Genomic DNA, 277709 nt, shown 5'->3' on the forward strand with positions numbered 1-277709 from the left:
GAAATGTCACTTACTCAGCTTTAAACCTAAGAACAGCATCCTCATTATCCTATTGACTCAGGAAGAGGGAAGAGCTGCATGGGGGAAGGAAATGGAAAGCTAAAGACAATCAAAGCATTTCAGAAGCATCCTAAACTCCCCAGTCATACCAATTTAGGGATGGAGAGCCCAGGAGGGGATTAGTGGTGGGTAAGAGGTTATTTAGCAGTGTTAGCACAGCACTCACATTGATCTGGTTAAAGAATAGAAAGTATTGTTTCTCACACGCCAAACTTGCCCTCCTGGCCCAAAGCTGCCTTGTGCTGCCTCTGTCAGTGGTACCCAGGCTCCTGGGGAGGTGCCCCATCACTGCATCCCCTGGGATTGCATCCCCTGGGATATCCCATCACTGCATCCCCATGGATATCCCATCACTGCATCCCCTGGGATTGCATCCCCTGGGATATCCCATCCCTGCATCCCCTGGGATTCCATCCCCATGGATATCCCATCACTGCATCCCCATGGATATCCCATCACTGCATCCCCTGGGATTGCATCCCCTGGGATATCCCATCCCTGCCACCCTGGGCTTGCTCCTCTGATGGCCAGGGTTGAGGTGCTGCATAAAACCAAGCAGACACTTCCTGACCATCAGTGTTGCTGGTTCTTGGAGAGGGGTTCTTGTTTTGTGTAGCAAACAGGTGAGCTCAGGGTTGTTTTCTGTGGCTGTGCCCAGGCCCTGGGTGCAGTGTGACACTGAGAGCAGCACTGCCTCAGCCAGGCATGTCTGGGGGCCACCAGTGGGCTCTGGCAGCTCCATGGTTTGTCACAGCATCCTTTTCAGTGTCAGAGTCTGGCCTTGACCTGCTTCCCTCCCTGCTGTGCCTGGTTTGGAAGTTCCATTACTCAAACATTGATAAAAATGCTGAGCTCTGTAGCTATCTGCTGTCAGGTAATAGTTTTTCCCTATCTCCCTTTCCTTCCACTGCTGATTTGTGACTCGTTTCTCCAGCTATTTATTTTCTGAGCCCAAGCATCAGTGGGAGAACCTCTAGGAGAAAATGAGGACAGGAATTGTGCAGTTGCCATTATTTGTCTAAAAATCCATTTTAATACTTAAGAAAAAAAAAAGTGGCACTAGATATTTTCCTTTGAAGTCTGTTTGTCCTTGGGAAACCCCCCCACCATTTCCAAAATCAGGTTCTCCCTCTGACAGAGTGTGTTGAGTTAAAGTGAGGACAGGAACATCTGAGCATCTCTATTTGTGTTGTTTATGCTCAGTTACTTCCACTGGGCTGGAGGTAAAAGGCTCTGCCTGATGCTTTAAATCCCACTGAGGTCTTGCTGCAGCTGCATGGAGTCATTTGGGGTCAAACAAAATTAATCATTTTCTCCTATTCTTTCATGTAAAATGACTTGTCCTTATTAAGAAACAAATATCTCCTTTTCAATAAAACCAAACCTGTCCTTTGTTTCTTGTGGTCAGTGGCTTTTCTCTTGCAGCCAGTGCTGAGATGTGTCACTGCTGTCACAGCCTGGCTGAGCTTTGATGCTGGAGTTCAGTTGCTGCCTTGTGTTACTTTCTGAAACAGAGAGAAACAGCCCCTGACCCTGTGGCTTACAGCAAGTCACAGAAAAACTGGGAATTCAAGGGATGGAAGTGGCTTTTCTGTCTTTCATAACAAATTAAATATAATAGCACCGTCATTTCAGTGCAGCCGCATTGTCAGAAAGTTGCTGGACTTGTGAATAAAGGGTGAATTAAAGTTTTTGTCATACTGGAAAAGTAACATTCAAAAAGTGCCATTCCATGAGCGTGTCCCTGGTGTCTGTAGAGCAGATCCAGTGTGGTCCTTGCAGGTGAAATCTCTGTGAGGGGAGGGATGGATGTTTGTGCACAGAGTCAATCTTCTCCTGGTAAAATTCCAGAGTGAACCAATTCTGTCTAGTTAATATTCCTCTGTGTTCTCCTGCAGGAAAAGGATGTGGTGTCCCAGCATTTAGCCTTTAATGGTGATGCTATTTTAGCACCTGGGAATGGAGCAGTGGGACTTTAAATACCCCTGAGAATGGGATCAGTCCTGGCTGTGGCCTCTGGAACCTCCCAGATGCTGCAGAGCAGCACCAGCCCTGTCCCTGCACCTGGCAGATGTGAGGGGTGCTGGGGACCACAGCTGCCACTGCTGAGCTCTGGGGTGACATCTGACACCTGAACCCCACAGTGGAGGGGACCTGGGGGTCAGGGACAAACTGCAGCCCACAGCAGCATTTCCAGGTGTCCCCCTCCTGCAGCTCTTGCTGTGGGGAGCAGCAGCACAGGACTCAGCAGCACAGGGACCCTGGCTGGCTGATGCTGAGTCCCAGCTCAGACATCGGAGCCTGAAGGGTTTTTCCCCAGCGCTGTTGAGTTTGCAGAGCTGGAGTTACCAGGAGGCACAGGAGCAGAAGAAACCTGGCCTCACAAACTCCTACTGCAGCTGAAACCTCTCAAGCTTCACCCCTTTCCTAGGTAGGAATTGTCTCAGTTTGGCCTTTCCTGCTTGCCTGGGTAGGACATTAAGGGAAATGTCACTGCACAGCCAGGACTGCTCGGTGCTGTGTGTGCTCCCCTCTGCAAGGGCTCAGCTTTCAACTCAGCTGTCACTCCCAAACTGTGCCACAGAGATGATTTCCCTACAGTCAGACAGATACAAACAGGAAATATTTATTTTCCTCTCTGTTTTTGGGCCCAGGGGACACTGGGCACAGCCATCCTTTTTCTCCCCACAACAACAACAGTTGTTCTGACAATCGAGAATTTTCTCCCTCTCTCATCCTATTAAACAGCACAGATTTAGTTGTTGTTTTGGTTTGGTTCATTTCATGGTGTTTTTTTTTTTCCTCTGTCTTGAAAATTCCATTTATAGAGTGGCTGGCACAATTCTGCTGCCACTTATCACGATCTAGCTGAGCTGATGGCAAATTCACAGATCTCAAATGCACGCTGAGAGGATGGAGAAAAAAATGCTTGTAATGGGTTCTTGGTATCTCTTAACCCAAAAGAGCCTTTGTTGATAAATTGTGATTTTGTGAGAGTTAGGGGAAGCACCTTGCTGGTCAGGAAAAGTGGCAGAAAATCAAAGCTGCAGTTCAGAGCCAACATCCCAATGTGGGATCTCAGATTGCAATTTCTACTCACACACGTGGTCATTTTATCCCCATGGAGCATCTGATGGAAGCAAGAGTTGCTGTAATTGGATTCTCTTACCCTTCCTGTTACTGGTCATGACTTTAATTGAAATTCTGGTCTTTTTAATAATTATTGAGAAATCATCTTTTTTTTTTTTTTTTCTTTTTTTCTTTCCCTGTTATTGATGCTTCTAATGTGAACACGATGTTCATGGAAAAATTGAATTAAAAAACCCTCTTTCTGGAGCATGTCTGAGCTAATCAGTTAAAACTATCCTTTCAAGCTGAGCAGAAGAAAATATCTGCTGTTTATGGGTAAAGCTCTGTCCAGCACTGAAGAATTAAACAACTTAGAGGCTCAGTCAAGTGGAAGATTGAAGGGAAAGAAGGTATTTAAGGGCTGGATCCAGATGATCCTTAGGGTCCCTTTGAATCCAAAGCGTTCTGTGATTCTCTGACCTCGAAAATAGTGTCAAGGACCTTTAGGAAACATTAAAATGAATTCCTGTTTTATTGTGCTTCTGATTTTGAGCTGGAGAGGCAGAGTGTCTGTCCTGCTGGGATGGCAGAGTGATTTCTGTGGGGAGGGATGCAGGAGGTGCTGGGGCAGCTCTTGATCCCATCCAGGTGAGGATCCCATCCCTGGTCCCTCCAGGTGAGGATCCCATCCCTGATCCCTCCAGGTGAGGATCCCATCCAGGTGAGGATCCCATCCCTGATCCCTCCAGGTGAGGATCCCATCCCTGATCCCTCCAGGTGAGGATCCCATCCCTGATCCCTTCAGGTGAGGATCCCATCCAGGTCAGGATCCCATCCCTGATCCCTCCAGGTGAGGATCCCATCCCTGGTCCCTCCAGGTGAGGATCCCATCCCTGGTGCCTCCAGGTGAGGATCCCATCCCTGGTCCCTGGGCATGGCCTGGCCCCGTGGCAGTGAGCCTTGCAGCAGCAGTGGGAAGGCAGAGGTGTTTCTGAGGTGGGTGTGCAATGTTTCCAAGGCTTTTCCCGTTGTCTGCAGCTGTGTAATTGCCAGCTTGCACGTGGGATGAGAGGGCTGTACTTCTGCAAGGGATTATTTAGAATTCTTACTCAACAGAAGCTTCAGAAGATGCAGGAACACAACAGGGAGCACAAGTCCTCACCAAAAGCCAGCACAAATCACCCCTCCAAGTGGTTAGTTTCTTGTAATCAGTAGAACCATCCCCAGAGCTTTGTTTTAGAAGGCATTTTGGAGTGTCCTGAATGGGAAGAACACTGCTGCAGGGTCAGCTCTGGGCCTCTGGAGCACTGGGAATGGCTGGAGCCCAGCTGTGGCTGTGGATGGATGCTCTGGGCTGTCTGTGCTGAGGGAGGGGAGGATGAGGAGGCACTGCTGGGATTCCCTCACAGACTGGTGATGCTGTCTGTACCAGAGCACACACAAACCAGCTGCTTTGCTGCTTTCTGAGCTGACAAAGCCACAAGCAAGGTCTGAGTGTTTGGGGTTTATTTTATATGTCTTTGTTCTTCCTCAGCCTCTTGTTTTTTTGTTGTTCTTCTGCTTCCCCTAACTTGGTTAAATGACTGGACTAAAGAGGCCATGGTTTCTGAGCCTTTATTTTATTGTGAGGATGGAGTGACAAGGCACTGAGTCAGACCATTCCTTTTTTAACCAAAGTTGGATACAAATCAAGCATGGAGTCTATGCCACGTATAATTTTAATTACTGAAACATGAGGAATAAAGGCTCTGGAAGTCTGAAGAGGTCAGAGGGGTGGAAGGTCTCGTGCTGCCATCACAGGGGTGTTTGCTGAGGTTTAAAACCAGTGACACCAGTGTCACATACTTAAAGGATCGTCACAAGCTCCAGCAGGAGTATAAAAGGTGCTGTAAGTGGGGATTTGGGCTTTGTTTTCCTGTTTTCTGAGCCCAGGCTGCACTGCATTTAAAAGCAATCCTTTGAAGGAGCATGTGAAAGGAAAAGAGGTGAGGCTTGCAGGAGAAGGAGCAGAGCCCATCCCTGTTCCCAGCACTGGGAATGTCTCTGCTGCAGCTGCTGGGGCTCAGCCAGGGGAAGGACCAAGGTCCCTGAGCAGAACCTTTAGACACAGCCAAGCCCCTGCTCCTTCACAAGTGCTGCTGTCAGAAACCCGGGGATTTTAGGAAAGGTCACTCTCTGAACTCAGAAGCTGTGGTTAATCTGGTACAAGCACCACCCAGCAGGTTTCTCCTTCCTGCTGCCCTTCCTTTGCCCATCAGGTGTTGCTGGCAGTGCTTCCTCCAGGTTGTGCCAATAACCCCAAAGGCTGGGCTGTGTGAGCAGCCCTGCGTGTCCCAGGAAGAGCTGGGAGCCTCTGGAGCCCGTCCTTGGGCAGGGTGTGACGAGTGTGCCACAACCTCTGCTCGGGGCTGCTGCATTTGGGGCTAAATCTCAAAGAAAAGGATGAGGAAAATGGCAGCCAGCATCCCAGAGTGGTTCCTGGCAGAGCACAGGCTGGAGCTCCGTGTAATCCAACGCTCTCCAGGGGCTGGGTCTGAGTAAAATAAGAACTGGTGACTCATCCCTTCATCTTAAACTCTGAATGAACCTAAGCATGAAATTAAAACATGAGTAGCTTTTCCCCCTACTTTAATTATTTCCACATTTCTCTGTAAATTTTGATTCCTACCCAGGCTGGAAGTAGAGATCCTCTTACCAAAGAGAAACCTGTGCTCCCAACACATCTGGAAGCAGAAAATTCAAAAAACTCTGTAAGAAAGTTTGTCCTCAGGAGAGTTCTGCTCCATGTAGGGCCAGTGTCCATTTTCTTCTTCCATGGGATGAAATATTTAATCCTACAAGTGCTGAAAAGTTGTTTTTTTAAGGACTAAAACCACATGGGTTATTATACCTGATATTATTAGTAGCAGATCATGCCCATCATTTTTAATAACACTGTAAAAATCTCTGAGCCCTTCTCAAGAGTTATTCAGGCAATATTTCCTTTGATTTCATCAACTCTTCTTGATGAGTTTTGCTGAAGGGGCTCAGGGATAACTGCAGTGATTGCAGGAGTGCTGCAGAAGTGCCATCATTTCCCTGGGCTCCCCCCTGCCTGTGTTGATGCTGCAGCTGGGGTTTATCTTCTGGAATTATTTGGAATGAAATGAGCTTTGGAATTATTTGGAATGCAATGAGCTTTGCTGTGCCCTGCAATTGCTTCCCAGGCTGGTTAGACCACGAGCACAGTTTTATGCCTGCCCATTTCTTGCTGCCATCCTTGACTTTCCTTCCCTTGGGCAGCAGTGCTCAGGGTCTGAGCATCCCCCATCCCAAATTTCCATCCCCATAATGTCCTGGATGGAGATTTAGTTCTATCCAAGGTCACTGCCCATGAGTTTTGGTGCCTGAGAGCTCCAGCCTTCCTCCACATGCCACTCATTCCCCTTCCATTATGGACATTCCACAGGGATGCAGCCACAGCCTTCTCTGGGCACTTCTTCCATCCCCAAACTGCTCTGGCCCTGCTGCTTTTCCCTACAGCCTGTGAATATTTGCCTGCACACCTCAGCTCTGCTGTGAGATTTCTACCAGAGCCTTCTCCTCTGCAGAGCCAAATGCATGGGTTAGTTCCCTTCCACTGAAATGCCTTCCTGGCACTGCTTTGGACTCCAAATCTCACCTGAAAATCTCTTTTATTACCTGTTTAATTTCCTTTTCCTCCTTCCCCCCTCTCACCCTCTTTTGCTACCATTCTGCTGACTTTGTAACTCTGTTGTTTAAGTATGAAGAACATTTTAGGCAGAATTTTATGAAAGCCATGCCTGGACATGCCCATTAAAGAAAAAATAGCATCTCCCAAACAAGATTTGTATGTGATAGGGTATAACAAAGATTACACTGCATCTAGATTTAAATTAAGACTAAGAAGATCAAAATGAACAGGAGCCAGAAAGTGCCAGAGGGGCAGAATGAAAACCCAGCATTGAGAGGAGAGTGTGAAGTTTATAATGAGAGCACAAATTTATCCTTGTGAACATTATTTGTTATTTCTCCTCTGGCGTTGCCCAATTTAATAAAATCTTGGAGAACTTGCAACCCTGCACAACCACTGATTTTTAATGAAAAAAGATGAAAGAGATCAGAGATCTCTGTACTCGCAAGCTCCTAAAGTGAACCTCACTACATCAGAAACTCTGCCTGTGAAAGGCATAAAAATGCCTGTGAAAGGTGATTTTTAAAGAAATCCCTATAAAATTTATTCTTGTTTTATTGGATACTAAACCCAATACTCCCTGTATGCTCTTGGCCTCCCGTTTACACTGGAAAACAGAGTTTTTCGAGGCATCTGTCTTCATTTCTGAGTGTCAGTGCCTGCTGTGGGCAGGTCAGGGTCCTGTTCCCCGTGCCCTGCTGGAGCTGGGGTTTGTGTCTGAGCTCTGCTGCTGCTCAGGGCTCCCAGGGAGCTGGAGCTGCCCAGCTCCCTGCTGGGCCCAAAGCTGCTGGTGCTCCTTGAAGCCCCTCGTGGTCTGGAGGAGCAGAGGAGCCAGACTGGGGCAGAGAAATGCCTGCAGATGTCCTTTCCTCCCTTGGAGACCAGGAAAAGCTGTGTTTGTTTGGTGCTCTCTGCCCCATCACTGGTGATGCCCCTGGGAAGAGCCCTGGCCCTGCCTGTTCCTCATGGAGCTTCCCTGGGCTCCAGGGTGGTGCCAACACCTCCCTCCCTGCCAGCTCTCCAGGTGGGAAGCTCCAGGCTCCTGCCCTTTTCCTGCTGTCCCTGGGCACCAAATCCGGGCTCCTGTGCTGGGCACCCCGGAGCCCAGGCCTGGGAATGGTGGGAATGTTCAGGAATGGTTTTGGAATGGTCAGGAATGGTGGGAATGGTCAGGAATGTTTGGGAATGGTCAGGAATGGTCAGGAATGATCAGGAATGTTTGGGAATGGTCAGGAATGGTTGGGAATGGTCAGGAATGGTTGGGAATGGTTGGAGATGGTCAGGAATGGTTGGGAATGGTTGGAGATGGTCAGGAATGGTTGGAAATGGTCAGGAATGGTTGGGAATGTTCAGGAATGTTCAGGAATGGTTGGGAATGGTCAGGAATGTTTGGGAATGGTCAGGAATGGTTGGGAATGGTCAGGAATGATCAGAAATGGTTGGAGATGGTCAGGAATGATCAGGAATGGTTGGAGATGGTCAGGAATGGTTGGAAATGGTCAGGAATGGTTGGGAATGTTCAGGAATGGTCAGGAATGGTTGGGAATGTTCAGGAATGGTTGGGAATGGTCAGGAATGGTTGGGAATGGTCAGGAATGTTTGGGAATGGTCAGGAATGGTTGGGAATGGTTGGAGATGGTCAGGAATGTTCAGGAATGGTTGGGAATGGTCAGGAATGGTTGGGAATGTTCAGGAATGGTCAGGAATGGTGGGAATGGTGGGAATGGTCAGGAATGGTGGGAATGGTCAGGAATGGTCATGGCATTTCCATGCTCCCTGCTCCCAGCTCTGTCACTTCTGCAGCCCCAGCATCCCAAAGGACAGCTGCCGTGTGAAGGTGGCTGTTCCTTGACAGCTTCCTAATATGTACAGCAAATTCCTGTCTTGCGAAATCCTCCCTGGTTGTAGACTTAAAAATACACAGTGAGTCAAGAGAGCTGAGCGTGGGCTGAGCTGCTGCTGCTCTCCAGGAGGAGCTGCTCTGCTGGACACTGCTCTGTGCCTCTGGGGTTTGCTCAGCCCTGCAGGATCCTCCTGCCCGGAGGGAAGGGTTCCCTGGGACCCAAACCTCCAGCTCAGCCATCTCTGCTCTTGGCTCAAATCCTCACAGAGCTGGGGGTGAGTCCCAGCTCTGCTGGAGGCTTTGACTTCGTTATCTTTAGAGATGAGCATGTTTTGCACTAAAGCTTGGATGTTTTAGTGACCACAGCACTGGTGTCAGAGCCCCTGGGACCTCCCCTGCACGATGGCTCCTGTGTCCAGGGGGAGCCTGAAGCCCCCCAGCAGTTCCCACTCTGCTCTCCTGCCTGCCCATCCCCACTGAAGCCCTTGGCACACTCCTAAATACAATCCCAACCCTGAAGGCTGAGGGGCAGAAGCGTGGAAGTGATGTTTGGAAATGCAGATTGCCAATTTCCCTGTTCCAGGTGTGATTCATGGGGATGCTGCCTGGCAAACATTTACATCCAACTGTAACAAACCTAAACAGAATGGCACAGTTTATTAAGCCAGAGGCAAATGTAAATGATGAAAGGCTGCTGTGTAAAACTGCATTAAACACATCCCATTACATGATGCCAACCACATTATGTGGCTGCTTAAACATAATGCTCCTTTCATTCCTCTAATTCCTTGGTGATTTAAATTTCTATATTTATGAGATAGGAAAATAATAAAATATTAATTGCACTTGTGCATGCTAATGTTCTGTTATCAATATAAAAATCAGAGATAAAATAATGTCTCCAGGAGGGATGTGGATCTGTAAATATCTGTTGTCAGGAAGGGAGCATCTCCTTGCACCCTGGGCTGGCTGAGGGGGTGATCCCACCTTCGTGTTTGCAGGTTTTGCAGAATGTGCTGCACAGCTCTGGGTGCAGAGATCAGCCCTGAGGGGCTCAGGGGGCACTGCCAGGCCCCCATGGAGTGTCCCTGGGTTTGGGTTTGGGTTTAGGGGGGTTAATGCTGCTGGGGGCTCTCTGTGAGGGGCTGGGGTGGTTTTGCTCTCCCCGTGCAGGCACAGCTGAGAGAGCAGAGCAGTGCTGTGCCACCCCTTGGTGCATCTCACTTCTTGCTCAGCTCTGAACTGCAGCCTTTACACGATGCAGGGGAAGAGAAGTCTCTAAGAGCATGGAGGAAACAGTAGGTGGGTTTGTTCTGACTTGCTGTTTAAAAATGGAGTTGGGAAGGAAATTGATTTCCCATCCCAAAAAAATATTTTTGCTGCGGCATAGGAAGTGTTTGAGCTGTGCTGGAGGTGAGGCTGGAGCCTTGCAAAGCCTTGAGGGAGACCCAGCTGCCCTGCAAAAGGCTTTTCCCAGGGTGTGAGCACCCTCCAGGCTGCTCCAGAGGGAAAAGGGGTCTGGATGTGTGTCCACACACCCCTGGGCAGCAGAGCAGACATGGCACAAGCCCTTAATTCTCTGAAAGTCCTCCCAGGGTCTAAAATGTTTCCAGATGATCCCTTTTCAAAAATTGATCTGTTACTCAGGTTTTGAGGAATTGGCATTTTCTGAGAGTTGGGTTTTTTTTCCCAAATAGACCAAAGGCAATCCAATTCTGTTGTCATGCCAGAGCAGAGAGACTCATTTTTAAGGAAGATATATTATTTGTGGAGAGAAAAGTATTCCCATTTATTCTCCACTATTTATGGTGCTCTCATATCCTGGTCCTTGTTAGTGTGAGTTCAGTGGGAAGCAGCAGCCAGCCCCAGTGATAAACTACTGATCACCAGCCGTGGCAGGGCACAGCCAAAGCAGCATAAAGCATAACTCACAGCACCAATTAAAAATATTTACTGCACTGTACTTCCTATATGAAGTTTAAACACAGCTTTTTCATCTTCTCAGGGTTCTGTTTTGCATAAATCTGATTACAATTTGCAAAGGCAGGGAGCAGCAGTGATGGCTGGAATGTGCTGGGGGGGATTTAGAGGCATCACAGGTCTGTCCATTTGTGTGCTCTCACCCCACACTCTCATTTTCCAGGCATGGAGGGCCCTGGTAAATACCCAGATTCCCAGAATCCGCTGGCTGGAAGGGACCCAGGGGTTCACTGATCCCAGCCTGGCCCTGCACAGACCCCAGCAATCCCTCCCTGAGGGTGTTGGAGTTCTGAGCCCAGGAATGGCAGAGGGGAGCACAGAGCATCCACCTCCCCCTCCTGCATCTCCTGAGGAACTGGCTTTTCAGGAGAGCTCAGAAATGAAGAACTAATTCTGTCCCACCACAGCCTGAGTGACCATTGGAAGGAGCCCATTTCCTCCAGGCTGGAGAGAAGGGCTCTTCTCTTTCCTCTGGAATGTTCCTCTCTGCTGAGGAGCTGCTGGGATCCCTGGACAGCCCTGACCTGAGCAGCAAGGTTTAGCACCAGGCCTGTCAAAGACATTCTGGATTCACGCCCCCCTGCATTTGGAGAGCTCTTTAAGATTCTGTCCAAAATGTCAGAAACATTTCCAAGAACTGTTAACCTGAAGGCGTTTTTTAACCTTGGATGGCACAAATCACAGCAGAAACTTCCTAGAAGTTTTTTAGGCAGCAGCTGAAGGAGGCTGAGGGCAGTGCTGCTTACAGCCTTTGGCTGCATCTAGATTAGACTTGGAAAACAAATTTCCCTTTGTTCAATCCCTTTATGTTTTATGGATGCAAATCCCTTTTAGGTCCTTGTTCTCAGGCACTTTAACCTGGTTCAGACCCTTGGCTTGTCCTTTTCTCAGCTGGTCCCTGTCAGCCCGAGGGTCACCCAGGGATCCTGGCTCCTCTCCTGCTCTGTGGCACTGGGAACATCCAGCAGAGAGACAGGGACACCGTGGGCACAGGGGGAATTTGGCTGCCCCTGGGACATCTCTGCTCTCTTTGCCCATGAGATGCCCAGAGGGGTCCAGGAGGAAATTTTCAGAGGGTGATTTTGCTCAGCTCCTGCCTCAGTATTTTTGTGCACCTCCCATTATAGTCATTAGGTTTGTGTGGCTGTTCAACCCCTACATGCTCCACATTTGTGTTCTCCTCCTACCTTTTCAAAAATAGACATTTCAGCGATCTGCAGCATCACATTTGTTGCTGTGGAGACGATTGTGATGTTGCCAATGGAGATGTGACTTCACTGCCAAGCTCTGAAGGACAGGAACGTGGAGTGGGGCTCTGTTTCTCTCCTGGCCCATCCCTGCCCTCCCCTCTTCCCCCTGCAGCACCTTGAAGTGATGCTCACATCTGTCTTCTCTCAGCCTGAGCTGTGTTCTGGCACCACTGTGCACATGTAGCAGATGCAAATTGCCTCTAATTAGAGGTGGAACACTGGAGTGGTGTAATGATTTGTGGATTCTTGCCACACTCTTTTTACAACTTTACCAACAGCCTTTGGGCTGTAATTGTGTAGGAAGGATCCATCAGAGGTACAAGCACGGATGAATCGGCTAATATTCGGGGGAATGGCAGTAATTTCCTGGCTCTCTGCGTGGGCAATCCCGAAGCAAAGTGACAGGTTGGAGGGAGGGAAGGAAGGGGAGAGGGATGGGCAGAGTGACGAGCCATTATTGCTCCTGCTGCTGCTGCTGAGCGTCTGGCAAAAACACAGACCTTGCTCCCACCCTGCTGATACCCCTCGGTGTTTTAATGAAATTGGTGAGCTCCTGAGAGCAGGTTTGGCTTGAGAGAGGAGGGGAAAGCAGGAGAGGGCAGGATTTGGTCCGGGGGGAGCGGGCAGGGCCGTGGGAGGCTCTGCAGGAGCCCAGCAAAGGCCGCTCCGGCCAGGGAAGGACCAGTCTCTGGTGATGCTGGGATGCTCAGGGGCCAGCTCCTCTGGGAAGGAAAAATCCAGCTCTGGGAAGGAAAAATCCAGCTCTGGGAAGGAAAAACCCAGCTCCTTGGAGCAGCCCGGGCAATGCAGATTTTCCCCTGTAGAAAATTCCCAACCAAATGAGCTCTTTGCCCCTGGGGAGAGGGAGTGCTCTGGGAATTCGGTGGTGCCTCTCTCTCCCTGGCAGCCTCTCAGGCTGCCTCAGAAGTGGTTTGTGCTGTGATGGTAATTGGGTTTCAGCTGATTGCAGCAAAACTATGAATCAACTGCAGCCCATTTTTAATAATGAAAAACTGAAACATAACCAGAAATATATTCACAGTGCTACAGCTTTCAGTGATTATATGCAGCAACTGGTGCCTGCAGCCTCTTTTTGGACGCATATTCTCTATCTTGCCTTTCTTTTTTTTTTTTTTTTTTTTTAAGTTTATGCATCAGAAAAGAACCCAATATCCAGAGCAGCTGATTTGGCATGAGATGGAACTGAATGCAAGGATTAATAATGCTCTTTCTGTGCTCCAGTGCAGCCTCATTTCTGATGCTGTGCTGGGGGAGAGCTGCCTCTCGCTGCCCCAGGCCATCAGCAGGCAGCACAGAGCCTGGCAAGCCCAGGATGCTCCCAAAATCCCTGGTGAAAACGGGGCACTAACCTTAGTGCTGATAAGGGAAAGTGGATTTTAGCTCTCCTGAGGAAGATACCGTGCAGCACTGACGGGAGGAGAAGTTACTATGGTGATGAAGGCTATAAAACAGATGGAAATAAATATATGTATAATGCCTTTTAGGTATGATCTGACAAGAAGTGGTGACCTGTTTCCGTGGGACTCTGTGGAGACTGGAGTGTGCTCGCTGACACTTTGTGGGAGTGGGAAGGAGGGATGAGGGACGGTGTTTGTGTCACACAGCACTGCCAGGGGTCTGTGCTGCCCCAGCAGCCCCTCAACCCCACATTTCTCCCCTCCCCACTGCAGGCCTTGCACCCCCTCAGCTCCAGCTCTGGGGCTGTGCTGCCAGCTTAACTCCCCATCCTTTCCTCGCCTCCTGCCTGCACAGCCTGGCTTTGCTTGGTCAGACAAAGGACAGGAAAATGTCAGGGGCAGAGCTCTGGGTTCCTCCAGCCTCACCTCCTGCAGACCTGGCTCTGGGTGCTTCAGCTTCACACATTTCCTGGAGGGAAAAAGGGGATTCCATTTCCCCTGGCTTCTCCACCTCTCCCTGCCCTGCTGGACCCTTTCCAGCTGACCCTCAGTAATGGTTTGTTTTTCTCCTTCCATCATCTCCCCACAGCCCGAGGCAGCTTGGCCACTTGCACTCTTTCTGTCCCTTATCTTCATCAGTAAAATGCCAAAGTGAGTTACAGGAAGGATTTAGACAGCACTGAGGGTAATGTGATGATTACGTAGATTAATTTTGAATCCTTTTTTGTTTTCAGAATTTTCTTCATGACTCATGTTTGTTCACAAGATGCGATTATGGAAGATTTTAGAGCAATGGCATGCGTGCATTTGGGAAGGGCTGGTGTTGATTTAGAGGGGACCTGTCCAGTGAGAAGGTACAGGTGGAGCCTCAGGTGGGGAATGAGGAGTTTGTTTTCCTCCCAGCTGGTTCCCAGCTGCACCTGCAGCTCCCCAGAGTCAGCAAATACAGAGAGATGGCTCAAGGTGCCAAGCAGGGGCTGGGCAAGGCTGCTCTGCTCTACCTGCCAGGGCTCCAGGTGGGCTGGGAGGGAGCAGTGCCTGCTGTGCCTCCACAGCAGCCTCACACTGGGGCCCTGCCACTCGATCCCCACAGCCTTCCCACGCTCTTCCACGTGAGAAAACAACCAGGGGTCACTTCTTGGAAAAGGGGATGGCTCAAGGGGACACTCAGCTCCAGCCCTGCTGCTCTGAGCACAACACACAAAAATATGCATCTATCCATGCATATAAACTTTTTTGGGGGGGTTTATTTCCTCAGTCGGGATTTTGTTCTCCCAGAAGAGCTCCTGGTGAGCTGTGAAACCAACATTTTATGGGGGTGCTTCAGCCTCCCTGCAGGTGCCCTCTGCCTTACCTGGGCAGCTGCTGGCACCATCCTGCTGCCCCCAGGCCCCCTGTGCCCCTCTGGCTCCTGACACACAGAGCTCCCAGCCCTGGGGAGCCTTCAGAGGGTGCCAGAGCCCAGGGAAGAGCCTGGCAGAGCACAGAACACAGCAGGAATTGAGCTTTGCCCCGAGAGAGCAGAGCCTGGCTGGATCAGGGATTCATTCAGCTGCTGGGCTGGGCACGGGCGGTGTTTGGGCTAACCCAGAGCTGCTGTGGCCTGAGCCAATTCTCTGATTTATCCCTGCACTGGCACTCCTCGGGCAGATGAATCAGAGGAGTATTTGCATTCCCTAAATTTAGCCTGCATCTCTGTATCCAGCCTGTGTGCATGCTTGCATTTGCATTCTGTCACATTGAGCTGAGGGAGGTGCAGAACATTTTGGGTTGAGCAGGACCCCTCGTGGCCACTCCATCAGAATCTGGCATTCCCCAACCCCACTCAGCCTCCCTTGGGGTTTGATTGCAAGGGAAGGCTTCTCCAGTTATGCCAACAAAGTTTAAGAAGTGCATGAAAATATCCCAATTACACCGGGTTTATACCTCAGTTACCCCCATGAAAAGCTGCTCTGGTGTAATTGCATCAGCTTGAATCCACAAACCAACTCAACCAGTGGAATTTCCTCTGTGAGCAGCCTTTAAATCTCCCTAATGCTTTGTGTCCAAACTGTCCATTAGTGTTTGCTCCCATATCTTCCATTAAATGTAATTTACCATCACAATATTAAACAGTGCACAGCCAGCAGGGTCCTGCCCTGGGCTCACCTGTGTGCTCTGAGGGGGCTGGGGCTGTGAGCCTGCCATGGCACAGCTTATTCCTGCCATAAAATTGGGTGTTGCACCCTCCCCGTTCACTGCTGCTCTCCCACGGGATGGGGCAGGATCTGGGGTCTGCTGGAAGCACCAGGAGGAACCAGAAGAGCCAAATCCTGGGGCTCTTATCTCACATCTCCATTTGTAGGAAGGTTTTATCTCACAATCTGATTTCATTTTCGGTCCTGAGAATAAAAAGAAGCTCACAGGGGTCTGGGTTGTTTTTGAGGAAATTAATTCCCATTTTCATCCCTGCTGTGATCTGAAGTTATTTAAAGCCAAGGCAGAAGAAATGACAATGTTTGGGTACACCAGGAATTTACTCCACTAAAATGAAAGTTAACCCCCCAAACTGGAGCAGAGCAAGTTCTGTTCCTGCTGTGGCTTTTGTTGCTTGTTGTGTTGCTGTTTCCTTCCCCAGCAGAAGGAGCTGAGGGGTGGCAGGGTGCTTGGCACATGTCTGGGAGCTGGGGAAGCATCACTGTCCTGCTACTCAGGCACCAGGCCCTAAAGAAGATGTTAATGAAGCTTGAAATCACATTTGCATTGCAAATGATACAATTTGTTCTGGCTTTATACGGAATTACTTCGAACTGTTGGCTGCTTTGTTCCAATTGTGCATGTGAATAATGCTGCAGTTAGGTGGCTCAGCATGGTAAAGATCTTAGTCACAAACAAGGCAGGGGAAATTAAAAATATGCTGTGTTGAACAGATCAGCTATTCAACTTCCTGACTTCTTTTTTATCAGCCACCTTCAGATTATTAGGAGTCAGAAAAATTAGGAGTCCTGTTCTCCCTCAGAGTCTGGAGGATTGATGCTGATTTGCTCAGTTCTGGGCAGGTTTTTAATTCCAGCTAGGTTAGAGATTAGCTGGGGGTCAATCCAAGCTCCTGCAGGGGTCCCTGAGCTCTCTTGAGCAGACTGGGCAGAGGAACAGGGGAGTTTTTGCCAGGCTGGGGCTGTCAGCAGGTTCTCCCTCGTGCAGTGCATGGACAAAGCTCCTGTCTGCTCCTTCTCAAGAGTTGTAATCTCATGCCAGATTTCTTTCTGGGCACGTGAAGAGCTAAGGGTGATTGCTGGGTGGTTTCACTGGCTGGGTTTTGCTCTGTGTGCTCAGCCTGGGATGTGGGGCAGGCAGGCTCCCTCAGCTCTGGGGTCCTGTGCAGAGAGCTCCAGCAGAGCTGGGACAGCTCCAGCAGCCCAAAGTGAGTCCAGAACAAATCCTGATTAGCAGAAGGGCTGCACAACACTAAGGAGGAGTTCTCCTCAGCTCCACGAGTTCAGTGTGCATCAGAGAGCTCTGAAAGGAGGCTGGTGCTTTATTGCACTGGTGTGCCTCGCCTGGCTAAAGGCAGAATTATTGTCATGTCTGATCTAAACCACACTTCTCACCATCTAAATCTTTCTTTATTCCCGCTGCATAGTTTTAGCAGGAAAAATGAAAGAAAAATTGCTGTCATAAAAGACTCATCTGCTTCCCATTACACTGACATTTAAGGATTGCACACATTAAAACGCTCCTGTGCACAACAGAGAGGCACAGGGAAACCAGGAGGCAGAAATTCATCACAAATGGGACATTTTGTAACTCAGCCACCCTGGGGTGGGAGTGAGGCAGGCCTGGGAAGGAGAATGATCTCCCTGCATCCCTCCCTGCATCCCTCCCTGCCAGGGAAGTGAACTGCCAGTGCAGAGGAGGTGTTTTCTCAGAGCACCTTTTACCCTCTGTCTCCTGCAGATGACAAGGAGAGGTGTTTGTGTTTCCAGCCCTGGCTGGGCTGTGCTCCCTGCAGGGATAGCTGCATGGGCAGCCAGCTCACATGGGCCAGGTGAGCAGGGCCTTCTGCTCTGCCCTGGAGTGCAATTGTTGAGAAGATTTTTCTTTGAATCAGGAAATCAAATTCCTCCCATCCTCCTGGGCACCTTCCAGCCTCTGGAATCTTTGAGGAGCAGCATTTTTTGGGAGTGAGGTTTCCCCGGGTGTTTGGGTAAGCAGGCACCAGCTGCAGAGCTCCGTGTCCTGTCCTGGGGATGCTGAGGGATTCCCGTGGCTGCAGGAGCATTGGCACAGGGCAGAACCTGTTCCTCAGCTCTGACACACCTGCCTTGCCTGCCCAGGTACCTCCAGGCCGGAGCAGAGCTCCTGCAGTGCCAGCCTGCTGTGGGATGGGAGGCTGCAATCTCAATTCTTCTGTGCTGTACTGAAGGAAGTGCTCCTGCAGCTGTTTGACAGAGGCTGTACTGGCAGGCTTTTTGCAGCTTTAATGACTTTGGCCAACAAGAATGTTCTCAAAACCAATTTTTCTGCACCCTGACTTGGCCTGTTTAGAAGCCTTTCCTCTGAGGAGTGTCAGGGCAGGACGAGGAGCTGTCCTGGCATTCAGTACAGGAACACTGCAGCACTCTGAGTCTGCAGTGCCCCTGTTTTACAGGTGCCATTTGCTGCCTAGAACATCATTTTCTGTGCTCTCAATGGGTTTGCTTGTTTTGGAAATTGTTTATCTCCCTGGCACTGTGCCCCTTTCCCTGCCAGCAGTGTTTGCTGTGTGCCTGCAGTGGGTGTTGGCTGGCTGGAGGCAGGACAGGCTCTCTCCTGGTCTTTTCTCCATATCAGAATCATCTTGGATCCCTGTCACCCCAGCAATCTCCTGTAGCCTGTATATCAATTTGAAATATAGATTGAAAATGTCTGGCTCTGAAGCACATGGGCATCGTGTGGTTTGGACACAGGATGGATAAATAACATTTATGTTCTCTACAGGAAGATATTTTTAGTATTTTATTAACGTCTTTGTCCATCAAAGTTTAAAAGTTATTTTTATCGTAAAACTATCCTATGCTAAATGTCTGAAGCTTTCACAGTAAGTAATAGTGTGCATATTGCTACTGCTATTTAAAAACTAATGGCTAAGGTTTATTGGAGAACTGTAAATATTAAAGGCCAGATTTGTCCTGTCTCATCCCATGCAATTCTCATTAAATCTGTGATCAGAATCTGATCCAATAAAGAAACTTTTCTCCACTGATCCTAAGCACACCTTTTAAGACAATTAACTTGGCTGAGTGTTCTGATTTGATCTTAAACAGGAACATGTTCTTTGAAAACGATTTATTGCATCCATTTGAATCAATAGTGCTGTTAAAAGAAAACTGGGGAAGAAAAGCACAGATGTCATATGAGGTAAAGCAGTGAAACAAGGCAGTAAATTGAATAGAAAAATGCAGGAATGAGAATTGTCAGGCCTGGTCTCAGCCAAGGCCTGTGTTGTGGTGCAGACACGGAGAGTTTGAGTGTTTGATCAGCTGAAAACCTGCAGGACACAGATCCCAGCGGGCTCTGAGAGGAGGCAGCGAGGGGAAGGGAACCTGGCAGCTCCTTGGAGAGCTCTGTGTCCTGCTCTCTGCTCAAAACATTGCCCAGGTGCGGTGCTCAGGTGTGAGCACAGAGCTCACATGGCAGCTGGGCACGTCTGCCCTGGGATCCCTGGGACCACTGCAAGAGGTGCCAGCCCTGTCCCTGTCCCTGTCCCCTCCCTGTCCCTGTTCCATCCCTGTCCCTGTCCCATCCCTGTCCCTGTCCCTGTCCCATCCCTGTCCCCTCCCTGTCCCATCCCTGTCCCTGTCCCTGTTCCATCCCTGTCCCTGTCCCTGTCCCATCCCTGTCCCTGTCCCTGTTCCATCCCTGTCCCTGTCCCTGTCCCATCCCTGTCCCTGTCCCTGTCCCTGTCCCATCCCTGTCCCTGTCCCATCCCTGTCCCCTCCCTGTCCCTGTCCCATCCCTGTCCCTGTCCCATCCCTGTCCCTGTCCCTGTCCCTGTCCCATCCCTGTCACATCCCTGTCCCCTCCCTGTCCCATCCCTGTCCCTGTCCCATCCCTGTCCCCTCCCTGTCCCATCCCTGTCCCTGTCCCTGTCCCATCCCTGTCCCTGTCCCTGTCCCATCCCTGTCCCTGTCCCATCCCTGTCCCCTCCCTGTCCCCTCCCTGTCCCTGTCCCATCCCTGTCCCTGTCCCCTGGGCAGCTCCTGCCTCCCCTGGGCAGGTGTGGGCTCACCTGGCTGCCCCACCCCAAACCCGCTGATGCCTTCACACCATGGAGTGCAGAAGACCTCGGAGATCATTGAGTCCAACCTATAGCAGCGAGAGAGGGAGGTAAAAAGGGAGGGAGAGGAGGGAAATCCCATGCCACACCAGGAGAAACTGAGCCATCCCCAGTGCCACACTGAGGGAAACTGAGGCATCTCACCATCCCCAGTGCCACAGTGAGGGAAACTGAGGCATCTCACCATCCCCAGTGCCACAGTGAGGGAAACTGAGGCATCTCACCATCCCCAGTGCCACAGTGAGGGAAACTGAGTTATCTCAGCCATCCCCAGTGCCACACTGGAAGGAAAGCCCAGACAGTCTCTGGATTCCAAACAGAGACAGCTGGCAGTCTTTGACTTCCAGACATCAAACAGCCTTGTGTTTGCTCGGCTTTTACCTCCAGCTAATCAGTTAATTGGAGTTAAGTACTCTGAGACGTTTCACATCCCTCTTCTCCTAATGAAGAGGCCTCCCTGCCAGCCGGGCTCCAGAGTCACCCGCAGCTCCCGGCCCTCCAACACGCTGGGAATTACTGAGGAGAGCCAGGACAAGGGGAATGGCTTCAGTCTGACAGACAGGAGGTTTAGTTCAGGGATTAGGGAGGAATTGTTCCCTGGCAGGGTGGGCAGGGGCTGGGATGGGATTCCCAGAGCAGCTGGGGCTGTCCCTGGATCCCTGGCAGTGCCCAAGGCCAGGCTGGATGGGTTTGGAGCTCCTGGGACAGTGGGAGCTGTCCCTGCCAGGCTGGGGTGGCACTGGGTGATGTTTAATGTTCCCTCCAGCCCAAACCATTGTGTGATTCTACTCTGTGCCATGGCCTGAAATGCTCTGCATTCAGAGCATTTCTCCCTCTGAGGCTGCCATTATTTTTTTTTATGAAGACCAGAATAATTCAGAAATATGAAAAGAATGGAAATAGGCACAAATATGCCAATTTATGCATTTAGTTCTCCCCCCAGCATTTTTGATTTTCCTCTTTTTCTTCTTTCTCCCCATCCCCTTGAGCAGCTCAGGATTGTTGCATTTCAGTAACAGCTCAAACGCCTGGTGAGTTCTTCCAGAGCAGCCTCATAAATTCTCATCCAGCTCTTCCCAGAGGTACAACCGGTTTTTAAGTGCAGTATAGAGGTTTATCCTCATTTAACCACTCATCTCACCATTTGAGATCTCTGAAGGCCGAGATTTCAATATTAAATAAGTTTAGAAACCTTCATTTTTATGAGCTTTCACATTTGCTGCCTTATGGTGTGAAGGCAAGGAGATGTCCAAGGAGATGTTTGATTTCAAGGAGATGTCCAAGATGTCCAAGGAGATGTTTGGACATTGCAATAGGAGGCAGAGCTGGGTTTCCTAGCTAGTTTTCTAGGAGATCCTAGACCTTGCTGAAGGTCAGTTCCTAAAAGCCAAGAAAATTGCTCAACCAGTTCTTTCAGAGCTGGTCCTTTCATAAAACTTTATTTCTAGAATTCTGGGGATGTTTTTTCTGCCTGAATCCTGGTAGGATGTTTTAGGCAGCTGCATTTTAATTTTTAGCATTAATTAACTTGGTAAAGTATAAAGTAGCAGAAGCATGGATGACAATACTAATGAAAGTAATAAAAACAGATTAATGATTAAATCCAAAGAAACAGAACCCTCTGCCTCCCTCCAGACATGGATATTAATGAGATTTCCTTTGTTTCTCTCCGAGGGTGGGCAGTTTCTCCCACCCCACAAATCTCTGCAAGTGCCAAAGTGTTTTGATATTTTGTGCCTGGTTCCAGTTAGAGCTGTAGGCAGAAACTGGTAAATACAGTGAAATCCTGTTAGAAACAGGCATTTCTGAGCTGATAGTAACAGTGACAAACCAATAGCATTAATGGGGTTTTCCTTTCTTGAGGTGACCAAAGAAGAAGAGATGCTTTGCTGGTTGGTATTTATTATTACAAAGTAATATTACATTAGTTATTACATAACTGATATACATTAATTATTACATAGTATTATTACAAAGTGAAGTGCTGAGATTAAGTGCTTAGGTAGGAGAGACAAAGTTTTCAGTATCTACCCAGCTTATTCTGGAAATTTAAATACAGAGAAATGGACCAAAAGAGGTGAATTAGGGAGATTCTGCCACAGCTGCTGGCCAGGTGATCTGCTCAGATAAATACCGAGTGTCTTGAGGGAAAATGGAATAGCCTTGGGATAGCTCAGTGCATGTGGAGCTGCTGGGCATTCCCCTCTGTGGTTTTCCCTGAAATCTCTCGGGTTCTGCTCAGTTGTGCTCCCCTCCCTGCATTTCCCAAGGGAAAACAGGGATAAATCACTAATAAGAAATAATAAATAAATAGTGCCTCTGACAGTGTGGGGCAGAACAACACCTCAGCCTGCCTGGAACTTTGGCTGGGGAAAAAGGGTGAAGGGCTGAGAAAAGGAGAGGTTCTGTCATTCCCACCAAGGACATTTCTCTTGATGAGAGGAACCCCACAAGGTGTGAAAAGTGTGTGACATCTTTTATGTCATTAGTACTTCATGATGCTTGTTTAAAGAAGCCTCAAACATTCTAACTTACTGAATTATTTCATTTTCTCTTTTATATCAAGTCCTTTCTGCCAAGAGGACTGGGGAACCTGTGGGTAATGAGGCAAGAAATGCTGTGAAAATAAGGGCTGATCAATGGTGAGGGTGAGAACTTTTCCCAAACATTTGAAGCTCTCTGGGTTTTCTTAGTGCTGCTTTAACTGGGACTTCTGAGAATCACTGAGGCATAAGAAGTCTTTGTTAAAATTCATTACTTCCTTCCCTTTATTTAAAGAAGGAGAAATAAGAGACTGCTGATGAGTTACATGGAAAGGTCAGAACTGACAGCAACTGTAAAGAAGAACAAAACAGCTTTAAAACCTCATCCCTTTCTGGTGATAAATAAAGAGCACAATCTCAATTATTTTGCTCTTCCAAGGACCTGTTTCAAGGGAAGGTTTTTCATTAGGTGCAGTTTCTTCTCTGAAAACAAATTATGTTGACGGTAAGAAGTGCTCCTTCCCTGGGGAGAGCTTTAACCTGTGAATTCTGAGAAGCCAGGACATGGTGAGGGTCGGGATGTGCCTGTTTGTGTCCCCTGGTGCTGAGGGGACAGCGGCAGCCCCAGCAACAGGAATGATGGATTTGTCTTTACAAACCAGCTGGGGCTCTGCTGGGAGGTAGAACCAGCACTGGGAGATAAAAGAAACAGTGGGAAGGATTCTGCTGATTGATGAATGGAAAAAAAAAAAAAAGATATTTGCCTTTAGAAACAAACTGTGGGTTTGCTGGTAAATGAAACTGGGAGTTGAAAGATGAAAAAAACTATGGGGAAACACCATAAATTGCATAAGAATTAGAAATTAAGAGGGAGGGTTATACATTAGAGGGGAATCTTAGGTGTCAGGCACTCAGGGGAGTCTGTGCCTCTCAAGTACCTCAGGCAGTGGGGAAAGAGAGAGGGACACGGCTGGGAAATTGGGATAAAAAGGAGGCTGAGTCCTCCAAAAATTGGAGAGACCCCAGGGGAATGCCCCATGGCCTCTCCCTTTATTCACATAAAGTAAAAGGGCTCCACTGTCTCCTTTTTGGACATAAACCTCTGGTGTTTGAGGATTAATTTTCCTGACACCAGCAGGGGCTGGAAAGGTGATGGAGCAGCTGAGTCATTCCAGGATTTGTGCTCCCGAACTTCCAGTGAGAGCTGGAGGTGGCAGCGGTTCCAGCAGCAGTGCCAGGGCTCCCAGCAAGGCTGAGAGCAGGGAATGGGCTCTGGATCAGCTCTGGATCAGCTCTGGATCATTCCTGGGAGCTGCCTCTGGGTCTGCTGGAGACCCTGCTGTGGGGCTGTGCTGGGGGACAGCGGAGCAGAGCCAGACACCGAGATGCTGCTCTGTCCCTGCAGGGCTTTGCTGCTGAGCTGATCAAATGTTCTGGTGAGATCTGCTGGACCCACAGCCCCAGGAGGGAGGGACTGGAGAGGAGGGAGCCGTGTGTTTGGGACATCAGCCAGCCTTGGCTGCCCATCTCAGCACCTTCCCGGGCCCAGCACAGGCCTTTGCTGGTCACTGCCTGCACAAACAGCCACAGGACCACCTCCTGGGGCTGGTGGCCAGCCCAGGTGTGCTCCGGGCTCCCTGGGCCAGCCCAGGTGTGCTCCGGGCTCCCTGGGCCAGCCCAGGTGTTGCTGTCACCTGCTGGGAGCAGATCTGACTCTTTAACCCCCGGCAGCTGCTGGTCCTGCAGGTGCAGATCCCATCCCTGGGTAACAAACCACCGAAACGAGAACAGGCACAAACTGATGAGCTCTAATTGTAGATGTGACATTTGAGGCCACAATTAACGAGCTCCCAGCCTGCAGCAAGCCTGTCCTTTGTCACTGCAGCTTTCACCTGGGACTCGGTGGCCTTTCAGCAGAATCCCTGGGACTCCCCAGGGAATCCATCCCATGGGAGGGAGGAGAAGCACCGAGGCCTCCTACAGAAATTCAACTTTCATGTCAAGGAGTCTCCAGCACACAAATAATGAGTGTGGCTGTAAGCTGGCAGGATTGTTTTTAACTGAGTGGATGTCAGCATTTGCTGACTTTGAGAAGGATGCCAGGCTTCCCTGCTGAGGATCTTGGTTTTCCTCCCTCTCCCCATGTGCTGGGCAGCTCCAGAGGCTCTCCCTGGGCTCCAGAAGGAGAAGGCTCCCCTCTCGTGGCTGCCAGGGAAAATGGCATTTTCTGCACTGCCTTCCCCTCTTCCCGAGCTGTGCAGAAACACAAGTGAGTTATAGAATTATAATTTATCCCACAGTCACCCTGCAGCCCAGCACAGAGCCCTGCAGCAGGGCTTCAGCAGCCTCTGCCCTTGTTTGCTTCGGGGAAAGGGAAATATTTGAAGGGAATTGACTGAAGTTATTTAAATGACAACTAAAAGTCATGATCTGTATCAACAGCCAGAAACATTAGATGTGAAGAACAGATTTAAAGCTGCTTTGCATTTGCTCTTTTAAAATGCTTTCTTAGCAAATGTTGACTTTGATGTGTTGGATTTATTTTGCTCTATAAAGTCTGCTCTCGGAGAGGAGACCTGATAGATAAATGTTCAATCCATCCTGTAAGTCAGGAGGCATCCATTCAGAGCAGCAGGTTCTCTGTTTTTATTAGGTTAGGAGTGCTGGAAAGCATCTGTTGTTTACAGGACACCTGGTTTCACTTCCAGTCGGTGTGAAACTGCTTTTGAATAAAACCTGAAATTCAATTTAAAAGCTTTAAAAACCAGCAGCTTAAAATTATTAGTTAAAAGCTGTCTTGAAATACTTTGGATGCATCAGGAAGAGAAGCCATAAGCTCACACAGACACGAGTTACAATTAAAATTAGGATTTTATGGGCCAGGGGAAGTTTTCCCCAGAGTCAATAAACCCAAGGGCTTGTTTCTCATCTCTGTGACTGTCAGAGGTTTGGGACTCAGCCTCTCACACCTCTTTTGTGTGGATAAATGGCAAGAAGAAAAGAAGTTTTCTTGCTTTTTCAGTTTCTTTTTGGTTTCTCAGTGTTGAAGGACCTCTCATTGAGCACAGATGTACTGAAACTCAAATACACTGAATTTCCTTCTCTCCCTGCTCCCACCCCAGGTAAAGCTCATTTACTCATTTAACTGCCCAGCTTCTTGGAGAATTGCTCCCTCGACCTCCTTTACAGTATCAGCAGCAGGGATGCACTATTTGAGAATATAGAAATAGTTTATATAAAATTAAAAATTGCTGCTGTTTAATTTATTCCTCACCCTAAGATGTTATTCTTCCATATTTCCTCTTTAAATTTGCATATTCTTAAAACACACACACACATATTAAATAATCTGAAGGATTTTTTCTTAAATATGTTTTTGATCTATTGCAGAGACACCTAAATTCCAGGAAATCATTTGATCCTTGGGATTTGAAGCTGGACCTACAAGGAAAAGGTAAAACTTTTGTTTTGGATTCAAGGCTACGATCTTGGACAGCTCTCAAAAGGAAATATAGAAAAAGGTAGTGCAGGAAAGAGGCAGCCTGAAATTAGAGCTGTTGTTAAGACAAATAGAACAGATTTAGATTTCAGTTCTTACCCTGGTGCTATTTTTATATTAAAAACAGTCTAAAAAGGGGAGTTATTTTATCTAACGAAAATCCAAATATAAATAATGTCTTTTTGATTTCTAGATTTTTCTGTTGAGGAAAACATTTGATTTTCAAATTACAAAAGTAATAATAACAATAATTATTATTATTATTATTACTACTACTACCATTATTACTGTTGTTTAAAATGGGATGTAATAGGCCCAATGCTTTGACACACACAGAGTAGAACTGTTCCTTTTTAATTATTACTCTGTGGAACTAAACCCTGTCATTTTTCCTTATGTTGGAAAGACCTGCAAATGGGATGGAAGTGGGATGGAGAGGCAGAGCAGGAGCAGGGCAGCTCCCAGCACTCGTGTATCATTTCCCAGAGCTGGTGGGAATCTGGCTTTTCTCTGCTTTTGTGTCCTGTCTTTGGCTGTGCTCTGCCCATCAATTTCAGATTTTCACTGGGGCCGAGGGACCTTCCCAGGGCAGCCCCAGCAGGGAAATGAGCGCTCCTCTTTATTTTATTTTAAATAAATAATTTATTTATTATATCTTTGTTATTTATTAACGGGAAAATCCGCGTCTTTTGGAGCTGGCAACGTCTCCAGATGTGTTTGGGGTGCCCAGGCCTCGTGCACTGGGCACATCCTCAGCTCAGGGAGGCACAGAGCAGCCGGGGCTCGTCCTCCCTGTGAGAACAAACCCTTCCAGAGAGGCACCTGCAGCACCTCTGCAAACCTCCCACCCCAGGGAAGGGCACCACGGAGAGCTGAGGAGCTCTGTGCTCATCCCTGCCAGCCTGAATAGGATTTCAGTGGGAATTTCCCCATGGAAAGGGAGCTCAGGCACTGGAACTGCCCAGGGAGGGTTGGATCCCATCCCTGGAGTGTCCCAGCAATTCCTGGAGGTGGCACTGAGTGCTCTGGGACAAGGTGGGCACAGCTGGGGCTCCATGGGCTGGGAGGGATTTTCCAACCCAAGTGATTCTGTGATTCTGAGAGCTTTATTTATTTCAGAAACAACTTGCAGAGGTCTCAGATCCTCACTGAAAGGGAAACCAGCAGCCTTTGGGCATGTGAGAGGTTACAGAGGGCTGGCTTCTTCCCTTCTGCCACAAACACCCTCCCCACCCACTCCTGCTGCCCAGCATCCTCCTCAAAAGCCTTTTGGGGAGTAAAAGATGTGTTTAAGCCATCCAGCTTGGAAATTTGGGGCTGTCCCTTAATTATTTGTACAAGGTAAAGCCTGTGTTGTGCTTGGTGCCTCGTTGCTGTGCACGGAGACACTCGAGGTGTAACTGGGGCTCCTCGGGGTGAAATGAGCTACAGAACACAAACTGCTGCTCTGCTCTACACTGAAGCAATAATTTATGATTCTAATTAGGCTCTGGTTTGCAAGAATGATGAATATTCACATTTTAAATAGCCGAGAAATATTAAAAATATCTGACGGCTTTATTTGTGCCAGCTCTGGGGGTTATGGGGGAACGTTTTCCTCAGGGTGCTGAGCTTTTGTGTCTGCCCCATCCCTGCAAGTGTCCAAGGCCAGGCTGGACAGGGCTTGCAGCAACCTGATCTAGTGCATCTGTCCATGGCAGGGGGCTGGAATGTTCCTTCCACAGTCTGAGCTCCTTCAAAAGGGTTGAACCATCTCTGGAAAACATTTTCTGTTGGCCAAATCCTGCTGACTCCGAGGCCCAAGCTGGCTGTCCAGCGGCTGTGGAGGGACAGGCTCTGAGCTGATTAATTCTTCACCTAAGTGGATGGGACAGACCAAAGGGGAGCGTGAGGAAGTGTCATTATCCCTGCTCCAGGGGCTGGGAATGGCAGGCAGTTGCTCATTCAAAGTCACACAATAGATGTGTGGGTGCCAGATGCTGGGGATGCCAGAGATGGGATTTAAACCCAGATGTCCTGAGTGCCAGCTCAGCACTAAATTCGTGGTTATCCATCCTGTCAAAAATCCAAGAACCTTTGTGATTCATTCAGTGTTTAGAACTCTTTGCCTGCCGTAGAGGTACCTCAGAGAACTCTATGAGTTACTAATGTAAAAGATGCCTTTTGCTGTCCTGTTTATCTCCTTTAGGAATGGAGGGGTTCATCCATCTATGAGGTAGGAGAACAGCAAAATAACTACAGAGATTTTCAGAAGTTGCTGCTCCATTGTGTCTGAAATCACTTGCTAGTAACAGCTGAGAGCTCTTTGTTAGGAGAAATAAATCTGGTCCCACTCGATCCTGTAGCTATTTCAGGTACTCCTCTGTAATATTCTGTTCCCTGTTTGTCCCCTTCATTCTCTGATGCATTTTTAAATGTTGCAGATCATGAGAACTGTATTGTTTTCAGATTGATAAAACCCTTGCTTACATCAGAATAAATGGAGCCTCTCTGGTGGATACAATTGATCTGATGTGCAGCAAAGGAACACAACTTAGAAAGGAAGCCACTACCTCCAAAAAAACACAGAAAGAAAGGAAAGGAAGGGGAATCTGAGTTCTGAAAACTGTAAGCTTGGAGCATAAATTACAATGGAAGTTTATGGAGTCTTTTGGATTACACCAAAAGCCAGCCCCATTAAACCCAATGGAGCATTCCTAATCTGACATGTTGACAAGGACAACCCTGCCTCTTCCAAAAGGGAGTTTCAAACGAATCCAGATTTATCTGATGCTCCCAACAGGGGCTGGGCTGGCTCCAAAGGAAGTGATCCAGGCCAAAAGTAAACAAGATGCACATGAAGCAGTTTGTGCCACAAGGAAAACTTCCAGGGAATATGCAGAGAGGAGCAGGGGAGCCAGCAGAATCACAGCCCAAGATGTCTTTCCTGTCTCCTCCTTAAGTCCTGTTCCTTTGGACAATGTAAATCAGAGCTTCTCCCCCGAGATCCTGGTCCTTCTGTTCATCTCCTCATCTTTGCTTCCCCCAGGGAGGCTCCATGTGCTGCCTCTCCCAGCTCTCAGCTCCCCTGTGTCCAACCAGAGGTGCTCAGTGCTGCTCCTGCATCTGCCGAGACCCAGCCCCGGCTCCGAGCTCCGAGCTCCCGGGGTCTCAACAGTGGGAATTAGGTCATGCTAAAAGCAAATTCAGCCTTTTCCAGCTGCTCTTTCTGTGGCAGACACGTGTCACAGTCACTGCAAAGAGCAGGACAAGCACCTTCTGCATTTGCATTTTGTCAAACTGGGACCAAGGTTTTAATTTCCAGCGAGACCCTGGGAGAGCTGTCCTGGAGAATTGGGATTGTTCAGCCTGGAGAGGAGAAGCTCTGGGGTGACCCAGTTGTGACCCTCCAGTACCCACAAAAAAGATGGACAGAGATTATTTACAAGGGCCCAGAGTGACAGGAGAGTATTTGGAGCTCAGAAATCTGTTCCAGAGATGTGTGTTGCCTTCCATCCCTTTGACATTTAAATTTTGTGTGCGAGTGTCTCACATCGAATGACAGCAGTGCTGTTTGTCCCCAAACTGTGTCATTTCCTGTTCCCAGTGATGACTGGATGATAATGGCCATATTCTGGTGGGGTGTGACACTTGAAATAAATAAACTTGCAGAATTAAATGTGAGAAATAGATTATTGGTGCCCCTTGCAGCAGGGAGAACGCTTGCAAAGAGAGAGCACAGGATGTGGATACAGAACGGAAAATAGGGAGACACTGCTCATAAACCAGCAAAGTGACAATCAGTGGTTTTATGTGTGTATTCCCCACAGTCACGTTGACTTTAATGGCAGTTTTAGGTACTGCAAAGGAGGATTTTATATCATATATACACAAATAGCTGTATTTGTAGATCTCCACGTACAGGAGGAGATAAATGTGTGTGCATTTGTGTATCAAACCCCACAAAACCACAGCTGCTCGCTCTGCCTGGTGGAGATTTACTCTGATAACATTACAGTGTATTTGCTACATGTTCCAAGGGATTTTTGTTTGTTTGTGCTTTTTGTAGGTACTACAAAAGTAGCTGGGCTCGGGGATTCGAGCAGATGCAAAAACCCGAGGTTGGCCAGATCAAGACTTTGGCTTGAGAGGTGTGAAATCCAGAGCTGGACCCCTGCAGCAGCTCTGGGCCAGTGGCTCTGCTCTGGGAGATGCCTTTTGACTCAGCCTTGGCAAGAAACTCCCCTTTGAGGCTTTGGCTCTCCCTCCGAGGGGGAATGCTGAGGCCAGTACAGACACTGGAATCTCCCGGTCCTTGAGGAACCGCTGGAGCCACGGGCGAGTTCCACCGAGTGTTGCTGGAGAGGCTGCTCTGGGCTGGTTTGTGCAGGGGGGATTGGGGTGGGATTGGGGTGGGATTGGGGTGGGATTGGGGTGGGATTTGGAGTGGGATTTGGGGTGGGTGTCCCAGGGACAGCAGGATCCTGTGTGCCAGGCTGGGGACCCTGCACAGCCCAAACGGTGCTGGCCTTGGTCTGCAGCTCATCAGCCTCTCCCCGGGGACATGGAGGGATGGAGGGAAGAAGGATGAAGGGATGGAAGGACAGAGGGATGGAGGGATGGAGGGTGACTCACAGGGGTGTCTGAATCATGGGGGTTTCCCCGGGCAGGACGGGGCTGGGCTCAGGCCAGGCAGGGATGGATGGGATCAGCTCCAGCTCCCCAGAGCTCAGGAGCAGGGTCCCTGGCATGGGCCTGGAGCACCCCAGGGGAGGGATGCCACGACCTGTGTGACACCTGGGCCAGTGGCTCCTGTGAGCTGTGTTTGCTCCCCGGTTCCAGTTCAGGGGCAGGATCCCTGCAGGGTCTGGGAGCGGCTCTGCTCTCCTGGCATCACACCCTGCTTCCACCCACCCCTGAAAATCATCTCTGGCCCAAATTGGAGCTGTGAGCTGTACCACATGCTCTAAATGAAGTGCTAATTAAATACTTGTACTTAATGTAGACAACATTTCTTTGAGCAGGCTGTAATGCGCTGCAGATGTCCCGAATCCCTCGGAGAGCAGCACGGGGAACAACGTGCGCGTTGTGTCCCTCTCCGAGGCAGGGCTGGAAGCCAGGTGGTTGTGGCTGATAAGGTCTGATGCTGAAACAGCCCCTGCCTGACCCAAATTCCCACCCACGTCCTCCCACAGTGACCCTGGCATGGGGAGTGCTGCAGGTGCTTCCCCCTGGGTGCACACTGCGACACGTGGGAGAGAAATGCTGAGCGAGGTGGGATCTCAGGGCCCTAAAGAAAACAGGTGAGAGCTGCTGGATGCTGCAGGAAGGGACCCCGGTGTCCCCTGGGGACCCAGCCTTGCTGGCTGGGACAGCCCCAGTGCAGACAGAACTGCACAACAAAGGGACTGGGAGGCTTTGGATGAGCACTAAAACCCTTGCTGGCACCGGGAGAAAGGCTGAAAACCCAGCTCTGGGGTAGCTGGATGGCTGTGCTGAAGTTCTTGAAATCACGGTTGTTCCTTGGGTTTCAGGGTCAGTGGCCACCAGGCTCGGGAGGACCACGTTCCCCAGGTCTGGGGATGTGCTGAGCCATTCATGAATGTGTGTCCAGGTCCTTTTCCAGCCCAGACTGCCCGTGAGCAGCCGGGTCCCTGAGGGCTCTGCTGGGCTGGAGCCCAGCTCTGTCCTCGGAGCAGAATGGGAGTGTTTGTGCACAGCCAGGCTCAGTCAGACAAACACAGGGCTGTGCGTGCAGGGCTTCCACTCCAGCATGGATTATTGTGCAATGTTAGAGCAGTTTCTGTTGTTATTAATTTATTTATTATTATTTATTGTTCTGCTGAGTGAAGCCAGCGTGTTTTCTTGCTGGAAGAAGGACCAACATGGGCTGTAGCCCACTGAGATCCTGCCTCCAGTGCCCAAAGTCTGCAGGTGAAAGGGTGTAAAGAGTATGAAAGCTGTTCCTGTAAAGATTTGTGGACTATTTCCTCATTTCTTTCAAGATGGTTGTTGGGAGTGCTTTTCAGGGTTCTGTGCTCTCTTGGGAGAAAAAGGAGGTAGAAATCCAAGATGCTGCAGGAATAAGAGAAGGGGGGAAGAGAGAGCAGATGGTGGAGAGCATCCCTTAACCAAGTATTGCACACTGAGGATGTGAATTCAATTGCCTGTTGCTATTTATTGTGGCCACATAAAATTCAAAGTACTTGAGTATTTAAATCACTATAGATTCAGAGATGAGTCATGAAGCAGAACTGATCTTTTATCTGTGGCCATGCTGGTGAATGGTTTCTTAGCAAGGATCTTTTTTCCACCTTCTCTATTTTAATGGCATTTAATTCTAATTAATTTAATTATAATTAATTTTAATTAAAATTCTATTTTAATTGCCATTCTCAGATTATTTTGTTATAGAGAAAAGGACCAAATGAGTAAAATGAATGCTCCTGAGGCTCTCTGTTAATGCAGGCTCACACACTGCTGCCCAATATTGCAGAGATATTCCAGGATTTCACTGTCCAGAGAGAAACAACTGAGCAGAGGGTTACCTCCTCTCTCTGCTTTTGTGGGACACTTCAAGGGGAATTTTTACTGCTGCTGCTGAGCAGCTCTCTGAGTCATCTTGCACATCTTTTGCCAAGAGCCCAAGTGTCACTGGTGTGCTGGCACTGCAGGCCTGCAGCAGGGAGTGCTGGGGAGTGCAGGGGAGCGTTCCCCGTGGGAGAACTTCCAAAAAACAAAAGGATCCTGCAAAGTTCAGTTCTGCATGTGGAAGTGGATCTGATTTCCAGGTTCAGTTCTCCCAGTGTTCCTGGGTAGGGCAGGCTGGAAGGGGCTGGAATTAGGGCTGTGAATAGGATCATTCAGATGGGATGTGTTGTGACCCAGAATGTTCTCCCTGCCCAGAGGCAGCTCTGGGCCCTGGAACCTTTTGTCGTGGTGCTCTGGTGGTTTGCTCTTCCCCCAGAAGAAGAGTTGAGTTTGAGAGAAGACAGATCCCTGTCCCAAGGATGATGTTGGAGCTGGGGACCTCGAACAGAGGCTGCTTTTGGAAGAGAGGGATGTTGAGGGTTGTTAATGCTGGAGAGGGAACTGACTCATCCCATCATCAATTCTGCTCCTCTGCCAGCACAGCACAAAACCTCTTTTATCATCACACTGTCTCTTTCCTCTTCAGCTCTCTTTTGGAGGAGTTCAGAGCTGCCCAGTGCTCCTCTTGCCCAGCCTGCTGCAGTTCCTGCTCGCTCTGCCCATCCTCGAGGAGGGGATGAACCCCAGCTCCTCTCGCTGAGCTGCACACAGATGTGAGGAGTCTCAGCTTCCCCTCGTCAGTCCTTTGCCTCAGTCCTGCTCTGGCTGTGTGGGCAGGGACAGCAGGAAGGCTCTGGCCATGGAATGGCCACGCTGGCCACGGGGCCCAGCCCGTACCAGTTTGCTGGGAGATTTTGGGGAGCGTGCCAGCGACAGGCGCTGCTGGGAGAGCTGGAACTGCTGCTCTTCCCCTCACATCTGCCTTTGATTTTCAATCAGAGCTGCTTGGTGAAAAGCCAACTAATCTACAGTGCTCAGGGAGGGTTTTTTGTTTGTTTTAAGGGGGCTGGTTTGAGCCAACTTCAGTACCACAGAATTAGTTTTTAATACATTTTTTTTTTTTCCCCCTGAATTATAAGTACTTTTGGATATAGAGTATTTCACATGGATCTTATGGGGAAATTGTTATTCACCATGGTTTGTTTTTAGCAGTATCTGTTTGTTAAGAAGGCCCAAGGCCTTTCTGGACCAGGGGCACAGCAAAATGGGAAATGCAGTGGTCCTTAAGGTACCAGGGATGCTCCAGGGGAGGTGCTGCCTCTGCTCCATCCTCTGGAGCCAGGGAACCTGAAAAGTTTGACTTCTGTCAGAACCAGAGGAGGAATTGTCCCAGGTTTTATATGAAACTTCTGGCACTATGTTTGGGCTGGTGTCACATCCTCTTCCATTTGTGCTGTTGTGGCAGATGAGGAATTGGCTTTGTACTGAAGATCCATGAAAAGTCACTGTTTAATCAGGAACTTCAAAGGAGCTGGAAAAGGATCCATCTGTGATTTAGCCATCTTAAGCTTTAGGGGACAAATCTGGTACCAAAAAGAAAAACAACAGAAGGTCTTGGATCACAGAGTTTTCAGTCTTTTATGGCAATTTCTCTGTGAATTGCAGTAACAGAAACACTGGCCTGGAACTAACACCGGCTGCAGAAGGGTTTCTGGTGCTGCTTGCTGGCCTTGGTTTATCCAGGGCTTCATTTGATACTTAACACAACTTGAAAATAATTCTTTAAGTGGAGCATACAGTTCCTGTTGGAAAACCCCCTGGAAGGAGAGTTTTCCCCAGGTGGGGAGCACATCAATCACACTGACAAAGAAATTCCAGAACAGGTAAATCCCCTCCGTGGAGCACAGCAGAGGTTCTGTGAGCCATTCACACTCACACCTCCCTGCTTTGTACCTGTGTTTTCATGGGAGCTGCTGCAAAATCAGTGGGAAAATCCCCCTTGGTCACCTGGCCTGTGTATTACACACCCTGACCCACACAGCCCAGGGCAATTCCTGGCATCCCACACACCATTTTACCCTGCATAAATGTGACCTTTCAGTCTGCTGAAGTTACACTCCTTTTTTATTATTATTGTCCTTATTCTGTAGCTGGTGATTTATATTTTCTATAGCTGGTGATTTTTTGGCTAAAGGTACATTTTTAGTGATGAAAATCCACAAGTCCCAGCCTTGCTCTGCCAGCAGGTGTGACAGGCAATAGTTTGGCCTGTCAGAACTGGTTTAAATATCTGAAAATAATGACTGTGTGCTTGTAGAGCAAAGCCCAGGGGCCCACACTTCTTTCTGCTGCATGGCAAAAGCTTAGAAGGGCCCTTGGTATTGGACAAGCTAAAATCCATCATTCCTTTCTGGTTCATTGTCTTTTTGCCATCAAAGATTGTAACTCCAGGGACAGGCTCCTCTTTTCCTTACGTGGAAACTGGAATTCTACACAGAATTTTACACCTCTACTTGTTTCAGTCTCTGTGGGACATTTTTAGGGAGCTGGGATAGCTTGGCCTGTGTCCTCTGCTGTATGTGGTGGCATTACCAATATAAGATGAGCAATTGTAGCTATTTAAGGTTCTTAATTGAAATTTAAGGTTTTTAATTGAAATTTCTTTCCTTCCTCCATTCTTGGCCTTCCAAAAAACGGGCTCCTTTTTAAAAATTCTTTTTTAAGGAAGGAAGGAAAAGCATTGAGCTGGTGTCTGGCTGGTGTTCTGTTTGAACAGAGCCCTGTGTGTTACCCCCTGCACACAAAGGGGCTCTGTCCCCATCTCTGGCTGGGATCCTTGCTCAGAATCCTTCACCCCTCGTGCTGCCGGGGCAGATTTGATCAGGGCAGCTGGGGAAGGGAGCAGCAGGCCCACAGTGAGGGCTGGGGATGTTTTTGGAGCAGAGGAAGGGGCCAGGCTGGTGGCAGTGGCAATGCCACAGACACAGCTCTGGCTCCTCAGGGGCTCTGGACACCCGAGGCCCCTTTGGGAGATGGGATTTGGGAAGTGAATCCAGTGGGGAGACATTTGTTAGACAGCAAAACCAGCTCAAGGAAATGATGCTCCTGCTGCCTCAGGCCCTCAGCAGGCCGGGAAGCCGTGGGAACAGCTTCAGATCCCACTCAGCTCATTCTGCCCGTGCAGAAGGAATGCCAAACACAGGGAGGGGTGAATGGGGAACGTCCAATGGAGCCAGCAATTCCTCCTCCAGGGTCTCTGCTCTCCCCCTTCCCTCGTGGCTCTGCTGGTTTCAGTGAGGGGCCAGTGCTGTGACCAGAGCCCAAAGCCAGCCCAGCTGAGCTGAGCAGGAGCGTCCTGGGGCTGCGCTGAGCTGGGCTCAGGGCCTGCAGCGTCCCCTGCTCCTCCAGGGACCTGCACTTTTCATGGCAGGATTTGCTCAGCAGCCAACTGCCAGGTCAGGAGGAATCCTTCTCCCACTCCCTGTGTCCTGGTGGTTTGTGTTAGAGCAGAAATTGCATCTCTTGGCAGCGTGGAGAGGAGAGCTGCTCTGCTTTCCGAGGCGTTGCTCCTCAGTGAGTGTCTCCAGCTGCTGCTCTCCCCTCACCCAGGGCACTGACTCATGCTTTCTGCCATCACAAGAAGTCTGTTTTCATAAACAAAATTAAGTGTGCTGTGTTTATTCATTAGGGAGATTTGAAGTCTCTCAGCAACCAAGAAATACACTTTGTGTGATGAACTCCTCTCCCTATCGCCCCTTTCGTCTTTTAACAGCTCAGTGAGAAGAAAAAGGTTTGGGCAAACACTGGCCTGACCCTCTCAGCAGGTCAGTCTGTGTCTGCTGATGTGCAGAGTGAGGACCATTCGCTTAGTACAGCTCAGGGACCCGAGAGGGAGAGCTGGGATTGCACAGGGATGAGGAAGTGGGACACTGAAGGGAGCAGGCTCTGAGCAGGGCACAGCGAGGGTCCCTGCCAGTGCCAGCCCCTGTCCCCAGGCTCTGCCATGGCCAGGCCACCCCTGCTGTCCCCTGGGCTCTCTCAGGTGGGCTCCAGGCCGGGGACCAGCAGAGCTCAACTCCCTGCAGATGGCACTGCCACCCTGTGCTGCAGCAACCCAGGGAAATCCATCCTTGTGAGTGTGTGAGCAGCAGGTAATGGCTTTATTTTGGTGGCTGCACTTTGGTCTGTGGAACAGAGAGGTGCCTTTGTGCTGCAGTCACCTCTGGTGCCTGCCTGTGCCCTGCTCCTGTGCAGCTCCTGCCAGCCTCTCCCACCTCCCTCTCCCAGGATTTTAGGGTAAGTGATCCCTCACAACCTCAGCAATTTTCTGTGCAGTTTCATCCTTTGGGTCTGTAGGAGCTCAAATCCTCTGCTATGGCTTTACCTTCCCTGAATAAACTTAATTCAGGCCTCTCCACACCAGGAGATGCTGAGCTCAGAGGAGCAGCCAGTCCAAATAACGCACAGGGAAGGTGAGGATGGTGATGGGTGGGAGCTCCTCTTCCCTAGGAAGCTCCCTTGGAGCAGCCCAGTTGAGCCTGGCCACCTGAGCAAGCCAGTGATGATGTATTGAGAAAAGAATCTGCCCTGAAGCTGAAAGGCAGCTCCTTAAATTGGCTAAATTACATTTGTATTTCAGAAAAGAAAAAGAAGCTGTAAATCGCGTATTTACACGGCGGAGCACGCGAGTGCTCATACGAGACCCAGATGTTCATTAGAAACATGGATTTTTCTTCCTTGCTGCTACCCTGAAAACTGGGAGAGAAGTCAGCTATGTTGAAGGGTTACAAAAGAGCGAGTTAAGTCTACAAAATCCAGGAAATTTCCCGTTAAGATGAAAAATCTGGGGTACTGTTGTAGTCCTTTAATTCGGCCCCAAGACGTAAATTAAATCCAGAGGATCGGGTCAGGTGCTCAAGTTCTCAGACCATAGCTGTGGAATTTCCAGGTTAAGTTACTTAAATTTTCCTGTTGCTGAATAAAGCTAAAATCCTGTGTGCCATATATTTGCTCATCATAAAATGTTCTCTCCTAGCCAGTAACAGCTTCTTTGTTGGCGAAGCCTGTCTGGTTCAGGAGGCTCCCAGCCTTTGTGCAGGGTTTGGGAGTTAAGAACTTCCACATGGCCCCTGCTCTGAGGCTTTTGTGAATAAGCAAGAAAAAACACTTGCTCCTTGGCCAACAAATGCATGGGATATGGTTTGAATTCTCTGGGTTTAAGTGCAAAGGATAATATTGATTTTGTTAAGGTAAATGTCTTTAATTGAACTGTATAAACTCGGCTCTCACTGGGCCATAATGGGCTCTGGGCATCCCTCCAGCACAGCAGTATGAAAATGTCTCTTTTAGTGTCTCCAGCAGAGAAATGCAGAATATGAAGATTTAGATGAAAAAAAGTGAAATGGAGTCCATCCCCAGTCCCTAAAACAGCATCTACTGATGCAGAAGGACATTTACATAGCTGGAAATGACTGCTTTGTTAAGGTCAAGGCTCTGCAGTACCTGCTGGTGTGGGCTGTCCAGGGCTCTTTACTGGGGAGCTGGGAATAGAAAATGAAAAGAGGGAAAACAGCAAGAGGAAATGGAGAAGTCTCAGTGTGACTCAGTCTCATCCACAGGGCCTGGGTGGGATCCTGACCCAAAGGGGAGCTGGGCAGCTCTTTAATGATGAACATTTAATGATGAACACGCTCTGCAGTCCTTTCACACAACCCATTCCTGAGCATCTGACTGTCATCCTGAGGGTGACAAGGACAACAAGGGTGACTCAGCCCCCTGATATTCATTTATCAAAGGCACTAAAGGTATTTAAAGGCACTAAAGTATTCAGTAATTATTTATATATTTATATATATATATATTTATATATTTAGTATTTATTTTAAAAGTATTTACCTAAAGGTATTTAAGAACAGACCAAACACTCTTGCAGCAGATGATGCCCTTTCATTTATTGCTAATCTACCATAGTACAGGCAATATATAAAAATACTTTACAGATAGCAAAAAATCATTACATTGGAGGTTAACAACATTGTTGTAGGAATGTGAATGATATAAAAACCCCTTTTCAATGATGAGAAGTTTGGTTTTTGAACAAACAATTTGATTCAAAAGACATCTGTTAGGATGATGTGAGTGACAAGGGCTCACTCGTGTGTCTGTTAAAATATGGCTTGACTGGAACATCCAGGGCAGGGAGGGCTGGACTTTGGGGGGAATCATTTCACAATTACACACTCAGACAAAAATGTGAGTGCCAGGCAGGCCAGCACTGGTGAGATTCTCTGTGCCCAGGTGGCACCAGCACGCCAGGACAGTCCCTGCTCAGAGCAGGGGCCATCCTGCAGTAACTGCTGGATCCAACAGCACATCTGCGAGTCCTGGCTTTTACAGACTTCATTCATTTCTGAGACTCAGTCCTTCTGGAGCTTTCTACCCAATGTTGCTATTTTAGGAGTTACAGAAGGAAACTCAACCCCCCCCAGGTAACTCTGCATTCGAGATCATCTTTTACAGCATCAGCACCTTTAGGCAAAGTTTACTACTGCAATGTGCAGGTTCTAATTTATATTTTTGTACCCCTGAAAGAATGAGAATGGCTAAACAAACCTGAAACAGAGCAGAGTGGGTTGGACACTGGCTGGAAGTTGGGTTGGTATCAGCTGTGAGCCCTGCATTGCAACACAGCAGGTATTAAAGATACAGGTGCCAACCTGGTGCCAAACGTTGTAAAAGGTGGATTATTTATATGAATAAAGAATCACAACCTTCCAAGTGTGATGGCAGAGTTAGGAAACCACTGCAATGTAAATGATGAGGAAAAGAGTTGATTTCTGGAGAATTTTACAATTCACCCCACTGAGACCCAGCAGTGGCATCTCTTCCTATTTCACAGGAATATGGAACATAAATAACAAACACTCAGAATTGCAGCTAAACTGGAATGTCAGATGATTTTAAGTGGTGCAAAAATTATGAGGATCTGAATCAGTTTAAGATTTGAAATGAAGACAGTCGTTTTCTCGAGTCCCATCTGGCAGATCATTGTTCCCTATTAAGTAGCAATTTGGAAAGAAATGCAGGGGGAAAAGTCAGATTGAAATATTTAGAAACATATTCCTTAAGCGTTTAAAGCTGTCTTTGAAGTCTTTGGGAAATTTATCAAATACATCTTTTTTTAGGACAACAACAATTCAACAACAATTGCATAGAAAAGTAAGGCATTCAGAAAATGAAAACTGACCCTTTATAAATACAAACCTTAATCCAAAAGTTGTTGCATATTTGGTCAGACCAAAAGCACAGTCACTTTTGGTATAAGGATATGGACTAGGAAATACACTTTAAAAACATGCTAGCTACTTTGAGAACTGGTTTAGATATGTTATGAAGCAGCAGCTTTTTATACAATAGAGAATAACATAGTGCTGGTTTTGGGACTCCTCTACATTCAGGAAACGCTGTATTCCTACAGGGGAATGGGAATACATATTTACATGGATACAAATAAAGCAAGTGCAAAACCCATGACTCTTCTACATTCTTTCTCCCAATAAAAACAACATACACGAGACACTTTCACTCCACTGCTGTTGCTCAGATCTTACATTTTGCTCATTCTCATGGAGAAAAACCAAACCAGGACTTTGTATTTCATTGTATCTTCACAAGCAACTCCTCTCCTGGCAAACTCGCCTTCCAACACTCGTAACTGACAAAAAAAAAATATCTTCCTGATATCTGCCCACTCCCATTCCACTCTCAGACTGTTTACATATCATGAATGATGATTTTTATTCTACGTATATTTGATGCAGAAGTTTATAGAAGCTCATCCTGTATTCGCAGCCAAAGCTCGGATGGAAAAATGGAAGTTGAAAAAAAATTCTCACACACACACACACACACACACAAGACAAATAAAAAGAGATGAACTTTTGAGTTCCAAGGTGCCCCATGAACTTCACATGGTGCAGCTTTGATGGAAAATGCATTGGAGTCGTTCACCCTGCAGACAAGATATTTGTAGGCCTTTGGTACAATGGCAGGAAGGCACTGTGGTGAAACATTCAGATAACTGAGGAAAGACAGAATTTCCTCATGTGCAAATATGGCTATCTTCCAGATAAAGTGAGAACAAATTGCTCACAAAATGCTATTAACTCTTCCAAGGTTAAGCTCGTGCTTCTACGGAGAGAAAGTTGTATTAAGTAACAGAAATACTAATACTGGAAAAACACTGCTCAGCAAGAACAGGAAATAATTTAGTACTGTATATATTGAAATCCTTCAGCCTAGCTATATAATTTTAACATACCAGTTTCCTTTTTAGAGACAACAATGCACAGCGCTATGTCTGAGGATGCTCCTTTTCTCCGGAAATAAATACAAAGTTGGCTGAAGCTGAATTATTTAATTGCTGTTGCATGGAAAAGCAGATGAGGCAGCACAGCTTGAGCTCGGGCAGCTGTGGCTGAGCCCCTAAAATACAGAATACACGGGGTGAAGCCTCCACACGGAGCTGCTCAAGCGCTGGGAGCCGGCACAGGAGGGACCCAGCTCTGTAATTGTTCATTTCATTTTTATGCAGATAAAATCACACACCCACAGAGAGCAGGGCATGGCTGGGCTGGCAGGGACCTCACCCAGTGCCACCCCAGCCCTGGCAGGGACAGCTCCCACTGCCCCAGGGGCTCCCAGCCCTGGCCAGCCTGGCCTTGGGCACTGCCAGGGGTCTGGGAATTCCAGCCCAGCGCCTCCCCACCCTCCCAGGGAGGATCTTTATCCTAATTTCTGATTGAAAACTACTCTCTGTCAGTTTGAAGCCATTCCCAACTTGTCCTGTCACTACCAGCCCTTGGAAACAGTCGCTTTCTGTGGGGGTGTATTTATAAATTACGTTGTACACTGTATTTGTACACAGATTAATACCTATGCATGAGAGGTGAGGGAGGAATACAGTCAATGCAAGCATGGCTGGAGCACCTGTAGCACATAAAAAACCTCTTCCTCCCAAAAAGAACCCCCAAAAAAAAAAATCAGCCCCCCAAAAATAAAAAAACTCTTAAAAAAAAACCCCAACCAAACAACAACAACAAAAAAACAACAACAAAAAAAAAAAAAACCAAACCAAAAAAAAACAACTCCTCAAAATAAATCCAACCTCTTCTATAGCAAAGTGCCTGAAGAACACATAAGCACAGTGGAAATCTCGTGTATTTTGGTTGCAGAGCTCTCCTGGGTGCAGCACTGCAGGGCTTTGCCTGCCTGGCTCCCTCCTGTGCAGCCTTTGCTCCAAAGCCAAGGTTTTATTTTTCCTTCCTTCTGGGGGTTAATTTATTAAAAGGACATTTCAGAATCTAGAAGGCAGAACTTAAACATTGACCTTTTTCTTAGCTCAGATCCAGCACTAGATTTTACTTCCCCCCTCTTTTCTAAACTGATAATATCTATAAATAAACATTCAGACAATAATTCTCCTAAATGGATGAGCAGTTGCTGCAGTCACCAGAGCAGCAGCAGCAGCACATCACAGATCTGAAAAGCCCTTCCTGGGGCTTCTCTGAGCTTCTATTTAAAATCCAGCAAGAGAGAAGGTTCTGCCAGTAATCTGAGGAATTTTTTTTTTTCTCTGTGGATGGGGTTTTGGGTTGTTTTTTAAATTTCTCCTATACTTTACAGGTTGGATCATGGAAAACATTGGAAACATCCAAGTGTGAAACTCGGAGATGCATTTGGTCTGTTCTTTTACTCAGCTATAGCAGAGAACTTCTGACAGGCAACTTTTGGCCTTTAGAATATGTCAGAATTGTCCAATTCATCAGACTGCACTAAAAAAACCCTTAATATGTGTCAGATTCTGGCTCCCTGACAGCTTCTAACAATCCCAAATAGCTTTCTGAGGCGTGTGAGCCAGTCTGAGCCCTACTGAGTGCTGCCTCACAGCAATTCCCCTCTTCTGCAAGGCTGGGCCTCCGTTTGGTTTCTGTGAAAGTCAGCAATTAAAAAAAGCCATTTTCACCTCTGCAGGTCGGGGCTGAGGCTTGGACTCTGCAGGGCACTGGGGAGGGCACCGGGGCACCCCGGGAGTTCTGGGGGTTGGGGTACAGGGAACTGGTTTTGGGGTGGAAGATTGGAAGCTCACAAAGCAGAAGTAGAAGCCAGGGTGTGCCATTAATGCCAGGCTGGGACCTGCAGGGCTCTGCTCTGCTTCTGGATCTGAGCTGGGCTGAATCTGGAGTTTCAGAGCTGCTCTTGTGGAATTCAGATTTCTGTTCAAGAGCCAGATTTGAGTTGAGCCCCAGGTCAGGCGTTCTGAAGAACCTAATGCTTCTGTCTCCCACTCTAAAACCCCAAGACCTTGCAGAGTTTAAGCACCAGTTTTTAGTGGCAGAAAAGACATTCTTCCTGATAGTCCTGAAGAGATTTTTGTTGGACCAAGCACGTGCTCTGCAGGGACTGTGCAAAATCTTGAGACATCGGGGAACCAATTTTGCTCTGCTGTGTTCCCATCCTCTAATTCCTGCTGTGAGCACTGGACATGCTGGTATTCTACAAAATTTACTGTGACACAACTGAAAACTGGATTAGTTTCACTGTGCTTTCTACAGCAGAGCTCAGGCTCTGCATTCCTGAAAATATCAGCATTCCTTATTTATAGAACCAGGAAAGACTACTATGTAATTCCTAAAACATTATGGTTATCTTGTTCTGTACACTGATTACCCACTCAGGAAGCCTTTTTATCCCACTGAGGAGGCCCTGACTCCCCTAAATATTCTAACTTGTAGCTGCAGGTGGCAGTGGTTACCTGGAATGTGCTAAGCAGGAGTCAGGACAGGATATTCGAACACACGAAGCAAAACCTAACAAAATAAAACCTCCCATGGAAATTTAACCTTTCCAGGAATTGCTGGTAGCTTTGCAAAGCTAAAGAGGCCAGGTGAATATGAATAAGTGTATATTTTCTCTGGAATGTATGGCTTCTGTAAGATGCACTTATTTTCCCCTGCAGCTTGGGTGAGTAAATGTTCCAGCTGCTAAATGAGACAAGTTATGAGCCAAGAGCAGGTTCTACATGAAAAGAAACAGCAACAATTTGTTAGAAAATATCGAAGATGTGTTCATACACTGCCTAAATACTAAAAAGGATCAATCATAAAATCTTTGGATTTACTGTGACTCCTATATATTAATCTCTGTTTTACCTGGGTTTATTTTACTTTGGGACAGGCATTGCAACTGCTGATTTGCTCTTTTCACTGGTTGGATATGAGAATCCCTCTCCTTCAAATTCCCATCCAGTCTGATGGGAAAAGCGAAGAAAACTCTTGGATTCAGCTGACATCTCCTGTTTGAAATACCAATCACAGTGCTCAGAGCAAACTGGCTTTTGATCCCAGACTGGATGCAGGCTGAGCTTGGGCTGCCTCAGCTCCCTACAACAATGACATTTCTCAGGAGGGTTTGGATACCTGGAGGGCCAGTCACTGCTGGTGACCTGCAGGGTGCTGGCACTCCTCCATGGAATATATCACTCTGTGTTCCCCTTTTCCCACCCCCGTGTCCACCCCGGGCTCTGAGCCCTGCGCGGGGCACGGGTGATGGTCCCGATGGATGGACGCACAGACAGAGGGTTTGCAGCAGGCTGGAGTGTTTCCTCAGACAGATGCTCTGTTCCAGGAGAACAATGTGATCTCTGGATGAAAGGAAGGGTGTCCTTCGTGGTGTTTACAGACAGAGGTGGCGAGTTGCTCAGCCAAGGCTGTCACTTGGTGCCAATTCATTGTTCCTTGCGCTGAGTCTCTGCCTGGAGATGAACTGCAAAGGAAGCCAGAGGTTGCAGGGGCACTGGAAGGATCTAAGAGGTCACTTATGGAAGGATTCGGTAAAAGTTGTCTCACAAATCTCTTCTTCTATGTCTGACTTCTGGCAGGGAGTCCAGAAAATTCCTTCCTGATAATTTCGTTAACTGGGAAATAAAAGAAAGAGGAGGAAACATTAAAGCACTTCCAACATCACGACAAGTAAAAAGTAAAAGCAATTCTTGGGCAGTCGAGCTGAAAACATCCCCTCTGCATTCATAGTTTAATTTTATTAAAATCTAAATGGTCCTGTCTGCCCAGGTCCCACATTTTTGGAAGGCCAGGGGGAAGGAGAGGGTGTGTTTCATTGTATTTTTGTTTCACTGCATTCAGTGTGCTTCAGGTGCCATAAAACAGAGAGGCTGCAGCACGTGCCCAGGACCTGCCACATCCCTCACACACACTCCCTCTGCCACAGACACTGCCCTTTCCCCAGGCAGAAACAGAAAGAAACATCTCTAGCTATCTAAGCATCTGAACATTGCACTAGGCTGAAAGAAAAACATTTGAAAAAGGCCAGGTTTGGAGGAAATAATAGTGATGAAAACACAGAGACTGCAATTCAGGTGAAAAAGCTTGCATTTGGGTGGTTTATGTTTGGTATTTTTTAATCCCACTCTAGATTCTACCTGCTTTACATCTTTATTATCATTTATTTGCAGACTGTAGCACAAACAAGTTGCATGCAGCACCAGGGTACCGGGAGAGGCTGGGACAGGCTTGTTAATAAAGCTCAAGAGAAGACACTGAAAAACTTTGCTGTCTGTTTAAAAATCAGAACAATATCACTTCACTTACAACAGCCAATCTCTCCTGGCAACTTTTCACACTCACCTGCCTAAAGCACCCTTTGGCATCTCCTGGAACAGCAACTCTCTCTCTAGAATTTAGGTGCTCCCTAGAATTTAATGCAGAAATCTCTGCACTTTCATTAGAGGAGACCTAAACCATGAACATTTTGATGCAGAACTCCAGAACTGCCTTTTCTGGGGCTCCATGTCACCTGCAGCTCCTTGATGCTGTATTCATCATTGTCAGTTACTCTGACAAATTTACCTTAAAACCAGAAAACTAAATTTTCCAGGTTTCAGACCCAGATCTAAATGACTTCTCCCTGTTGACATTTAAGGGCTGAAATAGGGACTAACTCAAAGCAAAGCTAGACCTCACCCAAGACTGATTAATCCTCAGGTTTGCAGCTCTCAGACTCTTCTATATTCTATCCCATTTCTAATAAATGCTTATTACAAACATTAATTAACATAGTATTAATTAACACAGTATTTCACTACTTCCCCCTATCTAGAAAACCTGGCAAGTCTCTGGGAAGGGGAACACATGAATTAGTTTTTAATAGTTACAATAGTTACAATTCATGGTTTGAAACCTCCTTCCTCTCAGCACGCATATTTATTTACAAATAAAATCTGTATTTTTTCAGAGCTCCATGTTGCTCCTGGATGTGGGGGTACTCCAGGAACTCCATCAAAAATCCCACCAGTAACAGCTCTCTCTAATTCCAGCTGGGAAATGCCTGGTTTGAAGCAGAACTGGTGTTTTCTGGGGATGATTTGGGCAAGACAAGCAGAACTTCTGCCCTCTCCTGCTGCCCAGCATCCTACCTGGCACGGCTTTGGGGTGAGCTGTGGCAAAGGAAGAACATCTGGGTGTTGGGTGAGGGCTGCTCTGCAGTGAGAGGCAGCAGCCAGAGGGAGGGGAGGTTGGTCCACTCTAAGCAGAACCTCCTGTGCTCACTCACAGCTTCCTGCCTGCTCTGCCCAGGAAATGACAGGAGCAGGTCTCAATGGAAAGTTTTCACAGCCCCGGCTAAAAATAGCAGTGAGGTAAAAGAAGTGGGCACCCACTCTCAGAGAGGGTCATTTCCTCTCCAGAAACAAGTGGGCTGAGGCTGCAGGACATTTATTTATCAACAGGTTTGTTTGGGCTACCAAAAGTACCACGAGTTTTATCTATTCCTTTTATCTAATACACCCATGGACATCTCAGAGCCAACAGTCATCTGCATCTGGGAAGGGTTAACTATTAATGTGAGCAGATAATTAAATGGAGCTCAGTGCAGAGGCTCTGAGGGGTCTGGGTTTGGTTGTTGGGGCAGGTTGGATGCTGTGGTGAAGAGCTGACTCAGCCTGCACACTTCACTTTCCCTCCCCTGAGGTCAGCACTGGCTCCTGTGGGCTGAGGTTACGGGGGCTGCAGCCTGAACAGGGCTCAAAAGCTGCAGGGGAACAGTCTGAAGCATGAACCCCCCGGACAGGCACAGCCAGCACTGCTCCCTGCCAGCTCTGCCACCTGCAAAATCGGGTGTTTTCTAAGAACCTGAATGACAACAGCTCCCTGCCATCAGCTGGCCTGAATGTCCCACAGCCACCCTGAATTTCACCCAAATCCAGGTGGTGGGGGGAGTGTGAGGTGTGGGTTAAGCTGGGCATCACTGATGTGTGTCAATGCCTGTCCCAGCACGGGAACCTGCAGCCTAAATCCAGTCAGAATGTGCATTCCAGGAATGGGACCCGAGGCACGGCTCGCTCTCCAGGCCTGGAATCACCCCCAGCCCAAGCCTCACACATCTCTGGGGATCTGCTCCAGACCTGGCAGCCCAGCCCAGGTGGAATCCAAGAGACCTGGCTTTCAACAGAAGCTGAACTAAATCAGCAACCTGAGCTGTGTCTAAACCTCAGAGGAAGCCCAGAGCTGTGCCGAGCCTGCTGCTCTGAACTCCAGCTATCTCTTTTTGGCAGTGTGGTTAAAACGTATCTCAAGTATCAGCTCTCATTTGCTCACTTCTAGCTGGGAGGAAATGGAGATTATGTGACATTTAAGGTGTCTGGCACTGGTTGCTCTGGAGCACACCACTATTGATCCCTTTAATGAGAGAGAACTGAGGCCACAAGCACACACGCAAAGATAATGAAAGATTAAATCATAAAGAAGATATTGAAATTACAGCTGCCATCAGCCATCCAGGCTGGGAAAATGCCTGGCTGAGCACCCTTCAGCGTGTCCTCTGTCACAGCCTGCAGTGGGGCTGCTGGAATTGTGGGGGTCCCTGTGGTGGGCACCAGCCAGGGCTCACCCCCTCAGCTGGAGCGTGGGGTGTGCTCCCGGAGCCTCCCGTGTGTCCCAGCACTCCAGGGACCAAGGAGCCCCTCAGAGGGGCAGTGCCACCCTGGAGCTGCCACACTCACACCCCTCTGCCACCCCACATCCCCTGGATAACAGGGATGCTGTGACAGTGACCCTGGGACAATCCCACAGATCCCCTGGATAACAGGGATGCTGTGACAGTGACCCTGGGACAGTCCCACGGATCCCCTGGATAACAGGGATGCTGTGACAGTGACCCTGGGACAATCCCATGGATCCCAAGGATAACAGGGATGCTGTGACAGTGACCCTGGGACAATCCCACAGATCCCAAGGATAACAGGGATGCTGTGACAGTGACCCTGGGACAATCCCACAGATCCCAAGGATAACAGGGATGCTGTGGCAGTGACCCTGGGACAGTCCCACAGATCCCCTGGATAACAGGGATGCTGTGACAGTGACCCTGGGACAGTCCCACAGATCCCAAGGATAACAGGGATGCTGTGACAGTGACCCTGGGACAGTCCCACAGATCCCAAGGATAACAGGGATGCTGTGGCAGTGACCCTGGGACAGTCCCACAGATCCCCTGGATAACAGGGATGCTGTGGCAGTGCCCCTCAGGACAGTCACACAGATCCCCTGGATAACAGGGGTGCCAGGGATGTTCCCACCTCTGGCAGTGCCCTCTGGGGATCCTCCAGCAGTGAGGGGCTCCTCAGAGCAGGCAAAGCTCAGCCCCAGCAGCTCCTCCCTGCAATATTCCACGTCCTGCCCTGCCCAGGAGGAATTCTGACATGCAAAGCAAACCCCTGGGCAGGAGCTGGTGGGGAAAAGCTCAGGCTGGGTTTGCAGAGTGCCCTCAGAGCCAGCCAGGTCCTGCCCTGCTGGGATAAATGGGATCCTTGGGATGCTTCAGCCCAGCATGCACAGCCCCACCTCTCCTTCCCTGCCCTCAGGACAGCTCTGTGCTACACAGGTGGGGAAGAAAAAGAATGGAAAATAAATAAATAAATTAAATAAAATTAAATGTTTTAAACCCTCTACGCCAAATAAAAAGGGGCATAGCTTTTTAATTGAAAAAATAAATAAATAAAGGTTAAGAGAAACACACAGCTGGAGAAAAGGCAGAAAAATACCAATTACCTTTCTTTTTGATTGCTTGGATCAAAGATCACAGTCATTCTTTTTCATATAATGTTTTGTATCCAGCTAAGGTGTGTATCTATCAGCTCTGAAAAAGATTTGCAAAACCATTTTTGAGAAAAAAAGGTAACCTTTGACCTATGTTGCATGGCCAAATGTTACAGCTTTCAGCTACTCTTTCATTTTGTGGGATCATTTAATAAAAGGACATTTCAGCATATACAACCCATAAGGCAGATCTTAACCACTGACCTTTCTGTTTGCTCAGATCCAGCATTAGATTTTACTTTTTTCCCCCTCTTTTCACAACTGATATTACCTAAAAATGAATATTCAAAGATGTCCACTCCTAAACTGGTGACAAAAGAGTAAAAGCTGATAATTTGCTGTGAGACTCCAGAGGCACAGGGGGTCCCTGTGACTTGTGAGTCAGCTCAGACTCCTCACTGCCTTTTACAAAATTCACTTTTTCACTGTCATCAGCCCCGTGCCCAAGTAAGATCCAACACATTTATGGCAGATCCAAAGTCAGTCCCTTTGAACTGAGAGATCCAACCACAGTGGCTGTGAAAATCAGACTTTGCCTTAATTGTACAGAACAGGAAAGATCTGGGCAAAGAAATTATTAAAGTTACAGTCTTTGCTTCAAATGCAAATAAGGTGAATTATTTTCCTCAGGAAAAGGCAATATTTAAAATTTTCTGCCTTTTTTTTTTCCCTTTAATTTCCTAATCTTTTTTAGATTTCTTTGGAATTCACAGTGAAAGCATTTGACACTCCTGCAAAACCATGTGGAAATAATAAGAAAAAAAATAATTTCAATATTAAGGAGCAAAAATTGCTTCTTAAAAACTAAGTTTTAAGTGCAAGCTTCAGAAGTGTCTTTGCTGCTGGGTTTCAGGTGACTATATATAGAAAAGAAGTATTTTACTTGGCTCCCAAGGATTGTGCAGCCACGTATCATAGCCTGGAACCTCCCACTCAGTACACAGCCCAGTTTATATTCTGCATCCTGGAAAAGCAGCTTTTGCACACCAGAGCACAGCAACTCCTGGACTGGGAAACACCAGTTTGGGTGTGGGAAACACCAGTTTGGGAACACCAGTTTGGGTGTGGGAAACACCAGTTTGGGTGTGGGAAACACCAGTTTGGGTGCATCAGGCACAAGGAGCCCAAGCCCAACAAACTGCTGGGGAAAATACTGCAAGAGTGTGGGGTTGGTTTAGAAATCAACAGCAATTAAAGGGTTTTTTTTCTCCTGGAAAACGGGGCCATATAATCACTGAGACATTCTCAGATATAAAGGTTTATTTACACATCAAAACCAGGGTTTCCTCCTCACTGAAATAATGCCAGGAGATGCACCCTGCAACTTTCCTGCCTTGTCCTGCTTGTAACCCACAGAGGCTGTGTGAGCTGTGTGTGAGCTGTGAACCTCCTCAGTGCCCTCCTGCCCAGCAGCAATCAGGCCATCTCCATTAATTAAGCAAACTCTTGGAAGAGGCTGCTGACCTCAAACTAAGTGGCAGCTCAAGTCCCAGGATGCATTTTTGCTGTAAGAGTATCAAGAGACTCCAAACCCATTGGCACCTTTCCATGGATTTAGCAACATGATACAGATATCTGATGGAAAACAGAATCTAAATAAAATGCATATTTTTGGCTAAAGCCCGTCCCAACTGAAATCAATATCTGAACTGCTGTGGATTTACAGGATCTGGATTGCACTCATGACATTTAAATGTCCTTCCCTTATATTGCAGTGCAGTGCCAGGGTGAGGTGCAAAAATCAAACAATTGGTATCTTTGGTACTGTCCTACCCAAAAGGTTTAACAGGAAGCTGGGTGTGCCTGAAAGAAAAGAGCAAAACATAAAGATAGCATTTCTGCTATAAAAAAATTCAATGCCCTAAACGCACTGTAGATCAAAACCAGCAGGAAGGAAGTACTCAAAAGACAAATCTGTCTGTGCCACCACCTCAGAAACGCTAAGGATTCTATAAGCACTTTCATTATTGCCACTGTACTTCTAGAAAAGATCAACAGCCACTACAGACCAACAGCCTCAGAGCTGGCAGGAAAAAGCCTGACCTAGAGGGGAATGGGGGGACTCACTCTGTCCTCATCCTGCCACGTGGCCCTGGCCAAAGCATCCCTGAAGGACCAGACCTGTGTCAGATCTGCTTTGGGCTGAAAAACGCACAAAGTCTGTGAGATCACACTCATGGAACTCAAATAATCCCTGCTTAGCTAAGAGAGAGCAGCCTGAGAGGATGATGACCTCCAGAGGATGAGCTACACCCTCCAGCAGATCCCCTCTGCTCCGTGTGTGGATGCAGGAGAGCAAACATTCCCCACAGGGGTGTTCTAGAGTCCTCAGGCAGGACTTGAGATCCTTCAGAGCTCAGAGCACCACGAGGTGCTGAGCTCACCTGGGCAGCAGGAGAATTCCAGCCACGTTCTCCTGCACAAACAGCTGCCAAAGGCTGCCCTAAAGGCAGCAGAAGGGAAGAGTCCTCAGGCTGATGGGAGCCATCTGGGTGCCCTCAGTTATTTAATCCATCTGATCTCTGTTGGGATTTGCTGGCAGTCGGTGAGTTCAGGTTTTCCATGACCCAGGAAACAGGCTCTGTGTGATGTTTGCAGGACACACACACATGCACACACACCTGAGCTGGGCTCCTATCCCGGGCTGCTGCCTGCAACAGCAAGACAAAGAGCAACTTTTGCTCCAGAGTGTGATTTCCTGTTTGCTCGATGGATTTCAGTACTTATCCATCCCTTTTTTCATCACTCCATTCTAAGACAGGTGCAAACCTTGCCTACACAGGGACTGGAGGAAGAAAGGGCACCTTCAGGAACAATTTCATGCCCTTTTCCTCCTGCCCCAGGCTTCAGCAAACGCCTGTGGGCAGCCCCTGGAGCTCCTCAGGCTCCCTGAGCTGAGTTTAGAGGGGCTGTGTCAGACACTTGGAGCAGAGCTGGGAGAGGCACCCCAGCAAACTGGGCTGTTTCTCTTTATGTCGATCTCACTGGAACTCAACCTCTGCACACTCTTCCTGCCCAGTGCAGAGCACTGCAGACTCTGAAAGCAGAGCCAAGGACGGTGCTCAGGGTGGCACCTGGGGCCAGGCACTGCCCACGTCCTTCCCAGCTGACCTGAGCAAGGACTGGCTCTGGGTATCAGTGCTGCCACTGCTACAGGAGCGTGAAACAACAGCTCCTGTACTATTGTTTGCTAGGATGGTGATAAATCCCCTGTGCTTTATCAGACAAACCCCTCAGGTGTGTTTAGACACCAGTGAGGAGGCAGAAAGGGGCTGCAGGGAGCTGAGCTGGCTGTGTGCAGCTCCTCCACGAGTGTCAGCAGCTGCTCTGGGAAGAGTACCTTGAAAGTGGAAAACTAGATCAGCCTGGGTGTGATGAGGAACTCCAGGCCACCGTGGATTTGGTTTGTAGTAGCTTTCCATAACAAAGTCTTTTTTTAACTGACTTTCTTTCTGCTCACATATATTTAGATATGACTTTCATTCTGCAGCACTCTGATGCCAGAGAGTTTTGGCTGCAATTGCAAGGGAAGGGACACGTGTTTGAGTCATGGAGTTGGCTCTGTCTGGTTGATAGTTAGTGAGTTACTGAGAAAAGATGAAGTTTGTATTTAGCTTTAGTTTACATGCAACGAGACCAAGTAAAATATTCCAAGTAGAATGAGCACATAATAAATAAATACACAAAAACTTATACCAGAAGGTGATGGAGTTCATTGTATAAACCACATTACTTGGCTAAACCTATACAGAAATATTGGGCTGATGGACTGAAGCTTAAGGAACACAAGGCAGGAGTCCTCATTTTGTCACTGCTAACTCTTGATTTGACTCTTGCTGCTGCTGCAAAGCACAAGGGTGAAGTGTGCTCGTGTCAGGTTTATTGTACATGGTTTGGACACTATGGATTTGATCCAGAACTGCATTAAGACATATTTCTTTTAGATCAAAACCAGCACAACCAAAGGAGGCTGGTGATGACTTTTCCCTCCAGCAGCACCTCATGGTTTAAGAACTGATGAAATTGGTATTGGATACCACAACACCTCTAGAACAGCAACTGCAGGGAAAGCACACGAGCAACAGCTCTCTTTATCCACATGTCACCGTGCAGTTTCATCATTCTCCTAGGGTTAACCTATTTACTGGGGCAGGATGAGTCATTCAGCAATGTGATTCAAAAACAGAGAGAGAAAAGAGAATGGATGCAAGGAAGTTATTTTTTACAGGAAATAATTGGGGGGAGGACAGAAGAACAGTTACAGCACGTTCAGGATTAGCTGAAAGTACAAGATAGGCAATGCTGCTGCTTTTTTATTTCTGTCACAAAGGAAAAACCAGAACAAATATTTAATTGAGGGGAAACAAACCATTTAACAAATATTTAATTAAGGGAAAACAAACCATATTCACCTTCCCTTTAGGCAGTTTTGCAGGGGATGAACAGTCAATAATGGAATCTGTTTCCCTCCCTTGAGCTCTAGTGCTTGTCTATTAATCTATAAAACTATTCACTGGCTCTAATTCTCTGGCATCTCATCTTGTGCTGTGTCTTCACTCTGCAGCATCCCCTCTGAAGGGCCTGTGCACTCCTGCAGAGCCCCAGCCCCTCCACAAACCACCTTTCCCTCCTGACGTGTCTGAACTGAATTCTGAGCTGGCTTCTCAGGGGAAAACAGCAGAAAATCCCTGTCCTAAGGTGATGGGGAAGATGCACAAGCGGCCTGTGAACAATTCTGCCAAGAAAACCCAGCTCCTCTCTGGCCCAAAGGTGCAAATCTCTGCCTGCAACTCCTCTGCCCCACAAAGAGCCCCAGCCCAGCCAGCCTGCACAAGGCATTTGTTCCCATCTGCTCGATTTTCAGGAGGACTGTGGGCAACAGGCACCACACTGATCAGGCAACACACAAAATCACTATAACACACAGATTATTTTTCTATTATGCCTCCACATCCTTTCACAAATGAGTACTTGGGGGAAGACTCTTTCCCCCCAGGGGAAGTGCCTCCAAGGGCAGAGGTGGGCAGCAGCTCTGCAGCTCCTGGCAGCAGCAGCCCAGAGCTTGGGGGCTGCACTTACTGCTCCAGCCTGCTGGAAAGCATCCAGACCATTCAATATTTAACTGCTTACTGACAGAGTGCTACAGTTCACATCTAATAATGTCAAGGAGGTGCCACATACAAGATACTGTGTGTCTGCCCACACCCAGCTGTTTGCTCTTATGCTGCGCTTTGACTGGAACTCCTTTGAGGGAGGAACTGCTTTTTTTAACTTTGGACTCAAAGCAGCATCTGCCACAACAGAGTGCTGGGGTTTCTACCATAAAATAATGTACTAATAAAAATACTATTTAATACTATGGGGTATATGTATAAATCAGAGACCACGAGACAGAAATAATTATAAAAGACACGGATAACTGGAAAAAGGAGTGCAAAAGACCACGGGGGGCAGATACTGTAGCTCCTCAAGAAGGCCAGGAACATCTGACAGCAAACAGCTTGAGGGAACAAGAAAAATGTTATCTGCATCATCCAAAAACTGCAAACTTCCAATCTGAATCAATGGCATGAACGAGAAAACTTTTGCTCTCAATAGGAAGAGAAGATGAAAGAAAAAAAGACAAAAGAAAAGAGAAAAGAGAAAATAATTCAATCAGTTACCAGAAACAGAAAGAGCTCCTCCATGTCCAGTGGAGGTTCACCTTTAGCTGAAGTGCAGCCCATACTATCGAGGCTGGGCAATTCCCAACCTCACCACAACAGCAATAACCTACATTTGCTCAGAAATTAGCCCTCAATTATTTCCAGATCTCCCTCAATTATTTCAGATATCCCAATTCCAGATCAAGATGTAGGAACCACCACCCAAAGAGACCGCCCCAGGGGATCCTTGCTGGGATTTAAGGATGAGCCATCCCCAGATTTCCAGCTGTGAGGTCTGGGAGCTGTGTGCATCCCCACGCAGCCCGGGCAGGAGGTAATCCTGTGCTCAGGGCACTGCTCCAGGGGCACACTGTGAGAGCTGGGATACCTGGCAGCCCCTCCTGATCTCTCCCAAGTTCTCACCAGCTGTGTAACCACGCTCTCCTTTAAACACAAGTCTGCACAGCCAGCTCAGAGCCCTGTGTCTGCGGCTCATATTGAAGCTATTACTTTGCATTTAACCAGGCACTGCTACACTTCCTGGGAGAATTCCAACCTAACAACGGCGGCTTTGGAACCACAGCACGATAAAACACCCTCTTGCCTAAAATAAAGATAAAACTTGCTTACGTTTGACATGATCTCATCGGAGCACAGCGCACATTTTCAGCAGCAGTTGGCAGGCCGTGCCTGCGGCCGGGAAGGCGGATTCAATGGGAACACTGTTTGTGCTGCAGCCACCACAGCTGGAGCACACAGCAGCAGCAAGGGTGAAGGGCAGTGCCCAGGAGCCCCTGTGAGCAGTGCTGGAAGGAGCTCCTGAGTGCCAACAGGAGCGAAAAGCCCGGCTCACACGCGCGGAGCCACCGCGAGCCCGTGATCCTAAAGGAACCTTGGGCTCGCTCAGCACTGGGGTCAGCCAGCCGGGCACAGCAAATACACCCAGGGACAAACTGGTGTCACCCCTCGGGAGCACCACAGGGGTGTCCTGCAGCAGGACTGGGGAGTGGCCTTGGGGTGCCCTGAGGGAACAGTTACTGGGATGCCCTAAGGGAATGGTTATTGGGATGCCCTAAGGGAATGCTCTTTGGGATGCCCTAAGGGAAGGGTTATTGGGGTGCCCTAAAGGAACAGTTATTGGGGTGCCCAAAGGGAACAGTTACTGGGATGCCCTAAGGGAATGCTCTTTGGGATGCCCTATGGGAATGCTCTTTGGGATGCCCTATGGGAATGCTCTTTGGGATGCCCTAAGGGAACAGTCTTTGGGCTGCCCAGCAGAGAGGGGAAGGTTCTGTCCTGCTGAGGGCTGCCTTGGCTGACCCCACACACGCTCTCGCAGCAGCACCTGAGGAAGGCTCCTGTTGGCTGTGCAGTGCTGTGATGGGACCTCAGCACCATCACCCCACGGAGTGACAGCACTGCCACAGCCGCTGGGACAGCTCTGAGGGCTCACTGCCACCATGCTGCACCCTGCCACAGGCTCTGTGAGAGCAGAAACCAAACACTGCAGTGGGATGTGTCCTTCCTGTCCCGGGCTCCCCAACACCTCGAGAGCTCAGACACTTGGCCAGGGCTGCAGCCACGTGCAGAGCCTGTCCCAGCTCTGGGTGTCCCCTGGCACTGCAGGACTGCCTGGCACTGGGGCTCCCTGCTGGCCATGGTATCGCTGAGCCCAGGGGCACCACATCAGCCCTGAAGGGGAGGGAATATCCCAGGTACTACAGAAATGACACATCAAGAGACTTAAACATGGAAGTGATGGGAAAAAACAGACTATCCCAGAGGTTACATGTTTCTGCTCTTTGGACAAGAAGCTAAAACTTGCTCAAGTTGAAGTGGGTGGTTCAGCCTTGGTAACTTCAGAACAAGTTCATGCTACAGTGGGTGCTGGGAGAGGGCAGAAGGAGCACCACAGAGCTGAAAACTTCCCCTGTTTTGAACTGACAGCACCCAGAGGCCTTGGGAGAGCCCCCTCAAGCAGAGCTGGGTTATGTCTCATGGCCGAGTCAGCAGCAAACATCCTGCGGGTGGGCTGGGAGCGTGGGGTCACACATGGGTCACACCACGGGCTTTCCTTGGGGTCCCCTCAGCGTGACTAATCGACACTGAAAATAATCACACAGTTTATCTTTGGGCTGGAAAATCACCAGGTGAGTGGAGACAGCCAGCAGAGTCTCCAGAGGGTTTGGTCACTGCTGACCCTGTCTGAGGGCGGGATGACCCTCAGGAGAGACAGGGCTGAGCCTTCTGGCCACAAGGAGAGGCAATTCCCGTGGCTGGGTGACTGTCCCCAGTGGGCACTCCCCCCTTCTCGTCTCTAGGTGCCCAGAAACACCCTCAGCTGTTTTCTTTTTCCCCCAGTGGTGCCCAGCCTGGCCCTGCCACTGCCCAGCATGGCAAGGGGCCAGAGAGAACTGCTCTGGGCTTTTCTTAATTCAAGAATGTCATCTGCATCCAGCTGTTAGCCTTCTGGAAATCTGCAGGGTTTTGTTTGCCTCGTGTGGCTGATGCTCCAGCTGCAAACCCCTGGCAGCCAGCAGGTTTGCTTGGAGGACCCAGACATGAAAGCCTGTCCTGAGAGCACCCTGGGGCTCCCCATGGCAGCCCCCTCCTCACTCTGATGGGAATGGGGCTGAACTCCCCTGCAATCACACCAGGGGAGTCTGGAGACTGCACAAATCTGTGTACTCATCAATAAAATTGCAAACCATTACGGCATTGCTACCTACTTTCTGGTTTTCTGCTTTTGTGCAGTTGGTTTTTTAAAATCCCATCTTGTGATGGGAAAAATCAATGCTATCTGTGATTTAGAAAGAGAACAGGCTGGATCAGAGTGAAAGGGCAGGGAGGACTGCAGCGTTATGAGGAGGTGGGGGCTTGCTGAGACTTATTTCCAAAGAACAAATCTTTAATGGAGTGTGGGTTACAGATGTGAAAACATCTGTAGGGTGATTAGGGAAGGTTAAGGGACAGAGCTTTACTACCTGAACAGATCTGCCATTTGACAGCTGAACACCAAATCCCCCACTCTTACCCACAACAACTCCAATTCCATGCTCAGTTACTCAGGGACATGGATAAAATCACTGAACAGTCAGGTAAACACCAACCACCACTAAATGCAGCCTGATCACAAAATCGGCTTTCACATCCTTCCCCTCCTGAGCAAGCACAGGAACAATGTGGGGTGATTAATAACCCCATATCATTATATGCACTAAGTAAGCTGTAAGAGCAAGTCTGACAGGAAAGTGTGTTTGGAGCAGGGCTGTGCTGGGGGTGCTTCCCTGGCAGGGGTGGGATGGCTCTGGGGGGAGAACAGGAGACAAAATCCTCTCTAGAGAATCCCCAACTCCTGCAGATGCTAAGCACATTGTACCTAAAATTAAACAAAGTAGAAAAGAAAATACATAGTGTGGACTGCTTGCAAGGTCACTAAGCCAGGAGAAGGGACTACTTTAATTTCCCTTTTACCTGGAAAGAAAAATAAACTGGAGGGAAAAAAAAACCCCAAAAAAACAACAAAATAACCCCACCAATTCTTCTGAAGGTTGGAAAAAGCCTGTCTGAGAGGGGAGATAGCTGCAAACACCTCGTTGAACACGTGCTGTTTTCCATCCCCCACAAGAAGCCTTGCTGTGCTCTCAGCAGGGCTGGACACAGGCAGAGGGCCGGGTGAGGAGCAGGAGGACGTGAAGCTGGCTGTGCTGTCCAGAAGATGAAAACACTACTGCTGTTTATAGAGGGAAACCCAATTCGTCAGCCCAAATGAATTCCTGTGCTAATCCATGCAGGCTTCATGTTTTCCACCAGCCCCAGCCACTGTAAAGACTATCTTTAGGAGGCACAGTGTGTTTGGAAAGGAGCAGCTGGAAAGAGAGGACACTTATGCCAGCTTGGAAGGCTTTCTGGTATGGAAAAAGAGGAATGCTCTCTTGGGTCTCCCCACAAAATTAAAGCATCTTCATCCAGAGCAGAGCGATGCCAAGCACAACAAACAAAAGCGGCTTTCCCCAACTCTCCTGGGCAGCCTCGCTCAGGGCTCACAATGGTTTCCATAGAACTTGTTTTGCTATCATAACAAATTCGATCCGTCCAGGCACGATGGCCGCTCCTTTCCAAAGACAAGAAATGCATTTCCTCACTCGCTGCTCCCTGCCACGGGCAGGGACTCCCTGGACAAGCGAGCAGCTGGGTGCCCTGGTGTGGTGAGCAGAGGGGTCCCTGAGGAGCTCTGCCATGAGATCTGCCATGAGATCTGCCCTGAGGAGCTCTGCCCTGAGGAGATCTGCCATGAGGAGATCTGCCATGAGGAGATCTGCCATGAGGAGATCTGCCCTGAGGAACTCTGCCCTGAGAAGCTCTGTCCTGAGGAGCTCTGCCCCAGGAGCTCTGCCCCAGGAGCTCTGCCCCAGGAGCTCCTCGTCCCCCGGGCTCAGGTCTGTCACACGATGTACAAGTGTGGGTTCACAGCACACACCAGAACGAGCTGCTAGGAAAAGGGGCCTTTATTCTCTGAACTTTTCAGCTTTTATAGGTCCTACACTACAGGGTTAACAGGGTTGGGTAAGGGAACATCACCTCTTGTCCCATTGGTGGCACAGGAGAAAACCAAGCTATCTACAGTTATACTGAATTGTTTTGAGAAAGCAAGATAATTTACAAATATTGTCCTTGAGTGCAAGATTTCCCAAGAACCTTTCCCTTGAGAACAGCCACTGACAGCCTGCATTTCCCTCAGGCTCAGAAAGCATCAGGTCCCCACGGGTCCTGGGGCACTGCATGCAGGCAGCCCCAGCCAGCAGCGCTGTGCTCAGGAGCAAGTGAACAGTTCACTCTGCTCACAGCCTGCTGAAATGAAGGAATTACTGCAGCCTCATGGCATCAGGGCTGGGTTATCTGCCAGGGAACGTCCCCCGTGGGAGAGGCTCCTTCCAGCACAGACACTGGTGGCTCAGCAGCAGGTCCTGAAAGCAGAGATGTGATTCTGCATGACAGACTGCAGGAGCATTCAGTGCTGCATCTAAACCAAGACTGTTATCTGAACAGCCTGAAATTCTCTGAAGTCATAATCTTGATCTAAAATTTGCACTAGTTTTGAAGAGCTATGAAGCGTAACCAAGTACAAAACAAAGATACTAATTTCTAAAACAGACATAGCACTAGTTCTTCGTTTTAACAGTGGTCTATAAAAGTTGTCCTGAAGAAAAATTAGTATAAAAATCAATGGCATTTTTTAAAAAAGGAAATATATCTTACAACACCACTAAGTTATTTGAGGGTATGAAGCTGCAGAGTGACCTCAAAAGAGCCCTCATGTAACCCAGCCTACCTTGCTGAAAATTAGGGTCTACCTGCTGGAGTCTCAGGTGCTGCAATCTTGGACTCCTTTCCAAGGAAGGAGAGAGCACCCCGCTCAAAGCAAATGAACAAGGGTGCAGAAGAAATCAGGTAAGAGAAAATGTAATGCAATTTTAAAGAAGAAAGATACGAGACCCAAATTACAACTTAAAAATGTAGCTGCTAAAAGTTCCCCTCATATTTGCTTCAGTCCTGATTTAAGCCTGGATCTGCCTGGTGTGTCCAGACTATTTCCAGCCTTTGCAAACATCAATTTGTACCAAATTACAATGACTTCATCTGCAGTGACTTGATCTAGGGCACTTCCCCAAGCCCTAAGCCCAGGCTCCTGGGCTGGTGACAAGGACACTGCAGAACAGCCCCGCTGCCTCCTGGGCAGAGCTGGAAGCCCACAAGTGGCTGAAGACCCAGCACTGGGAGGAATCTGACCACAAAGGGAAAGCAATGTCTGATCCAGCTCCCAGGCCTCTGGCCCTGTGGCTCTGGAGTCTCCTGGAAGCCAGACTTTACCAGAGAAGTGATGCTGTGCTGCTCATAATGACAGATGCTGAGCCCAGGGAGGTTTAACTGTCACAACACTTTCACCACTGACCCCCACACTTATGGAGTGGCTGCCCCTTCTTTTAGCCATTCTCACTCTTTCCAAGGAAATTTAGAAACCACCTAAATAAACCAGCACCCATTGAGACATTGCAAATGTCACAGGAGTCATCCATGTGTCTCACTATTCGTCCTACATTCGACTCGATTCATTCACGACTGATGAAGTCATCATCATTAAGCAACCAAACCACACCACACCACAATTTGGGAATCTTTGACTGGACTCCCCTGGCAGAACTGATCAGAGGGAATGGTAGCAAACTCACACTTTTCTAATTTCCTGCTGCTTTTGGCCTGGCCCAGGTTACTCCTTGCAGAGTCAGAGCAAGCCACCACAGAGAAAGGAGCACGCTGCTGGCATTCTGCAGGGACACGAGCCCAGTTTGTGCAGAGTGCTTGGGGCTCAACCAGCCCTTCCCAACACCACAGCTGGGACCAAGGGACAGCCCCTTCTGACCTTTACTTCCACCCCTGACAATTATCCATGGGGAAAATTCCCCCTCAGGTGGAAGCCGAGCACTCCAACACACACAGGCAGAAGTCAATAATCCTTTCCTCATTATATCTAGTTTTAATTGCCATCTCACTCTAAAGAAGTAGTGTTTATTCAGCTGAAGGCAGAGTTTAGTTTGTATTTTGGACTGCGAAGTTTCCAAATTAAAAATCCACTAAAGGACATGGCTTGATTAAAATGGGAACTGTGTGGATTAGGAGAACCTGTAAGAAGATGGACAATGTCAGCCTTGTTTGTCACTGGGTAAGGAAGAGCTGCTCATGGTGAAGCCTTCTGATCCTCAGTGGTTTGACTCCAGTTAACAGCAGCTGAAGATTTAACACTTTTATACCTAAAACTGGTTAAACCCACCCCAAGACCAAGTTTTCAGTCATTTGCAGACCATTAGTCATGCAGATCTGTAGAGATCAGTGTTTTAATCCAAACAGACTGCAGCATCTCTTGGAGATGTGCACACAAATTGCAAGGTATGAATACTTGCAAAATTGGGAATACTTGGATTGCAGGTTTTTGTGCAGACCCCTGTCAGAGCGAGATGTTATCTGTGAAATTCCCAGCTGGATCTATGCCCACATTCCTGCGCTTGCAAAATTGAACCATGGGGACTCGGAGTGATGATTCACACACAACTGCATTGTTTATACATTTTAGGTTTCTTGGTAAACACAGAAAAAGTTGTATTACAGAGTGAGTGTGAAAGGCAGCACCTTCCTGAACATCCCAACTGGGAGCTAAGGTGCTGAAGGGAGTTTTATGGTCTCCAAGAATTTGTTCTTCCCCCATCCCTGGTTCTCCCACTGGCACAGCTACCCATGTGCTTTCCACATCACAGAAGCTGCAGTGACCTGTTGGGTCATTGAGTTCCTCTCACAGCCAGCGAGGGATTGTCTTGTACATTTGCTTTAAAAATGCCTCTAAGCACTCACTGCATCCAGATGTGAGCACACAAGTCTCTTGGAACTGGTGAGGAAACAGCAATAAAATGGCTGGGCAGGGTAAAGCCATACCAGCTTCTGCTGGGCACAAAAACAGCTCTCAGTGCTCTGAGCTCTCATAAGAAAACTAACTCAGATGGGAAATTCAGATGATTCATCCTCATTTTCTTAATTTAAAAATGGCCAGAGATTTATCAATAAATACTGATCATAAATGAGTGTTATATTTCTATATGTACAGTTAATTAAAAAGAAATAATTACATTATTATTTATAACAAACTATGAAAAACAGGTGGAGAAAAAATTGATTCTAAGCTAATCAATTCTAGGTCTTCATTCTTGTGAGACAAGAGATCTATACAGACAAAAAGTGCCCCACTAACTATCCCAGCTCCCTGGCAGGACGTGACCTGAGCTGAGAAAGTTCTGCTTGTGCAAGGAACACTGAGAGTCCAGGCATTTTTCTACAGTAGAAGACTTTATAACTGCCTTTCAGTTTGCACCATAAAAACATTGTAGATCTTTAAGATGGTTATATTCTTGCCAGGCATTTTATTTCACAACAGCTAAAAAAATTGTGCAGATGTTTTCCAAACTTTTCCGAGCAGCTGCTCCCAACGTTTCAAAGTGCAGCTCCAAAAGGACTCAAGCTGCCTTTTCAAGAGCCACTGCAGGAAGAGCTGAATCCTCCCAATTATTTCATTGAGTTTGAAGGGGAGAAAAGACCTTTTCCCCACCTCTGCACATTCCTAATATTAACCCAATTTGTACCAAATGAAACTGTGAGGAGCAGCAATGCCAAACCCAGCGTTCAGGGCTCATGAGTCAGGCCTCCAACAATCATGAGACTGGATTTTAAATCATGCAGTCAGCCTCCCGCCCTCAAAGTTGCATCATTTTTGTCTGTCTGAATTTTGAAAACCCAAAACATCCGGGTTTGTATTTTTAACATTTTGTTTTTTTCTTGGATTGGACCTGAAAAGTTCAGTAAGAAAAGTCACCTGCACAGGGACTTTTAAATTGCTATTCATATTCCAAGAACTGCAATGAAATTGCAAAGAATTTGCAAAAGCCTCGAGCTGCCATGTGGATGTGAGCTAGTTCAGTGATGAATATTCAATTACATCATGCTCATTCTGAAGGGATGAAATCCTCATTATGAGGATTTTGTCACTCTCCCTAAGTGTGAGGGCAAACACTCACCTTGCTGTAGGTACAACTCCTCTCAGCAAAGCCTGGACACGAGCCCAGCTCAGTGCTCCACCTCTGCTGGGAATTACTGGGATTCATTTTGAGGTGGTCAACAGAGCAAGCAAGCAGGCTGAGCTTGTACAATTGCTGACCCTTAAATTCCTTTCTATTTCCCCATATTCATGTTCATATTTGTTCTGTCAGCTACCCCAGCAGGAACAAACCCCACAGATGTGTGCCCATGCACAGCCACCCCACAAACCCCCCCAGTGAAGGAGCTGCTGCTGGTTCCCTGGCTTGGCCTGAGCTGTGCTGATTCCAGGCTTTTACTCCAGCAGAGCTGTGTCTCTACGAGGCCTTTCACCATAATAGCTGTGTTAGCAAAATAAAATTAAAAAAAAAAATAACCCAACCACCTTAACCAGCACAGCTCTGTGGTGAGCTGCTGGAGGGTAAAAAAGCCCTGCTCGAGGTTTCCAGAGAGCACTCCTCTGTTCAATGCAAAGTGGAGAATTTAGCACCAGAATGAGTTAACCCCCTGTCCTATTTTACACACATTATATAAACCATTTTCTACCCGCGCATCTCTCATCACCAAAGTCACCATTTTCAAAAACTGTTGTCAAAACTGTTGTGAATTTGAGTGCACTGAAAGAAGTTCTGTGTGAAGCACCCAGAGTCCCTCCCAGCTTGCAGGAAGATGCCTTCTCCTCTCACCCTGCACGTGCTCACACACCAGCTTTGCTCTGTCCCCAGATTGTCCCCAAGGAACGAGAATGCTCCTGGCAGAGCTGGCCCAGCGCTGGTGACCTGCCAGCCATCGATGCTCAGGGAAGCACCCCCAAGCCTTGGACAGCCAGGAGTGAAAGGAGTGAGCCTGGGGAAAGGCAGGGGAAGGAGAGGAGCTCTGCCTGGCCCTCTCTTTACCTGTTTTCACCTACAGCACAGCCAGTGCTGCCCCAGCTCCTGCACACCTGGGGGACCTGCAGGTCTGGGATTCCCCAGGAAAGTCACAGTTTTGCCACCAGTTACCAGTTTTTGCCTCAGCTGGAGCCAAGTCCCTGAAAAGCTCTGATCCTGCTTCACCCCTCTGTGAGAGCTGGGGACTAGACTGTCTGCCTCCTTCTGCAGGGAAATAACTTTAATTCATTACCATTGCTCTGCACTCGAGTGAAAAATGTTATTGTTATTATCCCTTTAAACTGAAAGTGGATTGAAGGAATAAAAGTAAATGTATGGTCTATTTTGGCAGATGCCTCCCAACAGATGGGTGTCTATGGTGTTCTTTGTGAGAGCTGGCTGCTGCCTGTGATTCAGACTGTCTAAGGAATGCCATGAGCTTGGAGTAAATGGACAGCAAGTCTGGGAAAGCACTTTATTGTGGTTTAGAAGCTTTCAATTCCCAACTGCACGAACAAGTTCTTTTTTTTTCAAGTAACTCTTTGCCAGTATTTCAAAACCATCACCGAAATTTGCCTGATGCCTGCCGAGAAGGGAGCGCTTTTGGCTGATAACAGCCAGTCTTCAAAGGGCAACCTTCAAACCCCCAGCCCTGCACCTGGGGCTTGGGGCAGCAGGTCCTGGTGGGACCCTGCCCATGGAGGGGCAGCAGGGCCCCTGTGCCCCCCGAGCAGCTCTGGGCTCTGCCTGTTCCTCGTGCTCTGCACAGGAAACGCTTTGTGACACAGCTCGCCTGTGGGCACTCGCTGCGCCAATTAAAGATTCCTGAGCTCCAGAACAAAGAGGTGCCAGCGGAACCCATGGTTTTAATCACTCGATTCATTCTCTTCCGTCCTCTACTGCTGATTTGGGATGTATGGGATTTTCTTTCCCTCGCTTTGTTTTGCTTTGCATGCTTTGAGGCAGCTGCTCAGAAAGGCTGCTGGGGAAAGGGCAATCTTCAAATGGGGCTGGATTTGTCTGGGCTTTTTAACTGGGAATTGTTTTAGAGGTGAAGAAGATCAGATGGAGCCTGCTATAACAATACAAATACTTAATTCTTATTCAGGTATGCAAGTGTAGGAGCTTTTCTGAGAATCCACGTGTGTGTTACTAACACAAATTAATTAATGCTTAACTGTACAAGAGGGAAGGATAAGGCACTTTTTAATAATGGGAAACTGAAGTACAGGGAAGTTAAATACTTTGCTGAAAGACCAAGCTCAGACTCAACCCAGACCTTTCTCCTAATAGACTGATCTTTCTGCTTCCTGCCAACAGACTCCAGGGTTTGGGGAGCAGAATCACTTTTCTGCTCTCCTTTTATCCTGCCTCTAGAAAAGCAATGCCTAGGACGGGGGCATGGAGATCCTAACACAACACAAACCTACAAGAGCAGTGATCCAAAGAGAAAGCTGCAGTGTACCCAGGGAGTGCTGCAAGGTCCCAGCAGAGAACAGAAAATCTGTAATAATGTGAGTCAGAGCTTCAGGAATGAGCCTGATGAATACATAGATTTGCTAGAGCGTTTGAGCAAAATGTTTTGGAGAACGTACAGGCTTCACTCTTAGTCAAAACTCTGCCTGAGCAGAAGTGACCACACCTTCTATGAAAAGTAGTTCTAATTAAAAACAGAGCATGGCTTTTTTAGATGCAAATTGTTGCTCAAAACTGAACCCCAGCCCATTTGTAGGATTCAAATTCACCCCCATTGAAAATGCCAGGAAACAAGAACATTTTCCCTCTGCCCTGTCTTGCTACTCAACTCTGTGCATGGACACAAGATGAAAACAATGACAAACCAACCTAAAATATGTCCCTAAAGCCAGCATCCTCTGTGCTGTCTGTGCATGGGCTCGAGTAGTGTTTAGAGAGGAAAGCAGCTTCTCCCCAGCCAGGCAGGACCAGCTGCCAGTGCAGCTCCTGAGGGTTTCCCAGTGGAAACAGCCCCAGAGCAGCTCTGTCACCCCCTCCACCACAGCAGCATGCTCAGGACGTGCCAGCATCCAGCCAGGGCCCCCAGGACTCCCCTGGAGCAGCACCCTGGGCTCTGACAGTCCCAGGAGAGCCCTGGAGGCACTCCCTGCCCTAGGAGAACAGAGCTGGCCAGAAATGAAAGCTCCCTCCTGAACGTGAAGGAAAGAAGGGATTTGAATTTCACCTCCTGGTACGGTGGGGACAGACTGAGGGTTTTCTCGCTGTAGAATGAAAGAACAGGAGGGAAGTGCAGGGATGGAACACACTCTGAGTGCTGCAGGAGGAGCAGAACTGCACACACCAACACCCAGCTGGTCAGGGAGAGATCTCCAGCGCTGGCTGATGTGCAAGGACCACACTCACATCCTGCACAGCCGCTTTCCGCAGAAATCTCTGACGTGCCTGGGGCTTTCTGTGAAACACCTGAGCTTGCTATGAAACATCCACACTGATCAGCAGCCTGATAAACCACTACACAGCATCTGCCTTGCTCTTCTCCTCCCCAAAAGACATTGCTGTGAACCAAAAATAATTGAGAGCTGCTGGATCCAGCAGACACTTTGGAGTGTCAGATGTGGTCAGACAGTTACTATTTGAATAATGACAATCATTTTTCTTTGCAAAGTTCAGCCTGGCAGCTGAACTGAAAAGATCTCAGTCTAAGGCAGGCAAGGTGATAACACTTAAGCCACACAACCACGATCTGTGTGAGGAATTGAGCCTTGTGCTCATGTCCCAGACAGGGAACTGGCCCATGGCAGCTGAGCTGTGTCCCCAGGGCTGCACAGGAGCCTCTGGTTCTGCAGGAGAGCACAATCAGAGCCCCCAGCCCTTGGTCACCCCCTCGTGATCCTGCCCCACCAGGGGATTGCAGACAGAGCTGCAAACAACTACAGCTTGAACTGGGTTTGTGCTTTAAAGAGTTCATCCCAGTGCCCTCAGGGTGCTGCAGGAACTACATTCTATTTGTCAACATCTGTGGTTGTTTGGGTAACTTTTACCATCGTGGGTAGTTTGGTTATGAATAATATTAAGGTGAGGCCTTGGCTCATGAGCTTATTGCTCTGTCACCCCAGGGCTTTCAGTTGCATTTGAGGCTGATCCCTGCCTGCCAGCACTAGCCTGGACACCTGCTGCATCCTCCAGGATCTCCTGACACCCAGGGTGTCACCACTCCCAAAACAATTCCAACTGCAGTGGAGCTCTGGCCACCCCAGCCCACTGGGGCTCCCTCAGTGCCCCAAGAGGCAGCAGCTCCAGGAGGGAGGAACAGCAGCCTGGCCATGCCCAGGTCACCCTGGCAGAGCTCAGAACAGAAACACAGCCCAGGACACCGAGGATGTGGTTTAACCATGAGAGGAGGGCACAGCAGCAAAGGGACGGAAGCTGGACCGCCGGCAGAACTCCGGAGAAAGGAGAACAAGGCAGAGGGAGGAGGAAGATGGGGGAAGGGAGGAAGAGCAAAGGGAACTGAGAGACAGAGCAGGGATTGCCCAAGAGCCTGGGCAGCAGCAGCACTCAGCTCGTGCCAAGCCTGCTGGGGAAGCACCAGATCCGTGTCTGTCCGTGAAAATCACTGCAAGACCTCACAGATCACTTTATCTCACAAGAGCTTTCTGGATAAAAGGGATTTAAGGGCAAAGCCTCCATAATCCTTTGGGCTGGCTTTCTTTTAATACTATAAAGCACAAACCCAAACTTTCTAGTCAGGAAAAACACGGCTTTTGTTATGTTCTGAGTCACTCTTACCCAGCAGCAAACAATGTGGCTTTTCAATTCAAGTCCTGAACATTTCAGCATGAAATGCTTTGCAAAGCCCTAAAGTAAATGACAATTGTCCAAGTCACACTTCCAGCTGATATAAACTCACTGAGGTCAGTAAAGAGACTGCATGTGCCCCATCTTGCCTGGCCTGATTTGGGTGGCATGATTGATAAACTAATCTCTAGCTGAAATCAATTCAAGATGAACCAGTCAGCCAAGGAGAAGCCTGGGATTTCATTATTAATTGCTGCTGTTCTGCCTAATGGCTCCTCTTAGGGAGGCTGAGTGCATTCTTGGTGAGCTGTACTGCAGCTGGTCTGATTCAAAACTCAGGAAAATTAACTTTGTAGTCCACCTTGGGAGTTCTTTTAAGTGAACTGTGACTTGACTTTGAAGTTAGCTTTTACTTCAAGATTCCTTCTTTTCTCCTTCTTACACAAGGTGTGTACCAATTTTATTATATTTTTAGAAATGTGGAAGAATCTCTCAGCTTCTCATATTAAAATTACCCTAAATAACAGCATTTAGTTCTCCTGTCAGAAGGATTCCCTTGCCTTCTTATCATGCTCAATTCCCTGAATGAAAAGCAAATCTCCCAAGTTAAATTTAGGACTCCACAATCTCCTGCTCAGAGAAAGGAGCCAGTAAAAACTCCCCAGATTTTCCTGTGATGGCACCAAAGCTGCATCAAGCACTCTGCAAACAGAGCTAACAGAGGAAACCATCCAAACTCTGCCCACAAACCCAGCAGTGAAGGCTGCACACCTTACAGAGCACTCAGGACCCAAGCTGAAGAAAGTACAACTTTCACAGGCACAGTTTCACAACACCAGGTAAGTGCAGTAAAAATGCCAGTAAAAATGGGTGCTTAGGGCACATCCTGGTGCCCATCCAGGACATCAGGCCTGAATTGCCTGCCCTGAGAGCAGAGTTACTTCCTGCACATGAACATCCTGTATTTGCAGCAACATTTCCAGCAGCCTCACTCTGCTCCCACTAAAATCAATGCTGGGTTTGCTGCTGCTCTCAGTGACTGCAGTGTCCAGCTGCACTATTAATTCTGCATCGATTTCCTCCTGCCAGAAACATGCTTTAATAAAAGAAACAATCAACAAGATTGCCAATATCTGCCTACCTAAGAATAAGCAGGATATGTTCAAAGAAAGCTTTACTCTAACTTATGCTCATTCCTAAAGGCTAAATCAGCTGGCTCACAACAAAGGAACAGCATTGTTTCACTTATCAATGTCCCACTGTTCATCTAGAACATCTGCAATGGTTTTGCCTGCAGCACTACCCCATTCATTACAGGCCTTGATAGATTGCTCAATGGGCTTTTTTTTTTTTGGTACAAAATGTACAAGAGCATTTTACAAAGTGGACTTTGCCCTGATATGAAAAATAAAATAAAATAATTAAGCATGTTTTGTTTCAGATCCGCCATTTTCCAAACTGGCGATGGAACCTTGGGCAAAGGGGAACAAAATGGGACCAGCTCAACGTGGCACGGGGCAAGCAGAGGGTTCTCGTGGCTGAGTGGCCAAAGAGCTTTGCCATCTACCAGAAATGGAAGGCCCAAATCCAGCCTGAATGCCCAGCAAACATCCACACCCATCCCAGGGGGCCACGCCGAGGAACGGGGAACTGAGAGCTCTAACCTCGCCCCCTCCCTCCAACCAAGCAGCCCCAGAGAGGGGCACAGCACTTACCATCATCCAGGTACGCCTGGTCCAGGTTCTGCTCCTGCTTGATGGTCACTCCTGCCGGCAGCACCTCCTTCTGCTCGCTCCCTGGTGGCCCGTTCTTGGCTGCCCGCTGGCCGGGGGCCGCCTGCTGCTGGATGACGGTGGGGTACGAGCTGGGGCTGAGCCTCTGCGCCTGGCTGGCCTGGGGCTGGCTGGATCTCGACACGTTGGACGTGAAATTTTCACAGCACATGATGTGCTGGAACTCCTGGTGGCTGCCACACCTCAGCTGCTGGTTGGTTGGAGAGTAGTGGATGACAGGAGAGGACTGCTGGTGGCCTGGGGAGTGCTGCAGCACGGCTCCAGCTTGGGCTGGAGACCCCGCGTGCACCAGCACGGACCGGTGGGCATCTGCAATGGCAACTGGTGTGGCCATCAGGTTGGGCTGCTGGTAGCCCAGCTGGCTGGGGCTCAGGCTCTTGCTCCTTTGGTAAATGACAGCTGGGTTCTGCTGGTGGTAGCGTGAGTCGGGAGAGGAGAGGCCTGAGCGCAGCTGCTGGCAAGGAGCCATGGTGGCCACGAGGCAGGAAGGGGACTCGGTGGCCAGCGTGTGCTGTGAATAGTAAGGCTGTGTTACTGTCCCCAGAGCACTGTGCACTGGACTGCAGATTAGGGCTGGATCATAGTCATCAATGGGCTCTGTTTTGATTGATGGTACTAGAATAAAGCATGCAAAGGACGTTATTCGTAACGAGCTGAGGAGAAACAGAGATGTTTTCCTTGAAGTAACAAGAGATTTAAGCCTTTTACAAGATCTGTGTGTGTAAATTCATTATGTCCCAAGCACTGAGTTTAATAAATCACCCACATGCAACCACAGGAAAGAGTCATCCAAGAACTCTGTGCTAAGAGTTCTTGAAAAATCTTAAATGTACTAACGAACCACAAATTGCTAAAATTGAAAAATTCAACACTGCAGCTCCTGTTTTAATTCATTTAAGGGCCATTCTGGAACACAGACAAAACAAGAAGTCATGGATAGGTGTTTCGTGCAGTGCTTCCATCTCCAAGAGACTGAATCAATAGAAATCCCAGGACATAAACAACTCCCCATCTTTCTGGCAAACATTTCACAAGTGACCAAAGGCAGAGCTGAACTATTTCAGAGCTTCTGTCTCTGCTGCACAAAGTTTCCTCAGTGCTGAGAGCTGAAGGCCCATCTGACACCATCATTTAAAAGACCATGATTTAGTAAGAGTTGTGTGAATCCTGGTGGGGCCAATGATGGTCCTCTACATTTCCAATGATTTTTTGGTCAAATCTTCCCCAAAACTCACTACAGAAACACCATAGAATGGGAACCACACAGTGGTAATGCAAAATTCCTTTCTGGAAGTAAAGATTCCTTCTCCTAAGTGGTCTGTGTTAGGGATTGCATGGAGATAGAAGTGTGCTCCTCAATACTATTCCAGAGCAGAACAATTTACTAACAGTACAAACCCTGCACACTGGAGATACCCTATAGAGCTCATAAATTCAGGGAGAGGACAGGAGATTTTCAGACTGGAGGAGACCAAAATAAGAGTTGGAACAAATGTTTGCCTGTCCTTAGAGATAAATCAAATTAAAACATCATTTGAAGCTTGCATAAAATCTGGTGCTGTTATTTTATGCTTTCTGGTTTCCACAAACACAATACTCTGATTTTCTCACAATATTTTTCCCCTAGCCAAAGCTGAGAAATTCTGGGAATCTCATTAGTAATCCTGTTGCATTTATTGTAACATGGCTCACCAATCCCCCAGAGGAAGAACATCACAAAAGCATTCATATTCTCCTCAACTAGCCTCATTCTGAAGAATATATATGGCTTGCCTTCCTCCATCCCAAGCCCTTTCCCAGATCTGATGTTTTCTTATTGCTGGACACGTCAGAGAAGGCAACACTCATGGTTTTCAGAGGGTCACATCATGTCCCAGACTGAGCCTCTTCCCACTGAGGCTCTTGGCAAACTTCCCCCAGGGCAGCATCAGCCCATCACCAAGATAACAGATAACTGACACCTCAAACTGATGGAAATTCCTGATCATGAATCACAGGCATCTCTTATTTAAACCAAGCAGTTGTTGAGTGCTGAGCTGAATTGAATTAGCAACATTTAGATCCTCAAAGAACAGCAAGACAACAACAGAGCAGGAAATCAAAACTTGCTCATGAAGTTAGGCAATGAGTGGGTGATTGGTGAAATTACCTGGGTGATAGGTGAAATGCTGGGGTTGGCTTCTTTTTCTTTTGCCATTGATGACGTAGAAATTCACCTTCACGGCTGTGCGGATGTGCTTGTTCCTGTACTCGGGTACCTCCACGAACAGCATGCTCTGCAACGACAGGGACAGCCAGGAATGCAGCAGGGCTGAGCTTCTGTGTGCAGCTCCCCTTGCTACACCTCCCTGCACAGCAAGAGGGGTCCCCTATTCACCCCCATGAGAAGGGTATGAGGAAAAAGGGGAGATGGCAAAAGAGCAGAAGATTTTTGGTCCCAGCAAGTTGGGGTTATGGAATGTGCCCCTCCTGCACTTGGAGGTGTCCTGGACATGGAGAGAGAAGTCTATAAATAAAACATGAAATGGTGACAAATGCAGAAGCACTCACTGGCAATCCCACAGTGCTTGATAAAGGAGTGTGCACTGCAGAATTCCCTCTTTTTGTCACAGTAACTCCACTGCTCTGCAGGCTCCTGCTTTCTGCACTGCAGACCCCGCTGGCACCCGGGGCAGGCCCATGGCAGTGCCACTGCTGGCTCCTGACAGCTCTGCCCACAGCAGGGGAACCCAGAGAGAGGCTCCTTCCCTCCCAAAATCAGTGTTCAGCTGCAGCCTGCAGAGGACACAGCTCCCAGGGTGGCACAGGGGGAGTGGGGACAGCGTCCTGCAGAGGACACAGCTCCCAGGGTGGCACAGGGGGAGTGGGGACAGCGTCCTGCAGAGGACACAGCTCCCAGGGTGGCACAGAGGGACTGGGGACAGCGTCCTGCAGAGGACACAGCTCCCAGGGTGGCACAGGGGGAGTGGGGACAGCGTCCTGCAGAGGACACAGCTCCCAGGGTGGCACAGGGGGAGTGGGGACAGCGTCCTGCAGAGCTGGGGCTGGCACTGTGGGGTCTGCAGGACACAGATCCAGCAGTGGCTGCCTCTGCTGGGGGCTGCTGCTGCAGGAATCGATTCTTCCTGCAGCACACACTGCTCATTGTGGCATTGCTGCTCTTTCTGCTCCTAAGATGCTCTTTGGAATCTCCCCCTTGAACAGCAGCTGCAGGACAGCACACCCAGTGCTTGCATACTTACAGGCTGGCTCTTATCCTTGTCCACTGTTGCCTCCATTTCCCAGATCTGCTGCCCATCTAGAAGAATATCACAGCATTAACCTCACTGTGGGGTTTTTTTAATTCATAGAACTTATTAAATAACAGAGAGAGAGACAAATCAAAGGCATTAAATTAGCAAAGATCTCAAAACTGAATTAATTTCAAGCACCTTCCCAGTCCTAAGCAAAAGCAACAGTAATTTATTTAAACACACCACTGAACACTTCTCTCGCCAGGGAAGAGCTTACAAACATATTAAAATTAAATGTTTATGTAGAAATTAGCCAAATTGAGGAATGAAATATTTAGCACAGGTGCAACATCTGCTTTTCACCAGGCCTGGGTCCAGCCAGCCAGACTGGAGGAGGGCACCAGGGGGTCACAGAACTCCCTAATGGTCACACTGGGTCAGCAGCTCAGCAAACTCTGCTGCCCTAAGCCAAGATTCCCATTTGGACTCCCACAGAATGCCACTGACAGCCCTAAAGCTGTGGTAAAGCACCAAATATTCACTGTACACAGTGCAAAAGCACTTCACTGTATGTGGGACAGCCTCTACCCTGAACACTGCAAGCTTTGCTGCCCTCAATTATTACATCCACACAGCTTGTCTCCATCCTGAGTTACACAAAATTACATTTAGAGACGAAAATAAAATTTCATCCCCCTGTCTGGAGCACCACCACACTAACCCCTGTACCATAAGAGTGTATCAGTAGTGACAGGACATTCATTTACAGACTGCCTGCTTCCTCTGGTTACAAATATTCCTTAAATATAGAAACATTTTTTTTTGCAGTGCTTTCCTTATTTTTTTAATTTTTTTTTTTTTTTTTTAGGTTTTAATCTTTACCCCTTTGATTCTCATATTCCATTGAGCCTTTTAGCCAAGCAATTTGCAGAAGTACTAATGGGGGGAAAAAAATTGCCTCATACCTTTCTGAAAGCTTGCTTTTAAACTGGCCAGGGGACATGGATGCCAAGGACCTGATGGACTGGGAGTGCTGCAGCTGTCTGCTTTAGGGGAGCAGCTCTGCCTGCTCTGGGGCTGCCCAGAACGAGGGGGAAAATCTCCTAAACCCAGTCCTTCTCACAGAGCTATTTATTTTTCCCAACTCTTGGAAGTTCTGCAAGAGCTGCCTTTGTCCTCTGTTATTTAAGCACTTCTGCTTCTGGCAAAAAGGGAAATGAAAGAGTATTTTTAAATGCATTTTGCATTTTTTCTGTTGTCGTGCTCTTTGTTCTGTGCTGGGCCCAGACAATGAGCTGACAGATGTGCCAGCTCTTGGGCAGCCTCTTCCCCAGCTGGGCTCTGGGGCCAGGACACAGCCCTGGGGTCCCTGTCTGCCCTGGTTCTGTGGGGGACAGAACCTCAAACCTGCTCCCCACACCTGGGACAGAACCTCACCTGTCCCCCACACCTGGGACAGAACCTCACCTGCCCAGCTCTGGGGACAGAACCTCAAACCTGCTCCCCACACCTGGGACAGAACCTCACCTGGACAGCCCTGGGGACAGAACCTCACCTGTCCAGCCCTGGGGACAGAACCTCACCTGTCCCCCACACCTGGGACAGAACCTCACCTGGACAGCCCTGGGGACAGAACCTCACCTGCCCAGCCCTGGGGACAGAACCTCACCTGGCCCCCACACCTGGGACACCTCTGGGCACAGGCAGCTTTTCCTGGAGCTCTCAGCTCCCAGCCCTCCCTCCCTCGGGATGGGGCAGGGGGACACCCAGCCCTGCTGGGCTCCCTCAGCCCCATCCTCCCCTGGGGAATGTGGCTCCACAGGAGATCCCAGCTGCTCCTGCTGCAAGGAGGGAACACTGAACAACTCCGAGTTTTCTCTGTTTTGAAGTGTTCCCTCCTGTGAGTCAGTTCTCTTTCCTCTCGTGGGGCTGAGTGGCTGCTGGGGCTGTGTCACTGGAGCCAGCACATCCCAAGGGGCTGCTGCAAAGGCATGGAAATGATTCCATTTTTTAATGTCATTTAACAGAAGCATCCACTTTGGCCAGGGCTATATTCAATCTACACCCCTGTTAATGCAGCCAGCACCTCGCTGCTGTTGGGACACAAACAGGGAAGGGGGAAGCCAAAATACTGAGGGGTTAATCCAGCAAATCCTTGTCTGATTATGAGGCAGTAAATGCTCAGTGGGGAGACTCCTAGGTGACCTTTGAGAAAAGAAACCATCCCAGTGTGTGTCAAGGAACCTCCCCACACTCCTAGATGCCCCAAAGGATAATTTTTAGAGTTCTCTGAGGAAAAAAGAACAAGAAAATACATCATAAAGTAAGAGCTGTGATAGAGACACACATCAGAGCTGTCTCAGCAATGCCACATGAAGATGTCCTGGCAACAAGGACAGCCAAGCAGGAATATTTGACACTGGTTTTGCTCCAGGCAGAATGTTTTCATCTTTGTGCTGCTAAATTCAAACAGTCTGTGCAGATACAACAGCACTAGCTTCACAAAGAAGGTGGAAATCAAAAGGATTTGTTGGTCCAAAATGCATAAACTAAAGCAGAAACGGGCCTCCAAGTCATGTGCCACATTCAAGAAGCCTGGGGAACACATGCAACCACAACCACAGGGGATTTGATTTAGTAACTGAGCCACTGAAACTGCACTAAAAGCTAATGAAGCCAACCATAAAAATCAAATTATGTTCAAGCTGAGTCCAAAGTCTGTGTGGGTCAAAAGCAAGAATGAGAAAAAGCAAACAAGAAATAAATGTATTTGGGGTTATCGTTCCAACAATGATAGATGCTTCTGTTTGGATATATTCCATATTTGTGGCAGCTGAGCAGGTTTCTAACAGATCTGTCAGCAGCAGCAATCCCTGCTCTTTGAGCACTGAAGCCCTGTTGAATGTAAGCACTCTGCATTCACTCCCTGACCTTTATGCTTAAATATGATGATGTGGCTCCATCTGTCTCACTGCCTCACTTTAGCTCGAGACAATCAATATTTGCTTTTCCTTTAACTGCTCTGGATATGCACATTATGGGGAGCTTTTGGCAGAAGGATGAGGGAAGGCTGTGAGGAAAATTAAAGATGCAATTGCATTCAGAAGTCTCTCTCTCTCTCTCTCTACTTTAACCTGTTCTTTCTCCTGGTAATGAAAAGAAAACTTTTGATTATGCACATTCTGGGAGCTACTGGAGAGCAGGAGGAATAAACTGACAAGTCTCAGGATCATTTCAGGAAATTCTGAATAGAGAAAACCTGCACCAAACTGTCAACACATTTATCACCCTTAGAACGTGCATAAATGCAAATTTTTTTAGGAGGGAATTAAAGTGGATGTTTGGAGAAAGTCCTCAACAAAAAAGGAGATTCTTTTTTTAAGGATGTACTAAAAATCCCAAGGCTGATGTGACAGTGGAGAACAGCCCCCAGCACAAAACCTGTCACACCAGAGGCTCTTCCCTGGAACCCAGGTGGTGCCTGGGCACCAGAAACATCTTCAGCTTTGAGCAGCAGGTTGTGCTCAACCCTCCAGACCTTCATTACCTTAATCAACCCTCTGGCCTTAATTACCCCACAATTCTGGCAGGCCACAAAGGGGACAAACAGCTCCTGCCTGGAAACCCAGGAGACTAAACCCCAGCTTGATTAATAATTTAATCTAAAGTCTACAAGTGCAGATAGCTGCTTACTGCACAGAATTAAACCTGCCTCAACAATGGACAGGACAGAGAACTGCAGAAGATCACTCAGGGACCCAGGTCCACGTGTGTGGTGCCTTTCAAACTGTACCTCCAGCACAGGGAATTCAATCCCTGGTCTGGAAAGGGCAGCAGTTGCACTCAAGATGATAAAATATTCTTGGATTTAGACCCTGAGGTCTTACCAGCCATGGCTGCCTCGTGCAATATTTTTACTGTTGTGGTTCCCTGCTCATTTAATGGTTTGTCTTCGTTGGCAAGTCTTTAACACCACAGGTCAGTGAAATGTTCAGGAAATAGAGATTTTTGTGCTGCTTCAGGGCTATGAGACTTAGCATTAAACCCTGATGAGAGATCTGATTGTGCCAGCGCTCTTTGGGGGAATGAATGAGTTGTTGGAAGAAAGTAATTCTACCCTTTCTAACTCAAACTGCAACCATACCTAAAGTCTTGCTTCAAACTGGGGGAAATCAAAACGTCAGTCTGCATTAGGAACATTTTGGGTGATTCTCTGCAGCCCCTCATAGGACTTTTTTTAATTAGCCAATTAAAGGTTTTCTGAACCAGTTACAGCCTTTACACATTATTCAGGATCCCTTACTCATGACTTTGGGGTCAGTAACTAGCAGAGAAACAAACTCACTGCTTTATTTGAACAAGCATGACTGATGGACTGAGAGGCTCAGGAAATGTTCTTTGCAGCTCTCTGCAGCTGAAGACTAAATATACTATTGTGCTGATTCTGGATGGGATTCCATGCCTGCATGTGATTTTAGGCCTGCAAATGCACATTGCTTTTCAGTCAAGCATTACACAAATTAATGAACAACCTGTTCCTGGCTCCCCAAAGAAAGCCTGGTGAGCAGAGGGGCAGGGCTCTGACATTTCTGCACAGCCTCCTGGGCCTGCAGGGAATTGTCCCCATTCACTCTGATTCTTGGAAGGTCTTCCAAAAAAGCACAACAATTATCTCTGTCAGCTTTTATCAGGAGATGACAGACATTTCTGGAAAACAAAGAAGGGCTTTTAGAGCCACCCCAAGAACAAAGGGAGAGCAGTGAATGGTTTCCAGTAGGACAAAACCACTCTGGGAAGCAGAAACCTTACAGGGATTCACCCAGAATCTCTGCTGCTCTGGACAAATTCCAGACAAACTCAGGGACAAATTCTGATTTCAGCTGGGAAGTCACTCTGCTTCAAGCCAGCACAAGGTTGCTCAGCATCTGGTCCTGCAGCTGTCTCCTTCTAAGCTATTACCTCAAAATAATGTTCAAACTTCCCATCAAACACAGCATGAACATATTTAAAACTCATGAAAAGTAGAACTGTTAAATTTATTCCTTTTTTTCCAAGGATTTCTGTTTCTTTCTGAAGCAAGACTGCCCACTGCAGTTAATGGAGCTCTGTTTGCTATGAGCCAGTGCCTTCCCTGCACTGAGGACACAAGTTTGAGTCACCAAGGCCAAAGATACAAGGCAAGGTCTGGGAGGTAAAAGGGCAAGGGATTAGTCATCCACCAGCCAGCCCAGCCCCAAATCTGACATTTTGCACAGTGAGAACAAGTCTAGAGGCGAATTCTCCCCATCCATTGTTGAGGAATTCAATTCCCATTAAAATAAAACATAAATACAGTAGTTGAAGAGTGAAGCAGGAGGAACAGTATTTCATTCCAGAGCTCTTCCAAATGATTCCTTATGCCAATTCATCAGAATAGATTTGTTGTTTTTTTAAGATTATAAGTGTGTGTTTTTGTGTGTGTGTGTGTGTGTATAAATTATTAAACAAAAGCTTCTCTCAAAATAAAACCACTGGGAACCTCCATGTAATAAAATGAGTCACACCAGGATGCGATGACTAAGTGGGAGAACAGGGAATTCCACTCCCCATGCCAGCTTTCTTCATGATCAATTTTCTGTCAACAGGTGATGGGAGCTTGTCTCTCTGCCTTTTGTTTATGCCAAGAATTATGATTATTTTTCAATATTCTCCCTAAACAATTAAGCTGAATAATCAGGACCAGGCACAGTTCCATCAGGCGCCCCCATAGTAAACAGTGAGCCAGGGAATCCAGGCCAGTAGTGGCTGCCTGTGTTAATAAGGATTTACCAGCTGTAAAATTCCAAAATCTTGTGTCATACGGGGAAACCTTCCAAAACACTGGATTCCACCCTGTCTCGCTGAGTCTCTAACAGCTATGGCAACTCCGTTTCTGCAGCCACACTCTCCTGCATTTTTCTCTGGGTGAGCCTTAGATTTTTTCCTGTTTTGCAGTGTTTTTCTGGAATCCCTGGTCGGGCGATTGCCCCGGAAGATTAGGAGAACACCTGGGGCAGGCAGCACATTGCAGCCAGGGGAAAGCTTTGGGGAGAAAGGTTTGCTGCCTTTCAGCAGCTACAGCAGCAAGGAGAGGCACAAGGTGCCTCATTACCCTGAAACTTTCTAATTTGCACAGCACAACCAGGCAAACCAATCCTCCTGATTAATACTTGTTAGCCTCATATTCAATATTTAAAGTTGTTTATTTGTTCAAGTAGCAAAGATCATTTTTGAATTAACTGGGGAAAACACTGAAAGTTTTTTTTTAATTTTTGTCTATTTTACCTTGAGTTTGCCTGAGAAGATTGCATCATTAATGTTGCATTATTAAGTTCACAGAGTTAACTGCTGAAAATAGTTTGCTATTTTCTGCAGACTACAGAAAGGGATTGAGCTTGCTGTTTGGAGCACGGTGAGGAACTGACCCAGCAGAAAAGGGGAACACTGCTGTAGACAGAGCTGGAATTTCCTTTCACTCTCCCACAGCGAGCATGATCTTACCATCAAACCAAGACAGCAGCAGCCTTCTCTTCATGTGAAACCTGCCCTGATGCCTTCCCACCACGGTGTCCTGTAGGGCACTGTCCTGCAGGATCCCTGGAAGCCCCTGGCACACATTCCATGGCTCGTTTCCAGTGTCTGGGGTGCAGCAGCTGGACACTGTGCAGAGCCTCAGCCCCACTGAGCCCCACTGAGCCCCACTGAGCCTGCCCTGGCTGGGCTCTCCCGCAGCCAGGACACGGCCACGTGTGTCCCAGCACCGCTGCTGGGCTCCAGAGCTGGACACTGCTCTGTCCCAGGGGCTGTGCACACCTGGGGGCTGGCACACCCCACTTCAAAGGGCAGCACCTCCTCTCCTCACCCTGCCCGAGCTGGAGATTTATGGTGGAGCCGCTCCAAGGATGGACGCTGTGTTTGGGTTGTTCCTCCACCACCCACGTTGTCCTAGCGATGATTCACGGTGTCCATGTGGCCACCAGAAGAGCTTGGCAGGAGAAATCACAGTCCATTTGCACTTTTCTCCCCGAGAAACACGAACCTCCTCTATCACTGACAGCAGAGCAGCAGTAACCAGTACACAAATGGGAGTAAACACAATGCAACCAGCATCTGACTCCCAAATTATTACATGTCAATTAAAATAAATAAAAGGGGGAATTCCAAATCTCTTCTTTTCTTTAACTGCACTGTAAGATCTGGACCTCAGCCAAACACTAACACCCTTGACCTGCACCCTATTCCAAGTCCTTGACAGCTCCAAGACTGCTTTTCAAGCTTTCTCTCCCAGATCAAAATTAAAAGGACACAGTCCCCAGTCTAGTTGCTTCCTCTGACCTATTTTAGTTTAGCTGGGCTCAGTTTTGTGTCTCCAAGTTCAGATCTTCAGACTCCATCAGCCAAACTCTGCTTTTGTGTGCTGGGCTTAGGGAATTCATGAGCTCCCCTGGCTCACAGCAGCTATTTTACAGATTTTATGATCACGCAAGATCATGATTTTATGATCGGCAAGAGATCGGAACCCAAGGCCTGCATGCCAATAAACCTCAGCATTCAGAAACTGAGTGCTATTTATGCATCAGCATTTCAAACACAAGCACTTTATCCCCTCAGAGCACCGAGCTCCAGCCCCTTGGCTCCGTTTCCTGCTGCCGTTTCCTGTCGTGAGCCGAAGCTGAGCTGTCCCAGCCCTGTCCCCAGCGAGCTCCCTGCCACCGCCTGCGGCTCGCGTGACACTCACAGCGACATCCCCACACACTTCTGGGAATTGCCCTTCTTTTCCAGGTATTTCTATGGAAAAATATACATATCTGCAGCTCTGTGAAAAGCCAAATGGATCCTGCTCATTCCTGCTCACAGAGACATGTATTTTTGTCACAAATGTGACCAGTTCCACGTTCCTCTGAGTTGCTAGTGGTGGGTGAAGAATTGTCTGCAAGCTCCAGAGGAAATGGAAAGAGGTTCTGAACGTTCCCCTGAGGGATGAAACCTAATTTACAGTTGTGACCCCAAAATGCAGGTCCCTGGGTTTTGTAAAGCTGACACCCACCCAGCCCCACTTCACCCAGATCCCAGGGGCACCCAGAATTTGGAGGAACAATTAACAGGAGAAAATCTGGCTGCACAAAAATCCTTGAAAAAATATTTTTTTTTGGGGGGTGGGAGAAAAAGAGCCTTGCCACTCTCACCTTAAACACTGGACACCCAAGCCAAGGAGCTCTGTGGAGCCTGGCGTGCCCAAAGCTGTGGGATGGTTACCTACACCGCTGTTCTCTGTGTTATCAGCACAGCTAGAACTGGTGGCAAAATGGGAAATCCAGCACCACCTGCTAGCACAGACAAGGTTTGTGAGCTGCTAAAATGAAACTCCAAGCAAACCAAGCTTCCCCTGCGAGCTTGCTGCATCTTCCTGCCTCGACAAAGGTGTGATTGTTTCACAGGCTCCGGGCAGCGGCGCGCTCTGGAAGAGACACGGCGCGCTGCGGCTGGGCTCAGGCAGAGCTGGGCTGCCACCCACCCCCAGCACGCTGCTTGTGGCTCACCCTGGCCCTGAGCAGCTCCTCAGCACTTTCTGCACGGGCTCTGCAGGGCAGGGCAGCCCTGGGTGAGCTGCTGCTCCTTCCACCCAGCACTGCTCCATCGGCACCTGGGGCTGCACGGCTGGGCTCACTGCTCCGGGCTCCTGCAGCCCCCGGCAGTGGCAACCACAGACAGACATCCAGCTATCCTAAATATCCTAAATATCCTAGATATCCTAAATATCCTAGATATTTAAAACTGTCTACAGTGCAGAAGGAGGGAGGCTCAAATTCTCAGGAGATCCTGATTTTCAGGTGAGCTGGGACACTCAGTCTCTGACGAGCCAGGACAAAGCAATTCTCAGTTTGCTGCACTCAGCCCATGCATGATCTGCACGTCCAGCTCAGCTTCTTAACCTTCCTCACCTCAGGATGTACCTACTAAATAAAGAAATCTTCATTTAGAAGCACTTGGGGCACTGATCTCAGAGGTGCTGCTGCACTCTGGAGCACACAGAGAACCACTCAGCACGAGTCCCCCAGATAACCACTGCAAACCACACAGACTCCTGAGTCAGCCCAAGGATTTGACTCTGCACCTCCCATCCTCTGAACTGCCCTTCTGCCAATCCTTTATTCAGAGTCCAGCAGACTGAGACTGCCTGCAGAGGCTGGGGAAAGGCAGGATATGGAACACCAGCAAGCAAATCCCTGCTCCAGACTGGGCACTGCCGCTGGGATCAGTCCTGTCTCTCCCCTACCAGGAGGTAAAATAAGAGGGAAAAAAACCCTGCAGTTTCCCCAGCAGCGAAGAAAAGCTTTGGATTTAGTGTGGAAAATGTTGTTGTTCTTTTTACTTTCTAACATCTCTTCCAGCCAGAGCCTTCTCTGCTCTCGTATGGAAATAGGGGCAGGGCTTTTGGGATGTTTCCTCGAAATGGCATCAGGAGCCACCTCCTTTGAGTGTGGATCATCTCCTGTAGTTACTGCAAAACATTCTTGGGACAGGTAGCACTGCAGGCTGCCAAGATGTTCCCATGTCCCTTCCCAAGGCGCTGACATGGTGGAACAGTGGCAGCACAGTGGGAAGGAATTAATCCATGGGCTTGAAAGGAAACAGAGAGTGCCAAAAGAATTCCTCTGGCTGCACAGGCTCAGCTGAACCTCCACAGCTCTTCAGAGCCTTTCATACCTGCAAAAGCAGCCTGGCTTGCTGCTGGTATGGGAAGGAGCTGGGACCTACAGAATGCTTTTTGTCCCCCACGTCACCAGCTGCTGCCCATGGATGTTCATGAATGCACATTCATTTTTGGCTTGATTCTCACTTTTTTCCAGTGGCATTACCCATAGACCATGCACATGCTGCTCACTTGGGCAATACAATCTCTTAAACTCCTTGCAGGTCACCTGATATATCACTTAAGGTGCCTCTACATCAGTTCATTGACAGAAAACTTCCAAGCACCAAGTTTTCTTAACAGCACAAAGGGAACAAAAAGTTTACAATAAAAAATATGGGAGGAAAAGGGATGGATTCTTGTATCTCATTACATGCATAAAAATAATTTTATATAAAAAGACACATTATGTTTGCTTTTTCTGCACAGATTTCTAAAGGGAACAAAATACCTGTAGTTCACATCAGTAAAAAAATGTTCATTTCAATGATGATTTCTACAGTAGCATTCACTAAGCACGAGATGAAACAAGCACAGAGGCACATGTAGTGCTCATCTCCTTTCTCTGATAACAAATCCTGTCCCTGCTGATTCCCAGTGCCTGGATTCTTGTGAAGCAACAACACAAACAGCTGCTCCCAAGTGTAACTTTACTCACATGGATTTACTTACATGAACTTGAATGGGACTACTCACTTGAATAGAGTTAATCATGAGCACAAATCTAATGATGAGATTTGGCACTACAGATCTGCCTTATCCTGTTAGGGAAAGTTGGGAAAAACCTGCCTTACCTGATGTTTTTTCTGTGAACACCACCTTGGACTCTGCTGTGAAATTCTGTCCAGTGAGAATCATCTGCTGTCCTCCATAAACCAGGCAGCTGTCAATGTCTTGTCTTTCAACCATTGGAAGCTCATGAGCAGACCTTTGGGCTGTGGACAAATTGCAAACATGAATGAAACCAACTCTGTTTTACCAGGACTTTCCAGATCTTCCCAGAACTATCCACAGATTGATCTTGTCATCGTTACCATCCGCTGACTGCCAAAGCAGCTTCTCCAGGGTGCTAAATTTAGGCCTGAGAGGGAAAAATAAACTTACTCAAGGCATTTTATTTGGAAACATTCAGGAGTTGGCTGCAGTGGTTCAGCTGTGCTGGCCCTGCTCCTTGTCCTTGAGAAAGGACAGCCTGGATGAATGAGCTGAGACTTGCCCATGCCTGTTTCCAAGTCAACGGCCAAATTTTCAAGTGCAGGCACACTACAGCCCTAGAGCCCAAAAATTCCACCTGCACAGAGGATTCCACTGAATAACACTGAATTCCTTCAGAGGGGGAAAAAAAATTAAAAATGAACCTCTTCTCCAAAATCCCACTGCCTCCCACAGGGGGCTGCCAACAACAGCTCCATCTCCATCCCCGTGTGCGGGCACCGAGCCCTGGCTCGCAGGAGGGGCAGCCACGAAGCCCCAGCCATGATCAGGAGGGGTCACAGCAGGACTGCTGCAGCCCAGGCTTCTTCCAAGCATGTTCTGCAGAAGCCTGAACATCTGAGGAGCAGGGCCCTGTGTCACAGACAGTCTGACTATGAAAGGCAAGGCAAGGTAGGGCGGGATCCAGATGGACACGGACGCCATCAAGGCTTTCTGAGGTCTTTACTGTCCTTGGCCATGAATTTGGAGTGTGACTTTAGCAAATTATTCTTTCCTCCCCCAGCCAGAAAACCAGGACAGCAGCATCTCTCCAGCTCCTTTCCTCTGATCCCATTAGAACAGCCACTTTCATGGTCAGGAAAGCTCTGGAGAGCCCTGGCCACCATCCCTGCAGGGCCATCCCAAGTGCTTGCCATCAAGAGGCGGGAGCTGAAGAAAGTGAAGATGTGAGAACTGCTCAGACAGCTGGAAAATATCAGGAGCTTCCCTGTGAGCAGAGCAGGTGGGCAGCAGCTTGGGGCTGGTGAACTGTGAGTTCATGACCTGCACTCAAACTCCTCCAGACTCATCCACCCCAACTGGAAGGGCCTCCAGAGGATCCTGCTCATCTCTTCCCCAGCTGCCTTGGCTGGGTTTTAGCTCTCCCTGACAGAGACCCCGAGCACTTGTGTCTTCACTAAGCACCGCTGGCTGCTGAGCCAGCAATGAGGAAATGTGATGCTGGATGTGCAGGGCTGGCCCTGATCACAGGCAGGCAGGCTGTGACCTGACCTGGCACTGCTCTTCTGCTCTGCAGCCCTCGCACTGACAGAATTCTCTCATCACCTGCAGAAAACGTTGGAATGTTTGGTGAGAAAACTCAAGCCTTAAATCTTTCACAGCAACTTTTCTAGCTCTGCTGAGCCCTTCAGGCATGAGACAGAGATTTTGCTCTTATTAAAGAATAGAGGTAATTCAAGAGTTGTAACTTTCTTATGCCATTTGAGAGGCATTTTTGAAATCTATTTAAAACTATCTTAGGACTCATTGTTCTTTTCAAGTATATAACATTTGGGCTAATATGCTGTCAGTTAAGAATATATATTTAGATTATTATCAAAGAAGCTGATAATTTCTTTCCCAAAATTCTAACATTTTTAATGGGCTCCTAATTGGAATTATCACAAAGACAGATCTGTAACCTCAAAGGCTTAAGACAAAATGACACTTAAATAGCAATCATCAAAAAGCATGTCTGCAACAGTCAAGACAAAACATTTAAGTGTTTAAGCACTGCCCTGGACACACTTTATTCCTATTCAATCACCAAATTTCACTTCCAAAACATCCTAAATCATCAAAATTCCAGATTAACTGACATCTCTTTCCAGCTTCATCGTGTTAATAGAGGGCTTGGTACCTGCCATCCACAGATCAGTGGTTTCCATGGCTTTTTCCACATAAGGAAGGACAAATTTTATCCTGGATGTGACTCTGACCCATCTCAATTAGGTTTGGAGCTGCTGCACCTGGCCTGACTTTGGGCATCTCCAGAGCTGAGCTTGCCCTGAGACAAGAGGAGGTGCAGACCTGCTGGGCCCCAGATGTGCTGCAGAACAATCCCATTTGCAGGAGCAAATGCAGGATTTTCCATTTTCCAAGGTCCTTTTTTCCACCCAAGCCTGTAAGAAGGCTTCACCCCCTTCCCCATCTCCACCAAGAGGTTCAAGGTTCAGTGTGGAGCTGTCTCAATAGGATTATTTTTTTTTCCTCTGCAAGAAATATTAATTGCTAATAAATCCCCTTCCTCTAAGGCTCACGATGGGTGCACTGCATGCAATAATTTCACACTATTCCTTCTCTTCCCCCAGGGGCTGGCACTTCATAAAGTGACCTACAGCTACTGGAGTTTATGAGCTTTGAATAAACAAAACACTGTTGATTTAACCAGTTGGGGTGTTTACTTTCAATAGCAACAGTTACTGACATAAGGCAGCAAAGCAAATGCTATAGAAATACTCACACTTGGCCTGAAGCAGTGTGTCAGCCTATTAACAGGGGACATTATTTTTCTATTTTATTTGACTGTTTGCAAATCAAGATGTCATGGATTGGTGGTGCCAAGAAATACAATGCATGCAGTGACACAAGACAGAAGGGGAGCCACTGTCTGAGACCCTGCAGCACCTCCAGGGAGCTCAGCCTGCAGGGAGCTCTGCTCCCCCAGCCCACCCAGGCTCCCACTCTTGCCAGGGCTCTCAGCCCCTCCCTGAGCCAGCAGCTGGAGAGAAGGTGAGGATGGCCAGAGCCAGCAGTGAACACCTCAGCTGGGATGCAGACTGACCAGCAGGGACTGTGCCAATGCAGGCAAAGGTGGGCCTTGCTTCCCCACCTGCCCGCAGTGTCCACACCTCTCCTTTCGCAGCAGAGGGGAGATCTGGCTTTTAGAGGAAAAAAAACACGGGGTCTTTTGGGAAAACTGATTACCTGGAGAAGTCTGTGGCACCCATTGCTGCTGGGACAAGGGACAATCTCAGCTGGAGAAACCTGGTCTAGTGGAAGGTGTTCCTGCCTGTGCCCAGGGTGGCACTGGATGGTCCCCTCCAAGCCAAGACATTCTATAATTCTGTAATGAACTCCTGCTGGAGTGAAGCCCCTCCACACTCTCTCCAACACCTGCAGCACTGACTTCAGACCTCAGGTTCTCTGTGGTCCCCACTGCAGACAGCAGAGATTTTATCCTTGTGCTAACAGGAGGAGCAGGACTGAGGCTCACGTGCAGCTCAGTGGGGACAAAGCCACTGCTGCCTCGGATTGACTCCCAAAAACGTGGCTGTTTAAGAGGGGTGGGGTCACAACTGGCACCCCAGTGCAGTGGTCTCACCAGAACAAATATTCAGATCCCTCTCTGGACAGATCTGTCCTTACCCTGCCTAGAGCAGCCCCAGTTCACCCCAGCTTGCTGGAAGCCTTCGAGCTGGGACTCACCACCCCTGACGTGTCTTTCCCACCTTCCAAAGGCTCTTCATCCAGAGCATGGATCAAGATTCCTGTTGGGTTTGAGAGGAGCAGATAGAGCAGGATGTCTGCTACTAAAATAACCCTGACCCCTGGAAGCAATAGCAGAGGTGTAATTTGCTATGGGATTAATTCTTCCACCTCAGTGCAAACCTCAATGAGCCAAAGAAAATATTTCATTCCTGCTGTCACACGGGGTTTATTGGCCACGAGCTGCCTGTGGTAGGATTGATAGGAGCAGAGCTGCTGTGCTCACCACTTATCCAACTCATTAATGTTGGAGGGCCTTTGATCCCCTCCATCACTCCCTGAAGCATCCTGAGCTCTGCAGTGGAAGACAAAGGCTGGGCAGCCGTGGGAGGACCAAGGGCAGGAGACATCTCCAACAGCCAGGGAGACACCAGCAAGACACCACCCTAGAGAGAATCAAACTTCTGATGGGAGGGATGGGATCATTTACCTCCTGGTGGGAGTATGGAGCAGTGGAAGACTTATGAACCAAGTAAATAAAGCTAATTTCCAGCCCTCGTGGGGAAACCTTGAAAATGTGGTCTAAACGCTCTGAAAAGAAGAACGCAGTGTGACTGACAACAGTTTCTAATTTGCTGCCAGCAAGACTTAATCAGCAGTTTGTGCAGAGCCATCCAAGCAAAAAAGCACCAAAAATAGAGAGCTTTTCTCCACCTCCTCCTCTGCAGATAATTGATGATGTCCTCGCAAAGGAGGAGTGACAAGCTGCGATGGCAGCAGTGTCAGATAAGTGTGATACTTTCTATGAACCGCAGCCAGCTCACCAAGGCAGCGTGTGATTAATGACAGGAAAACCATGGCTTCGCTTCACTTCTCTGTCACTCATCTCTGTGGCTGTGCACAGCACTGCCCTGCAATCCCTTCTGGAGGGGATCTGCTCGCCTGAAACCCTGCCCAGCAGCCCACTGTGCTCTGCTGGGGTGACTGCTTTTACCACCACTACAGATAAGAAGGGAACAGGAGTTACCCCTTGGCTCTGACTTAAACACTGAAGTGCTTTGGTTGCACGTTCAAAGTGGCAAACGTTGTCAGAATTAGCTTTTACATTCTGTGCTTCAAGAGAGAGAAAAGGTCCTTCAGAGAAAGCACCAGTTTTCCTGTCAGCTGCACTTGCAGCAGCTGTGTGACTGTCTTGAAGTTGAAATGAAGGGGGGGAAAAAATTCATTTAATTCAACTGGAAACCACGATACTCCCATAATAATCATGGTTATGGTTAAACTTGCATCTAGGTATCTCCCAAGTGCAAAGAGACCATTTGTTTCTGTTTTTCTAGCTGAAAAAAGCAGGGCTCCCTCCTGCCTGCTGCTGTGTTCCAAGCAGCACAACTCCCAGCCGAGGAAAAGCACTGGCTGCCTTGCCAAGACAACATTCTTCTACATGACTAGCTCTTTCCTCTGTAGTTATTAATGTGTCACAAATCATAGGCTCAGATTGTCTAATATTATGGGAAAATCTACTAGAAGGAGAGAAAAATAAAGGAAACTTCCAGGGAAATTGATTAAAGGGAAATAAGAAATTTGACCCAATTTAATGGAACAAAATACGGTCAATAATAGAAGCTATTTAAATTCCTCTTAGATGGACACACGGTTCTTTAGCAATAAGTTTTGTTTGTTTTGCTTTTTTACCACCTCGGAACATCTATTATAAGAACAAGATTTTAGTCTCCTTCTCTCGTGCCAAGTGCAATTTAAGTTTGCATTTTAAGGGATTCATGAGCACAGCTCAGGGTCAGCAAACATGGATTCTAAAGCAAGAACTGTGACAGGCTTTGGGAAGGTTTAAAAGGATTCATTAGAATAAAAACTGGGGCACAGGGGAGGACACTCCTGAGAGTGTCAGACATGTGCATGGAGCAGTTTTTGGTTGCTGACAGCACAGAGCAGAACAAGCTGCCCTACTACCCTGGATTCCACCCTGTCCTTCTCTGCTCCAGGATGCTTTAGTGGAGGGGTGGAAACGTAAGTACAGATGTTGGGGCACCCAGCCTGAGCTCCCAGAGGTCATGACCAATCTATCTCTTGGAGAGGCAGCCCAGTGTCAGCGTTTGCAGTAACACCAGAGACCACCCACTCCCCGAGAAATGAGCTCCAGCTCTTGGTGAAAGGCAAAGGAACAGAACTGATGTTACAGAAATCGCCCTCATGGCTCAAAAATAATGGTCTGCAAGTGCCAAACCTCTCCAGGGGTGATTTTCCACGTGGCTGTGATTGAAGGGACTGTCACCCCTCACCTGCAATGTCACCAGCAGCTCTGTCACAGCCCTGCCTGCCCAGCAGGAGCTGGCTCACGCCTCGAGCAGCAGCCTGTCCCAGCAGGGATGGACATCTGGACACAGCCCTGAGCAGAGAGGGGCAGGGGGCCAGGCCAAGCAGGACACCACGCTCTGATCCCACTCGTGGGGCTCGCTGCCAGTTCGCTGACCCAGGAGAGGATTTCTCTCACCTTTCCAGCACACACCTACAAGAGAGGTTTCCCACACCTGGCTGGGTGATCTCCTGTCGCTACAATGGTCAGGGGGTGTCAAATGCCTCCTCAGTGGCTTCAGGATGGATCAACAGAAGAAAAAAGCTGCTGAACTGTGCAGGCTTGTCTGGGTCTGAGGTCCATTTTAAGGCACAACTGATCATTAACAACACATCACCCCCTCCCACACAGCTGCCTGGGGAGGAACTGGCTCCGGATGATGCTCTGAACCTGTGAAATCCCCTCCGAAAATCTGTCAAGTGCTGAAAGTGACACAGATGAGGTGGAAGCAAAGAGCCCTCTGAAAAGCAGCTATTTCACAGGTCTTGCTTCACTGCAGCTAATGATCTGCTGACACTGGTGGGACTTCCTCGGGATCAGCTCTCGGATACTCTGTTGGTAGCAACAGCGCTCAGGGGGAGCCCTGGGAAGGGGAATGGGCCATGGTCCTGGAGCTGCTGCTCACCAGGGCTATCCCAGAGGAACATCATTGCTGCTACCAGACAGGAGGGATCCCGAGGAGACATCCTGGGGATAAGGGCTCTCAGGAGGCCAGGTCAAAAACCACCCAAACAAAGCAGAAAACAAAGGGGGGAAAAAGTGAATCCCAGCAGCACAGAAGGTGGGACAAGAAGAAGACATCCCCCAGCCCCGGTGCCCCTTCTTGGCAGGGCACCTGAGCTTACCTGGGACTGCCTGGCAGCTCTGCAAGGTGGGCAGGGTGTCAGGGACAAGCTGAGGTTACCCCCTCTAGGGAGATTTGGATTTTTGCTAATGCTGACTGAGCCCACTGATGCTTTTAACTATTTTCCCAGAACTGGGCTGGGATCAGGAAGTGCTACTGAAATGCAAGAATGCTGCTAAATATGCAACATCCACACTAAATGGCAGAGGTTTATTACTCCAGATCACCTCATACCCTGCTTGAGTTCAGGAAAGCACAGTCCTTAACCCATCTCTCCAAACTGCCTGTATATCCACTATTCCAAAAATAAAACTTTCTTATTTTATTTCCTTGGGGATCAAATACATTTTTTTCTTGTAGGAGCTTCGCTGTCTCCTATGCAGCCAATATTTCAATACTTTAATTATGAAAAAACCCCACCAACAATAAGCCATTTATACTGGTATCTCCACTCTTGGGTTTTTTATGCCCTAAGACTCATCAATGCAAAGACATCTCAGAATAAATGCCTCAGCATCTTAAGGCTCTGCCACAGCAGTCACTGCACAGGCAAATTAGGTGTGTGCATACAGTTTGGAAAATTGTGATTTATTCTGCAAACCAGGCCCGGATTTCTGCTTGAAATGCAGCGATGGGCACAAACACAACGTGCCATTGTGGAAGGGCCCTAGAAATGCCTGGCTTACTCATGCTTGCTTTTCCTGAGGAGAATTTGAGTAGGTGGGGGGTGATCTGTGGGATCCAGGCCCAGCCTCCTCCTGCCCCGGTGCTGTTTTCCTGCCCACAGGGTGTAGGAGTTACACCTGGAGTTTCCCCACCCAGGAGCTCCTCAGGGAGCGCTTCCTTTAGCAGATGGACCTTTGTTTCTGCAGGGACACACTTGGGGTGGAGGCCACTATTGTTCCAGCCATCTGCTCCCACAGAGGAACGGGACCATTTCCTACAAACAGAGGTGGTGGCTACTCCCACTGCTGTCCCTTGCCCATCACAGGGCCCAGAGACGTCACTCAGCTGCTAAAATGCTCTGACAGCTGGTACCTGCTCAGAAACACTGCCAGGAGATCATTCATAGCCATCATCCTCTCCCAGCCTTGCCTTGGTTATTCATCTGTACTGCTTTTGAAAAAGCTGCCATCAATAATTCACCAGCCAGTTTGATTTCCCACCCAGAACCGGCTCCTCTCATTCTCAGCAGTTGGCTTTAAGTAAAGTCTGTATCCCAATAAATACAATTCACCCATGAGAGGCTCAGTGGCTTTCTTCACTTGACTTATGGCAAGACAGGTTCTGCTGAAGGGGTGAGTCATTCGGCAAAGGCAGAGGAAACCTGTTCATTACATATTTGTGAAATCCCCAAACCACCAAAAAGGCACCATTTAACAACAAAAAGCATCACAGGATGCACAGGAAGCAGTAAAGTGGGCAGAGCCCTTCCAGAAATGACTGTGACACGGGGGCCTCATCAGAGGCCTCTCTTTCTCAGGATCCAGTCAGTTATAACGAGTGGGAGGCTCTGAGCTCACACACTTATGGGATTTGCACTCAGAAAACAAAACTGCCCGTTTTCTTCTGTCCCCCAGGGGAATACCAGAACAACCTGTGCTTTCCCTGCTTCAGCCTCCTGAGCTGTGCACCCCTGGGCACCGACAGCCAGAAAAAACGATGGTGAGAATGCAGCTGAGGCTCAGAATCCAAGCTGTCCCTCCACTGCAGCCGTGTTCCTGCCACAGCCCTGCTCTGCTCACTCCTTGGGCACACAGGACTGGCCACCGTGCTCGGAGCAGCCCCAGTCTGAATTCAGTTTGTGGAGGACAACTTCTGACTGTGCCTCGGCTCGAAACAAGGCCGGGAAGGCAGGCTGCTCGCAGGCCCTGCCAGCGGGAACGGCGTCCCTACGCACACCCCACACTGCCCCGAGGAATCAGCAGAGAGCCAGCAGGATCCAGCAGCAACAGCAAATAAACAAACTCCACAGAAGCCCCCAGACCTGGCACTCGGAGCTCCTCACAAGCCCCAAGGGCTCCTCACAAGCCCCAAGGGCTCCTCACAGCCCTCAACCCTGCTCTGAGGGCTCCTGAGGGCCGCGGCAGGGCGAGGAGCGGGGGCCAGGGATACTCACAGCACTCGATGGGGTTGGAGGCCGCCTGCAGGGACACGATCCTGCCGCTGGGCTCGGGGATGTGCACGCGGAACACGAGGCGCACCCGCGTGTTCTTGCGGCCGATGTCGGTCTCGCCCTTGCGCAGCTCGATGTCCGCGTTGCGCAGCTTCAGGATCCCCGCGCAGTCGATGCTGCAACACACACGGCCCCAGCTCAGCACCCCTGCTCTCAGGGCATCGAGCTCGGGTTTGGCTCCAAGCTCTGGGTTAAGAGTGGCCCTGTGTAGTTTCCCTGGTTAGGATTGGGATATTCCCGCTCCAGCAGCTACAGGGAAGAAATCCTGGATGTGCAGCACGTGAGGGATGCTGCTGGGCCTCTCCCCGCTCTCTGGAAACAGCAGAAGCTGCTCTCCAAGCATTCAAACCCCAAGTCTGGTTTCCCCAGTGTTGAGCAGGGGAGTGCAGAAGGCAGAAGCACCCTGGGGCAGGAGCTCCAGCAGAGCTCTCCCGACAGCCCAGCTCTCCCAGCCGCCCTCCCGAGCTGGGCACCCCAGCTCAGCCCAGCTCTCCCAGCCACCCTCCTGAGCTGGGCACTCCAGCTCAGCCCAGCTCTCCCAGCCACCCTCCTGAGCTGGGCACCCCGGCTCAGCCCAGCTCTCCCAGCCACACTCTCGAGCTGGGCACCCCAGCTCAGCCCAGCTCTCCCAGCCGCCCTCCCGAGCTGGGCACCCCGGCTCAGCCCAGCTCTCCCAGCCGCCCTCCTGAGCTGGGCACCCCAGCTCAGCCCAGCTCTCCCAGCCACGCTCCCAAGCTGGGCACCGCAACTCAGCCCAGCTCTCCCAGCCACCCTCCCGAGCTGGGCACTCCAGCTCAGCCCAGCTCTCCCAGCCGCCCTCCTGAGCTGGGCACCCCAGCTCAGCCCAGCCGCCCTCCCGAGCTGGGTACCCCAGCTCAGCCCAGCTCTCCCAGCCACGCTCCCGAGCTGGGCACCCCAGCTCAGCCCAGCTCTCCCAGCCACACTCCTGAGTTGGGCACCCCAGCTCAGCCCAGCTCTCCCAGCCACCCTCCTGAGCTGGGCACCCCGGCTCAGCCCAGCTCTCCCAGCCACCCTCCTGAGCTGGGCACCCCAGCTCAGCCCAGCTCTCCCAGCCACCCTCCTGAGCTGGGCACCCCGGCTCAGCCCAGCTCTCCCAGCCGCCCTCCCGAGCTGGGCACCCCAGCTCAGCCCAGCCACGCTCCCGAGCTGGGCACCCCAGCTCAGCCCAGCTGCCCTCCTGAGCTGGGCACCCCAGCTCAGCCCAGCTGCCCTCCTGAGCTGGGCACCCCAGCTCAGCCCAGCTCTCCCAGCCACGCTCCTGAGCTGGGCACCCCGGCTCAGCCCAGCTCTCCCAGCCGCTCTCCCGAGCTGGGCACCCCGGCTCAGCCCCGTGGGGATCACAGCAGCTGGGACAGCTGCTTACAGAATCCCCACTGACTGCACCATCCAGGCACCGGGAGTTCAGCTCCAAAGCAGCAACCAGACTGCTGTCTCCTCCTTTTGCACAGGGTGTTGCTACTGCTACAGCCTGCCCCAGGTCACTGTGCCACCCCCCAAAGCCCTGGGACATTGTTCCCAGGCAAGGAAGGGCCTGGCAGAGCAGATATTCATTCTCCCATCCACTGTGTCCCTGCACAAAGGGAGGCTGCAGGGAGCAGGATGGGGCTGAGCAGCAGTGAAAGGATTAGGATTGCTTAAATCAGCACTGCAACTTAATATTTGGTGTAAGTGCAGGCTGGCTTCTCCAGAGTCCAGTGTAACCTTGCAAACATACTGTGCTAGGAAAATGTGACACTTACTTGTCAAGCTCAGCAATAGTTCTCAGAGCAGGCAGTGAGCACTGCTATTAAACAGGCATTGCCAGCCCATTTTGATATCGGTTCTAAAAACACATCATTTCTCTTCTTTTGATATGAATTAAAATCACATTTGGGGAGGTATAAGCCCCAAGCTGCTTCCTACAGCCACACTGTTCCTTGCCCTTGCATATGTGCAGGGGTTTATTATTCCAGGGTTCCTCGTTAGGAATGAGGTATATTTTCTTAAAAAAAACATGAAGAAAGAATGTGGATTTTGCAGTGAAGTAGGGGGGCTTTAAAACATAACTGCCCTGCCAGTTTTGTCAGGATCCTCTGAAGGATGGAGATACAGCTCTTCCCTCTGCAGAGCAATCACTCTCATGCCTGGCACACATTCAAGCCTGAAGTTTTCAGACCAGTGCCCACTTCATCCCTCTGCCTCCATAAAACTGGAAGGAGTAATACAGACAAGATGTGCCTGTACTTGTTTTTCTGTTAACCTATTACAAGAGGAGATTTCATGGCCAGAGCACTTGGCTGAGCTCAGAAAAGGTGTTTTGTATTCCATTAAATGTTGTAAAATGCATCCCACACCTTTCCCCTGTCTGCTGCCCCTGTTCCTCACCGTGCCCCTGCAGCACAAGGGCTGGAGATGCGAGTCTTCTTTTCCTGAGTGCACTACAAACCCATTCAGACTGTGCAGATGATGGATTCTTAGTGAGACACTGGCTGCCCCACCCCTGGCAGCACCCAAGGCCAGGCTGGATGGGCATGGAGCACCTGGGACAGTGGAAGGTGTCCCTGCCATAGCAGGGGGGGCACTGGGTGGGCTTTAAGGTCCCTCCAACCCAAACCAGTCTGAGATTACAGCACAGTCACTGCAGAAACCAGAACACAGAGCAGAAGTGCCTGCACGGTCACCTGATGGATGGGAACTCCTGCAGCAGCTTTTACCCAGGTGCTTGTACTGCTTTAGTAGAAAGGGTTTTGCCCTCATGAATCATCCCAACGTACTCCAGAGCACCACTGCTCTTTTAAGTGAACATCCTTCTCCCTTCCAAAGGGACAGAACTTCAGTGCCAACTTAATCCACCTCGGCTTTGCCAATAAAAAGAAATCTACTTACGTTGCTTTCATGTTGTTTTTGGGTTCCAGGGGGATCTCTAACACTTTGGTGTTGCCAATGATCTTCTCGTAGCTGGTGGTGGTGACGGTTTTGCCCGTGATGCGATGGACCTGGTAGAAGGCGTGGGGCTTCAGGATGCGCTCATCCGCCGTGCCAATGAAGATCTGCAGGCCCAGGGGTTTGTTCTCCATGTACCCATGCAGCTGGCAAGACACCAAAAACCTGCTGTCACACACTGGGCCTGCAAAGCCTTCAGGAAACCAAGATTTGCAGACATGTATAGATAAAGGTAATCTGGCATTGATTCACTGCTCCTTGAAACTCATCCTTCCCCCAGGGGTTGGTTCACCTTCAACCATTCCCCTGGCACTGCATTAGAACACCACCTGTTCAGGCAGGGATTTGGGTTTGGGACTAAACCCCACAAGGATGTCTTAGCTGACCTTACAGCCTGGGGTTTCTAGGCCTCAAGGACACAGACTCTTCTGCCTGTTTTGGGTTTTTTTTAATAAACACCATTTGCTGCAAGGAAACCAGAATGCCTCCATAGACCAGGAGACAAGGAAATTTCTCCTTCTTTATTAACGTTCAAAATTACAAATCAAACCATTCTAAATTTCTCACATAACCAAAAATGAGAACCAGACATTTATCTACCGCATAGCCAGGGATGGAGCTGAAAGGGAACTTTATGGTCTGAGACATGCTAAATTTGTTTTCAATTACTCTGTCCACATACAAAACCTTGATGAAGCCATACAAAGCAAATAGTACTGGAAGATCAGAGAAAAGGAAGATTAAGCTAATGGTATTCATGGCCAAACCAGGGGGTTTTTTTCCCTTTTTTTTTCCTTTTCACCAGTCAGCAGGAGGTCTCCTTGCACAGAAGGATTAATTCCCCCCTGGAAGAGGACCACATGCAGCATCAATGCAGTGCTGGCAGCGTTCCCCCAGCATGGCAGATGTAAGGCGACACTCCCTGTTCTCCAGAGCTGCTCCTGAGCCAGCACATCTCCTGGAGGCTCACAGAGACAGGACCCCACAGACCCCTCCAGCCAAGGCCTGAGCGAGCAGCCTCCCCTGGCACCAACAGCTCCAGCAACAGCTCCCCTGAAGGCACCAGGCTTGTGCAAGAGCAAAGTGCAGAGCCCAGCCCAGGCACAGCCCACACCTGGCTGGCACTGATGGGGATGGGGAGGAGAGGAACGGGGCAGGAGGCTCTGTGCAAACTCCAGCTGGCTCTGGGAGCACCAGGGCTGGGACTGGAGACACAGCAGGGCCAGGAATGTGATAAACACAGCAGCAGCCATGGGCACATCCAGAAATGGACAAAGAGTAGGAGATGAAAGGCAACACAGGCCAAAGTGCCAGATCTGCTGGGAACAGGCACTGATGGAGGGACCCACAGCCCAGATCCGCTGGGAGCCACGGGGAAACTCACCCTAAGCATGGGACTTCCAAAACCCAGCATTTCCTGGCCTTCAGTGCAAAGCCACTCTATCACCAAGAGCCATCCTGTCTTCAGCAGGGGCGAGGGGGAAGAGCAGTTTTACGTCCTGAGCGTGTTTATTGTCATGCCTGACAGACTAATGCTTTGTGCATCCAGCTACAACACAACAGGATCCTTTGGACAGGAGGGGTTATTACAGAGACAGCAAAGCAGCTTTTGCTCTCCCCTCTGTCCTGGCAGAACAAAATCCCAGAGTTATGGGTGGGAGACTGAAACGGAGGAAAACAGATAATAAATTACAAAAGAAAATCTGCCCCCAGTGAGCACAGTCAGTAGCAGCTGTAACAGAACTGGCTACATACACAGGGTTTAATACTGGCCACCTTTAAAAGTAATTTTAAGTATTTGGTCATGTACAGAATGAGTTCCCAAGACAAAACTGCTCATGGCTGTCCAATACTGTGCGTGCCTGTGGGTGTGTGCTGTATAAATGCATACAGGCTTAAGAGAGGAATTGATTCCCTGTTCATATGGCAATGTCTGTATTATCTGCTGGCCCAGGGGCATAAAACACACAGTAAAAGGCCTCCTGATCCTCCACAGAACCAGATTTTAAATCAGTTGTTTGGTCAGTGGAAGAAAATTACTTTTTTTTTTTTTTGTAATTTATGGTATTATGGCAATGCTGTGGGATGACATCATTGTAAAATCAGAACAGCATTATAAAATGCAAATACAAAGAGAAAACATATCTGTAAAAGAGTGAAGTGTCCCCATTTCCAAGGGTTTATCCTTGAGATAATTGATTACATTTTTGGGGCTAATATAGGTGATCATTCACCATAAGTATTTCCATCTACCTTTCACTAGCTACGAATGAACAGCTCACAGAAACACTCCAGGACCTTTAAAATCAGAGTTTTACACTCATCTTCACCAGCAGTTTGGCACAGCTTTGGCCATGTCACACTCTCTCTTTACCTGCACCAGGGAACAGCGATGCTCACCCTGCTCAGCAGGGACAGAGTATTTGTGCTGCTTTCTTATAGAGAATTGTCTCTGTGAGCTAGAATGAAAGAACACATCAAAGCTGTGCTTCAGAGATATGGCTCTTCTTAAAACTGAACTGCTGAAGAGTGCCACTATCAATAAACACCTCCACTATGCCAGGCAGCTGCTTTAATATTTAACCAAAGCGCCAATCCTTCCTTTGGAGAACCAAAGGAGGAATAAATTTGACCCTTAAACAAACTTTGAGAAGTGAAGATTTAAAATGCTTTTAAACTAAAAAAAACTTTGAAATTATTTGAAATTTGAAATAATTTTTGAAAAAATTATTTGAATTTATTTTTTTCCTCCCTTAGCAACAACCAAGCTGCTCTAAAATCTCTGTGTTTCAGTGTTGTTCTTCTGCTCATCAGAGCTGCTTCCCCCAAGCCCTTCCAGGGGAGCACCAGCCCCACACCAAGGTGGGCCTTCACTCTTTCTCACTCTTCTTTCCATGAAGAAAACAAAATCATCTGGATTTCAGTTTCTTTCAAGAAAGATTTATGAATACAGAAGTCTGGGAGGAAATATTTTTGTGTATTATAAGGTGACCTATTCACAATAAAACTCCCCCAAACTGTATACAGATCAAGCTGGAAAAAACCCAACTCCTTTGAGTCACATTTGCCACAAGGGGAAAGAGAAGCCAGACATGATGTGTACCTTTCCATACTCTATTTTGGGACTTTAAGATCCTATTTCTTTCAGTTGAAAGATTTTTCTTAAACTTTGCTTTTGCCTAACTCTCACAATATTCACACATCCAGACATGGGCTGGTCTGTGACCTGAGGAAATGCAAAGCACTTTGGCAGATAAACAAATAACATCATCCAGAAAACAAGGAGACTTTTCTTGTTTGGTTTGCTGCTATGATTGGGTCTCTAAACAAAATGGAAATGTGTGGCACAATTAAAAGCATCATCTCACTTCTGCAGAGATCAAATTCATTCTGCACTCCATCCATGGAGCGATACAGTCACACTGGGGATGGGGAAGGGGTTTGAGTGCCATTTGCAGGAAGGCACCTGTGTCATTCTGCATGCAAAAAACGAGCAGATGTGCCCTCAGCTGCTGAGTTTGTTCAGCTACACACCCAACACCACCCCTGGCACCAGGAGCACACATCAGGCACACTAAAGGCTCTTCTTCTCCTGTTCTGTTCCAAAACTCAGGTCTCCTCACAAATTAACACCCCAGCTCCAAATACACAGCACTTAAAGCCATAGGAAATAAATAAGATAACTTTTTTATTCTTACCCAGAAGCCAGGCTAGAGAGGGGCAGTGATTTCCCAGGTCCTGCAGGGGATGAGCAGCCAAAGCCCAGTGAGAAACCCGTGGTGCCCGTGCCCTGCTGCAGGGAAGGGAATGCTGACCCTGTCCTGCAGGCAGCCCAAACTGGCACTTGAGGCATCACTCAGCAGCTGCAGCACCCCAGCTCTCAGCAGTACTGCAAGCTTTGTCTTTTCACTGCTGGCTTGCAGAGCCAGATTTTCTTGGGCATTTCTAGTTTAGCTGTTGCACATCAAAAGCCTCCGTGCGGTGCTGGGCTTTGCACAACAAAAGCAGCAGCACCTGCAAACCTTCCTGGTGTCTTTGAGGAGCCCCAGTGTGAGACTGACTGCTCTAGAGAGTACAGGGGAGTAATTTATTCCCCATCCATCCAAACACAGCTCTGCCTGTCAGGAATTTTGTCCATGGAATGGACAAAACTGCATCTTTAAAGCACTTTCCTGTCTAGACAACGCAAGCCGTGGCCTGGAGCGAAGTTTCAATGTGGGGAATCGATTCTCTAGGCTTGGGGACTTTCTCTGCTCCAAAGCACTCAGTGCCCGGGTCTGGCCCATGGCTGTGCATCCCTGGCTCTGGCCCCTGGAGGCTGCAGGGGTGTGAGGCCAGCTCAGACACTGACCCAGAGCAGCTTGGCCAGCAGTGAGGAGCATTCACCGAGGGGCACAGGGCGGGCAGAAATCGCTTCCTCCCACTGCCCTGCCAGAGATAAACACTGCCCCCCGCCCCAAACCCTGCTGCCAGCCCCAGCACTGCCCCCACACCTCTCACACCCCCTGAGATGATGTTCTGAGAGAACAGCCCTGCTTCTGTCCCCCCTTCCTGCTGCAAGCGGCTCCAGCCTTGGATTCCATCATTAATCCCCATCGTTAGCACCCGCTGGCTGCGGCGATGGCAAGGATTTTTTTGGGGAGGTCTTTGCTCAACAATACTCATACCAAGATGGAAAATGTCACTGCATTGTCTCAGGGAGAGTGAAATATCAATAACTGTCAGGAATTCAACAAAGACCTCGTCCAGCCACTGTATCGTGTAGCAGCTCCTCTGCCTGCTTCGGTTAGAGCTGACATTGAGCAACAAAGCCGAATCTTCTCACATGTTTTTGTTCAATTTAATGTACTTGGGACACTGCAAAAGAACGCAAACCAGAAGGAAATCTTTGCCTTAGTTCCTTCTGCTCTCTACCAAAGCTGTCTATAAAGGCCTCTGAACACAATCCTTTGAACATCTGATTCTGCTAAATTATGATTTTAAAAAGTGATACTCACTTTTAAGTGTTTCTTATTTTGGTGACAGTTTAGCCAAAATTCCAAGGGCTGAATCTCTCTTGCTCTGCCATTCCTTACAGTAAATAACAGCCAGACTCCCAGTGTGTTACTGGGATTTCTGCTTTCAGGTGGGGTTACTGCAGGTCTGGGCCAGAGGCAGCAGCTCTTGGGAGAACACAGTCAGTGGGGTTTGCTCCTGACTGTCCTCACACCGCAGTGCAAGCAGCTGTGTCCTCTCTGGGCCCCCTGCCCCTCTGAAGGGCTGAGCCTGTTTCCAGGATGCTGTGACCATCCCAGATGACAGTTTCAAAGAGGCACAACGCATCTGTCCAGGGCACATGTACAGGGAGGAGGATCTGGAGATCTCATTTTCACAGCTGGCTGAGAAAACCAACTGTGTCATTAAAGCACTTCCCTGAGCACTCTTGACAAAAGAGCTAAACCTCCCCAGCATGACAGAGCTCGCTGTGCCACGAGGAAACCAGAGGGTGAAAATGTGATGCTTTTGACAGAATCACACTGGGGGAGTCCTCAGCACGTGGCTCTGGCACCAGTTAGCAGAGCTGGACCCTTACTAGCTGTCAGAGGCACTGTGGAACCAGCCCCAGCCCAGCTGGAGCAGAGCAGAGGCTTTTCTAAAACCTCACCTTCCTCTGCCACACTCAGCTCATCCTTCCCAGGAGCATCCCCTGTGCAAGCCAGGTGTGGCACAAAGCTTGACAGCAGCTGTGGTGACAAAAGGGGCAAGAGGTGGCAGCACCAGGAGCACCCTGGAGATGAATCCCAGCCCAAAATGATCGATCTGACTGCACTGAACCAAATCCCCAGAGCTAGCCCACTGCCAGGGTTAGTGCTGGGCCTCCTGCAAGGTGGCTTTGGGGTCCAGGAACCCACCATGGCCTTGGCTCAGGCACTGGACAATGGACTGAATGTCAGATCTTGAAAATATCTTGGCCAAAAACATTTTTGTGAAAAAAAGGAAAGAAACACAGCACAGTCCTGCAGCGAGAACCTAGAGGAGAGAATAACTAAATCTTGCATCTGCCTCATCCAGGGGTACTTCTAACCCACAAAACCTGCTGAGCACAGGCATCCCCCTCAAACCAGCTGGTACACGCTGCTTCCCCTCACCTCTGCCAGAACTCCTCTCCATCAAAAGCAAGCTCTTCTGAATTAGGCTTGAAAGTTTCAGTGAGAGCCTGTCATTCACCTCCACCTCAGCTTTATAGCTGTGCTTGCAGCATGGCTTCGGGGCTGCTGCCCCTTACATTTGATGGCAAGTTAGTTCTGAGGAGAACTTCCCAGGTTCAGCTGAAATCTCTGGCTTGGCCCCTGCACATGGAACAGCAGTAAATAAATCCACGAGAGCTCAAGAGGCCCCTAATGATGCCACTGTGCAAACAAGCCCTGTAGTCCTGCAGGTACACCAGGTGTGGAAGGTGCAGCTGTTTTGTCACACGCTGCTGGGGAGCTGGGGAAAACCCTGCAGGAGCCAAAACCCAGCTCCAGAGCAGGGAGGTGATGCCACGAGAGCAGCACAGGGATGTTGTGCAGCTCCAGCCGGGTCCAGCACAGCCTGGCCTTGCCCTTCCCTGCACAGGAGCCTCGGGAAGGTGGGCAAAGGCCAAACTCAGGTGCTGGGATGTGCCCTCAGAGCAATCCCCCGGCGCAGGAGCGGCTCCAGCCCGGCCCCACAGCGCTGTGAGCTGGTTTGGAGTTTCCATCAAAGGCTCTGGTTTCACTGACACACCAATGAATTAGCTGAATGTTGGAAGTCACTTACAGTTAGAAGTCAGAGCCCCATGGGAAGCCCAGGCTAAGAAACAATGTCTCCTTTGACTGCGAAACCACAAGAAAACACAGACGGCAAAATTCAAATATAAAAGGAAAGTGGAACATACGTTTGTTATTGTAAAGCAGCTCCTGTGAGCTCCACTAACAACTCTGCCATTCCAGCATCTTTTTAATAAGAAAAATAAAAAGAGGCAGTGAAAGTCACCACAATTTTAAAAGTTAAAACCCGGGGGAAGGTTGAGCTGGCTGTGCTGAACAGGAGCCCCTCTCTGTACAGCTTTCCTGCTCTAAGGGGAGCGAGGAGGAGCCTGGCACACAGGGGTGGAAGGGCTGGGGGTCCCTGTGCCTGCCCCTGCCCTCACCTGAGCACTGGGGTTTTACAGCCCTGCTCTGCATTTGGATGTTGTACCAAGGCAAACAGTTGGATTTAAACACTCTGGGTTTGTGTTTGCACTGCCACCTCTGTCCCCATCACATCCACAAGCTCGCTGCACAGGAGCAGCCACTGCCTTTCCTGCTGCACAGGCTCCTCCACAGCCTTCTCTGGAAGGCTGGGTACAAATAAGCAGGTTTGGGAAAAAAAGAGATGGGAACCAAATGTGCCTCCCCCTGCTCTGCGGTCTCTGACCAAGGGGGACCTGCAGGATGGAAGGAGTATGGAAACTCCAGCTTTGTCCTTGCTACAAAGGATCTCCTGGCTATTCTCAGCACTTTAACCTCCAGAGGATACTCACACCCAACTCACACCCCTAAAACCTGAGTTTCTCTGCAGTTAGCACAAGTTGGAGGCTCCTCCCAAGGGCGACTCAAACACCTGAGCTGGGAGCCTGTGCTTCTCCGTGGCCCTGAAATCAGACATGTGAACACTCCACGGCATGCGTGGCTTCTCCTCCTGCCACAGCCACAGTCCCATTCCACCTGCTCCAGCTTCCCAGAGGTTTTGATCACCAGACTCTTCCCCTGCCATGCCTGGAGTGCACAACTGCTGCAGAGCCTCGAGCACAAACGCTCGGGGCTTGACATGTGAAGAAGAGGAAGCAGCATCAGAAAGATAAACCACAAGATAAGGCTTGGGGGATATAAGATCTGCTGGTCTGCAGCTTCAGAGCACCCAAAAGAAGAAATCTGCATGCAAAATGCTCTTTCCAAAAAATAAATATTGCAGGCCAACATCGTGCTGCAAAAACCAGCCAAGATCTCTCCTGCCAGCAGGTCCAGCTGGGTAATTAGTTATGTGGAGGGTTAATTGAAGGCTTTTTTTTAAAATCAGTTTTGTTTCCAAAGAGATTGTATTTTAGAAAAATACTCTGTTGGCATCTGACAAGAACACAAAAGTTAAACTTCACTGAGGGGAAAGAAGGAGAGGAAAAAAATAAATCCCTTGAAGCCAAATAACTTCTGACAGGAAAACTTTGGATTTTACTAGCCTCCCCCAGTCTGAGATGTCATAAACCATACAGGTGCAACTATCTCATTGCTTGGCATTCACATGAACCTGGTTATGTTCAAGTGAACACAAATTCAACAAATACTCCCACTTCACAATAAACCTTCCAAAAGAAACTGTCCATATTTTCCCCAGATGCAGGCACAGCTGTGCAGAGGCACATCTGCTCGGGGAACTAAAGTGGACATTTGAATTTATAGTCTTAGATCCTCAAGCTTGATGGCAAATTATGATAAAACTAGCAATATCGGTTCCTGTCTTCAACAGAAAATATAAATGCCTCTTTGATTGATATTGATTGCAGGAAGGAAAGGAATTCTGTTTCCCCATGTCACAAGGAGCTCCCTCATTGCAGAAAGGACCCTGTCGATGGGAATACCTTGGGAAGGTGAGTGATACTGTAGTTGCAGACAAGCTGAGAAAGGAGCAAGGGCTGATTGGTATCATTCCTGCTTCTAGGGAGCTTCAGACACACCACAGGAGGATACAAGCTCGTCAGACCCAAACCAAACACCTGCATTACTGAGGTGTGGCCAGTGTGACTGCAGTTTAATACTGCCCTGCACCCTGTGCTCCAACACCCAGTCCATACATGTAAGTCCAGCTCCATCAAAGCAAACAAATTCATTGATTTAACAATTTATGGCTTGATTTTAAAAGGGGGTGAGCCTGCAGGGGAATACTGAACATATGTTTGAAGTTAAGGACAAATCAACCCAGTGAAATTAGCGGTATTGATCACATGCTTGAAATTACACATAAATGTTAATGTTTTCCTGGTTCCTGCAAGCCCTGAGTGTGTCAGGAACATCTGTGGGATGCAGCCCAACTTTGTTTAGTGCAGGCTGTAGCTGTGGCTGACCCACACACCATTCCCAGCACTCTCCCAGTGACACAGCACAGCCCCGAGCCCGGCCTTGGCTTTCCTTCAGGAAACATGGGCTGAAAACAGGGGAAATGAGGGAAATGACTGATGTGCCCCCACTTGGCTCCACTGCAGCTACTCAGCCAGTATTTCATACCACCCTTTGAAAGGTGAAGGAAAAGCTGTTCACACTCCAAACACAAGAAGGGTTCAGCTCATTCACCTCTCGGGTCAGCAAAGGGACGAATTCGCTCTCTCCACCACTGGCAGCCTGAATTCAGTCTGAATTTTGCTCACTTGTTTCAGCAGTGACTTCCCAGGCACTTTATGACAGTCGTGACCGGATATCACACGAGGTTTACACAGCCCAGGTAGCAAAGACATTGCCCACATTTCTGAGCCTTCAGAAGCCAATCCAAACCAACCTTCCCGAAATCCTTCACTTCACCCCGGCTCAGCTCAGACCCGTGATGCGCATCAAGAGCTCACAGGGCGCTCCTCTTCCAGGGACAGCCCCCAGCAAGCATTTTAGAGATAAACTCATCCCCTTTTCCTCCAGGGAGATGCCCAGTGCCTTACCTGGACCACGGGGTGGCCGCCAGTGGGGGCCTTGACGGCGCCACGGCTGCCCTCGGTCTCGTAGTGCGCGCGGTGATGGGGCTTGGGCTGCACCTCGATCCGCAGCTCGTAGGAGCCCGACTGGCTGGACAGGGGCCACTCCAGCGGCGGCAGGGACTGCACGGGCAAGCTGGGACACACACACAGACACAGCACCAGGGAAACTCCTGAGAAAGTGATTTCTCAAAGCCCCGATCCCTCCTTCCTCCCAGCGCCCCGCCTGGACCCTTTCTGCTGTGAATTCCCATGGGATTGTGCCAAACTGCTCGCGTCTGACTGCAAGCTCTGCTGAGAAGACAGTTTCTGTCAGCCCATCTTGCAGTAGAGAATAAGATATTTCTGTTTCTTAAACAGAAATATTTGTAGCAGTTGAATTTTTTCAAAGATCCCCCTCTTTTATCCAACTTTTGCTGTGTCTCCAACTTGGATCACAGAGTACGTGCTGTGAAACAGTAACTCTGTTTGCCATTACGTACTGGTTGTGTAAATTAACAATGATAATTGTTAATAACTGTTTTGATTTCCATAAATATTAAAGTGCACATCAATAAAATGCTAAATATTCTTACCTGGTACTAGTCTTCCTGCTATGAAAATACATAAGGTTTTGTGGCATGAAATGAATGCACTGCAATGTGCCACTAAAGGCTGCACTGGATTTTAAACCACTCTTACCCTGTGAGTACAGGCTGCTGCCAGGACCGGTCTGACAGGCCAAGGGAAGTCACAGCCTGTGCTCCCTCAGTCCCAGTTTGTGTTCAGCAGGTCAGAACACCCTGGGATAACCCCAGTGCCCAGCAGGATGGCACTGACAGGGTGCCAGCAGGGCACAGTCACACACCTGGCAGCCTCGGGCCTGGCAGATGCCACAGAGCCAGACAACGGAGGGCTGAGATTTGGGCTAAGGGACAATTAACAAATTAACAACCAACATTAAGTCACTGGAGCTGACCAAACGCTCAGTCTGACCTGGAGCAGTGAGCTCTGTTTTGAATCAGGCATTATTTAAAACATTTTCATCCTTGATGGAAATTTGTAAGTGGCTTTAGAAAAGCAATCCCAGCATTTTAAGAGCAGCAGGATGGCACCAGAGTGTTCAGCCTTTGTCAAAGGCCATCTGCAATTGTGACAAATCATTTGGAAATCTGAATCTGTAGCGTGCTGTGCTATCAGTGAACCTCCTTGGTGATGTTTCCTCAAAACCCTGACTTTTTCATCTCTGAATCCAAATGGACCAGGCTCCCATGAACCAGTGCTGTCCCTGAGCACTCAGCTCTGGTCTGCAGCAGGACCTGCCCAAGAAAACGCTCCCTGGGGATCATCAGCCACGACAGAGGACACCAAACCACGAGAAAACAAGGAAAACACACCCACAAGGAGGATGACATACCTGCAGATTGGTATTGCGGGCACCAGCTGCTTTGTCCAGGATGGAGGAACCAACAGAATGGATTCTGGGGCTGAGTTTCTCCTTTCCTCCTGCTCACAAGGCCCGTGGAAGTCAACAGTCTGAAAGACGTGACACGGAATGCTGTTTTTGTGGGAAGACATGGATGAAGGATCAGGGCTGGTTTTCCAAATTTTCGTGGGGACACCACAGGAAGGATCCGTAGGAAGGCTGCTCATAGCATCCATGGAAAGGGAAGCGCTGGCCAACTGCGTGTAAGTAACTGCAGAGGCGTCTTCTCCCAGGGGGATGCGAGGAGAGGGCTGTGGAGAGGGGGTCCGTGAGTGCCGAGGAGAGGCGGGAGGCAGCTGAGCGCCGTACAGCTCGGTGCAAGAGTACCTCCGTTTTGCACCTGGTGACGAAGACCTTGAGTTGGGACAGGGTGATGGTGAATGGCGTCCCAAGCAGGCTTCCTCCGTGATGCTTGTTCGTGGTGACATTATTGGAGAGGTTCTAGGAGAATAATGAGTATGGATGTTTTGAAACTGTGGACAAAGGTCATCACTAGGACCATTATTTGGTGAAACACATGGTGATGTGCAAGGAGATACATTTGTCTCTGAAATGAAACTTGCAGAGGAGCCGCTACTAGCTGGGCTCAGACACAGTGGTTCTCTGTAGCCCTCAAAGCCAGGGACAGGCAGGGTAACCCTCGGGCTAGTGGTGGCTGAGTTTGACTGATGTTCTACCAACAGAACATCTGTGTCTCTGCTGCGGAAGGGACCCCCCGAGTGAATCAGTTCATGATATGGAGTTATTTCAATCCTAGGGCTCGGAGCAGAGGCCCCTGCAGCGTTGGCAGGGTGTGTAGGTGGTGGCCCTATGCTATCTGGCTGTCCATATCTGCCCATGGGATCTGCAGAAAGGCTAGAAAAAGGCAGGGGGCATGGCTTGAGGCCACAGTCCAAGACATCATGAGCGTATGTAACTCCAGAGGGTGGGCTGTTGGTTTTATGTGGAGTCGGTTCTTCTGGAAAAAGAAGGGTCTCTTTAAGACTGTAAATATTGTTACAGAAGCTGAGCAATCATGGATTAAAAAAAATGCATATTTATAAACTGGTTGTGCTCTGATATTAGCTTATTATTTAATTCTTTTTAACTGCAGTTAATGCCCGTGAGAAGTACTGGATTAGGAGCCAGGGAAGCTGAAGTGCTCAGAGCAGGTGCAGCATGGACAGGAGCACTGCCAACACCTCGTGCTGCCTGAGCCTCACCTGAGGGATCACCTGCACAGGTCAGCAGCGTGTCAGCCCCTCTGTCCACAGCAGGGCTGCCCTCCTGCCAAGGACTCCCCAAGTGCTGCCACTTCGGTCACATTTTGCCAACTAGGAGCTGGACTGAGACCAGCACATCACAAAATCGCTTCCAAACAGGTCTACATAACACCAAATGTTGAGGAACAGCTTCTGGAGGAGGAAAAAAACACCTTCCTTACACAGCCAGTCAGGAAAGGCTCCATGGTCCAAAGCTGAGCTCAAACTCTTAAATTGAAAAGTCAGTTCTGTGTGATGATTTGTTTGGCTCTGCATCATGCAGCAAGTTTGGCTTCATGTGAGTCAGAAAACACATTCACAAATATTTGTTAGAGAAGAGAGAGAGAGGGAGAAAGACTCCAGCCCTGTGGTTAAGGGCAATCACATTCCAGTTTCAGCCCAAGGAACATTTTCAGACAGGGATTATAAAATACACAATAACAAGTAAGTGTTCAGTAGAACCCTCTCTCTGCTGGTACCAAAAATCCTCAATTTTCAGAGATTCCCATTTTACAAACCATCCCCAGGCTGCAGAGCACAGGGATGCTCCCAGGGAACACAGAATTCCCAGCAGCACTGCTGAGCCCAGTTCAGCACGGCCAAAGCACCCAAGGGTGTGCAACAGCATCCCAGAGGGCAGAGCCATGGCAGGTATTCCCATGGACATCAGCTCCTGGAGCTGCCCAAGCCTGGGAGCTGAAGAATATTTGTCATCACACAAAAACATGCAAAACATTAGCAGGATTTGTAGGTGTTTTTAAAGATTTCAGTGTATCCAGCAGGAAATACCTGAAACAGCTCCACAATTTGGGATTAATTCACGCTATCTGCTCGCTCTGGGCACAGATCAGAGGTTTCACTGAAACATTTAAATTACTGTTCCAGCATTTTCTCCAACTCCTGTGTGACACGAGACAGCAATTCCCAAGAGAAAATATCACACAGAAAGCCAGGCAGGAGCTGACTGTGCTTTCTGCAATAGAAGCAGAAGTTCCCAGTGAAACTTTTACAAGAAGAGAGATTTTGACTTATTTTCAGGGGATTTCTGTTCAATTTTAGGAACTGCTGAGCCTTCATGTTCAGTGGGAAACCCCAAGAGCCGAGCAAACAAACCAACACACAGAATGGCTGGGACAGGAGGGGAGCTGCACAGGACACTCCAGCTTGCACATTTCTTAAGGTTCCCTCTGGCTTTTAATCCCAGCACACAGCTGTTTTGGGGATAGGAAAACAGCAACGAGTCACTGACTTCTGAGCCAGACATATTTTTAGCAGGGTTGATTTCAGAGCTTTGGCACTCAGGAGCAGTGTGTCATCCCCATCACTCAGGTCTGACACATCAAGCCTTGAGATGCTGCTGAGATTCCCTTTGAAGGGAGCTCGTCACGCCTCCGGAATGAGCAGAGTAACACACCCCCCACAGACCCAGACCATGGCTCTGGGGAGAGCCCCCCATCCCAGCTGGTGCCAGGGAGCAACCAGCCCCGAGCAGGGCTCCAGGCAGGGTCTGTGCAGAGGCCAGCAGGAGCAGAAAACCCCTCCAGGCTGAACAGCTTCAGCTCGAGGAACAGGTGAGCCTCTCAGGTCCCCATGCAGCTAAAGCTGCCCCACCACTGAGTTAATCCCAATTATCTGTGCCAGACACAGACAGCAGGTCCAGAGCCAACACAACACACCGAGCAGCAATGCCAGCATGGGGGGTTCATGGTGAGGGGTACGGGAAAAGCAAACGTATCTGTATGTGCACGTGTTGTTTTAAAAGTCTGCTGAATAACAAACACACCCCTCACCCACAGCCCATCAAAAACCAGCCTTCAGACAACCTACATTTTCCTTGCAGATCCCTGAAATACCGGGTTTCACAGAGCACTTTCACCCTGGCCTCTCTGCTGCGGAGGATGCAGGTACGAATAACCAGGCTCACACACAGCAAGCCCCAGCCTGCCCCTGGCACACGGCTCCCGGCCAAGCAAACACCCACAGCCTCCAACACCAACAGGATTTCATCTCCCCCACACTGGCAGCACAGCAGGACCACGGGCAGGACTGATGGACAGGACAGGATGGAGCAGGGATGGTCTGAGCAATGACCGGACTGATGGACAGGGAGGATGGACCAGGGCTGGTCTGAGCAGTGCAGCAGGACTGACAGACAGGACAGGATGGAGCAGGGATGGTCTGAGCAGTGCCTGGACTGATGGACAGGACAGGATGGAGCAGGGACGGTCTGAGCAGTGCCTGGACTGACGGACAGGGCAGGATGGAGCAGGGCTGGTCTGAGCAGTGCCTGGACTGATGGACAGGACAGGATGGACCAGGGATGGTCTGAGCAGTGCCCAGACTGACGGACAGGACAGGACAGGATGGAGCAGGGATGGTCTGAGCAGTGCCTGGACTGACAGACAGGACAGGACAGGATGGAGCAGGGACGGTCTGAGCAGTGCCTGGACTGATGGACAGGGAGGATGGAGCAGGGCTGGTCTGAGCAGTGCCTGGACTGACAGACAGGACAGGACAGGATGGACCAGGGCTGCTCTGAGCAGTGCCTGGACTGACAGACAGGACAGGATGGAGCAGGGCTGGTCTGAGCAGTGCCTGGACTGACGGACAGGGCAGGAGGGACCAGGATCAGACCAGGATGTCTGAGCAGTGCCCGGAGCAGCCCCGGCCATGCCCCGGCCTGAGCTGCGGTGCAGGGAGAGGCTGCAGCCCTGACTCATCGGCACGGCTTCGTCAGGAGCCCGGCTCGGGGCTTTGGGGAGCTGTCCCGGCTCTGCAGAGCTGCAGACACAATGAAATCACTGTCCCGGCTGCTGCTGCTGCCCACGCCGGGGCTGCCGCCGCCTGCCCCCATGGCAACGCCGGGGATGCTCCGGGGACAGCGCTGAGCTCACCGCCGGGGGACGCGGGGCACGGCCGTGAAGCAGCAAGTGCTGCTCCCAGAAATAAACGGCTCTTCCGTGGAAATCAGCGGGAAATCGGCACGAATCCCCCTGCTCCAGCAGCAGGGGACTGGCTGATCTGCTCCCAGCCAGCCTGGCTGGGGTCAGGAATGTGCTCGAGCAGAGCCAACAGCCCCAGGACAGGAGCATCACCAGCAGCAGCAGTTTGCTCCTGTAAACAGCACCGAGCCCTGCCTTTGTGAGGGGCACAGAAAGCTCAGCTGCTTCCTCCCTGCCCTCGCAGGGACACAGAGCCCAGGACTCAGCAACAGCCCCAGCACACTCAAGCTTCTCCCTGAGCTGCTGAGGCGAGCTCGGGCAGGGCTGCAGGAGCTCAGGGCAGCAAAGCTCACACTGCTGGGGATGGCAGGGAACAGCCCTGCCACGCTCCAGCTGCCTCCTCACTGCACCCCCTCACAAGAGAGCAGCTACGTGCTGGCTCAGCCCAGCAAAGGTGTTTCCCAGGGACTGAAACAACTTGGGAACCTCTGTGCAGGTGCCTCAGAGACACAGCTCTGCTCCCAAGGCTGTGCCACCTCCAAGAGTCCATCCATCCCTGCATCCCAGAGCACAGGCTGCGATACTCCAGCGAAGGACTCTGCTCTCTGCTGCTTTTCTGATGGGGATCTGACAGGCAGCTCCTCAGCACAGGCTGCTCCAGCACTTCCTCCCTCCCTGCACTCAAGCATTTCCCAGCCTGAGGTTTCACTGCTGATTCACCCTCTGATTCAGTACCAAAAGATCCTTCTGCTTTGACAGGGGTTAAAAGAAAGCGAGTTTTGCACACAGGCAGCACTGGCATCTCCTCGTGCTCTCGGGCAGCTTTACTGTCAGCAAACAGCTTTCCCTGTGTCACTCAGCTCCTCTTCCTAGGGCACTCTGACCCCCCAGCCCTCTGGGATCCCACCCAAACTGCCAGCTCTCACTGCCCCCTTTTCCCCCAGGTTTCATCCCCATGGCTGTCTCTCTTAGCACAGCAGGGAATGAAGCAGGGTCCTGGATGCTCCTGTGCTGCAAATATCCACCAAAACAGCTCCTCTGCCAGGCCCAGGAGGGTGCAGGCAGCTCCATCAACCCCCTGGAAGCCAGGCAGCCTCCCTGGTGGAGACCCTCAAGAGAGCCCTAGAGAACCCAGGGAGGGCTGAATCACAGGTGAGAGAGATCAAGGGATTGCAGTTTCAAAGCACTGGAGCCTGGATTTACCAAACTCCTTTTTGCACATCTCTGAAGGGCAGAAAGGAAAAGGCAAAGGCTCCCGAGGTTGCCCAGGGCCACAGCGGTGTGAGCACACGTGGCTGGGTGAGGACCACCCTTGCCTGTTTTAAAACAGGGCAGCTCCCTCAAAGCCAGCCACTCAGCCAAATGTGACCGTGCCAATTAGCATGAAATTAGGGAATAAAGGCTCAGCAGAGCAGGCTGCATTCCATGCTGGGTTTATCCAAACCATCCTCTAGGAAAAGCTAAAGATAGCCCAGTGCAGGCCAGGGAGGGCAGGGACACAAGTTGGGTTCTGACCTCACATCCTCTGCCTGTGGCTCCCGGGATTTAACTGGAGTCGCCTATTTGCATAAATAAAAGAGTCTATTTTCCTTTTTAATTAACTTGCTTATTGTCATTTGAAGGGGCCAGTCCAGAGCCTCTTTGCATTTTTCAAGAGCTGACTTGTCTGTTATTTACACTAACTGCTTGGAAGCTCCGAGTGAGAGCCGGTTTCCTGAGTGAAATCTGGAATTCTCTGCTAGATGTGCATATTTGTTTCTTTATGGCAGGGCTGAACACTGCCTCCTGTGTTCCTGAGCCAGCCCCAGGACCCAACTGCATGCACTTTCAGGTTGTTTTTTTTCCCTTTTAATAGCTTTGCATCTAGGAGAAGAAAAAAAGGAACGAGGCAAATTATTCAGGGCTTGACACCTACAAGACATGGCAATGTCCCTGGGAGCCTGTCTACATACAAACAAGCATTTGGAGGAACATTAATATTTATGGATGCTCCCTGCTTCGCCTCTCTACACTACACACACAGGACCTTGTAGAGTCATATCACCACATGCAGTCTGAGTCTAATGAGCCACAGCAAGGGCCTGAGCCTAGAGAAAATCCTCTTTCCCATCTGCATTTTTACCTGTTGTCTCAGGGCAGGATTTCATCTGGAATCTTATTCAAGCACAGCTTTTGTCTGGATTTGCAAAACGCCCCTCAGAGGATCAGCTCCCACAAGGGTTGAGCTCAAACATTAAAAATGATGTGGCAGCTTTAGCTCTCAGCAGATCATCACACAGCGAGCACCCAGCAATCCTGAAGGGAGCTGCTGGAGCACAGCACTGGCTGCACGTCAGGATTTTGTCTCTCACAGCAGCCAGCAGGTGTTAGGGAGGAACACACGCTGCAGAGATCAGAACTTACTCCTCTGGGAGCCCTGTTTGTAGGAGCTCATTTGGAAATGCTCATTAACTCACCTATCATGTTCAAAATGAGCTAAAATTTGGGATACCGCTACCAACACCAGCACAGGAACTCTGCAGGGAATGCAGCTAACACTTTTTTGTTTAAAGGACACAGAAAACATCCTCAATGGCCAAATGAAATCACAGCTTCCACCTGAAAGCAGTGTATGCCTTGCCCACACCCCCTAATCCTGTTCACCTGGGCAGCCACTGAGTTCAGCAGATGTTTCTTGTTTGCAAATCATGAGAAGATTGCTAATTAAAGTCTGGTGAGTAAAGGCAAAAAGCACTCTCCACAGCATTGGTGCTTTTGGAAAGGACTGGCCTCAAGAGGAACACCTAATATTAATAATATTGACTGCAGGATTTTTGTTGACCCTTTTTTCCCTGTTGCTTTTATAACAGTCCATGTTCCTGCTGGCCCAGGCACACGCAAGCACCACTGAATGCCAGTCACTTTCAGGAAGGATATTTCTGGCATCCCCATGACAACAAGTTGTGATATAGGTCCTACTTTTAAAACACAACCTTGGATGGATAGTGCCAAATTCCAGCCTTTTAAAAATTTATCAGGAATAAGCATTCACCCCAATCCATTCCTCAAGCCCAAAATTTACATTTTTCCACTTTTTTTTAATTTAGAAAATCCCTTTTAGCATGCTTATAGATTTGTTATTTTAGGACTTGTCATGAGCAGTGGGTGGAGCAGACCAGGCTGGGAGGACTCCAAATGCAGGAACCAGGCTGAAGGGCTGGGACCCACTCCTTTGGTTTTGGTTCCACTTTGAATCCTCCTCTGCACAGGACTTGTTTGTCCAATTTCAGTTCAGATGGGGCCAGAATTGGACACAAACAATGAGCATCAGTTACCACCAGCATGTGGATAAAGCCCTTGCTCAGAATTTGACCATTTTCTGCTCTCATGTAAACACTCTTTAATCTTCTGTACATGAAAGGTTGCGGATGTATCCTGGATTGCTTACAGCCTGGAGCTGGTGCCTTTTCAAACTCAGGGGGAATGTTCTCCAGATTACAATGCTCATATATATGGCTGGGACATTTTTTTTTTATTTTTTTTATGCTAATGATTTCCATCTTTGGAAGCAAATTACTACTAATTATGGTTTCCAGTCATTCAAAAGTGAAGAAAGGAGGCTCAAGAAGGAAGTTGCTTCTACAACAAGCACACACTGCTCTGCATTTATGTGGTTTGAAGATTAAACTTTCTACCCCACACCTATGTATGATTATGTCCTGTAGAACTTCCCACCTAAGGCTTCACAGCAGCACTGTTTACTGTAAAGATGTGAACACACCAGCATCTGAATGTCAGTGTATTTTCACTAAAATTTTCATTAAAACTGTTAACCCCTCCCCATCGTGGATTTATTGCAGCATGTTTTGATCTACATGAAACCTTGAAATAAAATTCAGCTTTGTCCAGCTGCTGACATGCACCATCCCCACTCAGCTTCGATGCTGGTGCACACCTGTACACTTAAACAAGGACAGAGAGAATAAAACTCAGCAACAACTCTCCATTTCACTAAGGACACCACGATCAGGCCTCAAAAGTCTCCTCCTTTAGAGGAACACAACAGCTCTGAGATGCCCCAGGGAAACACCACTTCTCCACCGTGCAGAATCAAAACCAAGGTATCTTAGAGACAATATCCCAACACACCATCCCTCTGGGTCCTCTCCTTCGGCTTTGTCTGGTTTACACAAGTCTACATTTTATGGGAAGCCTCCCTGTTTGGTGCCACCAACAGACAGGATTACCATTTAGAAACTCAGGGAACACTTGTCACTGCACTTTTAAGTATCACAGCATAAGCTCAGAAAAGCAGAACAGTCTGCAAATCTTTCTTTTTCCCTCGATTTTAGCTGCAGCTGCCGGTGTCCGTGCCGGAGCCAGCGGTGCCCAGCCCGCTGCCACGGCCGGCTCGGGGTGCCGGGAGCGGCCGGGGCAGGAACGGGGCTGGGGGCAGCGAGAGCCGCCCGAGCCCCCGGCAGCCACAGCTTGGCTCCATCCCTGCTCCATCCGGGCTCCATCCCGGCTCCATCCCTGCTCCATCCCGGCTCCATCCGGGCTCCATCCCGGCTCCATCCCTGCTCCATCCCTGCTCCATCCCTGCTCCATCCCTGCTCCATCCGGGCTCCATCCCGGCTCCATCCCTGTTCCATCCCTGCTCCATCCCTGTTCCATCCCTGCTCCATCCCTGCTCCATCCCCTGCTCAAACCATCCCTGCTCCATCCCTGCTCCATCCCCTGCTCCATCCCCTGCTCCATCCCCTGCTCAAACCATCCCTGCTCCATCCCTGCTCCATCCCCTGCTCCATCCCCTGCTCAAACCATCCCTGCTCCATCCTGGCTCTATCCCTGCTCCATCCCTGCTCCATCCCGGCTCCATCCCGGCTCCATCCCTGGCTCTATCCCCAGCTCCATCCCTGCTCCATCTGGGCTCCATCCCTGCTCCGTCCCTGCTCCGTCCCTGCTCTATTCGGGCTCCATCCCTGCTCCATCCCTGGCTCCGTCCCTGCTCCATCCCTGCTCCATCCCTGCTCTATCCCAGCTCTATCCCTGCTCCATCTGGGCTCCATCCCTGCTCCGTCCCTGCTCCGTCCCTGCTCCATTCGGGCTCCATCCCTGCTCCATCCCTGCTCCATCCCTGCTCCATCCCTGCTCCATCTCTGCTCCATCCCTGCTCTATCCCAGCTCCATCCCTGCTCCATCCCGGCCCGGCCACCGAGCGGCCCGGGCAGGCACCTGCCGGCCGAGAGCCCCAAGCGGAGCCGCCGTGCCCCGAGCGGCGGCCGGGGGCTCCCGGGCGGCTCCTCACCAACCTTCCATCGCCTTCAGGTAGTCGTAGTCGAAGAGGATGGAGAAGTCGAACTCCTCCTGCGGGCTGCCCGGCGGGGCCGTGCCGGGGCCGTGCCCGGGGCCGTGCCCGGGTCCCCCCTCCTGCGGGCCGGGGTCGGGGCCGGGGCCCGCGGCGCTCATGGCGATCCGGGAGCGGGAGCCGAGCGCTCCGAGCGCGGGGAGAACGCCGGGAATAAAGCGAGGAAACACCAAGAAATGGCCCGGCTCGGGAGGGTGCGGCGGGCGCGGGGCCCCGGGCGGCAGCGGGGCAGCTTCCTGCAGCGGGCAGCACCTGCGGCAGCGGGGCCGCCCCCGGGGAGGAGCCGGCACCGGCCCGGGAGCAGGGGCACCGAGCCCCGGCCACCCTGCACCGGCCCGGGAACAAGGGCACCCAGCCCCGGCACCGGCCCGGGAACAAGGGCACCCAGCCCTGGTCACCCAGCACCGGCCCGGGAGCAGGGGCACCGAGCCCCGGCCACCCTGCACCGGCCGGGAACAAGGGCACCCAGCCCTGGCACCGGCCCGGGAGCAGGGGCACCCAGCCCTGGCACCGGCCCGGGAACAAGGGCACCCAGCCCCGGCCACCCTGCACCGGCCCGGGAACAAGGGCACCCAGCCCTGGCACCGGCCCGGGAGCAGGGGCACCCAGCCCTGGCACCGGCCCGGGAACAAGGGCACCCAGCCCCGGCCACCCTGCACCGGCCCGGGAGCGCGGGCACCCGGCCCCGGCTGCCCCTCACCGTCCCGGGAGGCTCCGGGAAGGCGCCCTCCAGGCCAGCATCCCCAGGCCGGTGCCCCGCGGTGGGCACGGCGGGCTGGCCGGCTCACAGCCCCGCTGTGCCCAGGGCTGCAGGGCCCCGCCGCTCCCGGCAGCGCAGAGCTGCCCTCGCCTCCCGCAGCCTTCGAGCATCTCACGCCGTGTGCTCCCGCCGCGGGCTGCGGGCTGGCTGCCCGCACGGGATGGCCTCTCCTGGCTGGGGACCTTCAGAGCCGCCGGGCACAAGGTCTCTGTTCTCCTCCTGCCTGCCTCACAAACAGCGTTTCAGAGGATGGGCGCTCGCCGCGTTCCCTGCTGACCGCAGCCAGCTCCCCCAGGGCCCCCGGCCACCTCCTGCACATTGACTCCATTCATGCCCCGCTCCCCTGGCCCTGCTCGGGGTGCTGCTCACTGTCCCCCGACAGCCTCCTGCGCCTGGCATGGCTGCTACAGCCAGCAGTGACTTCAGTCTGGGGAACTGGGCTGTGTGTGCCCAGAGCATCTGCGGTCACAGGGCTGGTCTCTCCTTACCTGCCTGTGTGGTGCCCTTCATGAGTGTGCAGACGGCTGTCATCGGCTCTGAGAGTTTGAAAAATGCTCCTAGTCTGTGGACAGGGCAGGGAGGCAAAGGCAGAGGGACCGAGATCATTAAAGAAGTATTTTGGTGTTTACTTCAGCTTGTTTTTATTTGCTAAGCCTGTCAGCACGACAGCATTAACTGCAAGACAAATCCGACCCTGCGTTCCTTGCCTAAGGTCACAGAAAGTCTGTTTAAAGCACCCATGGAGCAGAATCTCTGCAGCTGGGCTTGTGACCTACTGCCTTTCTCATTAGTGTGTCCAGCCAAGGGACAATCGCCTCCCCATCACACCCTTTTGCTCGTCCAGAGGACAAGAAATCCGAGTTTCCCTGCAGTTTGCAGGCAGGTTTCTCACTGAGATTCTGGAGAAGCCCAGAAGCCAGTGCTGGCGCAGCAGGGGCACCTCTGGGTGAGCACAGACAGCACACAGGGGCTGACAGGGCCCTCGGGGGCAGCCAGAGCTGCATCAGGTTGGGTGGGAGCAGTCACACCCGAATCACACCTTGGGGCATTAATGGTGCACTGGAAGGTGCCAGGGGATGGGGAAAAGTGACTGAGAAAGGGCAAGGTGAGCCTGCAATGTTCACTGAGGTGTTTGCAGATGCTGCCTCCCCTCGGGGAGCCTGTGCTGCTCTCTCCAAGGGCCTGATTTGTTATGAATTGTTTAAACATCTATTAAACTGAATTGTTTATATCTGTTGTCCAGTGATCCCCTCCATTTGCTGAGCACTGGCCTTTTATCATTGGCTCTTCTATATGAAATTCACCAGAAAAACAAAATATACTTGCTGATCTTGGCTTAGCACTAAAGAGAGCTGTCATCCTCACAGCTAACACCACACAGAGCACGACTGGATCAGTTGCATTAGCCACAGAAAGAAATGGCACAAACAGAAACACTGGGCTTTTTAAGTGAGATACAGGTGATGGGCAGGGGGGTGTGGGGAGACCACCCCGACTTCTGCTAAAGCTCTGTCCCATCCTTTACTTCCCAGCTTGCCTGCAATCCCTTAGGCACGTGAAGTTCCAAACTTGGCTACTCCTAGGATTAGTAATGCTCCTCAAGTGGAAAAGGTACCTTTTGCTTTCCAAGAGGACCGTGCCATGCTAACGCACGTAATCATCGATTCTGGCTCTGGCCAGGAGAGAGGGTGACAAGACAGCACTGAGAAAAGTGTTAGAGAAATGAAAGAATTAGCTCAGCTGATGGGATCCAGGTTTCTTTGCCCAGCAGACAAGGTGACGGATGTGAAGGAGCAAGAGCCACCAGGCTTTAATGGAGTGTGTCCCTGCAGCTCTCAGGGCACACGAGGACACGGCCACACACGGTCACAACTCGGCACCTACAGGAACAAGAGTTTCCACACGCTCTGAGTGCACAGAGATGGGAGTTGGAACGCTCTGGGGGCTGGGTTTGAACCTACCAGTGTGTTATTTCGAGCAGAAATACCACAAATGCACAAAATACAGATCTGCCCTAAATATATCTAAATATTAGAGGGGCACGAAGCCATTGGTAGGTGCAGGCAGCTGCAGAATTCAGCTCAAGAGACAGCTGCAATTTCTGGAGCCTTCCAAAGGCTGAGTGGAGTTTAGTCTAGACCCAAAACAGGCTCTTGAGCCCACAGTGAAAATAAAACATTACAAATTGTTTAAGTTTCAGCTGTTAATAACTACATAACTGACAAATACTGCCCACAGTCTGTCATTAATAATTACTGCTGAAGGAAAGGCAGGGAAGCTCCTAGACTTAGACTGTGGGCTCTTCAGCCCAGTGTATACGCTCAGAATCATCATCCAAATCAAAGAAAAAAACCCAAACAAGGTGACAAACGCTTCCCAAAGCTTGATTTCCATTAGGGCTGGAGTTAAAGGCTGCAGCACAGTGTCCAGTGACCAGAAATACTGCTTGGTTGTCCTAAAGCTCAGTCTTTTCCACATCAGACCCTTCCTTTCTCCGAGGATCCTCCATGCACTTCTCCTGTGTCCAGGATCATGGAGACTGGTCCCAGCCCTGCCAGGGCTCTCAGCAGCCACCCTGAGAGCTGGGAGTCAGCATTACCCCCGGGGGGTTTTCTATAAAGCTGTTTTCATGAGCCAAAAAGGTGCTTCAAGGGCTGAAGCAAAGCCTGTCCTTGGCAGCATTAATAAAAGCTGCAGCCACGTATGCTTGCAGCAGGCTCCACACAGAGCAGAACTGGAAATACACTGTGCTGCCATTTCAGGGAACTGCAGAGTGGAAGGAGTCCTATTCCACATAGTTGGATCCGTGCTGGCCTTTGGCAGGGCTGTACTTTAATAAAACTTTAAAAGAATGTGAATACTGGACTACCTAGGTACTGGGGGAATCCAAAAACAAAGCTTAAAAGAGCACTTCTAGTGTAATACAAACTGTGAGTTAGAGAGTACTTAAGGTATTTCTCAGTGTTTAAATGCACTGCCAATATAACTTCTCATTTACTATTTTCAGTTTCTATTTGTACTGCCCCACTGTAATTCCCTGCACCAATAAATTCACTGGTGCAAAGGATCAGAGGATGCTCTGAGATGAAGAAATTTTATTTGATCTCACAAATGTCTGTGCTAATTATTATTTGTCCCACATGATACATAACTTACTCTGGATCTCTAATACTGCAAAACTCTCACATTAAACTTTTTAAAAGAAAAAAGAGGTAGAGAAAAGCGGATTAAGAAAGCTGCATGTCTATTTAGCTGCTAAAACTCAAAGAAAATATGAGTCAATGCTGTCTTAAAAATCTAAGTGTTCTAATGGTGGATGTGGCAGGCATTAGAAATTTAACAGGCAACTAAAACTTGCACATGGACTTAATCCAAGCTCTTTAAAATGAGCTCAGACTGTGAGTGACTGGTTGCTTGGTCTGGAGTGTGGGGAGTGTTATTAGAGAAAAAAAAAAGGAGGGAGAGAGAAGGGAGAAATATCTGATAGTTCCTTTCAGAGGCACAGGCACACACACACACTACTTTTCAATTTTGGGGTCAGGTTGAGTCAGAGATATTACCCCCCAATTTCAAGCTTCAAGTGGTTTGGCAAGAAAGGACAATGGAAAAATTGCTCATATCTCCACGTTCCCATTAAGTTCTGAAGTCTGCCGGGCAAACCAAAGGAATGCACATATCATAGTTTAAAAAGAAAATAGATTAGGCCAGTAGTGGAAAAGAAGTTCTAGGATATTATTATCCTTGGCTATTTTTTAAAAAATGAGTGATGAAATTTCACTTAGAATATCTACTGGAATATTATAAAAGAGTGCTCCAGTTCTGTCAGTGTCCCATCTGTGAATGTGATTCCTGCCCTGCACAAAAGACTCTGGAACCATTTGCCGACTGTAGCTGCAAAGGCTGGCAGAGAGAAAGGTCTGGGGACAGAGAATTATCAGCTGTGGGACCCCAGGATGACACAGGGACCCAGGGGAAGATCTCTGATCTCTGCCTGAGGCTTGCTGGAGCACGGCTCGGGGAGCAAAGCAGCTTTTTGCTGGCAGGGTGTTTGTGCAGAGCCTTCATTCCTCATCCTGAGCCTGCTCCAATCATAAAAGGGGATAAGGGCTTAAAATTATTAACACATCATCATTTACACACCCTGCATTAGTAAGACTCCAACACTTTGTTGTGGGTGCAGGAATCCTCCCAAAGGCAGAGACCGATCCCAAAAGTGCCATGAATTATTAACCCCTTGCGGTTTCATGCTGCTTTTTCCTTTTGGAAATGTCGGGAGCAACCTTGTGACACAAAGGCAAGTCTGGGGCAGAGCCTGCTGCAATCACCACTGACAGGAGCAAGCATTTGCACAAGGCAAAAATACATCCTGGGGCCAGGAGCGTGTTCTTTCTGGAGCATCTCAAGGCTCTGTCGTGCAACTGATTGCACTGCTCCTCTGGCCACTGTGGTCTCAAATATTCCATCTGGAAATGAGAAGAATAAATGAGTGCTTTTCATTCTGGGGCAGGCAGAGGTGCCCGGCGCTGGGAGGGTTGTGGTGCTGCCCTGTGCTGTGATGCTCTGCTGTCCTGCAGCAGGTGACATCGCTGACAGGGGCACCCAGCCTCCTCTTCCCCTTTGCTGCTCTGCAGCAAAATAACTTCCACGGGCTGTTGTGAGAGTGACTAAGAGCAGCTGGAGCGCTGGAGAGGGGGAGTTTTGTCTGGATAAAGCCGAGGAGACACGAGGCAGGGCCATGGCCTGATGCTAAGGCGGTATAAAGCCACTCGAGAGCCTTTCCATTGGCTTGTCCGAGAATCGGAGCCCTCGGACGATCCCCTTTGGGTGTAGGTGTTAACGAGTGTGTTTTGGCAGGTGCCCGGGGAGCTCGGCCCGGCAGGAGGAGACAAGGAGGCTCCCCAGGGCCCCTCCAGGGCAGCCGCGTCCCCCCGAGCCCGCTCTGCCCCCGCGGCCCCGGCTCTGACTCAGCTGCGGGCGGGGAGCCGAGGATGGAGCGGCCCGAGGGAAGAGCCCGAAGGAAAAGCCCGAAGGAAAAGCCCTTCCCTCCTGCACCTCCCGCACCTCCGGCCCCTTCTCCCCGCACGGGCAGCGCTGTCACAGCCCAGCCCAGCCCAGCCCAGCCCAGCCCAGCCCAGCCCGGCGGGCTCAGCGCTCCGAGCGCCCGGGGGAGCGGGGCTGCGGGCGGGGAGGGCACCGAGCATCCTCCGCCCGGGCCCGGAGAGCCCCGGCCGGCATCGCCCCGAGAGGAGCCCCGAGAGGAGCCCCGTGCCCCGCTCCGTGCGAGCCGAGCCCCTCCGCCTCCGCAGCCCGGCCGCACCTTGCCCAGCCCTGCCCTGCCCTGCCCTGCCCTGCCCTGCCCTGCCCTGCCCTGCCCTGCCCTGCCCGGCCCGGCCCGGCCCAGCCCTGCCCTGCCCTCATCCCGGCGGGCCGGGCAGCACGGGGGATGCCCGAGGGACCCGCGGTACCCCCGAAGGCTGTCCCTGTCCCCCGGGCAGCGGAGGGGATGGCGGCTCGGGCCGGGGCTGACAGCGGGGCAGGCTCCTCCTCTCTCCGCCTTTAACTCTTGCCTCGTCCCGCACGCCGCCCCCAGCCCCGACCCCCGCCCGCCGCACGGCCCGGCCGAGCCCCCGCCCCGCGGCCACCGGCCCCGACCGCAGCCCCGGGGACCCCCGGCCACCCCCGGGGACCCCCGGGCACAGAGCCCCGGTGCCCCGCGCTGCCGCAGCCTCCGCCGGGCCCGGGGCAGCCCGCGGCGCCCCGAGCCCCCGAGCCGGGCGGGCAGCGCAAGGGTTAAGCGGCCCGGTTAGTCAGCGAGGCTCCCGGGGTGATGGCTTGGAAGAGGAGAGTCCCTCTGGCTGGAGTTTAAAGGAGGCAGCTCCAGACGGATTTGTATCGCCGCGGCGGATCGCTTCAAACCGAGGCAAAGCTAAATCCAGCCCGGTCCCTTCCCCGAGGCCGTGCCCCCCTCCTGGCCACCCCGCCGGGCAGCGGGCTGCAGCCGAGCGAGCCCTGGGGCCGACAGACACACGGACACACACACAGCACTCACAGCCTACCTTGATCCATAGACCTCATGATGTGGTGGTAGTGTACCAGCCTGCAGGCAGTTTCTCGCTGCATCAGGAATTTAAAAAAAAAAATAAAAATAAAAATCTATAGCCGGAAAAAAAATAAAAAAAAGAAAAGAAAAATAAAAATCTCCTTTAAACCATCTTCAAGCAGTGCCGCCCGGCCAGAGGGAACCCCTCTTGCTCGCCTCCTCAGTAAGTGTTTGGAGGTGCAAAGAGGGATCCGAACTGGGCTGAGCGTGTTCCTGAAGTGAAGTCAGTTCTCTGCTCTGAGATGAGGGTTACTAGAGAGGGAAAGGCCACTTCCTTCCCTGCTCCGAGTGTTTATAGTCTTTGAATGCTGTAAAATAACGGGATTCCCTCACTGTTTCCTCCTGTTTATCCCAGTGCCATGGAAACCCCTGGATCGCCTCCATCTCCCAAACTGAGGGCTTTCCTGCAACTTCACACTCAGGAATCCATGACGTCTCCCAGCTCCGGGCCAAGGCAGCTCTGCGGCTTTCTCAGTCTGCAGCACAAGCACTTAATTGTTGAGCAGAAAGTTAGAGAGCGAGCAAGAAAGAAATATGGATGATGTTAAAAATCCCAGTGTGTGCTTTTTAAACAAAACTTGCAGGAACTGCAAAGCCTTTCAAAGCAACGGGGCTTCTGTGCAGAAGTTTTCCTTCTTCCCAGCAGAGACAAGCTCAGGCTGCTGCTGCTTTTACCTTTGAATAAATCATTCAGAAAAGCGAAGTCCCCAGCTTATATTTATGTCTTTTAAATTCACCAGCACTCTATTAATACCCATCTTGTTACTGGCACAGGTTTTGGCTTCTAATTACCCCTGGCTCAATTCTTCATACAAAGACGAAAGGCAAAATGAAGAATAGGTGAGTGTGTTTAGTGGCGTTTCACAGACCTCTCTCTGTTCCTATTTTTAGATGGATTTAGGAGAGGAGCAACCCCATGGATTTCCACTGATACACGTGGAGCTTAGCAAGGGTGAAATAACCAAGGGAGCCTCCGAAACCAAGACAACCCGCGTGTGTTTACATGTCCTATGTATAAACAGGAAAATAAAGCAAAAGAAAACAGGAAAATAAAGCCGGGGATGTCATGAACTGCGGCTGTCTCACAATGTATGGTTTTCAGTGGAGTGTGAGGAGCATCAGCCTCTGGCCGCGGCGCTGGGCTCGCTACCTGCCTGCGACTGCGCCTTTCCCTGCAGGGATGAAGGGGTCACATATAAACCATTCTCCGGGGAGGGTGGCAGCTCGGCAGCCCCTCGGGGAGAGCCGCCGGGGTCAGCCGGAGCCCCGGCTGAGTCACGGCAGCCGCTCTTGGCCGACTGAGAGCGGAGGGCTGCCTGGCACCCGGCCCGCATTTCCACTTTTCACTGCCTCGCTCCCCAGACCGACCCGAAGGAGGTATCGCAATCAGACTTTCTGCTCCTCGCGTTTGTTGTCCTGCAGGCTAGCAACTGCAGGCGGCCCGGGGAAACTCAGAGCACCTCACTTTCCTATCCTTTGTCATCTTTGGACGCGTCGGGGCGGAAATGCCTTCCCCAGCCCCGCGGGCCCGTGATGCAAGCGGCTTCCCCCGGGAGCCCCGGCCCGGGGACCCCGCTGGCCACAGCTCCCCCCGAGCCCCGCAGCGAGACCCCCTCGGCTCTCGGGGAGCCTCCTCGGCAGGGCCCAGCATCTCTCCCGCCGGGATGCTCCTGCCTCAGTCCTGGCATGGCGGGGAAGGGCCGAAAAGCTGCACCTGAGCTCCGGCTCGTACCTGGAGGCTTTGCCCGTTCACAGCCCTCTCTCTCCACCAGAGAGATCCCGCAAAGCCCCGGCGCTGCTCGGCAGCGGCTCCGCTCCCAGGAGGACCCCGCATCCCCCGGTACAGGAGTCACACCTGAGCCCCGCATCCCCCGGTACAGGTGTCACACCTGAGCCCTGCATCCCCCGGTACAGGAGTCACACCTGAGCCCCGCATCCCCCGGTACAGGTGTCACACCTGAGCCCCTCATTCCCCGGTGCAGGAGTCACACCTCAGTCCCCGCATCCCCCGGTACAGGAGTCACACCTGAGCCCTGCATCCCCCGGTACAGGTGTCACACCTGAGCCCTGCATCCCCCGGTACAGGTGTCACACCTCAGTCCCCGCATCCCCCGGTACAGGTGTCACACCTGAGCCCCTCATCCCCCGGTACAGGTGTCACACCTGAGCCCCTCATTCCCCGGTGCAGGAGTCACACCTCAGTCCCCGCATCCCCCGGTACAGGAGTCACACCTGAGCCCCGCATCCCCCGGTACAGGTGTCACACCTCATTCCCCACATCCCCTGGTACAGGAGTCACACCCGAGACCCCGCATCCCCCGGTACAGGAGTCACACCTGAGCCCCGCATCCCCCGGTACAGGTGTCACACCTCAGTCCCCGCATCCCCCGGTACAGGTGTCACACCTCAGTCCCCGCATCCCCCGGTACAGGTGTCACACCTCATTCCCCACATCCCCCGGTACAGGTGTCACACCCGAGACCCCGCATCCCCCTGCACAGGAGTCACCGCCGGCTCTGAGCGCATCCACCACCGGCATCGCCGGATTCCCCTTTGGATACAGTAAAGGGAAACCGAGGTTACCCAAAGCTGCTGCTTTGCGTGGAGAGCAAAACGACTTTAATTAATTAGTAGCCGGGAGAAACAAGTAATGAAGGCAAGTCGATCTCCCCGCAGCCGCGTTAGAGCCGCACCGGGAGCGCAGAGCGCGGCCGGGACGCGGTTTCGGCCCCGGGGACAGTGAAGCGCAGCCGGGATGGGGCAAACCGGGGGGTCCCGAGAGCCGGGGGGGCCGAGGGCACCCGGCCGTGCCAGGGGGATCCCGGAGCGGGCGGAGAATGGGCCACCCCGCCGGAAAGCGGCTTCTCCTCCCACGCGGAGCTGCGGCCGGCCCGCGGCTCTGGGCACACAGGTTGGCTGCCCGAGGCTGCAGCCTCTAAAAATACAATGTCTTTCTTTTAATAGCTCGGCTTGATCGGCTCCCGCTAGTTCACATGACAGGCTTTTCCTAAAATATCTTCTTCCACTAAGTTTTTTCCAACTTCAAACTGCTGAATCCTGCTACCCAAATTAAACTCGGTGCAACGCGAAGAAAAAAATAAAATAAATAAAATAAATAAATAAAGAAGTGAAAGAGGGCTGGCGGCTGCCTCCGGACTAGCATTCCCCAAACCAGCATATGACACAACTGTAAGATTTCCAAGGCTTTTGGAGAGTTCAGCGAGAGAATCGTGTCCTCCGCTGGCTGCAGCTTCCCCGCTGAGTTAAACTTTCCTGACGGAACCTTTCTCCATCTGGCCGCGGCTCCAGCGCGTTGTGAGCGGCCGCGGAGGAGAGGGGGATGTAGTTCAAGTCTTATATAACTGTGCAAGCTGGATGCGGGGGCAGAGACTTTCCCTAGAAACGAGAGATTTTTATATATATATAGTTATTTTTAGCTTCCTTTTTCAAAGGAAGGCCAAATACCTCCGACTTTCCTTTGCTTTCTTATTTTGGTATCACTAAGGGATTTTATTTTTGGAGGTAAGGAGCTATTAATAACTAATATTTTTAGCTATTTATTCCCTCTTTAGGAGAATACTTCCTCTTCCTTTTAGGGGCACATTCTGGACTGCATCCCTACCCCCCAAAAACCGACCCAGCTCCCCCTCTGGGATGTGCCCAGCGGATGCCTGGCTCTGGGGCCAGGGGAGAGCCGCATCTGCTGGCCCCGACCCCGAGCAGCTCCCTGGCTCGGGGGATGGATTTGGAGGCTGAGCTTGTCCCCGGGCACAGCCCGGCCGGGCTCACAGCCCAGAGCCCGAGCAAGGAGCTCCGTGCCCGGCAGGGGAGAGCTGTGGGGCTTGGGGGGTCCCGGGGGTCCCGGCCCCGGGGGGATCCCTGATTTCCCCTGGCAGCCGCCCACAGCATCGCCCTGCTGGAGGATGAGCCTCCCTGCCCGGCTCCACGCAGGCATTTGGCAATAAAAACGATTATTTTTTTGAAATTATTATTATTTCTCATGCTCTTTGGGAGATAAGGCATCAAGGCTTCCTGAGGATGTGCTCTCAGGCCATTGGGGCAGCTGCCTGGATTTTATCATCAGAGACTTCATGGAGACATCTCTGTTTTCCACTTGCAAAAGGTATTTCAGTCTCACAGCAACAATAAGCGATTTTGACAAAAGCTGCTCACCCTTCCAAAGTAAATACTGCTCCCAGAGTGTGCCCTCGCCCACGAGGCTCCTGGAGCAGGCTCCACACGTCCCTGCCGTGCTGCACAGCGGGGCTGGGCAGGGTTCCCACGCTCGGGCCGTGTCCTCACTGCGCTCCTGGAGCTCAGCGTGGCCTCGAGGTGCCCAGCTCCTGCCATTTGGCACTTCCCTCCCCTTCCCGGCCACTGCTGGAGCATCCTCACAGTCTGGGGCCTCTTCAGGCTCATTCCTGACCATGCACTCGCCTAAATAACTATTAATGACATATTCTGAGTTACAGAGTGTCTGATCCTGCGCTGAGCTCCAGGGAATCCACCCACACAGAGCTCTCCGGGTCTGGAACCAGAACTGCTTGAGTTGCCTGCAAATAAGAACTTGCTTTTCATCTACAATTGAAAAGTCTGCTTTGGGAAGAGGTCTCCAACCAACAGCCATGAGTGAGAGATGCCAATTCTTCCACTTAGCCCTGGATTTTCAGGCCCAGCTACCTGGAAAATTCCCGTTATTGGTTAATCAGGATTAGAACTGGCTCGTGAACCTCCTTCCCTTTGGATAGTGCAGGAGGGAAAGGGGGAGGAAGAAACAACAAGGCCAGGCTGTGCAGGTCCAGAGGCACGAGCTGGATCCACCCTGGAGCTGCTCTGGGCAGTGCCCATCCCTGGGGCACAGAACACCTGGAATTGTGTCCTGCCTGTGCCTGCCAGGGGAGCTGGGCACCACCGAGACCTCAGCTGCACACCACAGCACAAGGAAACATCTGCTCCCTCTGCCACCTCACTCCCAGCTCGTGGAAGGGTCTATGCAACGAGAACATCATTAATTAACCAAATTTTTTCACACAAATTGAGAGGGAATTGTAGTTTAGGGTGATATTCTGGAACCTAAAGAAACCAACCACCCACTCTCAGGGCGCTGGCAAGAAGGTGTATAAATTGATAGCATTGATTTCAGTTACATTGAGACATAAGTTGGTTTAATAATAAAAAACCCACAAATTAATGAAGTTAAACACCTGTGCATTAGGTTCAGGATGGAAACACTGATGCAGTCATTCATTATATCATATGATGGCTAAACTAAATAAAGATAATAAAGAAAGGTTATGACTGTTTAGAAAAGGTGGCTTTAGTCCTTTCATATCAGCGCCAGGGCAAGGGAATCTGATATTATATCCTGAACAGAATTTACAATTCATTACTGGGGCTCTGGCCACACCCGGCAGCTAATCTAGAATTTCACACATTTAATGAACTTCATACTTGAAATATGTGGTCTGTAAAATCTGATTTACACTGTTGTTAAAATAGCTGGCGTTTGAAAGAGAATATATTTTAAACTATGTATTTGTGCACAAAGTTTGTTGTGTTTTTTTTCCTTTCCAAAAAACCCCAAACCCAGTCATTAATTCACCCCAACACGTATAAAACCTTCCCCACAGTGTAATTTCTGCTGCAGTATTTCTTTCAGCACCTCAGATTTACTCCCCACGTTTCTTTAGGAGCACGCAGTCCTGCAGAGGGGCAGAGCCCTGCTGTGACCAGAGGCACTTCAGCCCCTAAGTCAAGCTGACAAGCCAGCCCTGATGGAGTGCAGGGGCTGTAATTAGTCCTTACCTGCCACCTCTATAAAGCCCCACATTAGGCCAGGCCTGCCTGGGCCGGGCTCTGCGATCCCAGCTCAGCCAAGCGTGTCAGCTTTTTATTGCATGTTAACACCTGATATTTCCTGCGGGCCCTGCTGTTACCCAGGGCTTTGTGGCATGATGTTCTCGAGGGCTGGAGTGGGACAGGGATGAGCTGGGGCTGTGGAAACCAGAGCTGGCTCCTGCTGGGGAGAGCACACGGGCGCTGGAGGGAAGGGCTGGCACCCACGTGTGAAACACAAGAGGTTCCTTTCTTTTGAAGGCGATTTATGGAGAACACGGCGCTTGTAAGAATTAGTTCCACGCTTCAGTAATGAGCGCTGGCAAGGATTCAGCTGGGGCTTGAACAAAAGCTGAGGATTGTGTGAGGGTGGGTGAGTGTGACCTGTTCCTTTACATCAGCCCTGGGTCTTCCAGCGAGACACCAACACCGTGCTCACGTTCCATCTGCTCTGGGAAGCTCCTCTCCTCAGGGGGCAGAGCTGCAAACAGAGATTTCCCTCAGAGAATTTGTCTTCTGGGGTGTCTCCAGGAAAGATCAGGTATTAGAACTTGACAGAGAGAATGCTGATCCTTATAAGTGTGCCTTTTTCTTCCAAACCCTAATCTCAGATTCACACGGGTGCAGAGGAGTTCTGCCCCTGTGGGCACCATCCCTCACCCTTCCCAGAGCTTTTCTGAGCTGTTTTCCCCATGGCAGTGACACCATTGCTGCTGGAGCAGGGAAATGCTTCAGTGAGCCCATTACAGGGCATTTGATTTGTTCTTGCTTTTAATAGGAGTCCTGGTCAATGGCAACTTGCATCACTTTTCGTCACAGGGTGGAGGTATCTGTACAAAAGGACCCCGAGGTGAAGCAGAAGCAGCAGAGGACAGAAGTTCCACACCTCAGCCCAGCTCTTTGGAGCAGATGTGGAGCACATGAGTGGATGTGCTGCCTGCCAGCAGCACAGGGCAGGACATCCCTGTGTCCCACTGCCACCCAGACGTGCTCAGGGTGTCCTGAGCTGAGCACAAGAACCCAGCACAGCCCCTCACCTCCACTCCTGCTCTCTTTATCCTCTGGGTAACTCTGCTTTTACCCTGGTAAACAACTCTCTGGGTATGGGTAAGCTACCCAGAGTGTACATTTAAAATAAAATCTGTTTCACATAAAAGGACAAATGAGAACGACTATTACCCCCATCTTTACTGCGTTAAATTCTTTTGCACAGATTGTTCTTGTTACTACTCCTTTCTGAGAGAATCTGAAGAGCAGACAATATTCTGCCTTACGTGGACAATTCCAGCAAGCCAAGAGCTTTAAAGTGGGAATGCAGTGATTTTAAAACTCTTTTTTTGTAACCCTCTCAGGTCTTGGGCCACAAAGGGAGGAAGAGCAGCAGAGGGCAGGATATTTCTCTCATAGCCTGATCCTGCAAGATGCTCATCATCTCTAATTGCAGCAGCAAAATTTTGGAGATGTGCCACATAACCCAGAGAGCACCACAGCACCCAGAGAGTTTGAAGACCATCAAATGCTCATGGCCTAAGGAAGCCCCAGCATTGGACAGGTGCTGGACACTCCAGCTTTCCATCCATTTCCTGAGCAGCTGCAGAGGTGCCTTCCCTGCTGCTCTGACTCTCACAGCTCCCACAGGCACCCACCTTTAACATTTAGCACAGCTCTGATTTGGATCTGCAGTTCCAGAAGACGACAGAAGAGAATCCAGTGAAATGTTTGGATTTGGGTTTATCAACACTCCCAGCCAGGTTTATAAAGCCTGCAGTCACATTTCTCATTTAAAACCAGACATCTGAATACTCTGTGGAAGAAGGAACTCTCCTGCAAGATTAGCTCCCATGTTTAAGGTGCTGAGAAAGTCTCATCATCAGGACAGGAACACTTCTCTGCTTTGTGTGCTCTGCCTGTGGGGCCAGGCCAGACCACAGGTTCCCTCTGGCCCCATCTCCTACCTGGGAAAGGGGAGCAGGAGCACTTCTCTCCCCCTGGGGAAGATGCAGGAGAACATTTGATGCCACAGCAATGTGGGGGAGAGGAGGCAGTGGCAGTGCCTGGAGCCATCAGAAGGTGAAGACAGAGCAGATCAGCGAGGTTTTCCTCTCTCTGAATGGTTCACAGTGCAGGGAGGCCTCTGCAGCTCCATCAGGGTCAGAGCACACCCAATTCCAGCCAGCACCTATTCTTTCTTCTCAGAAAAAAGGCAAATCAGAGACACACCAGTGTATAATACAACCCCAATTTGAAAAACAAGGCCACTGGCATTCTCTGGTAAAGCCCAGGCTGAAAACTTACCCAGGATGTGTGATCTTCCAAAAATCTGCCAGCCCCTGCAGTGTTCAAACTCCTTGCATGACCACAGCCACATGAAGAATGAAATGAAACCCCATGGAAATCTTTGACATTTCTACTATTAGGCAATGTTTGGGTGAAAAAAAAAAAATTGCTGAAATTCTCCTTCCCTTCCAGAGTGAGTTTAGAAAAACTATTTCTAGCTTTTTTTAATTACACATTTCACCATTAAAAAGAAACCATCCATAAATTAAAGGAACCACTAACCAGGGCTTATGTAACCCATTTAGAGTGGGAAATTGGTAACATTTGGGAGCAAAGTCTGTTCCTGTGATTTCTGGAGTCTACACCATTCATTTGATGTGTGCAGACATCACAAAAATGGTTTATTTGATATTTGCATTAATTACTTTATACCAAAAAAAAAAAAGTTAGTCATTAAAAAGGGCATCTGTGTAGTATAGAATCTAAAAGAAACACTTCCATAGATGGTCAGTGATCTGAGGGATGGTTTATCACTGCCTTCAATAAACAGTCTCCCAAGTTAGAGATTTACTTTATCCAATTGCACTCTTGATTTTCTTTTAAAAACAGAGTGTTTATGGCTCTAATACATTTTTGGTAGAAAATCGCTTCACTGTGTTTGCACTCAACATTATTGACGTGTCCCCTGTGGAGAATATTCAGTGTTAAACCCTTCCTCTGCCCCTGTTCCCGGCCCTGGGACTGCTCTTGTGCCGAGCCACTGGCTGAATCCAATGGCCAAGGGATGAGAACATTCCCAAAATAGCTGTTCCTAATGCTGTTGCATCACTGCTCTTCCCAGGGCAGGATATATCTGTGTTCCAATGAAAATCCCCTCCTGATTCCCAGCAGTGGCTGCCAGCAGCAGTGACCACCCCTGTCACAACCCAACCCAGCTCTAGGAAGAGTTTAACCAAGCAGCTCTGCTCATTTCTTGGCTGTGCATTTCCCACACACAGGTTAAAGGCCCACAGCACAGATCCTGACAATTCCCACACACAATTCCTGGCTGACCATGCCAGGACTGACCAGCTGCATCATTCAGGGGGGAAGTAAAGAAGTTGCATAAAATTTATTTTTTCCACCTTGTTTTACAACATTCCCTTTTAAGTTCTTACATATCTGCGACATGTAACTCCACAGAACAATAAATAATTGGCATTCATATTTCTCTTGACTCAGGAGTATTTACAGGTTCTTTAGCTGGATGACAGGTACAAAACATTGGCATCACAGTAAATACCATTTTGACACCAGAATTCATTTCCCCATTAAAAATTAAATTAACTTAACACTGATTTTTAAAACAACTTTAACAATTAAAAATGTTCTCAAAGGCATATAAGTACACAAGTTGTCGTAGGCAGTAGTAATGGACCATATTGGCAAAGCTGTGAACCACAGGATTTCATGCAAATCATAGAGTTTAACACTCATGAAATAACTAATAATAAATAAATGTATTTATTATGAGGAGGAATAAATATATATTTATTTATTATGAGGAGCCCATCCAGCTCCTGCTGGCCCCAGACACCGTGGGATGAGCCCAATGCCACAGGAACAGCTTGGGCCACTGAGCTGCAGGGGTCACATCCCTGGGGCAGGGCTGTGCCTGTGCAAACCAGGGGGTTTTAAGCAGCAGCTTTCTCACACCTGAACCCCTCAGAGCAGCTTGAGGGATTCCCCTGGACTGGGGGTCCCCCATAACCCAGCTCCCCTCGGCAGCTCCAGAGCTCGAGGCTGGCCGGGTTTGGCTGGGATTGGGGAGCACAGGAAATCCCCTCTGGAGCAGCTCCCAGCACAGCCCTCGCCCCCAGGGACACCAGGGACACCAGGGACACCAGGGACACCAGGGACACCAGGGACACCAGGGACAGTGCTGCCCTCCCCTCAGCCAGCTCTGATCACACCCTGCACAGCCTGGAGCTGCTGAATGCACCACGGGCTGAGCTAAAGACATGTGTGCACACATCAACAGGACAAGCTCTGTGGGGAGAGAAATCCAGAGAGAAGGGGACAGAGAGGGCTGTGACACACCTGCAATTACTGCAGGGGGGCTGGAAGAGAACAGTGTGTGCCACAAAACCTCACCCTGCAGCAGCTCAGCACAGGCAGCAGGAGCAGGGTGGGATTCACACAGAGCATCACCTGGAGCCAGGGGCAGCAGGAGCAGGGTGGGACTCAGAGCATCACCTGGAGCCAGGGGCAGCAGGAGCAGGGTGGGATTCAGAGCATCACCTGGAGCCAGGGGCAGCAGGAGCAGGGTGGGATTCAGGGCATCACCTGGAGCCAGGGGCAGCAGGAACAGGGTGGGATTCACTCAGGAGCATCACCTGGAGCCAGGGGCAGCAGGAGCAGGGTGGGATTCAGGGCATCACGTGGAGCCAGGGGCAGCAGGAACAGGGTGGGATTCACACAGAGCATCACCTGGAGCCAGGGGCAGCAGGAGCAGGGTGGGATTCACTGAGGAGCATCACCTGGAGCCAGGGGCAGCAGGAGCAGGGTGGGATTCACTGAGGAGCATCACCTGGAGCCAGGGGCAGCAGGAACAGGGTGGGATTCACACAGAGCATCACCTGGAGCCAGGGGCAGCAGGAGCAGGGTGGGACTCAGAGCATCACCTGGAGCCAGGGGCAGCAGGAACAGGGTGGGATTCACTCAGGAGCATCACCTGGAGCCAGGGGCAGCAGGAGCAGGGTGGGACTCAGAGCATCACCTGGAGCCAGGGGCAGCAGGAACAGGGTGGGACTCAGAGCATCACCTGGAGCCAGGGGCAGCAGGAGCAGGGTGGGATTCAGGAGCATCACCTGGAGCCAGGGGCAGCAGGAGCAGGGTGGGATTCACTCAGGAGCATCACCTGGAGCCAGGGGCAGCAGGAGCAGGGTGGGATTCACTCAGGAGCATCACCTGGAGCCAGGGGCAGCAGGAACAGGGTGGGACTCAGAGCATCACCTGGAGCCAGGGGCAGCAGGAGCAGGGTGGGATTCAGGGCATCACCTGGAGCCAGGGGCAGCAGGAGCAGGGTGGGATTCACTCAGGAGCATCACCTGGAGCAGCCCCAAAGCACACAAGTCACACATGAACTGCTACAGCACATAACTCACACCGATAAAGGAATAGGAAGAACACTAAGGCCACAAACAAGATACTACACGGAAGAAGAAAACAATGCTTCACTCCCCAAAAGTACAAATTATGAGCATACTAGAGGAAAAGATGAGATTTCCAGCAGAGAATCCATTTATTTTAATGTACAGTAAATAGGAACACATGTATTAAATTTTGCTTTTAAAAACATTTTTAAATAACTTAAGAGAAATGGGTTGCAAACATAAAGTGCTAAACTTGAAAAACAGAAGTGTTCCTCTTTCCTGCTGTTTGCTAGATGGCAGTTTTAGTCTCTGACTGCTCTGAAAAATGTAGTGTATATCCAGGCAGAAATGACTTCCTGGATTTACTACCTTGTGCAAAAACATGAGCTGCAAAGAACATAATCCACACCCCAAAACACAGCTATAGATCACTATCAACTCTACTAAATATGCTACTAAAGTGATGATTCAACAAATACAGATGAAATCACAGTTCACTCCCTTTCTTGGTGTAAGCTAATAGTTTGCAAATATGGTCCACTCAGTGTAAACTGTATTGACTTGAGGAAACAGTGAATTCTACCATTTATATGTCTCAAATATTTACACACAGTAGCTTGGCACTGTTGCTGTTGCAGGACATTGAACCACCAACACACAGGAGAGAGGGACAGGGCCCCAGAGCCCAGAGGGACTGGGCTGCTCAGTCACCCCCTGGGGCCAAAAGGAATTCTTGGTTCTTGTATTTAAACTAATGAAAGTAAATTAGGTGGGATATTGGGCAGGAATTCTGCCCTGGGAGGGTGGGGAGGGCTGGCACAGGGTGCCCAGAGCAGCTGGGGCTGTCCCTGATCCCTGGCAGTGCCCAAGGCCAGGCTGGATGGGCTTGGAGCAGCCTGGGACAGTGGAGCTGTCCCTGCCAGGACAGGGGTCCCTTCCAACCCAAACCATTCCATGATTCTGTGAAATGCTGTCTGGGGACTCCAGAACAGTGGCATGGCCAACACCATCTAGTCCTGATGAAGACAATGTTAAGGGATCTTTCTGGAAAAACAGCATTAATTGACAGGAGGCTGTGAGCACAACTCCCAGAAAGGAGCTCAGGCTCTGGGGCAGGAGCTCAGGCTCTGGGACAGGAGCTCAGGCTCTGGGCTCTTTCCCTCCTGTGCAGCCAGGGAACAACAGCACCAAGCAGTGCCAGCTCCACCCGTGGTTTCTCTGATGTGGGAAGAAGACAGCAAATAACTAATTTAGCACAGACTGAAGAGCCTTAGACAAGGATGGCTGCCACTAAAGGCCCATCCGTGTCTGATGCATCAACCCAGCTCCAAAAGGTCCCTGAACATCTCTGTCCTTCTGCTGAGAAGCCCAAGCACTTGTTGCTCTCCTCATGATAATGTAGACCAAAGCTTGTAATAATGACAGAACTCATTGAGTTGAATTTTTGAAAACAAAAAGCACATAAATTTGCTCTGCACACAAGCCTAATGCCTTGTATGAGCCCACTCCTGTGATTCAGGTTTGGTTTTTAGAACCAAGCAAGTGCAAGGCTCCAGAAACTGCCTCCCTGCAGGGAGCACGTCATTAAAACATCCACCTAGGAGTGCCTCTGCTTATTTGCAGCTCATCCTCAAAGTTTCACACTAACAGGAAACAGATTTCATGGAGCTGTGAGGAGTAGCAGCTCTGTGACCTCTCCTTTCAGTCTCCAAGGATTCAAGACACGTCTGCCACATTGTCTGCAGAACAGTACGAGTCTCTTCTCACGTTGTCGACACATTTCAAGGATGATCAACTGCAAAGTTCTGTTCCAAAGAGGATTTGCCTTAGTTTAGATAATTTTCTCCTACACAAATAAATACAGAGTAAAACTACTATGTCACCGGCTCCTTTTAACAGGAAGCACAAAAGCTAAACAAAACTGAATTTTCTCGTTTTGAGCTCCCAAAAAGAGCCTTTATCAATGGCTGGATACCTCCAAAATCACTGGGGTGACCACGTTTCAGCGGAAGGAAAATCTCAGACACGCTCAGATTCTCCAGTGTGTGTAGATCCGACAGGCTGGAGCCCCATTATGGAAACAACATGCCATAAATCAGGAATCAGCTGTCAGCAGTGCAGTGCATCACCTACATTAAGGGATTTCCAAGATGTAAAAAGAATGTGACTACTTGAAATCAAAAAGATGAATAACATAAAAAAACGTAACACAACGCAAAGGACAGCGCAGACACTTAAAAAATTCACTTTAAATTGTCAAATGTAAATCCCAAGGTCAGGTAGCAGCTTCCACAGACCTCGAACCATGCAAGAGAAACCCATTGCCATCGCAGTTCCATGCATTTGACCCCAGGTAAGTAGAACAAAAGTGCCAAGAACTGGATGAGCTCAGAGCCTCCACCCTGCAAACCCTTCTGGTGCTGGGTTGCCATTCAGGGCAGTCTGAAGTGTCTCACTACAGCAGCAGGTAACAGAGATTACCACGGGCTCCTGGTGGGGACGGACAGCTGGGGGTGTCTCTGGGCAATGTCTGTCTCTGTGGGCCAGGAGCAGCCCTAGGACGTGAGCTTCGAGTAGCTGGGGGGAGAAAACCTCCGTCTCAGGTACTTGAGGACGTAGAGGGGCAGGCAGCTGACCAGGGTGATGACAGTGACCTTCCACAGGAACGACAAGGTGGCAATGAAGTAAACATCTGCGTGGAGAGAAACGAGCACCGAGTCAGAAACGCGGGGGGACCTTCTGGGAAGGGCTGCAGAAAAGCAGCTCCATCTACCACCGCTTCCTCCTGCCCGTGGCACGGGGCTGGAACGGGATCATCCCTGCCAGCCCAGGCCATTCTGTGATTTTACAATTCTTCAAACTGCCCCACCTCCAAGTTCAAAGCTCATATGATACCTGGCTCCTCACTCCTCCCCAGCAGAGGCAGAGATGTGCTCAGCAGAGGGGTGTAAGGAATGTCACAGGTAACTGCCCTCCCAAGCCCCACCTGAAACAGGGAGATCCTCCCACTCTGGGAGCTGCCTCTGCTGCTTGGCCCAGCCCAGCTAACACAGCTCTTGACTCAAAACCCCTCAGAGTCTTTACAAAAAGAGTTAAAGCATTGTTCAAAATGGAACTGGAATAACCAATGCAAGAGACAGATCCAGCTAGGGGGAAGTTATCCCTGCTGTCTTCAGTGAGAAGAGAGCTTTGTGGAAGAAGCAGTGACATCTTGTGGCTCCTGAACAAACACTGGAACAAGCCCATGGGTCTGATACTTGCAACTCGACAGTTACTGGAGAAATCTGGAACTCCTCACCCTTTTTCTCTAGCCAGGGAATAGGATTAGCTCTGCTTCAGGCAACTGAACCACCACCAACAAGCAAACCGTGAGAGCGTGGTCCCAGTGAACAGATGAAATAAGTTTTAGGAGACAGCTTCTTCACCCAGTCTAAAAGACCAAATCTTTCAACCCAGCAGCAGAGAGTTCCATCTTCCATCTCAAATTCCCATATGGAAATAAAGGTCTCTGCTACACGACACATTTGACACGTGCTGGAGCTCAAAGAATGATGAGATTCACTGGGTGGCACGTTCTGCTGACCACCTTTGCCCTCTCTAGCATTTTGCCATGGGAAGAAACCATAAAATATCTTCAAAGTGCATTCAAATCACACAGAGCTTACTGTGGTACCACTGTTGGCTCCACCAACAGCCTTTTGCTCAGTTCCACCCTGGCCATGACCTGACTGCAGGAGAGCACTGAACCTCACCAATAAACTCGTGCAAGAAGACCAGGGAAGCGATGTAGCAGGAGAGGCTGAGCAGCTCAGCCACGATCATCAGCCAGTGCCACGTCTGGATTGTCAGTGCCACCATCAGCAGCTCAGTGAGAATCAGGGACGTGAAGGAAATGGCAACAATGTGCACAAATTCCGATTCAAAGAGGAGGAGTGCTCCATACATGATGATGCTGCCTGCAAGGGAATGGAACTGTTTCAGTCAAACACCAGGCCCAGCTCTAAAACCCACAGTTAGGTCTTGGAAAGGCTGAAACAATCCTATCTTGAGGCTGTTTTTCGTGAAACCTGATGAACGTAACGACAACGAATCAGTTACTATTTAGGAGACAGAACTGATGAGAAGACAGGGAAAAGTTAGAGCAGCGGTACCCAAAGCTTTCTAACAGTCTATCATACTCACAGACACATGGAGATAGGAAATTAATACATGCTGTTTTGGCAACTGGAGATCTCTAACACCATGAAACTCTATCCTCCCACAAAAGCACTTGGTCACTACTCAGAAGCTAAAAGAGATCCAGTTCTTCTATATCCTACCACACTGCCTCGGTGCCAAGAGGCAGCCCAGTGTTGAAAAGCTCAGTGGATACAAGTGAGCCTCAATTTGCACCCCTGGGCCGAGATCTCTCCCCTTTACACCTCCCCCTAAGGGAATCCCATTAAAGCTCTGCTAATGAGGCATTGTTTGTGCTCCCATCCTGGCTGGCCAGGGCTCGCTCCAGGCCACCTGCACAAATAACTCATGTGAGCAGCATGAGTAATCCACACCAACATCCATCACTCAGGCCGCCTCCGGAAGGGAAAACCTGCGAGGGAACCGAGCTGGAGCCACGCAGTCCAAACCCAGCTGTGAACTTTCCAAACTCTCAGAGTTTTGGTCGGGCTCATCTCTGCTAGCAACTGGCCCGTGGCTTGGCTGCTGCTCGCTGGCTAGTGAGCACGGCTCTGGTGGAGTCACTTGGCCAAAGCCTGGAGCCAGAGAGTGCTCTTAGCTCAAGGAGGAATCTTCCCCCCATGGCATCACCCCCTGGCTGCTGCCCTGCACCGCTGGGAGTGCTCTCCCAGAGCCTGGCCTTTGCCCTTGTGTTACTCAGCATCCCAAGATCCCCGTTACAGGGCTCCTGTGATGGATTTCAGGAAATAAAGCTACCAGAGATTTTACACTCCTCGATTCACTCCCTGCTGAGGATGCCAACATCAATTAAATCCATAACCTGCTTGTTTTGACCCCTTATTCTGACTCGTTTTCATAAAGAGTTTTGGAAAACAAGGAAGTTTGCCACTTCATCTTTTAGCTCCACATTATTGACCTGTTTCCTACAATCCCCTGATTAATACTAATAGAGAGCATTTCAGTTTGAGGGTACATGATTAAAAAAAGAAAATTAAGAAAATACCTTCTTGGATATATACCCAAATTACTACATCCACTGTTGAAAATGCAGTAATTAAATAGTAATAAATTAAAATTAAATTATAAAAATAAAAATTATAAAAAGAAATTAAATTAATTTAAATAGTAATTAAGGCATTTACTTAATTGCTTCAGCAGCCTAATTAGAATGCATGAGATATGATCAAGAACGTGAGTTTGACTCTGACCCTGAATTACAGATGCCTGTGAAGCAACCAGAACTATTGCCACTTCAATATTTGGATAAAATACAGAAGGCTTCAGATGCCATGTTTTCCATGTAGACAAAAACCTGCAAAGTCCAAAGACTGGAGAAGTTTTCCCACCAGAAGGGCCGAGTCATGAGCTCTGCTCCACAGCCCTGCAGGGAACCTGCACAGAATTGCAGGGAAGAGGCACAGTGGTTTGAATTCTGCATCACAAGGTTGACAAATTACTGCCAATATTTGGGGTTTTGATCATTTTTTTTCCTGTGGTAATGCTACCAATATTTTCTGAGACAAATATATATATATATATATATATATATATAAGGATAATATATATAAGGATACTTTGGGAAATTCATTTTGTGCCTTACTTAACTTCCTGCAACACCAAAACTTAGAAAGTCACACATGCTACAACATCTAAAGGCACAAGCAGGAGTTGATTTCTTACCTTGATAAATGCTTATCAAGACCCAGATTAAAAACGTTTTGTATGACAACGGTCGTCCCTGGGTGGGGGAAAAAAAGACAAAGCTCCATTGGGGTTTTCTTCTGTGAAAATTCACTTATTGATCAACTTAGAAATTAATAAGAGAATGGGAAGATGATTTGGAAAAAAAAAAATAAATATATCAAGCAATCCAGAGGCAGTGCCCATTTATTCTCATTTCTCTGGGTGCACCAAGGGGCTGTGGAAGCTCAGGGCTCCCCCAGCACAACCTGGCCCTCACTGCACACACAATTAATCCAGGGCAGAGGTGCCTGGGGAGGTCAGTCACAGTGCTGTGGAATGTAAGATGTGTGTGTACACATACACATCAATACTGTATTTCTAGACACACACAAATCACCCTCCTATTGAAGGCAGATAGATTTAAAAAACCATCTCCAGCCAACACAGCTATACCAGCACAAAACCCTCTATGTTTAGACCAGGCCTAAGGATGGCTGGAGAATTAGTGGTTTATGACATAAGAGACAACATCCAAGTGAAACCAGATGGAGACTTATTGAGGCTCTGGAAAAACAGGCTGTGCTTCTGAGAGTATCTGTTTTACAGGAATCCTTGAGGGAGAGGATCTGGGGAAGACTCAGTCCACCCTTTCCTCCAACTGAGAAAGATGTTCCCAGGCTGCATACCCCAGTTATTCAAAACATTTTCCAGGGAGGAAGAAAAAAAAAAAATTAAAAAGGAACCTGAGACAAGATTTACCTTCCTGGTATTTCTATGGTAAACATAAAATAAAGTTTTCTTTGTCTAAGGAGAAGGACCTGACTTAGATGCTAAAGCTACAAAAATGGCACGGCAAGCAAACCTTTAGATCATGCTCCAGTCAAATTTCTATTGAAGGAACTCTGGAATAACCTTCTGCCTCCATTAAATGAGTGTACCCCTTCCCCTCTTCCCTTTTCTGGCTTCAGGACAGTGCCAACTCCCCAACAATTTCTCTTTTCCCTTTATCATGGAACAAATTGGAAATATTAAATCCCTAGAATTTCCCACAGAATGGAACTTCTACTTGTCCAGCCGTTTTTAATCAGTTGCATTTCATGCAGTACTCAATAAGCAACTGCCTGGAATTCTGGTTCTATCTGTTGATTCAAATTTGACTTTAACAGGATTTTGCCTGGAAATGCCTGATAAAGTTCTGGATCTCCTGGCAGCACATTTGACTTTACACATTTAGAGTCCCAAATCAAGATGAGGATCTTGCCTGAAAACAAAACACACAAATAAGAGTCTCCCACACCTTAAGAAGATCTTTGTAGAGCTCTGGGTACAACATTGCAACTTCAGATTTCACATCCTTGTCCAGGACAAGAGAAAACACAGGAAACATGGTGTAAATTGTGGAGTACCTGGGAAGAAGGCAGGAGACCAGTAAATTATCTCAGGTGGAGATGAGCAAAGAAATGCAAGGCTCCAGAAAGGAAATAAAATATTCTTTAAGTGCCCAATAATGTACACATTATAAAAACTGGCAAATGGAGCACACCAGAGTTTTGCAGGTAAGAAAAAACCATCAGGATTTGCTTTTTAGTGAGTTTTGATCAGGAACACTCAAACACAAGTGACTGGTTCAAATACTGCAGTGGGTTATTAATGGAGCCAAGCATTAATCCATCCCAAACTCTGCTCTACAGCTCAGGTTTGATTCTGTTTGCACCAGAAGTCAGTGGAGATGAATTTGCCAGTTTTTTTAATTATGTCATACTGGGATTTCAGTCACAATGCCCTGTTTTAGACTGTTTTGGGACAGGAACTAAGGTTGGCTTGCCCCTCATCCTGGCACTGCCTCTCACTGCTGTACAGACACCAGCCCAGAACTACTGTCCCTCTGCTTTTACTGGGACCCAAGGGATGTTCCTGGAGGATGGGCTGCTCCACAGATGTGACAAACACCCTTCTGGAAAGGTCTCTGGAAGGGTCTGCACTGGAAGGGGACACGGCTCACGTGCAGCTCCTGAAGCTGTGCATGACTGCAGGAGTGGAGATGTGCATGGTTTGTGTGCTCCTCAGCCCCAAGTGTTCACTGTGCAGAGCTTTTCCTCACTACCAGCAAAAAGGGAGCTCTTACCCAATGATGAGGAAGCCTTGGTAGAGAGGAACTGAAGCAAAGTAAAACACTGATGAGAAAACAGCCTAGAAAAGAAATGAGCTTTTTAGGCACTGAGATAAAGTGACAGCTTCAAAATGCACTGTTCAAACTAGAACATTCCTGCAGTGGGTTCTCCCAGATGCTGAAATGAAGAGAGACCAATGGACTATCAACCCTTCTCAGTGCTTTGGAGCAGTTTCTGGTACTTGTCCAATACCAGGACTCTTCTCATGTGTTTTCATATCAAAGCAACAACCTCAAGTCCTAATCCATGAAAATTTTCAGGAGAAGAAATAGCAGCATTCCAAATGAGACCCTTCCTTTATGATTTGCCTTCTCCACCTCTCTGGAAACCCCCTCCTGGCAGCCCATTTACCTGCATGGTGCTGATGCAGAGGCTCCTGTGGATCACAAACTGGCTGAGGGCTGCAGACCTCTTGTAGCTGTTCCTTCCATGGACCATGAGCAAACGACCCAGGTGCTTGAACTGAGTGATGGAGAAATCAGCTGCCAGTGATGCCTGCTTCCCTTCCTGGGAACAAGAGCAAGGAAAAGCACAGTGAGATCATTTCAGCCCTGGAAACAAAGAATATCATGTTATTGTTATCACTGACAGAATTTCCAGGAATATCTGCAGTACGTTAGGTGAGGGAGAGAATTGCCTCAGTACTTCTCCACCCACTGTGGGTTTTAAGCAAAAAGCAAAAATAAGAGGAGAATTCCCATTTGAACCTTGGCCTCCAATTCTACTCCAAGCCAGCCTCTGGATTCTGATTCACAACACACATGTTAACGTGACACTCCTGTCAAGTCAGTGCTGAACACAAACTCTCAGTCTCAAAAGTTCACACAGTTTTGGCTCACTGCAAGCAGAGTCTGTCTGCTGCTGCCAATCCAGTCCTGCAGCCCCACACAGCTCCAGGTGCAGGAATCAGAGCTCTAACCCAGAGTTTGTTTTGCAAACTGATATGAACATTTTTTAATTGTGCATGTAGGGTATATCTTACCAGTGTAATTGTAACTCCAGCACTTGGAGCATCAAAAACCTCAAAAATAACCATGAAGGTACAAATTCAGGGATTCTGCCAAGAACCAAATAATGAATTTGAGCTCCCTTTAACAGTAGTTTCCTTTGTAGCCAAATTATTTCTCATGATAGGGCTACTGGTCTGATGATGATTCTTGTGGGAGCTTGTTCCCTTTCTTGCAAAAATATCTGAGGATTCATTTAAGAGTTGCTTGAAAACTGACCACAGAAATTCTCATTAAACACGAGGTAGTCTCACCTTTCCTTCAACTCCAACACCACAGTCAGCCTCCTGGATCATGCTCACATCATTCCCTCCATCACCTGCAAGGCAGAGCACAAACAAAACTGGGAGTTAAGCAACAGGAGCAACCTGCAGCCCCACCAAAGTCATCTGCACCACACTGGAATAGTGTAAGAAACACTTAACCCAACCAACAAAAGCAAGATTTTAAATAGAAGTCATGAATTTAAGTTCTTGAGCTTTGTTTTAACATCCCCCCAGGTCAGTGATCGATGTTTCTCACTTGGAGGTGGCACCATCATATCCACAATGCCAAAACAAAGCTCACTGGTTAACAGTGGCACTTCACCTGATCAGGTTCAAGCTCTGTTGGCAAAGATGCCACCTGAAAGGGCACGATGAGGAGCTTGGCATTGAATTCCCACATGCGAAATTTCAATCACCTTCTCCATCATCCCACCAAACCTCCTCTCCCAAAATTCCCATTTCCAGGCGGCACGAGGTGACACCAGACTGCCAGCTCAGAGAGAAAGAAGTGCAGACACCATTCCCCATGGCCAGTGCTCCTGGCTGCTCACTCACCCACGGCACAGGTGAGCTTGCCCGTCCTCTCCTGCAGCAGCCGCACGATCTGGGCTTTCTGCGTGGGGGCGCAGCGGCAGCACACGACAGCGGGGCACTGGCACGCCAGCTCCATGAACTCATACTCGTAGTACTTGAGGCACACCTGGGGCACACAGCACACTCCTGGCTCACACCTGCTCTCTGGACACCAGGCTTTCACCAGCCCAGGCTCCGGGGCTGCCCCTGCCTTGAGAGGCTCCCTGGAACAGAGGCTGGGCAGAGCTAAAGGAATGAAGTGGGGATTTGTTAAGAGGCCTTTAAGGGATACACCTTGGGCACTGCAAGAGCCTGGCCATGGCTACACCAAAGATGGGCCCTGGGTAACGAGTTTTAACACTTTGATCAGTTTTGGTCCATTTCCATATTGGGGTGAATTGTGCAATTCCAGCTGCAGGTGATGCAGTCCCACCCTCCAGGATTGCTCCATCAATTCGCTGTCATTTCACTTTTTGGGGCTGAAGCTGCAGCTGTGCCCTTGGTTCTGGGGCTGGGAAAGGATTGTTGTGCCTGCCTGAGCTGTGAGCAGAGCCTGCTGACACTTCCTATGAAGTTCAGAGTCACACAGAGTGCAGTGAGAATCCAGAAAACACAAAGCTAAAGCTTAAGGCATCACTACCTCCAGCGAGTCCCCCGAGATGACCAGGGCACAGTCGTGCTTGCGGCGGAAGGCGTTCAGCTCCAGGTGGGCTTCTCCTCGGTTTGTCACCTGGGGGAGGGTGGAATTGAGCAAGGTGTGCTTCACTGGGGCAAGAAAACAGCAAAAAATCCCAGAGGGAACAAAAGTGACCCAGCCAGGACAGGCAGCACACTGAGTTAGGGCAGGCAGTCACAGGAACAAAAAGGCGGGGTAGAAAGCTGGGTCCAAAGAATAAAAATACCCTGCTGGAAAGCAGTTGTGATCTCACAGCCCTCCTGTCCCAGGGCCTGGGGCCCTTCAGAGAGAGTCAGTGAGTGTTACTCACTAGTCTGAATATATGGATGTCCTGTGTCCGTGTCACCAGATGGGCGTTCTTGGCTGTACACGTGGCTGTCTCCAGCTTATCCCCCGTCAGCATCCACACCTACAGTCCAAACATGTCCTGTTAAATAAAGCTTAGCAACCACCTCTGCAGGACCTCTGCAAGTACCACCTGCCCCGTCAGGCTTATGAAAGGACTGTTAAAATACACATACAAATGATTCTTCTAAAAAAACCCCTCTATTTTAAAACACGCAAGAAAATTCCCACACGTGAAAGAAAGCAAAGCTCCTCAAAGAGAGCCACAAAGGAAGCTCCAAACTCTGTGTAACATTTTTCCCACCTGCAGTATTTCAAGATTCTGCTGATAAACCCACAAAAATGCAAGCTAAAAAAATGTGTATTTGTGTGTTAATGTGTCTCTCCTCGGCCATTTCTCAAGTGGGCCCTGCTGCAGAAAGATCCCTCCTGGCCCAGCCTGAAATGTGGATGATGCAACTGGGGTTAGCTCAGTGCTGATGTGTACGTCTGGAACATGCTAACTTGCTTGAGGGTTTTTTTTTAGGATTTTTTATTTTTTTTTAAATCTACACTGCTCCTTTTATTTTGTGCTGGTGAGGGGAGGGAGTTAGAAAGCAATGTCAGCAGCAATGGCTGGGAATTCCTTCTCCAGTGTAAATATATCACAGTGAGTTTGGTTTTTTAACACTGGTGTTTTTATTCTTTTAAGACACTGCCCAAGAATATTTAATGAAAAATAAAAAAGACCTTAAGAAAATCCCAAAACATCAACAAAAGACCCCCCACAAAGACTCGTTCCCTTGTTAAATAATCAGAGGTTGGAAAGGTTTGATCTTAACAAGATGGTCCCTGTCATGACCTGTGAGAATTCCCTCTGGGTTTGCTCCTCACGTGCAGTGCCCTGATGAACGCTGCAGTGCAAGGAACGCTCAGATTCCCACAGCTCCACACCAGCCCCAGCCAAGGTGAGGAGAAAGGGGAGAAGGAAAACCCTACAGCATCACTGAGGAACTCTGATTCCCCTGGCCTCACTCCTCTGCTGAACTCTGTTGTTTATGGGGTGGCCCCAAACAAAAAGCACTTTAGGAAGCTCGTGCCAAGCACTGAACTCCCCTTCCCACCTCAGCCCCAAACACACAGCCCTGCTTTGCACTCACAGCACGGCTTCAGATTTTTGCTTACTTTGCAACTTAAAGCAGAGAAACCACAACCAGGACCTTTCACCTACTTTTCTTACCCAAAACTGAATGTTTAATCCACTTTTTCCCCCCTTTTGCAAGGCTGATGAAGCTTTCAGAGACAGAACCTACGGAGGCACCACAGCAGCTCCCTCTCTGCTGAGCACAGCTCAGGCTGGAGGTGTGGAGGCACAGATGCTGGAGCCTGGAAAGCTGGAAAAAATAATCCAGCCCCTGATTCCCTTGGCTCAGACTCCCCTCTAGTGGCTACTGAAAATGTGGATATCCACAGCTCTAAGTCCAGCACGGGGGGTCATGCACCACAACCCAAACACAGCCAAACCTGCCTTGGCTCATGGAACTCCCTGAAAGAATTCCCCCAGGTCTCCCCTTCGTGCCCACAGGATTCCCTTCTCTGCAGGAGGAGCCAGAGCGTGTCAGGGGGTGAAAAGCACGAGAAGTGACACTCCTGTGTTAACATTTACTGCCTGCAGCACGTTCTGCTCCCAAAGTGATGTTTAAAACCCTCACAGGCCCCCCAGGTTTGAATTTACTGCCCGTGGGACGGTGCCAGGCGCTCCAGAGGGTCTGAGTGCTCCTGCTGGAGCAGCCCTGGGTTAGGCAGACCTTAATGCCAGCGTTCCTCAGCGTCTCCAGCGTGGGCCTGACGTCTGTCTGCAGCTGATCCTCCACCCCAGTGAGACACAGCAGCTCCATCTCCATCTCCAGGCTCTCGATGACCGTGGCCACCTTGAGGGAGCGGTCGTGCACGCTCAGCTTGGCCTGGACGTAGCGAGCCTGGGGACACAGAGCAGGGTCAGGCTGCCTTTGGGCACGAGGGCTGAGCCAGCCTCCCTCTCTGGCCCCAGGGACACAGCCCTGAGGTGCCTCTGAACCCCAGCAGCTCTGGTTCCGTGGCTCAGAGGTGGAACTGGTGAGGCCAGGTGAGCTCGAGGTGCCTGGCACAGACCAGGTAATGCTCCAGGGAGCTGCTGCTGATGTTGGGCAGCACAGGGCACACAAAGGCACTGCAGCTGCTGGAGTGGCACCTGCAGAGAGCCTGCAAGCAGCTCCCTCCCACCACAGGCAGCACTTGGCACCAGAGAATCCTGACAGCTCCTCCAGCACATCCCTGCATTAACTGAACAGTTCCCCTTCCCACTCTGCCTGCCTGGATACAGCAGGCAGTGTCCTGGGCAGAGAACACAGCCTGTGCTGCCAGGGAGCTGCCTCGTTCATATTCTGCTTATCCAGGATTCAGGAACTGCTTGGGAGGGTCTTTGCTGGGATGAACACTTCATAACTACCACTTGAAAAGCAACTTGGATTAAAAGAATATCAAGACACTTTAGAGCAACAATTCTAGCAGACAGAAGGGAGGTGAGAGGCAGCATTATCACAAGAGTTTTGTGAGAATCATTTCAGTGATTGTTTCTCTAAAAACAAGGGGAAAAAAACAAATAAAAACTTACTTCAAAGTCTTGATACTGCTCTTCTGTCAGAGACTTCTTGGCCACGACAAGAACCCTCAGGCCCTCCCGAGCCATGTTACCACACTGCAAAGAAGGATCCCATTGTAAACCATAAACTGCAGCGCCACTGAAATGATTTATGCACAGCAGTGTGGAGATGGCAGTGTAAGATAGCAGGTTAACTAAATAACCACCCCATTTCAGCAAGCCCAGGGAGGCTGTAACATCTGATAAAGTGCCTGATAAACTCGAGAGGAAAGAGGGGATCTGCAATGGTTTGTGACCCAGCCCAGGGATCAGGAAGAAGAATGTCCTCTCTGCTACACCAGGGTGGCAAAAACAACCCCATTGATTAAATTTTCTCTGTCTCTAAGTAAAAAGGGTATAAGCCTATGATTTGTAGACTTCACTTTGGCAACCATCTCTTTAAAGTAAGTTATTACTATTTCTCTGAACACCAGAGAAGTGTCCCAGGCCAGGTTGGACGGGGCTTGGAGCAGCCTGGGATAGTGGAAGGTGTCCCTGCCATGGCAGGGGCTGGAATGGGATGAGATTCAAGGTCCCTCCCAACCCAAACCTCTCTGGCATTCCATGAACTCTGTGCCACCATTGCTGCTAACCTGACAAACACACCACAGTACAAAGCTGCCAAAGGTAGTCTTGAAATCAGATCCTTTGGGCTCAGATAGATCCAGACACAGAAGCCCAGGACAAATTTGGTGAGCGTCAATCAGTTTTGAGCAAAACCCATTTTCTTCCCAGGGCTTACTCTACATTAAATACGCTCCCCCCTGTTCCTGGGGATAAACCTGGCTGAGGCTAGCCCAAGGAGCTGCCAGGATCAGTGACCTGGCTCACAGGTTATCCCTGGGGCAGAGCAGAGCAGAGCAGAGGGAGCAGCCCCCCGTACCTCCTCCTCCAGCCAGTCGTTGTACTGCACGATTCCAGCCATCACCACGTCTGCCCCCTTCATGTAGAACGTGATCTCTCCTGTGGATTCATCCTGCAGAGACAACACAGCAGTCCAGCCTGGGACGGCACTGACAGCTCTGGGGGGCCTTGGAGGGATGAATTCTCAAAGTGAGGGATGAATTCTCAAAGTGAGGGATGAATTCTCAAAGTGAGGGATGAATTCTCAAAGTGAGGGATGAATTCTCAGCACAGCAGGCACAGAATTGCTGTGGGGCAGGTGAAGGGCCACCAGCTCAGCTCTTGTCTGGGGCCAGGAGATGCTGCCCAACTGCAGCCCAGCTCCTGCAGCAGCAATTCATGCTCTAGACAAGGAGGATCAGCTTTTATCTCCACACAGACAGCCCTGACTGCCTGTGCCTCCAGAACAACCTCGAGCCCTCACCCTGAAACTGCACTCCCTGCTTACCTGAAACAACAAAACAGATGCACAAAGCTTAGCAGAGTAAAAATCACTGATTTTCCTGCTCTGTTACACCACCTGGAATAATCATAATTAAGCTCGTGCTTGCCACAGAAAGCTTTGATTGCTGCCTGGCCTATCTCATACAAGGAGTTTATAGGCTGCAAGCAAAGCATATTTACATTATCACAAATTTAAAAGTCCCTTCCAAGCAGGCAGAGAGGTGAGGAGGCCACAGCTCTGGGTATCACAAGCTACTGGAAACCCTGGCAATTCCCTCAAAACAGTGAGTAAGGAACAAACTGCTCTGGAAACCAAGACAGCCACCAGGGATAGGAGGAAAACAAACTTAAAATGCAAAACCAAAAAGCCCAGGAAGGTCTGAAATGAACAGCTGTGAATGAAGGGTACTTTAGAAATAAGAGGAATGAAAGAAAAGTGAAGTGGACAATTCTTCCATTCTGTGACCTAATATTTGGGTCAGTCTGTTCCACCTTTACAGAAATAAGTGGTAGATGTTCTCACACATGAATAGGTTAAACCTCAGGTCCTGTGGCACTGGCAAAACAGAGTTTAAATCCACAGGGGGAAAAAAAATGGCAAAATGTAGCACCTGATGTGGACACTGAAAGTACAAAGAAATGAAGTGTCCTTGCTGAGGAAATTAAGAAGTAGCCAGGGATAATGAAGCTCCTTTGCTGAATATTTTTGGCCAAGCTCACAGAGATATTCACAAGGAAGATGCTCATAATTAAGCCCAAGTGTGGTTTTTGATGTCCTGGAACATCCAGCCCTCACACAGTGATCCACATCCCACATCCCTAGAGGAAAACGGGTGTCACTCTTCCAAAACAACCAGAATCTGCTTAAATAAAACACACCACTTCTGGCAGTAGCCAAAGGTAAAGGTTTATCTATGAAATTATTTGATTAAAGAGTGTCTAACAACATCTCTGTAGGAAACTGAATAAAGACTGCACTTCCCGTGCTGCAGAGCTGGCTTAAGAGAGTTTAGATTTTTTGTCCAATATAAATACTGTATCAGCTATCTCCTTGCATTAGTCATTTCCTCTGCCCGAGTTCAGGACGAGGTTAGTGCGTTCTCAGATCATGGCAAGATCACTCCATAAATCTGCACACAGATTTGCCAGTTATATTGTTTTGGGGAAGCATCTTTTTCCACCATGCTCTGCCTCTGGCCACGGTTCAAAGGCTCCTTTCAATTCCAGATATGACAATAGCACTATCTCTGCTCTGCGACAAAGATCATTCCACACGGGTAAGGGGAAAAAAAACGCAAAGAAAACGAAGAATGGAAAATATTGTGGTCAAACAAACAGGCCTTCTTCAAAGAGGAAGATAAGTCTGTGCACACTCTGCTGAGGAGGCTGCTTGGGTAACACAGGATTTCTTAGAACTGAAATAATCAGGTACAGAAATGACAGTTGAGCGCAAGGGAACGCTCAGATATTGCAAAAATATCCCAAACCAGGCAACATCTGCGACTTGTTTTCACTGTTAACTATTGCTTTATTTACTAGAAGTTGTGCTGAAGGAGATTTTTCCTAGGGGCAGGGCAGGGAGATGGGGCCTGCAGGGACAGCACTGCACTGGGAGCCTCTGCTCACACTCTTTCCCCAGGATGGAAAAATTCTCTCAGGGGCTCCCAACCTATAAAACTGCAGTTTGTAAGAACAGGCAACACCTGTGCAGGTTAGCAGAGATGGTTCCCTTTGGGGTCTGCTCACTGCAGTGCTGAGGGCAGCCTCACCTCCCCCCCTGGGTGTATTTCCTTTGGGATTTCATGCTGCTCTCCCTCCCCTTCTGTTTCTTAACAAGCAGCACAGTTTAGGAGATGCACTGAAAAGGTGAACACCCTTCAACTTGTGGAGCAAACCAAATGGAGTGCCTACACATACACACATATATGTTTAATTAAAGAAAATTTTACTTGCTAACTGCTTATCTATAAATGCTTCTTTTTTTTCTTTTTTTTCTTTTTTTAAATGAAAATTAAAACCCTGCTTGAAGACACTATTTTGGAGTATACAGAAATGTGGCAAAGCAACATTCAGGCAGTCAACATCTGCTACTCAGCCCTAATTCTGCACAGGGCACACACAGAGCTGATTTTAGCGGCTTAGAGCAGCTGAATGGCTGCGAAATAAAGACAATTCACAGAGGGAGCAGTGCTCCTTTAAAGGTATTTACAGTCAGCATCCAGGCCTGATGTTGCTCACACTGACCACAAGTGGGAGTTTTGCTGGTTTTGCCTAAAATACAAAACAGGCAAAATCTAAACAGAGAAATACAAACTAGAAACCTTTAAATTCCTAGTGGGGGAGAAGATAAATAACAAGTAATTTGAAAGGAATAAACTTCAAATCAATGAAGGAAAAAGAAAAAGAAGAACTCTTGCACTCGTGATAAGAACATTTCAGGGCATTCACTTCTGTTCAGCATAAAAACACAATTTCATGAAGCTCACCCAGGCTTTGATGGTTTGTCCACCTCTTATACCCTTGATAAAGCAGCATTTCAGCAAAAGCACTTGCAATAAAAGCAGTGGGGAGGGAGGTTCTTTAGCCCTCCCTCTTCTATTGATAACATTTTTATTCTAGGTCATGAAAAGATTGCCCAGTCTCTCCACATAATTTTCAATATAGAAGTAATTAATTTGGAGAATTGACACTTGCTGTACTTGTTGCAGGTATCCCCTGGAGCACAAGCTATTTGTGGGAGCACTCAGTGTATGCCCAGTGCATCCTGTGGAGCTCTGAATCCCCAGATTTAACACAGAGATTACTTTGTCCCAGCTCAGCCTCTCAGCCCACCTCCCCTGCCATCCCTGCCCTTGGCCTCGTGCTCACATCCCAAAGTCTTCCCAGTGTTTCAGCCCAGCTGCTGCCCAGGGAGGGAGTGCATGGCCCTGTTCCTGCCCTCCTGTGCTCTGGGTGATGCTCTGAGCAGGGAGACCAGCCCAGGCGGGGCAGGGTCGCTGCCAGGCTGTCCCCAGCTGTGGCTGTCCCCAGCTGTGGCTGTCCCCAGATGTGTCTGTCCCCAGATGTGCCTGTCCCCAGATGTGCCTGTCCCCAGATGTGGCTGATCCCAGGTATGGCTGTCCCCAGATGTGCCTGTCCCCAGCTGTGGCTGTCCCCAGCTGTGGCTGTCCCCAGCTGTCCCCAGCTGTGGCTGTCCCCGGCTGTCCCCAGCTGTGGCTGTCCCCAGGTGTGGCTGTCCCCAGGTATGGCTGTCCCCAGCTGTGGCTGTCCCCAGCTGTGGCTGTCCCCAGCTGACCCCAGCTGTGGCTGTCCCTGGGTGTGGCTGTCCCCGGGTGTGGCTGTCCCCGGGTGTGGCTGTCCCCGGCTGTGGCTGTCCCTGGGTGTGGCTGTCCCCAGCTGTCCCCAGCTGTGGCTGTCCCCAGCTGTGGCTGTCCCCGGGTGTGGCTGTCCCCAGCTGTGGCTGTCCCCAGCTGTGGCTGTCCCCAGCTGTCCCCAGCTGTGGCTGTCCCCGCGGCGCAGCAGCCCTTACCCGCACGATGATGCCCATGCGCTTGCTCTCGTAGGTGAAGGGGAAGATCTGCAGGATGGTGAAGTTGAGGATGTGTCCCCCTGGGCTCCTCAGCTGCACTGAGGACTGGTCTCTGCCCACCAGAGTCAAACCCACGCTCTCTGTCCACTGCACCAGGGCCACCTGCGAGGAGAAGGGCATGGGAGGGCTCCTGCCACACCTCCAGAGGGGAGGGGCAGCAGGGGATGCAGAGAATTCCTCAGTCATTAATTCCTCAGTCATTAATTCCCCAGCCATTAATTCCCCAGCCATTAATTCCCCAGCCATTAATGGTGATATCAAACAGGTCCATTGATAAACACAGGTGCTCCTCCACAGCTCATCCTGGTGGCTCTTTCCCGATTCAGGCCCTTTCCTGCCCACATTTACGGGGTTTGGGCAGCCCAGCTCACGTCTGATGCAGCTGTGGCACTGCCCACATGGTCACCTCCCTGCCTTCTGCTGCCACGTTCCACTGGACACCAGGAATTTCCCCATGGAAAGGGAGCTCAGGCACTGGAACTGCCCAGGGAGGTTTGGATCCCCATCCCTGGAGTGTCCCAGGAATTGCTGGAGGTGGCACTGAGTGCTCTGGGACAAGGTGGGCACAGCTGGGACTCCATGGGCTGGGAGGGATTTTCCACTCTAAATGATTCCAAGATTTCATTCCTAAGGACAGCCCTCAGCAAGGGGCAGGCACTGGAATCCTCCACCAGCCCCAGGGTGCCCAAACCTCCTTGGGCACATCAGGGAAAGCCCTTTACAAACACTTTTGGAAAGAGAGAATTCCCAACTTGCTGTCTGTGAAATTAAGAATTCAAAATGACGCATTCACCCTGAATTTACAATTTCAAAGCCGTAAACACTAATGCAGGACATTAAAAATTCATATTAATAAAACCCAATCAAAATGAGCTCTGTGGTATTCTCTGTGTTCAATAGTAACAGCTCATCAACAAATCTCAACAATTTTCCAGTGATCAGCAAGACAGCTGAAGGCTGGCTCAGACACTTCTCAGCAGAGAACCTTTCTCCCTAAACATTACAAAAGCAAAAAATTAAAACCCAAAAAAAGACCCCAAAACTATCCCCAGCTTGTTCAAGGTTTAACTGAACTGCAATCATCGTTTTGATTGCAGCCTCTACTGTTTCAGGACCCACAAAACTGAGTTCCCTACAAGCTTTCACCCAACTGCAGGCAGAGCCATGCCAGAAGACCTTTATCCTATTTTGCTTCCCTGGGAATGCCCCGGAGTGCCCAGCTCAGCTGACACATCCATCTCAGCCTGAGCTTGCTGAGATTGAACTGCAGAAGCTGTCTGGGCAGTAACAGATGGAGCAGCAGCTGACACGAGCCCATCCATCACTGGCCCCCAGAAAGGATCAAGGGATACTTTCCCCAAACAGACATGAAATACTGGAAGTGTTTTACAGTGACATTTTCAAAGGCACAAGAGTGCTGGGCACATGGTTGCTGTCGACTTGAAGGTTAATTATCCCTTCTGCCTTTCAGGTCCTGCCTCTACTGCCTGAAGCAACCACAAATACTTCAGTTAAAAATGAAATTGATTTTGGAAAAATCACACACAAAAGATACAAATAAAATCAGAACCTGTAAATACTTGCAGTGAGTTGAGATTTTATTAATGAATTGATACAATTGGGACTAACTGAAGAAGCTTTTGTGAACTCTACTCCTTTTCATCCAAAAGCTTAAGAAAGAACCTAAACCAAACTTTTCCTTTCATAAAGTAGTCTTAAATTGTCAGATTAAAAAAAAAAAAAAAGCAATTGAGTTGGCTTTGCCTTGAAAGACCTTTAAGTCAATTTGAATCAATATTTGGCTTAATATTAACAAGTTTGTGCAGGCTTACTCACAAAGATTACGACAAATCAAAGGCTCTTTCCAGCTTATCTTTCTCTAAAGTTTCTTCAAGCCATCCTCAGTGCATTAAAGTGTGCAGTTAATCCTCCCAGCAGCCTCGCAGAGCAGAGATGGAGCTCGGCTTTCTAATACTCTGGTTAATAAATAATGGCTGGGAATTATTCCCAGCACGATGCTCAGTGTGTGCAGCCCTGGTGGTGCCTGGGGGCACAAACCTCTGCTCCCAGCTCGGCCTGCTCAAGATCTCCTCTGCACAGACACCTCCCTCCTTCCCTGCCAGCACCTCACCCAGTCCTAGAAAGCTCTGGAAAGCAAAGCCTTGTGCAGAAGGACAGATGGACGAGCAGCACGTCAGAGGTGGCACCAGGGGACACCAGCAGCCACCAGGAGCACTGGCAGCTCTTCTGGGCTAGGATGGGATGCTCATCCCAGCTCCACCTCAGGCAGAACAGGTTTGCTCTGCCCCCTGCAAACACAGAACTCAAGGTGCTCTCAGCCACAGCAGAAAGATGAGAAAAATTTAAGATGCAAAAATATATATTTCCTACTTAGAGGAAGGAGAATTAAAAGCAGGTTTGAAATCCCCCAAACACCTTAAAGAGAGCCCACGTTCACTGATGAGGGAAATCAGTGATTTTTGCCAGCATTTTGCAGCTCCAACCAAGGCAGGCCTGATACAGATCTGAGCATTTCAAAGCACAGCAGCCCAGCACAGTACCCTCCGACAATTAAATTACCCAAACCACCACTGAAGTGGATATCGACTAATAAATTTCATTCTAAAGGGACAAATTGATCCTCCTGTGCCATGAGCTGCTCTGCAGGGTCCCCTCTGGGCTCCTGGGCAGGCAGACAGCAGGCACAGACCAATTGATCCCGCACCCTTTCATGTCCTGGCAGCTGCCGCCGTTGTCAGGGTTAAAGACTGCTTGCCCAGGAATCCCAGGCACTCTTATCTCTGATCAGATTATATCTATTTCATTTCCCCTGTTAGTTACTGTATGGCCACGACTGACAACTGGCTCGCAGAGCCCCAAGGCTGTAACTGATATCTGAATAAAGATACTTCAAGACTTCTAAATAGCAGCGTGCACAGGAAACAAATTTAGGAAATCCTGCTTTCTGTTACAGGAAATGAATCCTATGCCAACTGGTAGAAATTACCCTTGCTGTTAAAGTAAAGAGAATACAAGTTTTTGTACTCATTTCATAAACTGACCTTCCCTGCCATGGCAATATTTTATTGATATAGGATTTCAAAGGCTGGCTTTAACAGGAGTCCAAAGCCATTCCCCTACAGGGAATGTTATTTAACAGCATTACTCCCTTCTCAAGGACTCCACTTGTGTAGCTCCTGCATTTTGTACCAGCTAGGATGACATACAGAGCACGGCTAAATAATATTTGTATATCTAAGACCCACAGACAAGATTTCCTCAGTAAAGGAAAGCATATCTGATTTCTGAACCTGCTGTAATTCTCTACTTAAGATATCACAAGAAAGGAAAAAAGAATTTAAACAATAATCTTGGAAGGATTAGTTATCATGCTATAGTAAAACAAATAAACAATATCCCCTGGGTATTTCAGACAAATTGCTGAGTAAATATTTTAAAGACAGAACAGTATAAAGAGTAAAAGTAAAAGAAAAATCGATGACTTGACTATATACCACAATATATATGTAAATAAACAGAAATCTGTGCAAAAATAGCCTGTAAATGCTTTGGGAGAAAGAAGAAACTTAGATGCAGATCACAGAAATGACCATCTGGAAATCATTCAGAACTCATTTCAGTGCAAAGGGAGTCGCTTTCTGCAGGGGAGAGCAGGGAGGCAAAGCCTGGGACAGGACACCCAGCACAGCCTGCCCAGGGACGAGGTGCTGCTGGCACTTTGCTGCAGCCACAGCCATGCAGGGGGCACAGCAGAAATGCAGCTCTGGACACCACACAGAGCAAAATGGATATGTAGAAATATATCTGAAACGAATGAATTGCCTGCTTTGGGGGGAAAACAGTGTAGGGAATATTCTGAATGTATGTAAATGTGCAGAGCAGCTCTGTGCCAGTCTTCCAGTGGCACAACAGCCCCAAAAGCCTCACTCGGCTGGGCTCCAACGAGGGCATTTAATTCCATGCAAAGCAGTTCTCTGACAATGAGGCAAGCCAGCTTCTCTTCTGATGGCAAAGGTGGGAAGGTCATTATCAGGCAAAGCTGGTTTTGTTTGAGGCAATCCTGGAAGAACCCTCTGAAAGCAGTCAAAAGGCTGATTCGATCTCACAAATCACACTGACAGATCACACTGTCACTGGGGTTCTCAGGGGAAGTCTCAAACTTCAGGTGCAACAAAAGTAACACAAGAAACAAGCATCCAAGAAGCGTAAGCAATACATGAAACCACATTTTATTCCTCCTGTCTTCCTCACAGAAGGAAACAACACCACAATTACCTTTCCCAAATTTTGCATGGGGTGGCAAACAGCACTTTAAGTTCTGTATTGAGCCTGATCTCCCAAATGCTCAGTAGAAGTCTCCAGTGAGTCTCTGGAGAGCTCTAAAGCTTGTCCCCACTGTGCCACCTGCACAGCCCTGGTCACACAGAGAACTGGCAGGGCCCAGCTCTGCTCTCAAACCAACCTGTGCACTTCACTCCCTCCCCAGAATTAACCTGGCCACTGGCTCTGCCCACCTGCACGTGGGGTGTGCCACGGTGACAGGGATTTACAGCCTCCCACCTGGTCTGGAACGTCACACACCTCGCAGAGCCGAGCTGTGGGAGCATCCCAACCTCCTCCACAAGCTGTCCTCCCCCAGACAAGATAAGGTTGCTCATAATTTACCAAACGTGGTCAAAGGGATCCACGGCGTTGAAATGAAAAATACACCCCAGACAAAAGGCGAAGAAATGGGGGCAAAATTCCGTGATGCAGAGGCTGACAGAACAGCCAGACAGCAGTGTGGAGCTCCAGGCAGAGAGGCAGAGCAGCTGACAGGGCACTTACAGTCTATCAACAGCTTACCAGAGCAATAAACACATTAAAATATTATCCCCTTCGATAAACCACAGCACTTCCCCCACGCAGCCGCGGGGTTTTTGGGCAGCCAGCAAGGTCACCCGGGTGACCTGGCAGCCCCCAGACTGACCTCGTCGGGGCTGGAGGCCTGGTACACCCGGCAGGAGTCCTCGTAGTGGCGCTCGGCCTCGGCCTGGTCGGTGACGCCGTTGGACTCGTAGACGGGGGTGACGTTGTGGCACAGCGCGATGGCCTTGACGGCCTCGTGCACGCGGCTGCTCATGGTGCGCCGCACCTTGGTGGCCAGAGACAGCCCCTTCACGGCCGGGGGCTCCTGGGGCTGCTGGGGGGACACGGGACAAGACAAACGAGCTCTCAGCGAGGGGAATAAACCAACTTTGAGTTTGTACTGACCGCGCGCGTCCCCCGGAACCGGGCACCCCTCCCGCGCCTCCAACCAGGCCACCCCAGGGCAGCTCTGCCCCAAAAACATTCATGTGTTGGGACAGCACACCAAGAAAAAGCCCCTTTTTCTTTTATTGAGGTGAGGTGACACCCCCACCTCAATAAACTCAGAGCAAACGCTGTTTTACTCCACAAACAGCGGTTTGGGAAATTTAGAGTCACTCGCGTTTCGTATGCAAGAGAATATAATTGCTGAAAACACAAAACAGATGACTTGTATGGAGCTAGAAAATCTTAATTACATTCATTTATTTCTTATTACTATTTTTAGTATCAGAATGGGAGTCTTCAGATAATTGCACAATTACTAAATTATCCCAGTTGGAGAAGGGACACACAGTGATCCAGTTTCCTGCTCTGTTAACCTTTAGTGTCAAGAGGACAAAAGTTTCACTTCCAGGTCAAAGGGCCACAACATGGTAAAAATAAGAGCAAAGAATAAGAACTACAGTTCAAAATGAATCATTGCCAGCAAATGCTTCTCATTATAAGGAATCTCACTTGGTAATTATCAAAGTTTTATGAGACATATCCATTACCAGGCTAATTCCACACGTTATTTTCCACACTAGAGATTAGGATCCATAAGATCTTCAAATTTAGTATCGCTGCTCATCAGCACTGCTGCCAAAATCCAACAGCAATCCCTCAGCTGGAGTGCACTCAGTCACTGCTCTCACACTGGACTGGTCAGTCACCCAAATGCTCCTGACAAACACTGGACACTTTGGCAAATAATTAACCAGTAGTCAAGTTTTCTCTAGAGATTTGGTATAAAATGGAGGCAAATAAAGCTGAAGTCTGGGGGTTTGTGATTTGGGGTTTTTTTTGTTGTTTGTTCTTTTTTAAATACAGTTATGTCATTTAAGGGTCTCAACACCAAGAGAAGAACCAAATGCTAGGAAGGAGAAAGAGAAGAGGCTGCTGGATATTGAAATAAAAGTGAATTTGGACTCAGACATGGGCACACACTTACACTTGCATGTGATGTGAGCAACCCACAGAACAAAACAGGCAATCACGACATTATTGATGCATTAAGCATCCAGTGACCTTCACACTTTCCCAAAAGCAGCTCATGAGCAGACCCCACATGAATCCCCCATCAGCCCAGTGATGTGGGAGGCTTTTGGGAGCAGGGAGTGAGGGAAGACAGTGAATTGTACCTGTGTGTAAATGCTGAATATGTGGCTCTGCACCTCGTCCATGGAGTCCAGGCCATAGGCCACCGTTCCCAGGTGGAGCCTCTTGAAAACCATCTCATTCTGGGTGAGAGTCCCTGGGAAAAGCAGCACCATGGAGGGGAACACCACCCCATTCCCCAGCACACCTCAGCACACCAACTGAGCTGCTCACCCCAGCACATCCAGGCTGCCAAAAACCCCAACATTACTAAACCCGAGGGCTCCTGCTCCTGGGGAGAGCGGGTGTGTAAGAGTGAGATTCACCCCACAGTCAATGCCAGCAGGAGCTGCAAGCACAGTTCTGGTCCCACTGGAACCAAAAAGGAACTGGAAACTACTTCAGTGGGGCCAGGATTTTATGTCAGACTGAGCCTTTCATTACAGTTCAGTCCCCCAATTCAAGCTCAGCTTCAGAAGTGTAAGGGCAGCAGCAGACAGCTTCTGCCTGCTATGAAAGTTATCTTAACCTGGCCTTGAAAACTAGCTCTAAAAAGTTGATTTTAATTTTGGTTTTGCCCTCAGCTTTTGTTTTTATAGTGTGCTTTAAGTGGTGTAATATTCCTGTCCCACCTTACCTAGAGCACATTCAGAACAAAACAAAAAGCAGAATTTTCAAAACCTGATTAAATCATATTGTAAAATTGTCAGGAAATTGAATGGACTAGAAATTATTTCCTTCAGTCCAAAGAAATCTCACATTATCCTCTTTTCCTGGCCAAAACCACAACAAAATCCAAACGGCCTAACACGACTCAAAGCTGTATTTTCTGCAGCAATACCTGTTTTGTCTGTGAGCAAGTAGGAAATCCTCCCCAGCTGCTCAGGGATAGTGCTGGACCGAACCACAGTGCCAGGGATTTTGGAATCTCTGCGGATCACCCAGCTGTACACGATCTTCCCCATGTCCAGATTCACACGTAAACTGCACAGCAGGAAAAAGAAAAAGAAAAGGTATCACCAGGTAAACCTTGGAAAAAATCCTTGTGAATTGCCACGGTGCAATGAAAGGACAAGTTCCACAGTGAGTATGAGGTGCCAAAGGGGAGTTTCAGGAGAAGTTTATCCAAAGTCAGTGCTCTGGTAGCAAATGTAATTACACTGTGGTCCAAAGACAGATGATAAAATTACAATGGCAAGAGCAGATACCATGATTTGAGGGGAAGATGGACACAGAGTAAAGACAGTGATGGATACCAGAGAGCAGATTAAAAATGGAACTGAAATGAATCCCAGTCCTGCATGCAAAGTAAGTTCCTCATCTACTGACTAATATAGTACAATTTAATATTAAAGTTTCATCGCCCTCTAAATGAATTCCCCTACATATCTATGAAACACCCTCCTTTTCCATTTTTTGCTCTGTTCTCATCACAGTAACCAGGTAGTCCAAACACTGGCAGAAGGGAATTTAAATGCCTAATCCACAGCCTGAGCCAGTGGATGGGTTAGTAAGTCGAACAAATTCAGCAGAAACAACAAAGGAATTCTGATGTTTGAACAGTAACTTCATTTCTACTTCTGGCCTTGCTTAGGTGTGAAAGGAGGAGCAGCAGAGCTCAGTCTGCCCGAGCTGGAAGCAAGGAGGAACCCCGAGCAGGCAGAGTTCTGCTGGCAAGCACTGACAGCTGTCCCTTACCTGATGGGAATGATGTTGGAGAACAGCAGCAGGAACCTGATGATCTGCAGGTACCAACGGCCTGCAAAGTGCTGCAGGGCCACCATGACCAGGGACACCACCACCAGAGCCCCAAACAGGATCTTGGTGAGACAGTTCACCTCCAGGTCGAAGAGGCCAATCTAGAACAGCAGCAAGGGGAGATTTCAGGCACACAGATGAGGACATCAGCTCGGTGCAATATTCACAAAGGAGTGAACTGCCATTCCATCCAATGAGCCATTCCCCACTAGTCACTACAAACAGATTTGAATTTATAATCAGTACCCTTGCCAGCTTATTAAATGAGATTTCCATCCCTTGGAAGCCAAGCAGAGGATGCAGAGGTGTGAGAGGACTCAGCTGCCAAAGCTGCAGGCTGTGCAAACATCGCTGCACTGTCTCAGCTTTGCTACAGTGGAAGAATGCAGCAGAAGAAGCTTTTCTATTCTAATTGAGACTGTCTCATTATAAACATATAAAACCATGGTTTTGACAGTCTTAAAAAAAGTGAGAAGACACAAGTAAAACAGGATGAAAAAAAAGTCAGGAGAAACAGGTTCTGTTATGGTAACTATCTTAGATCACAGTCTGGAAATATGAATTATTTCTATGAGGTTGTCCTTACAGTGTGTACATAGAGTATTTGGAAGCACCTTCTTTTTAAAAATGATCAGTTTCTGACCCTTGTTATTTATTATAAACCTGTTTCTTCAGCATACCTTACTTCTTGGGTTGGAGGTATTCATCACACTGCGCAGCTCCCTGCCCGTGTAGAGGACAACTCCCACCACAGTACCTGCACACACAAAGGTTCCCTCTATAAAAACACTTCTCAGCTGGAAAGGATTTTCAGCAGGCTAATTTCAGAAGAAACCAGAAATTCAAAAAGCTGGTAACTGCAACACAACACCAATGAAAACACAGACTGGAACAGGAAACATCCTCCCAGGTTGGAGGTGATGCAGCACCACAGACTCCATCAGCTCATGGGAAGAGCAGCCAGCTGGGCTCTACTTTCCCTGAGCCCCTTTTGCTCCACTTGTCTCTCCACACCACAAATAAAAGTTGGTAAGGATGGAGGATTTCTTGGCTTTCCTCCCACCACTTGGAATCCCACGTTGGTGCTGCCTTCCACCAGACCTTCCCTGTGTGTCAAAATTAAACCAGCTCTGGGCTGTGGTTATTTATTGGTAAAAGCTGATACAATCTGAGCAAATCCAATGAATTCCAGAGCTCAAAGACAGAATTACCTTATTTTAAAGTCTACAATTTACTTTCAGTGTTTATCTAGATACTGCTCCTACCACAAAGTGAATCACACCAACTCCTACCTTCCTGTAACAGATGGAGCTGCTGGGAGCCCATCAGTGAATTTGAATGCTCTGTCCCACTGTTGCTAAAGAGCTGAGAGCAACCAAGTTCTCAATTTTCTCCTTGCAGAAACGTAATTCAGTTTAGCACCATAAATTACAGGGTTTATAGGGGTTTTCTCTTAGGAGCCACAAAGAAAAATCTATCTACCATCAGCAGTTTCAAAGCTGCTATTGCCCAGTGTTAGGAGTCTGTAAAAATGGAGAGAACCAACTCTCAAATCAGCACTGCTGCCTATTGCTGCTTTACACTCCACTGTTCCCCTGCTCTCACTGAGGATCAAAGTTTTAACAAGCTGCAAGTGACTTATTTTTAAAAAAGGCTGATTCAAGAGAGGTGGTTTCTAAAAATATGCTGAGAAACATTCCTTTAAGAAAAAAACCACCCCCAAAAACAACAACAAATCCCAGGAGCCAGATGGCAGGTGGTAAGATCATCACAATTCAGATCAGCAGATGGCACAGCTACTCCAAATCCACTGCAAACAGGCAGAGTCAGAGCCAGCCCTCCTGCAGCAGATGGAGAAAGACACATTGCTCTGCTTCATCCTACAGGGGCTGCCCCAGTGAGATGGCACCACAACCCCACAGCTTCCACTCACAGCGGAGGAAAATGAATATCCACCTTTTCTCCTAACAGAAATAACCTACAACATGCTAGTTCTTATTACCACAGGAGAAACAAAATTATGTATTGTATTGATAAGTCAGTCAAAATGAGAGGAAGCACCTGGCAGGACTAGACAAAGCTTGAGGACACACTGCTCTGTAAAAGAGGAGTGTTTCCAGTTGGTTCATGGCCTTTTCAAACAGACTCAATCACATAAACCCTTTGAAACTTTATTTGCAAATGCACTGTCAAGTCTTTCCATTTGACAAGTTTAATTCCAGAACTGGACTCCAGAATACCACTCTCCTCCAGCTACTGCCCAGCAAACTCTGCAAACACACTGGGCAGGAGAGGAAAAGGCTTTTACTTTGACAAGTGGGCATTGATTAATCTCAGGCCTCGGGAGTTTATTGTATATATGGGTCAAAATCTGTCAAAGACTTGATTTTTTCCCCTTTTTTGAGAGTATATAGGATAAACTCAATGGAAGCACTTACCTGGAAATCTTTCATCTCAGCTTCTGTTCCCCAAATCCATTTGACACCATTTCTGTTACAGATTAGGATGTCAATGTGCAGAGCAATTAAGTGCTATTCTGGTCCTAGATGCTAAAGAAGGGCCCCAAAGGCCACTCCACTTCTTTCTCATCTCAGAATGTCCAAGAGGCAATTAGATGTCAGCTCAGCTCCCCAGAGGTGTTAGGACAAGGGGGAAACCTCATTCCAACTGCTAATTTCTCCAACTGACAGAATTATTATTCCATCACAGAAATACCTTTAAAAATTGTTAACATATTCCCTTAAAAACAATTTTCCATGGCTCTCCACCTTACCTGATGCAATCACTGTGCTGGCCCACAGGGTGTTTTCTATGCTTAAACTTTCATTTACTGGAGGGTCACTGTCCTCCTACAATGGGAAAAAGTGAAAAATAATTACTTGTCAGTAATGCAAAAGTGCAGAGGATGGGAAGAGTCCCACAGAGGTGTTTGGAGAGGGATGATGAGCGAGTTGGCAGGGGAATTTCTGACAGGATGGAGGATTTTCATAAACCCTGGTGGATCCCTGGTTGATTTCAAGCCTGTGCCTGCAGACTCACCCTGGTGAAGGTCCCCACGAAGTTGTGGATGTCAATGTTGGGCTCTTCTGCGTAGACGTAGGAGCGGATTTGCAGCAGGTCCTATCAAACACACACATCCATCAGTCAGCCACAGCTTGATGATCTACAAAAGCCTTACCAGAATGCTCCACCAGGAGCTCCTCAGCATGACTTGGAACTGACTTGTCTCCATACCTACTGCAGCCCAAGAGTCCCACAGGGAACACACCTGGGGTGACACCCCAGACACTCCTGGTACTTATCAGGTGTCTGTGCCCCAGAGAAGAAACCACAGCCTGAAAAAGCAGGACTGCAGCAGCCACACATGCTCAGGTGAAGCATGTCCACAGCTCCCAAGCAGAGACTGTGCAGCAGGAGCTTACAGAGGCCGTGGGCAGGCGCTGGGTGCAGGTGACGGGCAGCCGCAGCTTCCAGTCCGTCTCCCCGTCCAGCTGGTCCGTGCGGAGGAAGCAGGAGCCTGGGGATGGCAGCAGCAGTCAGGGACCCTTCCTCCTCTGTCCTAGGCACATCTGCAGGTAACTCATGGCATGGCTTCCCCCTAGGATATTCATATCCCCCTCTCTGGAAACAGCGTCTGATTTACATTGGTTGATAATGGAAGGATGACGTTCCTGCATCACATTCCTTTCCTTCCACTAGGCCAGAGCTCCCTGTGCTGTACTTTATACACACTTGAAATGTTCCCATTAATCTGTTTTCTAATCCTTCAGATCAAACATTTCCTTATCCCACACTTAACAAAACAAGCCTGAACAGTAAGTAAATATATCTAAAATGCAACCAGATTCATTTACCCCGGACTCAACCCCTACATTCTTTGATTAGCAAACAAAACTAGAGTATAACATCCTGAGAACTGGTGGTCCATAAAGCCACTTGAGCTCCCTCTCTCTCTAAAATTTTACTATTATCTATTTCTTTCCCATTTCCAAAAGATAATTTTCTCCAAACAACCAGTGAAAGGTTAATGGCTATTTTGACAATTGGTTCCAGATGTTTACCATTCTTCTCCGACGTCCTCAGGAAGATCATGTCAGCAGGGACCCTCTGGTTCTGGGAGGAGAAGAAAGGCCATTATTGTGCAGCCAGCCCTGCACGCGTGTGCAGCGCCTTCCCCACAGCAGCAGAGGCACAAAGAGGATTCCTTTGTCAGCTGCAGCTTGGGCTTCAGTTTGCTTTCAATCCTCAACCCGCTTCCCTGCAGAATTCCAAGCGCAGGATAATAACTGGTGCCAGCTCCCACTGACCAGACTCAAGGGTTAGGTTTACAAAAGGGCTGGAGAGTAATTCTAGAAGTATGAAGAAATCTTAAACTAGTGCTGGTTTCCTTTCAAGGAGTCCCACATTAGCAGAAAGGTTGTATCTGGAATCTGCAGCTCCCAAGTTTCTCTTTTTGCACTATTTTCACACTAATGGTTTTAGAGGTCTCAGCTGCTTGCAGGCAGTGGGTAGGAAAAACATAAAATCAGTGGATTAAGAAAACCACATTAAAAGTTGTATAAAGGGGGAAATATACCAGTATACACCAGTACCTAATGGATCACTGAGTCTCCCAGAACTGCAGGGCTTATACCCAAAGAAACAGCTGGGTGCTGCGTTTGTTCCAGGTGTTTAACCTGTCCAACACTCGCAGAAAGGACAGGGAAACTTTTGCTATAGTATAAGTAAAAAAATGAAGTTATAAGTGCATGCCTACAGATTTGCCCTCATTTGTAAAGATAATGATGTTATTGGTGAGGTGAAGGAACCCTGTAAAGTGATTAAATATTTTAACTTGTGTTCAACACCTGATATTCTAAGCCTATTGTAAAGTAAGGAGGAATTCAAAAGATCTCATTTTCTATGGTTGTGGAAAAAAAAAAGAAAAAAAGTACTTCACAGAGGAAAGATGAATATAAAGACAAACCTTTTCCACAATGATGAGGTCACCCACTTGGATGTTTGAGCTCTTCACCTTGACAGTCCCTGCAAAGGCAAGGTGTTGGTGTTAGAGCAGAGCAGGACAGGTTTGGGGTGCTGTGTGCTGCTCCTCCCATCCCCTCCTCGCACTGCACTACAGGGGAGAAAATGGGAAATGTTCCCACCACAGGAACCAGGCAGTGCTGCCCTGTGGAGACCTCCTGAGCCCTTTGGGTGGGTCTCCCAAAAAGGGCTGAAAGCTCCTCATGCTCACGCTCCTCAGCTCCAGACCTCAGCCCTGAGTGCAGAGAGCCCCAGCCACTCCCTCGCCATGGCTCTGAAACAACTCCTAAAACTCCTTTCTGCACTGCTTAACTCATGAACTCAAAAACACTTTCAGTGTCAGGCAGATGACAGAGCAAGAACACAAAGCTCCAGCAGGGAACCATCAAATCCAGCTCCTTTTCCTCAGGTGCCTGGAAATGTAAAGCTCGAGTCTCAAGCCAAGGCCTGAAGCTGAAGGTCCAGTGGGTCCATCCAAAATCCAGGCTCATTTCCTCCCCTGCTGCAGCTCCAGACTCTGGCTCAGCTCTGCCACCCCTCCTCTGCCTCTTGCAGGACCGACCAAGCAAGCAGAGAACAGGTCCTACAGAAATCATGTAAATATTTATTCCTCTGCAGCTGTCAAACATTTCCCAGTTGCTTTAAAACAGGGGATTAATTTAACAATTGGCTAGCAATTCCAAATCATTAGCCAGCTCTAGATTTGCCTTCTCAGACTAACTAGTGATTTATAATCAGTTAATTTGAACCCTGCCTCTATGTGTCTGTTATATTTCAACAAAAGCCTCTTTAATCTGCTGTGGTTTGAGTGGAAGTGGGGGAGGCACGTGGAGCTCACCCTGGCACGGACAACACTCCTACTGTACCTCAAAATTCACGGGCTAACTGGCCAGATAGCAGCTCAGGGGGGAATCAGGAGGGGGAAGGGAGGGGGAATAGAAATTAGCACAAAGCACAAAGGTCACTGGGATTTTACTACTGGCAGTCCCTTCATTAGCATCCTTCTCAGGATATGCTTCAGTGTTTCTGCTCCAAATTAACAATGAAAGCCATTCTGGGCTGGGGGCAGCCTGCTGCTTTGGTGACACACTGTGTGCTTAACAACATGCTTCATCACTGCTGCTAATAAATGCAGACTTCCTCGCATGCTGTAATTATTCCTACAAATTATAAGCAGTCATGGCCCATTTCACAAATATCTCATAGGTCTTGCATGGATTCTGGAGTTTGCCTTGTGAGGTTTCTTTTTAGGGGTTTTTTTTGGGTTTTTTTTTGTTAAATAAAAAAAAAGGTAAACAAAACGAATGCTGGGCTAAAGACATCTCTGCCGGGGCAGGAAGCAAACCGGGGATTAAGAGTCCATTACGCTGGGGCTTGAAAAGAAAAGCTGCACTCCAAGAGGATCAAAAAAAGCATCCCTGGCAGTCTTCTGTATGGGCTATACAAAGTTAGGTACTATGACACTAAAAGGGTCTGACAGATAACATCTCTTCCTCCCCTTTTAATACGGTTATTCACAAAACAACAAAAAGTGCTTTTGAATATTCTCCCGTGCAAAGGAAGGGGGGCAGAAAAAGCCCGTGTGCTCTCCCCACACAGGCACAGCCATTCCCAAAGTGCAGAAAAGCTGGGGATTTGTTTAACCATATTTTCTGTATTCCTTAAAGATCACAAGGATTTATCTGGGGACGGTCAGTAGAAGCAGCGTTACCTGCAGGGTTCAGGCAAACTTTTGTAAGCTTTGCCTTAATGAGGTAAAAAATCATTCAGCAAAAGAAAAATTAATGCCTGGACAAAGCTGTAACGTGACCATTTCCTATCATTACGCACATAAAAGGCTTTTGGGATCATTATTCTGAAAACAGGATCATCTGCTTTAAAATTTTTCCAATATGAGAAAACCCAAAGCAGCTGGAGCAGATTTGTCTCGTTCACAACCCTCCCAACCTCAGCTGTTTGAGGGTAAAACAAAGAGGGGACCTTTCTGAGCAGCACACGTTTTTACAACTCCTGGATAAATGAGATGCCCTTTTTAGGTAGCTAATTCTGCTTTTGCAGCCTCCCTGGCCCCGTGGGTGACATCTCTGCAGTGTGCACACACGTCCTGCTAAGAAGGGCCAGGACCAGATGTTTCCTTTGACTCAGGACTCCCATAAAGCAACTTACTTGAATTAGTTTTATTTTGATCCTGGGAGTTCTGTAATTCCCTTTTCTTTCTGTGGGGGAACTGCCACCTAAACATTGGATGTTTTCTCATGTAGGTTTAAAACCAGCTCATAGCACAACTGTTCCACTTCTCTGCTTTTTAACTATTTTTGTAATTATAAACCTCTGTTACATAGTGCTACTAGAAATGCTTCCTCTAAATACACACAGGTTTATTTAGCATTTTTATCACTTTCAGTTTGCACTTCCTTAAGTTAATCAGAATAGAAGTTGGTGTTTATCACATTTTAAGTAGAAATAGTCTTAATCTCTCATTCAAAAAAAAAAACCTGTTGTTAAAATTTGTCTGGTATGTGTTTCATTCTCTGCTCTATCCTGATTTATCTTTTTTAAAGACAAGAAAATAAACATAATCAAATGCAGTTTGCTCCAGTTTAAGCTGTGGTCTTTGAATTTATCACCAAATCTACAGCATGATGGATGTACCAAAAAGCAGATCATTTCAATTTCAGATCATTTCAAGTAATAAATATATTAGCCAAAAAAGATGCCCTTTTTTGCTCTGTGAGCACTTAGGTCAAAAATTCACAATAGACCTGCAAAGCTTCACTGAAGTACAGATCCAAACACTTAATTTGGAATTAAAGACGAAACCAGAAGTTTAGTAAAACCAGTTAAAGGTATCTAAAAAAATAAAAAATAGAAGGGGAGGTGGGTTTGTTTGATGTGCTGCACCAAACTTCTGCCCTTTGTAGCCTTATGCTGTGGAGCAGGACTTGCAGAGTTTGGGAAAATATTGTTTTTTTTATGGCTGGTAAATGCCAGTGATCTGTATCTTAAGTAGCACCCCTCAGTAGGAGGTCCCTTCCCACTTTTCTGTGGAGTTGCTCTCTATTATGCAGTGTTACCCAGGGAGGGGGGCTGCAGCAGAAGAAAAACAAGCCAGGAATTTGCAAGCACAGTTCGAGCTTTCCATCAAGCAGATCAGAACACAGACCCCTGAACACAGAGAGGCTTGTGGCCTTATGAATAGGGGATTGAAATTTGATTATTTTTTATAACAATCCAAACACCTCTCCTTTAAATGCAGAGCTCTCCCAAAAAATTCAGTACTGAGATTCAGTGAGGGACACAAAATTACTTTTCTCCCCAACCCATGTGACAATCATAAATAATTTTCTATGTTTTTTTCTACTCTAAACCACACTACAGAGTCTCACTCCTGTTTCTGCACAAAATTCATGTTAAATACAGTGGCTTGAGATTTTCAGCAAGTGCCCAGCTGCCAATCCTCTTTGGTTTCTTTCACAAAATCAGCAAAGTTAAAGGACTGGGGGGAGGGAAATCATTCATGGGAAACGTAATAGCAATATGAAAAGAACTAAAGGAGAGGTCAGGCCCCTTATAGATCATTGAATAGAATCCAGAAGGCAACTCTTTTATATCTTTAAATAGATGTAGTACACCCCTCTTGGATGAGGCTTTTGTTGGTTGCCAAGCATTTTAAGTGTTGTAGTAAGAACACGTTATTAAAAGGGGATTTAATATTCAGAAACTCAAACTCCCCAGTTTGGAGGTGCCTCATAACTCCTGGCATGTGAAACACATCCAGCCCTAAGCAATTACATTTGAAAAGCAGCCTTATTCCTACAAATACAGCATACTTTTCCTACACCTAAGAAAAATCCATCTAGGAAGTTTCCATCGCTGCATATTAATTCAGGGGAATAAACTTTTATAACTAAGAAATTGTAAATGGAAAAGAACCAAAACTTGCTCAGATTCAGTTCATGCCCTCTTTAAAACAAAACCCTGGCCTCACCATCTTTGTCATGGTATTAGGAGTAACTGCATAGTGGGGCAGCAGCGGATTGCTCAGATGAGAATTTCGATTTGTTTGGTACAGCACAGCTGGAAAGAACGGCCAGAGCTGAGCCCCAGCCTGGGCTCCTCAAACCAGGGCTCCAAACCCCTCAGGGCTGCAGGGGATGGAAATGCAGGAGCTGATCCTGCCAGGCTGAGGAGCTACATCAGCTGAGGAACACATCTCACCGTCTTTATAGGCTCTTCAGGGTGGGCAGGGGCTGGGATGGGGTTCCCAGAGCAGCTGGGGCTGCCCCTGGATCCCTGGCAGTGCCCAAGGCCAGGCTGGACATTGGGAGCTCCTGGGACAGTGGAGCTGTCCCTGCCAGGCTGGGGGGGCACTGGGTGAGCTTTAGGGTCCCTTCCCACCCAAACCATTCCATGAATCCCTCAGCAAACCCCAACCTCCAGCAGAGCCACCCAGGAGCAGCCACCCGGACCCCAGGGCTCCGCAGCAGCAGCAGCAGCGTGGCCACAAAGCCACGTGCCTGGGAGCCCAGAGCCCCCTCCCAGGCCTGAACTCTGCTCTGGCTGTCAGCAGGGCTGGATTCCGGAGCCACGGAGCCGACCTCTGGCTGTGAGCTTGCTGTAGATCTGCGAGTTCACTTCCTTGTCCCGCATGTAGCATCGGATCTCCTCGGCCGCCTCGCGGATCACGGTGACAGCCAGCACAAACCCCTGCCAGGAGCACGGGGGGAAACAGCAGGGATCAAAAGGTCAGGGAAAAAAAGTCACATCTGCCTCTAATAACAGCAATATTTATCAGTGCCAGCGCCAACAATCTGCATTTCCTTATTCTAGCTGATCTTCCTGAATACAGTGAGATGTGCTGCTGTGCAAACCCCAGCAAACACACAGCAGCTGCTGAAATAACACTGCTTGCTTAAGAACCTTTCCAGTTTTACCATGATGCTCTCCACAAGCACATCTTTGTAAAGCTTAAAGCCAAGCAGATCTTTGTGAAGTTTCCCTGAAGAATGTAAATATCTCCCTTCCCCTCACAGCGGAGCAATCGAGACTGAGAAGTCCAGGGTAGGGCAGGATCCCTCCAATCTCTGTGCTCACCACCTCAGAGCCACTGAAGTCAGCACAGCTCACCTGGGAGGTTTCTTTGTATAGAAATTCATACAGAAATCTCTAAAAACCCCTTTTTATATCTACAGCTAGAGAGAGAACGCATGTGCCTTCGTGTGTATGTACACAGACACTCCACCTACACAAATAACACTCTGAGGATATTTCTGTGCACTACTCATGGTGTAATTACATGTTGGCCTGACTAAGGCTTCAGTCCCACTTTTCTGTGCATGTGAGCAGCCATTTCATTTCCTCTTGCCAGGACAAAATGCCCACATCATAATGCCCTCCACTATATAAAAAATAATTCATTCATGCAGGCCAATTCTTTACAGGCTTGGTATCACAAAATCCTGTTTCTACCAGAGACTATTAGCTCAGACTCACTGGGCAGGTAAAACACTCCCCATGCATCAGAGAAAATGAACTTTTTACAACTGGGGCTGAAAGTTGCAACCAGGTACTGACTACCTCAGTCAATAAGGAACTTTAAGAAGGGAGCAAGGTGAAACTGCAGGTTTCTAGGATGTACATATATCTAAATGTGTGATCTAATTAATTAACATTGTAATGAAATGCAGTTGTTCATTTACCTAGGAATTCCTACCTGCTTTCCAAAATAAAACTAAATAAGCATCAACTATTCTCAGCTTAGGTTTCAGCTGTTTCAAGAGCCTTCAAATAATCACCCTAAAATATTCCCACATGTTCCAGCTGACTGTGTCATCTCATGTGTCATTCCAGCCCCAACACTCCTGTTAACAGCAGTAATGAACAAAGAATTTTCTTATCCTGCTTTCTGGCACAGACAAGTCACAACTGCCTGTACAGCAGAGAGAGAGATCCTCTGTGGTCATGTATATTTAATTTATATAATTTACAGGACAGGATCCTACAAAAGCAGCAGCAGATTCACACAGCAAATGCAATAACAGCATTTGAGAGAGAATTCATGGAGATCCAAGCTTGAAAACAAATAGAATTTTAACAGCAGGGTCCCAAGGCTGCCCCTTCACTTCTTCCTGGCTTTTACCAGGGATCTCACTGCACTGAAAGTCCAAACCCTACAACATGCACAGCACAGGCCTCAGGAAGCAAATTAAAAATAGGATTTAAGGTGCAAAATTACACAAAAGGCAGCACAAGAAATTTTGTCAAGTGCCAAAATTTTCTTGGATAAATAAACCTTGAAGGACCTACCAGAGGAACCCAGTATGTGTAAAGTGCACCAAGCCTCATCTCAACCACGAACTGAGAGCAGGCCAAGAGCAAGAAATAAAGGTTGAAGAAGTATTTGAACTGGTTAAACAGCACCTAAAAAAAAAAACAAAACAAGAAAAGCAGATAAAAAAGAGGAGGGAGGATGTTATGCACGTTGAACTAAGAAACATTTCTGCATGGTCTCCTAGTGACTAAATGTTGACCTGGGGCAGTTTTGAAGCAGTCCTGGACACTCAGGACAGGTCTGTGTCTGGTTTGCTGCTGCCCTGAGGCAGTCTTGCCATGAACTCTACCAAACACAACCCCATCGTTTTCTCCAGCTCCAGGTTCTGCACTTGTCTACTGTAAAACCACTGAAAAATGGGGAAGGCATTGGAGGTGGGATGGTGAAAAGCAACTTTAGTCACACTCACCCCAGGGAGAAAGGTAAAGAAGTTGTACTTCTGGTTGTTGATGACATTGCGAGGGTATCTCTGGTCTCTCTTCTCCGGGTGGCCGAGCCAGACCGTCCGAGGCCGCGGCTCCCTCCTCCCGCAGCACCTCAGGCACTCACAGCACCTGCACAAGGACCAAAGGTCATTAACCAGGTCATTTCCAACACACTTCTCTGGCTCACAGCCCCTGCCCACCTGCAGCAGCCCCAGGTGCCCCCCAGGATGCTCAGCCCGGTGCTGAGGCTGCCAGGAGCTCTCTGCTCACACAGATTTCATCAAGAAATGCCCTCCCCACGTTACAAACCCTTACTCCAGGCATGGAATCAAAGCAAGGTCAGGTCCTTCGGGAAAGATGCTGAGATGTATCAGCCATCCTTCCTGCACCTTGAAAATGCCTCTCTGTTCAAAATCACCTCCCAGACCCCAAAAATGGCATTTTTCTGTTGTCACTGCTGCTTTCTGAAAGCCAATCTCTTCCCCTTGTTCCTTTAACAACAGACCTACTGAATTTCACTTTGGGAGAGCCAGCATCAGCCAGATCCACCACCAAGAGCTTCAGAGCTCTAACACAACATCCTTCCACTAAGATTCATTCTTGATTCAAGAATTCTGCCCCAAAAGTTCAGCTCAATGCACAGCTAACACAGAAATAACTACTGAAGGAAGTGAAGGAGAAAAAAGTGATTTTCCTTCTTTCACAAAGGAGAAAAGGCTCCAAAAAGCAGCTTTACCCAAGGGAGTGTCCACACACCCTATTTCATCACAATGTGCTTTCCAGTTAGGAAAAATCAGTCAGTCCTTGCCATCAGGCATCTGAAACCATTTACCTTTGTTTATCTTTTAGGTTGGGCCTCTTATAGGGATTGTACTCCAAATATCCCCACACCTATATCATAATATTGACAAGAGGGTGACCCCTGGCAGCATTTCCACCACAAACACCCTGGTTGCTGTAAGAATGGTGATTCCCAAATGCTCTGCTACTACAGGGCTTGAGAAACAACCTAAAAATAATGCAGCTCCAAAAGCAAGCAAGAAAGGGCAGGGGAGAATCTGCTGAGTAAAAAGAACAGCTTTGTGAAATCCCTGCCTGGCTGGAGTCAGTTTTTGCAACCTCCTGAATTACAGGGAAAGCAAACTGAAAACCTAATTAGACAAACCAAAGAAAAACTTCCTGCCTAGCAGGTTTTGAAGGCAAATATCGATGGCCAAGTAGAGAATATCCAGCATTTCTGCTGGGAGTCTCCTGCACAGCCTCACGGCACGAGGTGTGTGAAGTATTTACAGAAAAATGTAGCACTCCGTGAACAGAATACTACAACCAGCCCTGGGAGCTGCAGGTTGCAACACTTGGGCTGGGGAGGTTCCTCAGAACTCAGGAATCCCAGCCCAGGAATCCCATTCCATCCCAGCCCAGGGCTGCAGCCTCAGCCAGGAGCTCCCGTGCCAGGGCTGAAAGTCCTGACAGCAAATCCTGACTTTTACACCATAAACATTCCGAGCTTTTTGTCTGAAGGCACCTTCTCCACCCCTGTGCTTTATTTATTTATTACATGATCTATTTTATTTTGGTAAATTACAGATTTTATTGTGTATTTATCACCTGCTCTGTGTTTTCCCCTCCTGTGCTTGGCTGGTGGGCACACAGCAATCCAAACCCTGCACTAGCAGGAAAGTTATCTCACATGAATTGCTCAAGTGCCAGCCCATGAATAGCTGAAATAAGTTTAAAATGAAGTTTTGGTAAGAACAGAGTCATTTCTCAAGCACAGAACTATGTGCTCATTCTTCCAGGCAGATGTTTACCACTCCTGCCAAAGATAACCAATTGCCTTAATTTTTAATTATTTCTAAAATGTTCAGTGATGTCTTAAACTTCACTGGGGTAGAATCAATAAGATCATTAATTCTCCTTTTCCCTTTCTCCTCTGGAAACTGAATAGTCTTAATGTAAAAAAGAGAAATTATTCATATGGGTACCAGAAACAAAGTACTCTGAGCACATACCAGTGTGTTTTCAGATTAACTTTGGTGCTCATTAAATAAAAAGTCCTTTTGACTGGAGCTGTCAGCTTTTCCCAGTTACTTTATTTGCTCCTCCCTGCAAGAATTTTGCAGGCATTGTGTAGTTCTGTGTTCTGCTGTTTCTCTGGCTACCACTCCTGTTTTTAAGTCACAAACTTGGAGATGCAGTGAGGGAAGGGGCTGCTCCATCACTATAAAATTCTCTGCTCACAGCAAAGGCCATGGCACAGGAGGAAGTTTCTGGCAGAGAATTATTTGCATTATTAGGAATAACAACGTGTTTTCCATTATTAAATCTAAAGAATACATCCTGGGAAGGGAAAGACTGTCTAGGAAAACTGCTGAGAGTTTACATCGCTGCTGAGAAACACTGATAAAATTAATGTGCACTTTCCAAGAACTGGAATCACAAAGTTACAGAAATGTAAACAGTTTTCTATAAAAGTTTAGGAACATGTTCCCAAACATTTCTCCATTTTGCAGCTGAAGGACTGAAGAACAATCCTTTAATTACCCCTGAGGTACAGAAAAATAACAAGTAAGGGTAAATAACGGGCTTTAAAAATTATCATCTTACAGAAAAAACATGAAAAATACACAAGGACAGCTTATACAGCACTGTATAAGCAATTCACATTTTAAATCAGAACTTGGCAAAAATAGCAACAGGAAACAAACTCACAAATCCTCAAGCAGGGTCACAACCACTGCAAAGAACCTCTCTGGATGCAAACTGTACCTGAACAGCGGTACCCCGCGTGTACCTGCAACTCAGCCCTGCGAGTGATGCTGCCCTTCATCTGCAGGGGGATCCAAAGGAGCAGCAGGAACTGAAGAACAGGTCTGCTCTGCACTCCACCTGGGATTGTATTTGCTTGCAAAACTCTTTCCCAGCGATGATGTAAGAGGCAGTACCAGCAGACTCACTGGCACCTGCCAGGTGAACAGCCACTAGCAAGAAGCAGGTTTCATTTATAAATGCAGCGTGCTTGATGGAGAAGTATTTGAAGTACAAATGAAAAATGCTTCCACGTAAAACACACCCACTGGGAAAAAAGTGCCACGTTTGTGCAACGTTGAGGTAGCATTTGTCAAATTAGTGCTTAAGCTCATTGATGTATTTAGTCACTTCTAAACCAAGCCCATTTCTCAGATTCTGTTTCTGTGACCCTCATGGGCTGTGCCTGCACCTTTAATACACAAACCAACACCCCCACGTGACATTATTCCAAAAGCAGGGGACGGATTTTCCACAGCTAAAGAACACCAGGAAATCAGAGCACCTCACCCCTTTATGCACCTGCCCATGAGACACGGCACGTGCAGCGTTCCGGAACGTTCCGCTGCAGGCCGTGCAGCTGGCGCGGCTCTGGAAGGGGCAGAGCTGCAGTTCCTGGCAGTGGGAATGCATGGCAGCCCGTGCCAAGGCACACCCACACGGGCACGCTGAGGGCAGGAGCTGCCTGTGGTGACTGGAGATGGGATTTGCCATGGCCTCGCCAAGCGCTCCCTCTGCAGAGCTCCTCCTCGCCTCCTTCCCCTGCAGCACACAGGCCTTTCCATCAGCACAGCAGTGTGCTGCCTGAAAAGCAGCCTTGCAGGATTGAGGACTGACACCAGGAGCTATTTAGGGGAAAGCCTGTGTGATGTGCTGAGCTCCAGAGCTCGCCGCTCCCTCCCCGGCAGCGCTGGGCCCCGGGGAGCGAGCTGGGGCTCACTCCCATCCCAGCAGAGGATGGAGGTGATGCCAGGCTTCCCTGCTCCCAGGGCTCTCCAGAGCGCTGCAGCCCAGCCTTGGTGAGAACACGGCTGAATTCAAGGCACACAGCTCGGGAGTTCAGAGCTCAGCCTTTGATGGGAGCGAGAAGAGCCACACTGCAGCTGTGCTCAGGAGCAGATCCCCACTTCTCCCTCTCGGTTCACCAAACACGTGGCTGCTCTGTGACACAGACCAGAGCTGTCTGAGCCATCACTCATCCCTGCAAGGCTCCTGAGCCAGTTCCTCCCTGCCTTCCTTTCAGAGCATGCCACAGGCTGGGGGTAATGGAAGCCTTGCCAGATGGCACCTGCCCTATAGGTGAATTAGACATTTCTCACTTTTGAGTTAACAAAGATTTCTATAGAGTCATTCATGACCAGAAATCCGCTCCCAATTCCAGGAGACCACACCCACAAAAATCTGTCTGAAAACTCAACCCCACTGGTGGGGGAACCCCCCAGTAGAAACCAGCTGGGGCAATGGTAAAGAGAAGCCCATCAACACCTGCTTGTCCTGGGTTTCCATATGCATCAAGGAACATAAATTGGATGGCTTTTGTTTGGGTTTTTCCTCAGAGGGAACAGAAGAAAGGAGGCCTTGATCATGGCTTAGGGTTCCCAGGACTCTATTGTGGCTGGGACACCAGGGACCCCTCCACTTGCTGGATGATTTCTTCCATGGTTTCTAACACTGGTTTGGACTGGCTTGACTTCAATGCTTTGCTATCCATCACTTGATCAAATACCCAGAGATCACATCTCTAAAACAAGGGCTCCTCATTTATGACAAATCCCACTCCCAAACAACTACTGCACCAAGCAGAAACCCCAAATCCAATTTATTTCAACTGCTATTGAGTAAAAACCCTAGGCAAGCTTCCTTCCACGCTGCTGGAGGTTTTTGCTAGCACTGGAAAGCCTCTCTGTGGCTGCTAATCAGGCAGGATCCACAGGCAATGAACCATAGCTTGGGTTAGCTGAGGGCAGGTTCTGCTAGGCAGCACTAACATCAGAACACCCAAGAGGCTCCTGCTGCAGATCAGAGAACTCCAGGAAAAGAAACCATTCCAGCAGCTTGGAGAAATCTCCCAGGCCTTCACCTCTCCCTGCTCCCTTCAATCACGTCACCAAATGCAAGGCCATGGTGGCTGCACCTTGTGGCACCGGCTCAGCGCTGTGTGTGACACAGGATTGCAGCTGCACCACTCACACCTCCCTGCCCTGCTGCTGCCACAGTGCTGACAACAAGGAATAAATCTAATGCTGAATAAACTGTGTACAACAACGTCACTTACAGGAACCTGAACCCAAACTACCGACCAAAAACATAAACAAGGCAAACGTGTATATTTCCCTTGTTCTAACAGTGAAGATTTCCTTCAATATTTTGGTTTATTTTGCTAACATCAATCGCCACATTTAAAAAAAAAAAAAAACAACAAATTCTCCAGGGACGGATGAAATGCTGTGATAATTAAGATAATTGACAGCCAGGTGACTTGGATACCACGTACACCCTGCTGCCTGCAAACCAACCTGTCTGCACAGTGCTGCGATTTCATCATGGAAGAGTGCTGGAAAACCATTTCCCTTATTTAACTTCCTGCATGGGAACACCGGTATAAACATGGATATAGACATGGATATAGACATGGATATAGACATGGATATAGACCTGGATATAGACATGGATATAGACATGCATATAGACATGGATATAGACATGGATATAGACATGGATATAGACATGGATATAGACATGCATATAGACATGGATATAGACATGGATATAGACATGGATATAGACATGCATATAGACATGGATATAGACATGGATATAAACAAGGATATAAACATGGATATAGACATGGATATAGACATGGATATAAGCATGGATATAAGCATGGATATAAGCATGGATATAGACATGGATATAGACATGGATATAAACATGGATATAGACATGGATATAAACATGGATATAGACATGGATATAGACATGGATATAAACATGGATATAGACATGGATATAAACATATCCATGCGTCTCTCTGAGGGACTCGTCGCGCTCTCGGGCTGTGGCAGCGGGCGCACAAGGATACTGTATTGCTGCGCGGATACATTAATGGAGCCGGGGCCTTTGTTACCCGCAGCATCCACGGTCCTGCGCGCCTGCCCAGCGATCCCGCAGCCCGGCGTGCGGCACAGCGGGGACAGATGATGACAGGCAGGAGCCCCGGGCCCGGCCCGGCCCCTCCGGCCGCTGCTGCCCCGCTGTGCCCGCGGCCCCGGCGCTGAAGGGCGGCCGGGCCGAGCCGCTCCCGGCCGGGGCTGTCCCCGCTCCCGTTCCCCGCCTGGATCCTGCCCCGCTCCGGGCGTGCCACGGCAATGGCGTCAGGAGCAACCTGTCAGCGCCCGCCTGCCTCCCCCTCCTCATCCTCCCCCTCCCCATCCTCCTCCTCCTGCCGGGCTCGGGCCGCCGCCCCCGCCCCGCTCCGCTCCTGCCGAGCCCCTCACCCTCCGCGGTGCTTGCTGTCCATGCGCTTCTTCTGCCGGACGGGCTGCAGCGGGATGTTGTCGGTCATGGCCGCGGCTCGGGGCGGAGCGGGGGATGCGCTGCCGGCGGTGCCCAGCCCGTCTGGCGGCTCCGCCGAGGGGCCGGCCCGGAGCCGCGGGCTCCCAGCACGCAGGTGCCGGCTCCGGCTCCTCCTCCGGCCGCTCCCCGCAGCACCGGCCACCCCCCGCTCCGCTGATCCCCCGCTCCGCTGATCCCCGCTCCTGTGATCCCCGCTCCTGTGATGGTGATCCCCGCTCCGCTGATCCCCGCTCCGCTGATCCCCCGCTCCGCTGATCCCCCGTTCTGCTGATCCCCCGCTCCGCTGATCCCCCGCTCCGGTGATCCCCCGCTCCTGTGATCCCCGCTCCGCTGATCCCCGCTCTGCTGATCCCCGCTCTGCTGATCCCCGCTCCGCTGATCCCCCGCTCCTGTGATCCCCCTCTCCTGTGATCCCCCGCTCCTGTGATGGTGATCCCTGCTCCTGTGATCCCCGCTCCTGTGATCCCCGTTCCGGTGATCCCCGCTCCTGTGATCCCCGCTCCTGTGATCCCCACTCCTGTGATCCCCCGCTCCTGTGATCCCCCGCTCCGCTGATCCCCCGCTCTGCTGATCCCCCGCTCCTGTGATCCCCGCTCCTGTGATCCCCGCTCCTGTGATCCCCCGCTCCTGTGATCCCCCGCTCCGCTGATCCCCCGCTCCGGTGATGGTGATCCCCCGTTCCGGTGATGGTGATCCCCTGCTCCGGTGATCCCCCGCTCCTGTGATCCCCGCTCCGCTGATCCCCCGTTCCGGTGATGGTGATCCCCGTTCCGGTGATCCCCGCTCCGCTGCTCCCCCGCCGGGCCGGCCCCGAGCGCCGCCACCCCGCGGATCCGGGGGATCGGGTCCGCTCCGCCCCGGACCGGGCAGGGCAGCCCTGCCCCACCCTCATCTGTCCTGTCCTCAGCTGTCACCTGCTCTGCCCCTTCTCCATCCTGCCCGTTCCAACCCTGCCCGTTCCATCCTCACCATCCCCACCCTGCCCCTTCTCCACCCTGCCCATTCCCATCCTGCCCATTCCCACCCTGCCCATTCCCACCCTGCCCGTTCCCATCCTGCCCGTTCCAACCCTGCCCGTTCCATCCTCACCATTCCCACCCTGCCCGTTCCCACCCTCCCCGTTCCATCCTCACCATTCCCATCCTCACCATTCCCACCCTGCCCGTTCTCCACCCTCTCCGTGTTCATCTCCCGTTCTCTCCCAGCCCAGCCCCTGTGCAGCCGAGCTCTCCTGCCCTTCCCACACCCGCTCCACTGCAGCCCACCGGAGCTGTGGGGCTGAGCTCCCCTGCTCTGCAGCACCCCAGGGCTCAGGGCTCGGAGCTCTGGGGCTGCTGCTCGCACCCTGCTTGCTCAGAGACCTTCACCCCTCCTCTCAACGCCCGCTTCTGGATCCAAATTCAGATGTCTTCTGCAAATTTGGGCACAAATTGCTCCAGCACTTCTGTTTCTGATTTCAGTATCTCGTTACACTGGATTGCACCAGCACAAAGGCTGCAACTGCCATTTAATGTTTTTCCTTATGGCTGAAGCAGAGTCATCCCAACATTTTGCAATGAGGATATTTCAGCAAGACACTGAAGAGTTACACCAGTTTCAGGCGCCAGAACTGAGACTGTTTAGACTGATATTTCCAATGCCATCCTAACTTGGGCTGTCTTATTACAAAAACTGTTTGTAGAATTCATTTTTAGGCTTTATTTCAATTAAGTAATACCATGTTTTAGTTTCTTATTTCTTAATCTACTGTTCTTGCCCCCTCATGGAGACAAGTGAAGTAGGAACAAAAATCCCTTCTCCCACAAACACTTTGGCTCACCAAACATATTTGCTCTATTTTTTCTCATATTCTATATCTTTTTTTTTTTTTAATATGAAAGTGCATGATGCTAGAATTCACTGCAAATCATAATTTCATAAAAGGAGCAACTGAAGAACCTAAACAGGACCTTGTACTTGGCCAAAAGTATTTGTAGTTGTACCCCTGCCACAAACCCACTGCCCTAATGCTGTACAGGCTGAAATGCCAGTCTGAGCCTCCAGCCTTGAGTAAAATAAAACTTATCAAATGCCATTTTCTATTTGCTTTGATCTGAAAGTGGCACTGGGTTTGAAAACGTCCAACATTCTTTCAAGCACTGCATTTTGGCCCTTGATACCTTTGTGATCAGACAGAACTTCATGACACCCCTCCTTTACATGGAGCAGGGGAACTTCCTCCACATCACTCCTGCCCATCTCCAACATCAAGACCATGGCAGGAGGAACCACTGACTGCTGTGACTCAGTCCCAGAAATCCTAAAGGAGGATTTAGGAGGATCCTAAAGTCTGCAGCCTCACTCAGCATCTGAGCAGCCAAACAAACACTCAAAGCCTTCCTTATGGGTGTGCTGATTTTCTGCCTTGTATTGAGACACGTTTGATTTCTAGCTAGAGAATCACTCTGGAGGATCCAGACCAGGCTGTAGCCCCATGGACCAAACCCTCTCCTTGGCATATTTCTGGCATAACATTTGCTTTGCTGGAAAGAATTCACTTGTGATCTCAGCACTCACAGCAGGTACGAGCTCTTCTGGTTTCCAAGCCTTTGATTTTCATTCTCCTATTGAGAAGGAATGCCCAAGGGGAAACCTCCAGCCTCAGTCTGAGAAGTTAGAATTGTTAAATCAAGTGAAATAAAACCAATTTTGTTTTTTTCTGATGCTGCTGGCTTGCTTTGATGCTCTATTTTTTGCAAGCACAGAACTTGAGGCTCATAAAGGAGCCCTGCAAGCTCCAGAATTCATACTGCACCGCTGCTAATTAAAAGGAGCTGAGGTATTTCCATAATTTTAAAACATTATCCGTGGGGTTTTTTTCTCCCAGGACTTTTTCCCCCCCAGATGATTAAATTAACAGCAAAACAAGCAGTTTTATATCCCTCCTTGTGATCCCACCAAGTGATTTATCTTAGAACCAGAGCTGGGCCACTTGGCCTCCTCTGAGCTCGTCCTGTAGGGAGAGTTCATCAGGTGCTGTCCCATTTCTCACCCCTGCACATCATAAATCCCATTTCAAACCCAGGAATGGTTCATTGGCAAGCCCAAGGCTGAGCCCTGTTTTTAACAAGGCTTTAACCCTGTTTTTATCACAAAGGGTTGGCTGGAAGTACCAGGCTGTTGACTGGGATGATTCAATACCTTTTCCTGAGCAGGCAGCACAAGCACACCTGCTGTGCCAGCAGGATTTTGTTTTATGGACCGAGTCTCCCGTGGCCTGCTGATGTTCAGGCTCACAAAGACAAGTGGAAGCTGATCCTGGCCAAGCCCAGCCTATGGACACAACTGGCTGCAGGTGCATCTTAAACCAGAAATGCTCGTGTCCATCAGCCTCTACCACAGAGTTTCCCACTGGTTTTGGGAGCCTTTCCTGCCTCACCTCTTGCCTTTCTCCCCCAGTTCTGTGGTGCAGAGCACTGTCCCCTCCCCGTCCCCGTGGCTTTGCCTCCTGCTCTCTGCCCATGGCACCAATTCCTCAGCCCCACCTGAGGCTTCCCAGGGTCACACTGACCCCCACGTGCACCCAGGTCTCTCAGCTCCACTGATCAAACAACATGGAAATAAATTCTCTTCTGGGGATCTGCCCAAGGAGCAAATCCTGGTGCCAGTTTCCCACTCAAACAATGGATCTGTGGTTCTGACAATGCATTTGCAGATTGTACTCATTACCTATTTAGCACAATATGCTATAAATTTTCATCCATTATAGTTTTGCTACTAAATAAATAATTGTGCTTTTTATGCATAGCACTATATTTTTTTTCCTGACGAACACAGAGGAAAGTCATAATAATTATATCCTGTTTGACTTCTTATAACCTGAAAGATTAATTCAATTTTGGAACTACTTTTGAGTTTGTTTGCTTTATTTTCTTTTTCCCTGAGTACCAAAACACAGAGGATTCTGACATCTAAGGAGTTGGCTCAGACTAAAGGTGCATGTCTGGTTGAACTAAATGTTTATAATTCCACAGGCAGCCCGAGCTGTGCCATTATTCTTCGTACCTGTTATTACCTGGTTCCACTGGTGCATGTTTTACAAACACCAGGGTGCACCCTCTTTGTCTGGAAGCACAGCCCATTGCACATGGTATTTGCAGCTTTGTTTCAGGGCTGCATTTGCAGCTGCCCCGTTTGGAAGGAAGGCAGGAGAAGGGATTTGGTTGCCAAGGGCAAACGTGCAGCACTCAGCTCCTACACTGGGCTAATTCCCCGTGCTCCTGACCCACTCCCAGCAGGGACAGGCAAAGAGGTGGGTTTGGTGCTGTGAAACATCACTTTCTCAAGCTGGAGCAGGCCTGGGCTGTGGCACTCAATCCCTCAAAATCAGAGCAAGCCTGCCAAAGCCGCCCATCCCCGAGCTCAGCCCCGCACACGGAGCTGGGAAGGAGCACTGGGAGCCAGCTGATGCCTGAAGTTGGAGCTTTCGTATCTCCCAGATCCTGGCTGCACTGATTCATAACTCTGAACTTCATAGGAAGTGTCAGCAGGCTCTGCTCCCAGCTCAGGCAGGCACAACAATCCTTTCCCAGCCCCAGAACCAAGGGCACAGCTGCAGCTTCAGCCCCAGAAAGTGAAATGACAGCGAATTGATGGAGCAATCCTGGAGAGTGGGACTGCATCACCTGCAGCTGGAATTGCACAATTCACCCCAATATGGAAATGGACCAAAACTGATCAAAGTGTTAAAACTCATTACCCAGGGCCCATCTTTGGTGTAGCCATGGCCAGGCTCTTGCACTGCCCAAGGTGCATCCCTTAAAGGCCTCTTAACAAATCCCCACTTCATTCCTTCAGCTCTGCCCAGCCTCTGTTCCAGGGAGCCTCTCAAGGCATCCCAGGGAAACACAACCCCGGGCTGGGACAGCACAGCACGAACCATCAGCAGGGTGGGATGGTTGTACAAGCGCCCTCAGCCTCCACGGGATGCATTCGTCTTGGAAATTTATCTCTGAGAGGGCTGAGCTCAGACAAGACCACTGCGATGAATTGTGGAGTTAAACACTCCCAGATTATCGGGCACTGTTAACACCTGCAGCTCGGAGCCCCACGGATGGCTTTGATATTATTTTTGCTTTTGACAAGTGGGCGATAGCGGATATCCTTTAAGCCTATATTTAATGAAGCCCTCCATAAATCCATCAACACTTGCTAAGGGAAACTACAATAAAGCTCCCACTGCCACGGGCTGTGCTGTGCAGGGAACATTTGGCATTCTCATAATGAAGTTTCAGAGCAGATACTGCTCGGAGGAAGTGCAGTCTTTGTGTAGGATCTTTTTCTTCCTCGCATAATTATATGTTGTGGATCAAGAAGAAAACAACCCTTTAGCACCTAATTTTTAAAGCCGTAATAGTCAAACTGTCGTTCAGCTAGGACAGCTGTCAGCTTAAGAAATGAAGAAAGAAAAAGGCTTTCTAGACAAATAAACTCCCACTTGCATTTTATGTTTGTTTTGTTAGTTTTTGAAATGATCTGGCTATTAGCTGTAGCCGTTCTGTGAATTCTTGCCATATTATTTTTGTGTCACACCTCCTGCGAGTGTGATAAAAAAAATGTAAAGCTATCAACTGAAAATATTTGTTACACATTTTATATTTGCAACTTTTATAAAAAGTAAAAAAAAAAAAAAAAAAACCCAGCCCAAATTCCCTACATAATGTAGTTATTTTGTCATTCAAGACTTGAAGAATTGAAGGGGAAACAGAATAATAAGTAATGAAGGAATTTGATGTTTTTCAGATCTGGACTTTGGGACTTGAGAGGGGTGGAGTACTTTCAGTACATACAGAAATTTAAGTACCCCGAGGCAGCAAATCACCTGAATGTGTGCTGAACTTTAAGAACCTGAGTAATCAAACCGGTTTCGTGGGAAAGAAAACCAAAACACTGTGTAAAAAAAAAAATAAAAAAATTAAAAAGTTATGTTTGGTATTCTGAATATCTAGACTGCAAGGAGACACATTTTTCTAAAACAAACTTTGCCAAGTGGATGGACAGGACTGTGAAGGGCTGTAAAGCCAACCCAGGTAATTTGATTTACAAACAGCTTCTGTCATCACATGCACAGGACTGCAAAGGCAGGAGTGTCTGGAAGAGCAGGTGAATAGAAGATTTCAGGACTGATTCTGTATTTTACACTCAGAATACAGGTTATTATCTGTCATTCTTTCCCCCATACATTCCTCCTGCATCACCTTCTGCTCACAACACCCCGTGGTTGTGTCCTTGGCCCTCTGATTCTCCCGAGTCCATAAACTGAGAGCTTTGACTCAGCTCAGTTTTGTTCCCTTCTGGGAAGGGCTGCCCAGGGAGATCTGGAGCCCCCACTCAGTGCCCTGGCCTGGGGACAAGATAAACACACTCATATTTAACAGCACTAGACATTGTGAATTTTACTGGATTTGGGGCTTTAGTTTTCTTCAGAGAGACACTTACACAAATGTGTAGTCATGTCTGGATTTTGCCTAAACCCAGCATGGAAAATAAAGCCCATGATGAGATCTACCTGTTCTCATTCTGACTTGAGACTTCACTTTCTGCACCAAGTTACTGAGTCAGAGAAGTGAATCTTTGGCCTGTGAGAGAGGAGAATCAGATATGTTAATGAAGAAGTTTAAAAGGAGAGTGATGCTGCCAGAGAATGGCTGGGAAGTCCAGCACAAAATCACTTAGAACAAGCATTAACAAACAAGCTTTCCAACAAACCAGCCAGCACTGACAGCACTCAGGATGTTGCAAAGAACACAGCCCCTTCTGTGCAAGGAACTCCAAGTGCACCAAGCAGAAACCCTGATAACAAAACAGATAGCATGGTAATAGGCTCCAGGAGTGTGTAATTGCTGGCTCTTTCTGTGCCTCTGAGCTGTTTCCTGTCCTGCTGGGGCTGTGCAGTGCCAGGAGCTTTTCTAGGTCAGTGGTGAATGTGAGCTGAAGTCAAACACGTGAGGCTGGCCAAGGGCAGGCAGAGGGGAGCCCTCTGGGCCGAGCACACAGCACAGAAAAGCAGCGAGAAAGCCTCAGCTGGGAGCAGGAGCCTCTCTTGGGCTCACAGACACCAGGGCAGTGCCTACAGTCATTGTGCAGACAGAAACAATCCCCTTCCCTGACTCCAGACTGCAAACGCTGCAAGGAGCACCATGGCCTTCAACAGAAAAATAAATTCAAAATTAATGTAATGCTCATCTCTCTTCCTTTGTGTCAGCCCCTCACCAGGTCCCTTCCCCTGTGCTGATCCCAGCTATGCACTGTATTCACCCACCCCACTGCAGCTGTGGAAAGGCAAATCAGCCTCGCTGAGCTCAGCCCAGAGCTGCTCATCTACAATTGTCAAATTCCCTCCTCAAAGTTCCCACCGACTTTTTGGGAAGCTTTGAACAGAAAGGGCAGGTTAAAAGAAATCTTTTCTTTAGAGGAACACTTGAGACACTACATTCAGTTAAAGCAAACGTAGCTACTCTTTAGGTTTTTTTTTTTAAGCAATGCAAATTTAAGTTCAAATTTAACATTTTAAGCAAGGCAAACCTTACCTTAGCTCATACAAGCACATATCCTACTTGTACAACAGCAACAGCCTGCAAATCCTGTGTGTGAGGGGCAAAGTAAGCGATAACAAACATGAGCAAGGAAATCCTGCAGGCGAGAGGAGAGGCTGATGAGCAGAGACAGTGCACACCCTGGGCTCACCCTGCTCACACCAGCCCAGCTCCCTACACCTGCCCCTGAGTCACATCAGCAAAAAAACACAGTCAGCTGTCTCTCTTCATTGTTAAGGTGCAGCTGCAGATGTTACTGTAAGCTGGGCACACTTGCCAGAGTTCCACCACACTGACCTTCAGAAGGTGTTGGCTCAGCTCTCACACCTGGCAGCACAGCTACAGCTACAGGTACAGGTAATCCCCAGCCCTGCCTGCTCTGCAAACACTCCCCTGCAGCAGGAACAGCCCTGTGGGCCAGCTCCTGCTCTGGGCACAGGCTCACCTGGGTCCTACCTGTTACCCAGTGCTGTGGGAAGAGCCAGGACCTGCTGGCAGCAGCTTGGGCAGGGACCCAGCTCCAGCCTGGAGCTGCCCTGGCAGGAGCTGGCAGAGCTCTGGGCACAGCCAGCACCCAACACTGCCCTGTGCCAGGTCACAGCCCAGGGCAGGCTCAGCCCACACTGACCCCACTCTCCTGAGCCACAGGGCCATCCCAGCTGCCACAGCCTCCTGCTGTCCTGCTTTGCCAGCACTTTGCTGGCTGTTTGTTCCTGGACCAGCACTCAGGCTTTATAAACTCCTTTCCCTCCTCATCTCCCCTCAGTGTCCAGCCTGCTGAACAACACCCCTAAAGGCAGCAGAGGGGTGAATATGGGATTGTCCTGTTATGGATGGTAATGAAGAGGCAGCCAGAGCCCCCCTGGCTTGGCCAGAAATCCAACCCACCACTGGAAGGGACAGAGCCTCCTGCACCTCAGATTTGTCCTGCCCTCCCTACAGAGCCTGGGGGCAGAGAAAAGTGTTTGCTTTGCCTTTCTTTGCACTCCCAAGGGCTGAGCAAGGAGCACCATGAGCAGGCAGCTCTGATGTTGGGAAGGTGCAGCTTTAGGGTTCCCTGGTTGGTTCTGCACCCCTTTTCCTCCTCTGTTACCTCCCAAGGACAAAACACATTTGTTGGTTTATGTTTCAAGAATCAGGATCTCGGCACTTTTTCATTTTATCAGGGCTGTTCTCAGAAGTGTTTTTCTTTGCTCTTTAGGGAAAGCTATTTATCCCTTTTCTATGCAGCCAGCATCTTCAGGCACTGGCAATTTGACAGCTTAATATTATTTTTCCCTCTGTAGGATGATCACAGTACAAGAATGATTGCACATATTCCTGTCATTCTGTTCCAGTGTGGAAATCAACAGCCCTGGCACGTCCCAACCCCTGCATCAAACCCCAGCTGTTCCTGAGGAATGGATTTCGGACTCCTCCACGATTTCCTAGCTCCTGTTGTTCTAAGTAATGAACTGGAGCCTAACTCTGGCTCCTGGATTCTGGGTCCCCAGAGTGAAGCAGCACGCTGCCTCTTGAACTCGCTCTTCATGAGACAAAAACCTTTTTGCCAGAAAAATGTTAAGCACCAAGTGTGAAAAAGCCATCCCAAAATTTATTCTCAAAAATGTCAACAGAAACGCATCAGTAGATACTCAAAACTACAGAGTTCGTAGAAGTCATACATTCACAATGTAGAAACGTGACAATTGGGATGCCTTTTGCGTGGTCTATGTAACAATATCCATTTTACAGTGTAAACAGGTACTGGTATGTTCTTACCCACAAGTCCAGCAGGAAAGGCACAACTCGGCATACAGAGATCATAAGCAAGAATCAGGTGCAACAACTTCACACAAACTTTTGGTAAATCTGCATTTTTGGGGCCTTCCACAGCAGAGACTGGACTTGAAGATTTCCTACAGTCAACAGCCAGGTTTTCTTTCCCTCCTTCAGTCCTTCCACACCAAATGCTCCCTTTGCAGCCTGGTTCAGATCCCATTACACATCCAGTTCCAGCAGGCGATCGAGGAATAGTGAAAGGTCAGTCCAGCAACTCCTCAGGTGCTTCCACTAATAATACATCAGGTTTTGGTTTCACATAGTGCATGGAAGCATCTGCTTGAATCTCAGTCATTACAGTGGTCATTATTAGAAAAAATAGACACTACAACTACAAAAGGAAAAAATGAGGTAGATAGCTTAGAATCCAGATGACTATCCCAGCAACCTTCATACAACACACATGGATCATTAATTAACATTTTGGTGGAATGCAAGCTCACAGACCACCAAAAAAAACCTTAATGACCAGAGTAGGAATGCCATCCAAAAACCCACAAAACGTTTAACCTAAGCATGAATACTTCATATTTAAATACAGGTTTACACAGACTGATCTCCTAAATTACCCAAATGAAAAAAAAAATAAAATAAAATAAAAAAATACCCAAAAAGTCTCTTGCTAAGGAAACCAGCTCCCATGGCAAATTGCAACAGTCACCTGAGATTCCTTGCAGAGCTTTTAGACCTGACTTCCCAAGGCAAGTCTTCCCTTTCGAGAGGAAACAAAACAACAAAAAACAAAAACAAAACAAAAGTATATACATACCCACCCATGCTTGTTTGGGGCTCTTGGTATTGAAATAAAACATCTGGGAAAAACTGCACATCTTTGGAAGCAGGAATTTTGGCACTACACTTGGACTGTCCTAGTAGTAGTATTAAATAAGCAGCAGTCAACAATACAAAGAATAATTACTTAGGAGCAGTGACTAAAGAAAAAAAACAGCAACTTTGCTTTTCATGGAACTTCTGAGGCAAAAAAAACAAAGGAATTTAAAAACAAAAAAAAAACTTTGTAGTTTTTATAGCCACTATTAAGAAAAAGTACATTCAGAAACCACACAGAGCCAAAAATCCAAACAGAAAAGTTCTAAGAGGGTGGCAGACATTCTAGGATATTTACCCGCATTAATAGTTTCCATTTCTCATCAGTAAATAGAAGCTTTTCCGTCAACAGTAGGTTGTTTCCACTCTATTCAAAACCCCCATTATCACTCTAAACAAAGAGGTAAATATTCTAAACCTTTGGAATTTCAAGTTGTAGAAACTTCTGTAAGGCTGTACACGTTAAAGTCACACGTAAGAACTACTTTGCAAGACCCGCATCTTTCCAAATAGAAGGAAATCCTATTCTTTATTAATTACTATTTGCAAAGCAATATCATGATTGTACTCTGGGCAACTCTTACAAAGACAACCATAAAATCATTTGCACGTCAATAGGAAAATAGGAGGCCGAAGTGGAATCTCTTAAAAATATATGTTTGTGTCTATATATATTTGTTCTTTCTGTAGGTCAACTCCTCTCGAGTCTTTAGCTAACGGCGATTTTGTTCTCCTCCAGGAAGTGAGGGAACTGGTGTTTTGGCACACTGTCTGCAGCACCAGCAGCCTTCTCCGTGTCAGAGGCAGCGCCAGCCTGGGCCGTGTCCACCTTGGAGGCCGGGGCAGAGTTCACGGGGGAGCCCCCGGCCATGGGCACGGGCAGGGCCCCGCTCTGGATCACCGAGATCTCGTTGGTTTTCACGGCCAGCCCGTTGCTGAGCACGGCCGCGTACTGGTTCCACACGGCGGGGTCGATGCTCACCGAGGGCGCCACCATGTCCTTGGGGAACATCTCCGACACCTTCTTGGGGTCGTTCCCCAGCAGGGCCATGGGGTTATCGATGGACAGCCGCCTGCCCCGCCTGGCTGAGTTGTTCCACATGTGGGTTCCTACGTGGACCTTCCGGACAAGGGGGGGAAAGCGAAGAGAAGCATTAATACCACAGCTCTTTCTGTACCCAAATTGCACTTTGCTCGCAGCCAAGTAGCCCAAAGGAGTCAGGCTTGCTCCATTTGCATTCAGGGAAATATTTAAGCTGGGTGGTTCTTGGCAGAGCTCCCTTCCTGGCACGTGAAGGACACAGTCATTCCACTACCTGACATCACCATGGCTCTCTGCTAGAGGGCTTGAACACACTTGGAATAAGTGGTGCTGGCAAAGACACCCTCTCTCCCCCCAGAACAGAAGCCACGTTAGCTGCTGCAAACAGACCATAATGAAAAAAAGACTGGGTAATGCAAGAAAGCACCAAGTAATTTGGCAGAGAGGTTCATTTGAGCTGAAATCTTCCACACCCCATTCTGCTGGTGCTTCCAGCAAGGCACTGCTCACACACTGCAGAGTATTTTCTCTCCCCATCAGCATTTATGCAGGAGGGCTGAAGAGCCTGAAGAGGTTCTCCCAGGAGGGAGGAGCCCCTGTACAAGCAAGGGAGCTGAGTCCCTCACAGGATTCATCTGGCAAAAGGACAGACTCACAGCACTTCTTCAGCATGTGCTTAGACACAATCCCCAAGCACTTTGTGCCATCTCAGGATTATCCTGGTTTATCCCTCCTCATCTCCCAACACTTCAAGCAGTGCAGTGTAATACATTTACTCAGCAGGCAGCGTTTTGTAGCAGTCTATGAAATGCTTATGTCTTGACACATCCAAATCCAAATTAAAAAAGAAAGCAATCTGCTTAGTGAGGGCTAAGCCTTCCCTTCCATCCCAAAAGGAAAGTCAAGGACAGCAGCAAAGACCTGTGGGTGATCTCAGTAACACTTACACAAAAAAACTGTGTGGAGAAACTCAGGAAGGAGAGGAGGGTCAAAAATAAGTATTTGAGGAACTGAAAGAAAATCAGTGCTGTCTCAAAGGCAGGTCAAATATTAGAAACAGTCTTTCCATCTCTAGTCTCACAGACAAAGGAGATGACAACGGACAGGACCCACCTTGAGGTTTCCCTTGGTGGTGAAGGCTCTCCCACAGATGGTGCAGGCAAAGGGCTTCTCCCCGGTGTGGGTGCGTTCGTGGATCTGCAGGGCGCTGGCAGAGGAGAAGTTCTTCCCACAGGTAGTGCAGATGTGCTGTTTGGCAGGACGGCAGAACTTGGGGCGCGGCACCAGGAGAGGGGCGACCCCAGGGGACAGAGCTGGAGGGCCAATGAAGTGGCCAGTGCTGAGGGGACGATCGCTGGGCAGCTCCATTTTTATCAGGGCTGGTGGGGCTCTGACAAAAGCAGCTGGAATACTGCTTCGACCTGGAAAGAAAGCAAAGGCGATGCTTATCCCAACGTCATTCTCCTCCCAAGCCTGGCCGAGACTTGAGGCCCTGCCTTTGAAGCTGCCTGTGCCTGAAGAGCACATCTGCAGAGCCCACCACACTTCCTAGGATACCCCAAAACAAATCACCTCATCCCTGGGTTTGCTGGTGAGCTTAGGAGATAGAAAATCTTTCAGGTCAAACTTTGATCAACCTTAACCTCAATGCTGAAGAGCCTGAAAACCCCACAAACTACTTCAGGGTTTCCACGTCACACTCTTCAGATAAGCAGTTTCCCCTTAACACACAAAAATGTATTTTCCAAGAGCTATAAGGAGATATCAAGTGAGCCCACGAAAGACAGCGAAGGCACAGTCTATATTAATTTTAAAGAGATGATAGCACTTAAGCATTTGAATTTTGGGCCTGGCTTAGTCAGGAAAACTTTCCAGGGCCTATGCCCTTATCCAAGCAGAGGAGCAGGAAGAGGGGAAAGCTGAGGAAGCTTTGTTTCCTGTTGGTCCTTCAAGGATCGATTTCCTACTGCCCCACCCCAAATCCCTGCGTTTTGCATTACTCACCATATTCTCCGTTTGCAAAGTGTAGCCCAGGCTCTTCCTTAATCACCTTCCGGCCGATATTGCCGTACGTTAAATCCAGAGCCCCGACAACTCCTTCCATTTCTGCAGGAGCATTCTCAGGAGCCTCTGATTTACTCCCCGTGCCTGGATCCTCTTGGTTGTTGAAGGCAGGCGACTTTGACCTCACGCTCTCAGCCTGGCTGTTGGCCGGGGACAGCGCGTGCAGCGACGCCGACTCGGAGGCCGCGGGGCTCCTGCCGTTCTGGTAGTCGGCATCTCCCGCCACCGAGGACGAGTCGTTGGTCATGCCATCGCTCTCCGCTGAGCCGTTGTCGCTGGACTTGAGACTGCTCTGCCGCTGCAAATTCAGGGAGGAGGCGACAATCTTCATCTGATTCTCCAGCGCCGTAACCCCAGAGAAGGCGGCGGCCGCGGCGGGCGACTCTGATTGTGCATCGTACGGAGTGGGAGGTTTGGAGGAGCTCCTGGGGCCATCCTGAGAGTCCACGTCATCTTCCATGTCGATGCTTTCCACGGTCTCCTCTGGGCGACCGACATCTCCGTTCTTGTCAGGCGCGGCAGGATCCACCTCGGCGCCGTCGCAGGGCGGCTCTGGCAGGGGGGTGTTGGGGATCTGCCCGCCCATGTGCATGCGGATGTGCTGCTGCAGCACCACCGCATTTGTAAACTTCTTCTGGCAAATGGGACACGAATGCTGCATCTTCAAGGGGGTATTGGCCCGGTGGACACCGTAGTGAGTTTTAAGGTTCCCTTTAGTGGAGAAGGCACGGCCGCAGATCTTGCACTTGAACGGCCTCTCCCCGGTGTGGGTGCGGTAATGCATTTTGAGCGAGCTCTGGCAGCTCAGCACTCTGTGACAGATCAGGCACTCGTTGGGGTCAGCAGTGGCTTTGTCGATATTTTCAACCAGCTGCTGGAGCTTTGATGTCTCTGAGCCTTGCTCGTTTGACCCACTTACGTGGAAGATGCTCACGCTGCAGGTAGCTTGCGGCGAGCTCAAGCTCTGCTCCGTTCCCGACTCGTGACCGACCGCCCCCGACGAGGAGGAGCCGCCCTCGCTTTCGGGAGAGGGCCTTGACTGCAGCTCACTTGAGAACGTACCAGGCAGAGACTCCTTGATGCCTGCCAGGCTGGAGATGGCCTGAGGTGCGCCGGGGGCCGCAGAGGTAGGCAGAGTTGTTAGGAGAGGTTTGCTGTCCACAATCAGGTTGGACTCATCCAGCGGCACAGACATCCCGTACGGGATCCCAGTGCTGGTAGGAACATTGTCCAGGTGCTCAGGAACTGGGTAAGGATTCATCTTTATGTGGGGGTACTTGTCTTTGTGACGCTGAAAATGCACTTTAAGGTTTCCTTTGGTCGTGAAGCGGTTCCCACAGATGTTACATTTGTAGGGTCTTTCCCCGGTGTGGGAGCGGAGGTGGATCTGCAGGGCACTGTCGTTGCCAAAGACCTTCCCACAGAACTTACACTTGTGTTTGAAGAACGGCTCCTCTGCGTTCGGTTTGCTTTCAGACACGCTGATGTTGGGGGGCTTCCCCTTCCCCTTCTTCGAGGAATCCATCACAGACGAGACGGCCGAGAGCGGGTTCTGGAAGATGACCGAGCCGGAGGACTGAGGTAGCAAAGGATTTGGGAACTGAGAGATGGAGCCGGGCAGGCCTCGGCTCCCCTCTGGCTTCAGGGGGAAGGAGGAGGAGAGCCCAGCAGCCAGCGAGCTGGCGGCTGCGATGCCAGTGTTAGAATGAGGTAGCTTTCCTTGCTTCAAGGATTCCAGTGATAGGCTCTGGCTTCCAGCTTTCTGTCCGATTAAAGCCACGGCGGCCGAGAGCTGCTGGGACATGTGGGCGCCCAGAGCTTTGAGCGGGTCAGTAGCAGCTGCAATGGAGGGGTGCAGGGCGTGGGGGGCCATCATGGCGATCTGGATGCGGATCTGCTCCGTCAGCTGGATCTGCTGGAGCTGCTGCTGCTGCAAGCACACCAGCTGCTCCAGGATCATGGGGATGGCGTTGAAGCCGGCCGCCGAGGAGGAGATGGCGTCGGACGTCCGCTGGTTCACGGCCACTTTGGTGCCGCGGATGGTCTGCAGGGTCACGTTAGTGTTTGGTACTTTGGGTTTTGGTAGATAGCTTAGGCCGGGAGCAGCAGGCGTGAGGGGGGGCTCTATTTTAAGGTACATTCCTCCTACCGGTTCAGCATCCATTTTCCCTTCTCTCTTGTCCACAGAGCCAGCGCAGCCCTTGGCAGGAGCGTCCTTGCGTGCCCTGCCATCCATGCGGTCGCTTGGGAAGGTCCCCAGAGAAGCCTCGGAGAAGCTCTCGGGGGGGACTGCTCCCTCACTGTCATTCATGATTAGAACAGGCGGATTTTTAGTGCAATTTTTCTTATGCTCAAGGAATTCAGAGAGAACAAAGAATTCTGCACAGCATTTCTCACAGATTTTGGTTTCCTCCGTGCGGCACCTTTTGGAACTCATTTCACCATCTCTATCACCTGGGACGTCTTGTGGACTCCCTTAAAAGAAAAGAAAGTCACATTATTAATTGCTAGATTTGGACCAAGTATTCACTATTAAGATCACTGACTCCACCTGAAGTGCAAAATTAAAGATACAAGACACTGGAATAAAGTTCACAGACCAATGTGAAGTTCTGTTCTTTGTTTTCATGCCAATTCCGTCATGACCTCAAAGAAATCTTCATCTCAGTCCAGTTTACAAAAAAAAGGAAAAAAATAAAATTATAAAAGGACTCTCACATGGCTCAGTGAAAAGAGATTTCTCCCAAATCCCTTTATACAGGTAAAAAATCCCCTTTATACAGCCCCTGCAACACAGCTTAAGAGGAACACGAGGACAGGGGAAGCATCACAGCCCTGAGCAAAACATGACACATGAGTTATTTGCTCATTGCACTTCAGGATCTAATTCTTTGTTAACCATCTCTCAGAAATTCATACAAGATCGTTAACACAGGAATTTTGAGCAATTCTTACTGTCAGTCTGCCATTACAACCCAAGAGGGCTGACAGGAGCAAAGCAAGGCCAGTATTAGTCCTAAATCCTCCCAAAGCAAACACACCCCAGGAGTAATCTCCACACGGACACAGTAGCGAAGAAATGATTAAATGCAGAACTTGAGACACAAGTATGAGCCTCCATTGATGGTGATGAGCATTAAAAACAACACAAAAAACGAGTTTTGCTTGCAAGGAGGCATTGCTGAACCTGGCAGGAGGCCTCGCACAGATACATCTGCAGCTCACCACATCTGGCAAGGGGCAGGGAAAGCCAAGCTGGGCTCCAAGTCCACTCCTGCCCCTCCAGCACCAGCACCCCATGGCTTAAACTGAGCAGAATTTGCAAGTGGACCAAAAAAAATAATAAAAAAATTCGGGGAAATACCTGAACTGCAAGAGGTTAAGAGAAATTATAACCAAAACAGGATGTTTTTGCTCAGCTTTGCCATCCTTCAAATAACAAACTCCCAGCCCACTCGAGGTGGGGCAGTGCTCGGGGCAGGAGAGCTGGGGAGGGAAAAGTTCCCAGTGAGGGGGAGGCAGGGAAGGCTCCAGCAGGATTCCAGCCCCCATCAGCTGAGAGATCCTGGAGCTCACAGTAACTGCTCCAGCTTGGAGAGGTGCCAAGGGCACGGTGACTTCACCTGCCCAGCCCTGGGGAGCACACAGAAGGGTGGCACTCATCTGTGCTGGCTCCAGGCCATGGCACAGCCACCCCCCCGAGCCAGGGGAAGCCAGGGCTCCACAGCTCAGGAGCTTCTTGTGGCTCTGCTTTGTGCAAGGTGTGGCCAAACCACCCCAGCTGTGTGCTGACCATGAGGGAACCATGTCCAGGTGACACCTCAAGCACGTTACACCTTGTAATGTACACCTTGGAAGGTGTAAAACCGCTCCAGGGAGGATATTGCCATTTCTTACCCCGACAGGGGCACTGTGTGCCTTCAACAAAGCTGATTTCAACCTTTTAAATGTTGTGAGGCATCAAGTGCATGGGAAAGTTTACTTTTAAAAATAAACATCTCAACGATTAGGAAAATTCTCTATATCAGAGGCCTGTTCTGCAGTGATCTCCACAGCAATAAATCCAAACCTAGCACAAGTCCTTGAACAGGGAGGAAAGGAGTTCTCAAGCACAGCTAAAATCAAAAATGTTTGGATACCTCCTATTCAAGCAGGGAGAATTAAACACTTCCCCTTCAGCCCAAATAACTCCCGTAAGTGAAAGAAACAAGAACAGCAGCACACATTTCCCATCCCAAATATCATTAAAGTGACGTCTCCAAGCTGATTTAATTCTAAAAACACACAGAAATCCAGCCTGCAGACAAGTACTACATGATTCAGAACTTGGTCAACAGAATCAACCAGGATCAAGAACAGATTATTTTAAACTCGTTTTGCAACAGTCTGAGCAGATCAACTTGGAAAGAAGGTACCTGGGTTAAAAACAGACAACTTCCAGAACCTCTCCACAGTGACTTGAGAGGTCTTGGACTACTTTCCTATATCACAGAATACACTGAAACATGAAAATATATTTTCCAAATCCTTAAGTGTTTGGAGCTTTCCCAGTCCCCTCTGGCAGGCAGAATGATACAGTTTCCACGTCACAAAACATTAAAAAATAACCCCAGCGTTTACTTTTTCCAGTGGCACAGAAATATCCGCACCAAACACTGTTGCCCACCCCCAAGGAGATATTCCAGGATAATGTCTAGACAAGTCCTCAACCTTTAACTGCTTCAAAGCATCCGATCATTTATCTCCTTTCCCTTGATAATACTTCTTATTTTTCTACTTCTGTGCTGATAAGATCACACTAAACTCAATGCCCCTTTCCCAATCTCCAGCACAGCCCACGCTCTTCATTTTCATAATTCTGAGGAATAATTCTCTGGTTCTGAGCAGCAGTTGCCATCTCAGAGAAAGAAACTCCAGAAAACTGCAAGTCCCTGTGGCTGGGCAGCAGCGGGCAGAGGTTGGCAGCCCTGCCCTGTCACATATTTTCATTTCCCTGACAGTGAAGCATTAGTTTAGGACTGTGAATAAATTCAATTCGGAGCTTGAAACGCATGACAAATAGCGAAGTCATGCATTATTCTCCCTTTTACGTTAAAAGAAAGGGGTTTAGATAAATTCACAAGTAGGACGCTGGGTTATTTTACAGTAGCTGGAATAACAAAGGAGCAATTGAGTGTTTCTGTAAAAAACCCAAGAGCTCCTGTGAAAATCACGGTGATTTGAAACTCGTCCCCTCCCCAGCCCAGTGCTGCAGTCAGAGCAGCGACCCCCGAATGAAAAAGGGCTGGGGGCAGCTTTGCCCACCCCTGTAGGGATTTACCAGCCCTGCCCTGCCCCAGCAGCTCCTTGTGCACTTCACTTAACCCTCTCCCAAGGCTTCCCAGGGACAGCACTTCTACTGCGGGTTTTATCTCCCCCACCCCCGAATTTCAGGAATGTTATCTCTCAGCATCTAGTTATCCAATAAGTTAGAAGAATGCAGTAAACCCAGCAGGGGGGTTAGATTGAATCACTGGCAAATGGATGGAAAAAATCCACTATTGTGTAGGACAAGGCAGTCATCGACAAGGAAGGCTGATAAAATCCACACCACTAGAATTAATTATTTTTTTTTTTAAGGAAAAAGGAGTGAAGTAAATCTGGTTTGATGCGATTTCAATAAGGCTGCTGCAGGCCTACCACTCATTTAAGCCATTACAGCCTTTATTTCTCAACTTTATTTCACTCGAATTGGGATAAAGCACAACTCAAGCTTTCCCACCCGCTTTTTGTATTCAGGAGTTTTAATACCTTTGCTGAGCTCACTTTCCTCACAGCCTACATTTGATCAACTACTTTTACTTTAAGGTTACCAAAAGGCTGAGCTTCCCCGGTTGAAAGGAACTCGTGGAGGATTGATTACCGAGCCTGCAGGGCACTCGGGTCTCTGTCGCTCTCAGGGTCGCACTGCCCGACGCTTTTCTCCTGCTCCCAGAGGACCTGCACAACTCCAGACTGCCCCAAATCGCCCTTCTCCCACTATCAAACCGCGTTCAACGCATTTGAACCGTGACAAAATCACTTTATGGAGCAAGCAAAGCGCAGGGCTGACAACTTACAGAGATATTGCACGTGATGCTTTCAACGCTGAATTCATCAGCGGCATTTCTGCACCCAAGAAGGCAGAACCGCGTTAGATCCACAACAGCACTTCACGTGCTTACCCTCTCAAGGCTTTGATTATTTTATTATCTACTTACTAATTCCCCCTTTGGCCTATCCACAGCTTCAAGCCGGACTCTCAGAGAGCTGAGAACAAACCGCGGCGCACAAGCGCTGGTTCGGGCAGGGCAGGGCAGGGCAGGGCAGGGCAGGGCTGGAGGCGGCGGCGCAAGCGGAGCCCGAGGCGCTGCAGCGGCTCCGGAGGGCTCGGAGCCCCGGGAGCGCCGCTCGCTGCCGGGGCCGGTCGGTGGAGGGCACTCACGGCCCGTGCTGCGGCCGCCGGGCCACCGCCACCCCGGGCGGGGCCACCGGCACCCACCTGAGCCGCCGGCATCCCCCGCACCACCTCCTGCATCATCATCATCCCCCCCCCCCGTATCCCTGCATCATCATCATCATCCCCGCATCCCTCCCCCCTGCATCATCATCATCCCCGCATCCCTGCATCCTTCCCCCCTGCATCATCATCATCATCATCCCCGCATCCCTCCCCCCTGCATCATCATCATCCCCGCATCCCTCCCCCCTGCATCATCCCCCCGCTCCTGCTGCCCCCAGACCCCGCTCGACACTCGCACGGTGTTTAAGAGCGAGCTAAACGGCACAAACCCCGCTGCCAAGGTCAATTGCATGAGAGTCCTAATTGTGAGCCTGACATCAACTTACCACCCACAGCAAGCAGGAGGAGGCAAAGGTTAGAGCAGCAGCTCTGTCAAAACGTCACATGCCGCCGAGCCCGGCGAAAAGGGCTCCATCGTGCTACCAATATTGTGTTTCGCTTATGTAAAAGGGAAAAAAACCCAGCGGGGATCACCCGCAGCAGCCTCTGCCCCGTCCTGCAGCACCCCGGGCACGGCGGGGATGCTCCGGCAGCAGCTCCGGGCAACCCAAATCAATCCGAACGTAAATCACCACCAAACTTGCGCTTTCCTTCTTCAACCTTCCCGTGTCCAACATCCCTCCCCGCTTCTACAGAGCTCAGCGCACCAAGCGGAGATATAATTGAAGTAAAGCTACGCTAATTTTACCCTGAGGGAAAAAAAAAAAAAAAAAGAAAAAAGTTGCAGTTTGATACTGTATTTTTAAGAATGAATCCGATTTTTAATGGCAGCAATCCAACACAATAGGCATTTTCAAGGCCTTTGTGGAAATGCTAATTTTCAGTATGTAGCATTATTCCCCTGTGACCACCTGCTGATTTTTTGACCTGTTAATGGATCCCCAGGTTCGCGGGACACTTTAACCCGCTGCATTGTTCACAGAGGTAGGTCCCAAATCCCTTGGCGAAAAAAAAGGAATACTTGCAAAAAAAGGAGATAAGGGTTTGATTTTATTATTACTATAATGTGTATATCCTCGCTAATGCCCCAGACAAATCCCTGCGAAATTTCGACTTTGTTATGCAGCTTCCTCACTTATTATTTTCGGGCACACCTGGAGCGGGGGATATCGAATATCGAGCCAGTTTGGGGTACTGGCGGGCGGTGCGAGGCGCAGCCCCGGGGTGGATTTCGGGGCTGAGATCCCGCAGGACCGGGCTCGGTGCGGGACCTGCCCCGACCCCCCAAAGCCGCAGCACCATCCCCCAGGCGGGGCCACAGCTTCCCCAGCTCCCCCGGAGGGATCCCATCCAGGGTTTGGTTGTTAAAACTGAGAACGGGAGGGGGAGAGAGGAGAGAAAAAAAAAAACAAACCAAAAAAGCCCGAAGAACAATAAGAAAAAAGCAGCTGGCCATTGCCCCGGAGAGCGCGGTGTGGAGCCATCCTCCCTCCCCGGTCCCGCACGCCTCCCCCGCCCCAGCACTGATTAACCCTTTTGTTTCAGCGCGGGGCCGGAGGTGCCTTTCCAGCAGCGGGCAGAGATTTACATGTGGAAACATCACCTCCATCCCCCAACCTAACCATATGCACAAAGGAAAACAGTCATGCATTAAACATGGGATTTATTGCCTTCTGGCCAGCATGCTGTTTCTTAAGTCACCATTAACCGGACCCAACAATTGCACATTTCGACTCAAAGAAGAGAAGGGGGAGGAGGGAAAAAAGAAAAAAAATTAAAGAGCCCGAACCTCCTGCGGGCTGGGAATAAGCAGCTCCCGCAACGTGCACGGCTTTTTATCAGTTCTGGGCACGGCAACAAAACCAGTCCCAAACGCCAGCAAAGAACCCAAAGAAAGTTCTCGGGGGGCACACGGAAACATTTGGGCACAACAACCACAACAACTTCGAACAAACAAACGCTCCCGAGCCGGGCCGGGCCGTGCCCGCCGCACTCCGGGAGCAGCACGGGCACCTCGGAGCGTCCCGAGCTGCGGGCAGCGAGAGCGGGGAGAGACGGCACGGGGCAGGGAGCACCGGCCCGGGGAGAGCCTGCTCCGGGAGCCCCGGCCCGGGGAGAGCCTGCTCCGGGAGCCCCGGCCCGGGGAGAGCCTGCTCCGGGAGCCCCGGCCCGGGGAGAGCCTGCTCCGGGAGCCCCGGCCCGGGGAGAGCCTGCTCCGGGAGCCCCGGCCCGGGGAGAGCCTGCTCCGGGAGCCCCGGCCCGGGGAGAGCCTGCTCCGGGAGCCCCGGCCCGGGGAGAGCCTGCTCCCGCAGCCCCGGACCCACAGCCCGGTTCGGGGAGAGGCTGCTCCCGCAGCCCCGGACCCACAGCCCGGTTCGGGGAGAGGCTGCTCCGGGAGCCCCGGCCCCACAGCCCGGTTCGGGGAGCCGCTGCTCCCGCAGCCCCGGCCCCGCTCCCGTGGTGGCCACCGGCGAGTGCCCCTCCGCCCTTCCGCTGCACGCCCACCCCACCGGGAGCTCCCGGCTGATTTTAGGCACGATTTCAGCTTTCCCCGCAGCACGGCTCGGGAATGCGAGCGCTCCCGAAACGGGGAGAGCGATTGGCGGTGTCCCCCACGCCGCCCCAATACAAAGCGCCCGCGCACACCCCACAATGAGCTCACCGGTGTTATTTTGGGAAGTCGGAAATCAAAGATGGCTGGAGGTCAAGCTACAAAAGGTCCAGGGCGATTGTGATCTCCAACAAAAATAGTCCGAGCGTGGAGGCTTTTCTCCCCCCCACCTCCCTTTTTCTTTTTCCCTTTTAAACCCCACAAAAATTCCCATCTAACTCCCGACAAAGTGCTAAGAGTGCTAAGTACAGCGAGGGAAGCCAGCCCGAGCCATTTCCTACCCCTCGGAAGTTGTGTGTAATTTCTCGCTGTGCTCCCCCAGCCCTGTACCCCCGTGCCCCCCGTTCCCTCGGCCTCGGGGAGCTTTTGGGGCTCCGCTCCCACGCGGGGGCCGGCGGAGGCTCCGCGCCGTGCGGGGCATTGCGGGGCCGCCAGCGCTGCGCTCCGCAGCCCCACCAAACCGAACCCCCCCAAAAACAACGCGGAGCCCGAGCCTCGCTCAGCCCCCCCAAAAAAAACCCCCGAGGGCCGGCTGCCGGCAGAGCCCGCGGGGGAAAGGAGCGGGGGGTGGGAAGCGCCCCTCGCTCCCGGAGCCGCGCATCGGCCAGCCCGGAGCCGCTCACCACTTGCAGCATCTGGGGGCTGCTCCTCGCAGTTGATGTGCTGGGGCTTCGCCTGCTTCCGTCGCGACATGGTGCACCAGCATCGGGAGCGTGCAATAGTAGCAATTATTTTCCTCTTCACAACAAATTCCTAGAGTTGGGAAATTTGGGCGGAATGCGCATGTCAGAGTAATTATGATTATCAATAATGCATTGCGATTTATCATGTGTCCCTGACGGCTGATTGGCCTGAGTCCAAGGGCTCGCAGATTATTCAAATCAGCCCCATTGATCCGCGCAGCGGGGCACGCTGGGCCGTGTAGTCCCCGGCGGGCGACAAAGGCGTGAGCCCCGCGGGGCCGGGCCAGCCCCGGGCCACCCCCGCTAAACAAACAGCCCGGCTCATCCAGCCTGCACACACAGCGTACCTTTGGTGCCTCACCTGTGCGCTTTAAAGAGTTTTTCCCCCCCGCTGTCCCCCAAAGGGAGCCCGAGCCCGGGACAAGGCGCGTTCTTTCCAAAGGGAAGCGCTCCGAGGGGCTCCCGCCGTGCGGTGCCCGGTGCAGGGGCTTTAAAAGCGGATGCAGACCGTAATTAGGCTGCTTTGCTTCAGCTGTTTGAAGACTCTTTAAAGTCTGCCTTTCGGGAAGCGGGCGAAGCTGAGCCCGTGGGGTTGCGGACAGCGAGTGCAAACGTGGGGCTCCCCTGGAAATCCCCTGGGAAAGCTGAAACAACAGCGCTTGGAGCGTTCCCCAAAACCGGGGTAACCGCGCTGACACCCGGGGGAATGGTTCTCATCTTCCCTCCCCTCTTGGGCTCTTGGCTCCCGTGGGAAGGAGAGCCACGAGTCAATGATCCCCACGAGCCGCAGCGGGGCGGCCCCGGCACTGGGTGGGACACTGGGGACAGTCCTGGGTGGGACACTGGGGACAATCCTGTGTGGGACATTGGGACAGTCCTGGGTGGGACACTGGGGACAGTCCTGGGTGGGACACTGGGGACAGTCCTGGGTGAGACATTGGGGACAGTCCTGTGTGGGACACTGGGGACAATCCTGGGTGGGACACTGGGGACAATCCTGGGTGGGACACTGGGGACAGTCCTGGGTGGGACATTGGGGACAGTCCTGGGTGGGACACTGGGGACAATCCTGGGTGGGACATTGGGGACAGTCCTGGGTGGGACATTGGGGACAGTCCTGGGTGGGACATTGGGACAGTCCTGGGTGGGACATTGGGGACAATCCTGGGTGGGACATTGGGGACAATCCGTGTGAGCTGTAAAACCCCCGAGGGACACAGCAGAGTCACCCCAACCCCTCCGACCCCCACGGCAGCCACACGGATCTCCCGTAAATAAAAATGTGAGATCCTTGGATGTACGGAGATGTGGACTGCAAAAATCTTCCTGGGACACGTGGTTGTTTTTTGATTTAATGTAGAACAGCGCACACGCCCCAGGTCCGTCTGTGAAAAATGGTTTGATGGAAAACACCGGAGAGATTGATTTGATGAAGAGATGATTTTGTTGATTTGGAGGAAGAGGAGGACACGGGGTGAGGGCTCAGGAGGATCAGGTTTAGCTGAAGACACACTCAGTGTGCACTTGCCATTGCATTCATCAGCAACCAATGGAGCAGGGTCTGTGCCTCAGTTTCCTTCCTGCGCACTCGGGGTTCCCCGGCTGCAGAGCTGCTGTGCCGACACACAGGGGGATGCACAGGGGTGTGGAAAACCCAAATGTGACTCGCCAGCAGCAGGGAGGAAGCGATGGCACCTCAGGCAGCCACACAATGCCACAGGACATTGCACAACACCACAGCTCCTTTCACCTGGTGCTTTACTGGCACTTGTACCCTGCAAAACCTGCGGGGGCCGTACAACATTTACTCCCTGTTAAATCTGGGCTTGTCCACGCTCATGCCAAGTACTGGTCAGGATTGTCTTTACTGTGGTGGTGCTTGAGGAGGGGGGACCTGGATGGGATAGGCATAAAATGTTTTAATGTTGTAGATCAAGGTAAGCAGTGCATCCCCATCTGATTTGGGCTGTATCCTCTCGGGGGCTGGTTCTGTTTTTATAAAGTCTCACAAGGGGGTTTTATTTAGCTAAGGATAACACAGATCCTGCAGAGCAGAAGGTGTCACCCTCCTCCTTGGACAGCTACTGAACATGGAGGTCAGGGGACAAATTTTGGTTTCCAGGTCACTTTCTTCTGCAGGCAAGAAATGGTTTTATACCCCCACTCTTGATGCACTTTAAGGGGTACATTTCATCCAGAGAAGCTCTGCATTTACTAATATAAAATGGGAGAGATTATCAGGTATTTGAAATCGCTGACCATTTTTATCTGCTGTTTACTCCACCCCCATGTTGCCCAAAGAGCTTCTCTATATTTGTTTGTTTAACCAACAGTTTGAAATGCTCTTTGTTCCCAAAGTGTGTCCTGAGGAAATAGACTGTTAAACAAGATTGATACCAATCGATCCACAGATAGATATTCACATTGATGAATCCTCTCCTTTTACACTTGATATGCTCAGTTTGACCAACAGATTTTCAGTTATTACACAGAAAGCTCCCAAGCCACACCAATGAATTTATTAAACCACGCTGGTTTATGTATCCAGCTGAGAGACTGACAGCCATGTACAGTAGATCCATACTTAAAATAGACAACTCCTGTGGAGCATTTGTACTGAATTTAAAGGAATATATTATATGAAATCAATAGAAGTTTTGGTATTGATTTCACAGGCCACGGATTTCACTCAGCACGGCTCCAAAACATGGATAAAATAGAAGGCACGGGAAGCATTAGTTTAAAATAAAAATTAAAAAGTTGCTGTATTTAAGGCAGGGAACACAGCAAAAGTAGGCGAAAGAGCACAAAGAAAGTGAAAAACACGGGGAGGAAGAGGAAGAATGTGACCAAGGGAAAGCTGTCCTGATTGTATTTTTCTGGGAAGGTGTTCCCAGCCTGTGGTGGTTATAAATAGGCTGCCCTGGCTGATTACATCATATGCAAAAGGCATTTTGCTTGGCTTTAGCACGATCATATGGATTAGCATGATTACAGCTCCTGGATTTGAAAAATAGCAGGCTTCCTTTTCAGGCTTGACATTTTATTTATTTTTTTAAGAAAAGTCCAGAGGAATAATCTTCTGCCACCAACAGAGCTGCAGCATGGTGGCTGATAGGCGAATTTCCAGGAGCAGCTGGCGCAGCTCGCGGTGATAACAGGAGATTTTTTAACGCCCTGCCTCAGCAGCACGTGGAACTCCTGCCACCAGGAGCTGTGGAACTCCTGCCACCAGGAGCTGTGGAACTCCTGCCACCAGGAGCTGTGGAACTCCTGCCACCAGGAGCTGTGGAACTCCTGCCACCAGGAGCTGTGGCCAGCAGCTGGCTCTGCCCAGCCCTGGGGCTTCCTGTCCTCCAGAATGTCGCTGCAAAATGGTCTCATCTGTGGAAAAATCCGATGGGGTGTTTGCTGAATGTGTCTTGTGTGTGTCTGTGCACACTTAGTGGCTCCCATGTAAAGGACATTGTCTCAAATCCTGCACTGGCTCCTCCAACAAGCTCAGTTTGTTGCTGGGAAGAACACACAAGTTTAAAGCTTAAGCCTTTTTTTATGTATTCAGAATCCAAATGTAACTAAAAACATTGTGTTACCTACATCTTGAGAGCCTGGAGAGCCACAAAAGCTCTTTGAGGCACAGCAGTTCAGTTGGCTGAGGTATTCCTGCCCTGCTCCTGCCTGCAGCTCCCTGCCAGACAAACCTCGCAGTGCAGGCTCCCAGGGCTCACCTCCACTGCCTGCAAGACTCTGGAAGTTCCCTGTTGGAACATGTTAAGGGAGCTGCAGGTTGCTGATATCAAGTTGACCATAGCTCTGCAGGCAATGTAAATCAGGGTGATTAACATTTGTTGTTGGGCCAGTTAATCAAGGTTGAGTGCAGAGACCCAGACATTCAAATTCAGAAGCAGTTCCTAAGGGTGTTAAATTGAATGTTGGCAAGGGCAGTGACTCCTCCAGACTACACTCTATCCCAATCCAAACCCAGGAGACTCCTCTTTAAACACCTGTTATTCCATTATAACGATGGTGCTAGAAGGATGTTTTCCCTCCTGTATAGCAAAATAAAGTTTATGTTTTCCCTCAGCCCATCCTCCATCTTCCTTTCTAGCAGCTGCTGAGCACCTTGGTCAGTTCTGATCACAGGGGAGAGGTTTTGAAGACACGAGTTCGTGTGAATGCTGTGACAGTCATCACCTGGAGAGAGAAGAAAGATCCGAATTGAAGAGGTCAATGGCAGCAAGAATTAGGGTTCAAACCTTACCCAGGAGGCAGCCAGCAAGGCAGAGGTCACCAGAGTGGGGCTGAGCAGGGAAAACACTGAGGAGTGGCAGAAGGATGGAGAACAATCCTTTAGGAACCTCAGCCACGGCTCAGGGAACAACTCCCTGCCTGACCTGGTGGTGCTTTAGGTCCAGCTGCAGATAATGCAGCCACAACAGTGGCTCCATGTGGGAGCTGTTAGTGCAAACACCACTGAGCTATCACCTGAGCCATGTTCCTGGGTTTTTATATCTGTTTTCAGGCCAATATAATCATGGGGTACTCTGTTCATTACTAAGCTTTGGGCCAAAGTTGGAAACTTTCTTTCTGAGCTCAGCTCTCCCACACGAGGGAAATAACACAGGGATTTTAACTCTGAAAGACCCACCAAGGAGCTCCCAGCCAGGAGGAATGAGAGGCATGTGGGTTAGGAGGTAAACAAACAAATCTCTGGGTGTTTGTTAAAATGCCCAAGTGTTTCACCTGCGCAGGAATAAACTTCATCAGCTCTGATTTCTCTCTGTGTGAAACGTGTCCTTGTGCAATATCTTGTGTTAATGTCAGATGCAATCGGAGAGTAAGAGGTCCAGCTTTCCCCAGGAGCACTGGTATTTTTTGGAATGGGTGTGAAGTGAATAATGTCCCCCCTCCCCTCCAATATTTGTTCAATTTCAAACACTTACTTGCTTCTGAACAAACCTAAGATCAGAGGTAGGTGTAACTTGGCTTTGTCTGCTGTCTTCTTTGAATTTCATGGCCCAGTGATACATCAGGGAGAGTAACAGGAATCCTGTGAGATCCTTTCCTCCCAGACAAGGTACACAAACCCTTTCTTTTAGCACTCTGCTGTAATGGAGCCTTGGGAGATGTCTCGTTATTATCCCAATTTCAGAGGGGATGTGAGGGCACAGCAAGGCTGCCACAGCCTGTGCTGAATCCCCTGCACTGTTTGGAATTGGATGCTGAGGCACTTTTTAATATTTTCAGGGAGTACCAAGCAATATCTGAATGTGGCAGTGAAATACTGAATCTGGTGGCAGTGAAAATGTGAATTAATGGGTAGCAAACGAGCACCCTCCCCTGTGTCCTTGTCTTGGATAACTGCAGGCAGTGCTGCTCCATAATCCATTTGTTGTTCCACTCTGTGTTATCCCAAAAAGCAGCTCCTGAAAGGCACAGGAACACCTGCCTGTCCTGGCAAGGGACTGGGTTTGGTTCCAGGTACTTGCAGAGAAAATCTTTGTGTGGAGATGGCTTGAAACAGCAACTCGAGAGAGAATTATCAATTTCCTCGCTTGTGTCAGAGGAGCACCAAGATCGAAACTGAATTATTTTCAGATGTCAAAATACCACTTAGCAGGGGGCTTTTACTTAGTAAAATTAGCTTTCATTTTCTGCTTTTATGACTATGATTAATAACATTTTTTTTAATGTGGTAGACCTAATTCCATTTCTTCTGCTACAGCAGTTTTTCCAATTAGTTTTATCAGTTATATCCCACTTCTAAATTTGGCTATTTTCCATATGGGTGAATTTGGTTCATGCCACACTTTGTGAAGGACTGGCAACCAGCTATAAGTGGAGATTCAGAGCAGGTTTGGGAGGTGCCATCTGGTCTTTGACAACTCAGCTTTTAGTTAAAAAAAGAAATTATCACCAAGAAGAAATCCCTAAATCCCGTCTTCAGCTGTTATGGTTGGAAGTCAATAGGAAAAAACCCAAACCAAAACATTAACACTTAAAACCATGAATAGAAATCAACACAAAATTATCCAAATAAAAGCTGATAGAAAAAAGGATACAAATGTAGCTTGGGATGATGACTTGTATATCTAAAATGATCAAGTTTAGTGCTCTATTCTTTATGCCAGGAGGAAGGGGACATGCAGGGGATAGAACAGAATGATCCCTCTTCAGCATCTGCATCATTTACTCTGAGTGTTGTCCTCCTCACAATTTGTAGATCTGGAAGCAAGAGTAAAGTGTGGCAGAAGCTCATCCCTTCCTTCTCCCCATTCCAACTTGCCTACAGCTCATTTCCTGTCCAAGACTCAAAGCTGGAGGTATGTTCTGCCTGCCTAATTGTCCCAGAAAACTGAGATTTCAGGGCATTATCTCCAGCCTTGATGACATTTCCAATACCATTCTTCTAAATGAACTGAGGGATTTTTGTCTCAATTTTCAGAGATGCTGAAGTTCCACAGCAGAATGAGCCCACTGAAGTTAGGATTTCACTTTTAATATTATTTGATATCTCTACTTAGATCAGACACAACTGGGTGTATCAGCTCAGCTGAGTGCCTTAGGAAGCTCTTGGGGTGACAGGTGAGGGTGGATTTGTGCCACCTTCTGTGACACCTTGGCTGTTCCAGCTGTGCCACCCTCCATTCCAGCTGTGCCAGCCTGGCTGCTCCAGCTGTGCCACCCTCCATTCCAGCTGTGACACCTTGGCTGTTCCAGCTGTGCCACCCTCCATTCCAGCTGTGCCAGCCTGGCTGCTCCAGCTGTGCCACCCTCCATTCCAGCTGTGCCACCCTCCATTCCAGCTGTGCCAAGGCCACAGGGGCAGCAGGGAAGGTGCCAGGCAGCTGCAAGGCTCCAAAGAGTTTCAAGGTGATGCCCTTGTGGATGTGGCTCTCCCTGTGTTGGGGTGGCTGGGATGAAGAATTCCAGAGGAGGAAAACAAGCAGCCAAAGCTAAATCAGTTGTGTTTGGCTCAGAATAAAAGTACTTTTTAGGGCCCTTCGTAATTATAATCTTGGCAGGGATTTGGCTGCGAGGAGAGCTGGTGCAGGGTTTGGATTCAAGGAGGATGAGCCCATTTCCATTGCAAACCTCCCACTTTTCAGCTAGTCCTGGCTTGTAACTTGGTTATCCCTGGATCAACAGCTTACATTTTAATGTAGTTATGTTAGCTAAGGTCCAGTCTACTCCACAGACTTTAACTAGATTAAGAGGCAGATCAGCTATAATTGGAGTCCCTGATTGAATTAGATTGGGATTACAAATATAATTGGATACTACCCTATTTGAGACACTTCAAAGGAAATATATCTTTAGAGCATGAAAGCTGAAAAATCAACAAACCTTTGGAAATCCTCGAGCCTGTTTCCTGTGTGGGTGCAGCCAGGCCCGTGGAGCTCCAGAAAGATATTTTCTAACAGAGAGTTCACTCGTAAAAACCCCTAAATCAGACCCCTGAATCCGATTCCTGATTTACATTCAACTCGAAGGCGATGTAACCTTGCCACTTTTTAATCTTGGCTGGTGGCACAGCCAGATGAGGCTAAAACTGTGCCTGAAAGAAGCTTTAACACTTAGGAAGTTTTAAAGTTTTAGGAGTCCTAAACCTGGACTAACAGGCCTCAGATTTTATTGTGGGGTGTAAGGGAGGAGGCAGAGTTTAAGCCAAGAGCTTCTTGTGGCTTTTGCAGACATTTCCATTTGAAAGGAACACTTGGGTGAACAATGCTCCCAGCACTGCCTCACTGCCTGACACCTTGCAGCACCTAAAGGACAAAAGCCTGAAAAATTTGTTTCTTTTTGGTTTTTTTTTTTTTTGTATGATATCTTTTCCTGTTTGTGGCCTTCACTCCCGTCAGCCTCCAGCCAGTGGTTAAGTAGGTCACACCAAGAACAGGCTCATCACAATAACAGCAGGCTCGTAGCCCGAGCGGGGAAAACACCTCCTGAATACAGTTCAGGGGAGAAGAACGAGAATGTGCCTGCCTGGGAACTGGCCAGCCCTGAGAGCCAGGGGAATTTCAGTTCCACCCTCCAGGTACCCAGTCAGTTCAACCTGAACCTCTGTGAACATCCCAGCGCTACCGAGAGGATGCTCCAGCCTGGTCCAGGCACCAAATGACTTCAGCCCACATCTTCCCCTCCTTCAGTCTCCTTATCCAGGCTTCCCCAAAGCCTCCAAACTCTCAATTTTATATGGAAATAAGTTATTATGTGAGGTATTTTCAGGGGGAACACCCAGCCTGGGGTGCTGTTTGTTCTTTTTTGGATGTTCCCTTTCTTCACCCTCTCCTTTGGACTGCACAGAAATTTGCCACTCTCAAAAGGAGCTTTGCTGTGGTTGTGCACAGCTCAGCCCTGAAGTCTCAAAGTGCCTTCCACACATGAAATATGGTTTAGAAAATAAAAAACAGCCTCAGCAAACCACAATCTGCTGACCTGTTCCTCACAACACTCAGTCCTGGCTCTTTTCCCCAAAACTCGAGAGCAGCAAAGCACCTTCACAAGAATAACAGTTAATAAATTGTAACCCACACACTCGTGTTTCCCCACACCCTTTTGCTGATTAATTGTTCACAACATCCCTCTTTAAAAGTGTGCCAGGACAAACTGGCTCCTGATTTATTTTTTTGCCATCCCACACTTAGGTATTTTTAGGCAAAAGGACAAATGCATTTAAGTAATTCTGCGGCCCAAAGTGAGACCTGTAAATGTGAATAAAAAGGAGATATGGGACTCTTGGCTCCTTTGTGTAACAGATCATGGGTATCTGAGAGAGGTTTTATTTATGTATCATTTGTATACACAAGATTTATGTTTGCAATTAAGTTCCAGTGTAAATTAGCCTGGCTTGGGTGTCTGTTTAATTGCAGGTGCAAATCAAGCTGGTAAAACATCTCTTTTCTGCCCCTTAAGATCTGGAAGCAGCTCACATCTGAGCTCCCAAAATCCGAGTGGGGATTTTACAGATGGCAAAAAGCCTCACAAAGAGATCTGAGCTCTTACCTGGAAATGGTCCCTTATACATTTTAATTAAAGATTTTTCCACAAGAAGCCGCTCTTGTTAGGTTCGGGTGCACAAATTCACTCAATTTTGCACATCAAGAGAGTAAATCGTCTCCAAATATTGATATATGTTGAAACTATTGATCCAGCCGAGCAGGTATCTTCCCTGTAGCTGAGATCTTCCAATTTCTAAGGCCGGTGTTATGTGACATCTTTAGCATGAGCAATCTTTATCTTGGTGCTGGTTAATTGAGAGGGCTCAGATTACCCTGAGGAGCCAGCCACTTCGGGGTGGGGGTTGCTGTCATTTGGGACGTCAGGAATTTTGGCTCCGAGAACAATTCTTTTCAAACTTTTCATCTCCAGGATCAACTTGAAAATTTTCAGGGAGGGAAGGGAGAGTAGCTGGGGTGGGAAGCACCAAGGAGATTGGCAGTCACCTTGCGTGTGCTAAAGGGTGACCAAAGAGAGGAAAAAAATTGCAATTTCCTTTATTTACTAAGCTTGCTCCATTCCCAGTTGTGTACGACTTGGAAACAATGTATTGATTTCTCAGGAGTTTCTTTTTACAATTACAAAAGAAAACGAAATTACTGATTGGGAAGGAAAACTTCTTTGTTCTGTTTTGTAAAAGAACCAGGGAGTTTTGTGTGTTCGGAAGAAATAGAAATGCATTAAAAGATGAAAAAGGGAAGGAAGAAGATGATGCCACAGAAATCAATAGAGAGAATTAGGTGAAATAGAACATCTTGTATGTTCTTCAGAAAATCATTTTCCATACACTAAATACATTTGCAGACTTGTTTCCTACAAACCTTTTCGAGTTGTTATTGGAGTCTGAAGCCACAAGTTTTAAAATGGCTGAGAAATATATATATATTTTGGGGGGGGAAGCACTTGGGCTTTCAGAGACCAGATGAGGTAATCTCAAAAAATGCACAAATATTTATCCTCCCTACAGTGGCATAAAGTTATTTATGGGGGCTGGAAGAGCCCAGCAAGGTGCAGGGTGCTGCCTGCAGGTGAGGCAAAGAAAACTCGAGGTGGAACCTCCTCATCACTCCCTACCAAACAGCCACGGCTGGTTCTGGCTGTGAAGAGTCCTTGTCTGAATTCAGAGTGAGAAATGGGGAAATCAAGGCTGAGGAGCCTGAATTTGGAGTGAAATCAAGGCTGAGGAGCCTGAATTTGGGGTAAAATCAAGGCTGAGGAGCCTGAATTGTGGGTGAAATCAAAGCTTGAGGAGCCTGAATTTGGGGTGAAATCAAAGCTTGAGAAACCTGAATTGTGGGTGAAATCAAAGCTTGAGGAGCCTGAATTTGGGGTGAAATCAAGGCTTGAGGAGCCTGAATTTGGGGTGAAATCAAGGCTTGAGGAGCCTGAATGTGGGGTGCTAATGCCTCTGGCAGAAATGGAATCCCCAGTGCCAATAAGCAGGGCCCCATCCCCTCAGCCTGCCCCTGGTTTTTATCCTGGCCCTCGCTGCACTCAGGTCAAACCAGAGCATGGCAGAGCCCAGGAGGCCCAGCCTGCAGCCCTGATGTGAAGTTACAGGCTGGGATGAGCCAAATTCCTGCTGGCAGCCTGCATGGGCAGAGGAAGGAAACCTGGACAGGGTTTTGGGCCCAAAGAGCCAAAACGTGCCAGTTTAGCTCGGTGACATCCGAGTGTCAGCGTGAGCAGCACCAGCCTCTGCTCCCACCTCGCTTTTGTTCTTTTTGTGCTGCACTGGCTGAAAAATAACCCAGTAAAGAAAAAAAATAAAAAAAGCTGCAGGCTCAGCTGGGTCATTTCCTCATCCCACAGCCACAAAAAGCACACGTGGGTCCCTCCAGGGAGGGGGGCAGCCCTCACATGGGGCCCGAGCCCACCAGCCCCAAACCTGCCCACCCAGGATCTGCTCTGGTTTGTGCAGGAGCATTTCTGCTTTTGAAAAGACTCTGCGGGTCTTTTTGCCACCAGGGTAACTTCACCTCTAGGAAAGGGGAAATTAGTCTGCAATTATGTAATTATCAGCCGACCTGAAGCTCAATTAATGCATTTTGTAACTCTTCCGGAGAAGGGGGGAGGCCTGTTGGGTGTAAATATGAACCACGGGGATTTCTCCCTCCAGCTTTGTCTGGCTCTGTTTTTAACAGCAGTAACAGAGTGGTGCTTAAAGCAAACTGAATTCAGAGCAGGCAGGCTTTGCCTCTGCAGCTCTGAGCTGGGCATGGCCAGGCTGGGCTTATTTCAAACCCTGCCTGTATGAATGGAGCTGGGGCAGCACCAGGAATTCTGCTGGAATGGCCCAGAGCAGCCCTGCAAGGAGTACTCCAAGTTCCTGGGATGCATTTCCTGATTTACCTCCTGGATTTACCTCCCCATGGATTGTACAGCAGAGCATAACTCTCTGAAAATCCCCTAAAATCCTCTGCTCTCCACTTTGCACTGGGGGTGCTCCCCAAGGTTAAGCATCCTCTCCAATACTGAGGTGCAGAGTTAAGCAGGGGCAGTGGCACCAAAATAAGGTTTGGTGTAGATAAAGAATTTAGTAAGGCCTTGAAATGTCATGTAACAAGGCAAGGCTTGATCCTGTCACTGCACAAACACCAGATTTCTTGTCCCAAGGGGTGCTGCAGCCTCCCCTGCAGTGGATTTGCTCCCTGAAGCTGCTTCACCAGCTGCCAGCCTGGCCAGGGAGTGCCACTGCAGCGCAGGAGGGAAAGGACAGAGGAATCCCTCAATTCACCTTTGCAATCTTACTCAGTCCTGGGGAGTGGGGTGTCCAGCTCTCCTGTTGTGCCACAGCCAGAGAGCAGCATCTTCTCCCACATCCATCCTCCAAAGCTCACCTCGTTCCCCAGCACAGCCCAGAGCTCAGGTGGGATGGGTGCAGGGGCTCAGGTGGGATGGGTGAAGGGGTTCAGGGCTCAGGTGGGATGGATGAAGGGGTTCAGGGCTCAGGTGGGATGGATGAAGGGGCTCAGGTGGGATGGGTGCAGGGGCTCAGGGCTCAGGTGGGATGGGTGCAGGGGCTCAGGTGGGATGGGTGCAGGGGCTCAGGGCTCAGGTGGGATGGGTGCAGGGTTTCAGGGCTCAGGTGGGATGGGTGCAGGGGCTCAGGGGGGATGGATGAAGGGGTTCAGGTGGGATGGATGAAGGGGTTCAGGGCTCAGGTGGGATGGGTGCAGGGGTTCAGGGCTCAGGTGGGATGGATGAAGGCGTTCAGGGCTCAGGTGGGATGGGTGCAGGGCTGATGGGGAACACCTGAGCTCTGGCCCCACAGTCCTGGTGAGCCATCAGCTCCCTTCTTCTCTCTGCTTTCAGCATTTACTGCAGGAAAAACTGATTTTATTCCATAGAAGCACGGAATCTCCCTAGTTGTAAAGGTCCCACAAGGATCACTGAACTCCTGGCCCTGCACAGACACCCCAGAGCCCCACCTGAGAGTTGTCCAGGTGATCCTTGAACTCTGGCAATCCAATCTCACATGCAAACCAAACCTTACACGTACTTTTGTTATCTTTGAAATATGATGGAAGTTCCATCTGTGGGTGCTCAAAAACCAAGGAAAAAGGGTTTTAATTCACGGCATGAGGGGAAATCTTTGCAAACTTCCATAATTTTGGGGATCTACAATTACAGAGCCAGCTGATGGTCATTCTGAAAATGAATGACTATTCAGAGCCCTCTCTGCTCATATTGAGCACTTTCTTGATACAAACTGTTTGGTTTCAGGTTTCCAGCTCCCACAGTATTTGAGGTTTCATTTAGAACTGAAGTTCCTAGAGAAACAAACGCTTGTAAGAGAAGCCTTTCTTCTGCACATCTCTAAAGTAATCTTAAAATATGGGATAATAAAGGAAAGCTTGAAAATGTGGGGTCTTGGTGTGGTTCATCCTAAGGTCATAAACCCTCAGAAAGTAAACAGAACATTTTTAGTATATATATATATATCTAGTATATACATATTTCCAGTATTTATATATAACCCATGTGTATATATATATATATATTCATAGATATTAAAGTCTCAGATAACTCTAAGGCAATTTTGGAGCTTTTGGGGTTAACTTAAGCTAATATCTGGCAGTGTAGTGTGTATGCCTGTGCTCTATAGGGATTTTTTCCTCCAAAAACTGTGAGTGTAATGCTGTGTTTATCTCTTATGTGGAATTTATTCATCTAAACTGAGTGAATATTCAGTTTTCCAGATCCTGTCAATGATAGGTGAATAAAACAGGCAGGAAATCAGATTTCAGCCTGCTGGGAATCTGGGCTCCAGTCTCTTTCTGGTTTTAGTCTGATGATCACAGCAGGTCAATGGATTGTGGAGCTACAGCTTGGAAAAGGTATCAAGAATAAGGAAAAGAAATGCTGAGGGAGATAGATGGCAGGAAGTGAGGGAATGGTGAATAAAGTGAAACATTCTGATGTCCCCGTGATCGATGGGCTCCCTGTGACAGATTCCTCGAGCTACAAAGATGCCTCAGCAAGACTGAGTTTAACTGAGTGTGCAGATCCACAGATTTGCCAATTTGCCTTTGATTCATTATATTTATCAGTTTAAAAGTGTTGTGGTTTAGGTTCACCAATTTGAGTTTCCTGGACAACTCACCAAATGATGTGGCGGGTTTAGGGCTGGCTAAAATGGCCAGTGCACCTACTAGAATTATTTACTCATTTCCTGCAGTGAGATATGAATGAGGAGGAGGGCAAAGCAGGCTCATGGCCAGTCTGGTGGCCATGAGTCCCACACTTCAATAAATCACTTCCTGAGAAAGCATTTCCTATGAAGTTGCTGTCTGATATAATAAAATATCTCTTGAATGTCGTGTCCCCTTTTTATGTGTCTGCAAATTTAAAATTATTTTATTTCCTGCTGGAGTTGGACTATTGTTTAATCTTTAAAAGCCTCTTGCCTGATTTCCAGAAGTGCTGAGCACCCACAATCAGAGCCAGGGGGCTCTGTAAGAGCCCAAGAGCTCTTTAGGATCAAGGCAGGTGTTGATGCTCAGGCAGCTCAATGATTGGAGCCCATTGGATGGAACAGATTTCAAAATTAGCTGCCAGAGGAGGATCACAGCTCAGGAATACACTTTCTAGAGGGATGTACTACCTGCTCTAAAGACACATTTAAAGAATTAAATCCAAACCTGGGTGCAAATCCCAGCTGCTCTTTCCAGCTGACCACTCACCTTTGCATCTCCAAGAGGTGTTTTATCACAGGGAAACCAGCACAGGACTGGCCACGTGTTCCAGTTCCTGGTCCTGCTGTGGTGCTGTGGGTGGGCTGAAGGCTGAATTCTTAAATAAAAGATGCACAGGGAGGGTGTTGAACCAGCCTGTGGCGCTGAGGCTGTTCTCTATCTGAACTCGCTCAATGCGAGTAAAATATTTTGCTTATAAAGAATTTTCATAAACATGTCTTGGGATGTGTATGAGAGGTGGGTCCTAGGATGTGCATTAGGAGTAAGCTAAACAAGCTGCTATAAACACAGGCTGGCTCTGGAGGAGGAGGATAAATGGCCTGGCTCTGCTCTGTCCCACGGACCTGCAGGATCAACCCCAGCCAGCTCTGTCTGCGAGGGACACCCCAAACCAGGAGATCCTGGCTCATTCACAACCCCCCTCTAAAATGTCTTTAATCTGCAACCACATCTAACTCATCTTCAGCTGAAATCCAAAAGGGCAGATCTGCCTCCGGGGGTGTCTCGGTGCTGAAAGTTCCCCAGGCATGGAAAGGACAAATCACAGAGAATGAGGAGATTGTATTGGGTTTGCTGACAAACACTTCCCCAAAGTGTCCTGCCAGGTTTTGAAAGGGGTTTAGGCACTGAAGGGTACAGTCAGGCATGGAAGGAGGCTTTCAAAAGAGTCTGAACATTTCAGGTGCCCAGTTCCCACTGGAATTCAGACACACCTTGGAATTAGCGTCCCTTCACTCTCATCATGCAGCCTTGACTCCCATTAAACCCCAGCTTAGGCAAACCTCAGCTGCAAAAATCAGATGTTCAGCATTTAAACTCTGGTAGTTGCCTAAATATAGATGCAAGTGCCTAATTTGAGACCTCACTAAACCTGTGTTTAAAACTGCCACCACATCTAACCCATACAAAGGCACAAATCCACCCTAAATAATCAAACCAATAATTGAATTCAAATGCTTTCATCCAGATAAAGGGCAGCAATTGAATTAAAATCTGCAAGGATTTTTGGAGCCAGGGTGGACAGTGTAAGTTATAATCTAGTTTATGGTATAAAGGACTAATTATACGTCCATGGTATTCATCAGACTAAAATGCTTCCTGTGTGAGGTAAAAAAAAAGTATGGTAAAGATTAATTTAATTATACATTTTATAGATGAAACTATGTTTCTAATATTTTGTAGCTAACAATAACTTTAAAGGGCAACTGTAAATATATAGTATTTTGGGACCTTAAAAGATTAAAATCAATAACATATGGAGCAAAATAACGTGTGAGGCCTGGATTACGGTTTTGCTCACATCACTTTTGGAAGTACAATGCCTTCCTGACAAGTGTGACCAGCAGAACACCCAGCTCAATATAAACTCTGAAATATTGCCCAGAAAAGGACTTTTTACTAGGGGAAGTTGGAAGGCATTTAAGCTAAATTGACAAAAAGTCAGGCTGGGGAGGTTCAGCAGGACTGAGGCAGCTCAGAGCCTGGCTGTGCTGTATTAGCAGACCTGCCAGGAGATCTGCATTTCCCAGCTGTCAGCACTACCCATTGAAAGGCCACTAAATAAATCACAATTCCCACCTCATTTTTCCCATTTTCTTGCTCCTGCTCCCACCTCTGTGGTGACATTTTGGAGCCAGGGGGGTCCCTGTGCCTGGGCAGGGTCTGGGTGCTCTGCTCTGCACCCCTGGAGCTGCTCAGGAAGGTGAACTTGAGAGAAATCCTGGCTCAGATAATCATCCCTCTGCTCCTCCTCATCTTCAGCTGGGAATTAACATCCCTGCCCCATCCCAGGCAGCTCCTGTGGCACAGGACAAACCCATCAGGGACGGGCCCTGCTCACCAAACAGCCAGAAGTTTGCTTTTCCGACACAGCAATTAATTAATAAATATTGTTTGTAAGGGAGGCTCTGCTGTGCTCTCTGCCCAGGGAGAGGTGTTAAATGATTCCTGTGAGAAAGGAGGCTGAGGGCAGCAGCAGCAGCTGTGGAAACCATCGCTGCTCCAACAGCCCCACCACAGAACGGCCAATTGCCCTGGGACAGCAAACAAAGAATATCTGTGTGAAGATGTCTACGTGTGGTCACTCTTGTCCAAAGCCTTTTTTCCTCTTCTTTTTGCCCCTGTTTATTTTGTGGCCTCTGTCTGATTAAGGCCCCTTTTTGTGTTCTGCTCGGCCTCGTAGGCCGCATCGGTAACAACTTGGTGCTATTTAGTTTTATTTGCTCTTAAAATGAACAAGGCATTCTTAGGATGTGTTATGTGATACTCCTGTTTTGTTACTTCCCCTGGATAATAAACAGTCTGGAAATTAATGATTTATAGAGGGTTAGTGTTTGGGTGACAGAAACTAGGCCAAGTGGCTTGACTCAGATCCCCTGTGCCTGCAACTCCAAATATTTCAGATTATTCTGAATACATTTGCATTTATTCAGACTCCTGCCTGGTGCACCTCTTAACACACAGAAGTCAGATGAGCACTTAGCACCGATGTCGTGGCCTCTGATGAGGGAACCTGGTGCAAGGCATGGCTGTATTTTCTTTGCAATGAAATACACACACAGCTGAGTTGTGTTAGGGGGACAATTCTGCGTGGTAGCCTCCAACTGAGCCTTGTTTGATGTACAAATAAGCTTCAGCCCTCCAGGAATTCGGAAGACAGAGTATCAACCCCCGTGCACAGCCCTGCTGGGAAGGGATTCTCCCGAGGGAACAGCCTGCAGCTGACACCATAACCAACCTTGGCTGTGGATTCCTCTTACCGTGGGGTTGGACACAATTGTGCTTTCCAGGGATCCAGGATTCCCTCCACCTTGCCTCCTCCCTGCACCAAAATCCTGCCTGTGCTGGCCCACCTTGCTGGGAACTCTGTCACCCAGTCTGGGGAGCTGGTGCAGCTCAAAACACCCAAAAATCAAAGGATGGGGACTGGGAAAGGTGTAATGGGGCAAGAACACGCTGAGCCCTTGCTGCTGTGAAGCCATGGCCACAATCCAGAGGTTTTGGGGCTCTTGAGCAGTCACCAGGATGAGGATTATGCTGCCTGGCACATAAGGCCTGATTCTGCAATTAAACATAATTGTTTATTAACTAAGACAGCATCTGCACTCAAATGAACTTATGAATAGCTGCACAAATCCTCAACTGCCTTGGGCTTGATTTAGCACTGGCTGGACTCACAAGCTGCCCCCACCTATAAAACATATTGAAAAAAAAGATACTCAAACCCATCATTATTAAATAAAACCGAGCAATTCTCAGTGATGCAACACAAAATTTGGAGATCACTGTTAAAAGTCCAGCTTTAGATTGAATGTGAATGTCTCTTGCTCCAGCTAAAATTTGGACCGACTCTGTAGACTGAGAAAAAAGCCCTTTTTAAAGCTGTGCACCTGCACAAATGCCATTAAAAACCCAAACAGAAATAGCAGCAAACAGTTCTCACGTGAACTCACTCCACTCTGATGCTCCAAGTGTAGGTCCTGGGCAGAGCAGGTGGGGGATGCAACACCCTCAGACAATGGGGTTTTGTTCAGCAGCTCAGGAGAGGCTCCAGTATCATTTACCATACAATGGGGCGGTGTGAGGGATGTGCAAACCCACAAACAGCCCCAGTGCTCTGCGGCTCTCACACAGCACGGTGAGCTCACACAACCTGAGCTGCAGATGGAGGGGCATCATCAGCCACCCCCAGCCCAGCTGCTGAGGTCGGGGTCAGTGTCTTTAGGACGCCTCCAGCCGTGGATCAGCAGGAGCAGGAGCCACAGGAGGGGTCACAAAGCTGGGCATCTTCCATGGGTTCACCTTTGAGAGCTCCCATGGATGGGAGCCCCCTGGCTCGGGGCTGTTTCCTGCACAGGGGCTGCCTCAGGAAGGGACATCTTGCCCCCCAAACTTGGGGCTTTTGGTAGCCAAGTGCTCAGCAGCTGGTGAATGAGAGACTGGAAGCTGCTGTGGGCACTGAAAATCGCTGCTGTATTTTCCCAATAGATCCGTGCCAGCTTTTCAAGATAAGGGCCTGTCTACAAGCTGCTAATTTATTACCAGTAAAGCTTGGTTTAATAAACTTGTGGTAAATATTTTCTGCTTTTAAGACCCTCTCAGGCTTCAAAGGCCCCCGTTTGCTTTAGGGTCCCTGGGGATGCTGGTGCCAATGAGACATGTTTCATTAATTACGTTGCACAAATAAGGCAAATATTGCACAACTGTGTGTAGCAACGTGGTGAGGAATGCACACCCAGCTGGGTGCTCTTTTGAAGGACACTTGGTGCCTGCAGCCCACGCCTGGGACCTGTCCACACCCCAAAATTTTAGTGCTCCCATTTAGGGCAGCACAGAATTGCCAATAATTTTTCCCCAGGAACTCTCGAACACCAGACTGTCTTTCCCAGCTGGAACTGGGGTAGGAGGGAAGCAGCAAACTGCAGAGACAGTCACATCTCCTTAGGCTGGGAATGATGCAAATACCGTGAGATAGCAGAGGATTAGGAAGCCTGAGGTCCCGTTCCCAGAAATCTTCTTTGCCTGGCCAAGGTTCAGAGTGGGGCATCTTGCTGCGGGGAGCCTGGGCTGGGATGTTGGTGCCTCGGGTTCAGAGCAGGGTTCCGTGGTGCTGGAAGGTGAGAACAGCAGTGCTGTGAGCAGGGAGCGTGCAGGAACCCCAAACCACAGGGAGGGGGAAGAACCAGGGATATTCCACACAGAACCAGCTCTTCCACTGCTGGAGGAGCTACAGCCAAAGATGAATTCCCCACAGTGGCACAGAGGGACAAAAAAAACCTCACTTTGATTCTCACCTTTCTGCTCCTAACCCAGACCCAGAGCAGCCAAAAGCTGTCTCTTGTCAGGGCAGGTGAAAGCCCTGTTAAACAGGGAGTGCAGAAACTGAAAGGCTGCAGATAAACTCGTGACCAGTCACTCTCTAAACCTTACCACTCTCACAATCTGTGTTTTCCTGGGAGCTGAGGAGGAAAATGAGCAGGAGCTCAGTGATAACTGGGAAATGTGGAGATGCTGTTGGGCTGGCTGGACAGGGCAGCAGCCACAGAGAGCACTGGAGTGCTGAGAGAGCCTCAGAGCACACCCTGAGAGCGTGTGCCACCCCTCAGGGCTGCTTTACCCTGCCCTGGCAGGGAGCTGCGCCTGCCTCCTGTATGAATTTTAAACGAATTGTTAACACATTTTATGAATCTGGTAAAGGGGTGCTGATGTGGGAGAGAGCACATGTCTGTTCTGCAAGATGGAGTAAATAAATCATGACTTCCACGAGATAAAACTTTATTGAGAAGCAATAAACGACAGAAATGCTTCTCACAGCGTTTAAAGCCACGTAAAAGAGAGCACAGAGGGCTGATTGCCCCCAGCCCCCTGGGGCAGCCTGTGCTGGGCTGCTGGGGCAGGGGTGCCCTGCCAGAGGGGCAGGGATTGCTGCAGGGCACACCCTGGGGCTGCTGCCAGCCTTTCCCCAGCCAGAATCCTTCCCTCACTCTCCTCTCCCACCGTAAATTCCCCTGCTCTGCTGTCCCCAGCCTCAGAGCACAGGACACGTTGGCTGTGCCACCCTCCTGCCTGGCTTCCCACTCTGAAGCTGCTCTCTGGAATAATAATAACAAATAATAACAATAATAACAATAATAACAACAACTCAAGGCCATCAGGGAGCAGAATATCAAAATTAGGCTGAAAAGGGGGCAAACCAAATTCTCCTATTTTTCTCCTAAAATTCTGACTCTTGTCAGAGCCTTCTGGCCCTTCTAAAGGGGTGAGCAGGAGCTGATCCAGGACTCTGGGGGGGCTCTGGAGCATCCTGGGCACCCACATGAGCAGGGATGGTGCCACCAGCTCTGGGGCTGACATCCTGCTGCACATCCTGAGCAGAAAAACGACTGAATTTGTACCAAAAACCTCTGGCAGCTGGAATGAGAGCCAGTGTCCTGCCACACCAAACCACACCACCCTTTCTAGAGGTGTTTACTGCACCTGCATGGAAGCTGGGCTCTAAACAGAACATTTTGCTGCTATTTTTACCAGCAAATTTAGTGTCAAGTCCTCTCAGGCAGCAACAGATTCTCACTTTTGTCATAAAGTAACCAAACAATTTATCTGGACATTCAAAACTGCAAAACAACTGTTCTGCATTATTGACATGGATGTCATGGATTTACTTTACAATCCTATTAATGAAAATCTCTAGGTCTAAATGACCAGCCAGTTCCTGGATTGCTGATTTCTGTTCACACCTCAGGTTCTCTTTCTAGCATCTCTCTGGCCACGAGGCATCCACCTGTGCTGCTGGCAGCCTGTGGAGCCCTGCCCTGCCATGGTGGCTTTAAGGTCTGAGTTTGGCTAGGATTGTTGCTGCTTTCTAAAATGAAGTTATTTCAAAAGGCACTTTACAGCTCTCTGCTCGTGTCTCTGCCACTTGGAGAAGACAGAGGAGACTCTGGGGAGAGGCATTCTGGGGAATATTGGATTTACCTGAGCGTCTTTCTCTTCTTCACTGGCTTGGGAGTCTGAGTTTGGGTGTCCAAGAACATCTGGGTCTGTTTGAGAAGTGCAGCAGCTCCCTGCCCTGGCACTGCTGCTCTCCAGGAGCTGCCAGCTGCAGCATCAGCCACAAGGACACTGCAGCCAGAGTCCAGCCTTAATTCCTGCTCTGCCCTTCCCAGGGACAGCCCTCCCCTCCCAGTCCTGCTCTTGGTGTGCCAGGGATGCTCAGGAGGGGCAGCTCTGCCCAAGGAGCGGGCTGGAGGGTCACAGCTGCCCTGGAACGGAGCCACTGCAGCAAGGAGGAATTAAAAGCAGAAAAGCAAAGTAATCCTGGGAGATTTTAGAGAGCCAGGACTGATCAGTGCTTAATAAAGAGGAATTCCCATCGTCCCAAAAGTTTCTTGGTTTCCAAAAAAAGCTCCCTTTCACCCCCAGAGATGCCCACAGAAGCAGACAGATAAATCTTCCTTCTTAGTCAAGTTTTGTAGAGTAATAAAGTTAAAACAAAAAGGGGAGAAGCCACTTGCCTGCTTGATCCCTTTGGGAAGGTGGAGTGGGATGAAACCTCCTGCCATGGGCCAGCCTGGCTGTCCCTGCAGTGCCCTCACCGAGGCTGCAGCCCCATAAATCTGCTCCTGGGGTGTCCCCAGTCCCCCAGCTGAGGCAGGGAGTGCTGGATGAACGCTGCGTGATGCAGCAGAGACCCCAGATAAGTGACTTTATATACACATGGCACTAATCCCCTCTCCATCCAGACAATTTTAAAACATCTCAATATAGAATTCAACCAGGGAGATGTGAAACGAGGTGAAATTATTCAGGATATACAACGGAGGAATTTTATTACCGAGCTGACTGCATTATAAATCAAGTGCTCTGTAAATGCAATAAAACAATTGTTTAGTCTGCATGATTCATACCACAAACCTCAGTATTCTGTGTTTTGATCTTATTGCAGCAATAAACTGTCTAGACAGCAATTAACAAACTGTTTTTTCTTCAGATGTTTGGAGTGCCTTTGCTGCCTGATCAGCACTCAGAAATACAGGGCTTTTTCTCTATTCCTATTAATTATCAGGTTGATCAAGAAGCAAGGTCAGCTGCAATTGTTCAGCATTTCTCTTTCCATGAATTGCTACAGGAAAGGTACCAATAACACTGGTTTTTACTAGCACTAAGATAAGGATTTATTTTACCGTGATGCTCCAAACTGAGCTTTGAAGTGTAATTTATATGAGCAGAAGGTGCCATTTCAGGTCCTGATTCAACAAACTGCTTGTGCTTGTACCCAACTCTCAACATTTCAGTAACCCCAGGAGAATGAGTGCATTTAAATGATTTAAATTGGTACATGAGTTCATCCTTTGCTAAATGACAGATCCCTCCTATGTGGTTATCCCTCCTTTTTACACTGGAGCAGATGTGGTTTGCTCTTGGGCTGGCTTAGACTGGGAGGTGGGATGGAAGGAGCCTGGGACAGCTTCTGGGGGAAAGAGAGGCTTGAGAAATCCTGAAATAGATGGAGAGGCTTCTTCAGGTGCTCATCTCACCAGCAGGTGTGGTCACACAGATTTACAGCAAGGCAAACTAGGATGGTCAGTGAGCCTTCTCTGGCAGGGAGGGACAGACCCCCCTGTGCAGGTGCCCCCTCTCTGGGTGGGACAGACCCCCCTGTGCAGGTGACCCCTGGGAGGGAGGGACAGACCCCCCTGTGCAGCCAGGGCTGGGCACCAGGGGCTGCAGGGACCAGGGACGTGGCTCTGGATGAGTTTTGTGCTCCTCCAGAGACTCATCCCTCCCTTCCCTGCAGCAGCTGCTGTGGCTCTGCACAATTCCCAGAAGATGAAAACTCCCAGTCCCAAATTTTTCTAGGATTTTCCCAAATGCAAACCAGCAAAGCAGGGCCTGGGGGCTTCCTGAGCATCCCTGGATGTGCTGCTGGTGCTGCAGAAGCAGCTCCATGCAGCCCTTGCTGGACAGCTCCCACCAGAACCCAGCTCACCTGAGCACACTCCAGGAGAAAGGGAATGGATCTGCTGGAGCCAAGGAAAATCCACCAGGAGCTGTTGGGAACACAGAACCCAGCTCAGGTGCTCCATGTTCTGTTTTGCAGGAATAATTCCATGGGATTTGACTATAAGTCATGAGTCAGTCTGTGATGTCTCCTGAGCAAAATGAAAAACATGACTTTGAGGCTGCTATTCAGAAATTATTTGAATAGGAAGTGTCCCCTAAGCCAGTGACAAACACTTGTTCTGTTGGTTTTCACATTTCAGTTGTGCTCACAGTTCTCAGCACCTACAGAGCCCTCCTCCTCCTCCATCACCCTTTTCCTTTTTAACTGAACTCATTCCTTTGGGAACCTTATAAAGGAAGTTAGTTTTCATTCAAAAATCACATTTTCATTCCTCTCCTCTGTACAAGTGCTGGGCAGATTTTGCAGGATTGCCCATGAAGTCAGACCTGCAGCTTTGATGTATTTCCCTGGAGGAATTTTGGTTTTTTCCCTCGACAGGATAGAAAGATGTAGAATGTGCAGACTGCAATTAGGGAACATGCACAGCCAGTCAAATCAAATTCTGAGCTTGCTAACCTTGGCAGCGCCCCTTTAAATTAACTTTGCAGCCTGAAGATGCACAAACAAAAGGATTTTAAGACTTTCTCTGAAGCAGCAGCATAGAGGAGGGAAAAAAATCCCATCCTGAATTTTTCCTAATTTATTAATTTTAATCTCAGGCAATGAAAACTCATCGTCACTGTTCACTTGGAGATTTTTCTTTGGCTTAAAAACAATGCAGAGGGTCAGGGCTGTGCTGGTGAGTCTTGGGATGGTGGGTGGAAGGGGGGAAAAAAAATCCAAAGTCTATTTTGTGCTGCTGCATGAAATCTGCTGCAACACTGCAGCCAAACAGCAAAACAGCTGCACTGTTAAGCTAAATGGCCAAATTGAATGAGTTTCTTTATTTATTCCTTTCTTTTATGCAGAGGTAAACCCCTGGTTTTCCAGAAGGTGGAAAAGGAGGCTCCTTTAATTATTTTGGATGATTTTTTGTGGAAGGACAAACCAATTTCTACAAGAGGGAGATGCTGCTGTAACTCTCTGCTAAATTAAATTCAGCTGTAACAAGACGGTTTTTTCTTTCAGGTTATTTTTTATTAATTAATGCTGCATCCTTCAAACAACAAAAACATTCCTGGTACCCATCTTGCAACCCACAAACTATTTAGGAAAAAAAATTGAAAAGGGAAACTCTTAGGAGCAGGGAATTGTTTAAAATAGAAATACAATATCCCAAAAGACTCACTTGCTTTATATTTTTTTCCAAACTTTACTTCTGTTATTTTCCAATTCACTGAGTTCAGTGAAAACCAGAAGTTTTGTGGCAGCAGAGTCCCCTGTGGCTCCGTGTTTTACATCCAAATAAAGGCAAAGGTGGTTTCACCTGGCTGTGCCTCAAAACTCGGGTGATGCTCATCTGTTTCCAAGAACTTTAACTTTCAGAACGAGCTTTCCTTTAAACTTTGGCCATTTCAGCAATGGTTATTTCAGTTAACCCCAAGTCCATCAGGAGCTGGAACAATTTTCTAATGACACCCCTTGTCTGTCAGCAGCGAGTTTTACATCGCAGCCTTAAAGACAAACCCAGCTTAAAATGTCAATATTCCGAATCCATTTTGGCACATTGGCTCCCAGTTCATGCTGGACCAGTGAATCTAATTAACTGGGCACAGGAGGCTCTTTATGAATGGAATGTAACATAACCACCCAAAGTAATCTCGTTACGTTGGAACAAGAGGTTAAATACCACTTCCTGCTATGTAGTAGCTGTTAAGTATAGTATTGATGAAAAATATGCTAATAACGCCTCCTGAAAAGAATGGCTCGCTTCTTGTTAGCTAATCTCCGCGGGCTGGTCCTAAGCGGCTTTTGTGCTCCGGTTTATCACATGCACATCAAGCACCACGCTTCTGCTCCCTCTCTCACCTCCCTTCAAACCGAATTTGCATATCTATCTAAATAAACATAAATACCGCTAGAAATAGAATTATAAATATCATTATACGTGATAACGAATATCATTATATATGTGATAATATTATATATTGTATTGTGATATAAATATCATTATAAATATCGTTATAAATATAGTTATATAGTTATAAATATAGTTATAGTGATAAAGTTATAAATAAATATAAATATAAATAAATATAAATATAAATATAAATATAAATATAAATATAAATATAAATATAAATATAAATATAAATATAAATATAAATATAAATATAAATATAAATATAAATATGGGGTCTGCTCCTCTGTCTCCGTCCCGAGGGGCTGCCAGGCCTGGGGTGGGCACTGGGATGCTCTGCTGGGCCAGGCTGGAGGCAGAGCTCAGGCTGGACCCCAGGTGATGCCAAGAACCCCCAAAGTTCCAAACAGGACATTTTATACAGATTTATTCCGAGAAGGGAGAACCAGGCTGATCCATTCCCTCGTAAAGCTGCTCAGAAATCATTCCAGCTCTCAGCTGGGGGATAACAATTAGGCAAAGCTGGCAGCTCAAGCTGAAATTTTAGCTTGAGAAGAAGGCTGGGAAGGTGGCTCAGTGTTTCCTGTGCAGCAGCAGGGACTGAAATCGCGGTTCTGGAGTTTTTTGGGGTGAGCAGCATCCCCCAGCAGGTGCAGGTGGGGATGTGGCTCTCTGCCCTGGGCTCCTCCGGGCACGGGCCCGTCTGCAGAGCTCTGCTCTCCCTTCTCCATCCCCAGTGAGCACCATTCTCCCAGCCAATAAAGGCACAGGGCTGAGCAAATTTGCTTCTCAGCAATTATTTTTGTGAGGTCACGGAGTGAAGCATTGCAGAGCGCTGCTGGGAGCAGTGGGATTTGTGCCACAAAAGCGCTCGGTGCGCGGCACAACACCACATTTATTGGGGAGCTTTGTTCCCCGAGTTAACAGCAGAAAAATCCTTTTCTTTCAGCAGCTCTGAGCTCCTCGTTTGACTGCATAACCCACTGTAAGTCACTTTTGTAAGTCACAGCAGAGGAAAGAAAGAGGTGTGATTTCAGGAAAAATAAAAAAATAAATTAAATGTAAGTGATTGCTTAGTTCAGCGTTCAGCTGCTTTGTCTCTCTGCACATCACCAGGGTGAGCAGTCCTCAAATTATTGTGCCGTGTTTTCATGCAAATAAAGTTCCCCAAGGAAAGAACATTGTAAAGAACCAGCAGCCAAGTGAAGAGCCAAGAATGCAGCTGCTGTGGGCTTGCATCCCTTTATTGCCACCCTTCAGGGCAGCGTTCCCTGCCAGGCTGGGAGCTGCAAGGAGCTGGGACAGTGCTGGGCACATGGATTGTTGCTGATGATTGCATCCACACAAAGCCCAGCAGCAAGGCTGAGTTCCCACCGCAAGGAAAGATGATACAGCAGCTCTGTGTTAGTGCGAGAAGGGAGGATCTGAAGTCAGCTCGTTTTGGGATGGGAGGTCAGAGTCACAGCCTGGCACTTCAGGGGAATTCAAAATTCGATTGTGCCTGAAAAAATTATAGATCAGTGGAAAAATCACTGCAGGTTAAGATCCTTTATCAAACTTCCTGGCAGACAGAGCTAGAAAGTAAAACCTGTGCTGGTATTTTAGGTGAGACTGAGTTCTTTAGTTCTGAGCGCTATTCTGTTACAGCAGAACATAACTGACTACTACATGTAACAAAAATAGAAATATAATCATGTTACACTTTTGATTATTCAGTAAAGAATAGGTTGTAAATTGTACATTTCAATCCAAATAAAGCTCATGGAGTGCCCTTTGAAAGCAGCTGAAAAGCCAAGTCTAACAGTGGCTTGAATTCTTGCTGCCCAGGTCTGTTTGCAGCAGAGTGGTGCCCAAAATCAGGGACTGCTCCCTCCATCCCCCCTGGAGATTCCCAGCACCCTCAAAGGACCAAGGGAAGGGAAGGGAAGAATCCCTCTGTGCACCCCAAATTCACCAAACCTTCCATTCGTGCTCCCTCTGTCAATGCCAGGCAAGGAGCCCCCTCCTGCTCAGGCCAGGGGTGGGAGCTGGCCACAAACCCTCTTTTGGCTTCTTCTGCTCTCTTTTTTAACTCACTCAGCACCTGGGGGTGTCACAGAGGTATCCTGGATTTATGGATCCTAGCAGGGAGTTTCTCATCAGAGACACTTGCAGAATTTGGAGCCACTTCTTTGCTGGGTTATTGGCATTTTTATTTATTTGGGTTAATCACCACAACCACTTTCCCCAGGTGCTTTAGGAAAGCAATTGAAGGACTTTTCCCTCCTCTTAAAGTGCCTGGTGCAGGATGCTCATTGCACACCTGGGCTGTGCTGGGATTATCTGGCCAGGAATGGGGAATGTCTCAGTGGAGGAGAAGATCTCCCATATAAAAAATAACATCTTAAGAGAGACTTTTAAATCCTTCATTATTTTAATTACTTCCCTTGTTTTTCTTTGGAGTGGAAGTGATTCCAGCTCCCAGAACAGGAGCAACCCTGCTGGTGCAAGGCCTCGCTGGTTCATCTCTGCCCAGCCCTTAATTCCCGTGCCAGGGACAAACCTGCAATGAGGGAATTCCTGAGCTCATCTCTACCCCTGAGCCTGCTAAACACGAACATTTGTCATTTACAGAAGGGACCAGACCATGCTGCAATATTTGCTGTTCTCTTGAGCCGTCCGGGTGTCAGTGCTAACCCCAAGGTCTCTGCCTTTGTCACAAAGCTGTGATTGTCCCTCAGCACCCCCAGCCACTGCCAGCACCTCCCACATTTACTGCCTGCTCCCTTCCGAGGGCCAGCAATGCCCAGAGCATCCCATCCTGTGTGCACAGCCCGGAGAAACCCTTCGGGTGGTTATTTTGTGGTGCTCAGTAACCCTGGTTGAACCTGAGGAAATTCGGGTTCCTTTGCCCTCCCCATCCCGTGTGCTGAGCTCAGAACTGCTGCCACAAAAGTGGGATTTTGGGAAAGCCACTGGTGCCTGTTTGGAATTTGGTGCTGTTTATTCCAAGCTGGGAATGGATGGGGAATTCTCCCCTGTTCATCCATCCCCTGTTCACCCATCCCCTGTTCACCCATCCCCTGTTCACTGCTCCTCTCCAGGGAACGCAGCAGCTCTGAAATGAAAATAGCAAATTCCACAGTTATGACTCCAGTAAAAGTTACTCAGGCATTTAAATAATGGGACTTCCTACTCCCCAGATATCTTCCTTTCTGTGGGATTGTCTCAGGAAGGGATAGCATCAGGGATCATAAATTGTCTTTTGGCTTTTCAGCACTTTACAGGCTCCCATGCATCGCCAACAATAGGACTGGGGAATGACTCTTAACAGCTCATTAAGGCTGTTTTTGCCAAATGCAAATAATAAAAAGGCCTCTTAAGAGGCTGTCTCATTTTTATTCAGAAAAGGCTACTGCAGAATATAAAAAGATGCCATAAAATGGAAATGCAATAGAAGACCCAGCACAGTTATCTTTGGGGTCCTTTGAAAGATTTCCAGGCTAACTTCAAATCTCGTGGGCATTTCTGGGAGGAAACTTTAAAAAAAAACCCCAGTCAGATAACGACCTGTGCTGGCAACACACAAATATCTGGGGAGTAAGGGAGCAGAAATAAATAGGGATGAGATTTTCATGGCCTTGCCTGACATCAGCCAGTTTTTTATACTCCAATTCACTTCTCCTGCTTTGGTGTGACTGCAGGTCTGATGCTTCAGCGCTTTTGACCTTCGAACAGACAAAGAAGCTGCACTTTGGCCACCCATGAGACACAATTTGGTGTCTCCAGACAGGAAACTCTCTCCCCACTCAGGTGCCAAGTGCTGGACTCGAGTCTCCTGGAGCAGTGCAAGCCATGAGGGGCAGCAGGGTGGGCTTTGCTGGGGTTTCCCAGACACATCTCCCCCTTTCCCCACCAGCACAGCTCCAGTTGCTCAGGAGGCAAATTCCCAGTAACCTCCATGGACCCCAGCACCCCTGGGCCCATCCCAGTGCTCCTGTCTGCTACCCAAGTCACCTCTGATAGTTTTGGCACTGATATTTCTTAATTTTTCCTCCCCAGATAGAGGCAGGTTTTTGGCTTGATGGCATTATCACCTAATTTTTAGAGATGTTTTTCTAGCTCCTCTAAATTGTCCTTCATTCCTTCATTCAGGGGATTGGAATATTTATTATTTTAAAGCCAGGCCTGCGGGCAGCCTGTGGTGAATGGGAAATCTGAAGGTTGTTTTGGACACTGTGACAGCCTGGTTTGTATGGACAGGAGCTTCCTGTCCATCTCCTCCTGTTGTTAAATCCATTTTGCACCAAACTCATTGAACAAAGATCCATGGATTTCAACTGAATAAGACAATTCCTCCTGCACAGCTTTAGAATTACTCCATGAAAAAGCAGAATGACAATGCACTGATTGTCATTCTCTTACTCCCATTGATTTAAGCGGGTGACCAGGGGTAATTTATTTATGAGGTATTTACTTAATTTGTCTCCCAGAAAGACTTTCTTATATTGTCTGTAAAAAAAATGCTTCCCAAAATCTGAACAGTTGCTTAACTATCAATGGTTTGAATATTGGTAGATTCCACTTATTTTTATTATGAGAACTGTGATTTATTATGTAACAACAGCAGAAATCCCCCAGTAAGAGTCAAGCTGTTGTTGTGGGAATTGAGTCTGTTACCAGAATTCCCCAGAAAATCTCTGAACACCCCCATGGGGAGCCTGCAGTCTGCAGAATTAAGACTCTTCATAAATCTACTCCTCTCTTAAGTCAAGTTTAAGAATTAACATGAAAATTGGATCTGGTTACTTCTCTTGAGCAAGGCTTGAAAAAGAAATGAAACGTGAGGAAAATCCACTTGTAGAATTTGGACCAGGCGTGATCCATCTCTGGGAATTGTTCTTGGGCCAGATTAACTCCTTCATCACCTTCCTCAGCACTTGCCTCTGTCCAGCCTGAGCACGTGGAGTCTCAGCTCAAAATCTGGGTGAGATTTTCCTGAAACAGGAATGGGAAAGAAAAAAACCGACACAAAGCAAAACCAACTGAACAAATCCCAACCAGACAACTAAGCAACAAATGGATGAGGAGAAATGATATAAAAATTTTGGTTTGGGGCTTTTCTCTGGTGCAAGACTTGGGGAAGGATCCCTGGCTGATGCTGTGCCACACACAAGCTTAAACTGTGATTTATTGCACTTTTCACTTGGTCTTTCAGAGTGGAAGGAATGGGCAGACTTGACTTTCTAAAATGCAAATGAACCAGAACCTTGAAGGGCATTGAAATATTTTCCTGACTTCCTGAAGCCCATAAAAATGTGTCTCTGTGTTATGATGGGAGACCCCCAAGAAGCAGCAGAATGAAAAATGGCCCGGAGTTGTTGGGGCAGAAGTGGAGCCCAGCTCTGAGGTGGGCTCTGACTGGGAGGGTCGCTCCTCCCGAGCCTGCTGTCCCTGTGATCCCACATTTGGAGATCCCATGGATTCCACAGCGGTTCATTGGCACCGTGCCCTCTGAGGAGAGGGACAGGAAGGTTAAACTGAGGAGTCCTGAGCTCTGAAAACTGCTGAGCTCCACCATCTGGGCTGCTCCGTGGCAAGGAATATGCTTTATTGGCATGGCTTGGAGGTTTACAAGCAATCTTCTTGAAGTTTTAATGGTTGCTTGGGTGATTTATCCTGTCTTGAGAGTCAGTGCTGTTAGGAGGCACCCAGTTCTTGAGCTCTCGCCTTCCTTTATTATGAAAACCTTTAATCTTTCCTACATGTCCCATAAATAACCCCATTATGGCCACACAGAGAAAATGGAACAGTCCCCATGTAAGTTTGGACTTTTTGCTTCACACTTTTATGAGCGGCTTTAACTTCACGAGGGGGATGCTAAATACACAGCAGCAGGAATTCAGAGTCTGAGGGGCAGGAAAGTGTCATACCCAATTTTTGGCTTTGCAGCCACCAGGCCCAGCACCATTTTCCAGGCAGGACTGCTGGCATGGACACAGGCACAGCCTCCTTCAAATTCTCAAGGGCATCTCGTGCTGCTCCAGAGCGTTTGGTACCTCAATATCTGATGCCTCATCTTTCTGTCGCATTTATTTCAGCCTGCTCTGTGTGGAGGGCAAAGGGGACGCCTTGGGATGTGCACTGACGGAGTTAAAACTGTTTAAGAGTTAAAGAGTTAAAGGCAGCAGAGCTGAGCTTCACAGCAGGAGAAGTGTTTCACTCAAGATATCCCCTGCATGTATTTCAGACCAAATCCACAAACCCGAAGGAGCTGCAGGAGAAGGGAAGGTGGTGCTGGATCACCCAGGGAAAAACTGAATAATGGCTCAGGCAGCAAATGCTCCAAACCTCTGGGCTCCACATCATTGCTGGCTTTGTCCTCATCCATCAGATGGAACTTTCTGGCTTTGCCTCAGCTCAGGCACTTCTAAAATGCAGATTTTAGACAGTTAAAGACATTTAGACAAATAAAGACATTAAAGACAATGTCGACTGGTAGGTCTATCAGAGAAAAGGTGGTCAGCTCTAGTACTGCTATTTCTTTCTTCAGCTTTACAGATTCTGCCCCCGGGGATTTTCTTTAACAAAACCTCATCCCAGTTCACCTTTGGGACTATGGTTACCACAGCCATGGGTGGGAAGCATGAGCCAAATCACCCATAAGGAGGGAACAATTAAAGAATTTGGCCTGATGCTTCATGCAAAAGGAGATTTAAATTAACATAGAGCAGCAGAGAGCCTGAGAGGAGGGATCTGTGATTGAAGAGAAGCTCTAAGTGCATCTCTCCAGCTAATTGCCATCTCAGAGATTGTAAAAAAGAGAGAGAGGGAGACAGAAAAGGACTGGAGGGCAAATTACAACTTTGGAGTAGGGAAGGACTAAAGTTAGAGGATGCATGTGAGAGTTATGCAGAGAATTTGCAAAGGGTTGGGCAGTGTTTTATGGAACATTTGCCCTTAAGTTTTAAATATGTCCTTGGCTGGGTAAGGGGGATGGGCAGTGCAGGCTCTGAGAGGTTTCTCTTTTTGGATAGAGGACATTGGATTTGAAATGAGATAGAAGAAATGCCTAAGGTATAACAATAATATATTAAATTAGGCCATCATTTCCTCACTCACAGCAGTCCTGAAGCCTCAATGTGAAGCCCAAAGCCAAGCCCCAGTCCCCCCCCAATATTCCAGCCAGATTTCCCCCCTTGCCCAGAGCACAGCCATTGTCCCCAGGCAGAGGCAGGAGCCCAGAGCTGACAGACCAGTGGCAAACTGGCAAACCCCTTAAATAACATCCCAGATAATCCCAGCAGCCTTAATCAGCACCAGCTCGGTGCTGCTGGAAGTGCATTAGTACACAATGGAGATGGGGATGCTTTATCAATATTCCCAATAAATTCTCCAGTTAAAATCTAATCATAAACCTATAGTGCTGGAATTCCAGAGGTTCAGATTCTTAACCCAATGCATTTGCTTTCTGTCCCACTTTGTTATCTTTTCTCACAAAGAGATTGAAGCAATTTGGAAAAGGACTTTTTTTTTTTTATTTTTCCTAAAAATATTTTCAGCAGCTAATACATTCAAAATCTGGGATATTATGGGTCTGTGTACTCCTGCAGCATGGAATAACCACCATATTAAATTAGGATTTTAGTTGTACTTATCTTACATATTTTTATCACGTGGATCATTTTCCCCTTTGTGAAGCTCAGTACGATCTGTGGATGAAAAAGGGACTTGTCATGTCAGCAGTAAACTTATTTTTCCCTTCAGATGAAGTGATTGTGGTAAAGGAAGTTCCATGAATGACACTCAGCAGCAATACTAGTGCATTTCCAGGCTGGGCAGCTGGCTCTGCAAGCAGCAGGAGGGTACCAGGCTCTGGGTGAAGAGAAACCCAGCACAAAGGAAACACATCTGGCCTTGCTCCCTCCCCTCGAGTGCATCCACAGGGAAGGGATCAATAACCAATCCTGCAAAATGAGTTACCTTCATTTGCATTAGTGAGAAATGGTCTGTTTTGGGGGAGAGCAAAGCAGACCCCAAAGGCAGCCCCATGTCCGTGGCAGGGGAGCGTTTGGGGCTCTGCTCTCCTGGTTTGTGCTGCACTGATGGCCGAGCTCAGAGCCTCAAATTCTCAAATTCTGCCCTGGCTGCCAGGATTCAGCCTCCAGAGGCAATTTGCTGGGATAAAGGCAGATTATACAAATTAGCAATATATTATCAGATGCTTTCAGATATGGAGACAATCAACTTGAACAAGCTGATCCCACAGACAAACCTGCCACAATCTCCCCCAAAGTTAATGTTCCCTCTTTGGGGCTCCCACCAGCTCCACCTGGGGCTGTGGTTGGGGCCACACAGTCTGTGAGAGCTGTTTACTTTAACCCAGCAGCATATTCCCATAAGTCTGGGGCTATTTCCCAATTTTGAGGATGGTGTGGGGAGGGGATTGGGAGCTGATGATAACGGGATGGAGGAGATTAGGCAGCTAAGCCATCCATTTTAGTTCCAGTGATCAAATTTCACAGTCTTTATCTGAAGCACTGCCCAGCTAACTCTTCAAGTGAGGATAAATGAGGGAGTGCAGCTATAACCAATAACTTAATGCCTGTTGATCACCAGCACAAAATCGCCATCTACCCAGAGGTGCTGGGTCTTTGTGCTTCAGAGTTTGATCTCATAAATGTTTATTCTTGTTATCTGCAGAATTACTTATGGCAAAAAGCTCTGCTCCCACTTGTGATTGCAATCTCAATCTCGGTGCTCACAGCAAGCATGGGGCAGGGATGGGGATTGTTAGATCAGGGAGATAGCAGGGCCAGATCCTGCTCTCAGGCAAACAGAATGCTCAAGGTTTGAATAGAAAATGCTGTACTGGACCATTAGGTAGAAATTTCTTATCAAGAAGAGTTAAAAACCAGCTCAGAAGAATTAAAAGTCAGTGTTGCCCAGACGTTTTACAAGGAACTGTAAAAGCTTAATACTATGGGTGCAAAATGCTATGAAATACAATTAAATGTTATTAAGCTTTTTTATGGTAAGTGGGAACTTTTCCTTACAAATAGTTTTTAACTAGCAGCTTTCCTTGTTTATCCTCAAAAAGAAAGGTCTTTACATGTTGTATTTAAAACTGAAAATGCAGTGTTATACATATTAACATTCTTTGAAAGCTCCCAAGAGTTTTCCAGACCTCCCATAGGTACCCTGAGGGGAAAATCAAAACCACATATGGGGAAGTGTGGGGGTGAGAAGAGAAAGAAAAGTTAGTTCCACGTGGACTTTAATGCATCTAATCTCAGGAGGCATTAAACAAACCAAAAAAAAAAAAAAAAAGTGCATTTTACAAGGTGAACACTGCATTGATTTGATACTTTTATATCAGAAGGAGCTCAATTAATCTGATTCCAATTGACTGACAAAACATCCCCACCTTTCAAAACCAGAAGCAACTACCATAGCAACAAAACATAAATAACTGTACACAGCAAAGCCCACCCTAACAAAAGCTAATGATGTGCATTGTTAAAAAGGGAAAAGATTTTAGCTGAGGTCCCCAAAGCTTCTGAGATGTTCACAGCAGTATTTCTGTCCCAGGAAAGACTCGAGGTCACTTTTAAATACAGATGGTGATTTGATCTTTGTTGTTATTTTATTCTAATGATTACATGCTCTATAAACAGAACTAGACAAGTCATGTTTCTTGTGAACTGCTGAAGTAATAAACAGGTTATTTGAATTAACCCTGCAGGACTGGCTGTGGGGAGGTGGGATGAAATGAGAAGGTGGGGAGGGAAGGGGAGAACAAACACAAAAACTCCACGTCCCTGTGCCTTTGCTGTGTGGCTCAGAAGCTCTCGTGCAGTGCCAGAGCTGACAGGAGCAGCACTAAAGGCATTTCCCAAGGATTTCCACGGGCACTGGCATCACTGGGACGCTGCCAGCGTTGCCATTGGCATTTGTAACCCAGAAAGCTGGTTTTTGTTTGCATGTGGAGGGGGAGATGTGTGTTCTGGAGCTCTTGGTTAGTGTGCCACAGAAGGTAATGAGGCACCTCTGGATCTGAGCAGCCTCAGCTGCCCCCCAGAATGAACAGGGGTACTCAGGGGTACTGCAGGGCCTAAAGTCAAGGGCTTTTGTGCATATTCTATCACACTAAAATCTAATTTTCAAACGAGATTGGAATCACTAATTTCCATTGTTTTGCTTTAAAGAAACGCCACAAACCAAAGCCATGAGAGCAATAATTCCTGCCCAGTTTGTTGGGAAGGGATGACACCAATTTGGGCTCCAGGGCTACCTTGGCATTGCAGCAATGGCAGGAGGTGCCTGCCAAGGGACTGTCCCCTGCTGCAGGGACCTCGAGGCACATTTCCAGATGCACAAATCTGGCCAGGACAGGGATGTGACCGTGAATCTGCTGCTGCCCAGGCACCTGCTCAGCAGGACATGACTGAGACCTTCCTCGCTCTTCCCTCAAGAAGGAATTTCTGGAGCAGGAATGTTTCCTTATCAAGAGCAGCAGCAGCTTTCCGACAGGCAGACTCATGACTGCTGGATCAGATAAAGCAGCTATGGAATTTATATTGTCCCCATTAGGGAGTAGCTGAATATGATGTGTCACAACAGCGTGCTGGCGTTGGGAAACATTGAAATCTGCACATTTTCCTGCACAGAGAGGGAAACTGAGGCAAAGGGAGCAGCGAGGTTGCTCCAGGTTGCCCAGGGATTTTCCAGCTGAGGGAGGACATGAGCACTGTGAGTGTCCTCAGCCAACACTGGGTCCTTTCCCTCTGCTCTTCCCTTCCTGCATGAGCACTGTGGGCTTTCCGTGGGTGCTGGAGTCTGGGGCTGTGCAGAGCACAGGGGAGGTCACAGCTGATGGACAGGGCTGGCAGGGTCTGCAAGGGGCCACCTCTCATGCCCAGTGGAGGAGCTGTGCCTTGCTGTGCCTTAGGGAGGGAATCAGGGATTCCAGCAGCCCGTGGCTGGATTGCTCCAGCTCTGGTCACTGCACAGCACAGTGAGGCTGGCCTGCAGCTGAGAACTGCCCAGCTCCTCTCCCTGGGAATGTGGCACCTCAAGGGTCAGTAAAGACACCAGGGGAATGGGCTGGGGTAGAGGCAGCTGTCCTGACAGCAAACACCGCTCTCAGAACCACCAGCCATCCCCAGCCCCACCTCAGCTCCCCCTTCCTCACCCCACACACCGGCCCGGAGCATCGGGACCTCGCTGTCCCCTCTGCCAGGAGCTGAAGCCACACCTGTGCCAGGGCCTGGAGGAGCAGCCAGGGAGCTCCAGGAGGCACAGCCAGCCCCAGGGCTCTGCTGCCTCACCAGGGCCACCAGATGCCCATCCCTGGCAGCCCTGCTGTCTCTGTGGCTCTCAGAGCTCCCCGAGCTCCCCAAACCAAGCTCTGGCTCTCCCCGAGTCTCTTTGGCTGCTGCACGACCACAATAACGGCAGCTGAGCCTGAGAAGGGCGAGGAACACTGAATTAACCCCACAGCTTTGTGCTCACAGAGAGATCTTATCTGCGCTCAGCAAAATCATTTTTGTGCGACAGGAAGAGATAAGAGAATATGAAAAACATTAGACGTGTATTTCCACCGCTCGAATTCGGATGTGCAGGGCTCTAAAGTGTTAAAGGGCACTTTCTTAAGAGATATTACAAAAGATATTGCCAGCCTAATCAAAGTTTAAGAAACAGGCTTGCTCAGGCAGCAAATTAGAAGTTGATAGACAGCTCTGGCAAAGGTAAAATTATTTAAACTCCAGCAAAAAATTGCCAAGAAGTAATTGTTGGGGTTTGGTCATGCTAAGCAAAAGCTACTGAATAAATGTAACTCTTGGTTTTTAATAGCCAAAGTGCCTCTCTATGGAGAGTGAGATCACACGTGTAACGTGGATGATATCATCACGTGGATGTTGTAAATCTAGAGATAAACCCGCAGCCTACATCTGTAATCTCTGCTTTCTTTATTTCTTGAAAGACAAATATCATGTTTATGTGATTTAAAAACCCCAGAATACTCCCCCTGAAAACTTATGAATCCTGTCTTTGTTCCAGGTGATTGTAACACTTCAGAATCAGCCAAACCATTTGGTGTGTGCGTGCGAGAGTGGCGAATGAATTTTATTACAGCTACAAAACAGATTTTCGGGAGTCGCTGAGTAACTGCGAGCAGATGAAAGGGAACCAGCTGAGATCTGTGCACTGCAAATTGTTTCCCCATGATTAAACTATTTCATCCTCCGGGCTAACATCTCTGTACTTGTTTGGCAACAAGTGATAATGTTGGTGATAAAAGTCCCTCCTGGATGAGCAGGGAAGGATGAGAACAGTTATTGGTACCTTTTTTTTGTGGTTAGTAATCACTTCTTTTACAGGTATTTCATAAAGTACAATGAAATATGATTAATTTAAATCCTAATAATAATAAAGATACTAGCATTGTCCTACTGCAGCTTCACAGAAGCTGGTGAGGAGTTTCTAGAGCTCTGCTTGAGGAAAATGCTGAGAGCACTCTGTTGGTATTTAGTAAGTACAGTGTGTGGCTGTCTTCCAGTTTGGTGAATTATTTTTGCTTCAATAATAATTTTTGGGGGTTTAATTAGGAATAATTAATGCAGATTATTTGTTTTTACTCACAGCAAACCCTTGAGCCAGCTACTAGACTTACAACTGACTCTACAGAGGGAAAGAAACATTACTTATTGCCCAGGGTAGAAGTTAATTAATGTGTTGAACAAATGCTGATCATTGCTTTGTTTTTAACGTTTTTTACAGTGCTACATGTTGGACAGAGCACTGCAAACCTGTGGGCTGGATTTTCCAAGGTGAGTCCAGCCCAAGGCTGTGCATTCATGGTTTGCTCAGTTCAGTGAGAATTCAAAACTTTGCAAATCAAATCACAGCTGCAGGTGCTGTCACAGCCTGAATTTTGACCACTACTTAAAAATATGGTTTGAGCCATGTTTCAAGCATTCCTGAATAACGGCTTAATTATCAATTCAAATGTTCATTTTCAGCCACCCCAATTTACAGTTTAGGCTCCATTTGCGTGCGCGTGAAAACTTTGAAATCACCAGCTTCAAGAAGAGCAGATAAGCACAAAGAAAGATTTTTTTGAGGTATTTAAAATCAGATAGAGATTTAGAAAAAGAAATAATCAGAGGAAGCTGATAGCAATGGAGAATCACTGCTGCAGGAATCTGAGCAGTTGGAGCCCCAAATGCTGCTGGACACGAGAGCCCCTCATCCCAGCATCCATGTGGGAGCGGGTGAGGCTCCTGGGAAGCTGCTGCCTCACCAGGGAAGGTTTCTGTGCAGCCTATTCAACAGCAGAACTTCTGCTCCTAAATGGTTTTCAAATACAGTTCATTTTCATGGCATGATCTTTAATGAAAAGTGCCTGCTGAGTGCAGTACAAACCATTTGGTGCCCCAGTGTCAGGGGAGGAAAAGAACAACATTCAGTAAAGCTGAAGGTTTTTATTATCACGTCGTAAATGAACAAATGGCATCTGTCAATACAAAGGAACTCATAGGGGGTATAGAAAGGAAGCTTAGTTATTACACTCAGGGTGTGCTGCTGAAGTGACAAACTGGAGTTTTATTAACATGCCAGTTATAGATCTCCTCTTCCTCCCCCAGCGCCCCAGCCCTTTCCTTTTACCTCCCTCAATTTGGTCCATACCAGGGCTGCTGTAAAACGAGCTTTGCTCAGCTCAGCAGCTCGTGCTGGAAGCTGCAATCATCACTAGGAGCAATTAAAAACTGGGGGGGCCCGTATTTGGAATTCAGACCCGGCCCCACATTCAGCCCCTCTTTGGGGAGCATCAGCACACGGGATCAGGAATCTCCCGGAGCACTGATCCCATCAGCGTTTTCTATCTGGCCAATAAACATCTCTCACCGCACTGATAAATGAGGAAGGTGTTTATGAGCTCCAGGAAATGTTTATACCAAGAGCACCAAAGCCAGGGATGGGTTTGCTCCCAGCAGCGAGGAGCTGGAGCTGCGGAGGGAATGGGAAGGGAGGCTCAGGGGGTGGCAAGGATTTTACAGGGAGGTATTAAGGTTTTCCTCATAAAAAGGGGTTAGTGGCCTGCAGCAGGTGTGGCTGCAAGCTGGCAAACAGCAGGCAGGGAGGCAGTGCCCGGGGCAGCCCTGGGGACCCTGCTCCCCTCCTGCAGAAGGAAATGGGGTTGGAAGTGCCCCCCGCGCCCCGCTGGGATAGAGCCCGGCTGCAGGGGCACAGCAGGAGCTTTTCTGGGCCGTGGAAAGGGGAAACCTGGGGCTTCTCTTTGGAAAAATTGTACAATTAGACCTACAGTAGAGTGAAAAGAGCTTAGCGGGCCAGAGAGAAATCACATTGGCAAGCGTGCAAATACAGGAGGTTGAGCATTTTTAATGGGAGCAGGAAAATAGCAGAATCACTTATGTGCTTTCCCAGCTTTTTCAAGTGCAGGGACCAGGCTGCATTTATGACCAGCGAGCATCAGAGCTGCATTTAAAGGGAGGCATGAAAGGAAGTGCCTTTCAGTTATGATGGTAACCAGCAATTTCAGCCTGGCTTCCCTCACAAACTGCCCCGAGCACCAAGGCCAGCTGCCACTGCTGATGGGCTAAATGCAAGCAGGACTTCCCCACCGTCCCCAGAAGGAAGGATTCTGTTCCATGAAGCCAAAAGATCAAATAGTGAAGCCAGGAAATTCAGAGGATGCACAAACAGGTCTAGATCAATTCGCAACTCAGACTAAGCTTGTAAATTCGAGGCTCGCTGGTGCCTGGCAATACTGGGGTGGTTGTGCCCATCCTGGACTGGCCTGGTGGATCTCCTCCTCCAAAGGAGCATCTTTAGCTTCACTTTCTAACACTAGTAGGGTCCCCGAGGTTTGTAGGGAACATTACAGCTCCCAAAGGATGTGTTGTCCTGCTGGGGATGATGCACGAGCAGCCCCTGTTGCACCTCTGGCAATGAATTACAGCCCTGAGGTTTGGAGCAAACTTGTCACAAGTGGAAATTGTGCAGACACTGAACAGACTGCCTGGGATAACACCTTCTCATTATCTTCACCTTCACCTCCCGATTCCACCTTGCTCTGACGTTATTAATGGAAATGTCTCATGAAAAGAGAAGTGCATCTCTCAGCTAGGCTGTGATATCAAAGAAAAAAGCCCCCCAAAAGTTTGATCAAAGCCTTTTGGAGGCTAAGCTACATTTGCAGAGATCCTGCCCTCAGCTGACAGCTCTGGGTGGGCACAGAGCCCTTTCACACCTGCAGGGAATCTGTCCCTGTGACTTGTCCACAGCCTCTTGTCACAAAGAGATTTATCTGAACCTCTGCACAAAAGCCACGTTTCCTTTCACCCATGGACAAATTAAAAAGCCTCTTAAAAGCAGAATAATCTCAGGGATGTCACCTTTTGTAGGGGATGGCTTTATGTGCCCATTTCCTTCTGATGCAGACTGCTGCTTTTACAGCTTAATGACAGCAGCCCTCAGCTCCAGCTCTGCAGAGGGAGAACAAACCTGGGCTGGGACTGGCCTTCCCTCTCCTCATCTCACAGAACCCCCCCAGACCTCTCCCTGCTCCGGGAACACACACTTGGGAATAAACCTGATCTGTCCCAGGCAGCAGAGCACTTCTTCAGCCCTGAATGAGCACAGGACATTGAGGGGCTCCCAGAATATTAATGCAGGAATCTTGCCTGAGTAATCACCATCCTGGAGCAGTGTCACTGGGTGTCTGGAAAAGCAGCTGCCCGTGCCCTGCCAGGGATGTGCTGACACTCTCAGAGACAGGAGCTTGCCTTCAGCAGAGTTTTAACTCAAAATTATCACAAAATGCTGAGGAATGAGATAAAGATTGGCAGGCTGCTCCAGCAGCTTGCTTGGTTTTAGTTTCACGTGGTGGAGATGAAAGGGATTGAGTGTCTTTGGCACAGGAAGGGCTGGGAACAAACTGCAAGGTTTGTTTCACATTTAAAAACCTGCTTTATAGTAATTTTTTTTGGTTGTGATCATTGCCCTTTTGGTTCTGCCCACTGTAAGGGATTTACTTGCTGGGGGGAATCTTACAGAAAGAGCAGCTGTTGCACGAGCAATGAAATTAATGAAGGTTTCTTGTGTATTTCTAATAAAGACTGAATATATCAGAGCCCTTTCTGAAGTTTGGAAATAAAAATGCCCTTCTCTGATATTCAGCCCCTCTCATGGAACAAATCAAAATCTTTGAGACTTCTGCCTCCCCCTCAAATTCAGGTCAGACCAGGCAACAAATCCGAGAGTTGCTTGGGGTGAAATGTCTACAGACACCACGTTACCACCCGGGTCTCCTCTCCTGCATAAATCAGGACCAGGCTTTAAATTAACAACCTGTAATTTATAGAGACTTTCTTTATACCATGGGAACTAGAGGCTGTGAGAAGAACAGTGACTGTTCCTCTAGGTGCCACACTGTGACCAAAATGCTCCTTTTGCTGGTTGTTCTGCCCTTGCTCGTGCAGTGCTTGGAGATGGTTAATGAGTTAATTATTGTGAATGAGATACCAGTCACGTAAAACTTGCCTATTTTCTCTCTTAATGGAGATTTATACATAACATGCCAAAGCTCCTTTTGTAGCTGATACGCATGTGACACAGTCACATGAGCAGTTTAAGCACAAAACTCTCCCCCCCCAGATTGTCATGTACAAACAAAGGAAAAATCCATTCAGTTGAGAAGGGGGAAAAGCTTCAGCTGAGGGCTCCGGGGTTTTTTATTTTAACGAGAAAGTAATTTTTTGAATCATGTCAGGAAAGGGGGTTTTATGAAAGAGAGCGCAGACAACACCATCCTTATCTAAGGACACTAAAATAAATAGGGTGAGAGCACCCAAAGAAGTTATAAAACACATAAACTGTGCTGAGCACAAGCTTTGTGACCCACGGTCATCTTTAGTGCACTATAGTGACTACAAAAGGGATATAAAATGTATGGAGCTTTTTTCCCCTTTTAGCTCATGCAGTGGTAAATTGTCTCGTCCTGCTGATACATTGCTGATTGTCATGAGTGATCTAGAAATGAAAGGAACAAACACAAAACAAATCACTGAAACATTTCACACCTCATCATCAAACCCATGTTCAGAACTCTTTTGTTGTGCTCTACCAATAATCAGGAGGGGACAATCAGCCCATATATTCTTTATGAGAGGCACTAAAAGTTCTGCTGGCACTGGATAAATCTCTGGTATGGATTTCTGCAATCTGTAATCTTTTTAAGAAGCAAAACCAATACAGATTTATTGCTGCTAACACTTAACATCTTTTTTAACAGTTTTCACCTACCAAACTTCACAAATTATTCCAAATGAGGGAAAACATTCTTGTGCAATGAGTATAGCCTGAACCTGTAATATCTTTTTCTTTTTACACAAGAAAACTGAAGCACTCAGACAATTTCTGTACATTTCCCAGCACATCTAAGGGTACACTGGGAATCCTCCCTCTCCTCTTGGCATCTGATAAATAGTTTATTTTGCCATCTGTTTAAGGAACTTTTCTTCTGCCCTTCAGTGGCAGCAGTGTTGGTTTTCTGGGACAGGCTCACTGCAGTTAGGGCAGATCAGCTCAGCCCCAGGCTCATCAGGGCACTCCAGAAGCCAGACCAGCCACGTTTGGAGTTAGGATTTCCCACAGTGCCACTACTGACATTCCCAATCAGAGAAATGAATCTGCCTCAATCTCTCCAAAAGCCTCTTGGCGTTGCACTAAAATTGCAGCAGTGGCCAGTCCTGTCAGGGCTGAGCCCAGGACTGTCCCTGGCAGCACTGCCAGGCTGGCTTCAGACATCCAGGAGCTGGTGGAGAGGAGGTGGCACCTCAGGACATCCCCAAGGTCACCAGAATTGCAGTCTGAACCTGGGCACCTGCTTCAGACCTCAGCTTTTATTCCCCTTCCCAGGGCTTGGGCCAGGCACAGCCTCCATGTCCTGAACTGAACAAACCAGCAAATGAAGATATCATGACGTGGTTTTTGTTGAAATTTAAGGGTTTCCCCCCCCAGTCTTTTCCCTCCCTGTCCCCACACGGGCTGTGCTGGCACACAGAGGTGACAGGAGCTTAGCCAAGCATTTTTATGTGCATATCATAGAAATAACAAGTGATTATGGGCACCCTGACATAAATTCCCTGGCAGATCCTGTGCTGGACAGAAACTCTTTTTTCAGTGTAGCTCCTTCTCCTTCAGAGCTGGGGAAACAACCTCGTTTCTCAAAAAGGAAAAACTCCTACTTACGTTGAATTGGAAGAAATTTTGTGTAAATCTCTCTTAGCCTCCCCTGCTCCTCCTGCCATAAACTACAGCATTCCTTTAAGATTTATGAAAGATGATTTGAGTGAGAAGCGAATGTCTCTGCAAATGACTAACTGACCTTCCACCTATGATCATGACCCTAAACCAGATGAGCCTTTTGAAGAAATATTTTGGGTTGAGTTAGGAAATGGCAGTGTAATTGAAGCAGACTTGGTGGAGCTGTTCAGCTCTCAGGGAGGACAATGCCATGGTTGGGAAACCTTTGCCCACTGCTTTGTCTCCTGGACTGAACTCAACAGTTGATTTTTGTCATGCAAAACAAGACGTGAGGAACTTCTCAGACTGAGATGGCAATAAAAAAAATGAGCCAGTTCAAAAAAATTATTTCATGTCAAGAAAATAGTTTTCATCAGGTCTATAAATCAGCTGGAAACTGAAGTACTTGAAGTGCTTTTTTGATTTTTTTGTTTGTTTGTTTGTTTTTAATTGGTTTAGAGTGTCTGTCCATATTTCTGAACAGGGAACACTGGGCATCCAAGGGTTTATCTTTCAGTCTCACCAAAGGTACCCAGATATTCAGAACATCAGTAATGCCTGGGTTAGGGAACTGCACAGAATAAAAAAGGAAGAGCCAAACATGAGAAACATTTATGGAGACCATAAATGATGACACCTCCAAATCCTCAAGAGCTGCTAGGCCAAAGGTCTCAAACACAAGTGGGGTTTCTGTGATCCCCAGGAAACAAAGCAGGTTCTGCTCAGGGCTGTGGTGCCAGGGGCTGGGCTGTGCTCCTCACTTTGGGAAAAGGACTGAGTGCTGAGCAGCCCCTTCCACTCCAAACAATGGGATTAACTGGGAAAAATAAAAACCTGGAAGAATCTCAGACTTCATAAAGGGATTGACTTGGGCAAGAAAGTCTGCCATGAGGAAAACTCTCTGTGTGAGCCACAATGAGTTTACAGACTATCACTAATTAACCCAATTTACAAACTGGAGCTCAGCCAGTGCCCTGGGCAGGGAGAGCAGTTTGCATCATCTGAGTCTGGAACAAATAAATTTCAAACCATGCAGTGGGGAGTGATGTGCACAGACCTCAGTGGCACCAACACTCCTGACCTCCCTAGGCTTATTTCTTGCTTTCTTTTTCTTAATTTTATTTTTATTTTCATTGGTTAAGTGCAGCAGTTCAGATTTGCATTCATTATTATTGCCTAAATAGGCTAAAATTCCAGATTTACTCTTTTTGCATGTTTTAAACAAGGGGAGGGGGGAGCCAGTGATTTATCACAAACAGCAATAAGATACAGCCACAGTGCAAGGTCTGCTTAGACATTTTAGTCATATGACCTTCATCTTTGCAAGGATCTATTGTTACATTCCATTTATTTTTGTCAATATTGACATCTGACCATGGACACAAAATGATCTTTTTTCCCTGCCTATACTCTCCTGTCCAACTTTGCATTAAGAAAGCAATTCAAAAGCCTAATGCATGGAAAGTGAATCTTTTGTATTCACTATAATGCCCAATTTTTCCTTTGGAGTTACCAAAGCTGTCCAAACAAGAGCTAGATTTTCCTTTTCAGGAGAGAATAATGGAAACTTTAAATGAAATCAGAAGGTTACTTGACCTGCTAGAAACTCTGAGGTAAAACTGATGTGAAATTATAATGTGAAGCCATGTGAGTCTGTTATATAAAACATAGGAGTGCATTATGCAATCTCATATTTTCAAGAGAGCTAAAGATGAAAAGAGCTCAGAAACCTGCAGTGATTAAGGCAGCTGCCAAACTATCCTGTGTTGTGTTGTTGCCAGGATGGGAACCTGAATATCATTTTATTTCAATTTACTCACAGTGAAAGATTGATTAGAAATAATCAATCTGTCCAAAGGCCTTTCAAAGGAGGGAAAATCTTGCTGCTTGCAGCTGAATTTCGCTGATCAGGATGAGTCCTGAGTGCATCCTGCTCTCCCCAACATTTCCATCAGATTCCCACCTTGCAGTCCTGAGCCTCAGCAGCATTTTTCTATTTCAACTCCTGCAATGAACTGTAATTGCAGATATTTGGAGTCCAGCTGTTTCAAGGGCACTGGAGAGCTCTCAGAAAGCAGTGATTCCACCCAAAAGAATTCAAACCCTCCTTGGAGGTGTCTTCCCAACCTTTGGTGGGAGAGGATAGGGAAACAGAGAGGGGAAAATCTGACTTTCATGCATTTCAGCAGATCTGACCCAGGGCTGTCCCACCAAACCTGTAATAGAGAGGAAGTTGGAATTTTTGCTCAAAAAAAAAAAATTAAATCTTTTTTCCTATAGTTTTCAAGAGAAAGCAGAATATTTTATGAAGATGGTTGGTAACATGTGAATTTTTTCCACACAGTTAGTGCAAGCTCAAGCATTTCCCAGCCTTATCCAAATGGGATCACAAATCTGGCTTCATCTGCCTTTCCCTGAGAACTTTTTGTTTTACATTACAGACAAAAAAAAAAGAAAAAAAAAATTACAACAAGTTAATTTTTTTAAATGAACAAAAATTAAAGGAAGGGTGATACTGTCACTGCAGAGAATGGTGTTTGCCCTTTGAGTCTTTTTTTCTTTCCACATGCATTTTGCAACCATTTCTTTGGGATGAATCCCTTCTCTCCCCCATTCTGTGCATTATGTTGACAATGCACAGAATTGCCAGACAGTTTTGTCGCTTATGCCTCAGACTTTACTCATCCTTTGAACCCTGCACCCAGTAAAAGAAGTTTTTCTTAATAAGTAGTTGTTCATCCTTTGATATGCACATCTGGATGTGCCTCTTATCTGCAGCATGGTAATGCTGCTTCCTGAAGATAGTGATAAAAGAACAACTGCAAATAACACACACACAAAAAGAATGAAAAAAAAAAAAAAAAGCCCAAAATGCTTTCAGATTTCTTTTTTTTTAAAAAAAAAAAAATCCGTGTGGAGAAAAAGGGAAAATAGTCTGTCCTCATTTCTTTGGGCTTTTACAATAGCAAAACAAACACAGGCAGGCAAAAGGAAAAATTTACATCTAGAAATCCACGGCATTATCAGTGTGATGATATACAAGGCATTTCAAAGTCTTACACAGCTCAAAGAAGTCTTGTTTTGAACTCACTTTGCTACCTAGAATAAATCAGGCCAGAAGTGTGAATAATCCTAATTCAACCCCCTATTTCCCAGTGCAGCTGATGAGGAGGAACAGCCTCTGCATCTGGGGCTGCCTTGTCCCAGTCTGCGCTGCTGGGCTGGATTTTGTGTCACGGCATTCCTGCACTTTCAGGATAAAACTGTTCAGCATCACTTTAATCACAGCCCCAGCAGTCCTGCAGCCACTTCCCAATCTCAGTTTCTTCATCTGTTTTCACGGCTGGATTTGAGGATCCCCCAGCTCACACAATTCCCTGCCAAAACACCCCTGGAATCCTGCACAAGGTGGCATCTGCCTTTTCCCTCACAGCCTAAAGTGCTCCAAAGAAAAAGTTTCCAGGGCCCCAAGTTCAGCCAAATTCGCAGAAATCTCAGTTTTCCCCGTGCAGCTGAAGGGATTCCTTATCTCTGTGAATATTTCACAGCTGCTTTTCCCCGGCACAGATCAGGAAATAGCAAATCAAACTTTTTTGGGGCTGCACTGGGTCGTTAGCCCTGGCTGCTGCATATCCTCAGCCTGGCCTGGATGAAAGGTGAACAGCACAAAGTAAAACTGGGGATGGAGGTGCTGAATGCTGCAGGGATGTGGTGCTGGACCCTTCCCAGCCTTACAGATAACAGTCATGAATTGATCCCTCATTAGTATGCAGCAGGCATGGGAAAATGATAAACTCCTATTAACACTGTCATGGCAACTGAAAAAATGGCTGCTTTGGAAGAACAAGGTCCACAACAGAAGAAAAGCAAAGGCCTCTTTCCTTTCTTCTGTTTGACATCTGTTGTTTAACATATGAAATTGTATTATAGTGCCACACACTAGCACAGGCATGGTTAAAGGGGTGGCAGTGATTGTTATCATTATCAGCTCCTATTTGCAGGGCTTACGTGGCTCATCTCGGAAATTTCGCTCTGGGCTGTGACTTGTCATACAGGATTTCAGCCCAGGGGCAGCATTTATTGTTCAGATTTCGGCTGGATTGTGGCTGAGCAGAGAAGAAAGAGAAAAGTTGTCCTTAATTCATTCTCCTCGGGGACAAAACCTCAGCAAGCGTACTGTACATTTTCTTAATCCAAATTAATTGAAGTGCACCTCTCAAGAAACTTAGAAGTCAAAGATCTATTGAAAAATCTTGGGTGACTTAATTATTTAAATCAAGTATATTTGTTTATGACACTGTTAATGTATAATACATGTATTTTATATTAATTACAGTATTTTCATAATCTACTGAGTTTCTTTCCAGAATGAAGAGTTTGTGCCATTCCCAGCCGAGCTCATTGTTCAGAAGGTGGATTTTCACCCCCTGTGGATAACACCTTGTGCTGTACCTGACTGTAATTCTGGTGACCTTGGGGCTCAATTCCCTTGTTTCTAAACTGAGGACAATTACCTACAGCTATAAAATGTTTCATTTGTCAGCCCATCTGGCAAAATAAGAATTGTCACGGAGTCAGAATTGATTGGTCAGAGATCCCCGTGGCTGATAATTACTGTCCTTTCCTCATTAGGGGAGGCACAGGAGGGAGAGCCATGGTTGTGATGCTGGGCTGGAGGGTCCTGCCCACCTTCCCTGCCTCTGGAGCCCTCCTGGGACAAATTTAGCTCCTTCAAGCCGGCACAAGAGACTCCTCTAAACATGGAAAAGGAGGAAAAACCCAAGGCAAAGAACCCAACAAGCTGTCAGCACTGAGGATCTGGTTTAGGCTCTGCTCATTGTCTTCACCTCCGTGCATTTGGGGCAGAATGGGACAAAGGCCCCATCCTGTTTTCAGTTTTTAACTGCAGCTCTCCCTGTCCCAGCCAAGCACACACATTCCCTCTGTCTCCTCTCTCCTGCCTGCAGCAGCGCTCCAGGATTTTTGGGCACTTTTTATCCCACGTTCTGCTGTGGGACACAGCACCAAGCAGGACTGGGTGTCTCTACATGAGCTGCTCACCATTTACATCCCCTGCCTTAGACATCTGCATCTGTTACCTTTGGAAAGGAGCTCTGGAAAAACAAGACATTTTGCTAATTATGAAATTTGTGTGAAATAAATCAGCCGGTATCTGTGAAATTTGGTGATTAGCATGTCAAAGAGCCTAAATATCATCTGCATCCTTCAGAGATCTCTAAGAAATGCCTTTTTTTTTCCTGTGCACCTGCATCTATTAATTGCTTTCCCACAAGAACTCCCTCTCCTCGAGACTGAAGCTGTGCTGTGTGCAGATAAATACACAGAGGTGATCTAATTTAATTTCCTCTCATTAATAGCCTTCCTCCATGGCAACATATCAACATCTCAGCTGTGACAATGAGGACACCTGAGTATACACATAATCTGTGCAGCCTCCTTATGGGCAAGAGCCTGTCAGGCTTATTAAACGAAATAAAAAGAGAATTTTTAAAGGTGTTTCAAGCAGCTTGTGGAGAGTTTCTCGATCAGGGTTATATTTTGAGCAGGGTTTACAGGCAGTTGGAGGGAAAGCTAAAAGGCAGGCCTAGGATTTTAGCTTTTTATAGCTGCTGGATCTTCATTATCCCTGTAAAGATCTTAAACAAAGGGGGAGAGGCTCTGCCTCCTCCCTGCACAGCTGAGGGTAGGAAAGGGCTGGGGCCAGAGGTGTGAACCCAGCACTGCCACCCTCCCATTACTCTCACCCAGTTGTTAACTACAATGCTGGGCTATTTAAATGCTAATATTATTTAGTATGCAACAATCATTCAGGTTGGAGTCCCGGATTTTCTGAGAGGAGAAGAAAAAAAAAAAAAAAAAAAAAGAAACTTTGAAAACGTTTCCTTACTGTTCCCCAGGCCAGCTCCTCACTTTTGGATTTTGGGAAGGAAGTGCTGGCAGTGCCTCACAGTTGATACACGAGGTTTTTTTTTAGTTTTTCATGCTTTCACCTTGTTAAATATAGACATGTTTTGCTTTTCTCTATTTTTCTGTCCTTCTCCTGAGTGCAGGTTTGCAGATTTTCTCTGTGTCAGATCCCACAACACTCCTCCCCTCTCTCTGTTATTCTTCAGGGGAAATTTGGAAACGGAAAACCCGTCACAAATGGATGAAGTGCAAGCCCAAGTTGAGTCCCATGGTGTCACCCAGTTTGAGAAGAGGAAGAAGGAAGGTCACAGCCTTTGTGGCTGAGCAGTTGTGAGCCAGCAGCTCCCTGCCAGGCTGTGGGGAATATCCCAGCACAGAACCTGCTCCTTGCTCCCATCCCAGGGGCTGGGCCAGCCAGAACAGCCCCCACTAAAGGAAATCATCGCTGGCATTACAAATAGCAGCTCTGGAGCTGAGCTAACACGCAAAAAGGACACCAAAATCTGCTGCTGCCTGGGGAAAAGAGCAAATCCAGAGGCCTTAGAGGTGGCTGAGCAGGGTAACAGAGTCAGGTGAAGACTGAACAAAACCCACATCCATCCTTGCAACACTGACATCCATCCTGGATTTAGAAATTCCTTTCCCAAAATCACCTCTTTCCCTTCAACTTCCAAAAAAAAAAAAAAAAAGACATTTTGAAAGGGTAACTGCTCCCCTAGTCTCCAGCAGCTGGTGAATGAAGGAGATGCTGCTGTGCTGGCCAGGTGGAATTGCTGCCACAGTTTGAGGAAAACTTTGCTGTACATGAGTCACTTCAAAGCACATGAGGGGTTTAAGGAGCCTTAGGTCAGCTGAATCATCTCAGAGGATGCCACACTTCCTTCAGTCTCTGATGAACAGTAATTCACATCACTTCAGAAAACCTGAGGGGAACCAAACCCTTTAATGAGCTGATTTCAACATTCAGGTTTTCCCCTGCTCTCATATTAATAGGGACCTTGAAGGCTGCAATGGCTGTGATAAGATATTTGGTTACATTGATGTAATGTACTTTTTCTTATCAATATGCAAACAGGACCCTAATCTATTTATCTCCTCCACATTTCATTTGGAGGATGGGGGTTGTTTGAAGGCTGCTTTCAAACTTTTGGTATCTAATGAAACCAAGTTGCCTTCTAAAGCAAATAATAATAGTGATGTGCAGAGGGGATTGTTTTATTTCTCAGGAGTGTTTTCCAGGTTTTATCAAACAGCTTTTGGGGGAGCTGCAGAGGGGGCTTGTGTCAGTCACCCACTGCCAGCACCCTTGGCAAAATAAGGGATAATAACAGATGGATGTCCCTTGGGAGAACTAATGGATGAGGGTGAGTACATGAGAGTCTTGGGTTTTCCAAGGGGAGAAATCACTTTGGAAGCTGCTGGGAGCCAGTGACATCTGGACAGCTGCAATCAATTCATTTCCAGCCAACTACAGTGGTTTGGATTGCAGGAAACATTGATCTGGGTGATAACAGCTCCTCAGTGCCATCCACCCCTCCCTTTCTGTGCTTCTCACTTGTCCTGTGTGTGACTGGAAATCCCTGGCACAGGCAGAGCTTCACAAACACTGAGCCTTGGGGCTGAGAAGGGAGCTAAAGAGAGCAGAAAAAGATAAACTGATTTTTTCTTTTCCCATCCATTTTCTCTCTCATCTATTCTGCTGTTCCTTATCCTCACTTAGCAGCCCAGAATATTTTTGGTCCACCAGATCATTGCCAAGTCCCACACCTCCTGCAAGTGGAAGCACAACACAAAATCTTGGGCTTGCAAGAGAGATCAATCCCCTGTCCTCATATTTTCCTGATTTCTTTTAAGGCAGGTCCTATTCTAGTTTTATTTGAAAGAGCAAATCTTGCTTCTTGCTCAGGGGAAAAACAAACAAAACAAACCAACCAAAAGCCACAAGAGGGAAAGGCACAGATATCTTTTATGTCTCAGCAGGGAAGACCCAGAGGCTCTTATGGTTTAAGGACCATCTGCAATCCCCCTGAACTCATTGTCCCCAGGCACTCACAGTTATCCCTTTCCTCTTTAGGCTCTTCTTTTCCAAATAACAGCAAACTGAGGGTGTGTATTTTCTCTCTGCTTATCAGAGGATCATTTGAAGTTGAGCCATCTAATCCAAAAGATTTTTTAGCTAAACAAAACTCCTGCACTTTATTGACTTGGACTGTGGCATGTCCCCAGAGGCTGAGCTGGGGCTCCTGGGCAGCCACCGTGCCCTTGGGGGGTGCAACCCTCCTGGCAGGTACCAAATCCTATAAATTCTGTATTTCACTGCACAGTTTTCACTGTCTCTCTCTGTTGGGAGATTCTCTGCACAACTCTGAGCTCAGCACAGTGCAGGCCCATGCTTCTGTTTCATCATTCCAACAGCCCAAATATTTATTTGAAAAATATCTGCAAGGAACAATGCAGTGTTTGGCCTGGGCAAAGAACTGCCACCAGCAGCACTTTGTACCTTATCCCTCTGTTTCACAGAATCCTGGGGCCATTGGGGTTGGAAATCAGATCAGGTCCCAGCTGTGCCCCATCCCCACCCTGTCCCCAGCCCCGAGTGCCACCTGGGACACCCCCAGGGATGAGCACTCCAAAGCCCCCTGGGCAGCCCCTGACAAGGCCTGAGCTCCCTTTCCATGGAGAAATTCCTGCTGATGTCCAACCTATTTCCTCTTGTATAATAGTGACAAAACTCTCCCTTCACTCGCAGTCTGTTCTCACAATAAACAAGAAAAGACTGCAATATAATATTCAGAGATCACACAATGGCCTCTTTGCCAGTTAAGTCTTTGGTTGTTTTGTTACTAAAAAGCAAATGTTTGCATTGCTCCATTGAAAGAGAATATGAAATGTGCAATTTCTGCATCAGCAGCAATTCAGTGCAGGACATGTGACAAACCAATCCTGATCCTGACTCCTTTCACACCATGCAGTCCCCAGGTCATGGAACCCCAAGCTTCCTTGGACAGACAGAGCTGTGGTCATGTAGAAATACACTTGTGAACATTTCTGCCTTGCCTTGGAGAAATCCTTGTGGGGCACGACGCTGCAGAGTGTTTACAGTTGAAACACTGACACAACACGGCCACATTTCCATACAGTGTATGGGAAACACCTGGCCCCGAAACTGCCGCCTCAAAACTGCTGTCAGCCTTCTGTTTGTCAAAAGGGTATATTTATCCTCTGACTTTTTGTCATGACCTCTGCATTCTGAAATGAATTAAAGGTTTATGTGCAGGAATGCAGGGAGCAGGAAATCAGGAAATAGCCTGGGAAATGGCTTTCCTGCCCCGTTTCGCTGCTTTACGTACTGTAACGTCACGGACAGCGAGGTTCTGTCACTCTGTGCTGGCTCCTCGCTCTGGGGTGTCACAGCACCCTGTCCCCTCTCCTGGAGCAGCACATGCAGAAATCAAAGGCTGTGGTTTATATTTCAGTACGAGAGAACATTCAGATTTCAGTGGTGACTCCTGTGGTTCACTGGCCACGTTTGACACAATTAACACTCACTGGGAAGCAGCTGCCCAGCTCTTCTAAAAGTAAAAGCAGAACCACCAAGTCTAGCCAGGAGGCAGAGAAGTCACCCAGCACTGTTATTGTCATGGACTGATTTCTCTGAGGAACGTTCAGTGTGGAAGAAAAGTTTGTAAACTAAAAGTGCAAGAAGAAAATTGTGTTTTGTAATCGATTTTTTATTAGACTTCTACATTTTTTAAGCACTACACACCGAAGAACCAGGTGGGCAAAGTGCATGACCTGTGTGGTGCTTAACAGCCTTATTGAAATGCATTGAAATACCCTGGTGGGGGGAATTGCTCAATCTGTCTCTCCATGGTAGCAACAATAAATTGCCTGCATTATTTTCAAGTTGCAGCACTGAAGTAAAGGATATACAATTTTTAAAAAGGCAGAAAAAATAGTAATAAAGAAAGAAAACAAAGAGGTTATACAGTAGCTGGATAATTTCCATGAAAACTTATTATTAGTATTTTCTGAAAGTGTTTGGTGGCTGCTGTTTAGTAGAAAATGGAATCTCTGGGTATCTTAAACATCAAATCTCTTTCACTCAAGTACTTCAATATGAGCATCAGGATTCAGCCTTAAATTAGCTTCACTTTGGCTTGGCAGCCTTTGGAATTAAGCAACATCTGTGGAGCTCAGTGGGAACAGGGAGAGCTCTCAAAGCAGAACTCAGTAATCACTCTGAGACCCTGAAGTCTTATTGTCCTTCCTGCTGAATTTGACAGCAATTATCATATGTAGGACAGTAAAAAAGGCCTTTTTCTCAGCTTTCTTAACAATATCCCTCCAAAGACAAAAGGGCCAAATACTACAGTAAAGATGATCACAAAATGTCCATCAAAATTGTGTTCAGCTGAGCTTTTCCTTTGATGACAATGCTGCAAACAAATGCCACATCTACCCACATCATTCAACTCCCTCCTCCCCAAAATAAATCTTGCTATTTGTTCCCATAGCTGAATGGGGAATAAAAAAAAAAAAAGAAAAGAAAGAAGAAGTTAATTTTTTAATATTTTGGTTTCTATGCCTTTGTTTTAAACAGCTCAGCCAACAGGACTAAACCACGGAGGTTTTCATTTGGCTGTTTAAATAGAGCTTTTGGGTGCCTACAGGAAGCTCCAAAACAGGAATGTATGTTTTTATGCAGTAATTAGTGATTGTTTAATATACCAACTGGGAAGGCAAAGCACAGCATAAACACGTAATTGTTACCAGGCAGGGAGAAGTAAAGCATTAGGAGATAGCATAAATAGTCAAACGTGACCTCCAAAGGTCAAAAGAGAACTAAACAATTTTGTCACAGCACTTGCTTATTTAAGTCAATGCAAGTCCAATTTCCTCTCTGCTGCCTTGCCTGGTATTTTATACTGTCCAGTATTATTCCTATTTTCCAGGGACACAGGATCAGTTGTCCTGAGTACATTTACAAGTTGTGTGTGACTGTTTAGAAGAATAATCCACAGCATTTTGTGAGTCAAAGATGAGTATTTTAAACACCACGCCACTCAAAGCACTGAGCTGAAAATGTCCATGTTATATTAATTTCTAGCAATGATTTACTGAGGTCAATGACAATAAAAATGCAAGTCAGCTACAGAGGCATTTTGTAACCTCGATTTTTTTAACCCCCTTCATGCCACCATGTACGAGATTACCCTGGCACTGACTAGCAATAAAATTTAAAATTTAATCTCTGAAACAAACGATTTTCACTGAATTCATTCATGTTTTGCCCCCCCTCCACTCCCTCCTGAGAAAGAATCCCCTTTCTATTGCAATGCAAGGCTAGGATTTTACTGTGGGGGAGTAGCCCCTATGCATGAACCACATGGAAGACAGGATTATTTGGTTACACTTTAAAACATGTTCATTTTTAGACCCTGCTCTTCATAACAAATAAGGCATTTTATCCTCATATTCTTCTCCTTTTTTTTTCCTTTTTATCCTTTTCTTTTTTCTTTTTTTTTTAAAAGTTTCCTCAGAGTGATTATAAAAATCACTTAAATCCTGAAGGGGAACTATGCCTCAGTGACAAAACAAATTTGCCACAAATCATTTTACAAAAGAACAGCAGGACTTTAGACCAAACTCGGGAACTGTTCCTATTCATCATTCATTTGTTTTGGAAACTCCACCCTCCTCCTGCCATGTTCAATATCTAATTGGCATTCTGACACTTCAGATAACTAAACATCTGCTGCATGGATGCTTCTTAGAAGTCTTTTGTTCTTTAAGTTGGAGTTCAAGGGATACAACTCACCGATACACTACATTCGTGCCATTGTTAGGGCAACTTCTCTTCCTGAATGGAGAGAAAACAGTCAAATAAAAGCATTTTGCACAAATACTTCCCCCCCACTCCTCCTGATCAGCTTCCTAAGGGGCTGGTGTATTAAAATTCAGATGTCAGAGTTCTGCTGCTTCTTTAGGAAGTGGGGTCTGTCTTTGCAACCCTCCTGTTAAGAGCTGTTGACAAAAGGTTAATTTCTGTTGCAGTGACAAGTTTCATCACCAAACAGAGCTGGATATAGACTTCATTTGCTACTTTTAATTAATATAGTAGTTCAATGAATGTAAATGAACAAGGTGGGTATCCAGCACCCAGTGCTGCTGCCAGACCTTGGGAGTTCCTGTTTTGAAGGCAGTTTGGAACACTTAGGTCAAAAGATGTCCAAGACCTGTGAAGAAAAATTTGCTGGATCAGGAAATAAATCACAGGTGAAATTTTGTGAGCAAGATTTGTTTCTGCTGCAAGGTGCTCCTCAGCCTAAAGGCTCAGTTATCTGATTCATCCAGCCAATATTGTGAATGTATTATCTGTATTTTAGTAGCTTGCAGAATTTTCAGGGCAGCCTCTGTGTGCTGGGCCCTGAGGAAAAAGCCAAGACAGGGAGAACTGAAAGAGGAGGAAGGCACAAGTTGGTGCCTAAACTGTGATGAGTCTTGGTAAAACCAGGCCTAAACCCCACAGGCTCCTCCTGCTCCACCATCAGATGTTTCACAAAGTTGTTCCCACTTAATTGCAGCTGGATCTGACTCACCCATCAGACATTCCCCTATTCACAACTCAGCAAGGACATTCCCTTCCCAAGCATGGCCCTCATGGCTAGAAACACGTTTTTAAATGCCTGAAAGAACCGGGCAAGAAGAACCCAAGGCCAAAGAGGTGCAGTCATCAGGCAGTGGAAATGGATGGGCTCCACAGACTCTGCCAGGCTGAGCAGCTGCCCAGATGTGCAACTTTCCCCTGCCTGCCCAGATTTCCAAACCTTGCTTGATGCATTTTTTTTTTCCATTTTTTTTTCCCTTCTGGGAAATCTAACCCTCTCTGAAATCAAGCTGCTGCAAACTCTGTGAGGCAGGTTACAGATAATGCCCCTAAAAACCCACTGTGCCCACGCTGCTGCATGAAAAAGACTGCTGAATACACTGCATAGGAAACAACTCACGTCATTGTTCTTCTGCACACACAATCACTCAAATGATGCATGTAAATAAGAGATTTTATAGGCACATTCACTTTGCAAATCCTTCCCATCTATTCCAAAAGAGCCACATTGTAAACATTAACAGGCTGATCATAAGCCTGAATTTAGCAGAAAGGCTTCCAGTAACACATGAGTGGGACTGAATTAGCCAGACTTCTGTATTCCAGATCCCTCACTGACTACCAGCCTCACACCCTGGGCCTGCCAAGCGTTCAGTGTGCTCAAAATCGCTTCTGTAACATCTAAACACACTGCACAAGGAGCAGAGGAAGGGGATGAAATTGTGCTATTTGTCCAGATAGAGAAAGAAAAAAATATCATCGCTACTTATTAAAATTAACGTGTCTGCAGGAACTGACAGAATGCTTAGTTCACAAAAATGTATTTGATACTTCCCTGTGCTATTTTTGAGGGAAGACTGGGTGGTTATAAAGAGCCAGATGAGACAGGTGAAAGTGGAATAGCCACTTCTACCTCCAGATTACTACAGCCAAAAGTGATCTTGCCCCTTGACAAAAGTTGATTTAATTCACTGTGGATGAACCCAGACTGGCAGGATGGAATTTGCATATGGATTTGGGAAATCTGGATTAAATTCCTTGTTTTCCTAAGCAAAATCTCTGTTGATCTTGGCCAAGTATTTCAGCCATTGGATTTTCAATTCATATCATTTGGTGCTGCTGGATGCAAAGAAAGCTTGTACCAGAGCATGAAACAGCAAATCCATCCCATTTCCCTTCGTGTTCCCAGGGGATCTCCTAGTACACGGCTAGGATAATTAATTTCTCCAAGTAATTTTAGAGAAGCCATCTAGCTGGAAGAGCTCTAGGCCAGGAGTGCTGGGAGCTGTGTGTGCCATGGCTGCAGTGCTCAGCCTGGCGTGTCCCAGGACAAAACCAGGCTGCAGTGCTCCCAAATCACTGGCATGGCTCCCACACGTGTATTCTGAAAATTGTTGGCCCAAAGCACCACTGGAAGTGCTTTTCCTGTTGCTCCATTCCCCCTCTCAGGCCTGCCCTCACATCCTCTCTCTGGATCACGTTCTGGACGTGGCTCTTGGGGCCTTCTGTCAGTCTGTCCAACCCACTTTCCCTTTTCTCCCCCCTGCCTTTTTTTCCCCCTTGTAAAGAAGGGAGATGAACATCTATGTCAATGAATCCCTGACCTACATAGGCTGACCCTGAGGAGTCAGAGATAATACACGAGAGTAAATGAGGTCAAAAATGGAGAAAAGCCCCCACATGGTGAACTTCCCACCGAGGCTTCCCGCCAATCCCCGGTGAAGCTCCAGCCTCTCCGTGGCCTTTCAGCTTCTTTAGGCAAACTTTTTGGCAAGTTTTATAGCCAGAAAGGGTCACCCCAGGGAAGATAAGGGGAGATTTCCCCGTGCTCTCCCTCCTGCACCCTCGGCAGGGCCGACACGCTCGAGCGGACGTGACAAACTCGGTTCTGCTGAGGACAATGCTCGCCATGGCCCCGCAGCCTGTGGGGAGGGACCCCGCTGTCCTGCCTGGCAATCTCGGCCACCTCAGGGTGCCCAGCCAGGGAAAGCCTGATCCTGGATAAAGATGGATAATCACGGATCTGGAGATCACCACACAGCCTCAACCCGCCCGCCTCAGCTGCTCGAACCTGGCAATGAGGGCCCTGTGCGAGCGCGCTGAAACATTTCATCTGGATCACACAGCCATGGCCAGAAAGCAGGAAAAAACAGCAAAAATTCTTCACAAATGAGGGCTGAGCAGTTTTACCTGTTGCTGGCAAAGCAACGGTGTCAGAATCACAGCTATTCACCCATGAGGCAGGCTCCTCTGCTGCTGCTAACACAACATCCAGGTGTTAGGCCTCAACCCCACTTCAACTATTGTTTATTGCCATTGCATGGATTAATCCCTGCTGTCAGTCCAGCCTGCGAGATGCTCTCAGAAAGAAAGGTCTGCATAGCATCACGAGTGTCAGATCCTTCTTTGATACACTTTATCTTCCCTTATCCCTTCAAACTCACCATGACTACTCTGCCTGACATGCTAAAAATGCTTTAGAATTGGTGCATATAGGCTAAACTCTGGTTTCAGGGGAAAAAAACCTGCCCACCCCCACTTTTCTTTTTTTTCCCCCCCTTTTTTGACAGAAATCATTGTTGATCTGATAAGAAGTTTGTGGAGTATCCAGTTACAAACTGAGAATCCCCAGAGTCGGTGATTCATTAGTAGTTATCCTGGTGTTACAGGAAGTAAACAGCTTTTAGATGTGCATTTTGCATCTAATTATGTCACAGTCCACTGGCCTTCTCAAAGGTGTGTTGTTTTTCAGGGTAATACATTAAAGATAACAGATTTTACAACAACAGCTGGGAAAAACAAAAATAGATAAGTCATGGAAGCTTTGTGAAAGAAGCAGAGATCTTTGCTACACAGAGGAGACAACTGGGTGTCATTTGGAAGGATGTGAAACTTTATCCAGCAAAAAGGGGCCTGGCAAAGCAACTCTATTTCTGTGCTCATATTCACCTTCCAGAAAGATCCTGAATCCATTTGCTTTTGTACTTCATCACTAAATGATTAATTGTAGTGGCTTTGTCCTGTTCTCAGATTTACCAAAGCAAACTATTCTGGGTTTACATGGCAGCAGGAGGGGACAGAGCTGAGCCCACTGGGACTTCTCCCACAGGAAGTTTTAGTTCTCTCTGGGGGTCAGATCTGAATTGCTGTGTATCCAGCACTAATGCCTTTTATGTAATGTGAATTATCTCTCGTTTTGCCTGAGTTTTTAGGCACTCAGCAGCAGGCTGGATGCCAGAGCACTGCTCCCACTGCTCCCAGGCTTTTCCTGTTGCCCGTTCCCCAGCCCAGCTGGCCACGATTGTCCCTGACCCCCTCCAACACAGGAGTGGCACTGGGGCTGGCACGACCCTGCCTGTGATGGGTGCTGGGACTGGCCCAGAGCGGGGCTGATGGCACAGACTGGCACAGGGCAGGGCAGAGCTGGGGCACACTGAACGTGGGTCACTGAATCCCAGAGCCAGAAGGAGAAGCCAAGGAGAACAGGCCATGGGCCAGTGGGATGGGAGAAATGCTCCTGCAGGCACAGCCTGCCCTGCCCTGGCACCATCAGCACTTCCAGGATCTTATTTTCAGAGATGCTAAAAAGAGGAGGACAGCCCAGTTTGGACACAAACAACGACATTCCTTTGAATGCGGTCCAGGATGTGTTTAAGTAGGGGATGACTGATCTCATTAGTCTGCTAAATCCCAGACTCAGGGGTGCAGGGAGCAGCATTCTTAAAAAGCAAGCAGTCTTATTGAGTTCTGTTATTAACATGAAATTAAATTAATAGTCTAAATTACATGAAGAGAAATCATAATCTGATAGGGAATAAAATTCAGAGGCTTCATTAAGGCATTTTCCCTGTGTCATACCTCCTAAAATTCTGTTACCCATGTGCCAGGAAATTGTTCAGAGATTTTAAAGCACTCATGCATCCCTTTTCAATTTGGGAGACTTCTGGTCTGTCATTTTGCCCTGTTTTGGTTTGCTCTGCCCAGAGCTGTCAGACTGCCTGCCTGCTCTTCCCAGCCATCTCCAACCTTCTCTCCAAGAGCACCAGCAGGAAATGTGTCCCTCTGGCCTCCCTGGAGCTCTTTGTCCTCCTGCCCAGCACAGCACTGCCCACTCCAGCTCTTCCCACCTTGGGCAGCAGCTCTGAACACCGGAGTGCCCCAGCCCCTCCCTTCTCAGAAGGGAAATGGAGATTTCCTTCCTCATCCTGGCAGGGCACTGCCAAGATCTTCCTGCTGGGTGTGAAATAGCTCAGATCTGCTGGTGGAGAGCTACAGAAAGCCACGTTCCTCCACCCCTGCAGCTGGACCCGGGTATTGCACGCAAGACCTGAATTTAAGGAATTTTATTTTATTTTCACTTGTTAAAAGCAGCGTTTCAGTAACACGAACTAAACTAATCTGCTCGAACTCCTAACTAAACCAATGGTTGTGTTTCTAGGAAACATTCAAATGAATGCATTGGAGGGCACATTTAAAAAGAAATGCAAAAGTCCTGCTGGCAATGACAAAACAAAGTTTGAGCTGAGAATGGAAATTGGATGGGTTATAAAAAACTGATGGCAAAACCTCAATTGATTCAGTTCCACTGTTAATCTATTATATTCTTCCAGCGGAATTAGTTTTGCTTGAAAAGGACTATATGAAATCATAACCTTCATTAACTTTGAGTGATTCATTTTTTTTTTGTAACCAGATGTTTAGTTACAGCTGATAAAGCATGAAAACCTGCATTCCTCACAGCTTGTTGTGCATGGGTGTGTTGGGTAATGATGACAAATATTAAGGTACAACATTGCTCTTAGCTGACATGGCAGTGACTGATCTGCTTATCAGATTCAGCTGGAGACTGGAATGCCAAAAGAAGGGCAAATATGAATCTATCTGATAGGAGCCTAATGGCTCCTGAGAGTATTTATAGCTCAGAACAGGCTGGAAAAAAAATGAAATGCAAATAGATCTGAAGAGAACCCAGACTGCCATTCCGTGGAGTAAAGAAGGCACTGTGTGGTTTTTGAGATGTAATTGTTGTCCAGAGTGGAGGTGAAGGTAAAAAGAAACTACAGTTGTTCATTGCTTTGCACTGAGTGCCACATCCAGCCCTTCCTTGGACACCTCCAGGGATGGGGACTCCAAATCTCCCTGGGCAGCCCCTGCCAATACCTCAAAAGCAGGAGCCAGAGCACTGGGATCAGAATTTCTCTGAATAGCAACTCCTCAGTCTCTAACAAATGGAAAATGTAACTCAATCTTTAAGAAATCAATGAAAACGTAGAAGGAAACTTCAAGGCTTGTCTTAACTGAACTTTTTCTAAACAGATTAATCATTTCCAGAAATAGAAAATGTCAGTCAGATCATCTTGTCTGACACAAGGTCAGCTCTCTGCAAGTCAGGCCAGTGGCATGTCAGATGTGCAGATAAAAGCAGGGCTCTGCATTATGTGAGCCCAAGGTGCAGTTACCTGGGAAAGGGTTTCATTTCCCTTCCTCCTGCTCATTCCAGGGCTCTGCCCAGCCCTCTAGGACCAGACTGAGGGACACAATTTAAACATTGCTCTTTTTAATGTGCCTGTTTTAATGAGTAGTGCTAAAATTCGGGGCAAACAAGCAGCAGTGCCAGACTGAGCACACAGCAGGCTGACAAATGGATCTACCTGGAACAACTGGAGAAGTTCCTTATTTGTTTGCTCCCACCTCTCAGCCGGTTATCACCAAGGCAGAGTCAGAACGACACATGGGCAGGCAGGGAGCTGCAGCAGCCAGAGCTGCAAGGATCTGTCAGTCAGCACTCCCTGTCCTGACAAACTGCAGCTCTGACAGCCCCAGCCTGCCCTGCTCTTCTCAGGGAATTATTTCTGCCACAGTGGTGCAGTGGTTTGGGCACTGCATACAGCAGCACCCAGCACAGCACCACTAACTCCAGCTGGGCTAAAAATTGGTGCAAAAGCGACTATTTTAGTGCTTCTTAAGTAATGAGATATGGATAAGCTTTACATGAAATGTGGAGCATTTCTAGCAGGACCACTGACTACCCACTCCCCAAGTATTCAGGTACAACTCATCCCTGTGCCTTTAGGCTCTGGGTACTGCAGATAAAGATATGAAACACAGCTCAGAAACGAGGACATGTAAATAAACATTATTGTTTTCCTTCATAAGAAATGGAAAGTGGATTTTGAGATAAAACCCCATAGCCTCTCCATACTTAATAATGAAGCTTCAAATAACTTGCATTCTGCTAATGCAGATTGATGCCTGGCTGTCAATTAGAACATAAAGGAATTTAAGGCTGCATTTTCTGGAATATTGGCTGTGAAGAACACAAAACTGGGGCCTGAGTGGGAAGTGCTCTGAAGGTTTTATTCTGATACTTATTATTCTTTTAGTTCTGTTAATAACTTTATACCTTTTAAGTTTTGAGCCTGCTTTGCCCTACTCCTAATTCATATCTCACAGCAGCGAGTAAATAATTCTAGTAGTTGCACTGGTGATTTTAGCCAGCCCTGAAGCCACCCCAATAAGTTCAAGTATGGTAAGGAGACACTGCAGAGGCCAAAGATGCAGATGCAGGGAAGAGCTGAGGCCAGGCTGTGTTAGCAGGGACTGACTGCTGTGAAAGCAGCGCCTCGCTGCAGAGCTTGGCTGCAAATCCCAGCTGCAGCCACAGCCTGGCAGCAGGATCAGCAGCAGCACATCCAGCCTCATGTGCAGCCCCAGAGCCAGGCCAGCATCCCCACAGTGAAAGGTTTGTCCTGCCTGAGACACCAGCTGTGCTCTGCAGGGCTCAGGGGCAGCACTGCCCTGCCCAGAGCCTGTGAGGCCAGCACCAGCTATCCCAGCATCGGCCAAAAGTGACACTGCAATGAGCCAGGCCTGAAAAATAATGGCAATTGTCAACAGTTAATAAAACTGCTTTAAGAGGTGGATTGATCTCTTTTCAAAGGCAATCTTGCACCTGCAGAAACTTGTCCCTAGCAGTGTGTGTCACTGAGCTGTGCCAGTGGCACTGCAGTGGGATCAGCTGTTGGCACCTACAGAGTGGAAATGCAGCTGCCTCGAGGGCAGGTGAGCCCACAGCTCCTGCTTGCTGCTGTTTCTTGTTCTCTGCACCTCAGAATAGGACATTAGAAAATAAAGTTGGTTGCCGTGGTAAGTTCTCTGCTTAATAAAAATAATGTAAATGTTTGCTAGAGCAGAGCCTCATTCACCTCCCCAGCACAGTGCCCTAACCCTGAGTTAGGAAAATTACACATCCTTGTGCTCTCATTACAACTCCATTTTCAACTCTCGTTATTGCATGGGAAGTGAAACAGCTTCCAGAGGAAAGACTGAGGATGTGCTGCTGGTTAAGAGAGGGTTTCAGGCAGGCTGGAAGAGGTGAGAGCTCCCCTGGAGCTGGGGAAGGGCTCAGAGTCCCTGGCAGGGGAGGTCACCCCTGGCCAGCCCAGCCAGCAGTGCTGACAGCACCAGGGGATGTGGCCTGAGCCTGAATTCAGGAACACTCAGCCAGGGATGAGACCCTCATGTTCTCATTTCCTCCCTCTTTGTGGGACAAGGACAGGGTGGCTTTTGCACAAGAAGCGATGCTTGGGGACAACAAGTGCTGAAGATGCTGTAGATGGCACTGGCCTCTCCTGTCCTTTCAAAAACCTCCACAGAGGAAACACGAGACACTGAAACCCTCTCAGTGCAGGAGGAATTTAATGAACCCAGGGACTAACTAAGAGAATTTATTTTTTCCTGCTTTCTTTTCTCCTCCCCCTGCCCAGGCTGGGGTGCATTTCTCATGCAATGCTGATATGAATGACAGCCTGCAGAAGGCAGAGCAGAGGATTTCCACAACACCCAGGCTGGTATTGTGCTGCACCTTATTATCATTCCCTAACCCTGCACATATGGTCATCTTCCATTCTTCTAACTGGTTCCAGGGCCCTGGAATTCAGCATGACCCCTGAGGGCTATTCTAATGCAATCAGTAGGAATACTATATCCAGGGCCAGTCCAAAATCAAAGGCCTGGCCAAAGCCCAGGATAAATTACAGCTGTTATAAAGAAATCACCTTTTCACCTTGGCCCTCATATTCTTTCAGTTTACAGTCATAACTCAGCAAGGCCAGCAACATTTGTCATTAATAAACCCGGTTGGGTAAACAAGACTGATGGATTAACAAGTCACAAGTAAAGAAATCTGAGAAAGTGAAAAGCTTTAGACAGGAGGGAAGGATAAGATGATTTCTTTTTTTTCTCTCAGGTATGAGAAAAATTGACAGGTTTTTACATCTCTTTCTCTGTACATGACGTTCTCCTGCCACATGTGCTGACATGACTGACAGCTCCAAGTACAGTAGGGCTGAGCAGCTGCTGATGAGAAGACACAGCCCTGGCCTGTGGGATTTGGGATTTCAGGATGCACCATGACCACATGATCAACCAGGCTGGTGTTACCAGACACCGTGGTTTCACTAAAGCAGGGACTTCTTCCCAATATTTATCTTTCATCCTACTTGGACACCGCTGCTTTCCTTCAAACAAAACCCTTTTGTGATTTTAAGTGAGGGGAGAGGATATCTGACTCAAAAAGACACATAGCCAGTTAAGTCCCTCATTTCCAAGTGAATTAAAGGAACACCTTGCATAAAAGTAATTTCATTGAGAATGTTAAACAGAGCTGTTCCCAAATGTGCAGTTCTCCCACTTGGACAACCCATTATTTTCTGTTAATGAAACAAATACTCCACAGAGAGAATGTCATGACAGAATGGGAAGGGTTAAAAAAGAGCTCTTGGGGACCTGTGAGAAAGAGGAAGAGCAGATTATATTCCCCAGCTCTCTTGGGAAAGCCTAGGAGGGTATGATTTTTCTTTATTAATCTCTGTGATTTATAGGATCTTGATTTAAAGTTTGTAAATACCTATTAAAAACAGGAAGAGCAAATGCTGTGAAACACCTACAGTATATTAATAATTTATATGAAAAACATATAGGAGTATATTACATTAAAAAAGGAACAAAATAAGGTACCTGAACAGTACAGTAACAACAAATCTCAGATTAAAAATCCTCCCCAGTGCAACTCTGGTAGCACACAGGCAGCAAGGGCCAGGACAGCTCAAAGAAAGTGATGTCCAGGTGTTCAGAGATGTTTGCATTGAAATTCAAACTGATTTAGAAGTCTGTAATCGCTCTATTTTTGTTTCTGACACAATTTGGTCTAATTATTCTTAATTTGCCACTGGGGCAGTGCTCTCCGGGCAGGGCGGGAGGCTGGGCTGAGCTGGGAATGAATATGCAAACACCCCCTTCCGAGGCTCCAAACAATATCTGGGGGAAAAATAATTTATTGGGTTTTGGATGGGTGTTTTTTTAAACTATTTGGCCTTAAACTGTCTTCATGTGGCCATCAGCTGTTTACTCTGCAAACATCCCCACCCAGCCGGCACAATGCGGCAGCTGCGCTGCACCTTTTGTGTTTTCAATTTAAAGCCTTTGGGTTGATAGTTCACATTAACATGGAGAGAAATATACAACTTGTGAGTTTGAAAAGCAGTTTTTACTCATAAAAACCTTTGATAGTTTAGCCATCTGGTCAGAGTGAAAGAAGCTCATAAAAGAGGCCCAAATAGGGTCAAAGGTCTCTTGCTACGTGGGTCAAGGGGGCCGAGGAGGGTTTGCTGTAGTGGACTTTACTAAAAACTTGTCAGTGAGGATCTTTGACAAATTATGGCACATTCCATGGCTTTTTGGGAAAGTATTTGATTACAGTGTGCAGGAATGTTGTTGATATTTGCAAGCTTTAAGGAAAAAAAGGCATTTAAATCAGAAGCCGTGAAGGGCCTTTCGGAACCGCGGCGTGCGCGAACACGCGCAGGGAGGATTTTTATTTCACTCTGCTTTCATTTTTTTTCTTTTCTTTTTTTTCCAGTATAAAAAGATTCAGGGCAAAACAAAACAAAAACCTCTCTACTGCAGAAAGCACAAAGGCTTTGACCTTTGATTCAGGTCATTTATTCTTTTAAATGGTCACAAATTATAAACCATCCAATTACTTTTTCTTTTTTTTCCTTCCAACCTTTGGTAAGTGACAAAGCAATAAACAAAATGGGGGGGATAGAAAGTTAAACATCTCCCTTATTTTTCTGGTTTGTTCTTATCAACCTAAGTTAATTACACTGCTTCTATTTAGAAGAGGTTGTTATGAAAAGTAACAGGATTTGAGCAGACTGAAAGCAATTTTCTTCTAAAGGTTCAGAAGAAAGCAGAGGAAATAACATTTTAATGAGGTGTTTCATGGCACAGCATTATAATAAGTCATAGTACAGTAGTCATGGCTTAAGGGACAAGGCTACATCACTAAAACCCACAGAAATCATTGTTTTGGAAATTTTGGGTTGTTCTTTCATCCTGAGGGAGGGGGAAAAGCAGCAGAGAAATGAATCAGTTAGGACTATGTACTTAAAATATGCAATTCTAACATTCCTTAGTAGAATTCCACCTATTTCAGTTGTGCACAGGCCATGGAGTGTGGCCTCAGAGAACTGGATGCATATTCATTTCACTTGGAGCAAAACCTGCACAGCATTTTCTGAGGATAACCTCAGTCAGGGCAGGGACAGGGGGAAATCAGGACTATTGCAACTTATTAAAACTTGCCAGGCTGGGCTGGCAGCTTGAAAAGCATTTTGTGAGTTCTTGATTGAAAGGTATTTTGTTGTTTGTAAGGTGGACGGGGCAGTTTAGAGCTCCTGGGAGTGCGGAGGGGCTCAGTGTTGCAAAAGCTGTTTTTTGTGTGCGTGCACACAAAGCAGGGCTGTGCTGCTCCCTCCTTGGGACAGCTGAAATCAGACTCTGACCTGAAAACAGCGAGACATCAGAGCTGCCAGTGCAAAACAGAAATGCAGGATTACACCAAGGCAAATAAAGATATGCATCGGTCAGTTGTCACCTGACTGTTTTTTAACAAACATAAATCAGCTTTAATAAGTCGGATTAGTTGTTAAGTTTTCTTTTAGAGGAACTCCGATTTCTGTACCTACTGCTGACCCTGAAACGCCTGTGTGTCACACAAACACACCAATTTATCTGACTTCTGCATATCCATATATCTTCCACCTCCTGGCTGGAATTTATTTTACATGGAGATTCTCAGGGGATGTAAATCAGTAAAGCCCCATTGATTTCAGCAGATCCTGGCTGCTGGGGGCAGGCTGATGTATCCACAGAGGTTCTGGCCTAGGGTGTTTATACTGCTTCTAAATAAATAAATAAGAAGCATTAAGAGGTCATTATGTTTAGAGTGCAGCTCTGCTCCCAAGCAGGTTACAGTGGGACAGTTAAACAGAAACCTGGCCTCATTAACTACCCCAAACAGATTTATAATAAATAAGCTTGTCCATTACTCATAATGATCACTGCAGAGGGCACTGGCTTTTGGAAATTAAGAAAGGAATAAAAAAAAGGTGGGAGGGCAAAGCCCCAAACTGCTGAGGGTGTGGAATAGTCCTGGCCTGAAGCACATGGCCAAAATAATCCTCCCACGGCAGAGAGAAGTTGGGCTCTCAGAACAGGGTTTGATTGACAAGCACACTGATGCCTCATCCTGCTCCAGGAAAGGAAAACCTTGTCCTGGAAAGGAAAACCTTGTCCTGGAACCTGCTGGGAGCCAGAGGCTGGAGAAGACATTGCCTGTTCTCCTGCTGGTGGGTGTTTGCTGAACTCGTGTATGGAGTTGTACCAGGAAGAAATTACCTTTCCTAAACCTAGAGAAGGTAGCCAGTAAATGCTCTTCTTATTCATCTCTCTAATCCCTAAATCCTACTAAACTATTTGCCTCAGTAATATCCCACTGCAGTAAATTCCACGGGTTAATCATACACCAAACACAAGATTATTTTGCCTGTATCCATTTTTGCTGATTTATAAAAGGACTCTTTAGATTCCTCAACTATTTAGCTTTAATCATCAGACTCGTGGGGATGGGTGGTGGTCCCTGAGTTCTCCAAGACCTCATGGCCAGACCTCCAGGCACGCCTGGCTGAGGCACAAGCTCCAGGACAAGGCAGATGTGCTGCGATTTCTCCTGAGGATGAAAGTTGGTTTCTGTCACTGAAATTCCTTAGAGATCCATTCAGTTAATGTGGGACATCAGTTGCCCTTTGATGACAGAGTCCATGGAGCCTGTATGTGCCAGCAGCTGCTCTTTAATTATAACATTACCCCAGGACCTGTGGGGACAAGCAGTTGCAGAGCATATGTGGGTCAGTAGCTGATGAAGCTGAAATTTATCATCGGAATGATGCCCAAGTGCTTTGCAAAGCAGGAGAATGATTAAGTATGAAGGTGGCACTAAGCAAGGTTTAAAGATTAAGCTCAGAGGAGAGGTATTTAAACTCAGATAATGATGTGAAAGCAATGGACAGTACTCCTGGTAAGATGTTAAAGGTTAGAAATACAAGGTTTTACAATAGAGAGGCGCCTCTTGGCTTGGGAAAGCCTCTCTGCAGTCAGCAAGAGACCAAATCAACTCTCAGTCACACTGGCTTAAATCACAGAGCTACTCCCAGCCATTCTTGTGTGAGGGAAGTTGAACTGAGCACTTTCCCCTTGTTCCCACCCTTGGTTCCTTCTGTTGAATTGCCATGTGCAGGTTTGATGCCCTCCTGTAACACAGGCGCAGGAATAAAACACCGTATGGATACTTGGATAAACACTGCATCAGCTGCTGGGAAACTGAAATTGCTCAGCGGGAGTGAGAGAAGACCTCTGGTGCCAGGACACATCAGGGGATTCACACAGATCCAGAGCTGCCCTGCCTGAGCTCAGACTGTCCCTTTGCAGAGCCACAGCCCCCAGGTCTGTGCTGGGAACTCCACCCAGGCAATGCTTTCCCACTCACAGCCTGCCCTGAGCACACACTGCAGCTCCCTTAGGAGGCTGTCATTTCCTACAAGGAAAAAACTCAAACAAAACCCTATCCCAAAACTTAAATCAACAGACTGACAGGTGAAACCAGGCTGCAAGGTGGACTTAGAGTATTTCAGTCACCTCTGGAGAGCCTCATTTTTACATGACAGCTCAGGTTTAGACTGATAACTGCAACAGGAAACACACAACAAGAAGTGAGGTTTGAGTCACCAACTCGAAATATTTCCTCCTAAGAACAGTTTGATACAAACAATATTCCTGAATAGCTTCACTGAGGAGCAGCTGTTACTTTTAGGTGACACGTTAGGTCGTGTTTGACATGAGCAGTCCCATGACCAATGATTTTATTTTTTATAACAAACTCTTAACTCATCTGTTGCTCAGTTATCAATGGCTTTGTATTTCACCTGGTGGTTAACATTGGACACCTCCTTAAAAGTCCTTGATATTCATAAAACTGCACAGACTGTAACCTGAGAACTGGGACTCAATTGGTGGTGCTACCACCCAATTTACATTTCTTGGTTTGTTCTGTTGCCTTTTGAATCAGGATTTTAGATTATCACCTTTCCAGCACAATAAACAAAACACGGGTGTTGTGCTGAACTTATCAATCTCCATTAATGATATCAGCAATGTGGTGAAATCATCTCTTCTGCCATCTCTGGAATATTGCTTGGCTTCAGATTTGGCTCTCTCAATCCGATTTGTAGATACTTATTCTTGCACTCCTGACCTCCTGATTGGATTATTGGAATTCTTTGCTGACAGCTCTTCCTGATAAGGCCTGCACAGGATTCAATTAATCCAAATGCAGGAGTGAAGAAATTCTGTTAAACAACTGTTCTCCTCTTGTGGTGTGTATAACCCTCAAGTTGAGCAGCAGAGAGGAGCCCAAACTGCATCAGGAGCAGCAAACATCTCATTCCACCCATGCCCAGCCCCTTCACCAACCTCCTCCCTGACCCCACAGCACCACGTGCCTGTTTTGGGTGCTCTCAGTCTCTTTATCTATTGATCTTCCATTTACTGTGCCCTAAGGAATGAAATATTTTCCTGCCCAGTATCACTCAGTGATTGAGGTGTAAAGTTCTCTCCTTCCTACTCTACAGAGTGGCACGAATCTCGGGAGTCTCTCAAGATGAGTTTCCACAAGAGAAGACCCTGAGGAGCATCAGAATATTCCACCTCTCTCTGTGGGCAGCTGAGATTACTGTGGACTTTCCACTGGTCATGTCTTTGGGTGAGGGGAGGAGGAGGTCCTGACGTAAAGCAGCCTGGAGTGCAGAAACTCTGCAGTCAGGAATGCTGGACAGACCCTTCCACAAGATCAAAACTTGCAGCAGAAGCTTTGCCTCTTGCTGCCAAGGTAAAAATCCCTCCCAGATGTGAGGGCAGTATTTTTTTGGGCCTTCAGCTTTAAATGAGAGAAGAGTCTGGGTGATACCTGCCTTTGCACAGAACATGACTGATTTCCCTGGGATGGCACCTGAAGATTAAAGCTGCCATGGATCTCTCCCAAACCATGCTCAAAGTTCTCTTTTGTTTTCCTGATCATTCTGAAAAGATCTTCCATCATTATTTCTAATATCACCTGTTATAAGAACAACAGGGATGACACTTTTATATCACAATTTCAACCTTTTAAAGTATCTGACTTCACTGACAAACACCAGAAAGCCAGAGAAAGAATCTCTGTTCTTTTTACATGGAACATCGATAATATTTATCAGTCAAAACATTAACTGGCTAAAAAAGATATGGCTCTTAACTGAGATAAACCAGGTTTAGACCTCCTTGGTTGTATTTTCAGGACACAGAGGGGTGCAGAACCTGGCAAGCCAAGCTGCTGCTTCCATTTGTAAGACAAAGAGGAGAAGCTGGAGGTTATCCACACCAGGGGTAGCCAGTGTCCATACATCCTGCTCACACACAACCTGCACAAAGATTTTTAAAATTCCAGAGCCCACAGCGTGTGTGGGAGGGATGAGGGGACCCTCATGAATCTTCCCAGTAAATCCTGGGGCTTATAGAATATTTATCAAAACTTCACAGCTGCTTTGCCAAGGGTTTACGATAGACAGAATTTAGATAACTTCTGAAAATGAGGAGGGGCGAACGATGCTCACATGAGGACTCTGTTGGTGCTGCTCAGGAGCACGGAGTTCAAGGGTCCTGGCCTGGTGATATTGAAAGAAACCAACATTTCACAGCAAATTTCAGCTGGGTGTGTCTCACAGCTGGGCAAAGCATGTTTGTGCCAGCTGAGGGTACCAGAACCCAGAGCACAAGGTGACACAGGGACAGCCAGGTGGGTTTGTTTCCAGAGAGCAGGAACAAAGCTGCAGGTGCCAACACCCACCAAAACACTCGGATCGTGGGCTCCTATTCTCCAAGTAAGATGTTCCCAGCCAGTGGATTATAAATGCCATGCTTCATTACATTTTCAACAATAAAAATGAATGACCCATCTCAGCCAGTGTCATATTTCTGGAAGGGAGGATAACCTGTGTGGTTAGGAACATGTCCTAAATCTATCTGCTCCATTAACCTTTGGAAGCTGGAGCAGCTCTGAGGTTTGAGAAGCAATTAATATCTCACAGGCAACAACATTCTTGAATGGATGACCCAGGATTTCAGTTACACCTGAGCAGAAAGCAATACCTCAGTAAGCTCTCACAAAGCAAAAAAACCTCATTTGAAAGTGCAGTGAGAGGTCATAAAAATTGTGGATTACTTTAGTTAGTCATTTGTAACAGGTAAATGCAGGAGTATAACTTCCTGGAGTGGGGGGAAAGGTCTTTATGATTTTTCCAGGGTTATGAATACATAAATAACAATGGTCACTTAAGAAGGACAGAAGCTTTGGGATTAACCTTTCTCCACATTTCTAAGTAACCTGTTGACCCAGCAAAGGATTTTTTTCTTGTTTGCTCTCCACATCAATCATATCTATAGGAGATGTAAACATTTCATCATCTAGCTCAAAATGAAAACTAGAAAATAATCACTCGACCTTTACAATTAGCTGTTTACACTCAAGCTGCCTTTGGGTCAATGCATTACTACAAGAGCTCTTGTGTAAGAAACGAGCACTTTTAGCTCTGGCACGGATTTCTCCCAGTCCAGACCCCAGAGCAGGGTTACAGTGACCCTCCCCAGTCCAGGGACAGGAGCTCCCCTCCCCAGCAGGATGGCTTTAGGTGCTGGTCTCAGGGTGGGTGTGTTCCCCAGCAGGTGACCCCTCCATGGGCATCTCCAGCTCAGCAGCCCCCCAGTCCCACCAGTGAGACCCAGAAATGTGCACTGGCTGTGTTCTGGTGCTCTCTGCCAGGGGAGAGCTCTCTACCCTCCAACACACGAGTTTGCCTGGGGAGGGGAGAGGCCCAGAGCCCAGCTCTGCTCCTCCCTGCCAGTGCCCAGAGCTCACAGATAACTCACAGAGCTTTCCAACATAAAAATACCGCCATGTGTCCAAAGTGGGCAATCAGATCACTAACCCAGCACGCCACAAAGACACCACCAGCTTCTGCTGGCACTGGGATGGGCCTTTGTTGAGTAGCAGCTATTGAGTAAGAACTAATTAAAGTGTCTCAGTTTAGACACTGCCTCACCCGGGAGAGTTTTGCTCATGGCTCGTTTGTAAACACAGCTATTATTTATAAATTGTGACTCAGAAAGAGGGACACAAAAAGCTCTGCACTGGTGCTTTATAGGAGCCTTCATCTAGTAAATAACCAGTGAACAAGGTTTGTTGATCTGAAAAGAAAATCGACTCCAGACCAATGGCTCCATCCTAATCACAAAGAGTACATTAATCTCTTAATAACATGTCAAGCTTCCTTTGGAGTAATTCATCCTTTTTACACAAGCTTTTTGCATGCAAGGGATTCTTTCTGGGTTCAGCTGGTTCTGGTTTTGTGCCTTTACAAGGTAGGCATCAAATCCAAGTGCTCAACCAGTTTCCCTCTGGTTAAACCACACTGTGAGCGTTATCAGGACACTGGTCCGGGCTGGAGGGAAAAAACTGCCCAACAACAGCACCATAATGGCACCACAGAAACACTCAGGTTCATCAGAGTGGCCACAGCATCTGGCACGTAAAAAAAGCATCAAACACCAAATGGTGCCTTTAATTTGTACAGGCATTGTCTGTGAATACAGCAGGAAATAAATTCATCCAAACCTGATCACCCAACCAGCAGTGGCAGCACTGCTGCCTGCAGTAAATGCACATCCAAATTCAAAGTAATCCACATGGAGACGCCAGAAATTTAAATTCACAGCGTGCAAGTGCATGATTTCACAGTGCAAAGACATCTGCAGTGTTTAACTGATTCAGTTTTGATTAAAATACTCAGATATCACCTACAAGTATCAGTTTGGCACAGCTGAGCCTGAGTGCCACTCAAGAGTTCTGTTTCTGTTTGGAGAAGAGAAACAAACAGACATAAACAGATATAAATAAGATTACTTGTTTTTCTGTAAAGGCTGGCTAAGCACTGGCATCAGAGATATTCTCAGATTTCTTCCTTTCAACCCCAAAAGCTTTACTTACAGCAGCCTCTGAGCTCTTTGCAATCTTTAGTGGCTTTTAGCCACATTCTGGAAAAGCAAAAGGAACCACAGCTTCTGCTTGGGGGAGGAGGCTGAGGCTCACCATGGGCTGAACCAGCTGCCCAAGGCCAAACAAGAAGTCTGCATCCAAGATTTTTGCTTTGTCACTTATAAATGTAAATAAAACTTGGTAAATATTAATTTCTGCCATTTCTCATCCCACCAGCACTACATCCCTCCCACTCTTCATAAAGTGACATTATTTGTCTGTTTGTTCTAATAAAGAACTTCCAGGCCTTCCCCCACCACACAGCTTTTCCACATCCCTCCAGCCAGAGGAAAAGTGCAAGGATTGGCAGCACAGAAAATCAGCAGTGCCTTTAGATTAACACAACACACGAATTCCAAGGCATTTAGGATTCACATTCAACTCCAAGTGGAAAATTATTTCAATCCAGCCCATCAAATCCCAAAGTAATTCTTTATGGTGGGCACATTTCAAGGAGAGCAATGAGATGGAGCACACAGACTAATGAGCCAAAACTCATCCCAGAGGGGGAAACACCCCAGCTCCTCACTTGGAGAGCCCCAGACTGGAGTCCTGGCTAATACAGATGCTTTTATGAATGTCCAGAGAGCAGCTGAAGTGGGGCAATAATTGGCAAGGACTGACCTTGGGCTAATTTGAACAAACCAACTCCAAAGGAAACTTGTGCTTTCATGGAGCACCTCTCTCTATTCACATTCCTCTACCCCAGGCACAGGTTGGGTTATTTTTTTTTTGTGGGGAAAAAAATTATACTGTGAAAGGATTTGAGGTTTTGATGTTATTGTTTATCTCTAAAAACAAACTTTTGGGTTTTTTGCCGCCCAGTTGCCAAAAGTTCCCACAAGTTAAATGACGGAATTGTCTTCAAATGGCCACAGCACCAGAGCTTGCTGCTAATGAGTTGCAGATCTGCATCGTAATTGAACATCCAGATTTTCACTTACAAAAGAAGGATGCGGTCAACAAGAACAAATAACATTAGAGAGCCAAAAAGATAATAACTCCGAAGAGATTTGCCGAGCGGAGAGTGCAGTGAGTGCCATAAATATCGGCCCGATTGCTGAAGACACGAGGCGTGGGGAGAGCGATGAGCGCGGCCTGCGCTCCCCTCTGGCTGCGGCAGATCAGCTTGAACGGAACCATCCCTGGTGTCCTAGTTTAGGGCAAATCAGGAAGGAAAACTCTAAATGGGGATTTCTACAGGGAAATGCTCTTCCCCACCAACGGGTCTGGGAAAAGGAAAAAAAAAAAATTCCATGGAGAGAAGTGGAAAAAGCTGTTTATTTAACAGAAATTGAGTAATATTAAATAATAAAACCTCTTGCTGTTCGATGGGATGGTAAGTCTAGGAAGAAAAGTCTTTTTCATGTGGTGTAGCTTGGCTCATTCAGGTTCTTATCAGTTCTTTTGGCGCTGGAGGAGTGCCGAGGCCCAGGCCCCGGTGGGCCACAGGCCCCGGTGGGCCACAGGCCCCGGTGGGCCACAGGCCCCGGTGGGCCACAGGCCCCGGTGGGCCACAGGCCCCGGTGGGCCACAGGCGTGAGCTCCCGGGGTTTGGCTGGGTGTTCAGTCCAGAGCAGGCTTGCACAGATCCAAGAAAATTGGAAAAAAACAAAGGTCTAGGGAACTCTTCTGCCTCAGCTAGCTAAAACTAACTAAAAGTCAGAGAGAAGCTCTGTCCCGCTGTCTGTCCGTGCTGCAGACAACACAGTCCAGGAGCGGGGTGTGTGGGAGTGATGTTTTTCCTTAACACACTGCACGCTTCTTCTTCCCCCTCTCTTGCTCTCAAAGCCAGTCTTAAAGGTGCAGAACTTAATATATAACATAAACCAGAGGATTGGGGATACCAGGATCATAAAGTCACCCTAGGACACCTGGAAATGTCGGGACGGGCTCTGCCACGCTCCTCTCCCCCTTGGAAAGGAAAAGCACTCGGGGAGGGTTTTTTTTTCCTCCTCGGCAGCAAACAAAGGGAGGGAAATGAGGGGAATGAAGAAGGGAGCTCGCCACGATGGCCGAGCTCGGTGGCCACGGGCTCCCGGTCCCGCTGCGGGGCCACAATGCGGGAGCGCAGGCACGGCCAGGGGCCCATGCTGGGCGGCTAATTAAAACAATTACAAAGACAAAGAAGCTATCAATAGCATTCCGAGCAGCAAACAAAGAGATAAAGTAGCGAAGAGTTAAATCATCGATTGTTGATCTCTCCAGGATGGTTTTGATGTGAGGACCAAGTCCCACAAGTTTCTCTCTCTCTCCCCTCTCAAATCAGGGAGCTGCTTCGTTTTAGGTTATTTCATCACAAAAGGTGTGGGAATGGGGCTCGAAAACAGCTTCAAAAAACTCTGGTGAAGTAAGGGTTTGCTGTTTGGAAGTTTCTGTCTTGCAAACTTGGGGTAGTTTTGTGTTGGGATTTACAAGATGATTTGTTTAAAGCTCACTAAAGAGATTACAGCTTTTATGCATAACCCCCATCTCTTCTCTACCGGCAATTACAGGCATAAAACAAAAATGCTTCGGTTTTAATGCCAGGTTTGCACCGGCAGAGAGGATAAACATATATCATGGGGGGAATCAATAGGAGGAGAATAGACTGCTGCATAAATTAGGCAAGTCTCTCAGCTCCTGTTAAAGATTTCCCCCAAAGTTTTGATAAAGACAGTTCCACAGAGCAGTCTATATATAGAAAAATGGTAAGCAAGCTTGGAGTGTTTGCAAGGCAGGCTGGGGTAATACTTTAGATAAACACGCTTACCTTGAGTGAGGAGTGTAAACAGTGACAGTTGTTTTTCTCATACACCGAATTAAAGGCAGCTTCTCCCAAAGGGCTGTTCCATTTCATGCCATCTATGAATGTTACTTTACAGAACCCCACTTTTCAACAAAAAGCTTTTTGGAAGCCTTTGTTGTACTGATTCAGTTATCTCCAGGCCAGTTTACCCAAGGCTTACTCCAAACTATAGAGCAACTATGGGCAAAAATATGTGAGTTTACAGGGGTTTTTCATCTGCTAAATTAATCAGAGTAAAGCAAAGAGCAGGGCTGGGTGTGGCATGTGTAAATGCATTCTGGCTTCCACTCAGCTGTTCTTTTAATCAACAGGATAAAGAATCAAAAAGTCCAATTAGCCAACCAGAGACCTGGAGGGGCAATGGCAGCTTTTTCTG

The 277709-nt window shown here is 48.2% G+C and overlaps 3 protein-coding genes and 4 long non-coding RNA genes across 40 annotated transcripts; 1 reads left to right on the forward strand and 6 right to left on the reverse strand.

Annotated features, from left to right (window-relative positions):
- The first annotated feature begins 11953 nt into the window (after positions 1–11953).
- Positions 11954–13415, forward strand: LOC111938402 (uncharacterized). Its single transcript, XR_002868972.2, has 2 exons — positions 11954–12212; positions 13043–13415. It is a non-coding gene; the product is annotated as an uncharacterized LOC111938402 (long non-coding RNA).
- A 24615-nt stretch (positions 13416–38030) lies between these two features.
- Positions 38031–122559, reverse strand: NFATC2 (nuclear factor of activated T cells 2). 19 transcript variants are annotated; one of them, XR_015276917.1, is made up of 12 exons: positions 112488–112637; positions 105780–106806; positions 104351–104519; positions 94612–94814; positions 91669–91841; positions 82731–82871; positions 72234–72289; positions 71141–71267; positions 68914–69606; positions 48226–48313; positions 44011–44078; positions 40508–43927 (listed from the first exon to the last, which is right to left on the reverse strand). XR_015276917.1 is itself a non-coding variant. In XM_086852580.1 (11 exons), exons 1-10 carry the CDS (start codon positions 122256–122258, stop codon positions 48270–48272), a joined length of 2697 nt encoding a protein of 898 aa, XP_086708706.1. In that variant the 5' UTR covers positions 122259–122559; the 3' UTR covers positions 38031–44078; positions 48226–48269. The 19 variants fall into 19 exon arrangements, 18 of the variants coding, with proteins under 18 accessions (XP_086708706.1, XP_086708718.1, XP_086708701.1 ...); XM_086852580.1 differs by lacking the exon at positions 112488–112637 and adding an exon at positions 122195–122559 and having other exon boundaries at positions 38031–44078; XM_086852592.1 differs by lacking the exon at positions 112488–112637 and adding an exon at positions 122195–122534 and having other exon boundaries at positions 38031–44078; positions 105780–106289.
- Positions 122560–131446: 8887 nt separating this feature from the next.
- ATP9A (ATPase phospholipid transporting 9A) lies at positions 131447–178434 on the reverse strand. Of its 7 annotated transcripts, XM_086853616.1 has the most exons (30): positions 178265–178434; positions 171944–172088; positions 171510–171623; positions 169802–169910; positions 165148–165206; positions 164243–164294; positions 163604–163698; positions 163221–163301; positions 162955–163030; positions 160862–160938; positions 160122–160282; positions 159265–159407; positions 158468–158580; positions 156967–157179; positions 151917–152078; positions 147924–148016; positions 147014–147097; positions 146169–146339; positions 144347–144445; positions 144001–144090; positions 143343–143487; positions 142776–142840; positions 141866–142021; positions 141469–141533; positions 140641–140749; positions 139341–139398; positions 137237–137440; positions 133390–136176; positions 132726–132919; positions 131447–132540 (listed from the first exon to the last, which is right to left on the reverse strand). In XM_086853616.1, the coding sequence occupies exons 1-28, from the start codon at positions 178330–178332 to the stop codon at positions 136040–136042; spliced, it is 3144 nt and encodes a 1047-aa protein (XP_086709742.1). In that variant the 5' UTR covers positions 178333–178434; the 3' UTR covers positions 131447–132540; positions 132726–132919; positions 133390–136039. The 7 variants fall into 7 exon arrangements, with proteins under 7 accessions (XP_086709742.1, XP_086709741.1, XP_086709740.1 ...); XM_086853615.1 differs by lacking the exon at positions 132726–132919 and having other exon boundaries at positions 131447–132675; positions 133345–136176; XM_086853614.1 differs by having other exon boundaries at positions 132676–136176.
- Positions 178435–187489: 9055 nt separating this feature from the next.
- SALL4 (spalt like transcription factor 4) lies at positions 187490–202216 on the reverse strand. Of its 8 annotated transcripts, none has more exons than XM_086852386.1 (5): positions 201795–202216; positions 201388–201517; positions 191613–194147; positions 190722–191029; positions 187490–189686 (listed from the first exon to the last, which is right to left on the reverse strand). In XM_086852386.1, the coding sequence occupies exons 2-5, from the start codon at positions 201455–201457 to the stop codon at positions 189276–189278; spliced, it is 3324 nt and encodes a 1107-aa protein (XP_086708512.1). In that variant the 5' UTR covers positions 201458–201517; positions 201795–202216; the 3' UTR covers positions 187490–189275. The 8 variants fall into 8 exon arrangements, with proteins under 8 accessions (XP_086708512.1, XP_086708511.1, XP_086708516.1 ...); XM_086852385.1 differs by having other exon boundaries at positions 201809–202027; XM_086852390.1 differs by lacking the exons at positions 201388–201517; positions 201795–202216 and adding exons at positions 198540–198902; positions 199568–199667.
- Positions 202217–203721: 1505 nt separating this feature from the next.
- LOC111938398 (uncharacterized) lies at positions 203722–213303 on the reverse strand. Of its 3 annotated transcripts, none has more exons than XR_015276894.1 (3): positions 213188–213303; positions 205045–205641; positions 203722–204959 (listed from the first exon to the last, which is right to left on the reverse strand). It is a non-coding gene; the product is annotated as an uncharacterized LOC111938398 (long non-coding RNA). The 3 variants fall into 3 exon arrangements; XR_015276893.1 differs by lacking the exon at positions 213188–213303 and adding an exon at positions 205842–205927; XR_015276892.1 differs by lacking the exon at positions 213188–213303 and adding an exon at positions 205739–205843.
- Positions 213304–216699: 3396 nt separating this feature from the next.
- On the reverse strand, positions 216700–228336 carry LOC111938399 (uncharacterized). The gene is made up of 3 exons (XR_002868969.2): positions 228131–228336; positions 224137–224299; positions 216700–220257 (listed from the first exon to the last, which is right to left on the reverse strand). It is a non-coding gene; the product is annotated as an uncharacterized LOC111938399 (long non-coding RNA).
- Positions 228337–232521: 4185 nt separating this feature from the next.
- Positions 232522–259302, reverse strand: LOC111938438 (uncharacterized). Its single transcript, XR_002868993.2, has 3 exons — positions 259212–259302; positions 233814–233862; positions 232522–232580 (listed from the first exon to the last, which is right to left on the reverse strand). It is a non-coding gene; the product is annotated as an uncharacterized LOC111938438 (long non-coding RNA).
- Between the last annotated feature and the right edge of the window lie 18407 nt (positions 259303–277709).

This window comes from Cyanistes caeruleus, chromosome 16 (assembly GCF_971803275.1).
Source record: "Cyanistes caeruleus chromosome 16, bCyaCae1.hap1.1, whole genome shotgun sequence".
Classification (NCBI taxonomy): Eukaryota; Metazoa; Chordata; class Aves; order Passeriformes; family Paridae; genus Cyanistes; species Cyanistes caeruleus.

Bases quoted from the DNA above. Each gene is read 5' to 3' on its own strand.
- SALL4 (XM_086852386.1), bottom strand. From the start codon at position 201,457: ATGTCGCGACGGAAGCAGGCGAAGCCCCAGCACATCAACTGCGAGGAG. The intron at 194,148-201,387 runs GTGAGCGGCTCC...TTTTCTTTTAAG, and splicing joins GCCCCCAGATGCTGCAAGTG to GGAGTCCACAAGACGTCCCA. The intron at 189,687-190,721 runs GTGGGTCCTGTC...CTTGTCCGGAAG, and splicing joins CCACCAAGGGAAACCTCAAG to GTCCACGTAGGAACCCACAT.
- ATP9A (XM_086853616.1), bottom strand. From the start codon at position 178,332: ATGACCGACAACATCCCGCTGCAGCCCGTCCGGCAGAAGAAGCGCATG. The intron at 158,581-159,264 runs GTATTGCTGCAG...TGCTTTTCCCAG, and splicing joins CTTGCTCACAGACAAAACAG to GGACTCTCACCCAGAATGAG. The intron at 148,017-151,916 runs GTAAGGGCTGCT...TTGTCTCTGCAG, and splicing joins GCATGGGCATCATCGTGCGG to GATGAATCCACAGGAGAGAT.
- NFATC2 (XM_086852582.1), bottom strand. From the start codon at position 112,178: ATGAAATCCTGCCCTGAGACAACAG. The intron at 72,290-82,730 runs GTAAGGCAGGTT...ATATTCTTCTAG, and splicing joins GTTCACAGAAAAAACATCAG to ATGGGCAGCAGATCTGGGAA. The intron at 68,295-68,913 runs GTAAGTGCTGTG...CTTTTATTAAAG, and splicing joins CCAGGCGTACCTGGATGATG to CATGTTTCTGGCAGGAGGAA.